This window comes from Centroberyx gerrardi, chromosome 3, assembly GCF_048128805.1.
Source record: "Centroberyx gerrardi isolate f3 chromosome 3, fCenGer3.hap1.cur.20231027, whole genome shotgun sequence".
Classification (NCBI taxonomy): Eukaryota; Metazoa; Chordata; class Actinopteri; order Beryciformes; family Berycidae; genus Centroberyx; species Centroberyx gerrardi.
The window spans coordinates 21,314,449-21,578,806 of NC_135999.1; the positions used below are offsets into that span (position 1 = coordinate 21,314,449).

The following is a 264,358-nucleotide window of genomic DNA, read 5'->3' on the forward strand; positions in this document are numbered from 1 at the left end:
ATATTCCAATAAAATAAACAAGCTTTCAGGTCTTGAGTGGAGAAAAGTCCCTGACCAAATGTGTGAACAATTACATGCTTGACACCCCGACTGTTCTTTCCAGCAAAACGCATCTATATTTCATGTGCTTGCTTTCTGTAGTGCTGTCGCATGACCGGAGCTGATGCATAAATATGTGGAGTCTTTTCCTCTGGATTTGGATTTCAATGCACATGTATCCCAGCTATGGGTATAAGACAGTAGTAATCTGTATGGAACCCATCTACTCCACACAGATGCAGTATTGTTACAATTACAGGGGAACTCCACTTGAATTGCAACATTTTTCTTATGCCATAGGGAAATTCGATTTGTTTTAGTGAACATTCACTGCTATTCCCTACACACAGAAAAATAAAGCTGTGAACTGGAACCGAAAATGTTCTTGTGATGCCATAACCGTTTTGGGTTCCACAAAGAATATGTTTTTTTGGGATATTAAAAGGTTCTTAATTCTTAGTTATTGGATGGTGAGTGATGGCATAAATGTAGAAAATAACCAAACCTCTCCATATGAAGTTATTGTTATTATAACTAAGGTTCAGGAACAAACCGAACCCTAACCCTTTCCCTTTCTCTCTCTCGTATGTTTCAGTTCTCATCCCTCCATTCTCCACCCCTTTTTCTCTCAATAAACTGTCTAAATACATCTCATAGTAACGTGGTCTTTGTTAGTGAAAGTATATATTGTGCATTTGCAAATGAGGCTATACGAAGGCAGATAAACTAAACCACAATGCAGGTGTCTAAGCAAAGAAATTATTCTTTAAAGAACCTTGGTCTGAAAGGTTCTTTGTGGAACCAGAAATGGTTCTTCTATGGCATCACTCCAAAGAACCACTTTCGGTTCCAGTTCGCACCCTTATTTTTTTCTGTGTACAGCCTGTATACACCCTGCCCTGCCTGTGAACCTGTCAGCTACCCCAATGTAGAGTCTTGAAACGTTGCACAGGTAAAGCTGACTGGTGAGCATGATTCAGTGTGTGAGTATTGTTTTGCCAGTGTTTGCTATTGACTTGGGATGTGCATAGTCTGTTTCCTGTCGCATCAATGTACAGCTCCACTGGCAATGAACTAGAAAAGATTGAAAAGGTGATTGCGGGAACACTCAGGGGAATTTCTCGGTATATGGGAAGACTCAATTTTCTGGTTCACATCTGTTATCGCTGCTGTGAAATGAAGCTCATTTGGATGGAAAGGCAGAAAAAAACATTCTCCACAAGGTCAGGCTCCCATTCGTTGTTAATGAAGTTAACTCCAGGTTGTACGTCTGGGTGATCTCACAGAGTGGGTGGTGGTTCTGTGGTTAAGAGCTTTGGGAGACAGTTGATCATGCTTCTAAATACTAATTGATCAGCCTGGGACCAGACCAATGTAATTATCTGAATGCCTACATTGAGGGGGTTTGCCTTTTAAATCATCATATACAGTATGTAGGCAGATGCAAACTCATACTAACTCATACCTTGAGCAATAAGAAAAACCTGTGTGCGTGCGTGTGAGTGAGTGTGTGTTTTCCTCTGATGTAATCTGAGTGTAGTCTTCTAATCTCCCACTCACCATCTCTAAGTATAGTCAATTTGTTAGAGCTGCAATTATTCTCTCTCTCTCTCTCTCTCTCTCTCTCTCTCTCTCACACACACACACACATACACACACACACACACACACACACGCACACACACACACACACACTTTCTCAGTTTGTGTGTTTGAATGGTTGAATGGCCAAGTTCCAATTCCGTAGTATTACTACAGGGGGGGCATCATCTTCGGAAAATAGGGGTTATTCTCAGCTTGAATTGAGATTGTTTATGGTCGTGTGTGTGTGCTCATTCTGTCTGTGTGTGTGTGTGTGTGCATGTGTGTGTGTGTGTGTGTGTGTGTGTGTGTGCACGTTTGCGTGTGCGCGCGTGTGCATGTAAAAATTGTCCCTTCCAGACAACTTGTCTCTGACTGCCTTGCTGCCAGTAGCGCTGTGAAAAGGTCATCGCAGGTCCTGAAAACACACTTTGTTGCTCTCCTGCTCTCCCTCAGTTTCTAAAGGTGTGGTGAACCCCCTTTCCAAAGAAAACCTGGCCTGATTTGAACATGACCTTTCATGTTTGCTTTCAAGAGAGTAGACAGTGTGAGTGAAAAGTGTTGGTCAGACATTTAGACAAAAGAAAAAATGAAGAAATAGATAGAGAAATAAAAGAGGCAAAGGAACAGGTTACTTAAGTGGGATTTGATCATGTGTGCAGCAGCTGGCACATCTGTGTAAATGGTGATGGATTTTAACACAAGGCTACAGTCCAAATATAGGACTGTACTATTAACTGACAGAAAATATTGAATGTAGAATACAAAGATCATTGCACTTATGGTAGATATGGTACGAATCAGAGTGAATCAAATCAGTAATGAGCAATATATTAGCAAAAAAAAAAAAAAAAAGGCTAATAATAACTTTAGCATTTTATCTTTTTACATCAGAAGAGCACCATGGGGTTCTTTTCTTTTTTCTGATAAAACCCAGAATCACTTTTATCTTCCTAGTACATGGGGTAAAAAATCTGACAAAACATTGTAGCTCCTCCAAGTGCTTGAATCAAAAAGAACCAAAGGAACAAAGTCTCTCTTGGCCCAAGAGGAGGTGATATAAATTTCATTAGAAAATGAGGAGAGGCCTTTTAAATTTTAATAGTCTTCACCCACATGGAATTAAATATTTTCTTTAAATGTTTTAACATGCTATGTTCTTGACTGTGAGATGTAATTATATGTCCTTAAGGGGTTGACCCCTATGGTGCCTCCTACACCATGGTGATAGCAATTGTTTTTTAAAAACTACTGACATCTAATTGTTCTGTAGCCATTTTAGATGTCACTGAATATATTTATTATTGACGTAATCCTGTAAACCTGGCCAGGCTATTGCAGCAGAAACACATTGGTTTTTAATATTAAAGTTTTGTCAGTAGCTGAATTCTTTCATTCTTTCCATAGGATAAAATTCGATTTCACATGATGCAATATGCTGAGGCGTATATAGCTAAAGTAATGCAATGACAAGACAAGATAGAACGGTGCAAGCTCCTATGGAATGCATCTGCAAATCTCCATAAATCACATCACGTCCAACCTTAAGCAGAGATGATGTTTATGTGTGTGTATGATATTTATGGCATGGGCTTGAGGCTATTATGATATATGCTGATGTGTGTGTGGGGTGGGGGGTCTCCTCTTGTTAGTTGGGCTGAGGAGGACAGCCAAGCTCATCACTACCTCTCCCCAACGGCACTCAGATACACAACGTCCACTGGAACCACCTCACTTTGACTATCAACTGGAGGGTCAGACCTACACACACACATAGACACGTACACACACACACACACACACATAAACACACACACAAACACACACATGGACACACAAGTGGCCGCACACATTCTGTACACAGATTCGCAGACACAAGCATATGCATTAACACACATGAGCATGAACATGAGCACACACACACACACCTAAACCTACACACACACACACACACACACACACACACACAGCATGCACACACACTCCACCAACCCCTTTCCCTGCAGGCTTAGCCAAAGGGACATTTAGTTAATGTGAGCTGATGGCAGTCTACATGTACAAGTCCAGGTCCAGACTGAAGAGAGAGAGAGAGAGAGAGAGAGAGAGAGAGAGAGAGAGAGAGAGAGAGAGAGAGAGAGAGGGAGAGAGACAGAGAGAGCAAGTGCTGCAGGCACTCTTGCAATGGTCAGAGGACATCACTGCATCTGATGCTCACAGACAGTTCTGCACGAGTACAGAACAGAGAACTGGGAAGAGAAAGGGAACAGAGAGAGAGAGAGAGAAGGGGAGAAAGATGCAGGGTAGAAGAAGGGGAAATACCAAAAGAGGACAGGACAGGAGGGAAGAACACCAGAGAATGAGTGTAGTGTAGTAGGTAGTAGGCAGAAAGGTGGGAGGGGAAAAAAGAGGAGAAATGTACTGTAAGAGGAAGTGAGAGAAAGTGAATAAGTGACTGAGAGAGAGAGAGAGAGAGAGAGAGAGAGAGAGAGAGAGAGAGGGACAATAAGGAGATGTGTTGGAAAAGACAAAGGGATAGCAAGTGTAAGTCAGCTGGAACAGATAAGGGAACGGCGCGTCCCACCAGCCAACAACTTGAAACATCACTTCCAATGCTGTCTCCACCAGAACACACACACACACACACACACACACACACACACACACACACACACACCTGCACACACACACGCACAGAGTAAAATTCCATCCCATCCCATCCCAAGGTGTACTTCTCGTGTGCCCTGCAGACGTTTTTCCCTGAATCCCGCTGACTGCAAGAGCCACACTGAAGAGCAGCACAGGCTGGCTTGTTAGAGGTAATTATATTATGCAATATGCTTTAACAACTGGCCACACAGACCAACATTTACCACACTGGAAGCTTGCCATGCTAATTAAACATGAATTCGGTGGTGCGAGATAACATGAAATTGTGTTCATCTACCTTAGTTCATCTTCCGTGCAGTTGCAGTGAAGAATTGCTCATAACTAAAAATAGCAGTGTGTATGGATGATGTCCTTGGTTTTCAACGTTGGCCCGACCGATTGATGTCTTTTGCTGTTCTGAGATCAAGTTTGAATGTATCAAAATCATGAGTGGGACTCCAAGTTTCCCAGGAAAAACTAGCATTCTCAATCTCATGTAGAGGAGATCAATTCTATCAATTCTGTTGCAATTCCTACTGATCACTGACAGAGGTCAACAGAGTTCATAGTTTACTTAATGCATCTTTAAAGCTACAATATGGAACTTCTCGACATTAAAATAACAGTAGCCTACATAAATAGGATATTATACCCATGTGTGACCAGGTATGTACATGCGTAAATCCCACGCTTTCCCAAAACTGGCCTTTCAGTGATGTTCGGGATGTTTTTGTGTATATAGAGTTTTTAAACAGGCATCATTAACACTGATCACCTGAGGGGCTATAAGCTAAAAGGGGCAGATAACCAGTCTGGTCAGTTATCATTTAATGCCACATAAATGTTTTCATCCTCTCCATAAAATCATGAGACAATTGGCTCATTCTCTTATCCAATGTTCTTCAAATGAAAAAAAAAAAAAAACTATTAGGGCTGGCCTGTAAACAGTTTTAAACCTAAGCCTACATCTATTTCACTTTTTACAACATCAACTGTATGTCACCTTTGGTCTCAATATGGGCCATATTGATAAAATAGCATGCCAAACTGTCAATAAAGTGATTTGCAAAATGTCTGTTCATTTCAGCAACCTAGGATTTCACCTGGAATTCTTACAGGCAAGAAGAGTTTAGTATGTACACTGACTATTATTGATTTAACAGTGAACTTCTGGATGAAGCTGGAAATTTCAATTACTGAATACCAACACCAGCTATATTATATAAACCAAGTGACAATCTAGTGGAAAATGGAAATTGAGACTATCTTTCTAAACATGGAAACTACTCTGGCAATTTCATATTGCATTTCATTTTCCACCTGTAATTTTTAGATTAGATTAAATATTAATCTCGCTGAGAGGTGAGAAATCCAAGTATATTGCATTTTCTCACTTGAAAGGGTTTGTACATGCCACTGTACAAAACTCACCAGTAATGAGCTTTTTAAAGCAGATTTTGAAAGATTTGTCACCGAGGGGAGCATCATGCCTCCTAGCATTTGTGGGGAAATTCATGTTTAAAGATCATGTTATGCATTTATGCTTTATTAGACAGTTTACATTAAAAAGAGAAAAGATGAAAGAGAGGGGATGTAATAAGCAACAGTTCCAGATCGATTTCGAGCCCAAGACATTTCATGTAAAAGGCCAACTGAGCCAGGAGGACGGTCCAGAAGTTAGCCTTTTAGTGAATTTTGCCCCAGTCCCTTTCAGAGTCTGTGCACGCCACTGGGAAAAGGAGTTGAAGAGATGTAGGAAAGGAAAAGGAGGTGCCAGAGGAAGAAATCATACTATCATCACCCTGCACCCATTACCAAAACTACTGTTATCTGCACCATGTAGCATTACTTTTACCAATGTTACCTCCAGTGAGGTGCCAAACACGCCCACAATACTCTGCACTATGGTTGACAAAGTTAGAAATTACTTTTTTAGTTAGAAATGTCTTTATCGTCTCTGCTTCATATTTTACTAATGCTGGAAGTTGGTTCCCAGAATTTCAACAAACCCAGGGGCGTCTGTCCCACCAGAATCCTATCTTTACCATTAATTAAGTGCGCTACTGAGCATGCGCTAAATTAGCAAACCTCAATGGAGTCCGATCATTGATGGAGGGACGTGGATTTATGAAACTGGACGGTGCCCCTGGGCAGGAAGTAAGGGAGCAGAACTAGGACAGAGACAGTTTGGGGATAACAAAATAACAAGTCAAGGAATTATTAATTAACATTTTTATTGTACGCCATGGTAGCCTACTGAATAAACATAATTGAATTTTTTTCTAAAGTTAAGTTTTGAAGAAAAAAAAAAAAAAAATCAATGCAAGTCGATGGTCGCGCCCTCTGTTGGCCAGCCACCTTTGGTGTTTCTGCGTGTGTGTGTGTGTGTTCGGGGTTGGGGACGAGCGGTGGCACTTCCATCTCTCCTTACTCCTCAACGAGGCAGATGACAGAAGCCTGGCATGATGACTGAAGAGACAAACGGCGACAAAGTTTGACGGTCAAGCGGACAGGTGGTTGTCATCATCACACAACCTTACGACAGAAAACACATAGAGGACAAATGACCTCATGATGTTTGAAATAAAAATATCAGCGAACAGCAGACAGAGTCAGAAAGAAACAGAGGGCAAGCCAATGTGACTTGTGGGGTGACAGCGACAATCGACTCTAACACAAGCAGACAGATTTCGGGTGTCTGTGCGCCTCCAGCAACATCCAACAACGAGAGAAAGAAAGAGAGTTAGAGAGAGAGAGGGAGAGAGAGAGAGAGAGACGCGCGCCAACAGTCCTGCCACTGACAAAGCGTATAGTTTTTTACGCAGCGCACAAGTTTGACATCTCGAACGGGCTACGGAGGGATTTCTGTCCGCAGCTGCGATGGAGCCTCGAAAGTACACTGGATCTGTATTCATTGGAATTTACCTGTGGACGACATTCTGCTGTCAAGGTGGGTCATACTGATAAGAGCCTTGAGTCTTGCTGCACTGGGTCACATGAAACCTCTGTCAGATGATGGACGAGGAAAACGAAAAAGTCGCGGTTAGGCATGATTTAAACAATTTTTTTTTTTTTTTTTTTTTTTTTGCGGTGTGTGTATTATGCTATGTTTGTGTAAACATTTTTTAGATTTAAAAAAAAAAAAGATGAGGCAAATCCTTACCTCAGAGTTGCATTTAATCCATACTTAGTCCAGTTTTATAGACCACACATCTGGAAGTGAGAGGAGCATCTGCCTTTGTATCCACCACATCTGTGTCCATATGAAAAAGACACAGGAGCTGTCCGTAGATCTAAATCCTGTCAAACTGGAAGAGAAATCCCTAACAAAACCATTGTTATATTTCTGTAAGGATTTATAGTCGGTCTGTTGTACTTAATAGTGAGTTTATAGCGACCTTATATCTCCTATAGCCTACTGCAGTTTATAGTTTTGTTGTAATATTTTATAGGATTACTGGCTATATCCTTTTTAAAATTGCATAGGATTACTGTAGTTCTTTTTCAAGCATGGTGTGTGTGTGTGTGTGTGTGTGTGTGTGTCTCAGAGAGAGAGAGAGAGAGAGAGAGAGAGAGAGAGAGAGACTGAGAGTGTGTGTCAGTGTGGTCCAGAGGAGAGAGTGAGAAAGCGTGGCGAGAGCGTGTGTGTGTGTGTGTGTGTGCGTGTGCGTGTGCGTGTGTGTGTGTGTGTGAGCCGTGAGCCCCCCAGCTCCCTGACCTCTTTAAAAGACCGACAAACATCTGGCCCAGTATAAGGAGGGCGCCCCGGCGGTGACGCAGCCAGCCCTTTGGGGCCGGCGCTAAAACAGATAGGCCCATACCGATATCTGCTCATCTCTTCTGGGTAATCTGGAGCTAAGGGACTGACAAATGCGTGACTAGTGTGGAACTGGGATATTTGAGAGGGCCTTCAGAAGAGGTTAAAGCGCTGTGATATGTTTGACTTGCTACTTTACAATCCATATCACCAGAAAGGAAAGAGAGAAAAGGAGAGAGAGAGAGAGAGAGAGAGAGAGAGAGACGTGCACATATGCCACTCAACCACAAAGATATGAACCACCAATGCCAGAGGTCCACTTGCTTTAAATGGGAGATTTGAGATAGAGGAAAGAGGATGTGTAAATAGGAAACATTTCATAATGAGTTTTGTTAAATGGCCTAAGACTGATATCCTTTGGCTCCGTATCCTCCCACACTGCAACATGCACCCAGGTTATAGTAAAAGTGAGGAGGCTGATATCCTTATGCATGGAAGTCCTCACAGTCACAAACACTATCAGCCATCTCATAATTATGGATCTCACAACTTTGGATAGTATCGTAGAATAACATACAGAGGGTGGACGTGATAATGAAACACCAGATAAAAGAGGACTTAAAGTTTGAAGTAATTACATCACATTTAAAAAGGCAGCTACACAGGCAAGTCATATTAAGTTGAATTGCTATGTGTCAGCTTTAAAGAGAGTTTCAGAGAGGCCAAGTAGTTGGTGCCTGGTTACAGGAGTGTCAGTCACAAAAAATGCAAAATTATTTAATGTGCTACAGGGAACAGTCTAGAAAATCTTGACAACATGCCAAACAGTATCAGCAAAGAGGAACGGTGGTTGCAAGTCGAAGGTCACGGACAGGGTAAGATGGATACTTGGTAGACAGGATAGTTGCTAAACACCTTTTGGAAACCACTTCTCTCCAAGGCCAACAAAGCCTGGTGTAAAGAGTGCAAAGCCTGGACCCTTGAGCAATGGATAAACATGAAATGATCTGATGAGCTGTCTTTCACCCTGTTTACTACTTCCAGATAGGTTTACATTTGAAGAAAGACAAACTATGCCTTCAATGCACAATGTCTGTTGCCAGCTATTACTGTTTGCAGGGATGTCACTGCGCTCTGACCACCTGGTGCGTTATCCTAGATGCATATAACCATTTTGTGAAGAGAGGGTCACACTCAGAAATATATCATTCACTTGATTTAATTGTTCATCTGTCACAGAACGTTTTCGGCCATCCGGCCTTCATCAGTGTGTACAAATGAAGGAATACATTCCTTATTTGCAGGGGACAAGTAGATTGCCAGGTGAACCTAATTTCTAATTATTGTGGTGTCAGTCAATACTGTGCATTGTAATTTCAAATAACAATATTTAAAATTAGCATTATTCACAAAGCATATTCCAAAACAACTATGGCTATCACTGTGGGCCTCAGGTTTCTCACCGTTCATAAATCAGTTCAAACCAATAGTTGGCAAAAACCTTTAAACATGTCAATATAATCAAGGGATCAGTACAGCCTCCAAAGCTACATCTGTTATCAAAGCCACACTTACTAATTTAGTATAATGCAACTTTGAACAATTTTCTTTATCAGAGCGCGGTGGCATCCCTGCAAACAGAATTAGTGTTTACATTACAACCACTTGCAGCCGACCAAGAGAATGTCTACATTTGAGGAAATCAACAAACTGACCGAGACAAAGGCACAGTCCTTCACCTTCACCTCAGAAGATGTTGAAAGAATCCTAGTTCCTGGGGGTGATTCCATCGCAACAGCTTCCACTGAAAATAATGTGAGGGAGCTGAGAGCCAACTTGATACACTCCTACAAGAAGGAAGCTCATCTGGAGTCCCATGCTAAGACTCTCAGTGAATACTACCGGGCTGGTAAGATACCAAGGGGTCTAAGGGTACACCTCGAACCAACAATTGGGAGAGACAATCAAGACTTTTGTAGGAAATGGTGTGAAACTCTTAACCATTGCTCTAAAGACTTGATGCTGCTGATCATCGCCCACACCAAAGATGAACTACCCGCTGTCAAAAGCTCTATTGAAAAGCTATCTGATGAAGCCAAAAGCTTTTGCAATAAACCTGACTACGGAAACCTAATACAAGAGGTCCAAACCCAGATCAACAAATTCAAGCTTGACCTACAGGACATGAAAGTCAGCAAATTCAGAAGAGACACACTTGACTACAGAAATGACCGAGTATACCCCTGGATGTCGCAGGGACCCCGACCACGACCGACAAGACACACAACATCCAGTGACTGGTCGAGTACTTCAGATAGTGAACGATCCCGCGACCCTACCCTGGACCGGCGTGATTTTTTAGATCGGCGCAAGAGAGTCCCACCGCCAGCCGCCACCAGATCTTCAGAGAGGATACGGGGAAGAGGAGCACCATACGCCACAACCGCAGGGGCAGGAGGGGGGAAAAGGAAAAAGCAGATGCAACAAGTGGTAGCATCCCCTGCTGAAAGTCTAGTATTCAACCTCTCTTCCCAGGAAATCACTGACATTCAAACACAGGTATTGTCCAAGGGACTTTCATATGTTCCGACACCTTTGATGGACTCTTTCACTATAAAAACAGAAATGTTCAGATTTTTCAGACATGTTAAATTGAAAGGTTTTTTTGCCAATTCAGAATCTAATACAATGGCACTTTCCACTGATAAGAACATTTTCAAACCTAAAAGTACTTTTTATCCCACAGTAAGCAATCATTTCATAAATACTTTTTGTAGACTGGTAGAAGAAGAAGTAGAAAATACATTTGGGGAATTAGAACATATACTGAAGTGTAAGAGAAAGAATCTCACACACGTTGAGAGAAAAGCCTTAGATGACTTAACAAAAGATAGGAACATCACAATAAAGCCATGTGACAAAGGAGGGGGTATAACCATATTGGACACAAGTAAATGCAGCGAAAAAATAAAGGAAATGCTGATGGATAAAAAATATTACAGGAATTTACTATTGAATCCCACAGAGAACTATATACATGAGTTGAATACTATTATCCAAAGGGGTCAAAACAATAAATGGATTACCGAAAAAGAGGCAAAGTTTTTGCTCAATAAATTCCCAATCACGTTCAGCCATTGGTTAGGGGTCTTCCTTCATATAGCAAGGATACAACTGATTTCCTTATCAGGATTGATTCAGTCAAAGATATAAATAATAGTGATTGGTTGGTGACTCGATGTAACATCTCTATATACCAATATATCGCATGACTTGGGTTTAGAATCATTAAATTATTTCTTAAACAGACGGAAAGAGCAGACACCCCCTAATGGGTTTATTAGTGAACTAATGCAGTTCATCCTTAATAAGAATGTATTTTTATTTGAGAATGGTTATTATCAACAACAGTATGTATATTCCAGATTCATTGATGACATCTTTATGATTTGGTCAGGTGATGAGGAGGAACTTCTAAGATTCTTTTTTTATTTAAACTCGTGCATTGAATCAATTTCTTTCTCGATGGAAAATAGTTTAGAATCTATACATTTCTTGGATGTTAAACTAATCAAAGATGGAGACAAAATAACCACAATAATCTTTAGGATTATTAAATACTACATAGGTCAAACATCTCAGAAGTTGAAAATTAGGGTCAATGAGCACAGAAGTAGCATCAGACGGGCAGATATGACATCACCCGTGGCACGCCATTTCTGTGAACATGGGCACAAAGTTGAGGATCTAAAATGTATTGGAATTGAAAAAGTGTGGCTCAACCGAAGAGGTGGTAATCATGAAAAATTACTGGATACATCAGCTAAAAACCCTTTATCCTGCTGGAATGAATGAAGAATGTAATTTGATCCCTTTTCTATAAACATAAGCCAAGTGACACTATATCTTCCAGAGTGTCATCTGTCCTTGCCATTCAAAAAAAGATCAAAAAGTTGACGTCACTTTGTAAGAAATAAAGAAAATTGTTCAAAGTTGCATTATACTAAATTAGTAAGTGTGGCTTTGATAACAGATGTAGCTTTGGAGGCTGTACTGATCCCTTGATTATATTGACATGTTTAAAGGTTTTTGCCAACTATTGGTTTGAACAGATTTATGAACGGTGAGAAACTGAGGCCCACAGTGATAGCCATAGTTGTTTTGGAATATGCTTTGTGAATAATGCTAATTTTAAATATTGTTATTTCAGTATGTCTAACTGGATGGTGGATGTACTTCAGATGAAATTGTTTGAAATTAAAATGCACAGTATTGACTGACACCACAATGATTAGAAATTAGGTTCACCTGGCAATCTACCTGTCCCCTGTAAATAAGGAATGTATTCCTTCATTTGTACACACTGATGAAGGCCGGATGGCTGAAAACGTTCTGTGACAGATTTATTAAATCAAGTGAATGATATATTTCTGAGTGCGACCCTCTCTTCACAAAATAGTTGCCAGCTATTAAACATGTCTGTGGATCTGTAATTCTATGGTGGTTGCTCTACATTGTAATATAACAGCTAGGGAATATGAGGCCATTTTAGAGAACCAGGTGCAACCTATGATGCAAACATTGTTCCCTCATGGTGTTCCCATATTCCAAGATTATAATTCCCCATACACTGCTAAACAAATTAAAGAGTGGTTTCATGAATCACCAGCATGCAGTCAAATGTCTTTCACAATCTCCCTAACCACCAGATATAAACATCATTCAACCTTTATGGGACGTTCTGAGTCCCAGTTAGGACGAAGTTCGAGTAAAACTCTTTGCTACTGTGATTGATCAGCAACAGCCTAGGTTGAAAATTTAAATATCACTGGTACAGGCAACAAGGAACTCAAGAAAGCAACTCCAAAGACATTTATTCACTACTGTACCATGCAAGAATCACTGAATTCACATGGTCACATGGTTATTAAGCAAATGTAAATGAAATTCAGTGATTCATGGGTCTGCATCCAGGGTCCCTCCAACCAATGTCATTTTCTGTGGTTAATTTTTAGTTGCCATTCACTGTTCACTGTCAGTTGGGGTGCTATGTGTGTCCACCTCACTCACCCTGAAGACAAGTTGACGGACTGATGGAAGACTCCCTTTTAATATGCTCTGTCTGAGTTTGGCCTTTTAAATCACCCACAACATATCAAGCTCCCACAGTCAGTGTTGCAGGACGTAGACAAACTCCCTGTGGGCGCTCAGTAAGACGGTCACTAGGGGGTTCAGATTGATACCTGTTTTTCATCAAGGTCAAAACTGGTGGAGGAATTTAAAGGTGCATTTTTCCTTAGAAACATTGTCTTTTTATACAACTGAACATTTAAGAAAGTGTTTATGCTGCATGTCACAGCATCTCTAATATGTCTTTTATTGATCCTACTTGCAAATGTGAAGCAAATTTGAAATCCGTTATGCGTTGGTCTGAGGAAGGGCTCCTTGAACTGTATTTCCATCAAGCTGTAGCGGTCTCGCTTGATATTTTGAGGGACAGAAGTTGACCTGACCAGATTCCGTTCCACTGTCCCTCTTTGCCTCTCGGATTCTGGATATGTATTGATCTTCTACTGATATTTGTGATCCGGCTGCTTTAATTTGATTCGATTTTAAACTTGGCCAAGTCTCCTAGATGTTCAGAGTGCCAGAGGCTAATCAATATCTAATCTGTTTTTCTGGTGGGATAGCTGTTATGAATGTTGTCATGCTACTCTTTCCTTGCTCGAATGGTATCTTATTTCCGGAAGTTTCCAGCACTTCCTATCCTAACAGGTGCTTACTGACACTGTTCATATAGTTATGCCTACCTTGAATGGAGAACCATTTGAGTTAAACACTGTTGTAACCAATTACATATGAAAAATATAAAGAACGTCCATTAAGGGAAGAATTCAACAAAATATTAGTAAGTTAACCCAATTCAGAGCAACACATAGATGTGCAATAACTAAGACTATGTGAGTAAAACAGAGAAAAAATACAGTACAAACCAAAAATTTAAAAAAATGTATAAAATGAAAACACAGTGCCTTTCTTTCTAGGACAGCCTGTCTTTGCCCCAGTGTCCTTGAACGTCTCTCTTAGTGTGTTGTTCATGTTGCCGTGAGCAACAAGCTGTCAGGAGTTGCCTTCTGGCCCCTGAAAGCTCCAATATGGTGTCCATTAAGGCGGGAAGAGCCCATCTTAGTATTTGGCTCACAGGCATTAATTGTATATAGTTCTCCACAGCTGCTCTTTACTGTACTGAAAAGTTTTCCAAAACATGAAATACAGAGGCAGCTGTACCACAAGGCTGAGATGCTGCTTATTAAATATGAATGGATCACTGTATGGCATTAGATTATGCTTCGTGATGTATGTGCATGTCAACCAAGTAAAGAGCTCATTTTTATTCAAACCTCATTTTAGTTGCATGTTAGGAATTGACTTGACTTACCTGCATCTTTAAGTGCTGTTTAAGTGCTGGAAGAGTGACTGGTTCCAAACTCATGGCAGCTCATGTTGTTGAATTCATAGTGTTGACATTTACAGGTGGCCAACACACACATTACAAATTACCTTTAGTACTAGGTAACATACTGTATGACACCGTACGTTACCTATAATTACCTAGTAATTTTTGTTGAGACACATACAGTATAGGTCTTTGCATATCTTAAAGGCAGTGTTGTAGTCGAGTCACCAAACCTCGAGTCCAATTCGAGTACCGAGTCCACAATGTTCAAGCCTGAGTCCAAGTCCGAGTCACCAGGGTCATGTCCGAGTCGAATCTCAAGTCCTCAGTACTCAAGTCCGACTGCGAGTCTGTGCGAGTAATTAGTTCTAGTTCACTCATACACATTTACATTTATCACATTAAAAAGCTATAGGTTAATAGTTAGAATGGTTCCTCTTAAGTTGTGGGTTTCATTCATTTTGTTTGTTTTTTGATTTGTGTTTCTAAATTATCCAAAAATGAGCAGCAAACCAGCAAAGCAGCAACCAGCAAATTTTAAAATTGTAGCGTAAACTACTAAAACTACTGATTTTCCCGCATAGAATCATGTGTGGCAGCCCACAACAAATAGATTTCCAAAACTGATACAATAACACCTGAACAATACTTGTATTTTCCACTGCTCATTCCATCTTCATTTATCACTTGACTAGCGACCTTCTCACCTGAAATCTGAAAAGATGTGTATGACTCCCAAGTTAAAGTTCAAGTGCTCAGTGCACAAGGACAAGTCTGAGAGAATCAATATTCAAGTCAGACTCGAGTCATCAAAATTGGGACAAAATATGTTAAGACTAAAACATAAAACATTGTTTGTTAGAGAGACAGAAAAAACAGAAGTAAAGAGCGAGAGAGAGGGAGAGAGAGACACATAAAGGTCCACAGGTGTTTTTGTGAAACTGTTTCAGCCTCAAGTGTTTTTTGTTCCACTGTGAAAATTGAAAACAGCTTTTTAGGTTTAGGACACACATCAAGATATATCTTCTGACATTTGGATGAGCGCTTGGGAACAATGAGTATGATTATTTACAATGCTCTTTCAGTCAACAAACCATAAGGCAAAGGAAATATATAATAATAAATTCAAGGCAAAACATTTCAGAAGTTCCTTTGAGATTTGATTTGATTTGGCTTCATACCTGGGATTGATAGTTTATGTAAAACGTGTAAAAGCTTGTGTCTGTAGCGGCTCTAAATTGTGCTAAATAATTTGTTACACCCTTGAGAGTCTGTAACTGGAAGAATAGGAACATCATGGAAGCCAAGTTTGCCTGATCATTATTCATCATCACATAACATTTGGATTTGAAGGCAGTAGTGTGTTCAAGAGCTCACCATGCATAAACTGTATTGCCTGAATGTATACTACTGCAGCATTACAGCAATGGATTTCCCCATAAAGCAAACCCTTTTTTATTTCAGTATGATACAACTGAGCTCTATTGATTGAAGACGTTGCGTAGATAGGCCTCCAGTGGCTTCTGAATTGGAAATACAAGGGGTCGCTAATGCAATGAGAGAGATATATGGGAGCCATTTGTTGGAACTTGATTCGTGGCCTTTGGCTATACTAGGGCTCTGACTGCATTGGTATGTTCATAAAATGTATCCACTGAGGGTATGGGTCATGTAGCTGTCACTGACCATTGGGTTTATTGCTGAATACGGGAAACAGCGCTTTGGAAAGTATGGAGAAATGGAGAATGAGAGTAGAAATTTGGGAGATGCCTGAGAAAATAGAACGAGGTATGGTCGGGCCGAGGAGAGGCGGGGCAGAGTAAGAGGTCAGAGCGATTCACAGAGGTTAAGGTGAATATTAAGTGGATGAGGTTAAATGTATGTATGGAAAAGGGGAAGGATAAGGCCTCCCGAAGGGCTTGAAAAGTCTTGAGAGTTTGTTAAATTTAGTCAAATTAAACAAGAGAAAGCAGATAGATGTCAATGTCAAGAGTACTGCAATTACTAATTATTGATAATAATAATTAATGACACTCAAAACTGCATCATTACTGTTTAAGATAGGAAAAGTACTTTGGCCCAGACAGAGCCTGTCTCTTCTGCTACAGCATGTCATATCTTCTGTGAATAACCTTAGTGACATGATAACTCTTAAAATCCACTTCACTGAGAAACTGGCTGTGTTGACTGTTAGAATTGATGTTTTTACTTGTTTGTTGAATTGACAAGATCATGTGGCACAGAAAGTTCAATTTGTAACATTTATTTATCCAGTGCAGATTCCGTGAGCAGCATGCTTATGTTCAGCACTGACCTGCTTCATATTCATACAGTTACACACCTGGCAGCTGCCCTGTACAGACAGTCTAATACTGTTGGCCACTAAGCCTCCTCCTTTGGAGCAATTACAGGTTAAGGGCACCTTGATGACAGTTGTTGAGGGAGGGAAGAGAGTTTCCCATTCACTTTCCTCACTCAGATTTCCCCAGCCAGTCAGGAATTCAAACCAGCTTCTCAAATCACGGCTAATGTTGACCAATATAATGTTTATCCCCAAAACTAATTTTGAATCCTTGAAATGACTGAAGAAGACGGTCACAGTCATGGGAAAGTGACGATGACGATGTCTGAGTAAGTGTGAAAATCCTGAATGCAGTGGTAGAGAGCGTAAAAAAAGGTGAGGAGGAGATAGGAGGATTTTGTTTATTTATTCATTTCCCCATTAGCCGCTACTAAGGTGAGGGGAGGAGGTGTGAAAAAGGGGATGAGGAGAAAGAGAGAGAGAGAAAGCAGAGTGAATAAAAGTTTTTTTTTTTTTTACATTTTTACATTTACATTTTCCACACTCTATTCTACAGTAGTTGCCTTCGGGGCTACACAAATTACAAGCCAGTAATCCGGTCTTCCTTAAAACCTCTGTGACCTGCTTTAGCATGACAGGGCACTTCATCAGCCACACATCAAAGATGCCCAAAACAAATCATGTTAGGTGATTTAATGTTGAACAAGAGATAGAATAGATTACCCACACCAATCTACAGCAATCAGCACATGTGAAATCCATACCAATACAAACATAAACAGTTCTTTTATAGCAGGTTTTCATGAGAACAGAGGCTTTGAGGCTATGATGTTAAACTCTGAAGTTATTCTATTCCTTCATTTATTTAGATTAATGATTTAACCATCTATTCATCCATCTACAATCCATCTGTCTGTTCACCTATCCATCCATTATTTTAATAATATGTAAACCACTATAATGCAACAGTCTGGATTCTATAAAATCTATGTCTGGTGGACTGTTACTGCTATTGTTTGTAAAACGTTTATCTTGGTTTGGAAATGTCCCTTCCTTATCAGAGCAGAGAAGGTAGCCCCACGGAAAGGATTGTCAGTCCAGCCTTCATTCCCCAAGATGTTGATGTCACTAAACAAGAGAGTCATCTCAGTCCAGGCCATACACTAGCTTATTTAATGCAAATCCACCCTAAAGCAGAATTCACACATTATTTCTATAGTCTTGTACAGTTAAGTCTAAATTTGCAAGTCTGTCCATTTGGCAGAAGCACAAGACTGTATGATGTTATAAAGAGATAATTTCTGGAGCTGCTCTACTGACAGTGATTGGACCAATTTGCATACACAAATGACAGTACCGTGTACAGGGCATGGTGATTTTATGGTGCATATTCTAGTTAGCACCAATATATAAAACTCATTTGGATGTAAAAAGCTTGAACAAACCTTTCGTGAGTCTGTCAAGTTTCTCCCCCAATAGTGAATGGAGTGTTAACAGGTTTTGCCTGTTCTGCCCTTCAAAACTAAAGGGCAGAAACTGCGTAAGAGCAAGATGGAGTGAAACTGAGAAAAAATACTTTATCTTCATCCTCTCCTGACAAAAGTATTCTTGGTATAGAAGTCGATGATATATATTGTTTAGTAGCACCTATGGGTCTAATGTTTGTTAAAATGTCATCTAAACTTGAGTCATAACGTCTGACCTTTGAAAAACACAAAAATAGTTACTGCTGTTCACCTTTGTAGGGCAGTGTTGATGGCATCGTTGATTTGAGCCATTCAGTTCTCTTTCCAAAATATGTGAGGTTTGTTTGGGTGTATATTCACCTTAGCACTGTATGATGTGCACAACTGTGACCTTGAATGTAAGCTCCATAAGTTATCTTAGTGTGTGTGTGCTCTTTCAGGCAAAGCAAATCAATAAATACAGTTTGACCAGTATGGGTTTTCGAGGGCAGGGCAGATACCGATACGAACATTTTTGTATTGAAGCTGCCATCAGCCAATATTATATGCTGATAGTCAATATCTTCAAATTTCCCTATTTTAATCAAATCACACATTTCCTCAAATGTAATCAAACAAACTCAAGGACTGATGATCAAAGACTGACGGCATTGACTGGCCAGTATCCGATTTTGGTCTAACCTTTATAAATATATATATATAAATACAAGCATAAAGTACATATTCAAGAGAGAGATGCAAAGAAAGAGAGAGGGAAGTGAGGAAGAGATTACATAACTACTTAACAACTCACATAAAGCATCACATATGGGACACAGTAAGAATAAACATACAGTCCTCAGAAAGCTGGCCTTCTCCTGCACTGATGCGAACCAAAGCCCAGTCTAATAACAGAACACACAGACGCACACTGCCTGGGGATGCACTTGAATAAGTCATTACAGCTAACAAACAACAGGCTGTCCACTGTAGTCTACAGCCCTGTACCTGTTAATAGCTCAGTCTGCCAAAGGAGGTTTTAAAAGATTTCTGTCTCTGTCCCAGGAGTAGGAAGTAATCTGTGTGTTTCAACCTCTGCTTGACCCTCACAAACAAGGAAAACTAATTGTTCACAGCTTACTGTACTTGACTATCCATCTCACAGGGAAGAGGCAGAAAGCGCTTGGCTTGGAGCGCTATTTTATCATGCTATTTAGAGCGCAAGGGGAAAAATTCAGTCAGAAACACTTATGTCAAAGGAGTTTGGACCATTTATTGCAAGAAATGGTAAATGCAGTTGTATTTGGTGAAAAAGGCTCTGCTCTTGGGGAGCAGTGAATGAATCCAAGCAGCATACGAGAGAGTCTGCGGGGAGTACAATAAAACCCAGAGGCATGATAGACATATATGATTCAATAATATGAAAACCATCACATAAAACCACACATAATTCAGAGGTAGCTTTGCAAAGCGTACTGTGTACAGATAGTAGCAGGAGGAGGTTGGAGTGGTGGAGGGAGTTTTTTGCAGCGACTTGGGTCAACCGCAGCAGAGGCATGAATGATCCGCAGAGTGAGTGTGAGCTGCCAGATTATAAAGACCGCCTCATTGACTTGTTTGAATGTGATTGGTGATTGTAAGCATCTGATAGATGATCAGCTGATGGCGTGCACGACTTCACTGTGTATACTGAAGACTGTAAAATGGTTGCTGCCGTCAGTTTTTGTTGGAAACAAACAGTTCCGGTCATATAGAGAATAGATGGATGAGTTTAATTAAATTTACTGTCTACTATAGATCTACTATATGAAATATTTGCATTTCTTCACCAAACTATTCTTTCCTTGGTAGGTTGCTTTCCATTCTGTTCACCCACTCTATCCATCCAGGCTCGGCTCTGGCCTTTTTGTTGCCCTAGGAGAGATTGTGGACAGGCGCCCCCCTCCACATATTTCCGACAGCACCTTGAAGGGAGCATAGTGTTCATTTGTTAGGTCGACTCGGTTACAAATTTATGCACAACACAATCAGTCTGTTGTTGTCGACTTGGTGTATGACAGGTAGAATGTACCAATACCAATCTACAACGTGAAGTTGGCGGGGAGAGAAAGATGCACTCAGAGATACTGGAGTCAGAGATACCAAATTGCATGAGATTTTTTTTTTTTTTTTGTAATTGTTTCGGTGTTGCTGGACTCACCACTGCCGTATCACAATGTTAAAATGGATTTTGATCCATTTTTTTTTCTCTTGGCTTATCTGGACGGATGACGCCCTAGGGAACCGCTCTTGTCGCCTATGCATAGAACTGGCTATGCATCCATCCATCCATCATCCATCCATCATCCATCCATCCAGGAGTGGGATCATCTTGTGTCAGGGGTATTTACTGTTAAGCTCACCTTTGCTCAGCTTGTTTTGGCTCAGCTCATTTCAGTCGGTGAACTCTGTCACTCTTAGCCCCATTATGCAGATTTCCTGTCACGCCAAGATTTAGGGGTGCCCCACCTCACACTCAACAACACAATCACACACAAACACACAGCAAGCTGTCTTTGTTTATTTTCGGCTCATTAGCTAATTAGCCATCCACTCAGTCATTCTGGGTGCGCTCACGTCTTGGCTGTCACTTGGTAATTGCTGGAATGTGTTGAGACAACACCTAATTTGGACGAGGGGCGTTGGGGAGATGCAGGCTAAGACCTTTTCAGTTCCGGCTGAGGTGAGATGCTGAAGGATGAGGCGATCTGAAAGTTTTGGGGATGTTGCGCTGGGGGCAACCGGCGAGTGAGAGTAGGAGGTGCTCCTCCTGAGTTTCAGGAGTAACTTAAGTGTGAACAATAGTAAGTAGTTATATAATGTTTTTCAATTCATACAGAGCGTCTCCATGTTTCATTTTGTCTTCTGATTCTAAATGTAGAACTGAAAACAAAATCATTCAAGCTTATGTCCATAATCCTCTTCTGAGCGATTCTGAAGAAGGAAGTGAAGCACCTTAGAGAGATGTCTGTGGCATTATTTTACAGTAACAGCAGTCATTTTCTTGGTATTTCAGCATCATGACAGACAATGCAACTATACTTTACTTTTAGAATTACACAATGGATTGTTTCTGCCAGAGTAAATGTGTATACATATTTCTCAAGCAATGTCATGGTCACTGTATGATTTACACTCCACAAAAGATGCAATAACCTCAATAACTTCTTTGCTGTCACTCTTTGGTTAAGCATATATTTTATATCTGAGAAAATCTGACAGAAGAACTTTTATTAAACTTTTTAGAGTTTTATTCCAAAATGATTGAAAGGAAAGCTCTCTATTGAATACTACTGGATTTATAGAATGTTTAGTAAACTACTGAATACTATTGAAATTATTAGTTAGATAAATATCTTTGCTTAGAACACAATTTTAGACTCAAACTGAATCTTGAGTTTTTAAAATAATGAAAGTGAATATATTATCTAGTTTTTTGGACTACATGGGTTATATACACAGATCAGGGTTTCTAACAATCTATACCAGTGTTTATAGATTGAAAAAAAAATGCATTAGAAAAAATTGACTTCTGATATGTAAAAGTTTTAAAATATAAAATACCTTTATTTGGAGGGAATAGAGATATTAAAACACCAACGTGTTTCAGCATTGAGTGTTTCTTAACAGCTTGATGGATCCGGAGTATATTCTGCTCATATTTCTATATCTTTACCTCACGTGTTAACATGAGAGAGAGAGAGAGAGAGAGAGAGAGAGAGAGAGAGAGCAAAGACAGTGCAGTGTGAGAGAAAAGTGCCACCTTCACAACTGGCTGGGTTTACTTTTGCATGTAATATTCATTCACACTTAAGATTGATGTCTCATTATTCTGTGTAAACCACTTGATGAGGCCTAATGAATACAGGAGAGACAAAACAAATGCATCATCAACATAATTACAGCTCACTGTGTTAATATTATGCTCATAATGGGTTCAGCATATCGTGTCTTAATCGCTTTTCCTTAGGGACTTGGCTCTATATGTGAACACTGTTGGGAATAACCACTGCAGTCATGATGATAGCGTTGATTAAATTATCACAATTTAAATGCCTGGAGAATATCTTGAACACGTTTTATAAAACTGTTGAGTTAACTGCCTCTTTATAAATGACAGCAGAACTGAGTTGTGACTCTTCCATCTCTCCCCCCTACTCTATCTCCTCGATTCCTTCCTCTTATCGCCTCACCCCCTCCCTTCCCTTCTCCTCTCTTCCTCTCCCCCTGTCCTCTCTTTCTCCCTCTCTGTCTCTCAACCCCATTTTTCTTCATCCCATCTGTTGCTCTTTCCTCTGCCTTTTCTCTCCTTGTCTCTCTCCATCCCTCCCTCCCATCCAACTTGTCCTCTGTGCCTCCTTCTATTCCTCCCTCTCTCTCCATCCCTCCCTCCCATCCAACTCGTCCTCTGTACCTCCTTCTATTCCTCCCTCTCTCTCCTTGTTCCTCCCTCCTCCGCTCTCCTCTCCCCCAACCCCTTCCTTCCCTTTCTGCCTCCCTCTCTATCATCCCTCCCTTCTTCCATCCCATCCCTGCTCCCTTCTCTCTCCTTCCTTCCCTCCCTCCTTCCCTCTATCCTTGACTCCCTCTCCCTTTGCCCTCCTCCAGGTTGTCATGGCGGTGTGCACCAGAGGAAGCTGTACAGTGACCTGATGGTCAACTACAATCGGCTGGAGAGACCCGTCCAAAACGACTCCGCACCCATAGTGGTGGAACTGGGCCTCACACTGCTACAAATCATTGACGTGGTGAGTGTGTGCCTGTGTGTGTGTGTGTGTGTGTGTGTGTGTGTGTGTTAGAAAGTTAGGGGTATAGAGTGTGTGTGTGAAGACAGAAGGAGGAAGAGAGGCTGTGTGTGTGTGTGTGTGTGTGTGAGTGGGATTTGTTTTGAAATCAGCGAGCTAGAGATAGAGTTAGTTGAACACTGTCTTTGTGAGAGTTTTTGCACATCGGTATGTGCTGTTTTTTTTTATTATTTTTTTTTAAAGGTATTTCTTTTGAGTTATTTGCACATCGGTATGTGCTGTTTTTTTGTTTTTTCTTTTGTTAAAGGTATTTCTTTTGAGTTATTTGTTGTGAGTATGGTGCACACTCATGCATATAGTTTGTGGTTAATGCAGATCTACTTCCTCTGAGCTGATATTCAAAGCCATCCTTAACCCAACAGTAGCTGCACCCAACCAAGTGATGTTATTCATCTTTGAAAACCACTGGTCTTTGTTTCTCCCCTCGATATTTTTTCATTTCGAGGCACTACACTCCCTGAGTCCCTCCTTTCATTGGACAAGAAAATTGAATCTCAGTGTTGCGATGTGCCCTCTCTCTCTTTTTGCCTCTATTGTTCTTCTTAGCTGCTCCTCGCCCTTGTTCCTTCTCTCACCTTCTTTTCCATTCCAATCACAACTTTAACTTGGTTTCATGCGTTTCCAGGCACTGCCTTTATGCTGTCTTCTTAAAGCCCCCTCCCATGTTTCTCCTTCTTTCATGGTTGTGCGCAACAGAGAGAAGCCTCATGCAAAACATCTGTTCTTATCCCTGTGCCCTACATTTTGCACACACAAACACACACAAACACAAACACACACAGACACACAAACACACACAAACTCACAAACCCTATGCAGCCCTATGCAGCCATAGTGCTCACTGTTTCACTTGTACTTCACTCTTTTTCAGCACTTAAATCAACACTACTGTCGTTTTGGTACATTTTCTGTCAGGTCTCATCTTGTATTTCGTTTCTTACATGTTTGCCCTAAGCTTCACTTTGTGTTTCCTGTGTTCCCCCTCTCATGCACCTATCCACCCACAAACCCACACATAACCCCTTGCCTGTTAGCCTGACCACATAGCCAGAGCATTCATCCAAAAAACCCAAGCCGACATCCCGTCACATCTCTGAGCCAAGGTTGTCAGTCCTGTCACAAGATGTGTACGTCTCTTCATGATAACTACATCGTGTTAAGAGCTTTATGGTGCGCTGTTATATATGGTTCCCATTCTATTATTCATCTGGTCTGCCCTCCGACGGCAAATATGAAACATAATTTTCATGTTTTTTCAGAGCTCTCAGAGGGAAGAAGTAGGTGGTGTGTCTGGCTTGCTGGAGACACATAGTCAAGAGGCGAGTCTTTCTCAAGAGAGAACATATGGCACTCTTCAAAATGATGTGGCATTTCAACAAATCTGTTGAAAGTGAGAGCCAACACATATTTTGCATTTAGCGAGACATGTTGAAAGAACATTTATTATTAATGTTATTAAAATGCGCTGTATTGAAAAGTTACAAAATATGTGCTGTGCTTAGACACACAAAAGTGATATAAATGATAAATAAAGTTAAAGTGTAAAGAAAAAAGTGTGTAGCTGGATTGAGGAGTTTGGTTTGGAAGCCAACCTCACCATACATTAGCCATGGATCTAAAAAAAAAATTACATTTTAATTTCATTTTATTTAATAAAATGCTTTTATCCATTTATGTATTTTTCCATGTGCTTAGATATAAGGCTAGAATGAAGATGGATAGAAGATAAACTCACTGATATAAAAGTCCCATCTTAATCTCAATATTAAAATCCCATCTCAATATGATGATAAGATAATAATAAATGAAATGATCATGACTCATAATCATAAATTGTCATCCCTTATGACACTGCAGAAGATCAGCACTGCCCAAGCAAGCTGTCTTGGTGGCTTACAGATCAGAATCAGAATTGCTTTAATTCGCCCAGTGCTACATCATGGCTGCCTCCGCGGCTCTGAGCGTCTCTGGCCGCGGCTCCAGATGCCCGTGGGCTGGGAGGCTGTAGCTGGGAAGCTGTGAAGCTGTGTACACATGACCTCCCCTCCATCAGGTCACAGGCTGAGCCAGCCAGCTGCTGCAGCCTCTCCGCTCATATGCCAGCCTCTCATGTGTGTGTGTGTGTGTGTGTGTGTGCATGCATGTGTGTGTTAAGAGGAAGAGGGTAGGATCCAGTGAAACCCTCAATCTCTCATAATTAACCAACAAAGGGAAACAGTAATTAAGACTCATAATTGGTGTAAGTGGTACAAATCGACAGATAGTTTGCACACTGTCAGATCTCAGTAGTGTCTTATGTTGCAGTTCCAGTACGATATTCACTTATTGTTTAATATTCCGCTCTATGGAGCCACACATTGTTAGCTGTCTAGATTCATAATGGATAAGCTAGCAAGGCCATATGAGTTATTGCTTACTGGGCAGGTGTGAATAATGTAAAGCTGTGTGTGTGTGTGTGTGTGTGAGTGTGTGTGTGTGTCTGTGTGATGTGGCCTTTGGTTGCTGGTGAATAATATATCTGGGTAGCGCAGTGTGACCTGAGCCTCCATCTGCTCCTGGGTAACTCTCTATCCAGGGAACTGGGGCAGGTTCTGCCCACAGTCTGGGTTCTTCAGTATGAAGGCTGACGGACAGACAGAAAAACACAAGTCTGGCAGTTACCACCCAATGTGGGAGAGGCCACCATATGCCTTACTTTCACACACACGGACTGAGAGCATCTAGCTTACGCATTCAAAGAAACCAAGATTCAAGATTCAATATATTAAATTGACAGGTGCACATACAGTAAGTACGTAAGCAAAGTTCATTAAATCAGTGATTTACAAGAGTAAAATGTTAAACTAAGATCAGAAAAGAAAAAAACAGTAAGACGTAAAAACAATAAGACAACACAAAAACACAGAATTACAGACACAGAGGCTAAACAAAGGCCAGGTCTGAACAGATGAGTCTTTAACTGCTTTTTGAAAGTGTCATTAGAGTCCGCAGATCTTAAGTCCAATGGAAGAGCGTTTCAAAGGCTCGATCACCTTTAGTTTTGAGTCTAGAGCGAGGGACAACCAGCAAACCCTGGTCAGAAGTCCTGAGCGACCTACTTGTAATGTAGGGATGGAGTACATCGCAGATGGACTCTATATGTGATTAAAAGAACAAAAGAGTACAGGTCCAGTTCAGTCATTGAAAGAAAGTAAGTAAGAAAGAAAGAAAGAAAGAAAGAAAGAGTTGCAAAATCTTTCAGTGATCAGTTTATGTGGTGTCAACTGTCGGTGGTGCAGAGCCAGTGATATCTAGTGTGGAATAAACGAGCCTGCGTCTGACCCTCCTCACCCAATGAAGGCCCACTAGGGCAGAATCATTCGTATTAAAAAACAGTGTTTTGGAGCGTACGTTTTTCGGTTGTCCGCTTGCGTTCACATTTGAGTTCTATCAACCCAGCACCTGAGGCTGGAAGTGCATATAGACTAACACCTTTCATTGTGCTCTTGCCAAACAAGACAGTGATGCCTTCTATCTGCGCGCACTCATCTGCACCGCAACAGAAGCTCACCCATATGCGTTGAACCTTTTCAAAACACGAAGGCACAGTGTTCACCCGTGACATCGCAGTGCCCTGTCAAACGATCCTTTTCTAGGAATTTGATGAAAATCAAAGGTGAAGCCTTGCAACAAATGCAGCAGTAGGGCAATTCAGCAAGTCCAGGACACAAATACTATAGATTCTGAGATATGATTCAGGATTTAAAGATTTCATTCTTCTTCATTGTTTGATAATTCAACATCTTTGAAACACTCATCATGGTCTCCTGATCTGGATTCAAAGAAAATAGATAAGATGCTATCCCATTGTTCCTAATGGGGATAATACTGAATTCCACAGATGAAATGCTGTTTTTGGAACACTATACAAGAAGATTTAAAATAACTCATCACTTGAGATATAAAAGAAAAGCAAACAACATGATTTTGGCCTTGACCCTAATGGAGTTACAATAAATTATGTTTAAGGAGCTTTCATTGGGTGCAAGGGTCTATCAATCCCTTGTCAGTCTCTCTAAAACCAATCAGAGCAGATTTATGAGGAGATTAGAGTGTTTGTATTGGGTGCGACAGGGCTGATACCGCCCATTGCAGTTGAGCGAAACCCCACAAAACACCACAAAGGAGAGGTCAAGCACAAAATACAAAACAACCTCAAACCAAAGCCAAATCTCACGGATTGCGTGCTTGCTCACACACACACACACACACACACACAGACACCAAAGGGACAGAGCAGTGTTGTTTTGTGAAGAACACAATGGGAGGCTGTTCTATTTTAGCAGTAGAGAAAGAAGGCTGTTTAAAAGCGGGACAGATCAGAAAGGACAGGTGGAGATAAGATTGGAGCGAGGGGGGAGTTAGGGAGGAGGGAAGGAGGAGAGGCGGGACGGAGGCTGAATGAGAATCGATTTTCATGGCAATCTTCGTCAGGGTGAAGTAAGACCAGGGAGTTTACTTACCTTTTCATTGGTGAATTAGAGTTTAACCACCTTTTTAAGCTGATATACATCTTAATGATAACGACAGTTTGTAGCATACATCATCATAGTGTGAGTGTCAGATTCATGCAAGATAGCTACATGAAAGCGGGGTCTGTTAAATAAAATAAAACATAAATTGATGCTAAATTGCATAACATAAATTGATGATTATGAATATATATATATATATTCTTTTTCATATAGGTGGTTGTTCAACTAGCAGTGATCACAAATTGGAGTTCATATAGCCTACTCACCTTCATATTTTCCACTACATCACTGGAAGAGAGAGAGGTCCAAAAGGAAAACCTCACTGTTTGTGTGTGTGTGTGTGTGTGTGTGTGTGTGTGTGTGTGTGTGTGCATGTGTGTGTGTGTACGGTGTCTGCTTGCTTTCTAAAACCTTACTTTTACAGTAGTTCAATAAATGGATAACATAATGAGATCTACAGTAACAAACATTATGATTATTTGCTCTGGAACAACTGATCTCTTCAAAAACCTTTATTGTCCACACACACCACACACACACACACACACACACACACACAGATGGTTTTGCAGTGCTATCAGTCTTACTGTGTAGAACATACTGTAGGTGTACAGTCTGTGCCCTATATACTGCAATATCGATTGGTTGCTGAACAATTTCAGCAACACCATATGTTTTGTGGCAGACATTTTTATTATTTACTGATATTACTGTATCTTTAAGCTATTTCCTTGTTTTTCTTGGGTGTCAAATGGAATCCAACAGCCTTGTGATCTCAGAGTGAAATAGTCTGTTTAAAGTCGGCCCTGTTGGCCCAATACACAGCGAGTCATTTACCACCCACAGGCATCATGATTGTCACAATCATCATCATAATCATCATCAAACATATTTCTTTCTTTCTTTCTTTCTTTATTTTTATGTATGACGGAAGAGTGAAAGCGGTCTTGATATCCATTTGAAAACACATTTGCTTTTCATAGCGTTCGGCCTCTGTTTCCTGAGTAAAGACCATGTCAGCCTCAGTAATTCAACTAGCTTGTCCACAGTCAAGGCCAAATTTAAGAGCTTTCCTCTATGGCTGTCCTCTTAAAAAAAGTCAACTTTTCCATGTTTTACCTCTGAAATGGTGTCGAGAGAAGCAGAAATACAGAGACAACAAGAGAAAGGGTGAAAGTGAGCGATAGAGTGATGAACAGAAGAGATGAAGAGAGATGAGATGGAGTGGGATGAGAAATATAGAGAAATTAAAGTGAGTGAATTGGTTTCATGATTTGATTTTAGCACAGTAGAATAAAAAAAAAAACAGTTTTGAAAGGGTGGAACTGGGGGTGTTCCAGATTTAGCCACAGGTACAAGATAAAACAACTCACATCAATGATTCCATGAATATGAAAGCGAACTAAGTGAAGAGACACGGAGAGCATGAGATGGTACTGTTTATCATCCGCTATCACTGTTGACAAGCAGGTTGCAGAGTTTCAGAGGTAACACATTGACATGCACAGTCACACTATGTACCGATGTGTAACACGAGGAGTAAAACTTCTCGCTGTCATGTAGGATTCTGCAAAACAAACCCCAAACAAACACTATTCCCACTTGGGTGTTTTTTTTGTGTTCCTTGTGCCTATTTCTGGCCCCTTGTATCATTTTTTTTTTCTCTTGCTATCTCCCTCTCTCTCTGCCTCAACCTCTGTCTGCTCTGCCTCCTTCTCTCTCTCGGCCTCTCTCTCTCTCTCCTCATCCCTCTCTTCATTTCTTTCCCTCTTTATACCTCATCTCTCCCTCTCTCTCTCTCTCTCTCTCTCTCTCTGACCATTTGACCGTAAACTGACCCTGTGCCACCGAAATATTGAATTATACAAGATGCAACTGGAGCCGCTGAGTCTGTGTGTGTTACTGTTTTCATGACGTTGATAGGAGTTGTTATACACTCCTCTCCTCGTAGGTGCGCCACATTTTTCCTTTCCTTGTACATCTTTCTTGAATTGCTGTGTTTTCCCTGTTTCATTTGTCTTCTCTTGATTCCAAGGTTGTTTGAAAATCTTAATTTTTTTTGTCAACACTTTTGGAGGTCATTGCTGTGGTGTTTTAGCTCTGCTCTCTCCACAGTGGACTTTCTGTTGATGAAGTTTGAATTTCCTTAGGTACTGGTCTTTTCTTTGTCTGTTCAGTCATGGTGGCTATCGCTGCTCATGCTGGTCACCCGGTTCTTCTTCTATTATATATTATTATATTATATTCCAAACAAACCACCGTTGCTGCGGCTGGAAACGTAAAACACATTAATTCCTGTGTTCCAAAAGACCTACCCAACACCGGGTGTTGAATTACTATCAAAGATTTATAACATTTATTTGTATCAAAATGTGCTTTAGTGCTTCAATTGAAAAAAGTGAAGGTTTTAGCCTTAGCAATAGCAAATGTGCAGGAAACCTGTTTGTACAGTGGCCTCAAATGCATAAACAAGAACTGTTGAATGTACTGAGGATTTAGGTTGTTGTTGCTTTTATTATGTGATTTATCATCTAATGGGACCGCTCTAAGGGATAATTCATACTCATCACAAGTTTTAAAAGCCACTAGTGTGCATTTAGATGTTTTTGGTCATATGACTGGTCAGTTGGTCGTTACTGAGGGCAAGCAAAGCACTTATGAGTTTGAGTTCTGCAAGACTGGAACACAACCAACAAGGAACTGTCAAAAACTAGACTGTACTAGAAAAGTGCTTTATACCGTAAATAAAGATATTCTATTCCATTGTATTCTATTCTATTCTGTCACATTAAATTGGAAAAAAACATGGACCAGAAAAAAGTTGCAGTGCCATTGTTGTCTTTCAGTGAACTTTCCAGCTCTGTGCTGCCGTTGATTTCATGGCCAATCTGTTTCTTAATCTTACCTCAAGTTTTCCAGACATGCTGTATTTATTTCTCTTTCTCTCTCCCGCAGGGGAATATTTTCATTCACTATCTGTCTGAAACCACCTCCACTTGGTACTGATAATGCTTTCTCTCTCCTCTCCCTCTCTTCTGTTTCCCTCCAGGATGAAAAGAACCAAGTTTTGATCACAAATGCCTGGCTGCAGCTGGTATGTCTCTTCTCTAAGCTCTTTTGTGTGATCATTCCATAATAACAGTCATTTCTGTATGTTTTTGGAAGGTGTGTGTGCATGTGCCATTTGTATTTCCAACTTCAAAAAGTATTCACATCTGAATACTTACAAAGGCACAGAGGCAGTTAGATTTGAAATTGCAATCAATAGCCTTTTGTTATGCGACAGAAACCGTTTCTGTGATAAAAATTTCCAAATACGTTTCAGTGAGTCTCTAGGGCCCCGTGCCGACACAGTGACAAAATACTGTGAAGGCTGAAGTTTAGACTAGAGAGTACTGTGAAAATGGTTTGGATGCTGGCAGTTGCATTATGTTTTACAATATCTCTGCTTTACTATAAAGGGAGGTATTGTTAGTTTGGCTTTAGTGCTCGTTCACAGACCTCCGCACCATCTCTTGCTTGCACCAGCTCGTCTAGTCTTTCACTGCCAGTGGTGTAAAAAGTACTCAAATCCTTTACTTACGTAAAAGTAGCAATACTATAATGGATAAATACTTAATTGAAAGGAAAAGTCCTGCATTCAAATGTTTACTTAAGTAAAAGTATAGAAGTAAATGTAGCAGTAAAATGTACTTAAGTATCAAAAGTAAACGTACTTATTCTGAAGAACGGTCCCTTTCAGAGTGTTAAATTATTGATGCATTAACCTATAAGAAGTATTTTAATGTTGTAGGTCTAAATACTCCATATACTGTGTGGGAGTTTAAACTCTAACAATGCAACATATTTTATGAGCTTATCATATGTTTTGCATGTAAATCCTTATTCTGCAAAGTAACTAGTAAATACAGCCATCAGATACATATAGTGGAGTAAAAGTAGTCTCACAAAATGGAAATACTCAAGTAAAGTGCCAGTACCTCAAAACTGTACTTAAGTACAGTAGTTGAGTAAATGTACTTAGTTACTTCCCACCTCTGTTCATTGGCATCTATGCATGTGGACACATGCATAGTTGAGCTATTAGAAATCTATCCCATAATAAAAACTTGAAAATGATATAATGGTGCAGGAAAGATGCATAGCTAATGTATATGTTACAATGCATCAGACGATCCATGGACTGTAGGTGCTGCTGCCTCATTACCATGGCAACCCTAATCAGGATGTCACAGCCCACACCCCGCAACCCCTGATGCTGTTGGACGTGTCACATCCAGTCAGGTTGACCAGCTCACAGTCAAAAACAGAATCAATTATTCAGGTGGCCACCTCTTTAATACTGGCATCCACTTTGGTGTAATGGCTGTGGGGGCTTTGCCGACACAGCAGGTTTTGAAGGAGAACCTGGGAAGTACATTAACTAACGTATACAGATATGCAGGCAAGGGGCAAGTTCAGCGCTGAGTCTTCAGGGATGTGGAGGATTTTAGGATTACGGAGTTTTAGCAGGCAATGAAAGTCCCGCTCCAGAATGGATGTAGTTTGATGTGGTCTTTAACTGTGAGAACTATAATGAGCTCCAGTTTTCTGTCTAAGAACTGAGTGTTACCTCAGTGCCTTCCTCTACAGCCAGCTCTCATGGTTGATGGGATATTGCTGCAGCCAGCACATTACTGTACATCAGGGAGCCTAGCAGTTATATTGACACACACATATAGAAGGCGTCCTTTAAGTTTTCAGCCTATACCTGTGCCCTAGATGTGGCTAACCCTAGTTTTAATTCTAGTTTACAGATGAAAAGGGTGTTTTTAATGTATATAATACTGCAATACACTGTGTATGTCATGTATTAGATGTATTATGTGTCATGTATTTTGCATTTTTTTCTAGAATTTACATGTAGTTACACAGACAGTTAAACAGACTGTATCTGTAAGTCTTTTTAAGCAATTTATTGTCCACTCAGCAGTCTAATTTGGAGTTTTCTGTCTGGCTCTGGTGGCTGAGGAGACTTTGCAGTGGCAGCAGATTTGTTGGGAAGAGGCTACATGCACATTAGAGAGAAGTGTAGAAGGTTATTACAGTTAACAAACCCAACCTACGCTAGAGAGGTGGTGAGTCGTTTAATTTTGTGGTCAACTATTTTAGCTGATTGGTTTTTTTTTTCTTAGATATGTGATGTTCACATTTGTTCTTTGCATATAAGTAAGAATCCTAAAAGTTCTCAGAGTTCCAGAATCATTCTCAGACTTGTGAATGAATTTCACACTCTTTTAATAAGAATCTAGTTGTCTCAAATTAGTGCCGCTTTCCTAAATTTCTATTATATAACTGCAAACCTATTCTTAGACAGTTGTTACCTTATGTAGCCCAGTGTCCTCCTCATCTATTCCTGACAGACTACAAAGTTATTGAGGTGTGTTTTTGTTCAGTTGGCTGTTAGTTTTGCTTTCCTAGCCAACTAACATGAAAGAGGAGGCTCTCTAGTACCAAACCGCCAAGGCCCAGAGATGACAAGTGAAGTGATTAAGCAATTAGCTGCATGAGCGGAGACATATGTCAGCAGACCCACTTTAGATGGATGGTATTTCTTTGATGAGAGCGAATCAGCAACTTATGTGACGTTGGGTTGATAATAAGGTCACATATACATGGTCAGAGGCACGGATGTACAGACAGATTTTCATGTGCATGAGCACGTGCACACATGCACATACACATACAGGGCCAAGTACACACTAGTGCAAGCACAAAAATAGATACTTGCAATTACACACACACACACAGACACACACACACACAAATGTGCCCAGTGTACTGGCAATAAACAATCAGTGGCCACATCAGTAATGGGACTGCATTTGCTCTATAGGGAATACGCCCTATGGCTACAACATCTGAGTGCCAGAATCTATACATACTTACAGTAGACACTCACACACACACACACACACACACGCAAACATGCACACAGACGCAGACATAGACACACACAAAAACAGACAGACGCAGAAACACACACAAATAAATGTGCTTACATGCCAAGACACAAAAATATCCATGTACTGCATACCGTCCCACAGATCACACATCATCTATTGTATGCCATGAAAAGACACGGATGCACAGCGGCAGCACAGAACACACCCTCACTCTGTGCTTTTATTTAAATGCTTTGCTGCTGTGCTCAGTTAGCCCTTGCAGCTTATGGGCTCAGGCTCAAATGAGAGTGTAGGGGTCAATGCCAACAACTGCTGGCAAGGTTTCATGGCCGGGCTTCATTATCAGAGCTGGAGATCCGGAGTAAGAGCCAACAGCTGTCGGAATATTAGCCCGTGTAATGGGAAAAGATTTGATTTCTGACAGTTAAAGGTTGGTCCGAGCTCTAATGTTCTGATGCGTTTCCGTCGCGCGTGCCATTGTGGGAGGATAATGCTTTGCAGTGTGGGGTAAGTACACTTGTGAACACCTAACACTTCGTCAACACGTTAGGTGAGACACTGTGATGCGCAGATGATGTAGGTGGCATTGTACCAACACTATTTAAGCTGTGAAACGCGTCTCGCTGTCACAGCTTTGAACGTTGCTAACGAGCCGCCGTGCCAAACAAGACATCAACAACCGCATCGACAACAACAAGGACGAGTTGGCTGGGCCACAAAGAGAAACAAACTAGAGAGCCTTAAGTTGATTTGGCACTCATCTCGTTTTTTGCTCACTGCGTTGTTGGAGGGAGTTCAACTGTCTGCCTGAAACTGGTCCGCTCTGTTTATTTCTCAACTTTATCTCTGTCACTTTTTCTATCTTCCCTCCTCCTCCTCCTCCCCAATTCTCATTTTCTTTGCTTTGCTCACTTAACTTTTATCATGTGTCCAAACCTCTCTTTTTTTCCTACTCCCTCCTTCTGTCTGTCCTCACCTCTTTCTCTGCTTTTCATCTTATCTCCTTTTTTTCTTATCTCTCTCTCTGCCTCGATTGTTTCCTCCAGTATTGGACAGACATCTACCTGTCGTGGAACGCAGAGAGTTACCCCGGGGTTCAGAACCTCCGCTTCCCCTCCAGTCAGATATGGGTCCCAGACATCCTCCTCTACAACAGGTAGGCCAGACTTACGCCTCGCAGTGTTGCTGTGTTACTTCACTTCTCTTCTCTTCTCTTCTCTTCTCTTCTCTTCTCTTCTCTTCTCTTCTCTTCTCTTCTCTTCTCTTCTCTTCTCTTCTTCCTCCCTTCAGACATTTCCACTGTAATGCTCTATTGTACAGCATAGATGGTTACAATAACAATATAATATAGAAGACATCAACAGCTGTTCTCGGTAGTAGGCACACTATTAGGAGGTTGGATGGAGGATGAGAAGCCTTCCTACTCAGCATTGAACACGAGGTGATGCTGAGGAAATTTGAAGGGCTTGAAATTAAGTGACTAACACAAACTAGTAAGTTTTTTCCAACCTCAGGTTCTCAGGCTTTAACTGTCATAGCCCAACTGCTTGGTTGTTTTTATCACATTGGGTAAGTTTACTATTCAAATTTAGTTTCTACTCCATGGGTTCACTTATTATTTCACCATAGCTGCATTCAGAAGCACTCGTGTAGATGGATTCAAATGGTTATCTAATAGAGATATATTGGCATTAAGCAAGGCACAAAGAAAGGCAGACAGAATTGGGGAGAACCTTGTTTTTATTGGCAACTATTGGCCACTGGGCACTGGCCTGACAGGCGCAGTGGTTAATCTGTCATTGCTCTTCTCGTCTAATCTCCTCTCCTCTCCTCTCCTCTCCTCTCCTCTCCTCTCCTCTCCTCTCCTCTCCTCTCCTCTGCTTTGGCTATTTAAGCCAACAATAGTAATTATATTGGCTTGTGGCTTGTCTTAGAGTATTTTTTCTGTAATACATGGATAGATAATCTAGATTGCATGGATTCTGTTTACCCAATAACACAGTGGGTAGACAAATAAAAACACTCCCTTGCTGAGATTTCATCCTTGGCTACAGCCTCACCTAATGAGATGATTGAGCTGATTGCCTCTGGGAGGAAATAAACCGCAACTCCCAGGGGGCTTTGCATCTGTTGGCCGTAATGGGCAGAAGTAGCCCGCAGAAAACACTGTGTGCCAAGTGACTGGAAGTTTCTACAGTTATTGTAAAATTAATTGTATTGCATTTGACATGAGAAGAATAGACAGAACTGGATCTCATCAATCACTCACAATATTTTACTCATGCATATAAGGCGTAATCATATAATTTCAGCATGTTTATGCAATTGGTTTGCACTCATATCCAACTCTAAAGATCTCAGCTAGATATTGAGCGGAAACATTCGCTTGGCTGAGCTCATTTCCTCTCACACCTTTGTCAGGGAGTGAGACTTTACATGGGAACAAAGAGAGATAATCTGATTTCTGAAGAGCTCACTGCTCTCTCGGATTCATAGGTCATTCTAGCAGAATCTCTTCCCTATTCACCCAGCTAAGCCATTTTGGCTCTCAGACTATTGGGATGGAGATGAGTCGCCTTTGCCAGTTCCGCTGCTTGGTTCGATTATTGTGTTGCAGATACAAAGAAATGAGTTTGAGGTTTGTTCTGGGTGTTTCTGATTTGATATTCAGTACGTGGCCTGGACCTGATCAGTTTTTCAGTGCAACTGACTTGTAGAACCTCCAAAGTCTGATGATGAGTGATTTGTTGATCCACCAGAGTTCATTTTGTTAACAGCTTTCTGTGTGATCCTTTAAACAAATGAGGGCGGTGTCCATTTTGTGCTGAAACACAAGCCGCATTTAGAAGTTTATTTCAGTCAACTGCTTTCATGGTAATCAAAAAAACATCCAGAACATTTACCCTCTTGCTACACAGCTGTGGCATGTTGAAAAAAACATCAACAATACTCAGTGTGCCTCTATGTGGTACATCCAATGGGATTACATGATTTAACTTGTCTGGCATGCGAGAGTGATGCAGGTCTCATTCCTATATTCCTGTTTTGCTGTGAGTGGAAGGCTATTAAAGGATTGTAGCTATCGAAAGCTGGAGGAGAGTGGGAGGGGAAGAATGGCAGAAAAAGAGGAGTGGAAGGGTAGACGTGACGCAAATGAAGCAAGACAGCCTGCAAAAAACTGTCTATGAGAGTTTGCATCTGCAAGACCACAGAGAAGAGCTTACTTTGCAAGGACATTTGCTGTTCCTTTTCTGAAGTTTTTTTGGCTCTGGAAGATTCTGGTTTTGACAGTAATATCTGGCCTTGCATCACCATTTTTTTTGCCTAGAGGTTGATTTAGAAGTATAATGAATTATCACAAAAAAACCTAGGAGGGCCTACATTTTGCAGTTTGGAAGAACACATTGAGATGCAACACATGCTGTTGTTCATAACTTCTGTTTCATATTGTTAGAGCTACTTATCATCAGTTCCTTGATAGTTTTCAGTGTATCAAGTTATTCCTGAGTATGGCTTCAGCACTTGCTATTGAATGACAGTTTCAGTAACACACTGCAAGTTCAAAAATGAAACACAGTTGTTACTTTAATGAGGACCAATTCCTTACTAAGCATATGAATCTGCAGGGGAATACCACTCTGGGAAACACTGTGGCACTATCATAGATGTCCCTATGTGACTAAAAAGGCTTTTTATAGCGCTGGATAAACAGCTGACTGTAAAAGGCACTGGGGACAGGTTGTGTGATTGTTGACCATTATTAAAGTGTCAATCGCTAAGAGAGGCCATTTAACAAGGGAATAAGATGTGTTCAGTGCATCAATCCTTCTCACACCCACTCAGAATCACACATTGAATCTCTCTCTCTCTCTCTCTCTCTCTCGCTCACTCTCTCTCACTCACAGAATTACACTTGCAGTGGGGGTAAGATAACACGGTACGAAGCAGAGTTGAAGTTGATTGATGGTGCGGGCTTTCCAGTGTTACCTTCAAGGTGATTGAGGATTCTTTTATGAGGGGGGAGATTGAGATAGATTTCCAGCTTGGCCCATGTGCATATGCGTGTGTGAAGTGTGTGCGAGAGAGAGAGAGAGAGAGAGAGACAAAGAGAGACAGAGAGATATTCATAACCAAAGGAGGAGAGGGAAGGGTTTGGCTGTCTAATAGGGATGATACAGAACATTAAGCAGCTTACGGTGGGGATCAGCGATCACTAATGATAACAACAATATAGTCCTGACACAGACCCAGATTGAAACTGACATTCCTTGTGCATGCAATATAAATCATGGGGAAAATAATATTTCTATTTTTATAAGGGTTATGACTATTAGTGCCAAGTGATTTTGAAATTAAATGAAAGCAGGCAAGCAAAAAAAAAAAAGAAAGAATTATGAGATGAGATTAAACTTTTTTGATCCCTGTGGGGAAATTAGGTCATTGCAGCAGCAAATCTAATAGGATTCAGCTGGGAAAAAGATAAATAGAATATCAGCAATATATAAAATAAGCTCTAAACACTGTAAATGACTAATAAAACAGTAAGCAGTTAAATAAAATGTAAACAATTGTGGGCTTCTATAAATGCATGCAGGTGTCAGTTATGTGCTCTATATAAATATAAAGTCCGTATAAACATAATAATAAATAATACAATATAAAAGTAGCAGTATGTCTACCATATGAAATAGTGGATCATTATGAAAACACCATCAGTATATACAGAATATGAGGGAGATATGTGAAAAACTGAAGAAGCGAGTATGTGAATTTACAACAATGTTCATGGTGTGTAAATGTGCATCACACTCACATTAACAAGTCTACAGAAGGCCATGTATGTGTGTGGCTTGCAGACTATAGCATAACATAAAAACTATAAACCTTATCAAATCAATATTAACTAGACAGCATAGAGAATGTGTCTTTTGGATATATGCATTACCAGCTGTCCCATGTTACAAAGCTGAGTTACCACATGTGCGGAAAAATGACAAAACTGTTCACAGTATCACTATATTACCAGTATCGAACAGGAGAAGTTTCATATGTGCCGTCTCTTGTGTCCATATAGTCCAGAGTCTAAGAATGCAGAGAGCCAGGAGAGTCTGTGTCTGTCTTCCAGCCTCAGCTCCCTCCTACTTGGCTGAGACTGAAGCCGTTTGGACATGAAGTCTGATCGGTGTAACTGCATAGCTGTACGTTCTGTATCTTCCCTTCTCTACACAGCAGCAAACCTAAATCCTTTCCAAATGAATAACATAGGAACCATTTGTCGAGTCCCAGGCGTGACTTTGAATATTTCACCATCTGATACACAAAACAGACCCGGGGTAGCAGGGAGCCCAGGGGATTGAGCTTTCTGCTCTCCCTGCTTTCTTATGTAAATAATGTAGAGCTAGAGCTGCTTTCTTGACATGCAGATGCGGCTTGGCTTGATATGAAGCTCTTAGGCTGTACCATAACTTAAGATCGAGTGTAGATGCTTTTCACTAAAACCTCCCCGGCCTTCAGGGCTTTTCTTCGTGATGAAGCGTTGATACATACAAATGTTTTCACAGGAATAAAGTGGAAATGCTGATAAACACTGCCATTCAGTTGAGCCAATGGTTATTGAGGCAATTTACTGTATATGTATTCTGCTGGGGCTTTAAATGAGAGGAATGGTTCTGCAAATTTACCTAAAACTTGTCTTCTTTAAGGCTTTGTGGATTTCTGTGACTTCACACTTAAAGACTCATCTAAAAGGGAAAACATGGAGAATTGCATTTTGAAAAACCCACTTGCTCATGGTCTCAGCAGGCTTTTCTCACTTCCGTCCCTAATTTTCTTAAACATTCTCTCTTCACTTCTATGAGTTATTTTCTTTTTGCCTAATTTTAATGCAGTGCTAGGGAAATGGTATGTCACTTTTTCAAATGTGTTATTTCGTTGCAGCTTTTGCTCAAACTTGGTCATTTTAATGGTTGTGAATTTTAAGAGGAAAACAAAAAAGGTGGGAGAAAGGCAAGGGAACACCATTGGGATTCAACCCCTGCATCATGCCCTTATCCTCTCCCCTTGGCATATGACCTTTAAAAACACGTTCTGCTTACTTTGTGATCTGATTAATTTAAAATTTTATGCATCAAGGATTCTCCCGTGATGATGCCTGTGGAGATCATCCTGTGTGATTATTAATTCATTGTTAAGCCATGCCATAAATCTCCACATCTACATAGTTTAGAAAAATCACTTACTCATCCAGCCAATTACTAGAAAATTAATTAAAAAGATCAACACTTTCATGCACACCCTATATTAGTGTCTAGATTGATGGATTTGACATTGAGAAAATAAACCATGTGACTTTTGCCCTTTTTGATCTCAAATGCAAAGGCATCTTAGTCGTGTGTACATTAGTCATGTGCATTCCAAATGCCATTAGAAGGCTAAATGCTAATTTAGTTAATTTATTCTGGGCAATGGACAATGGCTGTTCCATTTCTTTGTTTTTCCCCTCTACTAAGTGAATAGAGTGATTAGATCTTGATTATTGGCGTAGCGGCTATGAATCTGCATTGTGTAAATTATGATAGGCCTCCTCCTGCTATGTGCCTCTTGGGACCAGTCCCAATGTACTTTGCTAGAATTTATGTTGCACCTGTCCAGCAAAGAGCCTTCTATTCAGGAGGAGTTTAGGCTTGCCCTTCACTCTCTCCTTCTGCTTCCTATATTAGTCTCACAAGTGGGTTTTTACCTCCATAGAAATGTAATGTAGTGGGCAATAATAGATGATGGTATGAGTCAGGCTATTTTGTCTGGTTTTGGATGAGCATTGTTCAAAAAGAGCTGCATTCACAGACCGTTTCTTCGGGGTCACAACACATTGTAACCATCATTGTACGCCTGAGTATTGCTGCATGAACTGAATGCAAATGATGTGAATTGCTGTTATTATTGAAAAATATTAATGCAAGGAATGATGTGGCAGTTGATTGAGAGACATAATCTTGTGTTAGAACATACAATACATTTACCGACATCGCGCTGTTGTTTTTTGGCAGCCTTTACTCTAGGTTGGATTGAATTTGGGATTCATGTCTGCTTGATGGCTTTATCCTTCATGTTCTCCAAGTGGTAAATATGCTATGAGTCAATTAGTGAATTTTTTGTATACTTTGGCATCTCCTTTCAAGTCTCCCCTTCTTTCGAAATAGCCATTAATGAATATTTTTGCATGCAGCAGCTCTTGGGGTCTTTTGAGATCCGTCTCTCTGGAAACTATTGTTAACAGGAATCGGTTTATCAGGAATGATGAATGTGGACTTCTTCTGACCTGCTTTCCTCTCACTGTAATGGCTGTACGTGCTGCAACAAAGCAGAGAGAAAGATGCTTTTCTAACCAGTCAGGAAGAGTTCAAAAGTTCAAAACTCTGAAATAAAAGACAATATTTCAGGGATGATTTGTGCTTCTGTGTGCATTTCTTTCTGATTCTCATGTGTGTGTCTTCTCTCTGTGTGTATGTCGGTTTCTGAGTGATGTGTAGATAATTCCAGTCTGTTTGAAGGGCGGCTCGATGGCAGACGGCCATGTTTGATTAAGTCCTTTTGTATGAGATGATGATAAATAAAATAAAACACTGCCTCCCCCTTGCCTCTTCTTTCTTTTACCTCTGTTTTTCACCGTTATTCTCGCCTGTCATTTATTCACTCGTTTTCTCTTTTCATGTCTCTCTACCTTTGTACTTATCTCTCAATCAATCTCATGTCCCCATTCTTCTCCTTTCTTGCTTCTTTTCCTTGTTTTCTTGTGCATTCCCTTGAAATTCTTTTCTTGTGTTTCTCCTGTTTTTTATATTAAATCCAACCACTCTTCTCTCCCTGCAGTGCGGATGAGCGGTTTGACGCCACGTTCCATACCAATGTGCTGGTCAATGCCTCAGGATCCTGCCAGTACATCCCACCAGGTAAGACATTCAAGATATTCTCCACTGTATTATACATTATTCTCCGCTGACAACGTGGTCCAAATGTGACTCATTCAGATGGCCGTTGCCATGGTTGTTAACGTTGTCACTCCCCAGGCATCCTGAAGAGTACCTGCTACATCGATGTGCGGTGGTTCCCCTTCGATGTGCAGAAGTGCGACCTGAAGTTTGGCTCCTGGACCCACAACGGCTGGCTGCTGGACCTCCAGATGATGGACGTGGACATCTCTACCTACATACCCAACGGGGAGTGGGACCTCGTAGGTGAGAAGAAAGGCAAACAGGCAAACACACACACTAAAGCTGCTTTCACATGTCCACCGGTAAAATCACTTTGTGCCGGCTGAGCCATTGTTTTCCTGTGAAGAGCGCGCTGACACCCAACCTCGCGGCGGCGTCACATTGGGCGTCACGCACTCGGACTTTCCACCTTGCCACTGTGCTCAAAGTTCAATCAATTTCAACATTGACCCAGTTTGTCGGTGACCTTTCAGACCACAACCACTGAGAAAACAGTTGGATGTGACATAGCCAGAACTCAGACAAGAACAATGGCAATGGACGAAAAGTTCATTCTCTTTACTCTTGGCTTTGCCTCAGCACTCTGCTCTGCGCCTCCCCTCTCGGTGAGCAAAGAGCAAATCGCCAATCATGTGTTAAGGCATTAATACATACAGTTATATACCTTGTGAAGAATGGGGCCTATGAGATAGAGCAAACATAAATCAGACATCTGTCCCTCCTGGCATTTCTCTCTGATTATTGTAAATAAAAACACTTAATTGCGGATTTTAATCAGTAATTAAAAACAGAGTCTGAATCATTTTAATTACCAAGTACAATAAATGTACAATAATGTACAAACATGAGGTGTGACACTGAAAATCCTTAGAATATTTGTAGTACATGCTAGAGCATAAAATTGGGAATTGCTGCAGGGACTGAAAGACAGTCGTGTCATATTCCCTGGAGTTAGACAACCAGTCAATGTCATGCAGCTCTGACAGGAGCAGGTGTTTTGGCTCTCTTGACTTCCTTGTAATATGTTGTTCCCGCAGACATTTTTCTATCTATCGATCCTAGTCAACAGGTGCTAGAGACAGCCTGGAGTATGCTGCTGCTGCTGGCGCTCAGTTTCTCTTCTAAGTTGTTGAACTTAGAAGAGCTTCCCAACTCATAGCGTATCACAGCACCTTGGGGCGCCTGCCATTGAGCCTTAAACCTTTGTGGAAAGAAAATGAAAGTTAAACAAATGATATGACATGATGTTTCCCCTACTTATAGTATAAAGAAAGATCCAGGACCGCACTCATATTACGCTTTCTTCTATTGCCGCACGGACGTTTCAGGCAATGTGACAAATATAGCTGTATGACACATGTGAATCTTATATACAGCACAACATAGTGCAACAGGTAGGCTAACACAGCTCCAAATACCCCACTTAGATGACAATAAATGCTTTATGTGACCTTTCCCAAACAATTACTTGATGTGTCATTGGGCCCTGGACTTTTGTGCCTGAGCAAAATGTGCCGTGACTAATACTGGATAAGCGTGAGAACTATTGGATGAGAGGCTGTGTGGGTTCCATTGTGTTGAGGGAATTATTCCATTGATAGGGATCACGTAGCAGCACGAATCAAGCACTTAGTGGATTTATCTCAGGCAGTTGTCAATAGACTTTTAACCTTGCAGTTCTTTGGCTTGCTTAACGACGCCCACGGTTTCCTCTATCTCCAGTCTCTCAATTCATCACTCTGTCTCTCCTTTTAACCTGTTTTCTTTCTCTGACTCTGTCCTCGCTGTCTCTTTATTTCTCTGTTATTTCTCTGAGAAATAAAGGAACAGAGCAAAGGTCAAAGTCAAGATAAGATAACAATGGCAATAAAGTATATGTTGACTTTTTCTCTCTCTCTCCCTCCCTCCCCCTCTCTCTGTTTCTTTCTCTCTTTTCTCCCCCCTTTCTCTCCATGTGGAAATGAGAAGTTCAAATCATCTGTAACCCAAGTTTGGGTGTCAGTCACAGCCAAGATTTCACATACACACACACACACACACACACACACGCGCGCGCGCGCGCGCCCCATACCCATATACAAAGTGAATGTACCCAGCTGGCTGGAGGAATGGAGGGGGTGACAGCTGGCCCAGGAATGGTTCACTTAATTTGGGCACAGCCGGGCGGCAAGCAGGCCAGGAACACACACTGTCCTGGTGCTTCAGAACATGCCCATGCCAGCACACATGCACACACACACACGCACACACACACACAGATGATGTGGAGGATGCAGCCTCTGCAGCGCTGCAATCTATCAAATTAATAGACAGTTAACAACGGCTGTTTCTCTTAAGTTTTGAGTTGACACAATTTAAATTAAATGAAACTGAATCAATTAAATTAAATTGAATCTGCGTCACCTCACATAAACCCCACACTAGAAAGAGATTGCGTATTTTGAATATGGTGCTGATTGCGGACCTAGACTTTGTTCAGAATCACTAAACACTTGAAACAGCTGTACAACGATGCTCAAGCTGATTGCATTGAGAGCAGTTCAGGTTGATTTTTACTCACAACTGATTGTTGACTGTCTCTCTTTCTCTCTTTGTCTTTCACACATACACCTACTCACACACACACACACACACCTACACACACATGCGCACACACACACACACACACACACAGTTTCCAGATTGTTGATTTTTAATCAAGGGAAAAGATAATACTACCTGTGGTCGAGCTTGATGTGATTGTGTGTGTGTGAAATCTATCAAAAGCACGCTTACCAATCATCTGGCCACAGGATAGCTCTCATGCTGAGATTAAAAGATAGGCACACACACACACACACACACACACATATGAGAGTTTTTTGGTCGTGTTTGACTTTGACCAGTCCAAGGTGATATTGATTTGTGTTGTGGGACTGGGGCATTAGACAGATTAGTCCAGTCGACGTGGATGTGTCAACAAGACAGAACAGATGAGGCCAGAGCTATGAGCATTATGCTATTAATCAGTGGGTGTATTTAGGATGGTTTTGGGAGGGATGGCGGGGTGATTTTAAGTTACCGAGAAAACTGAAGGTTTTGAAGTAAAGATTGTCTGTGTTTGTGCAGTTAGGTTTTAAAGGTGAAATATTTTTACTGTCCCATAGCACAAAATGACCATAATATATTTGTGGGGGGTTTGATAGGGTGGTTGATCAATACCAATGATTACTTTGCCAGCTGCTGAGATTTCTGGCTCTCGAAAAATCACTTTCTGGCCTGCACTGTTTTTCAACCTCATCCCTCCACAGGAACGGCCAAGAATGCATAGAAAGGTTTAATTGTCTCTTTGTCCACTTCTCCTGGCTCCTTCCCTGCTTGTCACAATAGGTTATGGTCTTTTTCTATGTATGTGTGTGTGTGTGTGTGTGTGTGTGTGTCTGTGGTATGAGTATGTAACACTATTCAGTCTAAGGATAGGAGGGACACTAGACATAGAGTACTTGTTCAGCCCATTCTTTAACTTCAGCACCAACAATAAACCAAACATAACACAAATTTAGATTGGTTCCAGAGTCACTCCTCCCCTTTTGGGGGTAAGTCCAACAGTCAGTGTAAATAAATATGCTTTTCAGCTCACCACACAGTCAGTGTACTGGTTCCCAGTCAGTAATTACTGAAACTGAGATATACAGTTGAGAGGTTAATGAGGCGCAGATGACCGATCCTGACTCTCGTTCAGTCCGCACCCCACTGGCCTCAGTGTACCTTGTGTGTATGCATATGTGTATGTGTATGTGGTTTTAAGTAATAAACCACAAGAAACTGTGCTTTTATCAGCTAAGAGGCATTCTCAGCCACAGAGGGAAACAGAGTTGAGTGGCTTTGTGCCTTTATTAAAAAAAAGGTCTAACACATCATTGTATTAAGAAAAAACTGAATTTTTCTAACTCATTCAGTCTGTTTCATTCAAGAAAAGTCGACTGAGCATGCTTGCTCTTTTCCAGCAACACCCTGCTTCACATTCACACAGTTCCCCACATGCACACCTGGGAGCCGCCCAGTACAACCACAGTCCTCTACTGTTGGCTACTGAGCTCTACTGGAGCAGTGCCTTGCTCATTGACACCTTGACAGCAGGTGTTGACGGAGGGGAGAGCATTTCTCAATTACTTTACTCACCTACATTTTCCCAGCCTGTCCTGGGATTTAAATCGCTGACCACAAGCCTGTTTCTCTCTTTTATTTTCAATCAATAATAGTTAAATAAGCATAAGAGGCTATTCTTCCACCAAGCAATATAGTTTTTGAACAGTAGCCAAACAAAGTGGCTGCTAAGCTACGCATAAATACCAGTATGAGTGATGATTTTCAGTTAGCACATTAACATTTAAATCAACTGTTATGCGGTCACAGGTGTGCATTAATTGGGTATTTTACAACGGCTTCGAAAGTGACTCATCCAATGAGAACTGAGGACTGGAACTATCCATTTTATAATTCCATGTTTTGACCTAAGACTCCCATCTCCTTCACACCTCTTCATTTCTCCCCCAGGCGTGCCGGCCAAGCGTAATGAGCTGTATTACGACTGCTGTAAAGAGCCGTACCCCGACGTGACGTTCACGGTCACCATGCGCCGCAGGACGCTTTACTACGGACTCAACCTGCTCATCCCCTGCGTGCTCATCTCTGGTCTGGCCCTGCTCGTCTTCCTGCTCCCTGCAGACTCCGGGGAGAAGATCTCGCTGGGTACAGGACACACACATAAACACACACACACACACACACCTGCACACACATACAGCCACACCAAATGCACAGTATACTGCATGGAAGTTCAGTTCAGCTACACACAGAGAAAGACAGACGGGAGACACACACACACACACACACACGCACGCACGCACGCACGCACGCACACACACACACACACACACACACACACACACACACACACACACACACACACACACACAGACTAACACAGAGGAATAATGAAACACGATTACAGTATGTAGACACAAATTTATCTCTCTTCCCTGCATTGGTGATTTCAGCCCAATAAGTCCCAATGCTATTGCTATCCCATTTATTTTTCATTGTTCTATGCTAATGCTGACATTATGGCTGTGAATTAGCATTTGTGCTAGATTCCATTCATTACGAGATGAATAAAAGCCCTGGTATAAACACAGCAAGATAATCACCTTGACTAGAAAATGCCAGCTTGTTTCAAAATGCCATTCAACGAGACACAGTCGGAGTAAATATATAACAGTATTCCCTTGAGGGGAGGTGACTTTAGCAAGAGGAGTGAATATTCAAAAAAAAAAAAAGTCCACAGCTGCTTTCATGATAACAGTTTTGAAACTATCATCCGCATTTACTTTGTGTTCTCTCAAGTCCCCCTTTGAGAGAAAACTTGCCTGTGATGAAAGAATTTCTCCTTTTTCATCTGTCTTTCTGCCCGTCTCTCCATCTATCTCTTTCTGCAGGCATCACGGTGCTGCTGTCTCTAACTGTCTTCATGTTGCTGGTAGCAGAGATCATGCCTGCCACTTCAGACTCCGTTCCTCTCATAGGTAAGACACAGGTCTGCTCTCTAATCAGTTGATTGACAGTCTCCAAATGCCTGCCAATTGTGGGGATCATCTGCCACTTTTGACAGACAGGCAGTATTCATTCATGATAATCTGTAAAGCTCGCACCAGAACTTCTACACTGATTAGGTGCATCGGAACAAGACAATGCATGGGAAATCTTTGTAAGAGCCAGTCAAAAATAGTAGTTCCCAGCAAAAAAAAAATATGACCATGGCACTCTGTCATCTTATCTCTTTGCAAAAATTAACATGCCTTTATTTCACATGGCAAGAACAAATTAAAAACACTGCACCGACGTGTTGTGGTCTAGTCTGGCCTTCACCAGGGAACAATGATTACGTATTGGGTTGGAATGGCTGGGAAATGCAAGAGCATAGAAGGTCCAGGTTGGTGGGTCAGTATGGGGGTTTTGCCTCAATTAACCTTCAGTATTTTGTCAGACAGATAACCTGGGAAGGACGATGGATGTAAAGAATCAATTTCCCGGCAGATGGCTGGCTGGGATGGGTTGGAGGTCTTATAGAATCTGACTGACTAGATAGCCACACCTCAGGCAGATTGCAGTTGAATAATCTTTGGGTAGATTGACCTATACGTCTGTGTGTGTGTGTGTGTGTGTGTGTGTAGGTGTGTGTGTGTCTGTGTCTGTGTGTGTGCCCTCTGACAAAGATTATTCTTGGTGTAAGGTTTTGCCCGTGGGTTGACCTGTTGAAATACTAGGCCATTAAAAATTATTTTCCAGAGAGAGAGAGATAGCGAGACAGAGTGTGTGTGAGTGTGTGAGAGAGAGAGAGAGAGAGAGAGAGAGAGAGAGAGAGAGAGGTTGTGTGAGGCCATTCCGATACAGACCAGAGGAGAAAGAGCAACAGGCAATGAGGAAGGAGAGGGGTTGGGATAGAGATGCTGGTCAGGATCATTTGGCAGCTCACTGATGTAAAACGAAGCCATTAGCAAACTCCCCTTTATTGGAGCCGACACATCAACACAGTGCAGATGGAGCAGAACTGATAGATCAAAGACAAAATTAAACGCTCTTCACAGAGTTCATTCTGTCACTTTTTCATTCAGCTCTAATCACAGCTTGACATGTAAATGTAAACTGAAATTTGACGATGTTGCCTTTCTGTGGGATTGCTCATGTCACAACCTGAACAAGAGGGAATATCTCTTATGTTTGTGTGTGAATGTGCTTGCCTACATACGTGTGTGTGCATTTTCATGTCTCTGTGGCTTTCAATGCCTCCAGGCGTGTGTGTGTGTTTTGGTTGGTTGGTAAATCAGGAAGTAAAATGTTAGTCACCTTGCTACCGACCCCTCTGGTGTTATGACCTTAGGCTTGTTGACAGTGATGAACTCCCTAATGACTAACTAACCAACCGACCGACTGACTGCCTTCTCCTACTTACCACAGCAGAAATGTCAGTGATTCTCAACCTTTTTCATACCAAGGACCCCTAATTTATTAAACATTAGAGCCACGGACCCCCATTTGATAAGATTTTGTCTCTCTGACCCAAATTTGAGAATATTTTTATTTTTTTGTCCAGCATTCCATGACTATCTGTATTGTAGGTAGAGAGATAACAGTGAAACTATGACCAAAATAGTCATCCTTCTACATTGTCTAATTGTGTTAACTAACTGAAATAATGCTGAAATTTAACAATTCATCAATTTGCTGGGGACCCCCTGGAACCCCCTCAAGGATCCCTGGTGGTCTCCGGACCCCACGTTGAGAACTTCACTGATTTACACCACACTAGTCCTGCCAAAATGCTATTCTCATCCCTCATTTCTCTGTTCTATATGGGCTTTTCTATGCAAACTTCACTGGCAAATGATTGATTTCAGTTTGTGTTCTCCAACCCAAATAAAAAATGTTGTTATATACTTTACTGTACGTGTAATTGATGTCTCTTTTCTTTTCCAGCCCAGTACTTTGCTAGTACCATGATGATCGTGGGCCTGTCTGTGGTGGTGACAGTCCTGGTTCTGCAGTTCCACCACCATGACCCACATGGAGGGAAGATGCCGAAATGGGTATGTTAACATAGTTTCTTATACCCAACCATTAGTTCGCACTGCAGTCTTAAAGTAGTATAGTGCAGTACAGTTTGCATCTTAAACAATTTAACCTGTTTAATAATTAAATTTTTAAGCACATCTTTAGTGCTTTAAAAACACTTTCCATTACAAAATTGTATGGCTGCTTTTTCTATTTAAAAAGAAAAAAAGTGGCTTTGTTCAAAAATGTGGCTCTCCTCAAATAACATAGTTAACACTGTAGATGCATATCCCATCTAAACAACATCTTAACAATAAAAGTAAACTACATTAAGTATCACATTAAAACCTTAGTGAAGTGGAGGCAATCAGAGTTCTGACCCAGCACAACCTCACACACAGAGTTAACACTTTCTGCTGTACTACTGGTGGACAAATTATGAAGAATGTGAACGCTATCTTTGTCACCTCTGTGTTGTGTGTCAGCTAAAAAATCCGTATGGGCCCCTCGCCCCAGCCTGAAGTGTGTAAGGATGCATACAAAGGTGCCATGAGGTATAGTGGACAAAAGGGTGCATCGTGTGTTTTGATGTTAGGTTGGCCCTGGGACACCGAAAATAAATGAAAAATCTATGAAGGTGTAGCCTGATATCTTCTACAGTCACTATTTGTGGATTAGTACATCATTCTTTTAATATCTGAATCAGGCTTCTGTATGGATGCTCGTCCTGGATTACGGTAAAAGGATTTGTTATATTACATCCTGTCTTTTGGTAAATGTAATGCACAATAAAGCAGAGACGGCCTCAAAAAGAAGGCACACTCACTTGTTCTCTCTCTCTTATACCCAACCACACACACACACACACACACACACACACCAGACAGGTCTAAACTTACTATGTCTGGCCCCATTAGGACACCCCCATGTCACAGTGACTGTGTTTTTGTCTGGTGATCTGTCAGAACTGTCACTGTGTGTCTGTCTGAAGCGTTGCAGATGTGTGTTTGTGTCTGTGTGTGTGAGTCAACGGGGAATTCTAGTCTGTTTCAAATACGATTGGCGAGTCAAAGTTCTCTGTGAGAGACTCTGTCTTTTTTTGTTTTCCTCTCACCTGTCTTGTTCTTTCTCGCCACGTCCGTCCTGATCTCTTTTTTTCAACTTACCGTCCCTCTCTTCATCTATATTCCACCTATACCTCCTCTCCTTCTTGCCTGTGTCACCCACTCCCCGCCTCATCATCCAGGTGCGGGTCATCCTCCTCAACTGGTGCGCTTGGTTCCTCCGCATGAAGAAGCCCGGCGAGGAAAGCAAGACGGCCACGGGTGCCGGCAGCCCCCCGAACAACGCCTACAAGTACTCCCACCCTCCGGCTCACCACACCAGCACCAACAGCATTCAGATGAGCACTATACCGGGCCAGGCGTCCACCCAGTCGACCACAACCAACGGGAACATGAACCTGTACTTTGGCTACCATTCGATGGGCACGGACAACCCCGCTTTCCCACCGAGCACCGATTCAGGCGTGGTGGTGTGCGGCGGCGGCGGGGGCAGCCACACCAACGGCTCGTCCCCGCACGACGTCCACTCGGAGCAGGCGCGGACTTTGCTGCTGGAGCAGGTTCCGGAGATTTCCCGGATCCTGGAGGAGGTGCAGTACATCGCCAGGCGCTTCCGGGAGCAGGACGAGGGCGAGGCGATCTGCAGCGAGTGGAAGTTCGCGGCGGCGGTGGTGGATCGGTTGTGCCTGGTGGCCTTCTCCCTCTTCTCCATCATCTGCACCTTCACCATCCTCATGTCGGCTCCCAATTTCATCGAGGCCGTGTCCAAAGACTTCACATAAGACCGACCTCTTCCCTCTCGGAGAGAACGAGAGGCCAAACACTAAAAGTCCTAACACGATAAAATAAAACAACTGTGTCACACAAGCCTCCCCACTACTACTCTGTGAAGCCGTACAACGTCCAGTCATTCTGAAATTGTTGTTAGAAGTTATGGCACTTCAAAACCAAACCTTTCCCTTTATTTTGATATAGTTGTCAGTAATGTACAGTATGGTTGTATGGTGATGATGTGGCTTTTCCTTCTCAAGGTGGCTTCCCTAGCTGTAGTTGCTGATAGCACCTTAGGCTCAGTAAGCATGTGCTCTGTAGGCGGTTGAGGTTACATGCAGTAGTTAATGGTGTAGAAACTCACTGATGCACTTTTCATACGTATCCCCGTTGCACCACGTCATTTACCTGCCACCGCTTGTGCTTCACATCTCATCAATATAGACTCCTCACACTCCCAACTCTTTATTTTCTGCTTCTTTTACAAGTATTCCTTCCTCTCACTAGTGCAAGGGGTCTGCATGTCATGAAAATCTCTTACGTTAGCTAAATTCAAGGCCTTCAAACGTCTTCAACAGTTACATGCAGTCAATACAGTTAAATATACAGTAGCTTTCGTGTCTTTAATATAGATTTAGAAATGTTGAAAGTGTTTTTTCTTTATTTTCCCTCAGTGCACTGCTTTATCCAACTCTGTCATGCGGGCCTGTATTCCAGTAATGCTAGTTTTTTATATTTTACTGCATCTTAAGTTATTTTTGTGGTGAACTTGGTCTTACATTTTTTACCGAAAGCCGCTGACACCCTGTACTGTATATCTTATTCCACTTTCAACATTTCCCTCTTCCCCTCTTTTATCACTCTCCATTTTTCACATTCGTAATTACTGTGTTTTGATCTGCTTTACCCTCACTATCCCTTACTCCGCTCTTTCCCCTTTCATGTCATCCTCATCATTCTTTCATCCTTCTCCTTCTGCCTTTACCTCCTCATTTTTACCACTGGATTCCTCATTTCTCTCTTGCGCAGCCCAGACCGTAGTCGTATATCTATAAATGTGAGCAGGGAAAGTTTTACTGTTACCAGTAAAAGTAATACTTGACTGTGACATCAAAGACTTTTCATTTCTGGAGAAGATCAGAATATTCCACTTAGTGCTCCACACTTTCCAAGTCAGCTTATTAAACCGCGCAGCAACAAAAGGTGTCTCAGCAGCTCTCTCTGCCTCCATTCCTTGTTCAAATATAGTATATTTAGTATGCTTGGCATATGATACACTTTGGCTATTTGTAAATCAGTCACATTCATTCAGAATACATCAGTGTTTATCTTTTGAGAGTTATATAATGTTGTGTCTGACGTGTGACTAGCTACAGTAAATAGAAATAGTGCTGTATTTTGAGAACAATTCAAAATGAAGTAACAAGATCAAAACAAGTGACAATTGAAAGCCAATATTTATTCTTGAGAGAGAGTTTTTCATGTATTCTGAAGAGACATCGCCCCAGTGGAGATGCGTTTGGTACTAATCTTTTCTAGTGCTGAGTGGTTTGTGCTGTTGCTCCATATTACACAGTGAAAGGCAAACATTTTCTTCTCTAATCTCCAGCAAACAACATGCAACAAGGATTACTGGGTGACCTTATGCAACTGATGTGTGTTCAACCTTGTCTCTTCTCACCATAAACTCCACCCAAACGTCCACCCTGATCCTCTTACCCAGTGGTAAAAACGTGACTCATGTGAGCTCCCACTCTTACACACGCAACCGACCTCACAGTCTTCTCTGACCTAGCACTTGTCCATTTTGGTGGAAATACTAAGAGGGACCTAGGGGGAGATGAGAGCGACAGATGAAACCGCTACAGCGTGTGTGACTGCACTGCACCATCTGTAGAAATAGTCACTTAAACCACTGAAGTGTAACCCATGCTGTTATGCTTAATCAATGGACCAAGTGCATAAAAATGGCTGCTGCCTGGTGACTACTTTTCATGCCAGTCCCCACACTGTAAAACATTTAAATGTCATCATACACTATGTATGGACAGAGAGGAAGGAAGCTGGCTGTGCGATATGTGGGACCCTGCTGTCTTTATGCACCTTGTTCCTTCATTTATGAGCCAGTTTTGAATATGTAGGCAATGTTCCATGATCTTGACACAACTTTACAAGTCTAATCAGTGGTGTAATATGTACAAATGGTTTAAACATCATGAATAGGGTTTTGGGTAATGTAATATGCTACTGTTATTATGCTAATACCGGTCAATTTGTCATAGCAAATTGTATTTGTGGATAGTACGTTGCAGAGGTCACAGCAGGCAAGAGGAAACTGAACTCTGTTGGTCTGAGCAAACCAGTAAGGGAATATCAAGGAGGCAGAGAAGAAGAAATACAAATGTTTTTGGGCTCATGCTAGGACTGCCATTTTGCCCGCCGAAGTTCATCTGGACACAGAGTGGGGAGACGGGGTTTGGCTGGAGCCAATATGTTGTGTAATAGGTCAAGGGATGATGCAAAACCTTGATCACTGACACAGCTGGGAGGACATGAACACTGGACCTTTAATGACTCACATGAGACATCAGATGAGGAGTGTCTTCTGCGAGTGACTTGGACTGACAACCGATGACAGCCAGTTATGTAGATATTTTGTGAGATAACCCCGCCCATTTCTCTGTGTTACTCGCTTACGTTGATGACTATTTGGCATATTTTAGTTTGTCCTGTGAATAGCATTTATCAAATGAAGAATGATGAAAGTTCTAAAATGATACAGTGTATTGAAAATATGTGAAGAGAAATTAAAAATTCAGGGTAAAAGACATTGTGCAATTAAAAACTAAAAGCTAAGTTTAAGCTGTAACCATAATTTGTTTCTAAACATGGTTTCATTTTTATTCCATGGTATCTGAGTAATATGGTTGGGTTCAAATTGCAGTGTGTTGTAATTGCATAATTTCCTTGACTGTTATTGAACAGTAAAAGAGAAAGAAGAGTTAAGCAAAGTGAAACTTGCTACAGTTGAAATGTGATGGTTTGACCGCTTGCTGTGGCCATGCTAGCACAGTCGTAGGCTACTTTTTTTATCACCAGTGTTGTTATTTTATTGGTCAACTTGAGTGTCTTTTTCTTTGTGGTCTGTGCCTCTCTGCTCAGTAGTTTATTCTCCTTTTAAGTATGTACATAAATGCCTATTGTACATGATTATTTTGATGAAAATAAAGGAGAAATGTACTAATTACAGGTATTAGAGTGTCTGGCATGCTAAGCAATTTCACAAAAAAATGTACTTTATTGAAAAAGAAAACAAAAATGCTTTCATGTCTCATTCACCAATGTTGTCGGACCTTATAGTCTTCTCTGTGAAGGTAAGCTGAGGCTAGGAAATGCAGGGTTGCTGCTGTTGATCTAACTGGACAGACAGTGTAATGACAACATGTCCTCCCTTCTGCCTGGCTAATCATAGTAAGTGATTGCCTTAGTATGCTAAAAAAAGTGGAATGCCACAACATAACAGGGTTTGCATATGTTTTTTATAAATCAATAGCAATAGCAAAATAGGGAATGTGAATCACAGCATCAAATGCGATATCTCGAGCATAAGCTTGTGTTCATGTGTAGCATGTGTTGTGTGTGTGTGTGTGTGTGTGTGTGTGGGCTGTTTAGCTGTCAGATCACAGAGTAGCGGTGATGGAGACGTCATCTTCTGGGCCCGGCTCCAGCTGATTCATGGAACCAGGCTCCTCTCTCTATTGATCAGTGCGTTTTATAGTCTGGTTAACAAAAAGGGACTGACTGGAAGTGTCCTCCCTTCTTGAACATTGCTTCATTGCTCTATTTATCCAAGAGGATGAACAGTCTCATTTTCAGCTCCTTAATGTTAGCTGTTTGATGAGGGAAGGGAACTATTCATTTGATAATAGCAGAATTACATCTGATACAGACTAGATCAAAATCGGTGAAGGATTCCCTGTCCTGAAAATAATTTTTCCCCTCATGCAAGTCCTCTCTTCTCTGGAAGGTGTGTGTGTATGTGTGTGTGTGTTTGTATGTATGTCTGCACAGCATATTTTTGTTCATTCATTTTTCAGGTGTGGGTGGGTGTATGTGTGCATCCAAGCGAGCCATTAGTCATGTGCCCAGATAGCTGAGTAGAAGTTTACAGGCACAGCACTCGCTCTAGTTCCAAACTACCAACTACTGCCATGAACTTCTCAGCACTTCTCTCCATTAGATCCCAGAGCTGATAGGTTGACGTGAGCTGAGGAATGGTATGTAAAACCAAGTCGATGGCCAGCCAGGCACAGCAGCCATCCTAAGCATCCTCATTTCCCAGCAGAGATGAATGGCTGAGATAGACCGAGTCGGGAGGGAGCGGGGAATCTCCTTACTGCTTGTAATATTGGTTGGGACACACACACACCAAATGGTGCTCGACAGAGTGGTGACATGTTCAAATTGGTCAAATCTAATCTCAGGCTTCACTACACCCAGACAGACAGCTGTTGGTGACTGGAATTGCACTGCACTGTATCACGCCATGCGCACACACAAAGACATGACACACACACACACACACACACACACACAAACACAAGCTGACAGAGTCCCCACTCCACCCCTCCCTGCAGACTGTCCCATTGGTGCTTCCTCTTTCTGGTCATGAGGCGGAACAGACCACCTGGGCGATAGGTGGGGGTGTTTTATGTAATCCTGGTGAATAATGTTTGCTCTGTTTGGTGGCACTGTTGGTGCCAGGTCAGCTGGAACAGAGTTTAGTGGACTTTGTGGAGTTAGTGTAATATAAAGACATCACACCTGCCCCCCCAGCGACATCCATATGGCCATCCACTTTGTTGAACGAGAGTTTGCACGCACACATACACCCTTCTGGTCTTCAGGTGGGGACCCTGCACTACAGTAGGTCGTGCCATGTCCAACCTGACCTCTGCATGTTGTTGAGGTGGAAAGCATCTGCATGGCCACTGCCTGCCAGAGACGGTTCATTCTAACCAATTCATCTTGTACTGTATTTGAGTGATTCAGCCTCAGAGACAGCAGTCTATTCATATAGCTCCATAACAGCAACATTGTTCTGCATACAGTAGCTCCTTCACTTATGAATCATCCTGTCTAAGTACCAGGATCGGGATGCTTCTCTCAGGTATCTAAAATTCATCTTTGGGCATTGGTTTATAATTGAGGAAATCATACAGCGTCACTCTTCAGTCTGGTTTCATTCAGCACAGCTCAACAAAATAGAAACCATTAGTAAGCGAATAGTAAGCGAACCTGAGGAAGCAACAAGCGAAACGCGTTGTTCGCTCCTTTTACTTTGCAAATGCGATAAGAAAAATAAAGAGGTGATTATATTGTCAGCAAACCCTCACAGTGTGCGGTTGGATAATTTCTTTATATAAAATAGAAACCATCTTTGACTTTTGAGATAGGTTTGTCAATTAGGATATTATTCTAGTATGCCAAGCCTGAATATCACCGCTAAACTAGACCAATCCATGTTGAGTCTCATCTCATGAAGCCAAAAACTTTACATGTCTATCTTGTAATCACATATTTTCGGTTCATCTCGGGCTGGAACTAATGTCCTTAATCCATGTGACTGTTGTCAACACCATTAACCAAATCAAACAACACTCCAGCTGGAGCACAAAGCCACATTATCTATTTTCCTGGCCTCTGATCTTCCCATTCTGTCTTTCTTTGACCGTTCTCGCCCTAGCCTACACTAGCTCCATGCTTTTAGTTATTCCAAACATGTTCTGGAAACCGCCATCCAACTGCACTAACATCAAATATCCATCTTATCAGCCTTCCCCGTTGTCCCAGAGCTATTTCCATCAACTGTTTGTTTTCTACCCCAATGTCACACACTATTTATCATTTTTCATATCCTCCACTCCTTTTCTTTCCTCTTATATGAAAAAATTAACCTCCATTCCCCTTTGGGCCCATCTGTTTCAAACCTCGACCATGTCCTCTTCCCCCCTGACTTAATCCATGGGGATGAAGGTGTGTGTGTGTGTGTGTGTGGGAGGGATGATAAAACATTATTAATCTGCTTTCAGAGTGATCGGAGCATATAATCCCATTTCCTCCTTCAAGCCCTCCCCCTCTTTCTTCATTACAAGTCATATCCAAATAACAGTACAGCACATTCACAGTTATTCATAGTGTATAATCTTGGTTTATAAAAGGATTGACAGGGAAAAGGAAGTTGAAAAAGGGGGTTAGGGGGTCAGTGAATGCTGGTGTTGCTGATGACACAAAAATTGTAGAAATACTTAAAGTCATGCATGTGATACAAGTCCTCAGCACACCTTGTTTTTGTGCAGGTGCCAGTGGGAGACAATGAGGTCAAAGCTTTGCCCAAATAACACATTTCCAATAAACTGCTTCACACTGCAGTCTTACTAAATCTTCCTAAATGTAGGTTTATTAGATAGGTTTATTATCTAGGATAGGATAGGTTTATTAGAATAGAACAGGCTTATTAGAATTAATGAAGGTAACAGTGGAAATTGTCTCAAAGCAGTGCAGCAACCAACATTCAGCTGTATTTAACGTAGCAGACAGTGCAGCAGGCAAAAACTGTTTATCATTTCAGTTATATAAAATGGTGATTGAATCTGTCTGGAGGTGAGATTAATGAATGGAAGTGTTTTGCACGTATTGATGAAGCCAGACAACTCATCACCATTTAGAGCTTTAGGGGAGCTTTAGCATGACACGCACCGCTCCAAAATCTGTCTCCCCTCTGCAGCTCCCAAACCTGCACAAAACAGACTGACAAATAAGTCGTCTGGTACATAAGAGTGCATGGGAGTCTGTGCACATGTCTGAGAGTGAGTGAGTGAGTGTGTGTGTGTGTGTGTGTTTGGGTGAGTGAGACAGAGAAAGGGAGGGAGACAGAAATAGACAAAAGGAGAGAGAGAGTGAGAGATAGACAGTAGAAAGAGAGAGGGGAGAGTGGGAAGTCAGGTAACAGCTATAAATGGGATGCTTATCTGTCTGCCTTGTGATTACTGTTGTCTGGGATGACGAAGAAAATGTAGAATAACTGGGATTGGAAAAACATGTCCTGACTATAAATTATGTTTTTTTTCCTCTTTCTGCTGGGCTTGAAAATGTCCTTCCCAAAATCAATTTGAATTTAATATGATACACAATTCCATTTTACACTGCTATTAGTATTTCAACAGTAAATAGACAGTCAAGTATATTCTTTGAGTGTTCAGCTCTAAATGCCTATCATGTGTACCAGCACTCTACTCATTACACGAGTTATCTTTCTCTCTACTGCATCCCGAGCTACTGCAGTCCTTTTTGTGTGGCTCTTACCCAGGTTAGTGTGAAAAATAATGTTTATTTATGTCCATTTCTGTTCACCGTTACTGGAGCAGTAAATGTATAGAGGAGGAATTGTATGTGACAGAGGCAGAGAGACAGAGTGCCTACCCTGCCCCCAGTCTTGCAGTGCTTGTATTTAGTGTGTGTTTCAAGAGCCATATTTTATGTGTTTGCGCTGCATGCCCTAAGTGACACAGATAGGCTGCTGATGTGTGTGGGGGTTGTGGCGGAAACATTTCATCATCTGATGATCATCCCTCCTTCCTCTGTCTCAACTCATCCCTCTTAGCTATCCTTCAGTTTTTTTTTTTCTCTGGACCATTAACATCTATGTCTTTCCACCCATCTGTCTGTTCATCCATCTATCCGTGCTTCCATCCATCCTTGCATCCATCCATCTTTCCCCTCCCTGAGGCTAGATGCGTACTGTAGACTTCAGTAAGCACATTCTAATGTGTCATCGCAGTGAGTTACCGCACAGTGTGAATGGAGCTCTCCAGTATGGGAGTCTAAATATATGGTGTTTACAGCGTGGAGATGGAATGCCTTATCTCGATGCTTCACTTCAAAGATCTGGATGTACTGCGCTACTTTCATCGAGCGCCAGCAGGATAAGGCTTTGTTGCTGAATATAACCGATATCAATCTTTCCGGATACAGATGAGAGAATGAAGGAAGCGGATAGATCAGTCAGAGAGCTAGCTGCAAATTGTTTATTGCACTGTATTTGAAGTACACTTTCAGCATAAATCGGAATCATGTCGTCTATGTAATAATGGAAAACAAAATAAAGAAACAAAATTACTTCATGAAAATCCTCATAAATTATTCCACAAGAAGCCCTTAAGCCCTTGGTCAAGCTCCAATTCACTGGTGTGCAGAGTGGTGTGTGTTACAGTCGTGTTCAAAGTGCATTGCTAGTCCTAAATGAGAGGTTACTCATTCAGCTGGCACAGAAGAGCTGAGGCTTTGGAGATCCAGTAGTCACTGGGCCGCTTAGACGGAAGCATCACTGTCACCACAAAGTTAGTCGAGTGACCTGGAGGGAGACAGAAATGACGGGTGAGGGGAAAGTACAAATCTTGAAACCATCTCTGCATTACATTGCCTCGTGGTTAGATTGACTGTCCCGGACCCAAAAAGTCAAGAACCAATGTTTGTCCAGCAACATATATTTCCATGCTCCTATCCTGTTTAACTGAGTAAAACAATGAACCCCAACCTGCTCATTTTGTGTAAGCTGCCCTGGATAGGAGTGTCAGATAAATAAAATGAGTTTAAAATAAACTCAATACAGTTTCAAAAGAAACTGAGGGGCAAATTCACAAAAGGATTGCGCGGCTTTTGCTGATGCTAAACCTGTGCAAATAAGACAAAAAGAAACCGTGTAATTCACAAAGCACTCGCAAAGGGTGAAATGCACCGCTAACTGCGCTGCCACGCAAATAGCGTCTCGGTGCTAATGTGCTATTTGCACGTATTTAAATTAGGTAATATGCATACATTTGGCGCAAAATTGGCCCCTTTCTATGCAAATGAGCCTCATTGCAAAAACAGTCCAATTCACAAAGATCGGCGCTAATTGCCACACGTAGTTAGAGTGAAATTATTAGCGTCTTCAGAGAGTTGGGGGTAATTGAAGCACATTTATAAGGGGTGTCATGCCCAGACTTTCCAGTGATCATGGCAGCAGTGATTGTAGCCAGACGAAGGCATCGTAATGCCAGGCGTGCTCGTGAGCGGATATTTCGAAGGAGAATATCACTTGTTGATTTAACTGAGAATTTAATTGAATTGACCTTGCAAATGTCTCTGCAACAATTCCACCTTTGTGTGACCTAAAAAATAAAATTGTCTGTAAATACAGTCTGTAAATAATATTTTGACATTATTATTATTATTACTATAGAACTTTAACACAGATTGCTTCACAAACAAAAGCAAATAAATCAGTACAACCAAACAATCAATACAACTCAATTTCTCACTCTGCAAATATTTTCACTTATCTCACTAGTCAGCACAGTGGGCCTTATTTTGGCCTAAAGATTCAGCACCATGGACAGCCCCGCTCAAACTCATTTATTACCTCCGCCAAGGAGGTTATGTTTTCGGTGCCGTTTGTTTGTGTGTTTGTTTGTTTGTTTGTTTGTCTGTCAGCAGGATTACGGAAAAACTACTGGCCCGATTTTCATGAAACTTGGTGGAAGGGTGTAGCATGGGCCAAGGAAGAACCCATTAAATTTTGGAGTGGATCTGTATATTGGTTGCACTTGTACATTTACATATCATAGAAGACTGGATTGGCCTTGGTGGAGGTCTGCGCTCGCGAGTGCCCTTCTAGTTTATTTTGGGATGCAGTGAGATGCAATGACAAACAAAGGATGCAATGACAGGATGCAATTGTGTCATGAAAAATAAATGAATAAAGCTCCCCTACATTCTCCTTTGTTCTCCGCTTCAAATCATGCCATCTTCTTTTGCAGTCTGAAGGTGTGCGTTTGGAAACACCAACAGCACTCACAGACTGGGATATTAAATCCCAAATATGGTTTCTCGCAGTCCCGGTTAAATTTCTTGCCTGAAGTTTTGAGGAATGCCTCTGCACCTCGTACGTCAGGACTTGCAGCTCGCGGTCTAAAAATGTCATTTTTCTCTTTCTCTCTGCCATTGTCCTGCCTACTGTGTTCTTGGCGCAAAGGCAACATTTATACTTTGCCACATTGATAATTGCAATCAGACGCAAAACAGGGGCAAATTGCACTCAGTTGCAACAGGTTATGGGCGCGTTTGCGCTGGCATATCATTAGCGCAATATCTTTTGTGAATCGGTCCTTGAGACGGAGCTAATAGCGTTGCAAATGATACGCAATTCATGGTGCTATTAGCGGCCGCAATCCATTCTTTGTGAATTCGCCCCTGAGTTGGCTAGCTGAAAGCAGCTGCATGCAATTAGGTAGGAATTAGGTAGGTAGGTAATGTTGGGGGATAATGGGATATCAGTTGAAGGAATATCTGCACATTCATACCAGCATAAATCAGTGACAACATGTCTCAACACCTGTTTTATCTACATCACTACTCTCACTGATTAGGGTAGGCAATTTCGAACTGGGAATCTTCTAAACATTAGGCCACCACCACATCTAATGACTACACAAACAGTTGCTGAGTTAAAGCGAACTGTGTATCAAATTTGACAAAATTCAATCATCTACTTTAGAAGATACACATTTTTTATGGTTAAAATTTGATCTTTAGCTATAAAGTTTTGCAGAGAAGAATAAAGATAAAGAAATAAAGGAAGGGATAAAGGAAGGAATGAATAAATAAAGAACAGGAACAATGGTGTGTGCATGTTCCTGTGTAGATCCAGTCTGTACCGGTGGTGGAGAGAGTCCCTGCCCTGGCTGAGGTCTTGTACAGCGGAGCGTGGTAGAGCTCAGGTTCAGGCACGTAATTCTGCTGGGGTTCAAAGTGCACCACTGGCAGCATGGCGTTCATCACCCGAGGCAATGCATCCTCTATAACCATGTTGACGTCATCCCAGCGACTGGCGTCCATGAACATGCCGTGCACCAGCACGCCGTTCTCTGGCTCTGGTAACTACAGCAACCACGAATGAAATGGATTAGTGGTCAGTCATAGATGCATACAAGATTAGAACTTTCAAACCACAAACATGCAGATGCAGTTTACCTTGCAAAACTAGATCAAATTCCAAAAAGCTTTACTTGAATTCTTGCACCACATGCTTTCCAAAGACATATTCAAGGAATTATGGCTCAAAATTTCTCCTCTCACACGTTATGGTACACAGTGCAGTTATCAATCCTCTCTCTCTCTCTCTCTCTCTCTCTCTCTCTGTAATTGTATGTAGCAATGGTACTTGATGATATATTGGTATGAATGCTAGTTTGTTTTCACATCCACCACTGTTTTGGTTATTGTTCAAGTCCAGGTTGCAATGTTTTCCATTGCCAACAAAAACATAACCTCTTCTTTTTAGTGCTGCTATTTTAGCAAAATTGAACAGTTTATTTAATTTCACATTCTCTCTAGCAGTGATAAGGGGTGGCTTAGTGATTAGTGAGGTCATTTCCCAACCTGAGGGCCCGGGTTTGATGCCCTGTGCAGCCAAACCTGTGGAAGTGTCCTTGAGTCATGAACTTAACTCCTACCTGCTCCAAGGGCACTAGCTGCCTGACTGTGCCCCAACCAGAGGGCATAAAGAGAATATTCCCTTGGCGGATGAATGAAGTACATCCAATAAAAAAAAAAGAAAAGAAAAATCCTTGCTCTGACGGTGCCCCACTGCTGCATAAATATAGAGTAAATACTGCTCTCTTTACTCCTCCCAGCCCGTTCCAGTACCTCCTCATCCATGTCCAGCTTGGTGTTGGGGGGCAGCGTGCGGAGAGCCTCGCAGACCGCTGCCTGGTCCCTGTATGCCGGCACCATGTTGAAGCGGAAGTTGAGCTCATCTATGGGCAGATTGTAACGTCTGGAATGATTCTGCAGCACCCCTATAGACCAGGAGGACACAATTTTAAACATAATTTCAAACAAAACACATTTCCGTGTCATTTTTCAGGATGTAACACTTTGTAGTAGAGGAACAGATTACTGCCAAGTCTCAAGTTCACCTTAGGAGTTAAGAATAATCCTCAGGAATTGAGAATGAATCACAATATTTTTTACATATATTTGAAAGAATGTTGAGTGTAATTACTATGAGGCAAGGGTTCTTAAAGTTTTTCAGCCAAGGATCCATATAGAGTAAATTTAGTCTTGCCCTGCTATTATGGCTCACTAAACACCAGAAACAGCCCTACGACCCAATTTGTGTCCCAAACCATAATTTTTATAAACAATGCTGTTATGTTATACCAGTAAGAAAGCCTTGAGGGAAGAAGAATCCCGAGATCCAGAAAGATTTGGGCTGACCTTGTGTGATCCAACTCTGAGAGAGAGAGAAAGAGAGAGAGAGAGAGAGAGAGAGAGGAACAGAAAGAGATGTGATTAAAGGTATATTTTTAAGTGTATATTTATATTTTTTAATGTTTTGTTTTTGTGTGCAGTGTTGAACAAGTCATGGTGCATTACAGGCATCCTGGTACTTATGGAACCACTGAGTGTGGACTGAAACTTTCACTGGCATAATGAGGTGGATTCTCTCTTCTGAGGTCCTGAACATGTGCAATATGACACAGTGGTTACCCATGAGCTAATGTGACTCTCCTGTGTGTGTGTGTGTGTGTGTGTGTGTGTGTGTGTGCGTGCGTGTGTGTAAATTTGGGGGATTGTGTAACACAAACGTTCAGACCAGTCTCATGGAAGAACAACTTCAGTCAGGGGAGATGAACCAAATGCAGAGGTGGGGGAGGAGGGAGTGCAGAGAGAGAGCGAGAGAGCAAGATGAAGATGTAAGAAAGTGAGTAGAGTAAATGCTAGGGAAGAGAAGAGAGGAATATAAAGAGAGTGCAGGAAGAGTAGGGAGATTAGGAAGATAGCAGCTGTGTGCAGTCTTGTCCTTCTCTTTATGGTGTGCTTAAACATGAATCTCCCATCCCATCACCCGATCAAACTACCCTACATAATGAGCACTGTGTGTGTGTGTGTGTGGGAGAGAGAGAGAGAGAGAGAGAGCGAGAGAGAGAGAGAGAGAGAGAGAGAGAGAGAGAGAGAGATGCTCTATGCCTCAGGGAAGATCCCACAATGCTCCATGCGTTAATAGTATTTTTCAAACTGTGTTAATGAGATCACACACAAACAAAAACGCACAGACAAACACGTACACACACAGACACACACACACACATACACACACACACACACACACACACACACACACACACACACACGCACACACACAAACCAATACACACAGCAGTCAGTGTGGGTGGAAGTCAAGTGATACTGAGAGTGAGTTGCTCCCTACTCTACACACCATCTCAGCCTGAAAAATATGTTAGAGACCAGTCTGTGTGTGTGTGTGTGTGTGTGTGTGTGTTTGCGTGTGTGCCGTGCATACAAAATACCAAACCTCATTGAACAAGGAAGTGGATCCTATTATCATAATTTCTCCCATATGTGTGCGCTCATCTCTGATGGATTCTGATTATTTTCAATGGGCTCTAATAGGACAAATTAGTTTAAACAGAAAACCTATTTTCACAGCTCAGTGTTAGCAGGCACTTCACAAAGACCAACCATGTGTGTGTGTGCTTGTGTGTGAGTGTCTGTTTTCCTTTGTCTGCTTTCCAACCTGTATGAAGGAAGTCCTGAGGGCCAGGTCTCTGACCCAGGAGGCCAGGGGTTTGAGAGAAGGGTAGGCGGAGTTTGCCCAGTAGGTGGGCACCTGGTTGTTGAGGAAGCTGGTGTAGATTCGCTCCATCTCCTCTGACATCACCACCAGACCTGCTACGGCCTTCTGCAGCGTGCCCAGAGACATCTGGGGAACACAACAAGAACCAGGAAATAATAAGGTGGGGGAAATGAAAATAAAAAATCTCTATTGGGAAGTTGTGTCTGAAAAATCTAAGCCATGCTGAACAAACTTTCTTCTCAAAGGGACAGTGTGCAGTGCATGTAAAAAGTAATTGTGCTGAAACCTTATATTTCTGTGTTAATCTTTTTGATGCATTATTAGTGGAACAAATGCTAATATCCGTATCTGTGCTTATCAGTCAAGCATGTGTGTGCATGTCTTGTCTTTCACCCTGAGCACTCTCAGCAGGTTGTTGAATCGGTCTGCTTCCTGGCCCAGCACAGTTGTCAGGGAGCTGAGGCGGCCGTTGTCGTCTCGGACAAACAGATTCTCCACCGCCTCATCCATGTCCAGACGCTCTGCACAGAGTCAGGCAGACAGACAGGCAGGCAAATAGACAGATAGGTAGGCACGCAGACAAGTAGACAGGCAGACAGACAAACCAACACAGGCAGACAGACAGGAAGACAGGCGGACAAGCAGACAGACAGGAAAGGAAGCAGGCAGTCAAGACACTGAGATATTAGGTTTTTGTGATAGACATTCTGACCAAAATGGATTGTGTGTGTGTGTGTGTGTGTGTGTGCGTGTGTACCAGGTATCTTGGCCAGTATGGAGTCGGCCAGCTCGCACACTATCTCATCGTTGCTTTTAGCTCCATCACGGGCAGAGGAGCGAGGATGAACTTCCAATATGGTGTTGATCAAAGTCATGGTTTCTTGACGCTGCAGAGGCAAACACACACACACACAGACACACACAGACACACACACAAAGCATCCTCTTTTGTTGATATTTTACAGTTGCACTCTCATGCTTTCTGAATATTAATAGAATAACGACTTTTATAACCAACCATAAACTCTAGGAACAGTCACTGATTTAATCATGAATAGGCCCATAAACAATGACTTTTAGTAGTTGGACACTTTTATACAGCCCAGACAAACAAATAAGTAAGTAAATAAATAAATAAAAAACCCCATCTGCTCGTATAATGACTAGGGCATAAAAGTAAATATCATTGTGGTACATCAGCTGTCCAAAGACCTTTGCTTACAACACTTTATGGCTGGGTGCTCTGACAAGAACTAGAGGCAAAAACCATGGAAACCATGGTAATGGTGGCACTTTAAACGAAACAAACAAACAAACAAACAAAAAAAAGAAATTAAGAAATAAAAAAAGGCAAATTTATGAATGTCTGTGATAATCTGTGACACTCCTAGCAGCAGTGAGTTTTTCAGGGCAGGTCAGAAACGTTGTCCTTTTAATCTTTCGGTGAATAAAGGTACCATGTGAGCAATAGTGTGCAGGTTTTAAGCCTTCTATCCTTTTTTTGTAACATACTCATCACTTATAATAATCGTTAATACACATCGTTTCAGTACTATTCCTCACCTGGAAGGCCAAGTTGGCATTCTCATGCATGCCAAAGATCTCGGGATCATCTATGATGGGCAGACCCTCAATGTACTTCTTATATTGCTCAAGACGGTCTGACTCTGGGGCATAGTAGATACCTTACACACAGGGGAGGGAAACAATGGTTATATTATAATTCCAGGAAAACATAATGGTTCATCCAAAGTAATTGTACCAACCCACATTAGAAAATTGTATTAGGTAAGATCTTACTGTGCATTAGCATGTACAAAAATGTGCACAGAAATGCGTGTGCACACACTTACATACAGACATACACAAATACATATATACTGTATATATACTGTATATATGGATGAAGATTGAGCAGAACCTGAGGCAGAGTAGGTGTAGCTGCACTCCAGGGTTTGAGGGGAGAAGAAGCCTTTGAGGATGGTCCTGAGGCAGCGCTGGTCCCAGGCATCTGTCACCCTGCCTCCATATGTGATATCACCTGGGGAGACGGGCACAAACACCAACATAACATTGTCAGTCAGATTTTGTAAGCAGTTTGTTTCTACGACCAACCCTGTTTTAGTCCCAGTTTTGGTTTGACCCTGGACTGCTGCAGTAAACTATTCCTATTTGGAATCATCATGATAAAACAATATTTGTATACACTATACATTTTGACTGACACTTTCTCTAGCATTGGTGGTACTTTTCTTGCTGTGTTGACCCAACACTACTGAAAGAATATCAAGTACACAAAGTCGGGAGACAGCAAACAAAGTATGGTTTCACATACTTGTATTACTTTAATGTATCAAAATGTATCTTTATCAGACACTTAAAGTTACAACATACAACTTTTTGCCTTGAGGCAGTGAAGTGTATTGTTTGTATTGTCAGTCCCGCCCTCCTCCTCCCCAGTTGGTCAAGTTCACACCCAACCCTTGTCACTCATCTTGATGAGCTGTCTACCTTTAAACAGCATCTGGCCTGAGGCTGAGGTAACCAGCATCCGTAAGGCGTTAAACGAGCAGACAGCAAATGCAGGCAATTTGCAATTAAAAACAACAGGCAATATTCCCCTGTGTGTTTTTGAATGGGTCTTGTCTGCCACACGTCCACACCCACAGCGAATGGTATTATACGCCCCAAAATGTCCCAGACATCACTGAAAAGACAATTTCAGGCAAATGGGAGGATTTAGGCATGTGCACACAGAGTCACAGACAGACACAGAATAATAATGTACACTACCCGTCAAAAGTTTGGGGACACCTTGCTTTTTCTAAATTTTAAGAAAGTAAGGAAAAAAATGCTTGCAATGCTTTTGTTAACATAAAATAGCTATTTACTAATACTTTGGATATATTTATTCAACACTTCATGCTTCATGTTCATCAAAGTGTCTTCTGTGGTATGAAGAGAAGGTTTTGCATACCAACCAGCACCACAAACCTCTGGGACGTCCTGCAGAGGCAAGCAGAGCATCTCTGAGGAACGCCTGGAAAAACTGACTTTTCACATGAAGAAAGTGTGAGCAGCAGTTACAGCTGCTAAGGAGGTTTTTTTGATGAACGTATAGTTTAATTGCTTTAGTGTTATCATCACAAATACTTCTGGGTGTTCCCAAACTTTTGATGGGCTGTTCTCATGTGTATTGATTTGTTCTGATGGCAGTCATTTGTAAATCTACTGATGAAGTCATTTTTGATTGGCTCTGACTTGAGTGGAACCTTATGTCAATCACTCCCACGGGGCAGATCAGAGTCTCGCATCAACACACTTCACCTCATGCTGACAGATTACACACACAGTAGCAAGAAGCTATGGACACCTATAACAAGGAAGAGGCTGGATAGCAATGTTGGTCTTGTTTGCTTAATGCCACAAAGCAAGAATTAAGTTAAATGCTAGCTGAATATCGTTTCACCACAGCTTGATAACGTCAATACCAAATAGCCAGCAGTTGACTGCTATCGTGAATCAGGGACACTTTGCAATAACTTCCCAGCTACAACGCTGTAACTCAACAACAGTAGAGTTTGAGAGTCAAAATATGACTGTGCAAAATATTTTTCAGGACTGTGTTGCTCAGCCATGTGTGGTTGGTGTCAAATTACAACATTGCATCAAAATAAGATTTAAGTGATACATTTTAGTCCTCTGTGCTTATTCACTCCCTACTGATGTTACTGTATTATGATTGATAATTTATTATCAGCATATTAAGGAGGATTATCACAAACCTGGGCTGGGCAACCAGGTTTTAACTCTTGGTAGCCCAGTGGACTACCAACTAAATTTATGATTTGTTCACCCCTGGATGACAACACGTAAATTGAGCAGACACTCCCATCTCTGTCATTTTCGAGACTGCGAGAGATCCCTTAGTCCAAAAGCAGGCCTATATATTCAGTAGTAAATGGTGTCCTCCTCTTTGCTGACATGCTCTGTGTAGTGATGCATGGCACAGGGGAGCAGACACCACAGTGGCTGGTAGGCAATAACAGGTTGGAAAGAGGGATCATGGAGAGAGACGAGCGGAGGTAGAATGTCAAAAAAGTTAGGCGCAGAAAGACAAAAAATAGGAAATGTGAAAAGAGAAACATGGTTGGAGGGTACAGACTACCAAAAGAGCAAAAATAAAGGTGAATCTAAAAACATAATTTAATCTAACATTTTTTCTGCAAAGATATAATGTTATGTGAGAGGGAGGGGGTGAAAGATCAGGTAAATCTCTGCTGGAGCCTTTAGTATGCTGCAGGCGTGGGAAAGCCAGTGGAACCTCTCTGCCTAGCGCTCTGAATCATCGCACCAAAAGAGAGCTCCTTCTAAAAGAGGAAAGGCAATATCATGCTCGGTTTGAGCCTAAATGATTTCCCTCAAAGAGCGTGTTGCTCTGGCACAGAAGGACCGTCTGAATTAAGGATTAAACTAATAGCATAGAAGAGTGAATAACAACAATGAGAGACATCAATTTGCCCCCAGAGTTGTGCGCTCCAGTGAGATTGAACGGTGCACATTATCATTTGAAGGTGTAACTGAAAACCAAATAAGGGAAACAAATGTTTTAGAGATATGACACTTTTTTTTTTCTAAATGAAGAGGTTCCCTCTTCTCTACATAAAATTGCTCTCCTTCAAAGATGCTTCACTAACAACTTCGAAGATCTCTGTGATTTCAATCTCGTTTCACTCTCACTCACAAATTCCATGTGTGGGTGTGACCATATACAGACCAACACATGTGTTTGTATTACTAAACATGTACACATTCCTTCAGTCAATATTCTACACAAACTAACATACATACACTCACCTAATGCATACATACTGTTGACAGGGAAGTTTTTCTGTCTGTCTTGTCAATACTTTTCCCAAGTCATTTGACTTGACCTTCCTTAATATATATTCTAAGCCTTGAAATCTCACTCAGTCAGAATAATACATGGTCGTTCAATGGCAAGACACGACAGTAGCCAAGCTTTGCTGGGCAACTTTGTTTTATATTGCCCTCGTGCCCTGCGTTCAGGAGGTAAAACGTCACTTTTTTTTCCGAAGAGTTTTAACATACAAAATTTCCATTGGAATAATACTATTATGGAAATTATAGGCTACATTTGCATTATCTAAGTTTGAATTTTCAAACGGGTAACCAAGTAGCTGGATAATTGTTTACATCCCTAGAACTGGCAAAATGTCCTCACTTTGGAGGTCTTTCTATCCTTGTGAGGATGTTTGGTGCCCATGAGGGTAGAAGTACCACTCCATATTTACTCACAAACTTTTTCAATAGCCCAAGGTTCACTGATACTGCATATGCTGATTTTTCTAATCACCAAGCCATTATATAGTAAAGACCTGTAGGTCTGCCCTGACTGAACATCTCAGTAGCCACAAGTACTGTGATGAATAATGTAGCTCTACTGTCAGACCTCCAGACACACACATACACACACACACACTCATATAAGTATTCCTGCATGCATCTGCATACACACCCCCTGACACACAGGTCCATAAGCATCTGCACACACACAGACACACATATGTGCAAAAATACACACACACACACACACACACACACACACTCATCCCTTTATGTAGGCTGCCCTACCTGTGATGTAGATGAGAGCGTCCCAGGGGATGGAGCCGTCCCGGCAGTAGAGGTTGAGGTTGAGAAGAGCACACTCCCTGTCGCTGTCATTGAACTCATAGCGGATGTTCCAGCCCAGAGGACCAAACTTTTTCCGCTCCTAAGATACACACATACAAATCAAACAAATGTTGACCTAGATGGGCAGGCACACAAAAATACATGCATACAGACAAGGGAGTAAAACACTTCACAACACACAAGTAGCAATGAGAGAGAGAGAGAGAGAAAGAGTGAGAGAGAGAGAGAGAGAGAGTATGTGTGTATGTGTGTGTGTCTGTGCACGTATATGTGTGTGACCTGGATGATGGCATGGAAAAAGCAGACTCCAAAAACGATCTTCCTCCACTGGCGTCCCAGAATGTGGTCTTCAAAGAAGTTGCTGGAGATTTCTGTGAAGGCCCGCCGCATGTTGGCTCGTAGGCCTTTGGGGGGCTCATTAGTCACCTGGCAACCACAACACAGAGACACACAGGGCTAGATGGCTACTGTTGACAAGACCACAGTGACTCAGAATGCCAAGAAACTTGGTGTGACACTAGACAACCAACTGTCATGTCAGGCCCACATTGCAGCCACAACCCGATCCTGCAGATTTGCACTCTACAAGATCAAGACCAAATCAAATCAAACCCTTCCTCACCATGGACTTAGCCTAGCTCCCTGTTTAAGCTTTGGTCATCCCTCATTTGGATTACTGCAGCTCCCTCCTAGTGTCCCAAAATACTCACTCTAGCCCCTCTAACTCATCCAGAATGCTGCAGCATGCCGCTTCTTCAACCCAAATTCTCCCGTATGTCACCTACTTCTCCTACAGTCCCTCCACTGGCCGCCTGTGGTTGCTCATGTTGAACTGAAAACCCTGGTGCTGTTGTACAAGCTAAAATGAATGTATTCAGCATGGCAGATACTCATAATGTCGGAAACTGCATACAGCTATGATAATGTAAGAATTCTACATTTGCCTTGGTATGGTGTTAACTATTTTTGTGATTTTTATCAACTGTAATGTGTTACAGGGCAGTAAACCTCCCAAAAAACAGAATTGGCGTGTTGCGTCCAGAAAAGCCCCCCCCTCAAAAAAAAAAAAGTTCCCTTCCCTTTAAGTTCAAGTTCCTTTTACTGCCACACAGCCAGACATTACTGACCACTGAAATACTGTTTGCATTGAATATTAACACTGCCTTTTAGGAACAGGACCAGGTTTTGCTTTTTGTTGTGAGTTATGATTACAAACCACGCCATCTGTCATATAAGCTCCCAGTAACAGCAATGCAAATCACATCCATTTAGCCTTTCTACTTATTTGCCATTATCAAACAGACTACCTCATCCCAACAGACACAACTATAATGCCATTATGAAATGCCTCAGCATACTACCATGCATCTGCTTTAGACAGTTAAATGAGAACCTATAATGAGGTCCTATTTGTGATTAATAAGCACTCCTGAAACGACCATCTCTAGAATACAGAGCAGTATGGAAATGAAATATTAATAGTCTTCTGGAAAGACGCAATATGTATAATCTGTACGTTTCCCCAACCCCACCCCAGTCTAAGAATAAGTTCTACTCAGCATGAATATTTAGAGCAGTTACTTTCAGGGCGGGTGGGTGTGTTGTGTGCGCATGTTCGCATTCCTCTTCATGAAGAATGATGAGTCCATGCACGCGTAACAGCCATGTGTGACTGCAGAATGCTTACTGGTGAAAATGCAGATTTGCACAAAGTCATGAACTGAGACTGAACTTTTTGACAATGTGAATGCACCAAATCCCTTCATATGGAGAACATTAGTCCTGGAGAGCAATCTTTGAGATTCACTCTAGTGTATTGAATTGATGTGAGGATAGAGTGTTTTTGTGTGTGTGTGTGTGTGTGTGCATGTGTGTGTGTGTGTGTGCATGTGCGTGTGTGTACACGAGTGTGATTACCTTGACAGAGTTCTGGAGCACTGTGACAGGGAAGACTTTGGTAGGCATGGAACTGAGAAACAGACGGAAGTCCTCGTGGATTGACATGTCTACATAGGAACAGAGAGGAAAATTATTATCATACAAAACTACCCATGAGTGTATAACCAGAAACATTCATTCAGGTATTAATTAACAAATAGACACACGCGCACGTATCATCTCACAGACACATGTAGGTGTAGCTGTAGCAGTGTGTGTTTGCGTGTGGAGGTGTGTCTGTATGTGTACATGCATGTGTCTGTGCATGTGTATAATAATAATAATCAAAACAAATGTTACAAAGTGCTTCACACAAACAAATCAAAACAAAAGGTGATAAAAGCAAAGTGACGATAAAACATAAAACCATAGTCACACCAAGTTCATCAGATAAAATGTCATAAAACATGTTTACATTAAAATAAATAAATACGTAAAAATAAATAAAATAAAATAAAACACAGGTACAAGAGAGTAGAGTGATTATAGAAAGGCTTTCCGATAAAAATACGTTTTCAGGAGTGTTTTAAAGGAAGGCACTGAGTCTGCCAGCCTGATCTCCTGATACCAAGCCATTAAATGAGTATTTTCATTTAGCCTGTCCCACCCTGTTCTACACCACAGAACTGCTAATGAATTGACTCACCATGACCCTCCTCAACTCTCACCCAACAAAAACTTTGCAGCCTGGGTTGAACTATGAAAAGTAGCAGCCTTTAGTGAGACACACACACATACATACACACACACACACACCCGGCGACACAGACACACACACACTGCGAGACATTGTCCCTGCTGCTAACTGCTGTACCTCCAGTGCTAATCATGAACAAGACTGACCCCCTTCCCTCTATTTGTGTGTGTTCTACCCAATGTGTAAAGCATTACACATTGTCCAAATTTTGTGGGAAAAACGAAACACACGCCACACAGGCACATGTCGGATAATGGATGTCGCGTTGCTAGCTGTCCGACACATCTACATTATCACAAAATGAATGTTTCTCAAATAAGACTGGGTGTGCCTAGTGATGGCTGGGCAATTCTGATTCTATAGTAAATGGACTATGTTCTGAAGAATTCTTGTCCATGTTTAATGTTATTCTAGCACTGCTAACAGTTAAATTTGGCTTATTCAAATGGTGGACATATTATATATATGGAAAATACTACTGCAACGGCATATTTTTAGCGGTTGCTTCATCACATACCAGTAGGTGTACATAGACATTCTAAAACGGGAACACCCTTTCAATCTAAGTCTCAAGGGTAGTGCAATAGCGCAGCAAGCATGCGATAAAAAGTGGGACAGTGGCTACATCTGTAATTGGTATCATGATATGTCTGCTGGGCCCTTGTGTGATCATGTGTGAGCTAAGTGGTTGTGTGCATGTGTCACGTTACCAGGCTCAGTGAAGGTCTTGATGAGCTCCTCCATGGCTAACATCCAGGAGACGGCTAGGTGACAGTTCTGCAGGAAGACCCAGTTGCCGCTCTTCAGTGCTTTTAGGATAATCTTCTCTGCTATAGGCCCCTGGCCTTGGCCCAATGAGATGGACTTAACCCTGAGAGATAGTGAGGGGTTATTGACTCTCTCCCCTGTGATCGCATGTCTGTCATTCTGATTGTCATACCAAATTCTTTCAGCTAATTTGCACCCTAGAGGCATTTGTACTAGTGCCAAACAATGAAGTTGCTGGATGGGGGCCAGACAGGAGATTTCAACCTCTTGCTGGCCTTGGCATTGAGCTCAATTTTTCTCTTCAATCAATCTAGATTATATATTGGGCGCAATAGAAAAAACAAATGTCATAAAAATGTTGCTTGCTGTAAATGTAGTAGGACAAAATTGTCCTACTACATTTAGTCAAAATTAGGGATACACTGATATGGTTTTTTGAGGCCAATACTGATTTCCAATATTTTCCCACCCACATCGGCAGATAGCAATATGCATTTTGTAAGAATCTTAGTACAAATGCAGGTGCAAAACAGGTTCAACTTTTCAGGTGGTTAAGATAATTCAGTGGCTTTTCAATAAAAGACCAAGGTCACAAACATGACAATTCCACAATTGGCCAAAAACTGGCAGAAAAAATAATATTGGACTGATAACGATATTGCATTTTAAGGCTGAAATCGATACCAATTGCCGATATATTGGTGCATGGCTACTCAAAATGCTTCCTTTGTATGGGGATGAGCATAGGTGTTAAAGGTCGCATTTAGGGCCATAAGGGGACAGGGGGATGTACCTTCCTTACCACTCGCCTGAGCATGAAACAGCTTTGTTGCCAATACAGGGTGTGAAACTGACTTGTCCAGTGATCCCTGACCCAGAAGAATCTCTGCAGAGGTATGCATGAAAGGCCTCAACAGAATGCTTTAGTAAAATTGGCAGAAGCCAAAGCTGAAGGGATTTTGGGTAGACTTAATTGTTTTGGCTCCCAGTACAGTAATGCTGTGGCAAAGACAACGTGCTTTGTGACTCATCTTTGGCTTCTCCATCTTCAAAATCTTTATGTCTGACATAAACCAAAAACAAATAGGTTCAACCATGGTGGAGACATTAGGAGAGGGCAGGGTCAGACTGTACCACATAGAAATGGTAAAACAGACCAGTCTCTGGGGAGGCAGGGGATAGAAAACACTCTTCATATCCTTTCACCCATACCTCTCTCCAACCATATGTCTCAATCCATCCTCCCTGCTCCTCTTCTCCCATCTCCATCTGTCTCCCTCTTTTACCCATCCAGGTAGGCAATCTGCTGAAAGGCGTCCAAGTACTTAAGGACTCCTCCTCCCTCTCTCCATGCAGCTATCCCTTGCTTTTCTCACCACCCCTCACTTTTCCATGTTGCCTGCCACTGCCTGAGATTTCTCCTTCATACATTTCCCTCCATGCTGTCTCCCCAGCCAAACCCCATTCCTCCATCCCATCTGCCCCTCTACTTTCTTTACCTGTCGAGGCAGCCTCTCTCTTTAGCGAAGCGCTGGAAGGCACCCATGGGGTCTGATCCTGTGCTGAGGATGAAGACCAGTGGGGTGGAGGGGGACATGTCATTGTACAGAGTGGCAAGGTCCACTGGGGGGTTTTCCACAAACTGCTTCCCCAGGCTGACGATCACAAACTCTGTAGCGGCAAACACCACCTGGACAGTAGAGAGGGAGCAAGGTAAATAATGGAATAATAGGACAAACAGGACAGATAATAGCAAGTGAGAGAGGTGAGAGTGAGTCAGTGCATGAGAGAAAGAGTGTGAGAGACAGAGAAAAAGAAGGTGGGAAGACAAGGTAAATTGAGAGAGTGAGAAAGTAAGAGAAAAGGCAAGAGGGGCAGAAAAAGAGACAGAGAGAGACAGAGAGAGATCAGAAGCAAGGGAGACTGAGTGAGACAGCAATGGGAAAGATACTGATAATAAGAGGGGGTTATAAATAGAGATAAAATGAAATGGGTGAATGGGCAACCTGAATGTTTTTATCAACTGTGCACATCGCTGCACAGCCTAGGGCTTTATTTTCAAAGATCCAATAGACATAATAATGAGAAAAAAAAAGAACACAGCTGTTCACTGCTTTGAACATGCTAGTGAAAATGACAGTCTTACACTAAGCTAACCTTCAAATGTAAACACACATATACAAGATACATATCCTTCCATAGCCCTCATCTCGTCTTACCTTCTCTTCCATAAAGCTCTTGATAAGGACTAGTTTCTGGAAGGTCCCCAACCTCTCATTCCAGTGGCCCCTGATCCTATTCTCCTCCTCCACCTCTTTGGTCTCCCATACAGGAGGCAACTCTGACACGTAGCCCTCCCAGCTCTCTGGGTTAATGGATGCTTGCAAACGCCCTAGAGGAGAAGACACACATTTGATGCTGCACAAATCTTCATACATCTTTTATAAGGCCTTCCAAATGTATGTAGAGATCATGGTAGAATGGTTAGCATACCTAGGCTGGACAGTGATGTGTATGAGGAAGGATCCTAGCTAGGTCAGTCACTCTGTTAATGCTCTAGTTTGTTTACATAGCAGGAAAGTGATGGCCTGTATAAATGGATCCTGGCTAGATCAGCCAGGAAGATGACACTAGGATTAGGATACCTAGCCTGATGGGGATATGGGTTCTGGTGATCTCCTTGGAGATGCCTTTGAAGCAGGGCAGTGTGTCCTCCAGCTCACAGCATGTCTGCCAGAAGAAGTCACTGAGCCACGGCACATCTGGCCGTTCTGAATACTCCTGGGAGATGGAGGAACGGAGCGGAGAACAATAGAAGAGAGAGAGAAAGAGGCAGGTGAAAGAAGGGGTAAGATCATGGGTAGCGAGGCGGCGAAGACGGTATAAAAAGCGAGTATGTAAAAAAAAGAGAGTGAATGAAGGTGAGAAGAAAGAATGGTGGATTCAATACATATTGTTGGGGGATGGATAGTCACGGATGAAGATGTTGGGAGGTATGGACACACGACAGAAAAAATGAGAGAAGCATATTAAGTATTTGGAGGGGAAGCGGAGGTGATGGATGGATCGAAGATGAGAAGTGAAAGTAGGAGATAGGAGGATGCAAAGGTGAAGGAGAAGAAAAGGAGACAGCATTAGAATGAGGATCACGATTGCTGAGAAGGAACCTGTAGGCCACTGTCAGGAATAGGCCCATCATTTTCCCTTACCTCCGCCAGCCTAATGCCATATAAATGAGAGTCAAATGGTGGGTGGATATAGGAGTACACCCCTGGGTGGCCCTGACTAATCTATATTGTGGTCTCACAACTATCTTAACTCATCAATAAAACCAGTGCTAAAACTCAAAAGTCATTCTTCGATTCATTGCTTCGTCCTACCCTTTCCCTTCTCTTTTGTTCAGACCAATGGTTCCTTAGCTGCACGCCCTTCTGCTCCACTGTGTTTTGAGAGGGGAGAGAAGAATTAGAGAGAGAGAGAGAGAGAGAGAGAGAGAGAGAGAGAGAGAGAGAGAGAGAGAGAGAGACAGACAGACAGAGTGAGAGAGAGAAATAAAGACATAAAGAGAGAGAGTGGGAGGGGGTGTCGAGAGGAAACCATTGAAATTCAAGTCCAGCAACTCCTCTGGGCTGCATTGGCTGTCAGGAATCATAAATAAAACCAAAAAGTATAAGCAAGTTGTCAGTAGATACTGATCTGAGGTCAGGTTTGATGTCCCCCATGTCTAAAGGTTGGTGCTTGATCCCAGATCTGTGCCCACAGGGGCCCTGTGTTTGACTTGAGGGACTAAGGCTTTGGCATTGATTTCACAGACAAGGGGCTATTAGCATGCTACACGCAGGCTGTATGGATTATCAGTCTCTCTCTTTCTCAGTAGTATTTATTTGTCAACCTCTCTACAGAATGCCTTTCTCATTCCTTCTTACGTCTCTCTCTCTCTCTTTCTCTGTGTGTTTCCATCTGTCTCAGTTGTTCCTCAGCAACCAGCCGACCAGGAGAGAGACTGACTGCCACTCCGTAACAAAGGATATATTTTTTCCTATCAACTGAATCCCTAGATGAGAGGGAGAGAGAATGAAGATATTGTCTAGTGGGCGACGGGACAAACAGAAGGGATTTTTTTGGAGGGGAAAATGCAATGGCTCCTGGCTTATCTGCAAGGAGAGGGTCCAGCCAACAAACTGTAACAAATTTCTCTATTTCCTTGTAATTATAAGAACACCTGGGAGTTAATAAAGATGGAAAAACATTGTTTTTCAATTACACCTCATGACATGGTTAAGAATGGACAGTTATCTCTGTATTGCTGCTGGCAGTCGAGCCTCAGCACTTTTGATTTGTTCAGCCTTCAACGACCAACTCTGTAATTTACTGACAGCTGGCCATTCTGGCATATTATAACTTTGAACTGACGACTCAGTCATTCTTTTTCTCAACAACTTTGCCCTTTTCACCCCCTAAACACTATGACTGCACAATTGACATGTGAAAGCCTTCTAAGTCTAATTTTGTGTTTTTCATTTCTTTACTTTATATAAATTGTCAGTTTACATGGTTCTTTATGAACTAAGCAATTCATTTTCAATACCCACGGAATCCATGAAAACCAAAAGCTGAGTATTTAGAGATACAAAGTTTTCATCTGACACAGCAATATTTTTCCCCATAATCAGCATGGACTCTCTGACGTCCCAATCGATTCCCTGCCCCACCTTATCCAAGACAGCAGACCCCCTTAGGAAATGCTGCCACTCAGCATCGGAGACCTCGCCACGCTGCTTCATGATCTCTGCACATAGCATGAAGCTGTAGATGGTCTTGTGCTGCTCGAAGAGGCCACGTGACACGTTGATGTAGGAGGTGAGCAGAGTCTGGTCCAGCAGGATCTGGAGACGCTCCTCCAGCACACTGCTCTTCTCTGATGTCTCAATGGTGGAGTTAAACAGCTGGGAGGGAGAGCGGGAATGAACGAGACAGGGAAAGGAAGGACATTCCAGAAAGAGACAATGAGATACAGAAGAGAAAGACAACGACAATAGAATCTTGTTATTTGCAAAGGCTAACTTGATCTGGCTTGATAGTGGTTTTACACTCATCTCCTGATGCACGGCATCAGGAATGGATTTAAAACTTTTTCAAAATGTGTCCCCTCATAAACCTTATGGTTGTAAAGATTTGGCCAGAAAGCTACCATTTAATCCCTGCCTATGGGTTGTAAAAAAAAGAACTGGTTGATTTCTCTCACCTGTTTGAAGTACTTGAGGGAGAACTGATACATGGGATCGATCTCAGAGAGACTGGCGATAACAAAGTACAAGACAGAGCCACGGGTGGCCACGGGCCGGTAGCGCTCCCTCGCCGAGTTGATCATCAGCTCAGTGGCCTCCGCCTCCTCCAGACGATGCTTTATGGCCTCCGATGTGACCTGAGGAATGATGGAGACAGAGAGAAAAAGGACAGAGGAACAGAGGGAGAGGAATGACAGGCAGAGAAAAGGGAAAAGGAGAGAGGCATCAAGAATAGGACAATAGGAGAAAAAAGAGAAAATTCCAGAGATGGAAATAAATTAGGTTTGGACACACCTGTGATGATAGAGGACACCACATTCATCATCCTATCAGCATAGAACAAGCCCAACATCCTAACCATCCATATGAACCTCTATGTGACCTCAGACCAACCTTTGACTCCTGCAGGGTCTGAACCAGCTCCTCATTGTCCAGTATATTGCCCTCGGAGGTGAAGAGAAGCTTAAGGATGCGGTCTTCGATGGCTTTCAGCTGGTTGCGGTCGGCGTTGATGCACACAATCAGCTCATTCCTCTGTTCCTCAAGGTGTGGACTCTCCAAACGCACCACATCACTGGGGAGAGGGAGAGGTGATGAAGGGAGATGGGGGTAGGGGAGGGGGAGGATTTAGGAGGTATTAAGGAGAAAGGAAAAGGAGTTACAAATTACAAACTACAAATTATCATCAGATAAAAAGTTCAGAGATTAGGGTCAAGGTGCAAGGAAAGCAATCAAAACAGTCATTACTGACGTACATAAGGAGATATGGAGGTTGTAAGACACGTGAACCACATGGTTTAAGAGTAGGATGCAATGTCTGTATTTGCGTATTGTGTGTGTGTGTGTGTACCTGAGAAGCTGGTCCTCCAAGCCCGACTTGGTCACAGTGAAGTTGATGATAGTCACTTTGATACACACCTGAAAGGCAACAGGAACAGAGTTAGAACAGACACACTGCATCAAACTACGCATAAAGTGAAATTAACTGTAGAATATCAACAGAATGCATTTCCCTTGTGAGTGGCAGCCGTCATCATTCATTCGCACAGCCTCATTTTGACATCTGCCCCTAAACGCGTCTTCACTTCAAAACCATCCTAACTCTGCCATGTCACTGTGAATGCTCAATACATTAAATCAGTGACTGTGCTTGACAGCTGATGTCCAATACAGAGGCTGACAGACGAGTTCCTGCTGTCTCAGTTCCTACTTTCTGCCTGAATGCACTGCTGGCTTGGACTGGCACTGGGGCAAAAGCTGGCACTTAGACCAGCATAGCGGGCGTCGCTGCCCCCCTGGGCTTGGGGAATATGAGGGCATCGCACAATGAGCAGGCTGGCAGGTGGGTGCATCTTTTCACAATGGCCACCAATCAACCATAGTCAATGCCATTTGTGGATGCCAAGCATTTACTGTGCTGGCATGGCAAAAGGGTAAAATGGATATTGTGTTGCTGTCATAGCGTATTATTTGTTTAACACTTTTTGTTATTTCACAAAACAGATGTGCTTCTTTTCTTGAGCATAGAACTATTTGGATGGTATATAATTGGGGGCTGTTGGCTCGATTACACAAAAAGTAATTGTTTGAAGCAAAGAGCAGGGGTGTGTTGTGGCATTGGTGTAATCAATGACTCTAGGGTGAATTGACGTGGCATTTCTCTGTTGCACAGCTGCTGTTGCAGATGACAGATGAACTTAATGCCAGGTGTTTTGGAAATAGATCTCACTTTAAGTAGATCTCACCTTAAAGTGAGATCAAGGTTTATGTTTGCCGAATTACTGACATCACACTCACCATGGTTTCTTGCCAAATGCAGAGGTTTGAAGGAACTGAAGTGTGTGTGTGTGTTGTGTCCTTACCTCAGGCAGGTAGTGCGGGTTGGCCATCTTGGTGGTCATGTAGAATCTAAAGTTCTTGTCATAGTCAATATCAGAGTCTCCCAGTCGGATCAATGTGCGCCCACCCGCCACAAATGTTTGTTTCAGCAGGATGGGCTCCAGAGCCGGATCGAGGGTCTCCTTCAACTACACACACACACACACACACACGCATGCAAGCAAGCACACACACACACACACACACACACACACAAAGGAAACACAATGGAGGACAGAGGTGAAAGCTCGCTGATTTGTGTACAGGTTTGCATAGTGGTGAGGTGGCCTAATGGTTAAAGAGACTGTCGTATAAAGGTCTCAGGTTCAATCCATGCTGTGTCAATGTTGTGTCCATTAGCAGCCATGTGTCCTGTTCAAGTGTCCTTAAGCTGAGGATGGGAGCATTGGCTAAATGCCCAAACTGTAAATCGTACACACCAAACATTGTACCTACCCCCAGATAATTAAACTAATGGAATTATAGTTTCCTCCAAATCAGCTCCTCCATGTTCCTGCGTGTTTGCTATGCCATGGTTAGTGTGTGCCTACCTCCTCCAGCAGTACAGGCATGCCCATGCGGATGGCGTTCTCCAGGGTACGGAGGAAGCCTGGGTCTGTCAGCTTGATCACCTTCAAACCATGCTTGGTTTCCTTGGAGCGGATCCAGCGGTTGGCCTGAGGGAGAGACAGATAGCTCTATTGACAGCCTTTTTATTACATATAAGATAATTGGGGGAATGTATGAGCAACACTTGATACAATTCACATCCAAAGGCAGAGAGAGACCAAAGCAATGGTAACGCAGTATGACAACAAACGAGAATATGTGGTCAAATTGTCTGCTGTCCCCTGCACTAGAGAAAGATTAAGAACTATTTCTGGGTGTGGGAGTTTGTATCTCTGTAGGTGAGTGTGTGCGCTATATCAGTCATCTAAATCATGTGACTGTTAGACACAATCAGTCATGGAAGCCTTCCCATTTGAGTTGTCAGCATTCCTGTCTGTCTGTTTCGGAAAATGCCTCTCCATATCTACATCACTGTGTGTGTGTGTACAGCAAGAAGGACCTCTTGCTGGAGCAGCTGTACTCAGAAAAAGAACAACGGACGGAACAACGGGGAAGAAGGAAAGAGAAATCACCTCAAAAATGACAGGAGAGAAAATGAGAGTTGTCAGTGGTTGTGACACAGAGTGCTAAGCTACAGGGAGGCCTAGAAAACTGAAGCTGTGACAAGACACCTGTATGTGTTTGTGTGCCTGTGCAAGCATGTGTGTGGGCGTGCTTCAGATATGGATGAGAGTATGCGTGTACTGTACGGATGGGTGCATATCTCTTTGTATTTGTGTGTATATTTGTGTGTGTGCCTGTGTATGTGTGACTCTGTATGTCTGTGTCTGTCTCCACTCAATAGTACATTTGGGGCAGCTGGGAATTCTGTGCATGTCTGGGCCTTTGTCTCCAAGCAGATAGCGAGGGCCAGTGCTCCCCGCTCTATGTCTCAGACTGCGTCCTGAGAACGACACTCAAATTGAAAGTCAGAGGCTTTAGCTACTATAGATCAGCCCACACATTAAAAATCACTACAAACTCTAACCCTACTTAGTGAGTATCTGGGCTCTCTGATATGCCAGACATATAGTATGGCACTGGACTGTGGCCATCAAAGCCACCTCACAACAACAGACCACAAATAGGAAAATGTTATCCATGCAGCGCAATATCAGCATGCAGAGAAGACGCGCAAAAATGTTTGTTTTGGAGCATGAATGAAAAAAAAATTGTTAGTATGAAGAGAAGGCTTTTGGGCGGCTTGAATGCCAGAAACGATAATTAAATGGATGTTAAATCAAAGTATCCCAGGCAGCAGTCTGGTGGTCCCTGAGAAGAGGTTTTATATAAGAATGTAGTTTTATTTCACTGTTATTTCATTGACTGCAAGTTAGTAAAAAGACAGACTGTATATTATATGAATAGTTTTCATTCTTTCCACTGTGATCTCTTCATCTACAGTCATGTAATTCTCTACTAAAATACTACTACTAACTACTAAACTACTAAATCACATCAACAACAACAACAATCTCTTTTTTTCATGCATGGATGACAAAAATAATGGATTAACTGACTGACTAACTGATTGATTAATGGAACAACAGATCAATCCACCCTGATTCCCACTGAATGAATGCCACCTGGATGCTAATGTGCTGGCTCACCTGATCCTGTGGGTCGATCATGAGGGGCCAGCGGCGGCCCTGGGTCACTAGGATGCCGTTCTCTGTGGAGACGGTGTCACGAGGGAGGCCCTCGGCGTTCCACTGGCGGATGATGTAGGGGTCACCCAGGATGTTTATCAGGTTGAAGCTGGCACTGATGGGGATGTTCAGCTCCTGGCACTGTGCCATCCACTGGTCAATTAGCTGGGAAAAGGGGACACACATACAGGCATGCATGAGTGACACGCACACATATGTATATAGAACACATGGGTACAACGCAAGTGCAAATACAGCATATGGATGCGAAACGCATAAACGCACGCATAAACACACACACACACACACACACACACACACATATAAACAGGCTCCTGAAAAAAAAAACATGCACATCACACTGGCAAAACACACACACACACACACACACATAGGTAGTTCCACACAGAAATGTATATTTTATACACAAACACACATGCAAATATCCAAACAACTTTTAGTTTCAGCTGGGACAGGAAACCAGTGAAAACTAATTGTAAGGTATTGATTTATGAAGATTTATGAAGCCTCAAAAGCCATTTAAGTGTCTATCCATCTACATCTATTGTGTGTGTGCGTACTGGTAGCCACACATCATCATCATGACTCATGGAATAGCCTGAGTGGTAAGGAGTCAGGTGGAATGGTTCAAGTGTGCTAACTTTTTGTCCAGGATTCGGAGGGGTGGTGGATGGTGCAGCACATGTTTGAGCACTGGCATAGAGCTCTGTGGTGGGCTTCTTTTGCATTGTTTTCTTTTTCTTTTCTTTTTTTACTGTATATATAAAGCTTTCATTTTCCTCATAATCAAACAGCGAAGCAACAGGCAGCAGTTAGTGGATCATTTTACATCATAAAGTAATAAACACTTCTAAATCAAATCTCTTTTAAATGGCAAAAGCAACCTTATACATTAGCTACTGGTAGATACATATTTAATTTAATTTAATTTAATTTAATTTAAGCCCAGCTCAGTTTCATTTAATTTCATTGTTATAATATTTTCTACTGTCATTCTTCTATTGCGATTTAGAATCTGTTGTCCAATTCAGTTGCAATTTTGCTCACCTTTTTTTATTTTTTTGGTTTTCTTGTTTTTGTTTTGTTTGATAGATCTTTTGTCTGTTTTGAGGTGTAACTTTTTATAAGCCTCTTTTTTTTATTTCACCTGTAGAAATTTGTAAAAAAAAAATGTTCTTTTTCTCATTGTTTCATAATACTGGTTTTATCACTTTGCTTCTGTTTTATCAATGTGAAAATAAACTAAGCCTAAGTTTAGTTCAGTGCCATTCAACTTTATTGTCCTGTACTGGGTAATGTGTCATATAGCAGAAGCATAATTACAAGAGATTGAATTAGGCCCATACATTGATACTGCAAAGTAATAGGGGTAGGATGCACTGCATTGCACAGTGAGGGATGAGGACTCTGCAGTAAATTCATACTGGACCTACCAGTTGTCTATAAACCACAGTAGCCCTATACCTACCAGCTTCATTAAATGCACCATATCCCACTCTACTTACCAGCTGTCTATAGTGGGAGGTGAACGCTCCATAGTAGGCCACACAGGCAGCTGCGATGAAGACATTCCCTACGACATTGATGATTTCCTGCTCAAACAGGGTGATACTCTCCTCCCAGCGTATCTGCTCATCACCTAGAGCTGAGGTTAGCTTCCCTGCCCGGGCCAGCCGAGCCTCTGTCAGAGCCATGGTGTTAGCTTTGAGAGAAAGGGGTGGGGGGTCACAGAGAGAGCGAGGGAGAGAGAGAAGAGGAATATTAGAAAAGTAAATAGTGGATTTTCTTTTTTCATTTCAATGTCTAATAAAACCTCCTTGTGCATTCAGTGAGAAGCTAGACTAGACGAGAGAGAGGAATTCCTAGAGGAATTTGCCTCATCTCTAGAGACCCTTTCCATACAACAAGAATTATTCACGTATCACTTAGCTGGACAGGGTAAGACCCAGTCCCAGTCCATAACCACTACATATCAAGTGCGCAGCCCTCACCCAGTCCCTCCTTCTCATTCACGCTGTTGTCAAACTGGTCCTGGAGGATCTTGATTTGATTCTCCACATCCTGAAGCTGTTGCTGCTTCTCCCTCAGGGTTGTCATGGTCACATCCAGCTCCGTCTGCACGGGTTGGGATAGAGGGAGAAAGGAGGGAGGGGAATACCACTTATGAAACATGTTTGGAAAATATTTGGTCCATTTTCCATTCTCACCATGAAGTTCATTATGATTTGACTTTGATAGACTTCACACAGCAATAGGCAGATTAGCAATGGACCAGAATTCACAGGGATTTGTGGGGTATGGTATACAGCAGACTGGAGGAATGGTAAAAAAGGCAATATCTTTTAGAATTGTAATTTTCGTGTGTACATGCATGGATTCATATTGCATTCTGCATCACTGACCTGTGCCATGGCCAGCTTCGCTCTCTTGGGGCCGACCTCTTTCAGGACTCTGGAGTAGAGATCCATGGCTCTGACCCACATACACATGGATCTGCAGGCCTTGGATACCTTCTCCACCTGACACCCCCAAAAGCAGCAGAACAGGACTTAAGTAAGGGAGTTAGATAGGTACTCAGGGATAGCATGTCATATTCCACTATTTAAAGCCACATGATGTCATATCACAAAGGAGACGTGACTCATTTCAATGGCATACGTGTTATGGAAATTATGTCACAACCCAAACTTCAAAACCAGTTTACTTGCTGTTCCTATCCCAACTCTAGAGGACAACTGCCCAAGTGTTTGAACTCTAATTTAAACAGAATCTGTTTACTCTAAGCCCTACTGCTAATAGATATCTGAGTGTTTGAAATGAAATCCAAACAAACCTTCTCAGGTATGAAATCAGGGTTGTTGACATATTTCTGCAGCTTCTGCAGGATCTGAGGCTTGATATTGTCCTTGTCGTAGTCCGTCAGACGCTTCAGGAAATTGGAATCTCCCAGCAATTGCTTGGCACCGGGCCAGTCTGGTCTGGAAGGAGAACGTGATGGAGGGGAGGAGGTTGTGGGAAGAGAAAGATTGAGAAAATGGATTAATGTGTGTTAATTTGTATAAGATAACGTGTCAAAAAATGTTGAGTACTGTTAGCTGAATTTCAATGCCAGTCAGCCAGGTTGTTACACATTTACATGGATCTTAGGTGCCCTTTCTTAGGGGTACTTCGTAAAAGCGCTGCCAGTACTGGGGGTTGAGTACCCGGGTTTAAGCTCCCTTGTCCAAATCATCCATCCTGCTGAAATGTCCTTGAGCAACAGAAATGTGAATTTCCCTGTGGGGATCAATAAAGTATCACAACTTGGCGGCCTCCCTGATCAACCTACCAGCCCGGAAACCTGTGTGCACGCACTTGTGTGTATACAGTGCATGTGTTATTTGCTTTTATACAGAGGTAAGGCAAGAGTGCCACTCAGTGACTCTTTTTCACCACCTGGTGCCTTTAAAGTTGTAGATGATCTAATAAGTTTGCTCATAAATAGTTTGAGGTCAGGCTGATTTGGCAGTGATATAACTGCACTGCAATACAGCCTGCTTAGGGACATGTCCCATCTGACAGACGGTGCCAAACGCCTGGAGCCAAGTACTGTATGTGTTTGTCTAAGGGAGAGGACGGAGGAACGACAAGAGAAATACATGCATCAGAGTCAATAGTGTGCTGACTAAAGCTAGTATATATAGCCAGTCATCAAGGAGACCCCCAAGGCTCTCTCTGTCTGTCACAGCTTGTACTGTCACAATGCTGTGATTGCTAACACATGGGATTATGAACTAACGAAGCAGATATCAGGCATAAGGGATTAACGTCTTCTGCTGTGACTAACTGACTGAATGAATGATACAACACACATTAGGATTGCTTTCCCAAAACACATTTTAACACTATTTTTTGTTCCCCTGTAAGTTGTCCTGGTTTTTTTTAGATGATTTTGGCAACCTCAACCTGGAACTGTTAATTGGTTACAATGATAGACAGAATGAGAGACTGTTTACAGGTAATCATTTGTCATAGGTAAATAAAAACAAGGACTGTCAGGACACATGGGAATGTGAACTACAGATGATGATGATGATATTATGAATACCATAGTCTCATCTGATGTTTCAGGTGACATGGGATTCCAATTTGACACACATGGAATGGCTACAAACGCAACACAACACAACTCAACACAAAGAAACACATAACACAAACAATGCAACGCAACACATTACAATACAACACAACAGGAAAAACATGGGATAACAATATCTAATCTGACACAGCTGGAAAGCATGCCGTGAGATGGCACCTAGCTAGTCTAACTCATCGTGGGAATATAATAGCAAAGAAATGACATAAAAAAATAATATATTGTCTGGATTTCTGAATTTAACTGACTCGAGTGTTGCTACTCCGTAATCCCTGAGGTTTTGGGGTTAGGTTGGGTATTGGGCAGGATTGGAAGGTTAGGATTTTGTGGTCAGAGTGCAGCACTGAAGTAGATTGATGGATGATACAATTTAAAGGTTGGCAGAGGGATGAGTGCCAATTCATGAGATGGTACAGTAATCCATCTGGATGCTGACTACCAGATAACATGTGGGATTAAAAAGTAGGCCCTGATCTCAAACATTTGGCAGAGGGACTGCACAGCAAAAGGGATGAAAGTGATGATGATGATGATGATGATGGAAATTATGTTGGTAATGATGATGCTGCAGATCATATCAAAGATGATGAAGACAGTGATGATGGTGATAATAATGATGATGGATAATCATAATAGAGAGAACAAGACAATATTTATAGGTAATAATTTGCCATATGTGTTGTTGTGTTTGCTGGTTTGTTATTCAATTATTTGCTTCAATATTTTTCAATATCATGCTACTCAAATCTAATTGACTGATACGGACTGAACTAATATGATGTAAACACACATATGGGCAGTAGCTATTTCATTACATTGGTCAGCACTGGCCTTTACCTCCATGTACTGCTTACTTCATTATTTACATTTCCCAGTGAAACACAATGCAAAGTCAGCCAACAAGACAAGAAACTGAAGCTACAGTAGGAGGGGGGCAAAGCCATAATTTTTGCTCAATGTCTACCAGGAATTTAAAGTGTTCAACATTTATATAGCATACAAACATGAGGTTATATGGGCACATCAAATCTGTAGACAAGAAAAATGAAAATGTTGTTCTTTACACCCTCATTTATGAAACATAGGGAATGTTTTTTATCATATTCTTCGTAATGATGAAGAACCTAGGATTTAACAACAGGATCTAAGTCTTACAACATTTTGACATTTTGACACATAGAATCACACTGACTTGGAGTTGAGCAGGATGCCGACAGCCTCCATGACAGTCATGACCAGGTCTGGGGGTTTGGTGAACACCCTGATCTCAGAGATGTCAGCCTTGTCCAGGGCGCTGAGGGCTTCGTTGGCACTGTCCAGGGCTGGCAGAGCCTCGTCCAGGTCCCTTTGGGCATCATCAGCCATGGCCTGGGTGTCCTCTGCCTTCACCTTGGCCAAAGCCTCATCTTCTTTCACCACTTTACGCACCTAGGGTAAAGATATACGTACTCTACCTGTATCATAAAGATACGCATATGTATACACTATGGCACTGAGCAAAAAGCCCCGTGCTTTTTCATCACCTTATATAGTAAGGGCAAATCCTACTACACATATAATCCTACTACGTAATTACACACAAACACACACACACACACACCTTGTCGGCGCCCTCCTGGTCTACGGCCAGTTTCTCCATGAGGGCACTGACATCGATGGACTTCTGTTTGAGGACTGGCTCCAGAGCAGACAGGTCCACTTTCATCTTGTCCACCAACACATTGGTCTCCAACAGCTTGGTCAGACCATTCTTCACACGGTCCCTGGCCTACACATAAACACACACACACACACAGAAACGCGTATTATGTATATACACACATGCAAGCAGACATGTCTCGCACACACAATTTTATACAATCCACAAAATGACACATAATGGAACAGCAGTCTTAAAGCCACTAGCTGCTGTATCTTTTCCCTCATCACAGCCAAGAAGAGTTTGATCACTAGTATTTATAAAAGGTCATTAGCTGTATTGATAATTAATGACGAGTACTGATGGTTAGTCCTAAATCAGCTTTCTGTTCTGCTGCCTGTTCTAACCCAGCAAGGTAGAGCTTCATCACTACTATTGGTAACTGATTACCAGCATTGCCTTGCAGTCAGTAACTGCTGTCAACTATTTCAATTTCAGTAATAATAAAACCTTCACTAATCAGAAATTTAGATAATTTAATTCTTGCCCCTGAATGCTCCTGTTTTCCTGCTTGCTGCACTGCGCTATTTGGTTACCCTGATCATTTACACAGAAGCATGCAGGAGAGGAGGCCGAGTTATCCCCGATTTATGAAGGGAGGAGAAAATGCAATCAGCAATGTTAGAGGTATAATGGAAAAGTAATATAACAATTTATGATTAACTTAACAAGCCCAAGACTTATCACTACTATAGATAACTGTGTCATTGAGCCACTAGCTGGAGCAGCTATAGTTGCTGCCTCTTCTCCCCCAGCAATGTCAGGCATAGGGTGATCAGTATTTGTGATTTGTTTGCGATTACTACTATTGATTATTTATCACTAGTTAATAACTGATCATGAGTTTTGATGGTTAGCCTTACAACCACTAGCTGCTGTCTCTTCTCCCCTAGCATGGCCAGGTAGAGGTTGATGAGCTCCAGGTAAGAGGTGGGTGTGGTGTAGTAGCGGCGTCTCAGCTCCGAGTAGAAGCGCTCAGCCATGTCGGTGACGCTGACGTGTATCTCCACGCACATGGCCGAGAAGCTCTGCTTGAGCTCCTCACTGCCAAAGTCCACGTCCTGGAAGAAGGTCTGAGAGACTGAGAGGAGGGCCTCGCGGGGCCACTGGGCACCGGAAGGGAAAGGGAAAGAGAAAGAGAGAGAGAGAGAGACAGAGAGAGAGAGAGTGAGTTTGGGGTGGGGGTAAGGAAGTTTAGTTTTTGTGTTCCGTTTGGTCTGTTTGCAGTAATAAATCATAGAAACAACAGAAATTGAGAGATTTAAAACTGATAAAATACAATCATAAAGAACTACAGGAAGAAAAGTTGAAAATTACAAATTTCTGCACGTAAACAGAAGACAAGACAAAACAAACACCAACTGGCTCATATCTATATTTCACTTCTAAACAAACAAAAGAACAAAACAAACTAAATGAATACTAACTGAATAGGAGCAGATGTAAAGTGAATGGTGGAAGATAGCATTAAGACAAGAGAAAAGGCAATAGTCCGATTAAACTCTTTTTCCCACTGCGCAGCCGAGGGCATCGCAAGGCAAGTTCAGGTCAGGCAGTCAGTCAGTCATTCATTCAGTCAGTCAGGTAACGCTTAGTGAGATGATGCGCTTAGTCAGATGGCCTCTAGAGGGCATTTTTGACTGTGAGATGCAGTGTTTCCCATACAGAGGCATAAAATCAGTGTATAGAAATGGATCTAAATCGATCTCTAATGCGCCTGGTGTCGCATCACATCATGTCTGTAATTTGGAGATGTACAGACAGCAGACCAGCAGCATTGAACTCAATCCACAGAGTCTCCCGGGGTGAAAACAAAAGTGAAACTTAACATTCCACAGTCAGTAACTCGTCATCGCTGCCCTACAAAATTCAATGGTAGGTGACGTCATCTTGTGGTATTTAAGTAACGTAAGTGGAATTAGGTAATTTAACCAAGTCGCAGTGCTTCAGTGCATAGAATTGAACACACGCGGGTCTGTACAGGATCTGTACTTGTTTTTTCTTCATTTCTGAGGACTTTTCACACTGCATATTTAACAAGTGTTTCACACTTGCCAATTCCAAAGAGTGATAACTCTTTTTCGAGGTAATCCCCAGAAAATCGAGTAAAACCCAGGGTTAACTCTTACCAGTGTGAAACGGGGCAGTTTAGAATGAAATAACCTTGGGTTAGAGATGACCCTAGGTTAAGAATGCACAGTGGGAAAAGCCCTTTGGATGAGGATACAGAGCAAGGGTTGGTGGGAAGCGGTGATCCTGAGGGAGTTCAGTGATGTAGGGTGGAGAGAGAACTATAGAATGGAGCTGTGTGAACTACTGCACCCAATGTGTCCCCAGTGACACCGCCTGTGCCCCTGTACTCCTGATGATGACAGTGGCAACTACACTATATAAACTTGGAAACTGAGCAGAATACTGAGTTATAGCCAACCTGTTTGGTGTGCACAAAAGCACAGACATTTGTGTACCTGTTTTGCAACAGCCTGGTGATAGTTGCATACGATGTAATCAAGGTACCCACATTGGATGAGGCATGCATAATTGTGCAGCAATTACAGACTCAATTACAGACTGCAGATGGAATAAACATACCAGTCCTGCCCTCTTCGGATGTCTATAGGGATTTTGTCAACCGAAAGGGAAAGCCCTCATACATCCTACAAGCAGTTGTGGATAACAGATAATGGTAACAATCACCCCTTAATCTAGCCCAGTACAGACTACAGTTCCCTTCTACCTCTACATAACACGATGAGCTGGGCACATGCGCAACTTAATCACAGTTGAAGAAATGCAACTAAGGTGTTTGCATCTGTCTATTAATGCGATTAAATTCTTCCATGCTACTGTAATTATAGTACTGTAGATTAAGAGCATGATGGTATTAATATGTGTTCACAGTATGGTGTTCACATGGGCTCTGCCTTACTTGCATTATTGCTTTAATCACATTATACAACGTGGTTAATAAGGAGAAAGAATGGGGGTAGAAAATTATGTCAGTGTGGAGAAGAAATAATGTGTTGGGTATAGCCGACAGTACGTGCTCCATGATGTTAATGTCAGATAGATGGATAGAAGGATGGCAGGAAAGAAGGGTTGTGAGGCATGAGGAAAATACCATAAGCCTTAAATTTGTCAAAACCTCACCCATCTGAATTGACTGGTTTACATCATTCTGTTCTACGATTGATTGTTGATCAGTTAGATCTAGTTAGGCTCATTCTCTGTAAAGTCCTTTGAGACATGCTTGTGATAAAGGGCTATGTCAATACGCAAACTTGAACTGAACAAGGAGACTGATAAGTGCTTACGGACAGCTGGGTGATCCCTAGCACCACAATCTATCACAGCTGACAAGGCCAGGATGCAGAAATGCCCAAATGCCGGAAATGCCCAGAACCACAAAGATACAAAGACTGTATTCAAAAAGACTTTTAGCTTATATGCAATTACCTTTAAGAATTCTTAACCTGATTCCTCACTAATGCTCTGTCAGGAATTGCACAATTTGCAGTTTTTACCACTGTGGTAAGTGTGACAAGAGCCAAAATCAGGTCCATTATTCAAGGATGAGACATTTCTCTCCTGCATTACCAAACTTCATCACAGGGTGGTAAAAATAATTTTCTACAAATAATGTCCTTCATTGAGCGGTATCTAATAAGTGATGCAATTTTTTATTATTATTGATTTTGGAATGCAAAAGACATTAAAAAAACAAAATCCACCTCAATGGAGTAAAAGATAGATTCCTGACCCTTCTCACCCAATCCAACCATTCCATATATCCCACCCATCCCACAAGACTCATAAATCCTACAAAACCCATGCATGCTATGCATATTTTCCCCACATCTGTCCCACAAAACCCATGCATCCCACCTATACATCCTACAAAACCCATACATCCCATCCATCTCCCACCCACATTCCCACCCCATTCAGTGCAGCAATAAAAAGACACTGAAGTTCATATTCACAGAGCCTCCCATAGCAGGAGTGCCTGTCCAGGATCTATTATGTGCATTAATTTCAAATATGCAAAACTAATTGAAGGTTATCCCAGACCTGCACCCCCACCCAGAGATGCCCCACAGTCACAGGTCCAGACAACAAAGAAAACAACAATATAGTATATATCAGTAAGTGCAGTTTAGGCAACAAATTACCCTTGTTTACGAGAGAAGAAAGAGGGAGAATTGTGAAGCAAATAGCCTCCATGGCGTACTCTGTATCCTACGATGGCTAACTTTAAAGGTTGTACACCCTGCAGCCAGACCGCAGAACTCCCAGCCAAAGCCTGCTGAAAAACTAACAAGCAAACAAACAAACCCTATGTGGCTCTCTGTCTCAAGGTCTCACAAGTAAAATAATAACACAAGACACTTGACATTTTTAGCTTACATCTACATTTTGGATATGAACTCAATAACAGGCCCCAGACATTATCAAAGTGTGCCATCTTTCATTTCACACTGTACATTATTTTTTCAGAGGTGGAATAGGACAGCAGTTCATTCCACCACTCTTTAAATCTTCACATCTTAGCTGAAATTTTTCACACAACTCCCATAATTCTCTTCTTGTGTGCAAATGAATTTACTGTCACACAACAGGAAAACATACTTCTAACACTTATGCTTTCTTCATGGAAGAGATTACAGTAAGTCAGCTGATGAAATAGGGGGACAGAGAACTGGAATCACATTCTAAACTGCTAATCAACTGTTAATTAATTAGATCTATAAGCCATGGCTTCAAATATGCAGTGCAGAATCTGTACTCGTTTGTAAATATTTACTTGTGTCTTTTGGTGTTTGAATAAGCATTTCTTGTGTCTTGTCTGTTTTTCCTCATGTGTAGAGAATAAAGTTTCTATTCTACTCTATGCTATTCTATTCTATACACAGCAGCTAGGTGCTGTGTTAATATTTTATGACTATCTATGGATCATACTTATACAATAATTAATAATTTCACAGCCCCAAGGTAAATTAAGTAATAATACATAAATACATGTTTTACAAGAGCCAGAAAATAGAAAGAGAGTCAGAGAAAGGGCACACACACACACAGACACACACACACATGTGTATACAGAGCTATGTCAGCTGACCTGTACAAACCAGTCGATGGTGCAGCAGTTGACCAGCGAGGGGAACATGCGACAGCGGGACCTGAAGGCATCGCCCACAGGACTCATACACAGCACAATGTGAAGCTTCTCCCGCACACGAGAGATGAAGAACTGAAACACCTGCAGGCACAGGTGCGCGCACACACACACACACACACACACACAATTCCATAATTTGATATACAGCGCTGAACTATTTGATTCTCTTGTATTGGAGCTACTGGAGGTTTGGTCTCAGCAGGCAGATAACATTAGAGGCTGATGCTTTCTTACAGCTCACTTGGGGCACTGTCTTTAATTGACTGCTTTTGCCCTAGTCTATGGCTGTTTTGGCCTTTTGTGGATAGTGCAGTGAGAGTGTGTGTGTGTGTGTGTGTGTTTTGTGTATGTGTTTTGTTTCTGAAGTGTTATGTAACACATTTAGACACAGCCACTGTGCCAGTTGGGTATCTGGAAATGGCCATAATGTGTATGTGTGTTCCCATGTGTGAAATTCTGTTTACATAACAAATTTTGTTTACAAAGTGAGGGTGTGAATAGGCTTTTTGTTTGTGTGCCAGGGTTAAGGTTAATTCTGCAAAAAATAAAACAAAAAATAAAGATTAAAAAGAAAACTAGAAATAACCGCCTCACGGTTGTATGCCTCCGCCAATAAACTTTGTTTTATCATTGCAAGGACAGTCTTTATTTATTGAACATATATAATTAATGTGATTATTAGGTCAACTTAAAGGATTTTGGTGTCTGCAAAAGTAAGTGACAGCTCTTCCACCGTTCTTCTAGAATGACCCAAGATCGTTTTCTCAGCTACAGTGGTAAGCAAAACATTATGATGTCACAGTGAAGATGACCTTTGAACTTTTGGATATAAAATGTCATCACTTCATCATTTTAGGCTGAGTGTACATATAGCGTTTTTTTCTGAGCGCCAGCGTCTTTTTTCAATTGTTCCCAATGAGGAGAGAGCGTATGTGGCCGCATGCGGCCGCCTAGAGAAAAAGCACTGCACCCAGCGTCTTTTTTCAGAGCGCTCCAACTTTTTTGTGCGGCCGCTCCGAGCGCTTCTAGTTTTTTTCAGAAAGGTCACCAGCGCTCCTTTTCAGGCAACCAATCATATATTAGATGGGGCGGGACTCGTCACCCTGGTAACCAAGAAAATGGAGGAGAAGCTTGTTCTGGCCGTGTCTGTGTATCCCGAGCTGTATGATATGTCTCACAGAAACTATCACAACAGAGACAGAAAAGCCCATTTGTGGGAGCAGATCGGCCGGACACTGAATGTTGCTGGTGAGTGTTGTGCTTTTATCACCGTACGCGTTGTAAGCTTGTTGTTAGCTGTGTAGTCAACCCTCTGTTAACGTAGCGTTAAGTTAGCTACCTAGCTAACGTTAATGTCAATCTGCTTCCTTTTACATATTGTCACTTATCTGATTATAGGTGAATAGATAATAAAAAGCAAAGGGGCGATGCTAGTCTATCATACAACGGCGGTTAGAGTGGTGATATGTTGTCAAGATATTGTTGTCATAGAAACAAAACCCATGCAGCGCTCATCAAAAAAGCATTCCCAGTGCTTTTTTGATGAGGTGCTGGGATGAAGCGCTCCTCAGCGCCCTGCCAGCGCTTTTCTGCCAGAGAAAAACGCTATATGGACACACTCCCTTATCCTATTAGACATTTGTGTGACATTTTGTCATAATTAGCGTATGAATTCTTGAGTTATGGCCAAAAAGGTCTTTTATGAGGTCACAGTGACCTTGACCTTTGACCTTTGACCACCAAATTCTAATCAGTTCATCCTTGAGTCCAAGTGGACGTTTGTGCCAGATGTAATGAAATTCCCTCCAGGCGTTCCAGAGATATCGCGTTCATGAGAATGGGACGGACGTGAGGTCACAGTGACCTTGACCTTTGACCTTTGACCACCAAAATCTAATCAGTTCATCCTTGAGTCCAAGTGGACGTTTGTGCCAAATTTGAAGAAATTCCCTCAAGGCGTTCCTGAGATATCGCGTTCATGAGAATGGGACGGACGTGAGGTCACAGTGACCTTGACCTTTGACCTTTGACCACCAAAATCTAATCAGTTCATCCTTGAGTCCAAGTGGACGTTTGTGCCAAATTTGAAGAAATTCCCTCAAGGCGTTCCTGAGATATCGCGTTCACGAGAATGGGACGGACGGACGGACAACCTGAAAACATAATGCCTCCAGCCACGGCTGTCGCCAGCGCGGAGGCATAAAAAAGAGAGAACTTGCTAATACCAGTATACACTCAATAATTTGCGCTGATCATCTACACAGACAATTTCAGTGTATTTGTTTGTTTGCCTGCACATGTAGTCGATCAGATGTGTATACTGTATGTGCATGTGTCACACATACTCCCTGAATGACATATGTCGTGTATGTGTGCGTGTCTGTGTTTACCTCATCTCTGTTACCCTCGTTGATGCCAGCCTCTTTGGCTTTGGGGCGGGTGGCGGCCAGTACCTGCTCCAGCTCATCCTTCTCAAACAGGTTGGGCACCTCACCAGAGTTCAGCATGTTGTTGATATCCTCCAAAAACTCTTCCACCACAATCTACAACACGCAGGTGACAGTGGGCCACTCATCTAAATATACTCTACCTACTATTGTCAACATCTAATAACAAATAAAAACCCTCCCAAGCACTTGAGATGCTTGTTTGCTGTTACCTGAGTAAAGCTAAATTTCATTAAATTTCACTTCATAAATTTCATCGATCTAACCACTACCGAACACACACACACACAAACACATACACAGAAAAAAATCTCCCACAGCCAAGCCCTTTCTCTGCTCTATACCTGGGTATCAGTGAAGAGGAACACCATATCTTTGCCCTCCACCCCAGCCATCTTGTACAGCTTCCTCAAGTCTTCATGGAAGCTGTCGTAGTTGTAGCCCCGGCTCAGTTCGATCTGGAAGCAGCGGTAGCCACATATGTGGGCTGCCAGCCGTGTGAGTGACTGCTTGCCTGTACCTCCCACCCCCACCAGCAGGGCATTGCCTCTCTCCTGGCGGATCATACGGACAATCCTAGAGGATGAGATAGTGACAAGTGCAAAAACTTTAAAAACCTTTCTTTCTAGGCTCACAGGTTGGCCTAGTGGTTACAAGGACGTTCATAGGTCACAGATTTGATCCCTGCCACAGCCATGTGTCCCATGTGTCCCTGAGCAAGACACTGAAGCCCTACCTACTCACTTACAATAAGTCGCTTCGAATAAGAGCATCAGCTAAATGCTTAATATCAATAATGTAATCGCTAAAGAAAAGCATGTTCATTATTTCACCACTGCTTCTAGCTCTATTGTTTTGCTCATTATGCATTTTTTCCTTCCTGTAATGTTTTACTAGCTTTAAACGGTCTTGCTTTTAATGAAGCGTGTCATAAATAAAACACATTCTTCTTATTTTTCCCCTTCTTGTTATTCCTTTATATTATTATTATAATTAAGGAACCCGTTTCTGTGGAGTAAGACAGCTTGATACACGAGTACAGCTAAACAGATGGGCAGGACAAACAGATCCGGTAGACACATCCAAATTAAATATATCACACTCATATTTCTAAACAAGTGACAGTTAAAAAGTGGCTGGGAGGCATGCGCTATTATCGTTCATTGATATAATTACAATCCTAGAGCAAGAATGACAGTGTCCTTTTCCAGATGTTCCATTTGGAAAAGCAATATTTCATATTTGAAATGGGTACGAGTGTAACTTCTTGACCAATGTCACTTTTACTAACATTCAAAATTGCTTCATCCTGCAGTTTGTACCACCTAGGGCTGACAGTCATTTACCACCAACTATGAACTCACCCTACCGGAAATCTGGCTATTGGATGGTGCAAGTGTATGTTTGTGTGTGTGAGCACCTGGAGACGTGCTCTATGGCATCCTGGAAGAAGACCAGCTTGGTCTCCTTGGAGAAGGTCATGTTGTAATCATCCAGGTAGTCCTGGAGAACCGCCTGGATCTTCTCCATGTCTGTCAGATCCTCATACACACGATCTGCTTTCTCTACCCCCACCTATAGGAATTATGGGACGGAGGGAGGGAGGAATGAAGAAGTTCAGTATTGCTGTGTAAATGGAGAGATCAGATCTTTTCCATTGTTCTCTAGCCTTTGTGATAGGGAGATGGGACCTAACCTTGATGAAGTCTCCAAATATAATTGGCTTAGTCACAAAGTAGGCGGGTTCCAAGTTGAAGTCAAAATATTTGCCTGGAGGAGAGAGCCAGAGGGTCAAAGAACGGGACATTTCACAACAGATAAAGATACACGATACAGGAAAGTGGGTAAAGACTGACTCAACAACAAGGAAAATACCAGAATTCAAACACATGCTGCTGCAAGTACACAATTTGTGCATATAGCAGAATGAGCCACCAGGGCACCCTGTATTTGTGGCAGTTCTTACTGGCCATCTCAGAGACGATGGTGTTGAAATAGGTCTTATCTTGGTTGTTGATGAGTCGGTCATGAAACACCCGCTGACACTCATGGCAGAAGAGACGGAAGATCTGGGTCTGGTCCCTCACTGTACTTGGCTCACACTGCAGCATGCCTGGACACCGAGAAAGGGGAGGGCAGATGGAGAGGGGGATGATGGAATGTATGGATCGATGGACAGTTTAGTTTAGTTTTACTTCATTTGAACAGTGAAAACATACGTAAAACATTGGATGGAGGTCATGAAAAAAACAAGGAGCTCATAAAAAACATCTAATCTCAAAGAAAACATAAGAAAGAACGAAACAGAACAACAACAAAAGCAATTGACAAGCTAAGACACATCTTGACTGGATAACAGAATCTCAGTGACAACAGAAACATTGTGGGAAATGGTAGAATAACAATAAGAGAAATAAAATGACAAAAAAAAAAAAAAAATAGCCCTAATGCCAGAAATTACATCTTTTTTTTTACATCAAAAAAAAAAACGTGTGTGTGTGTGTGGGTGGAGGGGCACGGTGGAGAGTATGGATGTATTTTTATATCAATGTTTTCGAAAATGCTACATGTTTATGCTGTTCACCTTGAGTAGACCGCTTTACTACTTCATGTTTTGTAGTGTTTTGTAGTCTTTTGTGATGCATTATGCAACACTAACTCCTAACATGGTCCCCGACGCAACCTGCCTAAATTAGACCCATGTAAAGATGATGGTTATGAATACATGAGAAGGGAAGCAGAATGGAAGGAGAGGTTGCTTGGGGAGGGGCCATGTGAGGTCAACAATACCAGAAGATGGGAAGAGAGGGTGTCGGCTTATTCCCCTTCACCAACACTATGTATTGCTACGGGGCACTGTGTGTTAGAGTAATGCACTCGGCGATGGTGAACAAGTAGCGTGTGGGAAGTAGTCGTAGTAGTCACTTCAGCTCAGCCCCCCTGCTGTGACGACGCCTGCTGGGTAAAAGGATGGAAGGAGAGAGGGAAAGGGGGAAGAAGTGGTGATGGTAGATATAATTTGGGAGCTAGCGGCTGAGATAGAGCTCACAAATGTGGCTTAGAGAGATAAACTTTGGCAAATAAAAAATAGCTCTGCGCCACACTACGGAGGTACAAGGATTCCGGCGCTCTCTGCCTCTGCGGGTCTCTCTCAGCAAAGCCAAAATTTAGTTTGTGCTGTTGGGGGAGAAAGACAGAGACGGTATGCCTGTGTTAGTTTGTAAGTGTGTGCTTGTGTGTGTGTGTGTGCTGACGTCTCACCCTGGACACACTTGGAGAGGTCGCGGAGATTGAAGACGTAGTGGGACTTGGCTGGAGTGGGCAGCAGATCGACGCTCATGCGGTGGTAGATCTCCACAGCCGCGTCCACGATCTGCCCCGCACAGTCCTTCACCGCCTGGGAAAACTCACTGAGGAAACCACACAGGATGGCCTGGAGCAAAGGGCGGGAAGGAAAAGAGATATGGATGGACATCGGGGATAGATTACAGAGTGATTAAAGAACAGGGAGGGAGGAGATGGAGAAAGGAGAAAGAGTGAGAGAGAGAGAGACAGAGACACAGGCAGAGAGGAGTGTGTTTGCTTATGTGTGAAAGTGTCTGTGAAGGCATGCATGTGGTGTTATGCAGGTGTTGGCAGTGGCAGTCTGAACAGTTTGAGGAGCATTAGGGGGTAGCGAACACCAGAAGCAAGTATCTTTCTAACGAAAATCATTTTCAGTTGTTAGTCAGCATGAATACCAAGGCTCAGGGTGTATGACGCTTTTTGAGGCTGTGACACGGAGGTGTGTGTGGATGTATGAGGGTGTGAGGTATCCTGAATTTGAATATATGAAGCTGTGATAGTGGAGGTGAGGGTCAAAACTGAAGATATGATAGCAGAGATTATGTATGGCAGGTGCCCCTAATAGCATTACCTTCTTCTGGCAAACTGGCATCTAAAGACTCAATGGAAAAAAATGGAAAGGCAACACTCCAATCACATCAAACAATATGCGCTCTGATGAAGGCTTGCATGCCATAACAGATTAGCCTCATGGTGGCTAAATAAAATAATGGTATAGCTGAGGTTAAGTCTTGTCATATTTTTGACAGTACGTTTTTGGAGTGCCGCTATTCCCATGTTTTTCATGGATTTGCTGGGGGGCAAAGATTGTGTGTATGTGTGTGTATGTGTGTGTGTGTGTGTGTGTGTGTGTGTGTGTGTGTGTGTGTCTGTGTGTGTATACATATCCTGGTGTGTGGCATACCCAGGCTTTGAGTATAGGTTTGAGGCAGTAATCGTGGACGTGAAGATTAAAAAAAGATGTTAATACGAGTTTGTGGCATATCCTCACTTAGTATCCATTTTAAGCTGTAATAGCAAATGTGAGGTCTCAATAGGGGGAATAACTGTGTGTGTGTGTGCATGTGTGTGTCTCCTGACATTGAAGATCTGTTTGAGGCTGTGTTCGGAGGGCGTGGGCAGACACAGCATGCTGAAGTGGCGGATGAATCGAGGGGTCACTGGGTTACGCCCCCCTCCTGGAGGAGCACAGGCAGCTACTATGGTCATGTCCTGCAGGAGGGGGTGGGGGGGGGGTGGGGGAGTAGAAATAAGGAAGGAATTATGAAGATAAAAAGGAGAGAAAGTGAGAAGAGTAGAGATGAGCAACAGGGAGTCCCTTTCAAACGGAGTCCATTTCAAACATCTCCTGCCGCCTTCTGCTACACTGATTTGGTCAATAAGAACTCAATAATTTAAACTTTCAGACTGCAGATCAATTTCTGACGTAGATACATGGCATATCTAAGGAAGAAGAAATGAAAAACATATTATACAATATAAACAAGGGATGAAGTAGGGGATAAATTAATGAGACAGTACAGTGTACAGAGAATGTACAGTAGATGAATAGGTGAGCAGACAAAAGAAAACAGACTAAATAAAATACAATATTGGGTGTTTTAAATTCCTTTTTTTCCAACCACAGTGTATTTGTATGCTGTCTGCATATGTGTGGTGACCTTGTCTGTTTGTGTTCAGGTAGTAGTACATCACAGTATGTACTGAGCCATGGTTAATCACTCAGACATGGTTGTCTCTCTATCGGTCTGACGCCTATGTCTAACTCCAGCACTACACACACACACACACACACACACACACACACACACACTCAATTAAAGCAAACAATTCAGTGATATCACATGCATACCACATACACATACCGCAGTCGTTATTGTGTGTGTGTGTGTGTGTGTGTGTGTGTGTGATTGTGTAGCACAAGTTAAATATGACAAACATATCAGTGTAGAATACAAATATGGTACCTCAGTGCCTGCAAATTGTCCACGAGTATATAATATTAACACGCATACACACACACACACGCAAACACACACACACAGGCACACAAGATAAATGGGTTTCTTAAATGAATGGACAAGCTTCGTTAAAAGTCCAACTGGAAAACCAATTAAAAGTTGATGCTGACTGTGCTGCTGTTACAAAGGAACTACAGAGCTAAACCTACACTTACACTTAACAGAAAACAATCTAGCCTTAAATGCTCCGTCTCAGACAGCTGCCCTGACTGAATACTGAGTGTGTTTACTAGGCTGTTTGCAGATGCACAAGAGTGACAAACACATGCTACATAGCACTGTAGTATACAAAGCAACCAGCTGTCCGCTGAACTAAAATAAAACAGCCAAGTCAGCTCTCTGCCTCATATCATATACAGTGTATAGTGTAATGTAAGCATTTGTGCGCATGTCTGACAATATATTTGCACATTTCGCTTGTGCGCTTCCAGTGGCATGGCCCTGCTGACGACATGCAGCATGAACTGGCTCTTGATTGTTTTTCTTTATTAACAAATACATTTAACGTTTTTATGCCAAGTGAATGTGTGAAAAAAGCACTGCTTGAATGCCTGAGACAAATTTCATGTCGCATTGTATCTCATCACATCATGTCAACTTATCTCATGTTATTTGTGTATGTGTGTACCTGGATCTCCTTCCAGAAGAACTTCTCTCTGTCATAGAAGCCAGAAAAGTCCTGGAACTGCCGCAGAAGCTCTATAGGGGGCTGAGAGCCGTAGCTGTCCAGCTTGGGCATGTTCAGATCATCCACAAAGATCACTATCTTCTTATTACCAGGGGCACCTACAGGAGGGGAGAAGGAGACGGATGAAGAGAGAGGAACAGATGGACAGGGAGGAAAAGATTAGCAAGTGTAAGGATGGATGGATGAATGGACAGATGGATGGATGGATGGATGGATGGAGGGAAGGAAGATGGGGAGAGCGGGCACGATGGTGAAGGGGGGGTGACATGTAAATGGATTGAAGAAGGGAAGAGGTGAAGAGATGGATGGGGATAAAGGACAAAGACAGCTACACAGAAGGATGGGTGGATGGAAGGATGGATGGATGGATGGATTAATGGATGGAGGAAGGGAAGGAAGTGGGGAAGTGAAGGACAAATGCATGGACAGGTTGATGAATGGATGGCCAGATAAGATGAAAAGCTGTCTGGTTAAATTACTGGGTTTGCAGTCATACTGTGCCTTTTGCTCCTACCCAGAATGTTTTTCCTCTTTTTCTCAAGTTTAGACTCGATCATCTCCTGTGTGCGTGCTGAGGAGGTCTGGGCAGAGAAGTTGATGTAGACTGGGAGGTAGCCCGCCTCCTCCTGGATACTGTTTAGCAGGCCTCGAGCCACTACTGACTGCATGGGACAGACAGACACATGGCACTCTGGTACTGACTTTGACACCCATCAAAAGCACAATACCAAAAGTTTCATTTGTTACAAATGTTTTTCAATAATTGCCTAAGCTCTCCCTGCCGCCATCTTAAATACACCAGTGTGTGTTTGTCTGACTGTATATGTGAATGCCTACCTTCCCCACTCCAGTGATGCCAGTGAAGAGCACAGAGCGTCGCACAGATAGCAGTTTCTCCATTAGGTAGCCGTAGCGTACAGTGTCAGTGGTGGGAACCAGCATCTCAAAGAAAGGAAGCTCCTTGTTGTATTTAAACGAAGGGATTATCTTCTCCCATGGCTCCAGACGCTTGTTGTTGAAGTTCATGTACACACTCCACAGGGTGCCACAACTCGGCAGCTACATAACACATATGCATGCACACATAAATTGACATTCATGCAAACACACACACGTGCGCGCACACATATATACACACACAGACATTTAAAGCAAAACGAATGTGATGTGATCTACACAAATGCATGCACACATGCCTTCCTTTCACTGTATGTCATTAGCGATAATGCAGTCCATCCCTGGGAACTTATTGCTGGTATTAAAGAACCAAAGTCTTTATGTTGCTGATAGTAGTTCCTATCATGGTGGTGCTTTGAAAGTCTGTGTTTTGTTTTCCCTATGGCATGTATGTGTATGCCATATTTGCTCCCCAGACTCCTGCTATTATCTTACTATCTGTGTGTGTGTGTGTATGTGTGTGTGTGTGTGTGTGAGTGATGAGATTTCTGTGTGAGTTTGTATTCCTTCAAGCTTCACAGCTGGGAACTGGCACTGGCTTCATCTCACAGTAAACATACACATGCACACAGAGCCAGATAAACAGATGCAGAAGCACAAACAAATGCAAATGTACATACATGTGTACACATACACTCTACCCTCCACACGTCCACACACACAGCAAGACAATATGTGCACACCTCATAGAGTAAAGCCTTGGTGGGTTGGTTGTTGTATAATATATCCAGCGGGTGGAAAGCTCACAGGTGGGAATGTTCTAGACGACACTCTGAAGCTTTTATAATATTCGCAGAATCAGAATCAAGTGTGTGCTTGTTTGCATGAGGGACGCTTGCATGTGCTTACTATAAATTACTTTAATATCTATGCATGTACCCGCTTTGCTTTTTTCATTATGTCTCATTCTTTCCTTCCATCCTTTCACTTACTCCCTTACTCCACCTCCAGGTAAGTGAGTCATGTCCCTAACCTACTCTCTTCTGCCTCTCTCTGTCATTAACGTATTATCTCTATCATCCGCCACTACTACCGACCAAGACAAACGTCTCAAATAATTAACTTTAATATTTCCCGTTAGGCTTAAGGATTACCATTAGCCTCCACCTTCTGCCGTCTCTTTCTCTGTGCCTCATTCTTTACAAAAATAAATCTTCCATTCTACAACCTTTCATTCATATTTCTCTAAAGGTGGCAACGTAGGATAATAATATGCAATGGGCTTTTATAACCTTGGTTCAAGGCTCATTTTTTAATGTGATTTACTTTTCCAATATGTTCCTTGTATCCCACTGAGCGTATTAAGAAAATGGACAATATGGATGCTCTTTCTTAATGTCGTAATTTCACACGAGTGACTGATATAATTTCATGTGTTAGAAGAATTCCTCTTTAGATTAACTGCGCTCCAATTTCTAGATATATCCAATGCCAAGGGCACTTTGATGCAATATATAAGCTAACCTTCAGGCTTCCTCACATACCTCATGCTAATACTAGCGAACGTCTTGGTAAATGGATTTGACCCTCAGTATGGATGATGTATGAAATATGCCTTGGGTGGCAGAGAAGGCTTTGAACATAGCGATTCTGGACATGCTTAGAGTTGTAAGAGTGTAAGCACCATAGAAGTATGTTGAGGCTACAGTATAGGGTGTGTTCTGAAAGTGTGTTGTGGGTGCAACAGTTACAGCTTCGTGGAACAGTTTCCTCTTTATATATGTCTGCAGTACAGTGCAAAAACTTTTCTTCTTTCATGTGTGTATTTGTATGTGTGTCTGTGTGTTATCGGAGAAGTACTGTGTGTGGGTGTGTGTGTATATATACCTCAGTGTCATTGTTGGCTTCAAACTGCTCTCTGATGAAGCTGTCAAAGGCATCCCAGTGAGAATTGGTCAGGTTGCCCCCTACCGCCCACAGGTAGCAAAATATAAAGGTCTGACACACCACACTATTAAGGTTCTTGGAATCCTGACACAAACACACACACACACACACACACACACACAGAGACAGACAGAAAAACAGGAAACAGCTCAATCACTGAGACAGCATACATTTTGTAATAATATTGTCAAACCCAAGGAATGTATGCACATTTAAACTATGCCCTTGTGAGTTTGGTGAACATCCATCATCTGGTCAGATATAAGGTACAGTATGTGACTGAGGTGTAATGTGTGGTGGTTGCCTTCAGCAGAGGTTCCTGCCATTGCCATTTGTCATCAGACCTTGTCCCCAACACCAATTCAAAATCTTTTTGATTACAATGTTGAGCTATAGACCTCGTAAGTCCGACGCCCACATGCGCAAATATGGACTTCCGGTTCCATAGCGATTTCTCTATGGGGGGAAATTAATGGGGTTTCACATAATCGTCTCTGTCATAGTCTACGTATAATGCAGGATTTTCAAACTTGGTCCATTTTTACCTATGTATATTTATGTCTCTAATGGTTGATTTTTGTAACCCTTTTCTAGTCTTCACTGCGATCTACATTTCCTCTAGTGTGTCAGAATGTGAGTTTTCTTGGCCATTTTAAAGATGTTCAGAAATTATTAAGAGGGGGAAAAACACTACAATTCTGCTCGTCGACCATCAGCTTAAAAATGTGCAATGATGTTGAATGAAGAGCATCTCTGTATGAAAATAGTGCGCCCATAAGAAATAGACTTGATAGCGCTTGACTTAAGCAGACGGTACAAACTGAAGGCATCTCCGCTCACACAGCGGAGTCAAACTGCAGCCAAAAACAAAGCTGCATAGATTTAGTGAAGAGTGCCACTCTTGCACACAATATAAATGTATTTACTTGGTCTACACGATTAAAATCATTCCACTGACGCTTCGGTCCACAAACTCTAAAATTCTCTCTCAAATTCTAAAGAATATATGGCTTACATTCTGACAGGCCTTCCTGGGCAAAAACGTAAATGGAATGAACAAGCAGGCTAAATACATTTACATAGTGAGCAGAGTGACGCCTCTTCACTTGATCTGATGGAGCAGAGCAGTCAGCAGTGCAGGGCCCGTTAAACTGTCAATCATCATGAAGCAATTCACGGCAATCACATCACAACATGACCAAACGACACTGGTCAGTTGCCAATAAGAGAGAGAAAAAAGAAAAGAGGATGTGTAAGCGCAAACGAAAGGTATGTTATTGTGCCAAGGAGGAATACAAAGTTATATAGTTGTCATCGTCGTTATATCATGACTGTCACAGAACAAACTTCTCAGTCTGCTGCTTAGATGTTGAGAGCGAGAGAGAGAGGGAGTCCAGCCACCAGGTGACGCAAATGATATGTGCCAAAATGTTTCGCTTTTTGCTAGCAAAAATACGGCTTGGACTAGAAAACGACTGCAGAAATCAACGGATCCAGTGCCGTTAGAGACATAAATATACGTCGGTAAAAACAGACCAAGTTTGAAAATCCTGCATTAAACGTAGACTGTGACAGGGACGATTCATGTTCCCCATAGAGAAATCGCTATGGAACTGTAAGTCCATATTTGGGCATGTGGCCGTCAGACTCACGAGGTCTATACACGTGTCCTACTGTGGTCTGAATGGTGTCATTATGCCACATAGATCAGTTAGTACTAGCAATGCACAAATGGACTAAGGTCATGGTTTTATTCACTGTTTAATGTACCATTTTGAGGTTGGGCCCTCCCTTGCCCAGCAGCAGTGCTTCCAGCAGGCAGCAGAGGGTAGTGACTTTACTGATGTCCACCTGGCCAATGGCCTGGGAACAGCGCTTCAACACAAACTGGAGACCCTTCTCCACATACTGCTCAAACAGCTGCAGCAGGTATATACGCACTGGGTCTGGCAGCTAGGGAGAGAGGGATGGGTTGAGGGAGAAAGGGATGGGGAGGCACAGAAGGATGGAGGCGGAGGGGGGAATTAGGTATTGACTGGAGACCTTTATCTACATAATTGCTGAAGCAACCTGAACAGGTACACAAGCAATGGCAATGGGCTTGAGAGAGAGAGAGAGAGAGAGAGAGAGAGAGAGAGAGAGAGAGAGAGAGACTCCCTCAGCTAAAATAGCGGGGAAGAAATTAGTGTGAAGTTTCATTGAAACCTCTATACAAAGTTATTGAAACTGTTGAAACCAAACAAACCAGACAAAGCAGAATACACCACAGAAACTAGGAGAAGAAATCCCTTCCAAAAATAAACTTTGTCTTGAAAGAGACCTGCTCAAAGTAGCACAATAGAATGAAATACTCAGAGGTGGGAGGAGAAAGGTGGGGAGAAAACCGGAGGAGGCAAAAACAGGGGAGACAACAGAGCCCACAAGAGCACAGATCAAAGATCGAAAGAACTATGCAGGCCTTGTCAACAAACAGCAGAGCCTCAGCCATTTACAGTAGATATGCAGAGGCAGAGAGAGAGCGAGCTAGTTGAAAGAGATGGCCCACACTCTCATTGTGATGTAAGGTCACCCTAAAAAGCTCAGGGCTAATGTTCCAAGCAATCAACTTTGATGTGATATGTTGTTATCAGTGTTTATGCTGACACTGATGTTCTGCTGCTTAGAATGCCCTAACAGGCACACCACACCATTCATGTGCCAATGCGCACACACACACACACAGACACAGATGCACACACACACACAGAATATGAGAGCAATGGAAAGGACAGATGAAACACTAGTAGTCAGCGATCTAAAGGATGGGGAAGTGTGTTTGATGCTTGACTCATGCCCACAGCTTGGAATGTGATCATGAAGACATGGCTATGGACATGGCTATTACGACCTGATATATAAAAAAAAAGAGATATAATCAACACAATAAACACACACAAACACTGATATGTGGAACCACATGTTAAAACTGCAAGTTAATCTGAAAGTATAAAATTTGTAATTATATAAACATATAATGCTGTGAGAGCTGTTATCTGCCGAGCCTAAAGGACAAACCTCTATTACAATGAATATGCCTTCAGCCACTTTCAAAAGCATATTTTGATCTTTCCAGCCTGTATATTGTATGTTGAAAAAAAATGATATGATTATAATAATTATAGCAATGTGTATTACCTTGTCTCCCAGGCCACTGATCCATGTTTGGACATAGGGCATCCACTTGAGCTCATCTGGGTCGATGTAGACCATCCCACAGCGACTGACTGTGGCTGGGGATGCCACCGCCAAGTCCTGGACCTGTGAGACACAAGGTTACAGACGATGCATAATTTCATCCATGCAATCTAATTGGTCAAACATGCATTCCAACTGTGCTGATATTGCTTTATTGGTTAATCTGCCAACTGTAGTGGGTACCGGGGAGCCAGTTAGCAATCTTTTTTGTGTTGTCCATTTTTTAAATTCTTCTGTATGTTAACTACATTGAAGAAAACTTTTCAGTCAGTAGACATCTGTTGGTAACCGTATATAAAACCTGTAACACCCTTGAGGACTTTCTTTACTGTGGTCATTGGTACTTGGTACTGCATGACCATTGTACCCACAATCACAGAATAGAATGGTCTCTAGGGTATTATTGCAATAATATAGAATAGCTTAAGTGATCCAGCTGTAGAAAATGGAACTATGTGAATATGTAGACCGATCTATCCAGCATGCCTTTGTGTGTCATCCCTAGCTCAAGTTGCACATGTGACCCTATTTCAATTTTCTAGGTAGCATGAATTTATGCAGTTCATTTTTAAGTGCATGTGCGATTATGCAGTTAGACAGACAGCATCAATCCTGTATTGAAAGCATTAGCCCTTTAACCTTGGACCCGTATTTAACAAACACTGCGTGTATTAATAGCATGAGTTTGAAATGCTACCCATTAACCAGACAAAACATAAAATGTCTCTTCTTCCTCACTCTCTAACCTCAAACACCATGTGTATGGACGGGGTGAGTTTGATTCGCTCGCTGTTAGCCAAACAGAGCATCTTGTTGTCGTCCAACACGGTGTTCATGTTCTCAATCCACAGGGCGTCTACCGGCCCATCGCTGATGATCCACTTATGGTCGTCACTGGTGTCATTGACTGCCGCACGTACGCTCAGTGCCATCAGGCCGTCCCGCCACTCCAGGGTCAGTGTGTTGACCTGACGGGTAGAGGTTAGGGAGGTATCAGTGAGTGGAGAGAGAGACACAGAGAGAGAGAATGGTAGGTGTGGCAGCCACATGCAGAAGAAGCAGCCATCCATCCTTCCATCACCCATCCACCCATCCACCTACCTCTCCATAAAGCTCCCCCATTGTGACAGACTTTGGGTTGAGGACGTAGGATTTGACGGGCTGATAGAAGGGGTTGTTGGCCCCATGTCCTGTGCAGTGGAGGGTCTCCAGGGTGTCTGCCAGGATGGTGTAGACAGTGGTCTTTCCTCCACCTGTAGGCCCCACCAACATCACACCATGACGCACTATCATGGTCTCATACAGTTGGATCACCTGGTGGGAGAGAAGGGAGAGTGAAGGAGAGAAAGGAAGTGATATAAATAAGAGAAGTAGGCAGAGTGAGAGAACATTTTCTGCACTGCAGCTTTGCTGAAAGATATCTCAACTAATATAATAGTTATAATATAACTAATAAGAAAAATAGACCTCCAAATAACAAAATGGGTTCAGAAATACAAGGTATATCGCCGATAGCTGTTAAAGTGCATCCTATGTGTTTGAGTGCTTGCAATACTTTTATATAGGTTAATGCACAGGTTAATACACAAAAGTAAAGCATCTCTCTCCACTTGTACCTTGTTGGTCATGCTAGCCAGAGGCTGCAGGTTGCGCTTGACAAGAGACTCCAGGATGGTGGAGTGTAACACGCCATAGTCGTGCTCCGGGATACACACACCGGGGAACAGGTCTGAGAGGATACCACTGGAAGGAAAAAGATGTCACACACACCCACAACCACCACAAAACAGTTGTTCTCACATGTGACACTTTTTTGACTCCATTAGACCTTATCACTGCCTTTCCTATTAGTAATCAAGTATAAAAATGCAATGTGATATTCCTTTCCATTATGTATGCATTTGGAGCACTAGACATAAGTTCCAGTCTGAGAGTAATTTTAGTTCCTCACCAAAAACCTGGCAATGCAATGGTGCAAGAAGCACAAATGTGTGTGTATACTGTATGTGAGTGTGTGTGTGTGTGTGTGTGTGTGTGTGTTTGTGTGTGGGTGGGTGCGTCTGACAGGCTTACCCAAACAGCACAGCGTCATCGGTGAGGAACTTCGGCAGGTTGGAGTCCCTCAGGGCTCTGATAAGAACCACATCCTCACTGAGGTTGGGGTTCTCTCTCTTTAGGGATCTGAGGACAGACACATCACTACTTAACACAGTATGGCCATTCATCAAGTAGCCTACTTTCAAACAAACAATCTGATTAGTCACAGAGGCGTTCCAACCACACTAATAATTTGCATAAAGCATGGCTAGCTGTGCTTTATTGGTAACCAAGGAGTTAGCTAAGGATCTCTCCTGCTTTATCCTTGTTTTATTTTTTCTTGCATGGTCATACTATTTTGCACAAATGTTGTCAGTCAGTATACATGTTGTTCATCGTTATTACCAACTCAGCTGCACCTAATAACTATTGCTTCAACGTCATACACATAATCTTGGAAAAGAACGTCCTCTCAGGTATACTATATTAGAAAACATAGGACAGACATCTGATGCAGATGTCATTAAATAACATAAGATGGATATGATATAGACATACAAAGCAAATGCCAATGTCAGAAAAATGCAAAAGAAAAATTATAATCTAATGAAAAACTTGTTTAGTGTATGCGATCAAACCCAGTGGCAGGTTCATTCCATTGAAAAAAGTCATTAGAATGTGGGCTAATGAATGTGCCACTGGTGCAAAATAGACTCATTACAAATACAGATGTAGTCAAGATAATAAGCAGCTGGTGAGAGTTGAGGATTCAATACTGCGAAACCTGCTTTTCACAACAAGCTGGCTCGATTCTATTAAGAGTAAAAAACATTAGAGTCATTAGAGTGGGAGATAATGAATGTGTGCTTGGTGTGGAACAAGCAGACTCAGAGGTGCAATATCTAGGAAAGACAGACAATGAATCACAGGCCACTTACAACAGTCCCCAGAGCTTTAGCTAATAACCATTCTACAACAGTCAAAAGCATGACTTCCTCTACATATCATGTGGTCATATGGTCAAGAACATCCAATCAAATCCATATATGCACCTACGCAAACCAGGAAGAGTTGTGTTTTGCTGTATCCAAAGTTGTTCATTCCAAACCTTTTATTTTTTGTCTACCTTCTCTCTCCCTTCATCTCTTCCTACATCACCACACTTAGTCATCCATCTCTGTCTCCTTTTAAAAACCCAGCTAATTAGGTTTGATGATGACGTCCCAGTGACTGTTCTCGGATTTATTCATGAATAATAGAAGGAAGCACTGTCACTGTCACTGTCACTGTCATTGACAACACCATATACATGGATGCACACATGCATGCATAGTCCACACAAACACATACAAGGCAGGTGAAATATGTGGGCCATTAGATGGATTTACTAGATGGCAAAAAATATGTGCTGTGAGACAGAGAACCTTAGAGGAGATCACGCACACATATGCACACACACACACACACACACACACACACAGGCCTTTAATACAATACACAGTTACTACAGCTCTGCTCCAAAATGGCAATCTGTCCAATTCACTCCTAAGGAGAAACTGTCATGTCCGCTTATATTCAGCCTCAGGTGAATTCAACTGTTACTGTGACAGTTAACAGTTGAGCAGCAGCTACTGCAGCAGCTCTATGGGCACAGAGTAATGCCTATAATTCAGCTATAAGAGGACATGGGCATAGTTTAGGCTCACTATGCAAAACCCATAGAAAGTCATATAACAGAGGGTGGATCAATATATTAATTAACTTCACCATCTATGGCTATAAACCCCAACACATACATTATAAAATAAGAACGTCAGCTCTGTCAGTACACTAGGAGATGATCAATAAATAAGTCTATATGTGGGGGGGGGAAAGAAGATGAGTGAGGAAATAAGAAAATCTAAAGACCCATACATTCTCTATTAATCTAAAAGCGATCTGAACGATGAAGGGCCATGTGCAGAACAGTGTGCATTTGGCTCAGTGAAGGAATTTCACGCAGATGGCACTCTTTGGAAAAGTGCTCATTTCCTTTTATCTGCCATAGTCACAGCGAGAAAGAATGGGGTCATTTCAGCAGTCAGAAGCACTTACCCTCTAATCTTAGCCTGAGTCATCACTGGTACAGAGTCTACAGCTTCCTGTACGCTTCCTACAGCCCCATCATCAAAATCTTTGTTGGATATATGAGAGTTCTGCACCCAGCCAGATCATTTTACCCACTGAAGATGACTTGTTGCTCTGATGGACTCAAATATGACTGTGTGTGTGTGTGTGTGTGTGTGTGTGTGTGCTGGTATATGTGTTGGTGTGTGCCTTTGTGTGTGCGTGTTGGTGTGTGTTTATGAGCGTGTGTGTCTCTGACCCAGCCATGACCAGGACAGACTTGACGGCCCTCATTCCAAAGTCGTAGTGGTCCTGCTGGGAGAGCTGCTCAGAGCACAGCTTGTACATCTGAGTCATCTTCCTAGCCAGGGTCTTACTGGACTCGAAACCCTCCGAGTACAGAATCACCTGGACGGAGGGAGGGAGGGGGAAGAGGAGAGGAGAGGAGAGGAGAGGAGAAAAACAAGAGAATGAAAAATCATTAGCAGAGAAAATAAGCAGGCGTACACATAAGGTTACACACACAGATAGCTTGTTACCTCGGCGATGAGCGCATAGTTTGGCACCATCATGGCTATGGGTCTGAAGAGAGCCTTGAGGTTGTCAGGTAGCTCGGTCCTGCCAGCATATCCAGGGTTCATGGTGATGAAAGCGGCACATGACATCACCAGCTTGATCTCCCGGCCTTCAAACCTAAACCTGGACAGCTGTGTATGGGGTTACATAGGGTTAACTGAGAAATGATGAAAAATTGTGGTTTGTGTGTGTGTGTGTGTGAGTGAGAGAGAGAGAGAGAGAGCATGTGTGAGTAATTGCGTACCTTAGCAGCTTTAGCATTTCGTATGGTAATGAGCTGCTGAGCGATGACAGACAAAACCTCTATGTCAATACGGTTAAACTCATCAAAACAACACCAAGCTCCTGATTGGGCAAGTCCACTGAAGAAGCGCCCCATCATCTGGAAGAGAGAAATGTGATTGGTTAAAAATATGAGAATGACATACCAATAATGAGGGGAAGAGTAGAGTTGTTACCAACGGGTTATACTGTAGTTGAACTTTATTTCACACATATCTCTATAATTCTGAATTATGCATGTACTTATACTGAATGTACAAAATATTAGAGACACTTACTCTTTTTATGAAATAAACTGATAAGGCGAATCCAGGTAAAAGCCATTATTTGTTCAATTTCCCTTATTAAATCAATACCAATTCCTTTTTTCCCTTATGAGAGTTTCGTGCAAGTTTTCCCTTGTTCTCATTGAGGGTTTATGGTAGGGAGGTGTCGTTTTCATTCATCGTTTTGATTTATTGTTTCATAATGTGGGCATGGTGAAGCCCTTTGATACTATAACTCTGATTAAGGGCTATACAAATAAACTTGACCTGATTTAACTTGACTATAGCAAACTCCTCAGCCTGCCTACATATTAAGAGATTTGACCATTTGCACTAGTTATTAAAAATCATATGAGGGGAGAGAGGCAGAGACAGAGACACAGAGAGAGAGAGAGCAAGAGAGAGCAAATAATAGAGAAGTAGACAGAGAAGAGAGGGGAAAGAGAGAGAGACAGAGACAGAGAAAGACAGAGAGAGAGAGAGAGACGGGGGGGGGGGGTAATCCATAAAATTAAACATGCTATAGAAAAGATTAATCACCAACAGTGACCTAGTCCCAGGGGGGTCAGGAAGTGGGTGAGTCAAAGTCTCAATGGAGCAGGGGGATGTTGCAGTAGTGGACAAACCCAAGACATGTTGATGCAAATGTAATGCTGGTAAAAATGCAAGTTGTAATTTTTTTTAAATTCAGATATAATATATAGATTTATGATTTTATACTTTGTTGTGTTGATTTAATCATTTAAAATCAGGCAGTAGACTATGATTCACTGGCATGCCACCATCTTGGATCAAGCCAGCTGAGCCGGGACTCTCACGTTAATACATTGTGTGGAACTGACTACAAGCTTGACACTACTGTTAGATTACTTCTGACTGGCTTCTGACTAGCTGAGTACAGGATATTGACTTACATTGGCTAAATTGCCACTGATGTGGCAGGAACAAGTTACAGAAGAATGGCTGAACGAACATGGAACAAGTGATGAAATCTGGCTTCAGGCCAGGTTTTTAGGAAGATTCAACTATGGCTCTGCACACGTGCATCAGTGCCTAAACTGGCACAGGGCCGTATGGTTTGACTGCTTTTGCTACAGTGCCATCTAGTGGCATTTCCTAGTGGGTACAGTCAGGGTGAGGCACAGGGCAAAGCCTACAAGCTTTCCACAGTTAATACAGTGAGAGCAAAACACAGTTACAAGGAAATTGTATGCAGTGGGAGAAAAAGTGCTAGGGTTAGTATGGGAAGGATGGAATAAATGAAGGAACAGATAAATGAAAAGACAAATGAATGAAAGAATGAATGGACAAACAAACAATGGTCAGATGGGGGGCAAAAAGGAATACAGTTCCCCCAGGCTGACCTTATAGTCGAGTCCGTCAGAGCAGTTGAAAACCACACACTGGATGGCCAGGGCTTTGGCCAGGTCCTTGGTGGTCTCTGTCTTGCCTGTCCCTGCTGGCCCGGCCGGGGCTCCACCCAGGTCCAACTGGAGAGCCCCCATCAGACACAAGTAGCAACGGTCCTGTACATACAGGCAGGGAGCGACATACAGGACAGGGGGGAGGGATGTACATACGGTTGGGTGAGCAAAACTGAGAGAATAAACAAGATCGGAGATAGAAATATGCAATACTGTATGTGTTTCTGTGTCTGTGTGAGTCCAGTGTTCATCTCTGTTCATCTCTCCGGCTAATACTGCACATACACACTCTAAGCTACCATCGAGGAGAACATCCAGGCTTGTGACCTTTCAAATCTGCCATGATGTCATCCATGTTACATTGGGGTCCTACAGCCATTTGCTAATGTCAATATACCGTGGCTGTTTATAGGAAGTGTGTGTGCATGTGTGTGTGTGTTTGCATCTATGTTGTGTTACCGTAAGTGGTGTGATAACCAGCCTGGGGCAGGCTCCCAGGTATTCATAGCCATAGACATATGTAGACAGAGCCATGGTGGCTACACAGTTGTCCAGGTCAAGGTCCCAGTAGTATCGCAGCTGTCTCTGCCACTCAAAGTTAGAGCTGGAGTCCACCTGGAGAGGACACCAAGAAGGTAGTGAGTGGTTAAATGTAGTGAGTAGTCCTTTCTGATCAACTGACCATGCACCACTGCTATGAGATCATCGAGTTTTACAAACATACGCTACTCAAAGGCAAATGGTCCACTAGTATACAGAACTTTGTTTGAAACCTATGTTACTAGCAACCAACATTAATTTGAAAAATCAGCATAAAATTGTTCTTTTGCAAGCCATAACAGGACATGAAACTGAATGACTGCTGGGTTTGCACTACCCGGGTTTCATTTACTTTAGCCTTGAACGTGAACTCCCACTGACAAAAATTAAATGTTTTCGCTCGATTAAAAAGATATCAAACAACAGAGTTATTGTGATGCATTCAGCAAAATATAGCGCACTGTGCTTTATGTGTTAAATTGACTCAATTGGGGATAATTTGACAGCAGACACGTTGAAGACCGCAGTGCTGTTCATAGCCTTCATACGTTTATCCCTTACACTTCAAATGCAGTGGGATTGTGACAATCTCTGTTTTTCAAATTAATATCTCAAAGATATAGCAAACATGGTTTGGTGGATACAGATTGGATATACTGAATAAATGTTTCAGGGGCCGTTGTCAGAATCTCTTCCTATATTGTTTGCTACTCCCGTCTGATTCTTTTCTCAGCAGCACACAACATTGGCTGAGGTATCATTACAACTTAGCTCGCCCAAAACAGCCTGCTGAAAAAGGAGGGTTTTTTTCTGAGGGACTCATTTGTTCTTTATATTCTATTTCATTGGTTTCATTAACAAGTGATGTCCTAATTTATTTATTTTTTTATTTATTTTTGTGTGTGTGTGTGTGTGTGTGTGTGCGCGCATAGAATCCAGTCACAGATAAACCTGAGAACCTCTGCAAAACACATGCGCACCGCTGCTGGAAAAAATCCTAAGGGAAACATGTTGTTTTGGATTGAGTGTGAGTCCTACCACAGTACCTTCTGACGGACAAGATCGGTGACAATGTCTCTGGCGTGGACGTCGATGGTGATGAGGGCAGTGATGATGTTACGGTGCAAAGTGGGTAGGTGGCCTCGCACCAATGCTGCCAAGGCGTTCAACCTCTGGAATACACATCCCCACGTGCACGGACACGAACACACACACACACACACACACACACACAAACACAAATGAAAGTTCTTGGGCGAAATACAGAGTTTAGGTTTGTTTTCTCAAGCCTGAATTTCAACCTAACAACTATAAGAACAAAGCATGACATCACAATAATTACTGTGTCTTACATCAAAGTTGGTGAGCTCAAATTCCTGCAGGGCAGCAAAGTGGTCATGGTCTCCCTCCAGGCAGCCATCCAGGTCCCTGCACCACATCATTTGGGAGATGGTCAGCACCACCTGGTGGAAACACACACAAACTGATGGTTATATTGCTATATGAGAGTGGAGAGGACTGAACACTGAGCATCAACTGAAATGATAGAGATCCATTGCAAAATGTATTAGGTCTGTTAGCACCGCTTAAAGTCTTGGTCAGATCACAAAGGTGTGCAGCTGGAAGATTACAATAGGTCTCCTTCTTATTCTGGGGAAATTACTGGCACTAGACTAAAAATAAGGAAAAAGCCTATTAGCCAACACACAATACCACATACGTCATTTTTGGGTTATGTGGGTTACCAGAGAAAAAGTTTGAAAAGCACTGGTCTCCAACTTCAGTTTATACTGTATGCATCTGTGTGTGTGTGTGTGTGTGTGTGTGTGTGTGTACCTGGGAAGGGTGTCCGGCTACTACCCACTCCTCCCTGGACTTCACCTGGTAGTCTGCAATGGCAGCCTTGCTGAGGCGTCGCAGTGAGGAGAACATGGCCTCCTCGACCTTGCCAAGCCAATCCTCCACATTACCTTGCGCCTTCAGACCTTTAGTCAAACCCACCTGCACTTACACACACAAGGCAAAAGATCAGTTATGCAATCTTATTATTAGAGGTATATATAATGGATATCAAATGTCTACACACCCTTTCCAATTCTCTTGAGACTTAAAATGAACACCCATTAAATAAGACTTTTTTGACATTAGTTAGGATATAGCAACTAGAAAAATCAAGGTAAAAACAGGTTTTTCATTTCTCACCACTAAAATGGTGCATAAACTGTGTGTAAACTTTGGATGTCCACTAGAAATACACACATATATACAGAGAGAGAGAGAGAGAGAGAGAGGTAGTGGGAGACAGAGAAAGAGAAGGGGAGCAGGAAAGACTGAGAGTATATTTAAAAGACTTTTTCCATCTCTCTCTCTCGCTCTTCCTCTCTCTCTCTGTCTCTCTATCTCACTCTCAGCTAAGACTGTGACAAGAGAAAGATAGGCAGAGGGAACCACAGAGGGAGAGAGAATGATGACCAAAGGTGTGTAGTATAAATCAAAGCAGACCTTCTCTCCCTCAGGGGAGACCATTGTCAGGATGTCGTTGCTGTAGACCGTCTCTTGCTCTCCGGCATCCAGCGTAGCTCCTACAGCCTTGGAAGATGGTGGGGGCAGCAGAGCAAACTCTAAGCGTGCAATGGCATCAAAACACTTCCTGAGGTGGGGCTGCACCGCCTGGGGGTTTCTCGTCTGGGCCAAGATCTCTAGCAGCTCATCGTTGGATAAGAAGTAGAACCTGGGAGGGAGAGGAGAGGGATATATGTCAGACAAAGTGCTCCACACTACACTTCATCCATAGTGTGTTTATCATCCAGGAGTCAGGACCCACTGTGAAGAGATGTGCATATTAAAGTTTGGGAGTATGTGTGTACCTGGGGAAGATGACTCTCTTCGACTCCAGGTAAGCTTCCAGACACTTCTGGATCTGGTCCAATAGAGCGTTGTTGTTCTGAAAGATCTCCAACAGCCCTGTGTAGAAAAAAAGGAGGAGGGGCTTGTGTGTGTGCATGCGTTTACCTATGTGAGTGTGTGTGTGTGTGTTTGTGGCCATCTGCCTGTATTTGTCTGTTGCCATGTATTTGTCTGTTTGCCTTTCTTTGTGTGTGTGCATATGAATGTGCACATGTGTGTCTATGCACACCTGCTAGTGCTGTGTGTATGAATCTGTATGAGTCTTTACATGTGTGTTGTATGGTCTCCCACCTGGCTGTGTGGCTGCTCTAAGGGCATTGGGCAGCTTATTGACCTTCCACATGATCTCCTTCCAGGACTTGTCCACTTTCAGGAACATCTTGGCCTCAGCAGGCAGCTGCCTCTTGATGTCTGGGGCCAAGAAGATACTCTCCAGGTACAGCCAGTTCCTTTGGCACGTCAGCCACTCCTCCTGGAGAGGGAGGGAGAGGGAGGTGAACAGGAGGTGCAAGGGAAAGGGAGAAGGAAAGGAATAGAAGAGAAAGGGAAGAGAAGATTGGGAGAAGACAGAATGAAGGGAATGAGGGAGGGAAGTACGAAGCACATGATGGAGGGAGAGAGTCAGCGAAGAGGAGGGAGGGAAGAAGACATAGAGGAGATAAAAAAAATTAAGAAATGACAGTGTGGCATGTCATAGATGCTACAAAAAGTTACATCTCACCTTTTCCCTATTGTTACTCTTTCCTCGCACGAATTGAAACATGGAACTTGGTAGACATTAATAATACAGTATGATTTCTATTGACAGGTTGTGAAGCTACAGTAGGCTGTTCTCCTTTGAGTTATTATATACAGCCACTAGGGAGAGCCAGTGCTCAACATTTGAGACCAAATCCAAAGTGAAACTCTGTATTTATGACACATCTCAGCAGAGTGATATTGATGTATACATTAACAAGGTCATATTCTGTACCAGAATACATTATGATCCACCTCATAATGACCTAAAAGGTTGGATAATGTAAGTTCCATATCAAAGAGCAGTTTCTCATTTTCTTTTTTCTTTCAATTAATTCAACTCTGTTGAAGTTTTTGATGTTGAAAAAGACCTCATGTAGGACAAGCCTTATTCAGTGTCTGAGAAGAATTGCCTGCAGCCAAGTGAAACAATATTCTATTCTATTCTATTCTATTTCAAGCCCTTACCAGTGTCTGGCTGAAGAGGGCCAGCTGTCTCTGCCACTTGACCACCCTGGCCTTGATGGGACCTACGTAGCGAGAGGATGCCACTGTGGCCACATTGATAGCGCTGTCATCCAGGAGCACCTGCACACACACACACACACACACACACACACATAAAAAGAGTGTGGAATATTTAAAGGCTTTAACTTGTGGCCTGTGCCAATACTCACACACTGCTGGTGTGTTAAAATATAGTAGCCTGTGTATGTTGTGTGTGTGTGTGTTACTACCTGGATGTCATCAGTGCCTCCCAAGATGAAGACATCTTTGTCACGGTGAGACAGCACAGTGAACTCTGTGGCCTTCCACGAGTCCTCCACCTGCACGGCTCAGGAGAAGGTCACAGGTTAGACAACAAACACCACGTGTCAAAGTCAAGATTAGGGAGGACCAAGAGACACAATTAAATATTTTCTGATTGTTCATTTAGGCAAGATATACATATATCCATCAACATTTTTAAAATGTGGCATGCAAGGCTTGTATATAAAATAATGTATGACTTTTATGTACTGTATGTATGTCATGGGGGTGATGGGGAGGGGTTGGAGGGGGTGATCTCAGCACCGAGGTAAGTATTTGTTGACTCGTTAGTATTGATCAACAACCCAGTCAAACCCCCGCAGATGTATGATGGTCATTTTGTACTATGGGACAGTCAAATTTTACTTCAATCAAATTTAATTCATATATGGGCAAAAAAGCAACCCATAAACAACACCAAAAAGGCAGGTAGAGTTCACATCTACCTCTACTACCTCAACAGATATAGACAGGCATATACACATATACATACATATCCCCCCCTTCCTCTCACCTTTTTGATGATGGTCTCCAGTGAAGCCTCTCCTGAAGCCTGTCCTGACACCTAGAGGACAAAGGTCATGTCAGTCTTGTTTATCCAGGTCAGATTTAAAGATGTTCAGCGTGTCCAATGTGTGTGTGTGTGTGTGTGTTTGAGTGTTTGTGAGAACTTTCTTGTGAGAAGCAGTTTGAGTTTTAGACCTTCAGACCTTAAGAATGAGGACATTTTTTTGTGAAGTGAAGTCATTTTGTTCGGTCAATACTTGCTCAAGGGGCTAGGTTGAGATTAGGATTTTGGTTTAGCGTTAAAGTTAGAATTAGGATTAGGATTAGGTTAGGGCAAGGGTTAAGGTCAGGCATGTAGTGGAGAGGGTTAAGATTAGGGTAAAGTGTTCGGGAATGAATGTAGTCAATGGAAGTTTAGTAAGACAAATGTGTATGTGTGTTTATGTGTTACCTCCTGTATCTCCGTGCCATAGGAGAAGATGTTGAGCTCCTCCAACACAGCCAGACTGAGATGCTCTGTGGCCAGACTAGCCCCCACAGCAGCCTCCAGGATCTCCCAATGTCGGGACTTCAGACACGGGTTACGCAGGTCAGTGATCACAGGCAGCTGGAGGAAACACACACCAATATGATTCCATACAGTCATAAACCATCTGCCCACTGTCAGAACCCACCGGCGAAATCACTGGTCCCTGTAGTCCACATTTTGATGTGGACTACAGTGAACGATAGCCTTAAATTGGTCATTTGTCACATGCTCTACACACATTACCAGTGATCCCTGCACAGTGCTTTGTCCTACCCACCTTCTGCCTCATGTCGTCCACCTTATTTTTGAGGCAGGGCACCACGCTGTTGAGTGGCAGGCCCTTCTCCAGCTGGTTGATGTGCTTGCCATACTTGGTGACCTGTGAGCTAAGGTGTTCCAGGTCCAGCTGCTCAAATGTGCTCTGGGGATGGATGAACAAGCATAGACACATAGGCAAGCTGAGAAAGGATGGGGGCTGTGCATATGTGTGTGCATATGCGTGTTAAGTGTGTATGCATGTGTGAGTGGATTTGTATATCTCACCTGCATCCATCCATCATGTAGAGAGTCCCACTCCTCTAAAGAGTCCCACAGCAGTTGTTTCAGCCTCACGTCCACACTCAGATCCTCCAAGGCCTCAAACTTGGTCACCTCCACCTATATTCATCAGAGGGTGGAGGGGAAAAATTAATTTGCAGCTGGTAGGTTAAAAAAAACCTGCTATGACAATGACTGTTTACACCAGTGGTTCCAGTGTTTTTGGTTACAGTGTTGGTTGGGGTAAATGTATGTTTTTAATTACATGTCCATTCCTGTTTTGGACCCAGTTTTGTTCCTTCTGTTTTGACTTGACTGGGACACTCTTTTACGGTAAAAAGGCTTATTTTCGCAGTGTTTTGTTTTTATTGTTTTGTTTTTCATTTATTTCTCTAGCAGGGTGGCCATGTTCATTGCTATGATGGGCCTCTACTACTGAATGAATAGGAAAACCACTGGTGTACACTCTAGTATTACAGTACCTTGAAGTTCTTCTGGTAGGAGGTGTAGGTTAAGGCCTGGGCCTGTAACTCGTCTAGGGAAATCTGGATCTCCTCCAGTAGCAGACGCACTTTAGAGGAGTCTGCATTGATGTCCAGGATTTGATGATCCTACACATGGAAATCCACAATGAGACAAGCAAGTCAAAATGGAGTAGAAACATCTATATGTCACTGAGTGACACGGCTCAGCATGAAAAACACGCTCGCATTGTAGAGTCCCATCCAAACCAAGTATTGTTAGATCATAGATTATCAGTGAACCAAATCTAGAACTCTATTTTCTATTTTCATGCAATGATAGCCATGTCAACTTTTACATCATTGGCTGTCTCCGCTGTCAACAAACTGTGAAATGGTAAGGATAAGTAATGTTGGAATGGGAACAGGCATAAGAGAGACTCATAGTAATGCTAGTGAGTTAGTGCTACCCTTCAAGTACCTGGATGACCCATGTGAGTCTATGGCCACAGTAGGATCAAACTGAGAAAGATTTTGTCTTTATGGATCCCATATATTATTATATGTTTCATGATAAAATTCAAGTCACATCTATCCAGACATGACATGCAATAATACTATCTAATGAATTATCAGTCTCCATAACAGAAAATACCTGCTTTCTGCATTACCACAATCTCTGTATGTACCTGTGCCTTTAGCTTGACTCTTGTGACCTCACTGTTCAACTCCTTGATGTCGTTCTGCAGCAAGGTGCAGAACTTGTCCATGTTGGAGTCCCTCTCAGTCATTGCCTTCTCGATGGTGTTGTGCATTGAGTTGATGGAAGGGTGCAGGGTGGTGAAAACCGCAAAGTCCTCAGGTGGTGTGGGCACTGAGTACATGTTTATCAGCTTGTACATTTGACATACTGTCTCCTGCTGCTCTTGCAGCACCTCAGTCTGGTTAGAGGGAGGAGCGGAAAAAGTACAGTAGAGTCAAGAGAAGAGAAGAGAAGAGAAGAGAAGAGAAGAGAAGAGAAGAGAAGAGAAGAGAAGAGAAGAGAAGAGAAGAGAAGAGAGAACAGAAGAGAAGAGAAGAGAAGAGAAGAGAAGAGAAGACAAGACAAGACAAGAGAAGAGAAGAGAAGAGAACCGCTTATACAAGTTTTTACATATTTACATATTTAGATAGAAATCTCTGCATTTATTAGTAAATATGTGGTGTCTGACATTAATATGAAATGTATGTCTTACCCTCTCCTGTATCTCATCAAGGAAAGTGAGGGAGTCGACAAACCCGGTGGTGGCAGAGGGGATGAACTCCAGTTTCAACTGGGCGTCCTGAGCCTCAGCGATGATGGCATCCAGCTTCCTCTTGGCCAGCAGGGGTAGCATCTCGTTGATGACCTGGAGTGGAGAACATGCCAGGGAGGTTAAGGTTTACACCACACATATGCTGACTTGTTGTGTCGAGCAAGTTATTCAAATAATATTGGAAAGGCATATCACCACTTATTCATAAACCTATTTTGTCAAGGGTGTAATTGATTCCCACACCCCCTAAAATTCCTGCTATGGTCTTTAGTTTATTAAATATTTGGTTGTACTGGAAATTATATTTTCCAACAATATTCCTCACTGAGGCTTTGGATCTTGCTTATATTTTCATTTCAGTGAACTTTAATTAACACAGAAAGGCTTCAGTGTCCTCTAGGTAAGATCATTTGGTGGGCAATTTTACAGTCAAAAACTCTCCATAATTCTTAAACCAAAACAAGGTTGTGTAATTATAAGGTTTTGGGATATGTGTGTGAAATACATAAAATATTTCTGCTTTGGTTTTTGGTGAATTGCCCCTTTAATATGCATACTGATTTAAAACTAATGATGTGTTACTGCAAACTTCTATTGAATAGGTGTGTATGTATTTGTGTGTGTGTGTGGATGTGTTGTCCTGACCTCCAGACAGCGGAGAGGGGAAGATATGAGCTTGTCTTTGAGCTGTGTGGTGTCCACCAGCAGTAAGCCAAGGTGTCTCTTCTGTTGGATGGCCAGTGCCTCTTTACGCTCCCTGTGGTATTTCTCTAGTCTTTCGCCAAAGAAGGAAACACCTGCAGCAGGAAGCAGTCAACATGTGTTGTCTTCACTTGAAAACCAAAATATCATCCTTATTAGAGCAAATATTCAACAAAGGCATGGGCCTGTTCCAAGCATGTAATAATTAAATTGATGGTTTTGTTGTTGACAAATCTTTTTAAGTTTTAAGTTTTTTTTTTCCCTCCGATAAAAGACTTCTAATCAGGTTCATGAAAACTCTTCCTTATTGTGAAAAATTTCTATAAACACTATTTTCAATTAGATTGCTCTTTGAGCATAGATCAGTTCAGTGGGAGGTGTATTATGATGGTGATGATGATGATGTTGACTGTCACCATGATCATGCTGTCGCAGTGCATCCAGATCCAGACTCTCATTCTCCTTGTAGAACAGTCGGAAGGGTTCAAAAGTGCATGAGTACATGTTAGCCGAGTCAAAGGCAAACTGAAGTGATTCCTGAAGGGAAATGTTGACAGACAACAGATTAGGCTTCTACATATACAGTATAACCAGGCACCAACTACCTTCTCAAGATAGCGTTTAAATGACGGGCAGTTGCAAAATGAAAAGTTCTATGTGAGCAAACTCTGAATGGTATACATCTAGTGACCTTGATATTTTGGATGATGCTTTGAAGGTGTTTGTCATCTTCTAGCATGGATTCCAGACAGGGGCCATCTCCACATGTCTTTTCCAAATCCTGGAATTTAACACACACGCACACATTTTATATTTATATTATATATATATTATATATATATTATATTGATTTTCATTAAATTTTTGGCATATCAACAAAACACACATTGAGAAATATTCTATCAGTTTGAATGTAAACATCAGGCCTGTAATGTGGAGGTGGTGATGGTTTTTAGTACCATGTTGTTGATCATGGGCTGTGTGAATGAATCAAAACAGGGATCTGGTACGAGTTTATCAACTGATAACACCGTCTTCTGGAACCGCCCCATGATCTCTGCTACAGTCTCCTGTAAGATTGAACAAAATGTACACACGCAAACACACACAAACTCTGGGTAGGAATATGGATGGACATTAAACAACTGCTAGAGTGCTAGAGTGTAACAGCTCATGACATCATGGCATGGAGGTGAAAGGTCACAAACCTGGAAGTTGTCCTCAGAGGGTTGGTAGGTTAGCGTGTTTGTGTCCAGCATGAGCTCAGAGATGAACATGGGCAGGACGGGGGCGCTTTCTGAACTGCCGTCTGACACCACAAACTGATGAAGACACGCACAAACACACACACACACACACACACACACGCACACATTCTCAATTCAAAATTGAAATCTGGCATGTACTGGTTGGAGAACTTGATTTATGGTGGAGATAATAGCTTCAGTGTCTTTATTGTTACCATACTATTGGATGGATGCCCTACCTTTTTATCCAACTCTTCCTCAGTAGGAGTAGTGGTGGCCTCAGGTTGGCCCCAGCTCTGGATGATGGCATGACTAGGCGTGCTGTCTACCTGCTCCTGGAGTACAGCCAGCAGCCCGGCCGACGAGTTCACCATCAGGATGTGCATGGTGTTGACGACCAGGTAGTCAACCAGACGGACAAAGCTGGGCAGATGGGAGATGGAGAAGGGTTGGAAGGGGCAAGTGTGATGTGTGTGTTTTTGTTGATGTGTTCAATTGAAAAAAATGGATGTATGGTAGACATAAAATGAAAGAGAGAAGAGAGATTGAAAGGGAAAGAGATCAAATTACCCACCAGGTGAGGCGTTTACAATGGTTTTTCTTGCTGATCTTTTCAATATAGCTCATATTCTGTTGATTCTCTATAACACACACACACACAAACACCCTCACTGACTGCTGTCAACTGTTAATACAGTATTATTTACATGGTCTATGTGTGTGGGCATACAGTAAGAGTGTACGCACTTGGGTCAGACAGGTTGTGGTCATCAGGTGGGTATCCGGCCTCCTGCATGGCGGTGTGACAAGCACGCATCGCCGCCTCCTTTACCAGGTTTTGAAACTCCTCCAGGTTAGCCGACATCTGACAATAATAAACACGTGTGTTCTTGTTTGTTAGCTCGAAAGTCTCCACCCATCCATGTATAAATGTGTGTGATCGCACCTTCTCTAATTGTTTGTATTGGGCCTCCTGGAACTCCTGCAACGTGTAGGTGTGGTTTTTCTCCATGCGACACAGGCCCAAGTCACTGATCCCATAACACACTGCCCTGATGTCTATCAGTGCAGGACGTAGAGACTGCATGAGACACACACACAAAAAAACAAGTTTATGACAAAATAACACCCACGCTACTCTTGCATCTTTCCCATAATCAAAGTTTTAAACCTCAAAGATTGTCTCTCTCAATGAGGATAAATTAAGTTTATAGTACACCATCTTCAAGACCATTAAGACTGATTAGGTGGTAAAGGCCGGATCTCAATACACAGATGCTTGCACACAAACACAGACCTCATTGACAATAAACAAATGCTGCTGCAGGGAATTCCTGTTCTTGTGAATCCTCTTGGAGCGAACATTGGCGCGCCAGACACGGAAGGCTTTCCACTTCTTGAAGAGGGCGAAGGTGCGGATGCGGAGCAACCTGCAGTGGTAGTGGTACTCCTGCTCCCAGCGCTCCAGTGGCACAAAGTCATGCACATCCTCACACACTGACATCACGCCATTGGGGCTGATCATGAAGTAGTCCTTCTTGTTGATGTGCTCGTACATTACGATCCTGATGGGAAAAATAGTATTCACACACACGCACATACTAAGAAAGAGTAGAGATAAGTCTTACTAGTGTATAATATGGTATCTTGCCTCTCAATTTGTAAAGCTTACTTGAGGTTAAAGGGGTTGTATTCGATTGAAGACTTCGGCACTGCCGAGGTCATGTAGAGGGAGCCTAGGTGGGGGTTGTTGCGGATGATTATGACAATATCTGGGGGGCTGCTGATGTTGGCGGTGCACACTTCCTCAGCACAGCTGAAGTGCAGCAGCTTATCAGGCAGAGGAGAAGAGGGGGAGCGGGGGTGGATGATGAAGGAGGACGGCCGAGTGCTCTTCTTAGAGGACAGTGGCTGTTTTGGGGGAAAGGGGGCTGACACCGTGTTCTGGGCCAACTGGTTCTGGAGGAGGGATGGGAAGATACAGGAATTATCTTCTGCAGGCTGTTAATTAAACATTAGCTATGAAACCATTCTGCCTCAAGTGGTACTAAAGTCTTGACCTGGGTTTCCCAGCACCATCTTAACATTAGCACTACCTTTTGTCACCATTGACTTACATTGGCAGGTGAATGAGTAGAGCAGTTTGACAGTTCAGCCGCAGTTATATTAGTGCTGCAGTCTTGGGCTTCTTAACATTGCCTTTGTTATTGTACATTTACAACAGAAGACACAATTTCATAGTGCATAGATACTTATAGGGAAACTCGGCCTGCTCTTTGTTCATTCAATTATTTTATTTTTTTATTATTTTTTAAATAATAACTTATCCTCTTCCCAGACCAGTCTGTCACTGACCTCAGCCTTGACATGGGCTTGCAACGGTGGTAGGTGGACGGGCAACGATCGGTCCGGGAGCCTCTGTGGCTGCTGTGTTCGCTGAGAGGAGGGTGAGGGAGAGTACCAGCCTGGAACAAACATCCTCTCACGGGCTTTCAAATGGAGCAGGCTGGGTTGCTTCTGGAATAGGGGCTTCTTTAGCACAGCCTAAATTAAGTAAAGGGATGTGAAAGGAACTGGCATCTGCAATAGATCCACCTCCTTATAATTGAATGACATGGATAAAATCTGGTCCATGTCTAACATGCATGAAAAGGAAATTAAATTGTCTATGACTAAATTTTTCTGTCTTCTGACCTGTTTGTCCTTAATATGGACTGGCAGCTCTGGTGAGAATGAGGAGCGTTGCAGTTCAGGGAGCTTGTCTGGGACAGTATGACAAAATAGCATATTGAGTTTAGTTTACCATTTGGATTTAATTTAAGCAGTTTGTCAGGTGAAATGGTGTTGTTGTGTTTACTATTAGAAGGTTATGTGATAATACACGTTCATGTTGCCTATAACACTCAGTAGTATGTGAAACGTGCCTACCTCTGGTCTCATCTTTAATGCTTTGGCCAGGCCGGCAAAGCAGGAAGCCCCTCTGAGATGCAGAGGCCATGGTCAACCGCCGGTTCCTCACAGGTTCTCCGGGGTTAGGGCTTTGGTTGGATAGAGTAGGGAGAACAAGTAAGGAGGGGAGGAAAGAAGCTAAGTTAAGTTGTAATACAAATTGTGGCAGCAGAACCGGGGCCGCAAGGAGGAGAAAACACCCATTTGTTTCACACAAAAAGTATCATTAGAGATTATTGCGCAAACAGCTATTTTGGACGATTTTCACATTAAGCTAGCTAACGTTAATGCTAACTTGGTTCAACGTCACATAAATGACAGTTGGTAGCTAAAGTTAGTTACGTTAACCTTTTAACCGCAAACATCTGCTGAAGTTGATCTGTTACTTATAAACAGGTAAGTACTGACTTCGGAAGGTATTTACCGTATCAAATATTTAGTCCCAAAATGTCGGTATAGTGATGAAACATGTTTTGTCGTTTAACAGTTACCCTACACTCGGGTTTACGGTTTCTTAGCAACAGAATCGTCTCCCAGCATACAACGCAGCCAAACAAAAGCACGTTGCTGGTTTAAAGTTTCACCCAGTGAGAGAGAGAGAGAGAGAGAGAGAGAGAGAGAGAGAGAGAGAGAGAGAGAGAGAGAGCGAGAGAGAGAGAGCGAGAGAGCGAGCGAGCGAGAGAGAGAGAACACTACCAACCATAAAGTAAAGGACAATACATTGATATATCCATATAGACGTCTTACCAAGCTCTCTCTCCTGCATTCACATTCCAGGATATTCCAAACTATTCCTCATGGGGATGGAGCAGCAAAGCAGCAGTCGTGCAGCACGCATATAAGTGCAACAACAGCTATTGACTCTCCTGTTGGTCTTATCAGCAGATATTTGATGGTATATGCTGCAATTTCTTACGTGTTTTAATTGTTTTGATTGCATTTATTCTGTTTTTATTGCGTTTTTACGGTGCGTTTCTGTTGCAAACCACATTTCCTTTACAGGACAATCGAGATTGAGATGCATTGCTTTCATTCAAGAGCTCAAATAGCGCTGAGGCTTTGGTTTCATCGGTCTTATCCGTTTGTCAAATAGCCACGAAACACATTGAAGTTACAAGGCATTGTATCCCAATAAAAAGCTTTTATATCTAATTTCCAAAGGTCCCATACAAGTAAGGCTTTCTTAGAAATTATTCACAAAATATCAATGGTGTATAGTTCAGCAAATCTCTCAAGGACATTGAAGACCACAGTATTTAAAAAGGTTTAATTATTTGTCAATATAAGTTTGTATTACATACAATACATCAGACCATCATCATTTCATCCTAACAGGTGTGATCCTAACACATAATCGCTACAACAGCACTGAGACAATACCTTAGGCAATGAATGTTTTCTTAAAGCTTTGCTCAAAGTGTTGCCCAGGGTATCACAGCTGGAACTCATGTAAACAAAGAGGGCAGAGACCTCTGAACAGCTGGCTCTAAATAATCTTTTTACCACTATAGTCAGCACAGCGACAGTCACTATCATACAGTCTCTGGATCCACCATGGCTGTTTTCCTTCGCTGTGACGCCAACATACTCAGCTGTAAAGACAGACACAGCACAACAGATTAATAAAACCACTAATCATTCTGATATAAAAATATAAAAACATCCCTCAGTATTTGGTAGACAGGCTATATCAAGGCCCAGAATAATGGTAATGTTGAGTGGATAGTGCTCGTTTTGGACTACAACAATCAGACAGTGGCCCAATTTATTCTGTTATGCATGTATGTCCATCTTTGCCCCATGTCATTTAGGAGATTTTGGATCCTGTGGGGAAATACAGTATAATAGGTTGTAACTCGGTCCCTACACATGATCATCCAAACATCCTGTTACCTGTTGTGTAGCAGTGGTTGCCCTCTGTTCTGCGTGTGTCAGTCGTCTCTGGAGACGGCTGGTCTTCTCTTGGTACTCTGCTAGCTGCCTCTCATACTGCATGCATACACACACACACACACACACACACACACACACACACAATTTAATCACATGGCATAAAACACATGAAAATCACTACTTACAGCTCTTGTTTTCAAGTAGTACATGGTACCAAGCAACAGATGATGCAATTAACACCCTCCTGCGTCCAGGCCACTGATGGCCCCGACACAGATGCCAGGCTGCTGTTTGTAGATTGAGAGCTGAGGTTTTAACACCACCCAGCCCCACATACTACTCAGACAGCTGCAGAAATTGGAAGTGATACTCACATTAACAGGTAGTGTGACTCCTTTCTCACTAAACAAACCCAACTATTTTAAGTTAATAGTACTTTCTCTGAGCCCAATTAGCACAGGCGACGCTCAAGGTTATGTAAGCTCCCCCAATTCTCTTTACCCTCAACACAAATTCTTGTTTTGTGACCAAATTGGTATTACTTTTCATATTCATCTAAGATAAATTGTTTACAAACTGACATTCTGTTGAGGCATTTACTTAATTTCCATGACAAATTAACAATAATAATACGTAAAACAAATAAGGAAAATCTAAAAGAGAATGTTTCAAACAAAACGATAACTCTCTCATCACCTCCATCCCCTTCATCAACACCGTATCTTGCTTTCCTCCCCATTTATTTATCTATACCGACTATAATTAACTTCAATGCAATGTGTGTATGTGTTATCCATGGGACTGACTGTAAGACGTTGTTTGCTGCCATTTTCATGTACTGTTTTTATGTCCTTAGTGCTGGGGCTTCTATTTCCCTGCAGGGACAATAAAGTTTATCATATCTTATATTCCTCTTACAAGACCAGTATTTCTTTAGGGTCAGCCACTGTCTCATCTCACATATATTAAACTCTCTGGTACTATAACTTAAGCAGCAGGGTTGCATGTGTGTGCATATGTGTGTGTGCTACAGACCTCAGCAACTGTATCATGGTCAGTTTCCAGCTGAATCTCTAGCTCTTGTGAACGTTGCTTCTGTCGATTCAGCTCTGCCCTGAAACAAATATAAAAAAGATGTGAGCTAAGCTATTTCTCACAGAGAAAGACAAGACAAAGTGTTTAAAGAGAAGTATTTTCAAGGGTTTCAATCTGTCCAATATTTCCAATACTTCTCAGTGTAGTACAACTGTCGCTAAGGGCAAAACAACTCCAAGTGGAAAGTCAATTTCTGTTTCAACCACTATTGAAATCTTTATGTTACACCACCTTTGCCATCACTCAGTCTTTGATCCAGCGTTTGTGGGAAAACTCTGATATTTGATAAATAAAAAATCCTTAGGCTACGGAATATGAGTGGGTGGGGTTTCCTTCATATTTGAGACTGGTATGTTTTGGGAGCCAGGGGTTTGTCTTATTTGAGTTCTCTCATTCTCTCACTTTCATGTAGGTTATATGGTTGACTAACTTGAGGCTGTGAAGTTTGGTTTTGAAATCCTTCACAATTTCATGCTATCCTTTATTACTCTTCATTTCACCCCTGTCTCATGTTTGACATCTGAACCAGTGTTCCAGTGATTCTTTCAATAGCTGATCATCTGTCAATTTCTCCATTTGTCTTTCTCTATTCTTTTTTTGGAGTATTTATTTAACCGGGGAAGGTTTGCTGAGCATGCTTGCTCTTTTCACACACTACACAGTACAGCCCCAAGCCTTTTCTGAGATTTGAACCAGCAACTTTCCAGTCCCAAGGAAATTTCTCTGTCTTATGCTCGTCTCCCTCCACCATACACTCTCTCTTTTTAGCCTTCTTTCCTTATTCTAACCTCAAGATACCTCCACAGGGCTCTTACTTGAGGCTGGTGAGTTTAGTCTCGAAGGCCTTGGTCAGGTTCTTGGCCTCCTCCTTCCAGCGCTGAGTGCTCCTCTGCTGTGCTGTGAGGAGGCGTGTCAGATCAGCGCTGGAGCTTCGACTGCTCTCCTCCAGCTCCCGCACCCGCGCATCGAGCCCCAGCTCCTTCACGCTGTACTCCTGCTCTATCTGCGACACCTAGGGGGGGGTTGTTGAGGATGGAGGAGTATGTGTATATCAGGGCTGGGGTCAATTCACTTTCAATTCAAACAATTCAGGAAGTCTTTAAATTACAAACAACAAAAAAGCTTAAAAAGATTCACATATCCTACCCTTGAAATAATTACAGTGAATGCCATATCATTACCTGTTGATAGTGTCACTTCCCACATTGAATTGGTTGTACTGAAAGTGAATTGACCTCTACCCTGATGGCATGTGAACCCTGTATTTTATTGTTTGTCTCTCTTCTCTGTTTCTGTCCCATCCCATAACTTTTCTTCTGAGCAAGTCTCTCAATATTTAAGCAGTCTCATGGCTTTCCAACCTGGCATCCAAATGGTTGTTTAGCCCCCAGTTTAGGCCAGCAGGCAGGTGTGACCAAATCCATTCATCTGAACATTCTTCTTTCCCTCCTTCTTCCATCCCTTCCCTTTTCGCCCAGGCTGTCCATCCCCCACTCCCCTCCTACTGCTTTTCTCCTTTCCTTCTTCCATCCTGCCCATTCATTGTTTAGCTTCTAATGGGCCAGCACTCTAGCCTTGTATAGTTTAGCCCATTCCCCTGCGGTGCTGCATCATTCCCTCTCTTCATTTCCTCCCTCCCTTCAACGTCCCTCTTGCTTCGACTTAGTCTTTGCTAGCTGGCAGTTCTTGTAGAGTGCACCCATTCCCCCTCTCTTCATTTCCGCTCTTTCCTATCTCCCATTATGTTACCTGTTGTTTGGCTTTCTTCTGGGCCAGCAGGCTGGCCTTGCGCAGCTCATCCATCTCCCTGCGGAACTGCAGGTTCTCCTGTTGCAGCTGGAGCCGCTCATCACTGACGCTGACACAGTCGTCCCGGGCCACTGCCAGAGAGTCCTGCAGCCGCCGTACCTCCTCCTGGCACCGCGACAGCTCCTCGCTGTAGCTAGAGGTGGACGGACGGTTGAAGAGAGGGAGGGGACGAAGGGATGAAAAGATGAAAAAAAAGCGATGTTCAAGCCTCTGAGAGAACATGAGCATCATGGGTTGTTCAAGAAAGACAATCAGGTGGGAAAATTAACACTAGCCACAAGCTAAGTGGTGGAAATTTTAGCTGTGGCAGGTAAGAGCTGCAGGTAAGATTGTCTATGCTACTAGTCACTTTGTCATGTAACCAACCATAATTTCAACATCCTGTTTTATACTGAAAATCTAGTTGTTTGGTAAAAAGGTAAAGTGGCTGGTGAATTTTGGGATACACTTGCCACTGTAGCTGGTGGGAAAAAAAGTTAATTTCTTGCAGAGGAGACGTTGAAACCAGACTGGTAAAGCCTACGCCTAAACCTATAGTTGTGAGTAGTAACTACTCCACTGGATCGCTCCAATTCCCCACTCACTCCATCTCCATCTTTTTGAGTTTGGTCTGGGTGCTCTGCAGAGTGATGCCCATGTCGTCTTTCATCCTCTCTGCATCTAGACACCTCTGGTGGAGAGCATCTATCTTCCTGAACTCCGGCTCTGCCCTGCCCTCCTTGTATACCTGAAATGATCACCACAAGAAGCATTACAACAATCAATATACACTGCCACAGTTCATTCACAAAACCACATTATCAAATACTATCAGCGCAAGTATTTTAGAGTAAGCTTTAGTAGCTTCTTTTCATTTTGTGGTTTTATGAATCCTTTTACCTTCTCCAGTTCCTCCTCCACGGCTTTCCTCTCTCGCAGGGACCTCTCAATCTGAGACTCTTTATCTGCACACTCCTAGAGAGAACAGGGAGGGTTAGAGAGGGATCTAGGCAAGATGAGAAAAGAGATGAGTAGATAGGTAGAGTATGAAAAAGAAGTTAATGTGATGCTGGAGGGGTTTTGTCCTCAGTGGGACAGGTTCTTACCAGTTGCAAGGCGGACAGCTCCTCGGCCATGCGGAGGATTTGAACGTTGCACTGTTTACGCACATTCTCCACCTGACAAACACACAGACAAGCACAAAAGTTACAAGGACTACTGTGATCTGAAGAGCGGAATTACGTTGTACTTTTCTTTACGTTAGATAGACAGTAACTTATATCAGACAAAAATGGGTACTTTGGAATTATTAAAAATGATAAAGGCTCATATCCCAGGGTATTACTTTGACTTTGTCCTGTGTTTTCAGATCAGTGAAGATGAGAGAGATTAAGGTGAGGAAATTACCTCATGGGGCTGCATTCACTTTACCTCCATCCCAATCTATGAGATACACCAAAGGCAAGGGAAGGTCTGCATTTTGTAGATAGTCAAATACAGCCACAGTTACTCCCTGGAACAGGCTGCTGTGGTGAAGGCCAGCCAGAGACAGACTAAGCCTGACAAGCAGCACCGCAGTCGAATACTAGCGTTCATTAACAGGATTAAACGGTTGAAGGGCTTGATGAAGAAGACCCATTAATAGACCATTAGTCACTGTGTCTCCGCCTGAGGTTAGGCAGAGGGGAAGTGCACTGCATTGCTTACAGCTTAATACAGTATGTGTTAAATGAGAAAAAAAAGAGCAACTGGAACACAGTTGTGGTTTGAGTTTCCATGTACAGCTAATTATTATTGTCATTTTTTCTGTGGTTATTTTCAGTATTTATTTCTTTGAGAATTTAAGTATGTAGAGTTGGCACCAAATATCTTGACATTATTCAGTACCCATAAGTAGTGCCTAGAGGGCCGTTCAGCACTCCCCACCTCTTTCCTGGTGCGGACAACAGCATCCCGGATCAGCTGCTTGATGGCCTCCTTCGTCTTCTCCAACTCCTCCATCTTTTGCTTCTCTCTTAACAGGGCCTGTAGGGAGAGAATACACACACACGCACACACACACACACACACACAGACTTCAGTGGGTAAAGATTTATTGTGATGATGGGATGTGAAGACTTGTCAGAAAGAGATAGCTCCCGCGAGACATTTATAGAGGGGAAGGCCTAGTCGGTGAAAAAGGCTGAAGGAGGGGAGAGGGAGACAAAGAAGGCAGAGGAAGAGTGGCTGCCCTTACCTGGTCTTTCTGCAACGTAGCCTCCTCGGCCAGCTGAACGCTCTCACGGATTTTGGCCAGGGCTTCATACCTCTCCTCCTCGAGGGAGGCGCAGCGCCCCTGGAGCTCGCCCACCTGTCTCTCCCACACCGCCTGCTCCCTGCGCACCGCCTCCGCCTCCTGAGATGCAGCTTTTAGCCTGGCGATGAAGGGATGGAGCGGGAGAGAGGGACAGGGGGAAACACAGAGAGTTGTTGCTCAGCATTGGGGGGGAAATACGTGAGTGACAAACAGGGTTCCCACCATAGCCCTGATGTAACATTCCATTACTTTCCATAGTTGGAGAGCGTCCATAACTTAAAGTGTTCTTCCTTCCTGGTAATGCAATAAATGTGCGAAACAAGTTGGAAAATACAATCTGGTACAGTCCTGTAAAGTGACTCATTTGTAATTCCCTGATATTCCATGACTTCCCAAGAGAATTTATTAAATTCCCTGACAATCCCTGTCTGGAATACACCTCTCAAAATTCCATGATCAGCGGGAACCCTGGACAAGGCCAGAAGATGGAAAAGAGGCTGTAGGATGCGTGTTCACCTGGCCTCTAGCTGACTCAAGGCTGACTGAAGCTGCTGGAGCCTCCTGTCTGCGGCTTCCTCTCGGCCCTGAGCCTCTGCCGCGTCTTCCTCCTGGATACACACACATGGTTTTCAGAGAGAGTCCTGGTCGAGTTCTCCGCATTGGATTCAGCACACACACACACACAATGGACTTATTTTTTTCTTCAATAGATGGTGAATTCTAATTTACACTAATTTAATTTCTCCGCCCACCCGTCTCTGTATCTGGTCCTGGACATTCTGTAGCAGTTTGGTCATCTCTTCTACTTTGGCTGTGGCCGTCCTCAGCTCAGTCTTGGCCTGCCTACACCAGGAGAGAGAAGATGACTGTTGAAGCAAAAAACATATTAAAAAAAAACATATTAAAATTGGCTGCCATCTTGGATCTCTAGTGGCCTTATTTGGTTATTACAAGCAACTTAAGAACTCAAAAGTTTATATTTTAAAACATAATTACAGTATCTAGATTGGTGGCTATTTCAACAAAACAGTTGTCTGTTGTCGCACTATACTGTAGTAGTGGTCATTTTGGATCTTCTGTCTATCAGTTACCCGAGCGTGCAGCATAGCTGGTATTCCATTTTGGCTCTAATGTGTAATAGTTTAACAGAGCAAGACTTTGGCGAAAGCCATTTTGGATCTACAGGCTATCTAGTTACCTGAGCTGGCTGCGTACCCCGTCCATCTCTGTGCTCTGCTCCGTCACTGTCTTCAGGAACTGTTGGTTAGTCTGCGTGTGGCAAGAGATACAAGAGTGCCATTGGTGAGGCATAACTCCAAATTTTATCTCAAAACAAACTTTTCCCTCAAAACTTCTGTCTCCAAACTTTTTTCTGTCCTTCTGTATAAACCCTAAAGGAGCTTCTGTGTCTCACACACTGATACAAAGTCTATCGTTCTCACATACAGGGACTGAAAAAGGCTGCTTGTATGAAAAGTCAGACAGAGGAAAGCCCAAGGCTTGCCCTCTCATTAAAAATGCATCAGAAGGATATAGTATTACTCTCTTCTCACACGGTGGTGGAAGTAGGCAGTAGGTGTGTGTGTGTGTATGTCTATGTGTGTGTTTGCGTGTACATGAATATATGCTCAACACACTGCAAGCCTTAAGCCTCTGTCTTTCAGGTAACTGTCTCTCTAAACAGACTCCAACAGTGTCCAAACAGTGAGAAAGTGTGTGTGTGTGTGTGTGTGTGTGAGCGAGTGAGTGTGTTTGAGAAAAAATAGTGTATAATAGTGTGTGCCCTATAGAGGAGAGGCTAAGGTAGTTAAAGGATTACCCAGCGTGCCAACAGACCATTATACAACAAGGACAGTTTTGGCTGGCTAGCGGAGTGATTTAGAAACTGTGTTTCACTTAGATTCAAAATTAATTATTAGATCAGGGTTAATTTCTGAGAAGTGCACAGCATTACGATCCCATAGCCAATTAGACGGCAATAATTTGACAAGCTTTTAATTGACCATCACTTACTGATTCCATTTTCTGATTGGCCACTTGGAGTTTGTGGGTGTGCTGCTGGAACTGAAGAAGCTGATCCTGGGGAGGAAAAAAATGGGCATTCAATAAAAAAAAAAAAAACTGCTTGTAATTATTGCATGCTTATATCAAGCATTCTCTGAGGCTAAACTGCATTCATTAACGTCATTTCCATGATAATGGCTCCATCTAGTGGTCAATAAGAGGCAGCTGTGTGCCAGCGTGTGTGATGTGCTGCAACAGGCTCTGCATGTTGTTGTGGGCAGCACCTTGAGCTGCTGTCGCTGAGCATCATGGATCTGTCCATCAGACATGGTCCTCTGGTAGAGCTGCTGGAGGCGGTCCAGCTCCTGGGCTGTTGTCTGCCACAGCTCCATGGCCCGCTCCCGCTCCTACACAAGCACATAAGGTATCTATGAATGTTAAAGCCCTTAAACGTAAAATATTTACCTCAATATATCATTCTGAAACTATTATTTTATTTTTTTTAAGATTATTTTTTGGCATTTCTGCTTATTGAACAGTCACAATATAGAGAGACAGGAAAGACAGGCCAGACAGAGGGGATGACATGCAGCAAAGGGCACAGGTCGGATTCTGGTCAGACGTGCTCTACCGGCTCTACCGGCTACTGGTAGAGGGGCCTAAACCAAAACAGGAAGAGGACTACCTCACTCTAGTTGTTTGTAGCATGTAAGTATTATATTATATTATAGGCGATCAAATAAACAGACAAGTACAGATGCTGTGTAGTCCCACGGCGCCTAGCTGGGTGTGCAGCATCAACTGTTGCTGTAGTTCAGCAACAGTTCCTGTTCAGACCTGTTCAGACAGCTGGATCTGTTCTTGAAGGTTTCTGATGACTCCTTCCTCCTCCAGTGTGCTGCCCTCCGCTCCTGCTGCCACCGGCAGGGCCTGAAGCTGCCTCTCCACTGACTCCCTCAGCTCTGCATGCAGCCTGGGGAAGGTGGGCGTTAAGAGTGGCAAAAAAGTAGAAAAAGGGCAAGTTCCGTTACATGTTAAAATTGTTTTTGTTGTTATTATTTTTTTTTTTTACTGAAAACTTACAACCCTGAATACAGTCCATGAGCACTTGTGTACCAGCACACTGTTATTTATTTGGCTGTGATGGTAGGTAGCTTTGATCATTGACAAAAACAACATATATGTGACAAACTGATTTGTGCTGTATGTATCCAGCTATGATCAGTGTGATATCTACAATGCATGACTAGGTAGTTAGTGAAGCTTACTGACTCATCCCTCAGTGTAACCCTTACTTTTACTGAGACACACCAGCACACCCACGCAGTCACTCATTATTCTATTCCATTATTCATGATTATAATAATGCAAGTTAAAAAAAAAAAGGAATATCTCATATAAACTCAAAAAAGAAAAGCTCAGTTGATGGTGACTAATGTGACAGATAGGCAGTTAGGTCTCCTTCAGTTCTGTAACTGCTCTCCACGTGATTATACCAGGAGAATCTTCCTACCTTTCATTCTCCTTGACAACCCTCTCCAACTTCACTTTGACATCTGTCATCTGCGCCTGTTGATTCATGCGAAAAAATAAAGATTCAAGATTATCAAGTGTGCCTGCTGGCTGTGGTAAGTCAATTAACACGTTGCCACTTGTAATCTAATTTAAGACCAGATTCACAACAAAGACACACACAAATCAATTAAAAAGGAACAGTATTCCTTAGCAAAAGCCAGCAAAAATGTGTTACTTAACCAAACAATCTTATGTCAACAGAAGTAATTCTATTAATCACTCAGCTCTACCTTTGAAAGATCTTTGAAACAACCTACTACCTTCTACTCTCACTCACAATGTGCATCTCACTCACAATGTGCATCTAAAAGCAGTCAAAAAGAGGATTTGATGTATGATTTGTTGTGTTCTTTTATCCTTATATTTTACTTGATTTGATTCTTTTAATGCAATGCATTTTTGCTTGTTCTTTTATATGAATTGTATCTTTTTATCTGTCTTTTATCTGCCTTCTATTGATGTAAAGCACTTTCAGCTGCATGTTGTATATGAAAGGTGCTATACAAATAAAGGTTATTATTATTATTATTATTATTATTATTATTATTACTGCATGTAACATTTTTCAAGGCCTTAAATTTATATAATCACATTGCTTCAGAGACCAGTGGATACTATATTATAATTCAGTAGAAAGGATAAGACATTTGATCCATTTGTGACAATGTGTACAATACTGCTCATCACTGTCAGAGTGGAGTTTGTGTGTTTTGTGTGTGTCTGTTTATTTGTGTGTGTCTTAGATAGACTCATCCCATGTTTTCACCTGGTGTCTGCGCAGCTGTTCAGTCATTCCGTCCATATGTCGATCATACTCTGCTATCAAAGGAGCCATAATACTGTAACACAGATGCAGAGCAGGGAGAATAATGCTGTCACTTGTGGAAAAATAATTTGCTCTCCAATGTATTCACGACCACAGAAAGATATGTACTCCTTAACTCCGACTTACAACAACAACAATGTGATGGTTGTCATAAAAGAATGCTGTGCAAGTCTCCAGTGATGGTGGGGTGTCTTCAAAATGTGCTTAGAAAAAGGTGGGTGACATACTGACTTTTGTTGTGACCTCAACATCAGTGCAGCTATAACTGACCTTCTGTCTGAGATCCAGGGGGCAGGAGACTCTGCATGTCTTGTCTCCTCAACCTGACAAACAGATAAGAGACGCAGGGGAGAGGGTCAACATTATGTAGCGTGGAGTAGTAGCCTTATCCAGACTAATTACCCTTGCACTTTTTTTTATCACGGTAATAATGCACCCAATATACGCTCAGTAATCAAATTTACATGTCTGTTTGTCCTGAGATGACTGCATCACTAAAGAGCTTTAGTTGAGTAGTAAAACCAAGTTAGTGGGCATACAAACGAGATTGGTAGCTGTGATCTACTAAGCCTATAGAATTTTATGATGATGGTGTTGTACCTGAGCTGGTGTGACTTGAGAGCGTCGCCCATCCTGATACTGGCTGAGAGCAGAGTTTAACCTTTGAACTGAAACACACACAATACATGTACAGTACAGTACAGTATACAGTTTCCCCACTGTGTAGTTACTTAACGTTAGTAGAATTAGGTTAGTCTCCTCGTCTGTCCTTACCTTGATCACGCAAAAACTCAACTTCTGCTTGCATGCTGGAGTCGCAGTCTGTATCGAAGCACAAACAGTTTTCGTTAGCAAGCTAAAGTGACCATTAATAGCTAGTTAAACATCAAAAGTTAAAACAGAGGCAGGCATAATTTATCGACCAGTTATGTCAACTTGTGTTTGCATGGTACAGCTCCGGTCAGAGACTTTTAAAAAATGCCTGTCAGACATGTATGCAGTCAGCTAGCGATGCTCTACAAACTAGTAACATAGAGTCAAAACATTAGCAGGCTAGCTAGCGTTGGCTGGCAGTGGGAGTGAGGTTACGAGGTGTAGCTAGCTGACAACGCTTAGCAATCTCTGCTAACATTAAACCCTTTGATTAAACAAACAGATAACTTGCAACACAGTCAGATTTGCAGCGAAAAGTGACGAATGCAAGTTATGCAAATGGTTTAGAAACGGTGTGTTTTTATCCGCATTTGTTTAAAAGACAAAACATAAGACCAATACTTAAACCTTAAGCTATGAGGTCCGCCGTCCGTTTTGAAGCAAACAAATGACAACCAATGGCAATCAAGCTGTGCACCTCTAAAGTTGTCCCCCTGCAGCGAGACAAGCACAAAGTATCCGCTCGGAAGCTCCAGTCATCTGTTTTGAAGTTGAATGTTTTAGTTTGAGTTGTGCATGTTTTTATTACCCTTTTTAGAAAGTTATGTTTTTCATCACCGTCTGTCTGTCTGCCTGTTAGCAATATATCTCAAAAAGTAACGAGCGGATTTGGATTGAATTTCGTAGCTCTTGGCCCAAGGATCAGTTCATTAGATTTTGATGATAGTCCGGATCTGGGATTTCAGTCACTAGACGACTGTCGTTTTTAGCAATAACTATGCTGTTGCGTTCATATGCTGGTGTGGAAGTCCACTATCGGGAACTTCCAGGTCAGCTGCTAAACAGATCTGCATTCACATGCTATTTTCTTGGAAAATCAAACCCGGAAGACAAACGATAAACAAACAGTTTGCCAATTGGATAATTGCTCAGCGTTGGTGGAGTTTTACGCTTTACTGAGTGCCATGTCGGTCGTGCACTGTTTTTTTTAAACAGTGATTTCATTTTGAAATTCGGGTCTGATCTGAAGCCACAATTAAACCTCTGTCTAAGTAAGTTCACTTCAGTTTTTTGCCAACTTATTTTAGGCTACCAGGAAGTCCATCTTGATAAGAAAGTAACTGAATAACCGAATTGTATTTGACATTGACCTAATTTGATAACAAAGTTCTTAAATAGCAGAACGGTAAGTACATTAACACATAGGCTCAGCTGGAGCAGAGTTGAGACTGTTCAATACAAGTGACTTCCTGGAGCTTTTGACAATATGGGGGCAGTCTGTGGACTAAAGTGCATGACGTTCATCTACATTCTGCTGTACTGTGAATCTCTGTAAGTTGTCAATATGTTTCTGCATTTATTGTAGCCTACTTGGCAGTTCAAGTGATTCTGATTCTGATTGCATTTCTCATTCAGTCCCTTTACCAAGATGGAATATATGATTAGTCAGACGTGGGACAGCATCCCTGTGACCCATGACCCTGTCCGGGTCAGGTTCTCTCCTGGGGATGGAGGGCTAAAGATGGAGGTGTTCGCTCCCTTCTTCAATGACCCTGCCGCCCCTGCAGGGCCCCCCGGCCAGCCCTTCCCCGGACTCTGGGATTATGAAGGTGGGTAGGGAGATACGAGGCAGGCCTGGAGATGTTGTACAGTACTGTATACATGCCACAAACAGTTTTCTAGACATGCAACAATAGATATGTTAAGAATTGTTATGTATTTATTCACAGGATACTCATATGTACACACTAATAAACATGATGCAGCCCACGCATGTGCATACTCACTCACAAAATAAGTTAAATATAGGACGCAAATACAGCTTCCAAACAGCAGTGTAATGTCACAGGGATTTAGTACACTGTTGCATGAAAATGTAGTTTTAATTACGACAATAATTCCAGTCATGATTTAGTGAAGTCTGGATGATACAGTTTTAGGGCACTACATACTGATATAAGATTATGAATATAGTACAATGAGGATGGGGAGACGAGGGACTCGCTCTGTTTATGAGGCTATAATAGTAATTTCATTATCATTATCATGGTGACACAGCAATTAAACCCGTTAATGAAGTTGAGTAATAACAATCCTATCTAATTGACCTCAAGTTCGATTTCTGGTTAATGAGCCCCACCTATTTGTCCTCATTAATGTTACTTATCATTAGATTGGAAACCAACCCTACCATAATCTAGGTAGATAATGAGCATAGTCCTATGTTATTGAGTGGGCTGGTCTTCATACCAAATATTAAAGTCTATGTATACTTTATTTTTACAGAATATTCTGAGACTCTAATGTATAAGTAGATTATTTAAAATAACTGGGTTATTATGTGTGCTTTCATTTGAATGGCTGCTGCTGATGTTAATAGCACAATTTTAAACAGTTTGTTGATTTAACCATATAGAGGTCTCATGTTTGTTGTGTTATTTGATCTCCTTCTTGCTCAGTGGTGGAGTCCTTCTTCCTGGATAGCACTACTGAAAATTACCTGGAGGTGGAGGTTTGTCCGTACGTACAGAGTATTATGCATAGAATTACTACAGATTATGTTTAAGGCGAAATTTCCCAGACAAGAACTAAGCCCATGTCTCGTCCATGTGACCATATGATTATAGACAATTAAAGTGTAATACGATATAATCATATTCCTCTTTTTAATGTTAATACAAACGAGAAAATGCACAGAGTACAACGATGAGACATCTTCTCCATGTTTTCATTTCAGACACGGACAACACTTGGTATTATTGCTCTCCGGAAGAGGCCAAGCATTCCAGGTAGGTAAACACACAATGCAGATAACTAGCTGATGTAGAGGAAGAGCAAACAGAATAGTAAAACCTGGCAGATATTAGGCAAATTTTACAATGTCAAATGCGATCAAGTGTTTGCAAAGACCAAACTACATGAGACCCGCAGTGACAACAATCTAGGCTAGGCAACATTGTAAATAAAACATTATAAATAAAACATTTCTCTTTGTTTGCCGGGATAAAAACTGCTACTACTACTACTACTATACCACTGCTATTTTGTTTCTTACCCTTCTCTTGTTCTCGGTCTCCAGCAACAACTGCCCATGTCGTTCAATGCCAAGATCGTAGGGGACAAGTGGATAGGTGAGGCTCTCCTCCCCTGGAGGTTTTTCCCCCCCAATGTCAACAAGATGAACTCCTATGCCATCCATGGCTCAGGAGAGGGCCGTACATATGAGGCGCTCTACCCCGTCCCCAGAGAGGACCTCGCAGAAGGCCAAAAACCCAACTTGTGAGTATGAGTGTTTAAAACAGAACAGTTGTTTGAGGTCACATTGTTTTTTTTGTCATAGTCAAAGCCCTTGAAAGCTAGATTGCATTGCTCCACAAGATACACATTATTCATAGCAAAACTTTATTTATTTATTTTTTGTTTAGCAGCCAGATTTGTAAGTGTAAATGTTAGGTTTGGAAAACCGGTTTGGATGACAAAGATAAAGAATTGACAGGCCAACCTCCAAGTGACTATGCGCTGCTAAGACATGCCAGCTGTCAGCAAACACCTAGCCAGTGAGAACAGTATTTTATTACACAGAGAAAATTAAATGCTAATATACAGAGAGATGCTGTGTGTGTGTGTGTGTGTGTGTGGTAAATCATAGATTACATTTTCTCTCTCTCTCTCTCTCTCTCTCTCTCTCTCTCTCTCTCTCTCTCAGCCACCTCCTGGAGTATTTCCAAAACTTCCGCCTGCAAAGCATCATGGGAGAAGGCTGGGTCCAGCCAGAGTCTGATCTCTGGAAGGGAAAGTGCTGAGCTTGGCAAAAACACTCTCTCACACACACTCACACACACACACACACACACACCACAACACAGTGGCAGGGCGACAGCACGACCAAAGTCATTGACGGGGAACACAGTGCAATCGATCTTTATTAGTTAATGATGTCAAACGGCATGACATGAAATATGTTATCAGCTTGTCAGAGCGTATTAGACGTCACGCACATTCACACACGCACGCACACACACATGGCACGTCACAAGGTATTGGACGTCACATTAACTCGCCTCGGCGGAGTGTGACCTACAGCGTTACTGTGGATGGTTGGAGGGAGTGCTGACTTTGACATTCAGCTCCTGTATAGCCTGCGCACTTCACTTCAGTGAGATGAACCACACCATTTTCTGTGATTCCTTCCTCTGACTGTTAAGAGTGACACACACACCTACACACCCACACACACACACTTCTGAAGTGACAATTTGCTCTGCAGAAATATGTGCCACAGCGTTTGATTTACTGCTATATTCTAATTAGAAACTTTAGCAACTCTTTCAATGCTTTTATTTCTGAGTGACTCATTTTACCAGTCATGCTGTTATTGATATGGTTTCAATTAATGGTGTTTACATATTAATTACACATTTACACCTTAGACCAGACATTGTGAGGTTCATTCTGTTTTGTCTCTGTAACTGCTTGACAAATAGCACTTTTCTTGAGTTACACCAGCACAAGACGTGTTTGCTTGCCTTGTAATCCCTGTTGTGTGATCACGCTTCAGTGCCATTTCTATCTGTTAACTTGATTGATCTGGGGCCACTACAGAATATATGTCAAGTCAACTGATTGTATATTATGGATTTCAGTCCATTCCTCATGAAAATAAGATGAAATAAACTAGGTTAAAAGCAGCATGGAATATGTCTGATGCATTGACTCACCCAGACAGTCTGTAATTCATCCCCGCTCATATATATATATCAAAGTCCCTCACTAACTTTTCCACCTACTTTCGGAAGTTGAGAAGATCACAGGCCCTCTGATCCCCAACATACACGGGCACACGCACACACTAACACTCTTCCCTCACACACACATGATCACTGGAGGCTCGCAAATCTCAGTCTTCTTTTCTACGGCCCTTTGAGTCTCTCCCCCTTGCCCTTGCTATAGCCCCTTGGAGACCCTATGTATTTATCAGAGGCTCTTCTTGGATCGCTGGCTGGCAAACCCCTGCTCCTGACCGGGAGACAGGGGGCCGATTGATTTTCATGTTGGGCGCGTTGCTCTTCGCTGTGGCAGCCGCTAAGCCCGTATTGAGCCCTATCAGTTTTAATTGGCGCTCTCGCCTTTGAAATGCGTGCAGTGATTAGGCCGAGAGAGCCCACTGCTTAAGCCCCCTCCTTATCATCGCCTGCGGTGCCTAGCCACCGCACTGCGCACCATTCACATGCACACACGCACACACACGCACACACACTCTCAGACACACACGGAAAAAATGGCACATTGTATTCCAAGAGCGTGTCTCTTACTAATACAAAGATCTACCCAAAAATGTGTTTCTGGGCACATATTCACACAAACATGGGAGCCTCATAAAACGTCTCCATGAATACCCATGAACGCACACGCGCTCCTGTAACACCAGTTAGCTTGTGCGAGCCGAGGATGTGTGTCCCCACTAAGAGTTAGATTCAGTTTTCTCTAATTAGTGTGAAGACGAGAGGAGAGAGCAGAACAGGTAGCTCCCTCTCCCCTACCTCCAAAGCCCTGGCAGACAAGTAGACACAAGAGCAGCCTTATCGCGCCCGGAAAAGAGACCAGCCTGCTCTAAAACATTCAGCACCATGCTTAAGGGGTGATTCTGCATGTCAGAAACTTTCTGGTGATCATCCAGGCCTATTTCTTTTTCAAGAGAAGTGGGTCTCATTTCTTAAAGTTTAAAGAGTGTTTGAGGGTGTGAATGGGGATAAAGTTGTGATGAAAAATAGAACGGAAGGGATAAAGGAGTGATCTCGTAACATGAAAAGAGCAAGAGATTGGCCAAGTGAAAACAGTAATGACTTCCTAGTTTGAGGGGTTCTGTGATAGAGACCCAAATAAAAGATTCATACTGAAGCTAATAAGATACTGTGACACTTCATAGACTTTGTAGTGCCAAAAACAGTATCAGATTGTACAAAGTGATAGGATGACTTATCAACGCTGTGCAGTCCACCACACTAGCCTGACTGGCTGCCACAGTACTACATCACAAAAACAAAAGTAAACTTTGATCAATGTTCTTGTGGGAGTATGACCTACCTAATCGCCAGAGTGCAATTTAGGCCTAAACTGTAAGCAGCCTTTTCCCTGTTCCACCTTTCCACAGCGGCCAAGGCCAAACCAGTCATAAAATACTATAATACATCACCAGCGCTGTGTCGGTCTCCCATTGAGGTTGAAGTGGATAGGCCTATAATAAAGACCTAATGGAAGGGAACATGGCATCCCAGTCTTTCCCTGGCCCGACTGAATGCTTATTAACTCTGTCTAATTATTGTCCAACAAGTCCATCATTACTGAGAGGGCTGCAGGGGTGAGGGGAGGATGGAAGAGTGGTGCTGGGCACAAAATAGATCTGGAGCTAATGGTGTGCGTGTCTGTCTGTGTGTGCGTGCGTGCATGTGTGCGCTTGTGAGTTTGTGTGATGACACAGGTGCTAATTGCAGTTGAAGCCGCTAGTGTTGTGTGTGTATGAGGATGCCATGGGTAGAATGCGGGATGAAGCTGTAAGAGGCTGGGGAAAGAAAAAGAGAGAGATGCAGAGCCAAGTGAATGCCAGGGACATTAATGAGGGCCATACGAGTTCCACTTCTCAACAACACTGCAGTGAGCAAGAGAGCGAATGAGAGGAATAGAAAAATGAAGAGAGAGGAACAGAGGGGTTTCATTAGAGAAGAATGGCACACAACCATTTGCAAACTTATGCAAGCAAGGGTCCATTCTCACACATCCACACAGGCATGCATGTGCTGACATGCAAACACAAAGACATTTGAGTCATTTACTTGTGTCTACATGAATATAAAATATACAGAGACACACACATAGGGCCTGCACATAGATGCAGAAAGTCTTCTAATCTACGCAAAGTCAATCAAATGAAATTGCCCTCATGTTTATGAATCATTGCTAATATATGCACTGGCATTTTCTATCCCTAGTCAATAATAAATGGTTACTTCCTCGCTTATATGCACACACAGACACGCACCTACACACACAGAAATATATAAACATGCACGGCTGCACAATTTATGTGTCACAAGAGGGAATGGGATTCATATGTTATCATTGAATAAACATTAGAAACAAATGATATCGGGTAAGTGGGAAAAAGAAGTAAATTGTGTTTTCTCTGCTATCAACACAGAATATAAATCATGAGTGTTAGCCTAATTGATTCCATTATATCCCCACCTGCCTGCCTGCTAGTCTCTCATCCATCCGCACGTTGTTTTTCTTCATTTTAAGCTAGATAGATGAAAAGGTTGTTATTGGATGTGAAGCTTGGTGAATTTCATCCATTTTAGCAAGCACATTAATTGCTAACTAGATGTAGCACATAGTTATCAGATAATATCTGTTTTTGTACAATAAACTCACAAAGAACCATACCCTCGATGCAGGAATTTGCTTGTTTGGGATATATGCTGGTACAAGATGATGATATTTCTTTGTTTTTAATAGCAAATAGACCACATTATGCTTGAAGGTAATTTATGTGCAGCTTGGTTCTACTGTTGTAAATGAGCAAGTTCACAAACTCTTAATTGGGAAATAAATCACAATGTTACCGTAGCAACAAACTCATTTAGAAGTGGTAATGGCAAAGTGAGAGCATGTTGTTAGTGTCTTGAGACGTTGAGGCGTGTGCGCCTGTGTGTCTGCTCATGCATGTGTGTGTTTTTAGCACCTCACTAACTCATTACTTCAGAGCCTAGTTAGTATAGCTGCTGCTGTACATGGCATGACTTTTCATTCAATGGGTTAGAAACTTGTTTTATCCATATTGCTCTTACAGAAAAAGCTGCAAGCTTGCTAATTTAAAACCATGACAAATGTTAAAATTACAGCATCGTTAAACTCATAAAATGAACTCAAACATAATTACATCGTCAGGTGTCATACGCTGCCCATTTCCTCTGCATTTTTTCCATTCACTCCGTCTTTCTGATTCATCTCCACCCATTCTTATCCTTTCGTGCATATCTCCATTCCCATCATTACCTTTTCCCTCCCCTCTCTCCTGTTCCATTCATTCCATTCAGTCATTTCCTTTCTCTCTTCTTCTACTTCATTCTTCTAAAGCTCTGTCTCCCCTCCACCCTACCTCCTCCTCCTCTCCTTTCCTTCTCCTTCTCTCCTCACTTCTCCTCCACTCTATTCTTCTCCCGGGTCCTGGCCTCCTCTCTCCACTCCCCTTCAGCTCATGAAATGGATCGGCCCAGAAAGGGCATTAGCCTAGATGAATGGATAGACTGGCCTAACCCAATCTGGCCCACTTCAGCAGACAACTCAATATGGACTCGCCCACAGAGCAGTCACCCAGACAGGGCGCTCCACTAAATCTCACTTTGACTGGATCACGCAGGCTATGATGGATACTGATATGACAGGTCAGAAGTGTGTGTGTGTGTGTGTGTGTGTGTGTGCATGCATGTGTTTGTGTAGGCATGATGGATACGACAGAGGAGCGGCAAACGGGTGAGCTGTGAAAGGCAGAACTGATAATTACAGTATTTATCTGGGTTAGGTGTCATGGCTGCCTATGCTGCATTATGAACGGATAGGAGTCTGAAATGCCTTTAAACAAGTTCCATCAATACGACACCTGCACCTCACTTTTTAAAAGAAATATCAGACTATACAGATGAGCAATATTCTTTCATAGTATGTCTTTATATACAGAGTGCAGGGTGAGCAGTTTGTTGAGGCTGTACGGCGGCTACAGTGTCCTGGTATAAATACCACACTGTATTTTCAGTTTCAGAATTATTTGATTTCACTATGAATATATGGTCTATGGTATAATATTTGCAAGAAATCAACACTGATGAAAACAGAATCTAATTAGTTTTGATGAAGACCAGATATTGTTACCCACTTAACACTGGGTCCTCAGTAGAGAAGAGAGAGTTTACATTAAAAAATATATATATTATTATTACTACTACTAACAATAATAGTCAGAATCATAATAATCAGAATTTAGTGTTTGATAATTAACATTTGTTTAATCAGCTGTGGCCAGAGGGACAGGTAGCACTCTGTAGCTTAGCTCTGAATAACCATTGCCACCCCATCCTCTACTAACAGCATCTTATTAGCCAAGATAAGAGAGAGATCAATAGTTTAAAACTCAGTGGATGATCAGTGCACAGCCATCTATCTCTACTGACTCAATTAATTCTACCATTATCATTTAGCCAGATCAATCAACACAACGGAGTGACTCCTGATCTAGGCTGCCCTAATCGCTCAATTAGAGGGGAATACCATTCCATTTAAGAATTAACATACGTTATTTTCATGGCCATGAGCAGGCCACTTAGTAATTGTGACCATAAACAACTCTCTTCCAAAGCCAGAAGTCGGGGAAGCAAGACGCTAATCTATGATATATTTTGCTGAACTTTTACATCTCATCGAGCTTTGCAGCGCCGTGGCCTCAAGCCAGAAAGTGCAGGCTTTCGAGCAAAGTTTTGACAGATAATGTTGACAGAGAGGAGGGCAATGGAGGCCGGTGACTCAAAAGTTGAGGTGGACGGAGTTCAGTAAAATGTAAGGTAAAAGTGATATGGCCCAAAAATGTATGGCTATTACAGGAAAAATCCAATCTTGGATGCTCTTACACTGTTAGATATGATCAATTTGTGATGTTCAAAGCGTTGCAGGAGTTATTTTGTGATGAAGTGTTGTAATCTACTTTTTTGGTGTACCCACTTTCCCTAAACCTGCCTCATCTACCTCTACATTTCCCAGAATGACTTTCAACAACGACCAGAGAAGGAGGTTCTCTGTGTTCTATATGTGTAGGTGGAGAGAGCGATAGCACACTACGGTTTTTTCTGTCAAGAAAAAAGTGAGAGTGGTGAGAGATCAATGCTGTGATGTGACGTACTGAGGCTACAGTCAGTGGAGAAATTGAGAAATTTGTATTTGTTCCTCCTCTGTGATGGATTTTCTCCCTGTATGACTGTTCAATGTCAGTGCAAAATGGGAAAATTAGTCTAGAAAGAAGCCATTGCTTTTTGATTCTGAGGGGCTGACACCAAAACCTGAGCGCTGTTTTAGAGCACTGAAAAGAACATTCTGCTTTCAAACGCCATTATTGTAGCTGCGCTGGAAATATCCCGACATAACATCATGTCATCTACGTTTGGCCAGTTATCTGCAGGAATAAGAAAAATATACCACCAAACAAAATGAGGTCAGAAATGCAGGGTACATAGGAATAGCTGTTTTTTTTAACAGTGTTTAAGTGTTTTTGGTTGGATTTTTTCCTTTAAGTCTACCGTATTCAAGACTAACCATAACCACAACATTTTTTTCAAATTTTTTCATGAACAATTCAGCAAGGGTCTTCCTGCCCTAATTTGGCTATAGTAAATATGATTTTACATTTACGTTTTCCCTTTCATTGTCTCAATTAAATAGTGTAATTATTCAAAATCGGGCAGTACCCCATAATTCATTACTGTACTGCCATCTACTGTACTTGCCATGCCAGGTGAGGCAGGATTGACTCAAATGTAGCCTACTGCTGATTGGTGGAACAGACCACAGTAAAAGAACACGGAATTAATGCAAAAAATTGGCTTCAGGCTGCATAACAGGAACAAACCACAGGGGCTGCATCTATTTCTTATATATTGTGTGTTAAAGTAGTAGTCCTAGTGATCTGATTCATTCTTTCTTTCAATCCATTTAGGAAGTCCTGCAGCCCAAATCCAGAGGGCCTGTAAGTTATGCATCAGTAGCTGTAGGGAAATAATGAAATAAGCTGAATGAAAACAGCTCACAAAGGCTTGGCCACACATATAACAACACGTAGAAACTGGTCACAATTCATTTGACAGTGATAGATTCAGAGAAAATTCTACCTTGGTTACTTCTAAGGGTCTACTGCTGTGGGGCAGGTCTGACATAATAACTTTATTGATCTCTGAGAGGAAACAGGGTCATTAAGGCAGCAAAGAATAGGAAAAAAAAACAATAAATAAAACATTGAAGATGGAAGATGCAGCATCTTCATCATGCTAATATGCAATTTTCGCTAGAAAGACTTCCCCCTATGTTGACAACTGATTTACAGAAATACTGGGGCAACAGGCGGCAGTGGCACACACAATCTCTGATCATGAGGAGGAAGTAGGCTAGTAGTACTGTGTAGCGACCTTACATTAGGGTAATAACTCAACATTGAGTGGAAGGACTCAACCCAGTTCACATATCTAGATCCAACTCTACCCACGCAGTCCTTACAAAGCACGCACGAGGCATGGATTATAAGAAATTAGAACAAAGCTTTTATTACAAAATGTAGAATTTTGATCAGGAGCACATTTGAAGTATTTTTGGCCAGCCACCAGGGACTATCTCTGCCTTGAGACCCTTGCTGCCACGCCCCACTGCTGTTAGTGAGAGGGAAAGAGGACAGACAACACAGCACCCGCAGCAAACCAGCATGTAAAGCCAAACAACTACAGATAGAAAGAATGCAATTTCCTGAATCACTGCAAACTAAACAATGTGCACGATTACATCTTATCACTACAACACCTGGTGTGGAAGAATCTCCCCATCTCCACCGGCACCCAAAACCAAAGCTGCGCCGGCGGTGGAAACACCAACACCAACAACCAAGGGCCAGGACGCGCCAGCCCAGCTGTGAGTCTGTAGCCAGCTAGAGAGGGAAGCGCTAACAAGAAACTCTTACAGCACAGGCCAGATATGATGGTCAGTGTTAAAATAAAATGACCAGGGAATTACCAGGTACAAGAATGGAGCAATGGTCAGCCTGGGTCCAGTAGTCGCAACCAAGTCCTATAAATAAAGTGAGATGAGTGCATGTTATCACATTAAATGATTTATACCGTTGCATCAGCATCTACCTGTATGGAGGGAATGCACACCACAAAGCACCAGCACAGCAAGGGGGTACAGTATACCCTTTCCAGACTAGATGGCTAATAAAACCTGCCCAATTTCTCCCTCCATGCCTGAAGGTGATGATTGCACAACCTTGTGAGAATTTCAAGAATGCACACTGCTGGGAGCCAATTAGACATACTGGCCGGGCCGGGGGAACCACAACTGGTGTGCGATCTAAGCTTGCAGTAGCAACATAGAGAACAATAAGTTTAGAGTACTGACAAAGAATAGGTGTGGAAGTAGAAGGTCAATAATGTGTATTGTTAATATTCAGCCGGAGCGTTACAGCTTTCAAAGGATTATAAGCAAGTTTCATCACATGAAAGTAGTACCTTCTGGAATGCCGGCATCTTTGATACTGTAGAAAGATGTGATCAGAATGTGATCGGAGTAGTGCAAGGAAAATGAAGCAAGAAGGGAAGAGAGCAGACAAAGAGGTAGTAAAGAGGTATTAAAAAGTAAGAGTTGAAATGGGAAAGAGGAAGGAGGATAGCCAGGATGGAAAGGAACAAATGGGAACTAGGCAACACAAAACTGGTCCAACACAAAGGGTGTGAAATAGCGAAAGAGAGAAATAGAGGGAAAGTAAAGGGAGAGAGTGGAAGGAAGGAAAAAGAGAGATGCTAAAAATCAAAATTGGGGCTGCTTTGCAGTCGTTCCAGGGGAATGTGCAGAGGAAGGGAGGGGTGCAAAGGGGGACTAAAGGGATGGAGGAGAGGGAGATGGAGAGTGTTTTTTGATCATTGTCGATGTGTCAGTGTTTGCTGGCTGCCAGCCAATCAAAATGCTCTGGTGATCAGAAGCAGCATGATGATGAGTGAGGGAGATAACGCTCTCTTCTCCACTGCCACGGATGAGAGAAAATTAGAATATCTTTTCTTTTCCCCCTCTTCGCGGTCCTTCTCTCCACACTCCATCTGTCTCTCTTTCTCCGTCTTTCTCTCTATTTTTCTTCTCTTTCTCTCTCCATCTCTTTCTCTTCTCTTTCATCATTTCGGTTCTCTCTCTCTCTCTCCTTCTTTGTATTTCTGCCTCCCCTTCTCACTTTTTATCTTGCTGATAGGGTTCTATCTAGCTGCCAGTCAACTCTGATGGCAAGCAGAGAGAGAGAGAGACACTGATAACGCACTGACATCTCCCGCAACCGCAATTAACTCGGGCTCTGTGACTCCCCTCGGAAGAAGAAAAAAAAATCATCTGTCTGCATTTTCTTTTGTTTTCCCCCCCCCTGTCCCTTTCTTCTCTCCCTGAGCTACCTTGTGAATGTGTGATCAGGGTGTTGGCACATTCACGTCTCCAACTTTTTAACCTAATAGCACAGACACAGGAAGAGCCAGCTTCGCTCTTGTCTGTACTGTCTAAGTGTCTCTCTGCGTTCCTGTGTGTGTGTGTGTGTGTGTGTGTGTGCCGGGCTGGGCTTGGGTGGCTTGGCTGCACGGCTATTGCTTGGCTAATCTCATTTCCAAAAGTAGGTGCAGTTAATTTTGTGAGAAAGTGTGCGCGCATGTGGCTGTGTGTGTGTGTGTGTGTGTGAGAGAGAGAGTGAGTGAGTGAATGAGGATAAACTGTCACAGCTGCTGTGCTCATTTTCGGCATTACACGGGTAACGTGGCAGCGACAGCTAATAGCTCATTCGCTGCTTCAAATTAAAACACAATCGCCTAATAGGAGTACAGGGAGGGAGGCGGGATCTAACAAGATTTATGAGGAAATGAAAAGTGATTGGATGTGAAGTTTGAATTAGAGGAAAGCAGTCTGGTGTCAGACTCTATGAAAGTGACTGACTGGTCCGGTGAACGGCGGACTCTCAGTGGACCAAATCCCATCCAAAACCTGTCTATCAAATTAGTGTGATAGGTAGGCCCCTCCCCGCAGTTAGGCTGAGCTAGTGACTTGCCAACGATTAATTCTGCTATACTTTCAATGGCCTTACATGCCCTTTTCTGCTGTTCATGTTAATAAAAGTGTGTTCGTCTGTCTATCCATTTATCTTTTAAAGGAAAAATCCACCCTAAAAACACTATTGGTGATGTAACTTGCATTTCTGGGCCCATTTTGTTGTTTGGTGGTGTATTTTTCTTTTATTCCCGTGGATAACTGGCCAAACATAGACAACGCCTCAGCACGTCAAGATATTTCCAGCACAGCTACAATGGAGTTTGATGGCAGAACATTTTTCAACCATCTAAAACATCAATGGCAAAACGTCAGGTTTTGGTGTCAGTCCCTCAGAATCAAAGAATCAAAGAAAAAAGGCTTCTTTCTAGACAATCATGCAAGGAGAAGTCCATTGTAGAAGAGCCAGAGAGACCAATTTCTCTTCTTTTTCTTTTCACCCATCCATCCATCTCTCCTTAAAGCCGTCATCTACCTATCCACCCATCTGTCCATCTATCAATCCTTTAGTGGATGCCTAACATGCTTTAAAAACATGCCGTCCACTTCCCACCGCCAGTCTCATCACTCACAATGCCCTTGTTGAGAGACCCTACTCCATATTGTCTCTCCGCGCTCTGTTCTCTTCAAAAAACAAATTATCTCAGGTAATAATGTCGCTGAACAATTCAGTGCCACATCCAAAGTGTATCATGGGGACGGTAAATACATTTCACTTCTCTCGCATGCCTCTTTCCATTTTACTCTTTCTCTACCCACCTTTCCCTTTTCTCTTTCGCTCTATTATTATGTCCCTCTCACATCTCTCTCGCCAACCCTTCACCTCTCTGCCCCCTCCCCTCCCCTCCATCCCTCACTTCCATCTCTCTCTCTCTATCTTTCCGAGTTGGAGGCAGCTATTATTAAAGCCCTCCATGTATCTCGGAGACCAAGGCGACACAGCCATCGCTGGCAGCCAGACAGGATTGCCTACTTGGCAAGGATTGCTCCATGGCAAACTAAAGAGCTTCCTCACCCCCCTCCAACTCCAACCCCAACCCGCTCCTTTCTTCTCTCTCTTCCTCTCTACTCCCCCTTTTCCCTCTGTCACTCTCAATCCCCCTCTGTGCTCTTCCTATTCTCTGTTTCTCTTCGTTGTCTCCTCTCATTCTCTAGTGTCTCTCTAAGAGCTCTTTTCTTTCTCTCTCTCTCTTTCTCTCTCTCTCTTCCCCCCTCTCTTTCTCTCTCCCTTCTGTTCCTTCCTTTCTCCCTTGCTGTCCCCTGTCCCCTCTTTGGGTGTAATTACCGTGGTGGATACAGCCAGGGAGAAAGAAGGAGGAGGGACATGCATAGAAGAGGAGCAGGGGGGGAGAAGAGAAGGAGGAGGTAACAGAGGGAGAGGAGAAGGAGAGGTAGCAGAACAGAGGAGAGATAAAGAGGAGGAGAGGGAAAGAGGAATAAGGGGAGAAAGGGGTGAAAGTAGAGAGAGGTAGAGAGGGAGCAGAGAAGGGCCCTGATAACAGTTTAATGTAATCTTACTGTGAGAAGTGTGGTAATATATCACCTGCCACAGTTAATAAAATGTCACGTCGCCACGGCTTTGGACAGGAAAGAAAGGTTAACTGGTGCTTCATATAAATGTACTTCGCCAAGCACAGGTGGAGGGGATTAAGGCTCTGCTCACAGACACACACACGCAATATTCACAAACACATGCATACTGTACACGCATGCAAGTAGGCAGTCAAATGGGCTCACAGAAACACAGAAACAATTATGCACAACTTAAGCACACATGCACGTATACAGGCAAACCTGCAAATGCATATGAATAATACATGCATGCACATACTGTATAGGCAGGTAGATATGCAACAAAGTCTGCACATGCACATATGCACACACACACGCACATAGAAATAACATACATTCAAGACTTGAAAATGCCATATGATCTTGATGGCATCTAAAACGCACTGCTGGGTTTCACATCTGCACACACGCACATGTATATGCACATTCTTGAACAAACACACATGCATGCATGAATGCACATACAGTATATACACACTCAAACACTTGCACCCTTTGAGTTGTAATCACATGTGGTGGAAAATCTAATTTTCATATTGTGAGGAGGCTGTTTTTTTTTTTTCAGGGCATATGTCTTATCGTGCATTCTCTCCATCACACTTTTCTCTCTTCCTCCTCGCTACTCTTTCTGCTCCTCCTTTTTTTCCCTTCCGCTCCTCCCTGTAGACTCTCGCTCCCCTGCTCCTCTCTGTCTCTCTTTTACTTCTCTCTCCTGTCTTTCCATATCGCCGTTCTCCACTCTCCACCTCCCTCTTGCCCTCACCCTCCACCTCCTCTCCTCCCTGCGGTCGGCTCATCCCTCTCTCCTACTCCTTCCTTTGCCCCAAGGATATCTCCCCTCCTACACGGCCTCGCCTCATCCCTCTCTCTCTCCATTTATTTATATCAATGAGCAAAAGTCATCCTTTCATCTTCCTCCAGATGAACAGACTCTGGCTGTGGAAGAGAAGAGGAGAGAAGAGAAGAGGAGAGGAACACAGAGGAACTTGGTTTCTCTCTCTCAGGCCATAAACTCTACTGTACTAAGCAGAGGGAATATTATATAAACTCTCTCCCTTGTAAGAAGAGATAATTCAATGTGTTTTGGCTGGCTGTTAGAAGATCACTTCACCCCAAACACTCAATATTATCACTGAATTGGAGAAATCAAGTCTTTATTACAATATTTACACACTGGACACATATAAACAAAACTGTTTTTCAAATACACCTCAGTCTCATACTTTGCTTTTACAAAATCAATGCTTTCATCTGGAGTTTTGAAGTTAAAGCATGGTGTCACCCTGTTAGAGGGTAAAAGCAAATGGGAAACTATCTTTTTATCTATCTGTTGTGGCAACCCGGCACTGGAGAAGCAATGTACTGCTTGGTAAAGCATTTCTAAATAAAACAACATTCAACACACACAAACATTCTTTTATTTATAATGTGGGAGCAAGGGGGTGTAGGATAAAGGCAACGTAGGTTCTTCCTGGATCGGGGCTTCGGTGGAGGAGCTTCACAGACCTACTGTGACCTGAGGAAGACACACAAGGAGAGGGCCAGGAGACAGTGAGATAGGAGAGGGGGAGACGTCAGATTTGCTGTTCATCCGATTTCCAGTCACCGGTCCTTTTCCAATCTACAGTCCGTCCAGCCGGTGGTTCACTCACTAATCTCACGAGTGATAAATAAAACAGAGCTCCAAGCACAGAGACGGCAACACAGCATTTCCAGTTCAATAGATTACCTGACTTGCTTGTAGTAATCGCTTACCGGGTTGTGGGGCCATTCAGCACAGGCCACCACCTTGTGGCCTAAGGTGATTACTGATTAGGTGCAGTGTGTTACCTCCAGGGCTGGTATTATTGCCCTTCCCAGACCTGGCTCAGTCATCTCCTGCAGTGACACTGTCTGTGGTCCTTCTGGAGTCAGCAGTGTACCTCCACATTATCTATCTATCTATCTATCTATCTATCTATCTATCTATGCACATTCACACATGCATTTACTTCCATATGTACATATGCATGCCTGCATATACACGCCCAAATGCATAAAAGTACAAAAACCTGATGTTTTCACATAATCTTTGGAGTTGTAGTATGAACAGCAGTCCATTTGGCAGTTTAAGTTAAATGTTACGCTCTCCATAGTATAAACTCTTCACAGTCTCTTTACCTGTTGGTGGTTTTGTTTATCTCCAGAAGATTATAATCATCTTCTTCTTTGCAATCAACAAGTAAATATTTCTGATTTGTTGTCTAATCCAGTGGTTCTCAAACTATTTTTACCAATGTACCCTCTTTCAGATATTTTTTCAGCCAAGTACCCCTTTCACCAGCACAAAACATTTTGGGGAGGAAAGGAAAATGAATATAAATAATGTATGTGCATGTTATTTGGCAGAGTAAACACGAACATTAAATGGGTGGTGCAATTACTTTTGTAATTCTTTTACAATTTAGTGAGAAACATGGGCTTGTGCTTCACTTATGATTTTTGTCATTCTGGGTGGCAGGGAGGCAACTGCAGTGATCAGGCTCTTTTCCAGACATAGTTTCTTTGGTTTGTTTTGATCTGGGTCATTGCAGAAAAGGATGTTTCGCACAAATAAGTGTATCCAAAGGGTAGTAGCTGCTCCAAAGCTTTCTCTCCTAGCTCAGGGTGTTCCCTCTTCACACACCCAAAACTGTGTGAGAGTGGATCTCTCAAACTTCATCCGTAGGCCACGGTCAGAAAGAAGAAAAAATCAACTGACATAAATGATGTGAACAGACAAATTTGCTGTGAGGAGTTGGCTGAAAGTTTCGCCTGTTTCTCCTAACTATCCACACATCTCTCCTGCGCTGGCAGATCCTCAGTCTCTTTCCCTTCACGTCTGCGGACGGTAAGGATGGCATAAAAACTAACCCCGGGGTTTTATTGCTGTTATTACTACAGCCGTGTATAACACATGACACTATCGCTATTTTGTAATAGAAACGGTAATAGGCAATAGGTAATACATAACGCTAAAAATGGCTAGCTTCCTATTAGTGCTGCACCTAGGCTGTCACTTATTGACAGCTGCAGCACTATGTCAACAATATGGCTGCAACGATCGTGATGACGGTAATCGAATTCTGTCTATTTTAAAGGGAGTTTTAAAAAATCTCATTCTCTCCTCCCAATCAAACTCCATGTTTGACCAAGTTTGTTAATTTGTGTCGCCTCCCTGCAGGTCCTCTCCCATGTTTCATCTGTGATGATGATACTCATCTCTAGTTACAGTTCTCTATATATATGTGATATGTGGTTCTTCTTTTATCACCTCCTACACTGCCAGCATGAAACATTGCTCCAAATTTGGTAAGGTTTCAAGTTTTTTTCAGTGTATTTAAGGGGTTCCCTGAGGGTCTGTGTATGAGAGACTGACTCTGAGGTCAGGAGAACTGCTGTCTGACACGCGTCTCTCCAATCAGTTCTCCTGCAGTGACTAACTCATCCTTTGTGACTCAGACAGTGGAAACCTCACACTGTGACACCTGATGGCTCTGTTCTCAGACATAAAGCTCTTCTGGGGCTTCTTAGGGAAACACACACACGCACGCACGCACACACCAGTGATAATGGAATAACAGGCTCCGTTTGGAGAGTCATCGCGTCAGACTCGGATGGACGTGGAATGAGCCGGAACACCTTTAGTTTTCCATTAATGGGGAGCTGTGTAGGGAGGAGATGCTGCTTGCAGTCAACGGTCTGTGTCCGGGGATAACTGCAGAGCTGGATGGAGGGAACAAGACGGAGAGCGAGAAAAAAGTGATGATGTTATTGGTTAACTGCTGGGACTGTGATGTCTCTCATAATTAAGAGTCAAGCCAGAAATCTTGGCGTTATCCTGGACTCAGATTTAAATTCCAATAGCCATCAAAATCGGTAACTTCGTCAGCTTACTACCATCTAAAAAATATTGCAAGAGTCAGAGGAATAATGTCCAAACAAGACCTAATAAGGCTTACCCACGCCTTTATTTCCAGTAGATTGGATTACTGCAATGGTCTGTTCACAGGGCTTTCAAAAAAAGCTCTTCGGCAACTTATTCAGAACGCCGCTGCCAGGATCCTGACGAAAACTTGGAAATACGACCACATTACACCAGTTCTAAAATCCTTACACTGGCTACCAGTCACTCAGAGAATTGATTTCAAAATCTTGCTGCTTGTCTACAAATCACTCTGTGGCTCTGGGCCCAAATACATCTCTGACATGCTTGTGCCATATGAACCTTCTAGGACCCTTAGGACATCTGGGGCTGGCCTACTGGCTGTCCCAAGAGTTAGAACAAAACACGGTGAAGCAGCGTTTTGTTATCATGCAACACAGACCTGGAATAACCTCCCAGATTATATTAGACAAGCCCCGACTCTGACCACTTTTAAGTCAAAGCTAAAAACTTTCCTATTTTACACTGCCTACTCTACCCTGTAATGGCTAAAATCTCATCTTTTCAGCTTAGCTTTTAAATAGCCTTCATTTTAACTGTTTCTGTTCAGGATCCCAACAGAGCTGACACGGGCAAGTATGAATTTTCATTCGTCTTGTCCTGGTAATGCTTACTTGCGCATGAGTGAACACTATATGTGGGGGGGGACAGAGCTTTACCCTGTATGATTCTCATCCATCTGTGGATGGTGAGGTTTTTGACCAAGAGTCTGCCTGAGGCAGTGAGATCTGACGTAAATATCGGATCAAGAGTAGAATCAGGAAGGACAGGGGAAAAGAAAATTCAAGAAAAACATATGGTTCACTCACAATGTGCATCTAAAAGTTGGAGTATTTGTTGTGTTCTTTTATCTTTCTATATCACTTGATTTGAACTGCACTAGTTTACTTTTTAACTCTTTTATCTTTTGTATCTCTTGTCTGTACTTTTGCACTTTTTAATTGTAAATCTTTTACCTTTACTGTATTTTTATTACTCTGTAAAGCACTTTGAATTGCCCCAGTGTATGAAATGTGCTATACAAATAAAGCTGCCTTGCCTTGCCTAAATCCTCCTCCCTGAGATAAGTCTCTCTCTGTCAGTTTCTCTTCCTCTCTCATTTTTGACACATATACAGTTCATCTCTCTCATTCTCTCTCAACACATGCAGTTAGCATTTCTGTCTCTCTGGGTCAGTCTCTCTCTAAACACACAGTGAACATCTCTCTCTCTCTCTCTCAGCCTCTCTATCTCAAGACCTGCAAGTTCACATCTGTCTCTCTCAGCACACAGTTAACCTCTCTCCCCACTCTCTCTGTCACTCTCTCTCTCTCTCTCTCTCTCTCTCTCTCTCTCTCTCTCTCTCTCTCTCTCTGTCTTTGTTGTCAGTGGCTTAACGGATGAATCTCAGTCATATTATCTCCCGAGGATCACATCAAAGCTTTAACGCAGCACCCCATCAAATCCTCCCCAAACCCTGTGCCACTGCTAACTCCGTTAACTGGCTACTCAGTGTGTGTGTGTGTGTGTGTGGGTGTGTGTGTGTGTGGGTGTGTGTCAAAAGAAATGGATCTTAAGCTGACAGTGCAGATTAGACAGTTATGTCTTTATTGAAGAAAGGGAGAGGCACAGGCTGCATTGGACCCATCTCAGGAATGTCGGCGTGATTTTCAAAAACAGACATTTGAAACGGAGAAAATCAATATTAGTAATGATCACTGTTCAAGAGCCCAAAGTCTCTGCAACGTCACGTACTGTGTTTAGATTCAGTATTCTGTCAGAGCATCTAGAAAGTGAAAATTATTCATAATGCCATGCCGAATGAATGATTTAAAAATCTCTCTCAAATGTGTGTGGGTTTTTAAATAATTGGAGAAGCTAGGAAGCGGAGACGCATCTTTCAGAAACTTCACAGAAGTATCTTGTACGGGAGTATTTCACTCAGCAGGGTTCTGACTCTGACGACTCTCTCTGCTGCCTTTCCCTTCAGTATCCTCCCTCCCACTCCCCCATCTTTCAACTTCGCAGCATGTCATTTGCTCCCTAATGCCACCTTGCTCTCTAGTGGGGGGGATGCATAATTACGTCAATTTCCATTGCTTTAGCTGCTACACCCTTTTAGTTTTCACAGGCGAAGAAAAAGCCATTAGCCATTAATTGATGCTAACTTGTGTAATACTTTGTGTGACTTTCTGACAGACATATATGCAGGATGCACACAGGCATACACACTATCCACAAGCATGCAGACACACCCCCACACACCCCCACACACACACACACACACACACATGCACACACACAACACACTGTGCGGTGTGTTGAGTGGTGACAGTTCATGCTCTGCTGGTGGCTAAAAATAAGATGCTAATTGGAGTTATCCATAGGTTTATGCTAACATGCTAACGTCGCTCAGCTCATGGATTAATTATGTGTTACATGAGTGTCTGGAAAAAAGAGAGAGGACCTGGAGGAAGAGGGAGGTTAGAGTTGGAGGTACAAATACACACAAACAAGAGTACTTTCCACTCAGTGAAATTGTAATTCTGTATCATTTTTGTCACTTGATGTCATGTCACTATCGGCCATGTTGGAAATAGGTTTTGTAGAATTCTGTGACATGATCTCTTCATATTTGACCGGCAACTCGTGATAAAAATCAGTCAGTATAATGAATATGATAACACACAACCACACACACAAACACACGTGGATGTACACACATGCACACACAGATACAAATGATAAGCGCACATTCACATTCATGTCACATTGTTTTTGGGGATTTAGATCTTTTATTTGTGCACACACCCACACACACACACACACACACACACACACACACACACACCTTGAGCGCATATCGTATAAATCACCAAGGAGAGTACACTCCACATAGACGCTTAATCTCGTCTGTGAGAAAATGCCAAGTAAGGCACCCTTACATTGAGGCAAGGTGATAACAAGATTTGTTTTCAAACTGACAACAACATCAGAGAATGCCGCAGCTTTCCACCGCTGCCGCTTCCGCCTGCAAACGAGGGAATGAGAGAATAAAAAGAGATTAAGGAATGACAAGCGCTCTCAAAAAAAGGGAGCGAGTCGCTCATGGTCCTTTGCAGAGTGACTCTGAGCTGTGCCTTCAAACCATTCTGTCACCTTCTGATAAGGACCGAGGGAACCAGAGGGACAGAGGCAGAGAGAGAGAGAGAGAGCAAGAGAGGGAGAGGAAGAAAGGGAGAGAGAGAATGTAGAGTAGCTGAAAAGAAGAAGAGGAGAGGGAGAGGAGAAGCACAGAGGGGGAGAGAGGGATGACCGGAGCAGAATGGAGAGGTGTCTTTTTGTGTTTTCAAGCGTGTTAAAATACTCCGAAGAGGAGCTGTCCGCTGAAACTATCACCGCTAAAATGGACTTCTAACTAATGTTTGATCAACCTTCCTCTCCTTGATCCACACAGCACTCTACAATCTCTGGTGCCCCCTGCCTTGACTCCAAACACACATGTGCATATATACACACACACACACACACACACACACACACACACACACACACACACTCCATAACTAAAGCCTCCAAGCTCTTTTGGCAATACACACACAATTTTCCCCCAGTATGAAAAAAAGTTGTGTAACCTTTCAACACATTTCCCCAGCTTATTAATATGCTTCATCGCTAAAAGGCAAGAAGGGAAAATGTCTCATTTAAATTTGGAGTGGGGATGAGACGGGTGTGGGGTTCTATTATGCCTCTCTCTCTTCCCTGACAGACACACACACACACACACATGCACACACACGCACACACGCACACGCACACACACCTGGGCAGTGTTCCATGCAGCATTGCATGACTCAGTGATTAAAAGGATGGGGCTGAATCTCAATCTGAGCACGTTCTCCCCTAAACCTGACATTTCAACTCCTTGCTCCTCTCTAGTCTTGTGTCTATAGCACAGTGCTAAGTAGCAGGTAGAATACCTTATGTTTCTATTCTCTCATTTTTCTCTTAATTTTTTGAGCCAACTACCTTTTGTGCTTTTCTTCATTTATTTGAGATTCCTTTTAACTTTCTTTTGCTTTTATCTCTTTTTACCTCATCTCATCTGTGTGATCTTTACTCTAAAAAAAAACTGCTCCCTCCTGCTCTCCTTCGCTCTCTCAGTCCCTCTCACAATCTCTTGCTACTTCCACCTCTCTCTGTGCCAGTCCATTTATTCCTCGCCCTCTGTCAAAGTCATAAGGACTTCTTGTCATTCTCGTGTTCCTCCAATGCAGGATAATTGCCTGTAACAACACGTTTGAATGAGCACAGCTTGTGTCAGGACATCTCAGCCCTTGCTGTTAATGTTCTGAGAGGATCCCTGGGATAAGTGGCTTCTTTTTCAGTGCCTTGCCCCGGATCTCAATGGCCGCCGAGGAGCATCGATAGGTCAGAGCTTTTATAACCAGGCCAAACGGAATTGAACTGAACCAACTTGATTACGCAGCCACTTAACGTACATGAAAGGATATTGGAAGGATTGTGTAAGAAGAAATCAAGCAGGGCGCAGGGAGGTCAGAGTCACACTCATGATGTGAAAGAGGTATTGATGCAAAGGTTGCAGTGCAAATGACTGGAGGGACTGGATGCTAAATTACTGGGGTAAAGTGGTGGTGTCCATTGGTGCTTTTAAGCATAATTGAACACAATGAAGGTTAAACAGATTTTCAGCGTGCCCAGTTATCAAACAGTTATCATGTGACTTATTTCCCAACTTCCATTCACTTTCATTCAACGATATTAAAACCAAACTGTTGAGATGATAATTTAAGTGTAGTAGTGTAAACCATGGAGGAGATGTGTGCATCTACAAAACTTTTGCTAGGCCTCAGCTAATACAGCATTTAAAAAAATATGATTTTATGAATGAAAAACAGTTCATATCCAAAACACTTGAAAATGTTTTAATCAATGCGTGCATTCAGAGAACCCCTATTGGATGAACAGGGCAGGAGTAGGCGGGTCTATAACAGGAACACCTTAGCAGCTTAGCTCTCTCATCAGAACAATGTCAGATTCTGACAACGAAAAAAAAAAAAAGAAAATGCTAACGTGAGTAGCTTTTTCCAGTTTCACCCAAAACTCTCACCACAATCTTTTTTTATTTTATTTCAGAAGTCCTTAGACAGCACTTCTCACCAATCGCTAACATCTTCTGTGCTTAGATCCCAACTAATTTCAAACCTCTGTGTTCTGACTGAAAGTAGTTTCTATGAAATGGATTAGTGATAATATGAGGTAATAATAACAAAGTGCTAACTAAGCAAGTTTTATTTTTTGACATGAAGATGCACAAATCAGTCAGACCTAATGATAATAAAATGCTAGTCTTATGCACATCGAGATCCATTTCAAAATTTAGAAAATATACGTAAAATGTAAGACATCAACAAAATCCCTGTAGCTACAGGTTACCACAAAAATAAAAAAATAAAAACTTTAAAAACTTTAAAAATTAAAAAGAATTTCATAAGGGAGAGAGGGCACCCTGGAAAATGAGCTTAACATTCACCATGGCCCGAATTATCCTTTAAACTGGCCTATGGGAGAAACTATGGCCTTGGAGGTGTGAGGACTCAGACATACACATGGGAGCACCCACCCACACACACACACACAAATATGTGCATACATACCCACACACACACACACACGCACACATGCTGTCAGGTTTGAGACACCAGCCTCAATGCCAGCTGTCATCACTTTCCTTCTCTCTCTCTGTCCCCGTCTCTTTCACCCCCCCACACCCTGTCACTCTTCCTATTATTCTCATTTACACCCCCCACACCGTGTTTCTGTTGTTACCTCGCACCTCTCAAAGTGTGAAGCAGGATCCAACATTCTCTGTGTTGTTTGTTGACATCACCACCTCGTTGTGGAAATGTCGTACCCACACAGCACCGTCAACAAGGTCTGCCTGTCACCAACTAAAAAACTTTGTACGTTCCAATTTTCACCTGCCACAGCTTCATTGGAGGAGTTGATCAACGGTGGTACCTTCCTGTTGCATTTATTATTTTGAATCAGAATCACTTCATTCACCAGGTTTACCGGAAATCGCCTCATTGATGACATTGACATTGATGCAGGAACATATCAACAAGTGACATAAGTAACTAATGTCACATATACAGGGAACACAGGACCCCACATTTAGTGCAAGGAGACAGTGCAGACATACATAAATACAAAAAAGCATTCTTCACTATATGCCTTCAGGTACTGTAGGTTGCAGTAGGTTGTAGCCATATGTGAGAATCCAGCAGTGAAATAGAACAATATGCCATGAGATAGTGATACTGAGTAGGATGGAAATGCATGGAAATAGTTCTGAACCTTGAGTTACAGGAGAAGTCGTTGTAATTCCTCCAGCAGATATAATTCATCCATTTTCTTGCTCAGAGAGCAAACGTTGGAGGAGCAACTACCCGGGAAACCTGTGTGTCCCACAGCAATGAAGTGTGATGATGGTATATTTCCATGTCACTTTGTGAGCTGGGTCTAATGAACACCTTTATTACTGTAACTACATTGACATCAATTTGTGGATGGGCCACAACTTGTTACAGCTCAATAGAGAGTTTCTAGTCCTTGGACCAAAATCACATAGGCAAGAAATCCATGATCATCTGGACTCCCTGTCTTCTAAGTTTAACCAGCAGGTAACAAACCTAGGGGGTGATTCTGGATGACATCTTCAATTTCGTAGCTCATGTCAACAGTGTCACAGATCTTTCTTTTTTATATCACCTAAAAATATTGCTAAAATGTGGGGGTTTTATCTCTCAGGTGGATGCAGAGAAACAAGTGCATGCTTTTATTGCCAGTAGATTAGATTACTGTAGGCTAATGCTCTGTTCTCTGGTCTTGCTAAAAAATGTATTGGTCGCCTGCAACTTATTAAAAATGCAGCAGCACGTTTTTTTTTTTTTTTTGGTTTGTTTTTTACAAGGTCGAGGAAAACGGATTACATTACACCAATTTTAAAATCACTATGCTGTCTCCAAATCTGCTCCAGAATCAATTTGATTTTTTTTTTATTGGTTTTACGGCTTAACAGCATAGCACCTGCGTTTCTATCTGACATGCTTGTTCCATATGAGCCAAATAGATGTATTAGATCACGCAGCACTGGCCTTACACCATCCCGACAGTCAGAACCGAAACATCTGGAGAGTTTTCAGCTTTTATGCTCCCGGCCTCCGGAACAGCCTCCCAGCTGATTTCAGAAACACTGAAGCTCTAGATGGTTTTTAAGAGAAAATTAAAAACACACACACTTACTGCTGCATTTGATTACGTTCTTTCGACCATACATTAAACTTGTACGATACTGTTTTATACTGTATATACTTTTGTATTCATTCATTTTGATATTTGTAAAGCACTTTGAGATGCATCATCGTGTGAAATGTGCTCCATGAATAAATTTGACTCGACAATGCGTACAACATATTTAGTACTACTCATTTGCTCACTCATTCCCTCATTAACTCATATAGATACACGTGATCACCAGCTCACACAACACGCTCATTTGTTCATTTGCTCAGTGAGTGAGTCAGTCAGTCAGTCGGTCAGTCAGTTCCTCTCTCAATCACATGCTTACTCACTGCCCAAAACAGATTCACTTATTGATCATTCATTCAGCCAGTCTGTCAGTCAGTGACTCACTCATTAACTCTCTTCCTCCATCTCCCTCTCTCAGTCCATCTGTAGCTTCTCTCCTCCCTTCCTCCTCCCTTCGCTCTCTCTCTAAGGGTTCAGTGAGGACAGAAGTGAGATCGTAGTCGTTGGACAACAAGCTGAACTTAGCTGGGTTGAGGCTACAGAGTGATGGACAAGCAGACCCCCTGAGCAGTGCGGTAGCAGAGGAGATGGTGGTAATATAACCGCTTGGTGATTAATTACACACTGAGGGAGATGGATGCTCCAAGGGTGAAGGTGTGTGTGTGTGTGTGTTTATGTGTGTGTGTGTGTGTGTGTGTAGTTCTCCGTGCCTCAGTTATTTTTGTTTTTGTGAGCGAGAGGCGGTATGATGGTTTAGATGTTAGGTGTGTGTGCATGTAGTGAGTGACAGTGTATTAGTGGGAGGTTTTGAAAGCGAATTTTAATTTGGGTCAGGACCCTCCTAGGCAATTAAGGGTTGTGTACACAGGAGGGAAGAGCAAATGAAATAACAAACACACACACACACACACACACACACAGACACACACACACACCCTGAGGAGAGCACCAGGGATGCGAAACCTTTCACATCTCAGCGTGTGTGTGTCTGTCTATGTATTGATGAACACACCAGGCCACATACACCGTGTTGCTTGTTTCAGGTCACACAGAGAAGCACATGGAAACACACACAGAAACACACGCACACGTACACACACACACACACACAGGAGCAAACCATGACTCTGACCGTGACCAGACTATTGTAACTGCAGTAAATCAGTGTTTGTTTATGATTTTGTGTGTGTGTGTGTGTGTGTGTGTGTGTGTGTGTGTGTGGGGGGGGGTCATGGGGTATGGGGTTCTTTGGCAAAGTAAACTTATACTGGACATTGCTTGGCCTGTACAAATAAGGCTATCCTGATTTAACGTTGCATTGAATGAATGAGTGAGTAAGTGAGTGAGTGAGTGAGTGAGTGAGTGAGTGAGTGGGTGAGTGAGTGAGTGAATGAATGAATGAACGTATGAGTAAATGGGTGAGTGTGAGTGAGAGAGTGAGGGAGAGAGTGAATGGGTGAGTGAGTGAGTAAGTGAGTGAGTGACAGAGTGAGGGAGCGCGTGAGCGAGGGAGTGAGTGAGAGAGAGAGAGTGAATGAGTAGGTGAGTGAGTGTGTGACTGACTGACTGATTGAGTAACTGATTGACCAAGCACTTACTTAAGCCTAGTAAGCACTTAGGGCAGTTTATATGTTAATGTGTGAGAGAGAAATGTTAGGGAGGAATGTGTTACGAAAGAAAATGAGAGGGCAAGCAACGGTGACAAAAGGAAGGAGCCGGGGAGAGGTGGACGGAGGGAAGGAGGAGGAGGAAGGGAGGTGCGGGGAGGAGGAAGAGGGGTGTGTGTGTGTGTGTGTGGGGGGGGGGGGGGGGCAGTAAAAAGAGAGACTCACTGGAGTGTGTAGGAGGGATGGAGAGAAGGAGTGAGGGAGGCTGTGAAAGCCGGTGGTAATCAGAGGTCAGTGATGGGTGGTCAAGCTGTGCTTCAGTGTGTGTGTGTGTGTGTGTGTGTGTGTGTGTGGACCCCACTGTGGGCAGCGCTCTGTGACAGACCGACACAAAGTTCCACTGCCCTCAGAGTGTGTCTGTAGTGTGCACAGCTGTATGTATGTGTGTGTGTATGTGAGTGTGTGTTGTGTGTTGGGTGCATGGCTAAATGCATTTTCACACTCCTTGTTCCTCCCTCCTCCTGGTTTGCTCGCTGCCTTGACCAATAGGGTTCCTTTACTGATCAATGAACAGAGAGGTAGAACAGTTTGACCCCTTTGATCACCCACCTACCCACCTGCCCACCCCCCACCTCTCACCCCTTGTAAAAACTTGAAAAACACGAGTTTTAGATATGAGTACAGTAAATGAGCCCAGTATAACACAATAAAACAGATATATTAATTGTTTTTATTGGATAGTCCAAAGTAGAGAGAGACAGGAAAGACCAGGAGAGAGAGAGAGAGAGGGAAGATAAGCGACAAAGGCTCTGGGTCAGATTCAAACCCAGGACGCTGCTTACATGGTACACGCCTTAGACTTCTTCTTCAAAAGACCGTTTGATGCAACATGTTTCTAAACTTATCTGTTTTTTCTTTTTTATTCTTGTAATATTGTTGCTGTTAGGTTACTGTTAATTTATGTCTGGACTTTATTGTTTATCTTTGCTTTTGCTGAATATTGTTTAATTCTCCCTAAAGCACTCTGTAACTGAAAAAACGTATACTTGTACTTTGTATACTAGTTATTATTATGATTATAATTGTTGTTGTTGTTGTTGTTGTTAGTGTTGTTGTTGTATTTGTTGTATTTGTTGTTGTAGTTATGAGTTATGGCCAGATAAGTGATGTAGCTCCAGTATAGAGTTGGTAAGTGAACCTTTGTCCTCTCTTTTGTCTCTTGTAGCTAAATGGCAGATCTGAGCATCCTAAAGGTATCACATGAAAACACCCTCTTTGAACTTAGTGTGTGTGTGTGTGTGTGTGTGTGTGTGTGTGTGTGTGTCTGTGCGTGTGTGCACTGTATGCGTGCATGTAACACTGTGCTGTCAATTAAGCGTTTGCTCACATCCCATGGCGGGGGCTTTGTAGTGATTAGGCATGCATTTCAAAGGTTCCTCATCCTCTGTATTCTGACAGTTTTGCACTGCAGATAATATTCACACGCACACACACACACACACACACACACAGCAGAACATCAAGGGTAGCGGCACCGTGTGTGTGTGTGTGTGTGTGTGCATGTAGGTATTTCAGCATTGACTATTTGGTAGTCACTAAAAGACTCCTGGCCAAAGGAATGTGGAGAGGAGCGCTTTGTGTTTATGAGTGCATGTGTGCCTATGTGTCAGTGTGACAGAGATTGTGTGTGTGTCGGTGTGTGTTGTATTTATTTCCATGGTCTTCTTAAAAACTGCACATTTCTATGAACATAGAGAAACTTTTAGAATTGATGACAAAGCTTGCACTCTCTCTCCCCTGCATCTCTTGCTCTCTCTCTCTCTCTCTCTCTCTCTCTCTCTCATTTCTGGTGGTTATTCTTTGTCGGCACAATGTCTTCTGACTGGCTAAGCTTTGAGATCAGCTTACTGTGATCACCTTACTTACTGCTGTGTGTGGGAGAGAGACAGAAGGAGACAAAGAGAGAGATAGTGTTTTCTTGTCTGTGTCTTTCCCTTCTTTCTCCCTGTCACTGCTTTCCTTTCTCCTATTCTTTCCTTGTTCCTTTCTTCTTTCTTTCCTTCTTTCTTTCTAACCCTCCACAGATACAAAAATACACACACACACACACACACACACGAACACACACACAGACTGTGGCCCCAGTAGGATGGGAAACTGAGACACAGACACACACCAGTGCGGCCCACTATGAGCCCAGTCATGGATCACCGCTAATCCCCACAGTAGCTCAGTTCTCCCATATGTGTGTGTGTGTGTGTGTGTGTGTGTGTGTGCGCGCGTGCGTGCATATGTGCATGTTCATGTGAGGCTTCCTGAACTTTTCCATGCTTCACTCATGACTGTGAACACACACACACACACACACACACACACACACACACGTCTCTACTTCTCCCACTCTTAAACACACAAAGATATTCTCAGTATCATCCTCAGTGCCTCCCCTGTTGACATTTGCTATTTGCTTAAATGCCAATGTGAACATCTCTATTCATTTTCACAGACACATTCTCACATGCAGACGTACACACATGCATACACATGCGCCCACACACACACACACACACACACACACAGACACGCCACCACTCTGCTACTTTACATTCAAATCTTACCTTGGCTGTGGCTGTGATTAAATTCCTTGTCTCCGAGGAGAGCAGATGCTATTGTTTCCTCCCTTTTGGCTGCCATGAAGGGAATGAGTCTTGAGATCCCCATTCTGGCCAGAACGCCTTGCAGTCGCACTGCGTCTATGAGCACCGACACGTAGTGGGATGAAACTACAGGGTAATATATGGTTGCCATTACCCCGAGCCCTGCCAGCTTAACCTCTCTCATAGATCTCCCTGCAGAATCTCCTCTACGTGGTATTCAGACTTAACACTCGTTCTCTGTAAGTTGACTTTATGGACACAGATATACGACCGGCTCTCCGCTCACATATTCCAACCTTGTTCACATATGTATGAGCAATGTGAAAGTTATCTGTCGTTTGTGCGTTGAGTAAAACCCAATCGTTTTTCCCAGTGTGTGTACCATTATATGCTTGCGGTGTAGTGCTAATGTTGGCCAACAGGTGGCACTGTAGCTCTGTGTTTTCCCTATATGAAGAGCTGTCCGTGGTGCTGAATGTAAATCCGTTGCGCTGTTGCGAAGGGAGAAGAGGAGAAGAGAGAGGAGAGGATGGATGGGATGGAGGGAATGTAAACAAGAGGAGAGAAGGGGATGTGAGGAAAAGCAGAGGAGCAGAAAAGGAGGGAAGAATTTAAAGAGAGAATAAAAGGGAAGGGGGGGAGAAAAAATGGGGAGAGGGAGAAGTTAATGGCAGAGACAAAAGAAATAAATGAAGGAAGAGAGAGGCAGCAAGATGGGGGGGAGGACAGATTTGAAAGAAAGAAAAGGGGGCATTTGGATTACATATAAAGTGAGTGAGAAAAGGCTAAAGCATAAATGAGGGCAGGGAATGGAGAGAGAGAGAGAGAGAGAGAGCAGAGATAGGACAAGATATGAATAGAAAAGAGGAATAGGGCAGGGAGAACAGAACAGAGGGAGAAGAAAAGAGGATGGAGAGATAGAAAGAGAGAGAGGGAGGGATATGCCACGCTTGCCAATTCAATAAACAGGAGGTAGGTTAAACAGCAAACAAGTTTCCCCTGTAGACTTTATGCATGATTTTCATTAGTCGAATGAGAAGAGATGAGAGGCAGAGTCATGGATACTAAGGGGGGATGAGAGGAAGACGGAGGGAGAGAATCTGATAGATTGATGGAAGGAAAGAAGATGAGGGGGAGAATTATAAACGTGTGAATTATAAAAATAGAGAGAGGCGCGAGAAGAATTGATGGATGAGATGTTAGAAAGGGATAGAGGAGAAAGAAAAACAAAGAACGAAAAAGAATGAATGAATGTACTCAGGCAGTGTGTGTGTGTGTGTGTGTGTGTGTGTGCACGCTCATTTGTGTGTGTGTGTGTTTGTGTCTGTCACAGTGACAAGAGTGTTTATGTGCGCATGAGCGAGAAGAGCAGAGGAACAGACGTAGACAGATGGGGCTAAGAGGGGTGGAAGACATTAAGTGTGTCGTGTCCGTCTGTGTGTGTGTGTGCGTGTGCGTGTGTGTGTGTGTGTGTGTGTGTGAGCGCTGATGATCTCCGATGCAGTGGCAGCAGCAGTACAGTATGCATGACACAGATAGCAGGATTTATGCTCTCCACAAGAGTACAGATGGTGGCAGGGGAAGCCTCTGCCTCCCTCCGTCCCTCTGTATGACTCTCTCTTTCACTGTCTCCTCCCACCCTCTTCCTCCCAGTCACACACACACACACACACACACACACACACACTTGTATATTTGCTTTTCTCTGTCCTACTATGACAATGATCGACATGATCTCATAAAAAGTCATGAAATGAGCACAAACTTTGAAATGCAGATTTACATGTTGTGGACATGAATTATGTGAAAATGTACGTTCCTCCACAAAATGGATTCTGTGACGATAACATGAATTGGATTCTATGGCAACAGCAGAAATTGGACAAGGCATTTTCAGCTGAAATTTGGCTAACGGTTAGTTTAGGCAACTAAAACAACATTGGCTAAGGCTAGGGTTAAGGTTGTGGTTAATTTTAGGCAACTAAAACCATGTTGGTTAAGGTTAGGGAGAGGAATTGGTCATGGTTAAATAAGAAAAACTTTCACAAAAAATGTAAATGTGGCTCACAGTAGAAATCTCCTTCATACAAGCTGGGAATCAAACCCCGGTCTCTGGTACTGAAGGCAAAACACATACACTCATCCACCAACCCAAACACCACACCTGCGCTACTTCAGTGTGAGACTACTCCCTGTTTATTATCGTGCCTCCTTTACATAATTGTTCTGTGCTGAGAACACTGAATTTTAACACTTTTCGTGCCACCAACACATCATTTTGGTGTTAACAAGTTGTATTTGTGTGAGATCAGGTTGCAATGATCCAGTACAGGGATTGTCAAAGTCAGAAGTGTCTGTCTTCTATGGAACCTTCTTTTTCTTCCTCCAGTGAACCGGGGTTAGACACTGGAGTTGATCTCACCCTGAGAAAAAAGAGCGTCCTGTATAGCAGTGGTGGTTCTCAACCTGTGGGTCAGGTTCCCCCAGGGGGTCACTGGGATTTTTCAAATATAAATTTATTGCTGTGTTTTTAATCTTTGTGGTAAATGCCTTTTTCTTGAGAAATAATGAATATTAGTAAATGTGTAGCCTTCTCCCAACATTAAATCAGGTAAAGTAGCCTGAAAAGGAAAACTAAAAATGCTCATTTGGTGTCGCAGGATGAGGTCTTACGCCTACAACAAGGGATCACAAGAGCGTTGCAAACCAAAAACATTGAGAAACTCGACTGTATAATTAGCTGATGTTCATTTGTTCATAGATACATACAATCTTTTATACGCCTATTAGCATTGCAAAGTTATTAACTCTTACCATTTACAGTCTGTTGACAGCGGAGACAGCCAAATATGTAAAAGCTGGCATAGCAGACATCATGACAGGATAACATAAACACATGTTTAGCCAGTGATCTAAATGTATGGCTTGGATGGGAGTCTATGATATGTTTACTGAATATACCGTAGTGCGTTTATTTTTCTTTACTGCTTATCGGTCTGTATCTTTCCCTTCCTCACCTCGCTGTATTGCATTTATCCATTCATTGTTTTTTCATTCTTCTCTGCTTGTTTTACATTCTCCACTTTTCTACTCTGCACGGAGCCTTCCCTGTGTTTCTTCCTCACCTCTCGTTTCCATCTCTCTCTCTCTCTCTTTCTCCCTCTCCCTCCCTCTCTCTCTCTCTCTCTCTCACACACACACACACACACACACATAACACACACTGTCTCTCTCAACCTCTTCTTGTGAGATCAATGCCTCTCCCAGTAGCCTAGTAGGCTGAGTCTGAGTTATTCCACCACACAGTGTGGTAGAGTTAAAAGGCAGGCCAATGGTGTACTGAGCCAAATTTTATGTGCATACATCTCAATGCTCCATGCATGTATTCTGTATTTGAAAATCACTGAATGGGAGTCAGACTAGACATTTTCTTTTACCCTATAAACGTCTAAGGGGAGGGTTCAGTGCTGTGCTTTGTAAATGAAAACAGAACAAAGATTTTAACAAGACGGGCTGTAAAAAGAAGATAAAAAAAAAGGTTTAGTTGGTATTGGAGCTTTTAAAACTATAGCAATTTTAAGCCATCAAAATGTCTTTGAATGAATCAATATTGAGTACTAAAAAGCTTCAAAATGCTGGATTATTAGAGTGGGTTCTCAGGATTTCCACTGATTTATATATATTTGCACTGACAAAAGTCAACTGAGCACAGCTGGCATAATGAAACCCTTGGTGGGACAATTCAAGTCTCGCTTGGCCACATGTTGAGTTAACTGTATGTTAGTGATCTATTCTCTCCATTGGCACAGCTATGTTATTAGAGATGTACAACATAACATTAGCAACTGGCTTACAACAAAACACCCACTGTCAACAAACACCCATAATGTGTGTGTGTGTGTGTGTGTGTGTGTGTGTGTGTGTGTGTGTGTGTGTGTGTGTGTGTGTGTGTGTGTGTGTACATGCAGTGGTGGAAGAAGTACTGAGATCTTTTACTTAAGTAAAAGTAGCAATACAACAATGTAAAGATACTCCATTACAAGTAAAAGTCCTGCATTCAAAATATTACTTAAGTAAAAGTACATAAGTATTGGCAGCAAAATGTACTTAGAGTATCAAAGTATGCAAACTGTCCCCATTTAGAGTTATATTTTTCATAAATTATTGAAATATTAATACTGATTTATTGACATACATGTACATGTAAGCAGCATTTTAAAGTTGTCAACGTGAAGCTAATCTTAACAATTTAGCTATACTTTTGGGTAGTCTAATCTATAACAATGCTATTTTATAGCTATTTTATAAAGATGATCAAATGTTTTAAATATAAAATATTGATCTGAAAAGTAACTAGTAACTATAGCTGTGAAATAAATGTAATGGAGTAAAAAGTACAATATTTCCCTCTAAAATGTAGTGGAGTATAAGTACAAAGTAGCATAAAATGGAAATACTCAAGTAAAGTACCTCAAAACTGTACTTAAGTACAGTACTTGAGTAAATGTACTTAGTTACTTTCCACCACTGTGTACATGTGTAAGTGTCTGCCTCAGCACATAGAGAGAGAAAAATGGAAGGTGAGGAGACAGAGAAAGAGATAGAGAAGGAGGTTTTATTTTGGTGGATTAAGTTGTTCCCATTGTCCACTATGTAAAGTTAAAAGAGCTTCATCACTTCAATGGGGTTTACACACACACACACACACACACACACACACACACATACCCACACACCAACTTACATGAATAAAAGACAAGCATGCACACATGCACACACACACACACACACACACACACACACACACACACACACACACACACACACACACAGGACACACACACTTACTCACACATTCACACACATAAACAGGTTGGCTCTGATGGTGAGGCTGGAACCGAGGTATTACCTCACTGTTCCTTCAGCAGAGCATGAAGCATTTATCAATCTCAGTTTCACTTCACACCCACACACTTTCACACTGGCTCTGCTGATTGCCTTTTCTCTGGGAACACTGTGTGTAGGTGTGTGTGTGTGTGTGTGTGTGTGTGTGTGTGTGTGTGTGCATGTGTACGTGCCCCTACGTACGTGGTGACAATATTGTCTTATTCCCAGGAGGGTGAGGCTCCTGGTTTCTCCTGCACCGGGTCATATCCTGTCTAGGAGGAAACGGAAAGAAAGGCCACGCTTGGCAGGGAGCGACTGGGATCCCAATGCTGCAAAACACCGGTGTCACGCCTTCTAAGTGTGCCCTAATAGAGTCGGTCGCCTGCCTCCGTGTAGCGCTCACGAGCATACACATGCTTGAATGCATAATGCCAGCCAAGTCGAGATCTAACTCACAGCCATGCTGCTTTGCCTTGCTGTGACAGATAAATCCAAGCTGTGGTTTTGTGCGTCTGTGTGTGCATGCATCGCCCACGGCACCTGTCAATCATCGCTGTCGTTTTTGAATGAGCTTCACTGGGAGATGAGGGCCTATTTGATTTGATCGCTGAGGGGAAGCATACGGCCTGTATCACTGTATCACACGCACAGAGGGAAGAGAAAGATGCTATTCCTGCAATATGTCAGATACTCTTGAATGCACACACACCAGCAGCACGCGTACAGACCGACAAAGACCCAGGCAGACACAAAGACACAGACACACGCACACACATGTGCCGGAGCTCGGCACAGCTCCTGGATCTATTCTATTACAGCAATGCTCCAGTGGGTTTAAATGAACACTCTCTTCCCTCATCATTTAGATAGGCAGAGAGAGAGAGAGAGAGAGAGAGAGAGAGAGAGAGAGAGAGTTTCTCATTTCACTTTTATTGTTAGTACTGTTATCATTTTACTATTTTATCATTTTAATTTGTATTTGTATATGTTGCTTTGGCAATAAGTACCTTTGTATTTCATGCCAATATAAAGCCCATTTGAGAGAGAGAGACAGAGAGAGAGAGAGAGAGAGAGAGAGAGAGAGAGAGAGAGAGAGAGAATTCAAACTAAAAGAAAGGAACAAAAGGAAGTGATAGCATGAACAACAAGGAAATGAGAGGAGTTCAGGATGCGAGGAGGGTAGGAGAGGGGGGAGAGGAGGGGGTGAGGGAGACAGAGAGAGAGAGAGAGAGAGAGAGACGGAGAGAGAGAGAGAAAGAGTGTGTGTGTGTGTGTGTGTGTGAGGGCTGGAAGGCTGTCTCTGGCTGCAGAGAAAGTGCTTGGAGTGCAGACAGAGTGTGGGCTAGCTTGGCCCGCTAACCTTGGAGTGCTAGTAATTGGCACTTAGCATTAAACGGCCCATCTCCCTCTGGGATAATAAGACTCATGGAGAAACAGAGAGATGTATGCATAGAGAGAAAGAGATAGAGAGAAAGACAGTTCTTCGCACACACAAATATCACTTCCAGAGATTGTCAAAATATTATAAATACATATGATCAAAACAAATTAAACATAATTGAGGAAGACAATTTTAATAAAAGCTCTGTTAATATACAGAAAATCCATCTTTGAGACTTTGATATTTGAGCTTTCACAAGCAAGTAAAATCCCACCTACTGTCTTTAACATTCAGTAGGAAAACTGAGACAAAGGTTAGTATACTGTCAAATGTCTTCTGCCCAGGCTTTGCCTCTATTTGTATGGGATATGGTTGGAAAATCTCATTTTCTGGCTTTTGAGTCTCCCAAAGCCTGGTAACACCTATGATTTCAGAGTGCCTTGCTGAGGTAAAAGCCATGGGGTTGGCTGTTTGGAGAGTAGATATTACCTTCAAAAGGGCCGCTTGTCTTTCCAGAGGTGGAAAGTAACAAAACACATGTATTTAGGTACTGTACTTAAGTACAATTTTGAAGTACTTGCACTTTACTTGACTTTTATATTTTTAAAGGCTGATTTCTGACAACGAACTTCTGCATTTGGCACACATAGGCACTCATACTTGCACACAAGCAAGCACAAACACACACAAACACACACATGCCATGCACTCACAAACTCACACATATACACACACGAATGGAGAGAGGGATGGGTTTGGAGAAGGAGCACAAAGCCCACTATAAACACAACCAGGGTATGAAAGCACATCCCTCATAATGTGTTTGTGTTTGTGTGTGTGCGTGTGTGTGTGTGTGTGTGTCTGTGTGTGTACATGTGTAAGTGTCTGCCTTAGCACATTGAAAAATGGAAATTGAGGAGAGAAAGAGATAGTGAAGGATGTTGTCTGTGTCTTTTGTGTGCTTGTGTGCGCGCTTTTATTTTGGTGGATTAAGTTGTTCCCATTGTCCACTGTGTAAAGTTAAAAGACCTCCACCACTTCAGTGGGGTTTACACACACACACACACACACACACATAGACACTCATACTTGCACACAAGCATGCACACACTCACTTACACTTATAGAAGAAGTTTTATTTCAATAGCAGGATAAGCCCCTTGAGATGAAGCATCTCATTTTCGAGGGCGTCCCGCACACTTATGCTTATGCACACACACACACACACACACACACACACACAGACACACACGCCACGCACTCACAAATGCACACACGTACACACACAAGTGGAGGTAGAGATGGGTTTGAAGAAGGAACACAAAGACCACTATAAAAACAATTAGAGTATGAAAGCAAATCCCTCAGCAGGTGAATCTCTTACCACACCAGTGATATTTGATTTTTTTTTTTTAAACAGGTGTTAAACAAAATCTATCCTACTCTATTCTATTCTATTCTATTCTATTTGCTTGGTCAAGGCTGTCATAGCCGGCTGTGTTCGCCATTGTGTGTGTGCGTGGGTGTCTGCCAGTGACAGTAACAGGAGGAGGACGGGAGATAAGTTGTTTCAAGTATACATTGTAAACTTAGCTGTAGTTTCACGGTGACAATACATATTTTGCCTGCATCCGCCATGTCGCATTATTTTTGGCTTATTATTTTGTGAAGTAGGACTTGAGGCCTGTCTCACAAAGCAGGATTAGTGGGTTAGTGAGCCAGCCTGGCTTTTTGGTCTGATGGCAGTGGCTCACTTAGGCTGCACACCTAACCTGCTCCGGAGCAGGTTATATTCAGGCTATTGGTTCCAAAAGGTATAGAGGGCCCGCCTCCTCGCCAATCAGCTCTCTGGAAAAATGGCATCATCACTCCTAGAGGATCCAGTGGACTTGGGTGCATAGATAGTAAGGACAGAACATATATTTACATAACCCCACACTTGTTCATAGTCTAGTTGATTGCTTTTACGGTATTATTATGATTTTTTTTATATTATTTTCATACCTTATTTTTATATTAATAACATTTATTAATTCAATTATATAAATTATTACTATTCATTTTATATATTTACATGAATTCATCTTTAAAAAAAAATCCCTATCCTTACGTAACTTAGATCACTTTAACACTGCTTGCTATGATGTATGGGTTTATGTCAAAGATTTATGCCAGCCTGGGTAGACTGTGGGAGAGCAGCTGGGAGCTTCGAGAGTTTTTAGAAACTCTGGTTGGCTTTGGCAGAGTGCATATCTTAGTAATTTTGCAACACGAATATGTATTTCACTTAAACACCCAGGAAATAACAACAAGTTGATTCAAGGCAGCTTGAAGTATAGTTTTTTTCATTTTCTTGACGTTAGCGCGCACCTCGTCTGAAGTGGGTGCACGAGCTCAAAGGTGCGTACATGCGCCGCTAGACGAGATCAACGAGAACTCGCAATCTCTCCATACCTCCGTATTTACACTGCTACCCAGAAGCTAGCGTCACACACATGGTCACACACAACAGAGAGAGCTCTGCTGAAGTTGCAGCAACAAGTGCCTCTGTCGGATCTAACGTTACATTTTCGGTCTTTGATCTGTTACCGAACCGTTGTAGCTTCTTTCATTCTCTGCATACATACGTCTAGCGGCGCATGTACGCACCTTTGAGCTCGTGCATCCACTTCAGACGAGGTGCGCGCTAACGTGAACGCGGCTTTGAGCTCAGCGGCTACAGTGAAGATTTCGGCTAAAAAAAGGGTGTAAATGATGTCTTTTCAAGTCAGCTTGGGATCTTGGGGCTTCCGGAGACTTGGATTACGCCGGACGAGCTGTATGGAGCCATTTTATGGGTTATTTTCGGTTGTTTTTTTACGTTTTAAGACAAGTCCCCAGCAACTTCGGTTGTTTAGGAGAGTGCTGCAACGCTGTTTTGCTGTGAAGCTTTCCATCGGCATGGGGGTGAGTAGATAATGACTGAATTTTCATTTTTGGGTGAACTATTCCTTTAACACTGGCTGCCAGGTTTTTAACGCCCCCTCTGTCCACCGCAGACCGCTGTGTAAAATGTATCGTTATTTCGCAATAATAAGGACGGTCTTAACAATAAATTGATTTTTATATTAGTTAAATTAAAAAGGATCCTTAATAGCACACAGATATGACTAATTAATCATGTAAACCATGAAGGCCAGGTTATGTTTATGACAAGTGCCTTTAATAGCCATATCGGCTGACTTGGGCTTCATAGGCAGTAACTGATTTGTATGATTATAAATGGAATTATAATCAAAATTATTATATAGCCTACTTTATCTTTCTCTGTTGAAAAGATGCGGTATCAAGTCATTGAACCTATTCCTGTTGGTTTCAACTTCAGCATGTTGTGCGGCCAAGCGCATACCCACAACTTTATTTTAAATTCTAGTCAAGATCCCAAGGGTTACCAAATATATCGTGCTGAATTAGGCCTACATGGAATTATACAATGAAAATGGAAATAGATTTTAATTTCCCACTTATGTAATAGTGCAGCCATAAAAATGGGTCTTGGGTTTGAATATTTCGATCAATATAAACGTTACAAACCTAAACAATGGATCAAGGATTTAGTCTAAAAAGCTAAAGATATGTATTATCCTCTTCAGACAAAGTAGGCCTATCTGTTCAACATCTACGTTTTTAGCTTTTTTGAATTAAGACATGACAGAAATAAAGAATTATCACACGCAGACAATATCTGAACTAACCAAATGTTTATTATGCGAGTACATGACAATATTGTTTATTTTCGTTATGCAGTAATGCAAAATTATCAAATTAAATTCATAAAATACATAACAAATACCAAGAAAAACAAAAAAAAAAACTGTTGATCAATATAAACTTGTACACATCCTATAGCCTATAATCAAACATAGGCTACGCTAAAACTAATCCTAAACCAACAGGCTAATTTACACAGCTGATGGGGCAAAAGCTGAAAACCTTTGCAGTGCATTTTCCACAAACCGGCTTTTTGCACTTTTCGCAAGTGATCCAGGTCTTGTTCTGTTTGCAGTCAGTGTTGACCTGGCACTGCCTCCTCTTCTGCGGTTGCGGCTGCTCTCTGACGTGCACACACAGGGTCGCCTGCTTGGCTGTTAGGGGGTCTGCGCGCAGCTCCTTGGCCAGCTCCAAGATGAAGCTCCTCCTGGCCTCTCCCGTGCAGCCTTTGTAGAGGATGTGAGTGTTGATAGCAGCCAGATCCAGCAGGTTGTCAGAAGACCGCCACAGGCCATCTTCTGGTTGCTCCCTTGACGGAGTACTGCCGTGCCATCTGGTCTAGCACATCGACGCCGACCTTGGTGGAATTGTAGAGGCAGACAGTCTCTGTTTTTTTTTCATGTCACCTCCGATGTCAACATCCTGGTGAGCGGTGCTGAGGATGGCAACATTTTTCAGTCGCTTGCCCTGATAGATGGTGAGGGTGGCGCGCTCGGTGCCCGGGACCCTGGTCGAGAACAGCTCCCGCCTCTCCTGTACGGATGGTGGCAGCTCCCTCCTGGCTTTGTTCATAGTTCCCACAAGGCTGGTGTTTTTTGCCAGCAGGCTCTGGGCGAGAGAGAGAGACAGGTGAAGAAACTGTCTGTTGTGACATTCCTTCCCTTTCCCACGAATGGCTCCACCAGCTTCAATACAACACTCTCTCCCAGACGCTGAGCAACGGGCCTGCTCTTGTCTTTGCCGAGGTACGGGTAGCTGTTCAGCATGTATTTGGTCTCCACATCTGCTGCAATCCAAAACTTTATGCCAAATTTGTTGGGCTTGCTTGCCATGTATTGCGTAAATCAGCAGCGCGCTTTAGTGGGGAACAACTGCTCGTCCACAGTGATGTAGGCTAGTTTGTAACAGGCGATGCTGTTGTTCACAAATCTCCCCCATACCTCCGACATGCAGGCAAACTTATCCTTGTGGAGACGAGCTGCCCTGTTGGCCTTGTTGTCAAATCGGAGGAAGCGCATGATTTCCCTGTACCTGTTTCTGGCCATTGTTGTGGTGAAGAATGGTAACCCCCATTCCTCCGACCAAAGGCTCTCCATTTCAATATTCTTGCTGAAGGCCCCTCGCACATACAGCAATGCTATGAACGCCTTCAGTTCCTCCACAGTCACATCCCATGACTTGTCCCCCACCCTATGTGCCTCGGCCACTGTGCAGTCCCGAATGTGCTGCGGCATGGACCTATCCAGCAAGCACAGAAACGCACCAAGCGGAGAGTCTATGTTGCGCTTGGCATGTGGTGTTGGTCCTGCAGACTCTGTCAACACACTTTGGGCTTGTCTTCTCCCCGGCTGCCTTTCCCCTGGCTGAAGGACAGTCCAAAGAGTCCCATCTTTCCCTGTCTCGCCTCTCCCCTCTTGGGCTGGTGGATGGTTTGGCACTGCAACAAAAATAAATTGTAGGTTATATTATTTTTTCGCGCATTATGGTATTTTTGTTATCATTAGGCATAATAGACTACTATTAGCCTGTTCTGGGCTACAGGCGCAGTGTAAAAATAGCCTAAATAAATAAATAAATAGGATAAATAAACAAATAAAATAAAAGTATCCATAAAAAGGCATAGGTATCCGAGATATTCACTTCTACAGCTAGCTGGGCTACATTAATTTCTCCGATAGCCCTAAACAATGCAGGATGGGCCACATTCAGCATAATTTTTGTCTGGCCATCAGCAGATCGCTTCGTTTCACTATGTGGGAGACAAATAAACAAATAAATAGGCTAGACATAATAAACCTACCTGGCACAGATGAAGAGCTTGCACCTTGAAGTTGTGGCACGGATGGCACAGCGGGTGCGGGATTTGGGGCTCTCCTTTTCAGAGGCAGAGGAGGCTCGTAGTCAGAGTCGGAACTGTCTGGCTCCGGCAGATCATCCTCTTCATCACTGAAGTTTTCCACCGGCACCAACACCTCCTCACCATCGGACTCCGCTTCACCGAGGTCGTGGAACAATGCCAATGCCTCCTCCGTGGTCATATTTCTCCTCTTCTTTGGATCCATTTTGTTCTTTCGATTATTCTATTCTATTCTATGTTATTATGTTCTGCTATTCTATTCTATTCTGTTCTGTTCTATGCTATTCTAGCTATTCTGTGCTATTTAATTTTATTCTATTCTAATCCTTTTCTATATGCAGTCAATAGGTCTCGTCCATTCAATAAATGTTATTGTAATGCCCGCTGGTTATATTAGAATATCATAAAATAACAGTATAGTTGCTAGGCAACCCAGGCAGTAAACAGCGAAGCGCGCGAAAATCGAAAAAAAACCCATTCCTTCGCCTATAGACATAGCGGTCCCTGGGATCGCGCTTGGCGGTCCAAGGAAGAAATGATTATTACTCTCTTACCTTTTATTGCATAACTTTAAAACTTTGATAGACAATAAAAAAACACATATTTAGGAAAAGTCATGGACTGGTGGGGTCATATTTTTTATTGAAATAGAGTTACATGCATTAGAAATATCAAAACGGTCGCACAGACCGCAGCGGCGGCTGCAGTGTTAAGTGGCCCACAGTGTCTTTCTCATTCAGCAGGCAGGCAAGGCCACAGTTTGTTCAACAGCACCTTGGAGAGGAAACAGATGCTAAAATATCAATATTATTAATTAGTAACCACGATGAGTTACATGTAGGGAAATCAAGAGGTAAAATCCCCTCTTTCATTGTTTCAAACTCTCAAAATTGACCAAATAATAGACTTAAATTGCGCATTCTGTCAAAGACTCCATGGGGAATTACATCCCGTGTTACATTATTGTTACATAAACAGATATGTGTTTGATTACTTGTCAAAGTGTGGAACGTGCCTTCTTACAATCATGTAATTATTCTCATTCTTAATTTACATAACATCGCCATGTTTGGTGTCAAACGAATCAATAATTAATTTTGAGTCACCAGGAATGTGTTACAACTGTGTACCATAGGCACAGTTTCTGATACATTCAGAATTGTGTTGTAATACTGGATTCACATCCTCGCCTAAGATTATTTAAATGACCAAATGGTCGCAACACGCCCCCTCGACACATCCATTTGAGTTGAGTTCAAAGAAGATTTGTGAAGGATGGAGGGCCTCGTCCGAGAATCTGCTAAAGAACAACCAACCATTCAACAAGAGGAACTGCTGATGGACCTTCTCGTGTTGAGAGACTTGTCATTCTGTTTCACCACAACTGGACACTCATAAGAGCCGTATCCATTCGCAGACCAATGGGACGGATATTAGCTTGTTGATTACATCTTGAAAGCTGGTCTTGGGCATGCCTGTCCATTCATTTCTCATTTTCTTTCATCCTTTATTTATGCATCATAGCTGTAGATGTGCAGAGTAGATAAAACTTGTGCACAAGGAATCTGGCTGATAAGTGTTGCATTTATTGAATGCCTGATAGCTAAAAGAATTAATTCCCTCAGATTAATTAATTGAATGTACTGTGTTGAAATAGGCCTGGATCACAATCAACCCTTTTAGCAGAGCCTAGGTGGTCTCCCACTGCGGTTCTGTATCACCAAGCCCCAAGATACAGTGGTGCCCCAGATTAATGATATATGATTTATCACAAATACTCCAAGCACATTACCAAACCACCTTTCCCTTTTGCTACAATTTTAACAATGATTTTGAATCACACCCTTGCCTTGAACACTTTTTTTTCTTCACTTATATCCTCTTAACACTTTTTTGTCCCTGACACACATCCACTTTCACAGCAGCATGTTATCGTGGTACCTACGTGCTGTGGTCATCATGCTATATGTAACGAACAATGCTGTTGTTTCCATGGTGCGGAGCAGTGCATGCAAAGGGGTTCAGTCCTTGGGGGGAAAGTGGTTAAAGTCTTTTGTCTTTGCACAGAGGACAAAAGCGGACAACAAAACATATGCACATAAGCACACAGAAAACCCAAGAGTCTGTTTCTCTGTCTGTCTCTTTCTCTCTCCTTGATCAGATGTAATTATACTCTTGGAGAAATATTCCCTCAACGGTTGCTATGCTTTTTTTGCTTTTTTTTTTGTTGCTTTTTTTAAATGCCAACTACCACCCTCGTACACACATAACACCTTTAATAATCAGCAGTGCCTGTTTGTGCATTCTAAAACAAATGAAAGTCAAACAAACACAAGAGCGGGTCTTTTTGACCCCTATTAAACATCAAAGGGATACGATGATCTTATTCTGTCAACAAGTGTAGATAAGGTTTATTGCGTTTTATAATTATTGGCCTATTATAGAAGGCTATTTTAAATTCATGGACTCTACTGGGAAGAACCCGAAACTGTAATATGTACTGTACCACTTTTTTTTGTAATATGTACTGTACCGAAACTGTAATATGTACTGTACCACTTTCTTTTGTAATATGTACTGTACCACTTTCTTTTGTAATATGTACTGTACCGAAACTGTAATATGTACTGTACCACTTTCTTTTGTAATATGTACTGTACCGAAACTGTAATATGTACTGTACCACTTTCTTTTGTAATATGTACTGTACCGAAACTGTAATATGTACTGTACCGCAATTTACAGCATCCACTGTGGTGCGCTTTGATTGCTCCCTCACATCACAAAGACACATTACTTATAAATGATGTTCTCTCTGTGACTAGACCCCTTCTGCATAATCAAGCCCACAGATCATTAATATACTGTGTTTGCCATATTAAATTTCTGCCAAAACCCAATTTAGGTAGGATTACCTATGCATGAGCAGTTTTATCCTCATTTCGGGGGTGTAGCGCATGTTCATAAGCAACCCACAGTGATTCTGAGCCGGGTCGAGCATGTACCTATGTTTCTGTTCTTATTGGAGTGAACGCTAGCGCAAACTGTAGCCTTGCTGTTAATAATCTTATGCTCCATTTATGACTGGTGGAAAATGTCTCTAACAAGATAGCAATTAGCTTAAAAGTTTCATCCTGTTGCAGTGAGACTCTGAGTGCAGGCGCATAATTGATTCCCATTAATTTGCAGGTACTGCTGCAACTGAGATTTGAGTTCTGTATAAAATTAGCACTGCATACATTGTCGCCATCTGGAAATATATCTCTCCATGATGGACAGTGAAGGTTGAATTAGGATTTTAAGAAGATGAAGAGCTCAGTGCAAAACTCATTAAAAATAGTTAACAAACTGACATTGCTTTATTGAGCATGTACATATACGTGCGCATGTGATGTGCACACACACACACGCACACGCACACACACACACACACGTTCCTCCGCCACCACTCCAGGGACTTAATTATTGCCACATATGAGTAGAAGGAAGCTCCCTTATATTATTAACACAGCTTCATTTGCCTTTTAATATTCAAGAATATTTTTTATTAAAGAAAAAAATCTCTCTCGCTTGAAACGGAGAAAAGAGATCTTGCAAAAAAAAAAAGCACATCTCTTTGTTCCTTTCCTGTCAGAAAGTGAGAGAGGGAGAGAGAGAGGTGTTGGAATGAACAGGTCGGCAGGTTTTGCCTTTGAAGAAAAGATATTAGAGAGATATTATTTAAAATGAACAAGACTCGCCTCCCCTCCCCTCCCTCTATTCTTCTTTCAATGCCACTATTTGCTCTCAACGTCTTTCAACCATTTCAGCCAGCAGGTTTTTTCATTTCTACTTTTTTCGTTTGTTGTCTTTCTCAGGCCTATAGTTCCTATTCCTTGTTTGCCTGTGGCATACAAGAGAAGCTCCTTTCATTAATTACAGAGCTAGTGTTTCTCTCTTTCCCTCTTTGCTATTTCCCCCAGCACTCATGACCCTGAAAGTCAGAAGAATAGAAGACTTATCTTATGCAGCAGTATCGCCAAGTCATTTCCAATGCTTTTTGAAAGGGGGGAGAAGCAGCTGGTGTGGGTCTGGACCCAGCATTCAACTGATACAGCTTTGTTTTGTGGCTCTGTTTTCACAACTGCTTACGCCCGTTTCTCCCCCACACCTGTGGTCCATCTACTTAGGTTTTACTAGACACTCGCCCATTGGACATCGACATGAAGCATGGGCTTATGCTTTTGCACTCTCTCAGTGAATACAGTACACAGTTCCTTGAGAATTTTCCTTCCGCATGACTGAACCAAGTCAGCTGGCTTCGATACTGTCTCTATAGACAACTGAATATGTAATGAAATCATATACATCTTGATACATATCTAGATCTTGTGTTTTTTATATTCTACACACCATAGAGTCATGCTATTTCATTCAACATTTCACTTGTAAGCAACATGAAACAGCTACACTACCTCAAGTATAAAACCTGCAGGGAATTATATGCATTATTTATACTGTGGGTTGTTCATGAATTGACATCTCTTTTCATGTTAGCCATGTCATTTGAATCATATAGCATACTAAATGATACTTTGTCTTTTTACTGCCTTCCATACTGTTGGTGCAGCATACAGAATACGATTATCTATGTGGTGTATTGTGTACACATTGACATTCCCTGAGGGGATTCCTCTGACAAAGTCTTTAGTGAGGAGGCATGTAGAGTTATGTGAGGTCGGAACATGCAGCAGATCCATGTAAAGATACAGACAACACATCAGACAACACATGGCATGACATGACTCACACAGCGCTAAGAATACTAGTGCAGTTTATTAAACATTAAATCTCCCCATCAACTCACCAAAAACATATAAAAAACACCAAGCCACCTGATAAATTAGAAGAGATGGAATCAGTATTCTCTCTGAGGGTGATATTGGCTTGGTTGTGAGACAACAGAAGCAGTTTGTGTCATTCACAGAGGTATACACAACAAAAAATGGCAAGTTTTCAAGAGTTGAAAAGGTATTGCAGAGAGAGGTAATGCGAATGAGTGTTTGTGCAGTAAGTATGCTGCTAAATTCATGTAGGCAAGTAGGGCAATCCAGTTGCCTTGATGTTGTTTTTGAGTGACATATTTTGTTGTATATTTTGTCATTGTTTTCATGTAATATCTGTAATGTATTTATGTATTGCATTGTAGTGTTGTATTGTCATTCGATTGTTATAACCTGCCATGGGACTACAGATGAAAATTAGCTCCTTAGCTAACTCCGGCACATTTACATTGATGTGGAAACTGAAATGGTGATTAATGTGCATTGTCCCTGTTAAGTAAATAAATAAATAAAAATAAACAAAAAAAAAAAACATGTCCAAGAGTGTAAAGGGTTAGGGTTATGGTGGTCTTTTGGATGTTATGTCCACAACGTCACAAGCAGCCCAACGCTTAACACACGCTGAACATCCATGTCTCTGAGACAGAAGAACACACTCAAAGTGCAGTTTCATTTTGGTAGCATAAACTTTACTACTTCCAATTTTCAGCATACACACCTCCTACATGAGCTGCCTTGGGATCCTCTGCCTTTGCCAGCATGTCAGATGTTTCACCCAGCGTTTGCGTTACACCCTAAAACGATTGTGATAGGCTTACTTGTGCTCATGGGGCCAATAAATATTGCAGACCTAAACCCACATTACCAGCAGTATAGTCTAAATAATGACAGATACAAAATCTTTCTTTTAAGGTTTTTAATAAAGACACAGCCTACAGCATTAAATTTCAACTTTATGAGTTGTATTTACCACTTTGTTGGCTCCTTCATGTGCGCTCTGCTGGTAATTCCGATATTTCCGACATGACTTGAAGGCAGGGTAAGACAAGGGGAATCTATTGATAGATACTGCACCAATAAAGAGGTTAAAGAAGCTAAAGAATGTAACACAAGTAACAATCTATCTGTTAGATCAGTGAACATTACTTCGTAATGTGTTGCCCCCAACACTGATGTACACTAAAAAATGTCAACGTTCTACCAAAGTGAAATATAACTTTAAGTAGACTTTAAAAAGTCCTTGAAGTCATCCAAGTTTGGAGTACCTCTGTATAATTGGCAGCCTCTAAAAATGATTTGTAGAGATTCACTGGGGAGTTATATATCTTGGAAAGTGTAGTGAGTTTCTTTCCTCTTTGAAGATCTGTCCACTTGAGTGAAGGGAATCCAGAGTGGAGGTGTAGAGGAGGGAAAAGGTAGAGAGAGAGAGAGATATGACATAATCCAAACTGAGATTGGTTGCTGTGTGATATCTTGTTTCTCAGCTCCACAGACTCAATCAATAGCTGCCAGTGAGGGAGACGGAATAAAGGTATATATACACACACACACACACACACACACACACACACATACACACACACACACCTGTCAGTGAGGAGGAGATGTTGAAGCTAACGAGAGAAGCTTTGAGACATCGTTCTGGCTGTCCTCTTTTGGGACACATGGACACACTGATCTTTATATTGCTCAACCCAACAGAGTGACAGAATGTGGAGGATCTCTCTCTCTCTCTCTCTCCCTCCCCCTCTCTCTCTCTCTCTCTCTCTCTCTCTCTCTCAACTCAATTCATTTTTTTTACATTTCAATTCATTGTGCTTTATTGGCATGATTGCTGAAAAAGAAACATTACCACCAAGTACAGATACTCAAACATTTTAGACAATAAATCCCACCTCCTTTCTTGTATTTGTGTGTGTGTGTGGTGTGTGTGTTTTACAGATTTGTCTACTTGTGTTGAAGTAAAGAGGTAGAAGTATTGATGAACATGATGAATCACAATTTGTTTCAAAAGAAAACACATTTATTGCTGTAACCAATAATAATCCAGAGGATTTATGATATATGTTGTTTTGTAATATGTGTGAAAACAATATCATTTTTAGAGTATTAGTTAAGTTAGGTACTGAGTTTAGACAGCTGTGTTAATTATTCTGAGAGCATGAACCTTTAGTTTGGAGAGTTTTGTGTGTAGCGTTTGGAGAACTGATATACGGTATCTAGTTTTGTATTTTGCGTAAAATCAGTTTTCGTTGCGGAAAACTATTAACGGTTTAGATGGCTGTGTTAACTGTTTTGAAAGCATGGACATTAGTTTGGAGAGATGTATCGAATAAAGTGAGAAAAACTATAACTTAAATAGAAACATGAGAAACATCTTGATGAAAAAGCACCAACTGCAGGCTGAAAATAAGACTAAGGAGAGAGTGTGGAGATTCAGATATTTTTAGCACTTTGCCATTCACAGTTTTTTATCTTATGACAAGTAAAGATGTATCTGCCGGCACTTGGGACTTTTATGCCTTCACCATGAGGACTTACATTTTTTCTTCTTTGCTCAAAAGTGGGGAAGGTCAGGCGATTTCCCTTTGAATGCATATGTCAACTAGAAGGGCACTCGGAGAGCGCAGACCTCCGCCAAGGTTCGTGCTATTATTGCTTGTTCGTGAGTCGGATCCGGATCCGCTCCAAAATGTAATGGGTTCTTCCTTGGCCCATGCTACACCCTTCCACGAAGTTTCATGAAAATCGGGCCAGTAGTTTTTCCGTAATCCTGCTAACAGACAAACAAACAGACAAACAAACGGCACCGAAAACATAACCTCCTTGGCGGAGGTAATAAACGTAATTTTAGTGGAGTAGGAAGTGCATCTGTTTCTCAACCTTGACCACATGTGCACTTCTATACGAGCAGCACTGCTTTTTGTGTCTTGATAGTGAAATCATTTCTTATGACTAGCTGGTATTTTGTCCATATCGATCAGCCCTATTTGAAATGTTATCTTTTGTGTCATCATTTGGTTTATCCCAATAACATTGTGTTTTGAAGCATGTTCGGTGTGGTTTTAGTTGGTAAATTTAGACACTAACTGACTGAGAGGACCTTCCTCTGAGTTCAGCTTTTGGGGCCACAAATTATTTATACTGAAATGCATCTGTGGGACTTAGATTGAGATGTTTCCTGAATGAAAATGCTCTCTTTTCAATTGCCAGGTTTAAAAAGAACCTGCCCAGTTCTGCCCTACATGGAATGTTTCTTTTTTTTTTATTTTGCACCTGCAAAATTCTATGTGCAAGGTGTCTATATAGGCTTTATTCAGTAGATTATGATCAAAGTTGGGTTGAGGGTCCCAAGTTCATTTCTGGAGTATAGCAGTAGGTTGAATTAAACTGGAAAATATTTTCAAAGAAATCTTAACATGAATTTTTTTTATATTGAATGATTTCCTTTTTATGACACATAGAGCTCACCAATAATGTTGAAGCTTCCACTTACTGATGTGGTCAAACCAAGGTGTGTGTGTTTCTGGGTGTGTTTTCAGGGATGTTTATCAGTTTTAAAATATGCATCTTTTCATCAAGTCTAGGTCTAATCTTTTTTGAAATATTCACTAATTCATTATATTCACTATGTTATTTTTATATTTTTGGCTAATCACTGGTGCCAAACTTTGGTAAGGTTCTTTTGAAGATCTTTAGATAGGATGACAAGATCATCTGCATATTCGACCTCAGTGTAAAGTAGCGCAAAGTGCCTTTTCTTTGTATGTACACACATTTGATGAAGTCAGTCTTTATTGCCATTGCCACTTTGGATAACTTTTGTGTACTTTGGATAACTGTGCATTTTGTCTATGTGTCAAAGACCTGCAGTTTTTCCAGTAGTGTGTGAACTCCAGTCAGCCACATGTTTTATGGCTTCAGCAAATATTCTAGCTGTTGGGGAAGCGCACCTTGTACCAATGGATGTGCTGTACCGTGTGTAGGAGTACAGAGAGGGAGTGGGTGTGGAGCTGACAGTGTGTGTCATCATCTTACACGAGGCTGCAAGGGGCCTGCTGGATGTTGTTCAGGGTAGAGCAAGGCTTTGGAGGCCCAGCTTATATGGTTGTGTCTTGCAAACTCTTTCTCCCTTTTTCTCTCTCCCTCTCTCCCTGTCTCACACATACACACACACCCACACACACACCCACACCTACACACACTACAGAGAACAGATAGATACAGGCATACAGACAGACACACACACCTACTCACATGAATCTAAACATAGTACAGTGAGACTACACAAGTTTTGGTGTCAATAAAAATTCCAAAAAGCCAGAGCAACGGGGGAGCTGTGAACATCATCTTTCACTATTTCACAACTCTTTCTCTCACCTCTTCTCTTTCTCTCGGTCTCTCTCACTCACATACACACACACACACACACACACACACACACACACATACACAATTGTCACTTCGCTTTTCTTCACCTTGATATTCAATTATGACGTTTAGATTGGCTCCTTCTCTGTGTTCTCCTCAGCCAATAAGCTTCTCCTGGAGCTGGAGTTAAATCTCTCTCTCTCTCTCTCTCTCTCTCTCTCTCTCTCTCTCTCTCTCTTTCACACAAATGGTTTGCTCTGATTCTGAACTATGTATTTGTGTGTGTGTATGCTTTTGTGTGTGTCAGAGAGAAGGAGAGAGTGTCTAAGCAAGCATCGACAGACTACAGGAGCTAAATGAATGGGACCAGATTGCATCTATTCTTCCTCACGAAGAATCCTCAGTCCATCGATAATTATCATCCATCTCACATTTTTAAAGACAGGTTGTGGGAGTGTAACTACAATGACTCCTTTGTTGTGTACCTGCCCACCTTCTATCCTGTCCTTTTACTGTAAAACTCTTCATTTTAGCCTTTATTTCTCTCTCTATCCTTCACTGTAACAAATTTCCCTGTTAAATTACAGTAAACTACTGGCAGCTACAGTTGCCAGCATGAAACTGTTATTCTACAGTGTACCTACTGTAATTTACAACAACAGTGTATTACTGTAAAAAATATTACAGTACTGTGCTGTATAGAATATAAGCTTTACAGTATAATACTGTCAGCTGTTTGGTTGCCATTATACTGTTATTTTAGTGTTCCTACTGTAATCTCCATAAACAGTTTATTACTGTAAAATCTATTAAAGTACTATAGAATGTGATCTTTACAGTATAGAAGCTAATGATTTAAAAATTTTACATTTCAAAATGAAAACCCCTGAAAATTGCTAGCATAGAAATGACTTGGACAAGAGATGGCCTTACAACATTAGGCTTTTATTAAAGCCAGTGCAGTATCAAACACATTCAGTAACTGACAAATTTAAAGTAATTCAATTTTTGTGAAATACAATCCATAAAAACACCATTCCTCATGTTGAACAGGTTCTCAATCTGCATGTCCTAGTCCATGTACCCTGAATTCAGTTTCCTTTTTTCTTGAACTATGACAAGAGATGGCCATGTAACATTACATTTATTAAAGCCACTGCATCAAACACATTCAGTAGCTAACACATTTCAAGTAATGAAATTCTTGTAAAATACATTCCATAAGAAGAATTAATCATGTCAAACAGGTTCTCAACAATCTGTATACAACTTGCATACCATACTTAATGTACCCTGCCTTCAGTATCCATCTTTCATGAGTTATGATCATGTGCAATAGAAAGCGAGTGAAAGAACAAACCTGGAACTGCACAATTGAGACAACTGGACTGAACTATACTGAACTGAACAGAACACAATGCTGAGACTTGTTACCTTAAAATGACAACATGAACATCTGGTTGCAGTGTGGGCTATTCCTTTGTGAAAGTGAGGTCCTGTGTGGAGATGTGTTGTGGGCTACATAAAGCCCCACTCAAAGTCCATGAGGTTTTTTATAAGGGTGGCCACATGGGGATTCACAGTTGCTGCCTTTTCTGGACCAGCTTCCCCGTCTTCTTGGACACCACCTTCCCCTGGCTGGCCTTTGTTCCCCTCTCGGGGTTGATACCAATGAAGCGCCTAAAAATGTAATAACAGAGAAAGCATATAAGATATTAGGTGTGGTAAGTAAAGATTATTTGCACTTAATACGGAACCCCATCGCATTCACCAAATAAAGATTCTAAGATGTTTTCTCATAATGACCTCTGTGTCTCATAATTATGAGAGAATGATCTCATTTTGAGAAACTATTTTATCATTATGAGAAACGAAACATGATTACAACAGACCAGTTGTTGCCATTATGACAGTATCTGAGTCGTCTTTATTTCAACTTCGGTTTGAGGCATTAGGAGACATTGGTATCTTTGAGAAATGTAGACAGCATTAGATTACTTTGTCAGCAGTGTTAAGCAGACTGATTTTTAGGACTTCGGTCTGCAAACTTCAAGATAAAAATACCCATTACAATGCTATCCTTAAATGATTTCAGAAGAGTATTTTGAATGTAAAATAAATATCACTAAAATGAATCTGATGACACCTAATGATAATGCCATATACATTACTCAAGGATACCAATACATCCCAATTACTCACACCAAGGAGGAAATAAAAGCAAATCAAACTAGTGTCATAATGGCCTTATCTTATGGCAAAATATCCTGTTAATAACATGATTAAAGGCCAATTTTGGTATTTTTGAAGTTAAGACTGTATTTCTGACTTAAAATAGTAGAAATGCAGCCTAAGTGCAGTCTATTGCAGTTCCAAATCGCTGCTGTGGTTAATGTAGCCTAAATAAGGTTGGCCAACAAAACTGTCCTCATAGATTTCAAAATCTGGAAAGTGAAACAGAAAACAGAAACAGCGGGGATGCTATTTCTAACAAATACAGCTGACGGGACATTGTGAAATTTGATCAAAATATGAAAGAAAATCAAGAGAAATTAAACTTCAGGAGAGCAGTGGGAAAGGGGCGCATGGCTCAGGCGGGGTGGGGTGGGAGGTAAAGAGAAAGAATTACTCTCTCTCTATTCAAAAACATGTAGTGTGATAATACATTCGGTCTGAACCCAGAGTTACACTTGAATGCACATGCCAGCTTCAACTTCAACTCGCTATCAAAAGGAACAACTGTAATCGGAAAGTCGATATAGGAACAAGAGAGAGAGCCACTGATTTAAGGCACAGCTTATAGTAAATGACAACTCAACATTCCTGAACAGAGCTGGGAAGAGGGGCAAAATATCCAAACAATATTTAAGACTAGCAGAGGATTTACCTTTGAACAAACTCCAGTGTCCTTGCAGCTTCCTCTTGGTATTGCAAGTTGAACACATCGTAGGTGGCGAAAACTGCAGCAAGCCCTGTGATGAAGCTTGGTTGGATGCCTTCACAGATGACATGGCTTTCAATGCTGATCATCCAACGTCCAATTGTGACTCACTCACCAGCAACTGATGCAGACAACAATTATAGTTAATGTCCCGAAACAGTATCAAATATGGGTATCAGGGCCCTATCCAGGCATTTTTAAGGTATTGGGATTGGCTACAACACACCCGATGAAATTTTGAGCAATATATTTTCCCTTTTTTACTCTATTTATATCGAGTATCATAAGTTATACTGCTGCAAATCATTACTTTCCATGACTTGGGATGGCAAAAACAACATCGATGAGAGAACTACATCCATGGGAGAGCACAACAAAACATAAGTTTATGAGACAGATACAGAAAGAGAGAAATTAGATAGACAGACAGACAGACAGAATGACTTATGTTCTATACATGCCTTGCTTATGTGACACTTACCCAGCAGTATCAGTCGTGGACTGGCTGGGAGGGTCAGAGTGCGCTCAACATCAGCTGCAATGGCAGACATAACATGGACAATGGTATCCAAATTAAGAATGAAATTGTGTGTACAGTCATAGTAGACATAAAAAAAAAAATAATGCTAAACAAAACTTACATCAGCAAGGAGTATCAGTCCCTCTGTTCTCTCATTGAAGTAACAGTAGGCCATCAACAGCTGGATGACGCGAAGAACATTTCAATCAACTTTTTGGCTCGTTGACTTGCATCAACTTGCATAACAAGCAAGTTTCCCCTCCCTAGGTGGGGAGAAAAGCAACATGACACATCCTACAAACCTTTTCACTTGAAATAGCCCCACAACAAATGGTAAAATAGAGCCTAGTCCCTTACGTAGATTTTACAACAAATCAATGGAGGATCACATCTTACCTCGGACATTTAATTAGATTGCAAATTAGCTAACATAAGTTAAATGCGAATGACCAAGCTAGCTAACTTAGTTTGTTGATTTGATTGCTTAGAAATTCAGTCCCGTGGCTATGAAAATCAAATAAATCGACACGTTACTGGTAACGTGGTTCAACAGAAAGATATACAATTTTGTCCACTCAGAGTATGCTAGCTAACGTTAAATGAAAACATTAGCATGCATGCTTGCAACATGCAGTTAACACCAAGTAACGTCAAGCAGTAATTTTGACTTTGTTAGGCTTATGTCATTTCGGCAAAAAACAACAACAACAGTCAATACAATGTAAATTCAACACAAAATGACATAACAGGGTAACGCTGACTTTGATAAGATCGCAATTACCTTGTAGGCGAGGAGGAAAGCAGCTCCGTCCACTTCTGTGCTGGCAGGGTCAGAGTCGGGGTGAAAATCGTCTGCTTCAATTCTTCCTCTTCTTCTTATTCTTTCTTCTATCTTGAATAAAATCACTGATCTATAATATTTTACGCCTATTTTTTTTTTTATTTCTTTACGTTGACTGTGTGCTAAATGAGGTGGGTGGCTCATGGGCGGACAACAGACTCAAGTCTGACTTAACTGAAAAAGAAAAAATACTGTATTATACCGTAAGATTTTACAGTAGCTTGCTGTTAATATTTTGTTCCTCAAAGGCATCAACATTTACAGTATTCAACTGTATTTACGAAAAACAGTACATTACTGTACAAAATTTCCTGTATTTTTACAGCAATTTGTTACAGCGATTTGTTCCCTCTGTCTTTAGTATCAACCCCTGCATAGAGTAAATATGACTGTGTGTGTTGTATAAAATAAAGTGTGCATTTTGTAGTTTTTCGCGCTCAAAAACACTTTCTGGTTGTCACGGCTGGCAATTTGACATAATACTCCGGGCTGCCCCTCTCTCTCTACAATAAGACATGCTTCAGCCTCCTATTGTTTTATATAGCCAAATCATATTGAATTTGCCCCATTGCTTTAGAGGTTTCATGTATCAGACATGGAAGGACTGGTTATCTGTTTGTGGACCCACACACGCATGCATGTAGAAACACAAATGCATGCTTTTTCTTATTCTTTTCCTCAGACTTGGGCAGGAACCTTGAATCTCACTCAAGGAACGGAGAGCAAGGGGCAGGGCCAGAAAGAGGGAACGAATGAGAGGTGCGCTGTTGCCAGAGCAGAAAATTTAGATTCTAGCTGCCTTTAATACTTTTGAAGGCAAACTATATCCTCCTCTTGGTTTCTTTATCCTTGAGGAGGACAGGTTTTCTTTCATTTTTATCTTCCGCCTCCCTTCCTCCTCCGTGGCCATGGGCTCTTTCTCGAAACTCTTGTTACTTTTCTCTGATTCTCTAGCCTCCACTCTGTGTTTTGCCTAGATACTGTCTCTTCTCTTGTAGAGAAAGCCCCTGACCTTCATTGGGATTTAGATACGGAAATGTATTCTATGAAATAGCAATAAAAAGTGTTTTCTATGTCTCTTGCATTGAGTGTTTATTGCTGGCTGGGAGCTTAACTAGAAATCCTGTAGAGCCGATGAGCATATATGTTTGTGTGCGTGCGTGCATGAGTGCATGTGTTTATGTGTGTGTGTGTGTGTGTGTGTGTGTGTGTGTTTAGTATGCACATTTGTCTGTCAGGAGGAAACATGAGGGTACGAAGGAGGAAAGAGAAATAAAGGATAACATCTGGTCTATCACATCTGCCCCAGGCCTGCTCACCATGGGGATTTGTTAGAGAAATCACACACACACACACACACACACACAAGGCCTTATCTACAACACATGTCATTGACAGAGTCCTTTATAGGAGACAAAATGGTAAAATGGATGGATGGATGGAGGGATAGATGGGTGAGAGATGGATGTAAGCCTTTCAGTAAGGATACACACGCTCACACACACACACACACACACACACACACACACCCCGATATCATGAAGTCCTGCTGAGAGTGATCCATCATGCCACAGAATTCCATGCAGCCACGATCGCTATCAAACAAGCTGGCTTTGATGTACAAGCTCTCATTCTCTCTCCCTCTCTTTCCCCTTTGTCTTACACTAATCTAGGTGACTACCATTAAAGGAGTGATGGAGGATGATAGAGCATGATTGTGTGTGTATGTGTGTTGATCGTCTGTATCGATGGACGGCATTCACATGTGTATGTTTCTCTCTGTGTACATGTGTATGTACTTTACGGACCGGTGATGGTGGATCATTTGCGGCGTCGATGCCTGATTGCGTGGCGAGGCAGGATGGAGTTTGACAACATCAAAGGCTCGAGACAAAACCTAGCGACTGGAAGGCTCTTTTGATCAGCGCTAATCATTGTTTAACTTAATCGCCTCATTCCTCACATTCCCGCATTCACAACTGGCATCTGTGGAGCGCCTCACGGATCAGAGATGGATCCATCTGTGTGTGTGTGTGTGTGTGTGTGCGTGTGTCTATGCCCATGTGCGTATTTACAAGTGTTTATGTGTGAGTATGCATGTGCGTGCATGTATGTGTGTTTCTGTCTTTATACGTTTTTGTGTGTGTTGCAAGATGTGATCTCAGTGTGTGTGTGTGTGGTGTGTGTGTGTGTGTGTGTCTGTGCATCCAGGTATGTTTGTGTGTGCACATCATTTCATATTCTGCCTCTGATCCAACCTGTCTGGGAAATGGATGAAATTATTCCAACTGAAGTGCAGCTTGCTTCAGGAAATGAAATGCTCTATTCCAAAATGCCATGTATCCATTTTGGAAATTACCTGAAATTCATGATTTAATATCTTTAACATTCTGAGGATCCAGTCTCTTCTTTGTTATCATTTTGTTAAGAGATCCACTATCCTTTGAAAAGTACCATAATTTGGTTCAGTTTGGCTTCTATCAGCCATTTAGTAAGAGTACGTGCCACTTTTTTCAGATGGTGGATATCACATTTTGGAATGAAACTCAAATGTTCTAAATCTTGATGCCGTGTGTGAAAGCCTCTTCCTCCCTGTGGGGAGACTGTGAGGTTGTTCAAAAATCTGCCTTCAAAATACACAATTAGAATATTATTTCAATCCATGAAGCAATGTGTGCGTAAGCCAAAAGATCCAGAAAGTGTAACCAAAGTTTGAACCAAACCTGTTGAATTGAAATGCACCAAATGCACCTTATTTAGCAAATGATGCACCTGTAGGCTATAAACCCCGTTCATTGTTCTTATTCTGTATCATGTCCAATTTAGATCCACTAATACGCGTTTGAAAAAGATAAGAGGTTTTTGTGCATTGCGAAAGATGAGAGCACAGCATATTGCATTTGATGTTTATTTCATACAAAAATATAATAACATTCTATTTGAGTATTCTCCAATGTAAACTAAAACCCTGCAGAAAGATAAACAGGGATAGCACTTCAAAAAGGCAGCAGTGGCAGGAATTGTCTGCGTATTCTCGTATTCCTTTAGAAACAATAAACACCGCCTTTTAACTCTGAAACTCTCCATGGTGGCATGGCACAGACTCAGTCAGCTTGGGTGAGGCAAGGAGCTTTGAAGGAGAGAAAGAGGAAGCGAAAGAGACAGCTTCTGAAAATAAACATTTCTCCTGAGATGCAGTGTTTTTTTGTGTGTATGTATCATTTTGATGACAACAATCCCTTTGACTCTGCGTGTGTGTGTGTGTGTGTGTATGTGTTTGGATAAGTACATACGTAGGTGGCTATTTCATCAAATTTTATACAGCCACCACATACCAAGCTGCTTGAAATGCATTCCTATATTTCTGTTTTTACCTTTCATTTCCAACAATGCGCCTCTAGTCCCACTGTTGTTCCTTATTTGCTTTCCTGCTCAATCTACCCTCATCCTGTCTTCCATTTTGCCATCCATCTTTGTGATTATCATTCCTCATATTGTTCAATATAACTATAAATAAATATATAGCATCTGTTGGATGTATTTTTTTTTCTTTTCCACAGTACCTAATTGAATTGAACCTCAAACCCCAGCAGTGTTAGTACATTGCTCTTGAGCTACTCCTAACAAGTCTTTTGGTCTCAAATTCAGCCTTCAAATGTTATTTTTTTTCACTTGTTTTAAGAGAAGTACGATTTTAGGACTCAATAATAGACTCAGTGGAGATTTTTTGCAGTGTACACGTTACTGAAGGATGTTTACTCCAGTTTATGGGGTTCAATTTGATTGGTAACAATAACCAATAACAATAAGACTGACCAATAACAATAAGACTGACATTCCCTTTTTCCAGGAACCAATCATTGTGTTCAGTACTCCGTACAGATCATCCGTCTCCTTTGTGTGATTTCATTTGGTGGCTTTAATCACTCCTGGACCAAAAATGATATCCTGTGTTTTCTTCCTGTGTTAATGTTGCATGTCCCTTTTACATCCTCTTTTCCTTCTGCTCCACTACCGTATCTCAGCTGATGGCTTGACTTGTGTTCAACCAGTACAAAGGAGATCTCTTAATTCGCAGTGTGAATTTTACCAGCGCCCTGTGTTTCAATGCTAAACAAACATCTGTCCTCCCTCTCCTCCCTATCTTCTTCTCTTTATACTTCTTTCTTCTATTTGATACTTTTACTGTTTAGGCAGTTAGCTGACACTTCTATCCAGAACGACTTATCATGATTGCAATAGTAGAATAAGCTTAAATTCCTAGATTGCAATCAATAGTAAGGAGAGCAAGAGCAAAGTCACAGTGCCCCATCAATAAGATCAAACAAATAGTCCTAAACTCTCTACATTCATCTCCTCCCTGCATCCCTAGAGGACCTCCCTCACTCTCTGTATTTTTTCTTCTTCCATATTTTCATCCTTTTAGCCTCCCCTCATGATTCATCTATTCTTGGCGACTGAGACTTACTCGACTGTATTATAGACTTGCCAATAATGCCGGGCAAAACGATAGACTTTGTTCCCTGGCGGACCGTAAACCTCGGTAAACAAACTATTTTTCACAGCGTTACTGGGCACCTGAGTTGGACCATCTGAAGCATCTCTGCCGTCTCTAATGACATTCTGTCGCCACTCCATAAACTCGGATGGCTTTGATGTGCATAGCCGGCTGAACAGTTTGAAGTCTGCATGACACGCCATCAAAGAGTGTTTTGTGCAGTAGCATTTGATGCCGATGCCAATGTCGTTTTGCTTGTCCTTGACAGCATACAGGTGTCAACAGAGGGAGAGACACAATGAAAGGTAAGCATGAACATTACACTGCATGGAGAGGGAAGATGCCGGCCCAGTTGGAACAGAGAGAGCAAGAGAGAGTCAAGATGAAGAGGAGAGGATGTAGGTGATGTCTATAATCTCAGCTATGGGCGGCACCAAGACATCAGAAGCATCGCCTCTGCCACCATTTGAAGGATAGAAAGAGTGAGGGAGACTGAGGGAGAGGAAAGGAAGATTTAAAGTAAATGGACATGATGGAACAACAAAGCAAGGTACAAAGAGAGAACATAGCATATGTCTTTCAGCATGAGTGCCTCTTTAATGTAGTAAGAGAGCCGTGTTGCACATGTACAGGTGGCCTAACCTGCCTTTCAGCGGCACCCGGCACCACTCTGCCTCACAACCTCCTACACCTTGGGTCTGCTTTTCATCATCTCCTCAAGCAGAGATCTGTCCCAGGCATAGAAAAAGAATAGAAAATTATTTCTCAGTATACTACCTATCTGATAGTCAGACTCTGTAACCATAGCAACAGGTGGCTGGCTACGAACACTGCTCTTGTAACAGGTTGCAGTGCCTTGGCGAAGGATATGGCAGGATGCTTAATTTGCCATGGATGTAGTATAATGTTATTGGCTTTATACTGCAATGACTGTAATAATTAATTCAGAGTTTGAGACTGTAATCAAGTCGTAAAAGGTAATAGCGATGCTCTGTGCTACAAAGGCATTCTTAATATCCGCTAGTATTGCAGAGGTGTAATTTGCATGCTGTAACCTTGGGTGTGAAGAAGTCTTGTGCATGGGTAGAAAAAACCCTGCTTTTTAAGCTTTTGATTTTAAATTTAAGTTTCATTTGTAATGATTCACCTTGAAAATTTGTCTCAGCTAAAAGGATGATGGATCCATCCATCAATCCTTTCTATTCATCCCTCTGTCCATCCGTACTTCCCTCCATCCAACCAGCCAGGCAGCCAGCTGGTTAGATTTCCACAATAAAGAAACCTTAAATGTCCAATCTGTGATTGCAGCACAGCGTCCCCTGTTGAAACACTTTTGCCCCATTACTGGCTTTCTTAACATTTTCTTAACAACATGATTTATTGGATGGAAGACATTTTGGAAGAATGAAACGAAGAATGTATGCATTTTGAGAGTCTATACTGCTTGTTTATGTTTGTAAAGACTAGAGTAAAATGTATAAAAGACCTCTGCTTAGAGTTGGGAAGGGTTATAAATGCACTAAATTGCTTATTTTCCATCATCAAGACAAACTCATGATGAATATTGCATCACACAAGGACCGCACCTATACTGTTTACCATTTACCAATTTACTGAAAACGTCAACATGTTAGTATTGAGTTGCTGTGGCTATTGGTGTGTTGTGACTCATTTGAGATTAGCTTTTGCTTGCATATTGCTTATGTGGAAATAACAAAACTGTTATCAGTTTTGTCAGGGACATTTTTGCCTATGTCAAAAATGATTTCCAAGCAAATGTTCTTCTCAAAATTGACAGCATTATTGTCACAGTGATAGATAATTTGGACAAAAAACATATGTCTCTGAAGAATGCTTAAATGCTCTCTGGAGGCACTAGAAGTTACGAAGCGAGTCAATTTCACTTTAAAGTTTCTGATGAGGAAATGGATGGAAGTAAAATTGTTGTGGGTGCAGAGGTAAAGTAAACTAGCCACTGGAAATGAGGAAATTACTCAATAATGGCAGTATGCCTTTAAGAATAACAAGACAACAAAGCAGATGTTTGGCAGCATATCCAGGTGTCCTTCCTCAGTGGAAACTTTGTGAGAGATTGGGTCTCGTATGACTTTTTTCATTTGTTACTGAAAGCCCAAAAGACCCTTGACCAGGTATGTGCACACAAAGAAAGAGGCAGACTTTACTCAAACACACACAGGGACACATCACTCTGTACTGAGGAGAATGAGCATTAACTCCTGCTGAGTTATCAAACTGTAGACCTTGTGACAAAACAAAATGACCAAAAAAGACACACACACACACACACACACACACACACACACGCATACAGATACATACATGCACAGAAGCGAAACTGACCTTGTGATTACAGAAAAGAGGAGGTAGTGAAAGACTAAAAGGGAGAGATTACAAAGAGAGAAATGAGTGATGGAGTTAGGAACGGGAAAAAAAAGGAAAAAACAGAAAAAAAGGAAAGACATAAATGGGGACAGTGGGTGGGGTTGAAGGCCAAAACAGTGTTGAGGAGACAAAGAGAAAGTTTAACAAAGAAGTGTCTTTTGTGATCGCTACAAAGTGGACCACGCTGGGGAAAACAACAGGATCTATAAACACTACATGGCAAATACTCAGCAGGCAGATATTCACACACACACACACACACACACACACACACACAGAACAACCCCCACCCCAACACCACCACCACACGCACACACACACACACACATACACATGTGCACACACACAAACACACACACAAGGAGACAAATATGGGTCCTTTCTACTGAGTAACAGGGGAGGTGGTGGCCACCCTGCTGCCTGATCGATTTACCCAACAGCCTGGTCCCGTTTAAAGCCCAGCTGTCTCTTTCAACACACACACACACACACACACGCTCATGTATGTACACATGCACAATCACACATGCACACACACCAACACACACGCACGTATGTTCACTCATACATGCACTGTTATTTGGCGCTATCCAGCCAACTCTCAGTCTCACTCAACCCCATCGCAGTTGAGTTTGGCCTTGTGCCAGAGCAGCAGTGTGTGTGTGCTTGTGTGTGTGTGTGTGTGTGTGTGTGTGCTTGTGTGTATGTGTGTGTGGGGGTGAGAGAGAGAGAGACAGAGGCAGAGAGATGAAGCTGGAGCCTGTCTGCAGTTACTGTCTGCCGGATGTCATCTCCACCTCACGCTGACTCTGTTTACTCTGAACACACACACACACACACACACCCCCACACACACACACACACACATATGCTTTACTGACCCATTATATCCATTGCTGATGCCTGTGTTGATGGCAGCTGACTCTCCTGACCTAAAATTCACACACTGAACTGGTGAGATTTTTTTTTTAATTAGTCAAAAAAAAAAAAGAAAAGAACAATCATTAAGGGTCATTCCTCTTGCTTATTTTAGCCTTAGATAAAGCTCTTTTCAGATGTTGAGTGTCTTTTAATTTCACACGTGTGGTTTAATTCTCTTACTGGGAGTGATATATTTATGAGGGCCTTAGCGGCTACAGTAACACCCTCCTTGCATCCACCTACAGGGAATAAGCAATCATCAAATGTTATGAAATATTATCATGTTAAATATGGAGGCCTATGGCAACAGTAACTTACAGGAACATATTCCCCTTCCATATTTAGATGCGAGGTTAGTCCTAATCGTGTTATGAGGATGTGAGATCGCCAAGGTTGCTCAATTATACATTCTCCCCTGCCTTTCATTCGTTCTGCCACCTCTCCTTCTTTTTCTTCACCTCCGCCCCGTCACACAGATTATGCTCCCTCCCTCTATCCTCAGCGGAGAGGCAGGAATCACGCACTAAGCTTTGAACATGAAAGGCAAGGGAGAAAAACAACAACAAGGACAAGGGATCAGTGTATGTGTCTGCGTAAGTGTGTGTGTGTTTGTGTGTTGCTGCGTGTGCATGTAAAGGAACTTGTAAAGGAATCTTTCCCTTAAAATGTGCATGTATGCAAATTTAGGATGTCATTTGTGTGTATGTAGAGTGTACGTGTGGGTGTCTTCGCTTTCATGTATGTTTTTGCATTTGTTTCTATGTGTACACGTGTTTTCGCATGTCTGTGTGCATGTGGATACGAAACCTTTCATGTGTGTTTTTGCAAGACACCTATCAGCTTGTTTACAGAGAGGCATCCTTCAGTATATTTACAGTCTTAAAAGTGCTGGCAGTAAGTGTTATCAAGTCATTAAAACTTTAGTTCTGCTAAGTGCGAGTCTCAGTCCAAATCACAACAGAACTGTTCAAGCTGTGCCCCAGTCGTGTCCCTTAAAAGTTTGCATCCACAAGTTCAAAGTTAGTCCAACGAGTTTGAGTTCTCAGAATATACTGAAAACATGCAGTTCAGTACTTGACACATTCTGCTCTGGGCCGTCGCCTACTCAAGCAGATAGTGTGAATATGATTTTGGGTTAGGCTGGAGGTACAATGCTTACAATATAATTTTGACAGTTTTAGCGAACAAAAGAGCAACCCAGCAAGAACTTAAAATAAAGCTCGCCATCAAATGACACTCGGTAGGCTGTCAGTTAAAATGAGCCGCTGGATGAAAGAGAGAGTCAGATCAAGGATGCTGCACACATAGCGAGTGCAGGTAAAACTTTGCCAGCATTCCTTTTGCATACTGACACCACGCTTAAGTCAGATTTGAGACACAAGTGCAGCCATGAGTCATCAGCATGAGACCAAAGTTACACACCTTAGGAAGGACGACCATTAGCTGCTGCCACAGCAGTCAGCTTATCTACCTAGGGTCCAAGTCAGCATGCAAAAGTTAGGAAAATCCACTCGCAACGTTTAGTTCTAGAAACTTAAAGGTCCCATATTCTACACTTTCCAGTGTTTTATTTTATGTCTTGAGGTCCATTCAAAGCTGTTTGTGTGGTGTCATGTACCAAAAACACTCAATCCATTTTTACATGTTCATTTTCCAGCATCTCTCTGAGCCTTACCAAGAACAGGCTGTTCTGTTGCTGTGTCTTTAAGGCTCATTAATATTAACGACCCCTCTGTTCTGATTGGTTAACCGTTTCAAGAGTGAAATGTGAGACACCACAGACACGGCAGCTACAGACAGCGAGAGGTAGGGAAAACTCTCCGGTAAACAATGACAACCGCTCAACCGCTTTAAAAAAAACACTAACAAAACACTCGGTTTTCTAATATGGATTGTGTGGATTTAGTTGGCTACTGTGCGTTTTGATACTTTCACGATGTTTAGATAGCACATCCAACTCCTGTATAATTAAATAGGCGAGGAAAATCCTGTTTTACACGATATGGGACCTTTAAAAAATTCTATTTCATCTTAATGTGACACCCCTCAGTGAAAAATGATTAAAAACTGCATGGCCTACAGTGACATACAATAAGTATGGCTTGAATGCGGACAGTCGGGTCTGCAGTGTCTACTTTTATCCATTCTACATGACTACAACCCAACTCTACAATAGCTAGTCAATTGAGAGTAAACTGGAACAGTGTTATCTGCTGGGTAGCTGTGTTTGTATTGAGGTTGCCACTAGAGTGTGACATCAGTACTGTATTTGTGTTTGTGTTGTATGGCTGCCCCTCCATTGACCCCTATTCTAACAGAGCAATACTATGTCTGAGAAGCTGCTCTCCACTGTATCCTGTTCAGTGAGAACAGATTTGGTGTAAATAATAGTGACAGTGGAAGTGAAAAATCGAACAACCATCGGTTTCAATGGGCCCTGGATGGTGATATACCGTCAGCTCTTTCTCTCTCTCCTCCTCTTTCTTTCTTTCTCTCTCTCTCTCTCCAATTTCCTATATAGAAACAGTGTCTCTCTCACTCTCTTTTCTCTCTCTCTCATAAATCCCTCCCTCTTCTTGCAAAGCAGCATAAAACCTCTTGTGTGACTTGACTACGATGCCTTGGAAGAAAACAAGGGAAGTAAATGAGGAGAGTTAGAGAAGTATACAAGGAAAATATGGATTTATCGGTATTGGGGCGCGTCCTGCTGTCATCTCAGGACATGTTGCTGGCGTCGACTGTAATTTACTACGGTGTTCAGGCGGGGCCACTTTTAGTTTTACATGTGGCATCAATCATGGGGACTGTCACTGAGCTTTTAGAGGTATCTGGAAACACACACACACACACACACACACACACACACATACTGCATTTAGAGTGAAAGCCAAGGCTAAAAAATGAATGCAGCAAACAACCATCCATCAGGCCTACCAAACAACAACACAAGCGACATTGAGCTGATATGTATAAAAACCTGCAGTATCTGCAATCCCCCTGAGTACACAGACAATCGGCAATCACTGGCTCGACTGTGTCCTCTCCGTCTGCAGTTGAGCTCCAAAGTAAGTAAAGTCTGTCTGACTGTGTAAGGTTGTACGGGGCTTTAAGGGTCCACACACTGGGATTTTATCAGTAGGTCCATGCTGGATTGTTCTATTGTATTTTACTTTGGCATGCTCATCTTTGGCCACTACACCCTCCCTGTTCGACGAACAGAACCACCTGATTGGACGTGTACTATAATATAGACATAAAAAACGTACACACACACGCATGCACGCACACACACACACACACACACATACACACGCACACACATATATATATAAAAACTATGTAAATGGATCCCACCAGAAAGCATAGACAGTTCAAAAATGGTGGCAGACAGACCTAATTGAATGTACTGTTTTTCTTTTTTTTTTAAACCATTTTGATCTAAAGGCTTATGCTTACATACTTGAAATTTGTTTCTTAGACAAATATAAATAGTGAAATTGATGCCCTATGTATGAATTTCTTTCCAAAGCCTTTGCCTTTCCATCAAGGCAAAGGGCGGCTACTTTAAAAAATCTAAAATATAAGATACTTTTTTGGTCACTGCATAATTCCCTTTGCGTTATTTCATAGTTTTGATGTCTTCAGTATTATTCTAAAATGTGGAAAATAATCAAAATAAAGAAAAATGTGGTGTATCCAGACTTTTGACTGGTAGTGTACTTGCCAAAAACGGATTGTCAGGATGCTCATGGATGGGGGAACAAGTGAGAAAATGTGTTTAATGTTCATTTTAAAAGACATACTTATTAGGAGAGGAAGTGGCAATCTGTGTCTTGACGACAGAAAGAGAAATCCGGTTTACATGGTTTCAGTGCGGTTTTACTCTGGAGACACATTTTAATGTCAGGTGAAAATCATATCTTGACATAATCTGGATACGAAACACATGTCAGTGCCAGGTGTGAAGGGGGCTGACAAGTGTAACTGTAGCCAAAGAGTTTATTCTCCTGTGCTGCGCCTTGTGCACAGCTTGTCGTCACCCTGGGGAGTTCAGAAGACGAGACAGGCAAAGATTGATGTCCATCTCCTTGTACAGTGGTTCACAACTATGTGCCATCGAAGGCCAAACGTATGCAGGTTTTCACTCCAACCCAACACTGATTAGTTCCCCTCGCTGGTTGAAGATGTCTAATCAGTGAAATCAGGTGTAGTGTTTGTTAAGAATGAAAACCTGCAGATTCTTGAGCCTCAATGGGACACAATTAGAGACCACTGTTCAAACAAATTTCTAAAACTTGCAAACACAGTAATTAAGAATAGTGATCAAACAGTTGCATCAAAGGTGTCCAATTATACTGTATCAATAAAAATCAAGTATTCTCCTAGTATTCTCCCATGCCATACTGAGAAGACTTCTATTCCCAAATGCTATATGCTTTTTGGTTTAAAAAATATTACCTGTTCATCATTCAGTATCTCATGATCTGGAAAGGTGTTTTTATCAACAAAGAATGTAAGCTACCTACAATTCTTTAAAAGTACTACACTTTGTTTTAATATCTGCTATCGTTGGTTTTGAAAAAGCATGTGTGTTTTTTCAAATGGTAGATGTCTCACTTTGGAATAAATCTCACAATAAAATAGAATGCAATTCATATGGTGAAGTGAAAGTAATAACTATAAGCCCTTACTACTTATCAAGTATAAGCAACAATCATTTTTCATATTTTCATAAAAATGTCCTTTTTTAGCCACCTATATCCGAGAACAACTGTGTCTCCCATTCCCAGAATGGCTGTGGTACAATATCATAGTAAAATTGTCCTTTCCTCCCACTTCTCTCGAAAGACATGAGTTTAGTAATACAAGTTGAAAAGGCTTTGTTGGAATTACAACACATCTGTGGGGTATTTTCAAGCAACCTAGCTGGGTATTCAAGGCAATACAGCCGTTAGGAAAGCTCAAAATAACCCTAATACTGAATACAGTGTGTGGAAATTGGTAACATCTTCTGGTAACACTTTCCACTAAGGAGACATGAAGTAAGGGAGAGTGCACAGTCATTATTGCAAAATGAGCTGTGAAGCGGAGCATAACAACTTGGTTACTACAATCCTGCTGGACAATTTATTTGCCGTAAGATTGTAAATTACTTTACTTTGTAATACAGTCATTTAAAATCCATATGTCATGTCAAATCATTAATATACTGTAGTTAGTAAGTAGACATCTAATAAGTGTGATAATGTCCAGCAAGCTGGTCATTATGGCAAAATAAGCCCCTTCAGTGTGATCTCAGCTTCGCGTCAGGGCCTCAAATCACCTTGTTGGGACTTATTCTCCAATAATGGCCGGCTCACTGCATCCCTTACTTATGTAATATTAACTCTGCCTTTATTATTGGTATTAATTCAGGAAGTAAATTAATATATTAATTACCTGCCTTCAAATAGTTTATAAATCCACTCTACACAGAAGGAAAAAGGCCAATCAACCAGTTCAGCCTATAGTGTGAGTTCATGCTTAACACTTGCTTAGTTACACTTATATTCATAATCACTTAAGGAATTAATACCATTAATTAATACATAGTCATTATTACATAATAGTTATTACCAACCACTTACAGTATTAATGTCTATCAAAGTAGGACTCATATTAAGGTTGTAGCATTATCAATTCCTGATGGTTCATACATTAAATTCTGCATTGATTCACACATTAAACAATGATAATTCATGTCCCTTTATTGGAAAGTAGGAAGAAAAGAATGGCTTGGCCAGCGTTGGAGGCTTGTTTGCCCCAAGATTTTCAGATGCACACTCACCTTATGGCATGCTCTGCCATTTGACGGTGAATTGTTCTTTCACCAACCCCAAACAGATTTGCACTGGCGCAGACAGACAAACATACTAAAAAATAACTCTCCACAGCTTCCACAGGCACTATTTGAGACGGGCGTCCAATTGCTCCAGCGTGACCTGAGCTTTGTGAAAGTGAAAGATTCAGGCGATATGCCACTTCCTCCAAATTGCTACAGGGTCAACCTCTGTGTCAGTAGTTACGACTAACTGGACCAAATTGTCAGCCAGTGTGCCAGTTGCCCCCTCCACACGAAAGAGTGCATAATCTAGACTAGCATTTTCAGCTGTGGTAGCCAAAAGTCACAGATCTCTGGCTATTGATGGAGGACGGTGCTACAAGCAAGCAACTGGCATCGCAAGACTTTTCGTTCTCAAGCCAAAAAAGCAAATGACAAAGCAGAATTATTATTACAGTTCATTATTTGTGTTAATTACAGGCAATCATAAGCTGTGCCAAAAACCTGGCGATGTTGTTGCAATCCCTTGGTCACTGCTAGAAATTGGTAAAAGTCATAGATTACTTAATGTCCCTTTGAATGAAGATTAATATTTAATAGTAATATCAGTTCATATTAATGTGCTTATATTCATACTGTATATCCATCAATAAAGGGAGGAATCAAAGTGATTTTACAGCAAGTGAATTCTAGAGTATTTGGAGCAGCAGGGTGGCCTTGTGGTTACAGAGTCCATCCTTCAATCCAGGTTCATGCCCTTTGTTGGTGTGCATTCACCCAGCTGAAGAGTCCCTGGGCAGCCTGCAACCCACCTCTGGTCCAAGGCCGTGGCAAGCACTCCAAAAAATCAGCTCTTGCTCGTCAGCTGCAAGCAAAATGCAGGAACGATATAGTGGCCCAAATCCTCCATTTCCAGCTAAAACATCCACATCAGTGGCCACTGCTGATTCCCCAGACACATTAATTTCAGTCACACACCAGCTGATCTACACTGTGGGCAGCATAGATGCTCATGCGTTTTAGAAATTACGCGTGGACCATTAGCCCCCTGTCAGCCCTCTTCCAGCCTTGGCCTGCCTCAGATGAATCAGGGTGATAGCCATGCCTTGCCCATGCATAGCGCTTGTCAGTGCGATATCTGCACATTCTCAAGGTAGGTCTTACAGATACAGCAAATACATCCCCTAGATTGAGGTTCAAGATTCTTCAAGGCAAGAACATTAACCTTGTTAGTCTTCTCGTACCTTCCTAAGAGTATGATTGACAAATAGCATCATGCAATGAGTTTACTGGAGTCTTTAAATCCACTGACCCATCAGAAACGTTTCCATTGGTGAATTCTTAGTGGCTTTCCACATCAAGAGATGTCACTTGTTCAGTCTATCCCTAGTGTAGCTTTGAATTTACATAATTTACATCACACAATCTAATATTAGGCTGGACTGACACAGAATTGTTGGTCATGGTGACTGGCGGATGCCAAGCTCTTGGCTGTTCAGACTGTCATCACCAAGGCCATTTGGCTGTGGCTGCTGCTGCAATACCAGCTGTAGACCGTTAGGATGTGTCGGCTTTAAAAGAGGTCTGGCACTTTTATATGCAAGTTCTCAAACAGCCAGGGAACAACTGCATCAGCACAAAGGAACAATGGTCACAAGTTGAAGCTTACTGTCAGGGTTAGGTGGGCACTGAATGGGATAGTTGCTATACAGCACAAAAAATATAACAGGATTGAATCAATGCTTCTATGACACTCAACAAAAAATGTGCATTGTGAGTTTCACAAAGCCGGTATAGTATTTATGGCAGGACTGTCATTCAGAAATGAAGACTAACACACAAAGACGCATAACCTGGTGTAAGGAGCACAAAACCTGGATCCTTGAGCATTGGAATAAAGTGATATGGTCTGATAAGTCGTCTTTCACCTTTTTTCCTATATCAAAATGGGTCAAAATTGGAATCAAGCCAAATAATTACTTCAACTCAAGATGTCTGTTGCCAACTGTTAAATGACAAAAATGCATTCATGAAAATAAAAAGTTAAAAAAACAACATACGTACAGCAAATAGCTGTAACATGAGAATAAAACAACTGGTTGTATTCCAGGGTATTCATAGAACTGAGATGGACGTTGCAGCCTATTCATCCTCAGATGGCGTATGGAACTAAAGATAAAACAAAACTTGTGTCTCTGTATAAAACTATTTGTCAGACATTTCCCTGTGCCTTCTGACAGCTGAACAAAGAAAGGATTTTAAAAGAAGTCTGAAAATCACCACTGACATTTCAAACAGGGACAAACTGAATCAGCACAGAGGAAGAGGTCCCAAGTTGAAGCTCACTGACGGGGACATGTAGGACGCTGTCCCTCTCCAGGGTGGAGCAATAGTGCAGAAGAAATTTCCCCAATGATTACAGTAGCACATTTCTCTGGTTGTCAGTTGCATGTTGTAAAAATGGTGACTTCTGTACTTTTAATGTTCCAATTATTTGTTGACAGACTGTGAACATTTTCACATTTGGCTTCACCGCTTACCTCACCTGAAGAAGGTGCTAAGGTGCTGTGGAGGTGAGGTGTTTATTGGCAGTTTCCTTTTCTGGCATTAGTCCTGGAACTAATTGGACTAAATAAATACACTGCAGTCTAATTTGATTCAATTGTGTTCAGTGTCTGTCAATATGTCCTGCCCTTCAATTGCTTCCCTGGCTAAATTCATCTTGTTAGCTTGATGTCTGTCTTTCCCCTTAGGTCTGCTGGCTGATGGAGAGAGACAGGAAAGGTGTGTTTTTAAAATGCAGTGAAATGAGTTGGAATCAGACATTCTTCACACGGAGAAGCCAAGATGGAGACACACTCGGTCTCTCTTACATTGACAAAATCAGACAAGAACACACAGGCTTTCTTTCTCTTATACACACAAATGAACTGCAAATGAACATGCACATGCACACAGACACACAGACACACAGACACACACACACACACAGTCATGCAGAAATTGATTCCAATTAGTGGGCCCCTGGTCTTTCTCCTCCCCTCATCAGTGCAGGAGTGAGAGCCTCATCATTAAGAGAGCATGCTTAATGACGGCAGGCCTAACCCTCTCTGACGCAGGCAGTCTTTGATATTCCAGAGGTAATCCTACACACTCAACCTCCTCTCTGCCCCCAAACAACACACACACTTTGGCCTTCTCTCCTCATCGTTTCATTCCTTCTACACCTTTTGCCGTTTCTTTGTTTCTTTCAGCGTTGTCCTTGTGTTTTCTCTTATTTTTTCTCGAACAATCCTATGTTTGTGCATTTTTATAATTAAAACATTACAAGTTACTGTGTTTTTCAGTTGATCCAACAATAAGTGTCTGGCTTTCCTCTGCATAATGCGTTGTTCCTTTTGTTTTCTTTTCAGTTTTTATTTATATTTCCGATGTTTTATGTGCCAGTTTATACAACATATTCTTATAGCCTTCATTGCCGCCATTGTTTTTCTTTCCAACTCCTTCATCCTCATCTGGCTTTGCCATTTTAGCATGCAGGCAGCTTACTCACCTGAGCTTTGTTTCTCTCATCTTGACTTTCTTACTTTGCTCCGTTGGAGAATATGATTATTTCTTTCTCTCTCTCTTTCTATTTACTTCTCGTGTTCTCCTCTTGTTATTCTCAGCATCTCCTGATCACCTCAAACTGCCTTCCCCTTTTCCTCCTTCACTTCCCCCAAGAAATGTAAATGGTGGTGAAATATATTACTCAAGTATTGCTACTTAAGTTGAATGAAAGCAAATAAAATTAAGTCCTTAAAGGTCACATATTCTCTCTAACTCTCCAGTAAAAAACAATGACAACCACTCAACTGCTTTGAAAAAAACACTTTGTTAGCCTATTATTTCTTACAAAAATGATAATGAGCGAACCTTTGTGACGCCACAAAGTTCCGGAAGTCCAAACGGCTCGTTTGCTAATATGGATTGTGTGGATTTAGTTGGCGAACGTCCGTTTTGATACTTTCACGATGTTTAGATAGAAACGTCCAACTCCTTTATAATCAGAGAGGCAAGGGAAATCCTGTTTTACATGATATGGGACCTTTTTTTGGATTATACTTGTTGCAAAATCTATAATTAAAAAATTTGATAGGTTATTATCACCCTAAGGTTTTGAATTAATGTCAATGAAGGTATGGTCACTTGTTTCAAAATCTATAGTTAAACAATTTGATAGGTTATTATCACCCTAAAGGGCAGTTTATAGTACGATTTATGATCGCCCGATGCACATCGCTACAAAGTCACCAACATTCCATCATCGCTCAACTTTGATTTTGGACGCTGTCGCTCATAAAAAGTATAAACACTAGAGCGATTATAAAACGCATCGCAAAGGTTCAGTCATTTGCTCTCATCTAGTTACTTTACTTTGTTACTATAGTTCTAAATAGCAACTAGTTACTAGTTACTAAGTTAGTCTTTATTAAAAGTAACTCAGTCGAGCGCTTTCAAGTTACCCGCTTAAAAACTTCACAACCTTTATGTCTTCTGGTGATGTTCTCACTAGTAGGCTATAGAAATCATCACCGAGTACATTGCTGTTATCTACTTATCTGTTATCTACTTAACAAGCAGCTTTCATTTATTCAGGGTCTGATCGTCTTTATGGTAAACTAGCATGATCACAGAGGCAGCCTTGATTAATCATGTCTGCTCTAAATAATAAACGGCGGATAGCGCTCACAACACATTGGCAAGTGCTTTCAGTTCTCAGATGTACAGGTAACAGTAATGTTCTTACCCTTTTCTTCCATCAGTTCAAAGTAATGCAAATATTCCCAGGTTGTGAAGATTATTGTTGTGTCCGTTCTGAAAGCGAGTCGGAGCCTACAGACTCCACCGCGCGTCAACCAGCTGCTGCAGTCTGCTTTTAATAACGCCATGTAACCAAATATATTTTCTTAATTGCACTAATTGAAAATTTAACTTAAAATAATAATAATACAGTTTGTAAACCAGTCTGCAGAATAGCCTAATGTACCTACATGTTATGTTATTTTTCACTCTTTCTTTTTAAATAAGAAGTTTCATTCAAGTAAATCTATAGCCTTTATCCAGATCTAGATAAATAGCATAAATTGTCTCCTCAGTGTACGTTTTATTGTACAGTCTATTAAAAAAGTACGGTCTTCCAGAGCTGTTGATTACGTTTAATTTGAGCTCAGAGAATTAATCGATGTTAGGATAAGAGAGTTCCATAATGTTGTCATGACAACTGAGCCAGCGATGGGGTCAAAGTTCAATCCAATTTAAGTCTCAGCGATGGGCGCAATGACCATCGCAACGATGACAGATCGCCTGTCGCTGGAAGTATAAACAACATGTCATTGCGACCGACAATAGAATATGATCGTCGCCGGTGGTGACGATCATAAATCGCTGTACTATAAACTGCCCTTAAGGTTTTGAATTCATATCAGCAAAGGTATGGTCACGGTTAGGGAAGTAAAGTCCAGACCTTGTGTTTGGCTGTATTGTAATGCCAGATTCCATTATACGCACTGCTCTTTTATCAAAAAAAAAAAATTACTCATATATATTAAAGTACAGACCTTTAAAAATAATCCACCAAACGTAGCATTACTTTTCAGCAGTACAGTAACTAGTGTAGTCGTAATGAGGTACTTTCCACCTAGCTTTCTTCCACCATCCGAGTCGTGTCATTTTTTCTTACAGTCTGCGTAGTGTGTCTGTGTGAGACTAAAGGAAGGCAGGCTAGCCTTAGATCATCAGCGCCAATCTCTCTCTCTCTCTTGCTGTTTGGATAAAACAACAGCGGGGGGGATTTGATTATTTGAGAGATTATGTGTGGAAGAGAGAGAGACGGAGAGAGTTAGTTTTAGTTGGGGGAAGAGACCACAGTACCTTAATTGGCAGCCTTAAACTTCACCTCCACAGGTGTACATCTAAGCTCAGTTTGCTGGGTCTCTGAGTCCAACATCACCAATATAGAACAAAGAGACATTTCTTTTATTCTCTCACATATGAAATACCTGCTGTTGTTCTCTCCTTTCTTCTATAAGTTTTATTTGTTTCCTTGGAGGGCCTTTTCAAACCTTTGTAGCACACATAGCCTTTACAGCACACATTTGCAACCCCAACAAAACACACACACACACAAACATATGCACATGCACACACAGATAGAGACCTCGCCCAACATGCTTTCTTGTTGATCAGCAGCTCAGAAGCAGCTCTACAAATTGAGCCAATGCACATTGTACACATCAAAATTAAATGAATCTGAAGAAATTATTGTTTTTCCTGCTCATAATGTGCTTCCTGTGTGGTTTAGAAACTGATGGGGTCTGGAGCCTTTCAGGTCTGTCCTGGTCCCTCCAACAACCTCTGATCTGGGCTTACTCAGCACGGTGGCATGAACTCCCTCAGTTTTAATGAGAGGTGAGTTCAAAGCAGCTGGTTAGAGAGGTGTTGGAAAGGATGAAGGAGGGATACAGAAGCAGAGAAAGAGATGACATGCTGGTGACTCACAGTATGGGAGATTTTTGAAAGAGAGAGAGAAATATGGTGTGAGAGCAAGTCGGAAAAATGTGACCTATTATGACAAAATGATTGCCTGCATGAAAGAAAAAGTTACATATGAATACTATGAAGTTAAACACTATCTTAGAAATAGTAACATTTTCCAAGGATTTTATTAACTGTTTTTTTTTGTTGTTGTTTGTTTTTCATATGGACAAATACACATCTATCATGTATTCTACAGATGCAGCCTATTTGTGACACCCATTGGCCTTTGTACAAGAAGAAGAAATTTGATATTAAAATGTGCATAAGAGCAAATTTATGTAAATTAAGGCATTTGTCAAAATGTCTTTATTTCAGATTTGTCCCTGTGTGCTTGAGATCTCTTGTGGCCATTTTAACATGCACTTATTGCTGCTGCTTCTCTGACAGCACCAGCATTTTCTGTTGTATAATAGTACTGTTTTGAATGAATGCTCAGGCACATAGGACAGATTCATAATGGAGTAGGCTGGCTAGGCTAAGCATGTGACTCTGAATCTTTTCAGGGCTGTAGAGACACATAATCTGTAGCACACAAGTTTTCGATTGTTTGGAAATAACACACAGCTTGTATGATCTGACACGTACTAGTATACAGTACATACAGTACATTCTCAGCATAACCTTATTCATATCGACCCTTCTGGCAGCAGCATTGACTCTACAAAAAACTGTATTACGTACTCGCAAACCAGCACCGTATCCCTTCCCCGTCTCTCCTTCCGTCGTCCTCGGCCGCCGCCCGGAACAAAAAGTAGTAACGTAATTGAGATTAAACCTATTTGCGATGCTGAGCGTCCCAAAACTACTAGCAACACAAAGCGCATATACGACTTGGATTCATAAATATCAGATCACTCGCTAACAAAGCCCTGCTGGTCAATGACTTAATTAAAGAACATAGTATTGACATAATGGGATTATGTGAAACCTGGCTAAAGCCAAATGACGTTCTTCCATTAAATGAAGCTTCCCCCTCTAATTTCACCAACTCGCATGTCGCTCGGACATCTAAGAAAGGTGGGGGCGTTGGACTAATCTTAAATTCGAGTCTGAACCTTTCACCAGATCTAAGTAATAAACTCTCATCTTGTGAGATGCTCACTATGCGCCCGTCCATTCCAATTAGCATGGGCCTTAACCACTCTGGTATCCTGCCTTTCTACCTATTCATCTTTTTTAGAAGAATTTTCCAATTTCCGCTCTTACCTTGTAATTCGTACGGATAACATCCTAATTATCGGTGATTTCAATATTAATCTAAATTGTAAAACTAATCCACTTAGCAAAGCTTTTTCGTCCCTAATTGACACTTTTGGCTTTACTCAGTTGGTTCACGAACAGACCCATTCTAACGGCAATACTCTTGATCTGGTCCTCGCTCGTGGTATTAACGTTTCAGACTTAGTAGTTTTGCCGTATCCACCAGCATTATCAGATCATTATCTCATTAAATTTCAAATTGTTCTGCCCTGTCGGCATTCTAATCTAGTTGATACCTACAGCATCCACCGTATTGATACTTCCACAACTACAAAACTCGCTGATCTCCTACCTAAAACTCTTGCCTCTCTCCCTGAACGAATTGGTTCCCTCGACGAGTTCACGGATAACTTTAACTCTATTCTAATTGACTCGCTTGACTCTGTTGCGCCCCTACTCATAAAGACCCGCCGTCTAAAGAAACCGTCGCCTTGGTTTACTGACAAAACTCGTGCACAAAAACAGGCGTGTAGAAAGCTGGAACGCAAATGGCGCTCATCCAAACTTGAGGTCTTTCGGCTAGCTTGGAGCGATAGCCTAATGATTTACAAGCGTACGCTCTCCGCCGCTAGGGCCTCCTACTACTCAGATCTTATTAACACTAATAAAGATAACCCGAAGTTTCTATTTGACACGGTAGCAAAACTTACTCGCAAACCCTCCCCTGTAGCGAGCTCTCCATTTACTGCAAATTACTTTCTTAATTTCTTCAATCACAAAATTGACTGTATTAGAGATGAGATTAGCAATTCTTTACCCACCAAGGGCGTTGATCCCTCTCCTAATCATGCATTAGGCGCAATAGAGACCACTGCCGTACTCTCGCAATTTGAGACCGTCTCCTTAGACACCTTCTCTAACTTAGTACTTTCCTCTAAATCCACAACCAGCTTATCTGACCCTCTTCCTGCTAAATTGGTTAAGGAACTTCTCCCAATATTAGGCCCCTCCCTACTCAATATCATTAACACCTCTCTCTCCTCTGGCGTTGTGCCCTCGTCCTTCAAATCAGCCGTAATTAAACCTCTGCTCAAAAAATCTAACCTTGATCCTGATATTCTTAATAACTTTAGACCAATCTCCAATCTCCCCTTCCTCTCTAAAGTCTTGGAAAGAATAGTTTCTACCCAACTAACCGACTACCTCTCGTGTAATAGTCTTTTCGAACCCTTTCAATCTGGCTTTAGGTCTCTCCATAGCACTGAGACCCCTCTCACAAAAGTGGTAAACGACCTACTCCTCGCCTCAGATTCCGACTCTTCTTCTGTTCTTATCCTACTTGATTTGAGTGCGGCATTCGATACAGTCGATCATAATATTCTCTTAAACCGCCTAGCGAGCTACATTGGCATCCGCGACTCTGCGCTTTCCTAGCTAAATTCCTACCTATCTGATAGAACACATTGTGTCTCACATAAAAATACTATATCTGACTACTCTAAAGTTAACTTTGGCGTACCGCAGGGCTCTGTGCTGGGGCCTCTGCTTTTCTCCATTTACATGCTACCTCTTGGTGAAATGTTCCGCAGCTACGGTATTGTAGCTACGGTAATTGTTACGCGGACGATACTCAAATTTACATACCAATACATGCCTAATCGCTGTCACAAATTGGATGTCACAAAACTTATTGCGACTAAATGCCAACAAAACTGAGATGCTAGTTGTTGGCCCAAAAACCCATCTGCCTCTTGTTGCAGACCTTACTCTAAACTTTGGGGACTGCTTAATTACCCAGAGTCCCACAGTTAAAAACCTTGGCGTTACTTTCGACTCAGCTCTCTCATTCGATGCTCACATTAAGGAAATCACAAAGACAGCATTTTTCCACCTTCGCAATATCTCGAAAATTCGCTCCCTGCTAAATACGACGGATGTTGCAACCTTAATACACGCTTTTGTTTCATCAAGACTCGATTATTGTAATATCTTACTCTCTGGCCTACCTAACTGCAGTATTAAAAAACTACAACTCGTGCAAAATGCTGCCGCCAGAATACTAACCAGAACTAGAAAATTTGACCACATTACTCCAATCCTAACCTCCCTTCACTGGCTCCCAATTCAAGCCAGATCTGACTTTAAGGTGCTTCTGTTAGCTTATAAATCGTTACATGGGCTTGCACCATCATATCTATCCGACCTCATCATCCCTTATATTGCCCCTCGTGCCCTCCGATCGCAGTATGCTGGCTACCTTATTGTCCCTAGAATCAAGAAAAAATCAGCAGGCAGTAGAGCGTTCTCCTACCGAGCTCCCTATCTCTGGAACCAGCTACCTCTTACAGTCAGGGAAGCTAATTCTGTCGAAATCTTCAAATCTAGACTCAAAACCTACTTATTCTCGCAATCATACGACCTACCTTAGCACCGTTGGCTTGGGCTTGACAGTCTTTTCTCTTACCCTAGCCTAGACAGTATTTATATAGCAATTTGCCGTTGGGAACATAGCATAGGGCTGCCTCCTGGTTACACTGTGTCTAATCACTTTCTATCTGCTGTCTGTATGAGCATGTCTGTGCCCAAATACGTCTGGGTTTTGTGCTGCCTCTGCACAGCTCTGTGTGTGTGTGTGTGTGTGTGTGTGTGGCTGGTTTTCTCCACCCTTTCTCAGATTCCTGTGCAGTCTTCTAGCTGTCAGCAGATGGGTACTGCCCCCGCTCTGATGGTCTTCGGTGCTGGCCTTAGTCCCATCCCTAACGCTGCTCCCACCTGGATCTCTCTCTCTCCGTGTGTTCGTTGTCTTTGTGTGTACCTGTCTCTCCCCCCTTTCTCAGACTCCGGTGCAGTGCAGCGATCGCGAGTGCATGCCTTAGTCCCATCCCTGCTGCCGCTCCCACCCGACGTGCTCTGACTCCGTGTGTTCTGTGTGCAGCTGTCTTCTCTCCCCTTCCCCAGACTCCGGTCCAGTGCTCCACCTGCCAGTGGACAGGTGTTGCTCCGGCCTGGCGGTCGTCGGCGCCGGCCTTGGTCCTGCTCCCACCCAACGCGTCTCCTGTGTGTTCTGTTGCTGCTGTTTTCTCCCCTTCCTCTCTCCCCTTTTCAGACTTCGGTGCAGTGCAGTGGTCGTCGGTGCCGGCCTCGGTCCCATCCCTGATGCTGCTCCCACCTATCGTGTCTCTGACCCTGTGTGTTCTGTGTGCAGCTGTTTTCTCCCCTTCCTCTGTACGTGTGTGTGTGTCTGGTTGTGTTGTGTGTGTGTACGCGGCTTCCTCTCTCTCCTCTTCTCTGACTCCAGTGCAGTGTTCTACCTAGCAGTGACGGGTGCTGCCCTGGCTCTTCGTCGTCAGTGCTGGCCTTGCTCTTCCCTGCCGCTGTTCCCACCTGGACGCTGAATTACGACTGCTGCCCTCGCTTCACTGAATTTTTTAGCACTGGTCTCAGCCCCCTCTCATCGCCGCATGCCGCTTCTCCTTCTTTTTGTCTCTCTCTGTTTTCTCCTGTCATTATTGTTGCCCATGACTCTGTCAATGTTTTGCCCGGCACCTATTGCACGCTAAGCCGTCCCGGGGGGGGGATCCCTATTTGCCTCAGCCTGCCCAAGCTTTCTTCCAAGTTTTCCTACTAAGGTTTTTCCTGAGAGTTTTTCCTTGTGTGCATTTAGGGTCTAAGGCTGGGGTGCCAGGTAGGTTAGGCTTGTTTGTCTTGCTAAATCTGCTCTTGCCTACCTTGTGTTTTTCGCTATGTTTGTCCTACATAATTTTTTTCACCATTGATTGTGTTTAGCTAGACCTAGCTAGACACATTCTCTGTAAAGTCCTCTGAGACATGCTTGTGATAAAGGGCTATATAAATAAACTTGACTTGACTACATACTGTATGTAAGAAATGTGGAAAACACCTGTACTGCATTCACCTTGACAAAATGTACTACAATATGCACAAATCTTTTCAACACAACACCCACAACACAACACCCAAACTGCAATGGGACCTGCCTATTTTCCAATTAGCTATTGCCTGAAACTTATATTACGATATTAAATATATTTTTTTAACTAGCCTGAGTTAGACTGCTCAAGTAGTCTGATTCTGCATTAATGTCATATCGGAGGTTTTGTGAATACAAACCTGTTTACATCAACCTGATAGTGGTAATTACAAGTAGGATATGTGGGATTTTTTTTTGTTCTCCGTTATCTCCCACCTGGCATCACAAGTTGCACAAGTGTGTCATTACAACATAGCAATGCATCCACTGATGTCAGCAGTCCAAGGTATTAAAAATCTAAATGATATTATAGAATCAACCATACTCATGAAAAACTAGAAATATCTGCTGTGGCCGTTCCAAGTAAAACATGTAAAGAACTATTTCAAGCTGAAGCAACCACAGCTCATTCTTCCGCTGCCAGCGATATGACCAGAACTATGCTAAAAAGTATCAAATTGACTGAATTGATTGTTCTTTAAAGACGTGTTACTGCAGTGTGAGTGTTAATGTGCTGAAAGGACGTGTTTTAATTGCTTGCTGTGTTCAACTGTTGGAGCTTGCTTTGGCCCTTGAGTGTGTATTATAGAGAGCAGCGCTAAGTGGAGGCATGAAAAGCTCTACAGTGAAGTGACAAAATTTTGAACACAATCAATCATAATGATGCTAAAAACTAGGGAAATAAGGGCCAGGTTGGAAATCACTGGAATTATCCTTCAACGGTAAAATAATAATAAACTAATGTTAAATAATGATAAATTCAGCATTTATTATAAAGTGTTACCATATTTACAGATTCTGCATAAAACTTCAAGGTGTAAACATGGACAGGGATTTTTAAGCTTTGAAACAATTGAGACATGGATTGCGCAAAAAAGGGGCACAACTCAATGTTATGAAAGTGTTGTTTTTTGTAGTCTTTTGAGTCTGATATTGTAATTCATGACAATAACGCTTTTTTAATTGATTTGAATTGGGGGTGGATCTGTCTGTTTTTCACAAAGGCGTGCCCTCTACCACATTATAGTCAAATTGGTTCTGCAATTGGGCCCTGCACAACACACTTGTTAAGGTGATTCAGACCCATTCTCAGTATTCACCCGTGTGATTTCCTTTAATTTCTAATATTATAACCAAGGGTGGATATTTCATTTCACTGTTGGGGGGGGACAATAAACAGAAATATTTCTCAAGAGCAATTCCTGAAGGGGACACCAAAGGTGCCGCCAAAAGCACTGTTGTATTAAATGTATATAGAGGAAACCCTTATTAATTATGTAAGGTAAATTCATCTTAAATATTATATTATAGAAATATTACTGTTACCATCTACAAAAGATAAAGTATTTTGGTATGAAAACCCGCATTTTAATTTAACCAAGTATCCTGCATCATAAATACACGTCTGGCATTTGTAACAAACGACACCGCTTGAAAATCGGTCAAAAATTCAGTGAGTTATGATGATTTTAATTGTGGATAGACCTCCTGCCTCCATAGACATACATGTATTAGGAGACGTGGCTGCCCCATACCAATATGGCGGCCGCGTTGACGCACAAGATTCAACCGCGAGGTAATGAGCGAACAAAATGTAGTCTGGTTACAATTGTAAATGTGTTTTATTCTATTGAGTGGTAGAAGTAAAGAAAAACGTCTGACACATCCTTTGTTTTAAGTTAACCTTTGCAAAATAGCTACTTGCTGGAGGTCAGCCACCACTGACACACTTCCAGAGATTGCTCCACAGACACTCGTACCGAGGGCTAATGTGTGTGGGGGGGTTCGGGGAGGCAGGTAGGCAGTGGACCAAACCACTGTGAGGCATATGAGAGAGGGGGGGACACAATCTTTCGAAACTTAAAAACGCATTGTTCTGCGTCAATAATTAGCACAAGTGCTTTCAATGCATATTATTACATTATTTAAAATTATATAGTTATGTTTACAATGATATATTGAGGGGGACAACTCTGTTTTTCCCAGGAAGGGGGGTCCGGACCCCCCTGTCCCCCCCGTAATTTCCGCCCGTGATTAGAACAGACATGTTTGTGTCGTGCTGTGCTTTTAAAATGACAGAAAATGACTGTCTGTTACATTTCAAATGCTTGGAGGTACGGACATGCACACCACAGGCACACATGCAAACAGACACATGCACAGATACACACACACACACTTAGACACACACACAGTCACACACACACACACACACAACCACACACACACACACACACACACACAATTATGCAGAGTACCGGTTCCACTTGACCTGTCATTGTGCTCTTTTCCATTCTTTCTAACCATTGTTCAATCGAATGCTCCTCTATAATTTCCTCCTCTTTTTATACATCATATAATTAGGCCCAATTATCGTTAATAAGTTTGGCAAAAAAGCCTTTGTTACCAAGGTCAGTATGGTCTGACAAAGCTTTAAAACTGCCCTGCCCTCATCTTACTCTCTGCACCATCCAGTTAATCATGTCCAACACACGCACATACACACTCTCTCTCTCTCTCTCTCTCTCTCTCTCTCTCTCTCTCTCTCTCTCTCTCTCTCTCTCTCTCTCTCTCTCTCTCTCTCTCTCTCTCTCTCTCTCTCTCTCTCTCTCTCTCTCTCTCTCTCTCTCTCACACACACACACACACACACCAAAAACAGTTGACATTTTGAGGGCCTTTGATCTCGCTATATAACCATGGCGATGAATTATCAACAAAAAAGCACTGTCTCAGTGTGTACTTTGAGGAGGTCAAATTAAGCGCAAGAAGCAGCTACACAAGTGAGGACTTGTCTTTACGTCACAGGGATTCATTTGGGATTCACTGCTAATAAACTGATTTTTCTGATGTTCGACGATGAATGTGGTGTGAAATTGACTTTCTTTCATGTTTCGCTCAATCAAGTCGCGCTTGAAAAATAAATGGTAAAAATGTGTTTACCCCATTGAAGTTGGAGATTTAAAGAGTCAATCAATGAAACAGACATCCACAGTGGTGGCTTTTTATGGCTTTGTAAGACCTGAATAATAAACTATGAATGATAAGGATTCAAGGCTCTGCCATTCCTTTGGAAAAAAAATGACCTAAAAGACTGTGACTGTGATAAATAGTCTAATTGAGACCAACAATCTGTCAAGCAAAGAACTACATCAAAACTTGGCGATGTGGCCTGCAGTGTGATTAATGACAGTATGTAAGAGTGGCAAAAAGAAAGTTTGTCAAAGTTTGTATTAGTTGGAGGACTAGTTGTGGTTTGTAACTACAAAAAAAGGTAAAAAAGGTAAAGCTTCTTCATTGCAGCTCTGCCGTCCCACATTCTTCAGGATTTTTTTTTTTTTTTTTGGGGGGGGCAGGATTTGATTTGGGGGTCCTTACCTCCTCTATGTATATTATGCATATGCATGTACATTATGGTGCACATTCCTCCCACTTCATACAGCATCAACATGTCTAATAAAAAAAAGAAAGAACACACATACAGTATAGGTCTTCATACAAGGATGTAAAGAATGACCAACATTTACATTAACTACAATGGTCCTAACAAAAACCTGACCACTTTAAATTAAAATTAATGAACCCTTTGATGACGTATTGATTGATTGGATTAAAAGGCTCAGTCATCTTGATACTGTATCTGTATACTGTCTAAATATATTTCAGATGTAATTTGACACTAGAATGATAAGCTCAGGGTGTAATATTACCATCATCCACCAGCCGGTTTATCCTTGCCCCTGGCTGTTAAGTTTGGCTTCTCTACCCTCTGGTAGGTAACAAACCTAATTTTGACTTATTTATTTTTTTGGCATGATTTTGCAGGGAGGGGGTATGGTGTTGGGAGCAAGGCTTTATCCATCAATGAGTTTCCAATCCGCCATTGCTGTTTTCTTTGTTTTTGTTTTGTTGTTGTTATGTATTTATTTAGCTGTTTATTTATTTTTCCGAAGGGGTTTAATCAAACAGTGAAATTCAAACTTTTTTTTTAAGGGAGCAGGGAAGAGGGTGTATGGGTGCAAGGCTTCACACAAACTACCCCACAGCCTGTATCGTGCATGACATTATAAAAGCTACAAACACAAATTATTCATTTGGCTAGCTAGACCATTTACACCCATAATAACCTAAGCCTGTATGTACATGAGTAATGCAAGTTCAGGCAGGAAAATCCATCTGGCTTCAGCTGATTGGACTAACTCAGCAGCGCGCCTTTACAAGGGAACCAATCAACATACACACACCCTAATGTAAAGCCTTTTAAATGACACATACACACTGCTGCTGTTGTCTGCTGTCATGAATCCTGCTGCTATTATTCACCCACCTCCTCCCAGCTCCTCCTGCTTTTATGTACTATATAGGGGTTTATGTACTCCCTGACTAAAGTCTAATACATGTGCAGAAGTGAGCTATAAAAGCGGATATATTCTGCTAAAAACAAACTCATTGCTTTGTCATAACCATTTATAAACTATTAATATCAATACATTAGTTGTCCTGGCTGAAATCACATATGTAATGCTTTTGTCATCAAACGCCACTGCCATACAAACCATTTAATTAGAGTAAACATCAAACATAACAAATGTGACATACTGAAAGATATAGAAACATTTCAAACAGAGCACGGAACAACAAAACAGAGACTATTGTATCCATAACAGTTATAATTATTTTGCCATGCACGAAAGCACTCATCTGTTTCAACTTTCAATACCAACTAATTTTGCAGAAACATAACAAAACCTTGCAAAATGAGAGAAGCTTGGCTATTCATTTCACCACCAGTTCTGACTTCAAGCAACGCATGCTAACAGGCAAATTAATTCACAGCAGTTGCTCAACATAAATATAAGCAAGCAGCAGTTTGAAACAGAAACAGATAGATCTCTTACTTTATTGTTGTTGTCCAGGCAGCCCTCTGCTCTGTATGAATCTTAATCTTTTTACGATTATTACGGGGCCGTATATCAGCGGCCCCTTATGATGCTTATTAGGACGGCCGGCTCTGTATGTATAACTAACAGACCAAATCACCATCAAAACTTTCTCTTTGCTCCAATTGCTCCCCACCTCTGTCTTATCTGCAGCCCCTACTCAAGATGTGATATTTTTTCTCTAAGAATTTCCTCTCTTATTCCTTATGTTGATTCCAAGTCGTTATAACCCGGTGAGCATGTGCTACTTAACAATAATGCCTCTGAATAATGACCTACCCCTTTGAAATTGCAGTGCAATGTCTCAGACTGCTACCGCTGCTTCATTGAGCTGCTTAATGTGGCTGGAATGTCATTTTCTGTTTCTATTTGAATTGCGGATTGCAGCTTTCAACAGGGGGCCACTAAGACCTTGAGAGTGAGTGGCGGCGAGGATGATTAACACAGCTAAGGGGATGGTGAAGGAGACTTACACACGGCTACACACAGGCTCCCTGCTACGGATCGAGACTGGATCAGCCGGAATGTTCTTAAGGGATTTACATCCCATAATTGTAACTGCTACAGCAACGATACGACAGAGTTACGGAGTTAGTAGTGTACATGACGGCAGAGTCGGCAAGTAGGAGGCGATGCCAGATTGTGTCTATGTGTATTAGTGTGTTAGTTTGTAATTTGAAGAAATGCCACATCTCCAAGTCAAGCTTGCCCTTTACCTCCTTATACATAAACAAAGGCTTGTTGCAAATCTAATTGCAAAGATTCGACACAAATTCTAATGTCACAAGTCTAACTAGTTCAGTACATAAAGACTGCGTGAACCTTTTACATTTGATAAACCTCCCAGTTTCAAGTGCAACCAAAGGTCTCATATTTATCATCTTACTGCATCAGAGTATCATCCTCATTACATCAGATTATTACAGATTATTATTCAATAAGCATCAATGATCAGTAAATGAGCTGGATTAGATAAAGTAGATGATGGAACAAACTGGTTTCTAGATACATCTTCTGATGCATATGGACACATAATGAATGAGGTAACCTGGGTTCATTGGGTGTTTTAAGTATTTCAACATCAGACACCCTTACTCAGCCAAGGCTCCCGACTTGTGTCCAAATAGCATGTGTGATCCAGGGATGGCTGCTTTAGATCCGTAACCTTCCCTGCAGCCTCTCTGGTGGTTCTGATAACCCCGCTCTTGTGCGTGCATGCGATGCCTAGGAGAGTGTCGGCCTCAATGGGCCATGTACACAAACACTGCCTGCAGCATTAATTCACCAAGTCTTCATACTTGGCCCTCTTCCTCTGGTTGGCCTTCTGCATCCAAGCCTCCCAGAGGAGAGCAACCATAACAATAATGAAGGAACTGAAGGACAATGAACAACAAGTGATTGTTATAGCACAGCACTTACTAATGAATATGAGTGGGAATATGAGTTTGAAAAAAAGCTTACCCACAAAGAGACACTATGACGGTGCGCTTAGGTGCTGCCATCAGATTCCTTATATGCTTTATGATTTGTATTCACAACCGAATGCCAGCACTTCCAAGTGTATGTTTATCTATCTGAAGTTGAGGCTTTCCCAAAATGTTGATGTTAATAGTTGTTTTCAGAGGCTGAATGTCCCCCTTGGTGAATGTTATCTGTTTCTCTGGCTCGTTCTCTCTCCACTGGCGCAGTGCAGATTAGTTAGCTTCTACCAGTTGGTACAGTCTGGGGCTCCAAACGTTCACTTAATGAATTGGCAGTCATCTCTGTGTGTGTGTATGTGTGTGCACGTGCGCGTGTGCGCGAGAGAGAGGGATAGAGAGAGAGAGAGAGAGAGAGAGAGAGAGAGAGGGAGAGAGAGAGAGAGAGAGAGAGAGAGAGAGAGAGAGAGAGAGACCAGTGAGATGCTAAATTAATAGCAGTCATCTTTACATGCTTCCCTCTGCTAGCTAAGCCTGCTAATGAACAGACTTGGACGCCTGCGGTTAGCGTCACACGCACATGCGTGCACACACACACACATACACGCACACACAGTCACACATATGCAAGCGCGCATGCACCCACACACACAAACACACAACACACTAATGCACACAGAAAGGTTTCAAGACTGCCTGTGGATTTGATTATGACACCAAACACACACACTTACTTACACACATACACACACACACACACACACTAAAAGCTGGCTACACAACTCTTTGACATACGCTTAAACCAGTTCCAGCTTGCAGGGCAGTCTTTAGGTCTGTGTGGTTTGTTTCACCTGCACAGCACCACCCTGGCCCTGTTTATCTCTCTTCCCCATTTCCTTCTGGAAGGTTGGAAGGAGCCAACACACACACACACACACCACACACACACACACACACACACAGAGAGACGCTGGGGGCATGAGGCAAGTACGACAGGTACCGCAGTGGTGATCTGGGGACAACTTCACACACTCCCACTCATATATTCACACACACAAAAATTCACAAGCGTTGAGACACACAGACTCACACACACACACCTACACAAACACACATGGAAGCGCTCATGCACACACACACATACACTGGGGTAGAGTTAAGATGGGGCGGGGGGATGCCTCTGGGGTGCTACAGTTTCTGTAGAGGAGCGAAGGGACCCCCCAGCTGCTGCTTGCCATTTCCTCGCTGTTATCCCAATGGGCCAAGTGTGTGTGTTTGTGTGTGTGTGTGTGTGTGTGTGTGTGTGTGTGTGTGTGTGTGTGTGTAGAAGCAAGATTGCAAAGCTTTCGTAGTGGTGTGAATCGAGCCAAGTTTGTGTGTATGTGTGCGTGTGCGTATGTTTGTGTGCATGTGTCGTCCCATTGGGTGAGACTGAGCCAACTCCAGGAAATGGATTGGCATGGAAGACCTCGCCAGGGATTCTGGGGTGAAGATGAAAGAGTTCCTTCACACACAGAGGAGCTCTCTCTCTTTCTCCTTCTCTCCTCCCTCGCTCCCTCCCTCTCTCTCTCTGCTTCTGGAGGCACTCTTTTTCTCTGTCGCTTGGGTCTCGCTAACACACATGTGCACATGCGAACACGAGCCTGCAACAAACGCACGCACGCTTGCACACACTCACAGACCCAAATAAGCAGACAGATAGACAGACACACACACGCACGCACACAGTGGTTTTCCCAAAGCGGCCTTCCCAGAGCTGGATGTACAACCGTCACACAAATACACACCTAAAATAATAACCGCTTACAAATTGAAATATTAACCATCAAATATTCACAACCTGTATCTACAAATCATTACTAAAATGAGCTTTGGGATTTCCACAACATTACATTTAATTATGAAATCGAAGTATCCAATCCACTGAGTGCTCAACGAGACACATGTAACTTATTTTCAGTAAAGAAAACAGAGGGAAACACAGTAGCACCATGACAACACTTTGTACTTATATTGTGTTGTTACACCTCAGTAAGTACATGCTGTATTAGGGAAATTTCCATTAAGTTCTAAAGCAGTATTATTGTTCACCTACTATATTTTTACACAGGTTAACACACAGGTTAATAAACTGGAATAAGGAAGGGGGACGGAATTTTTTTTTTTTTCACATATCCTTGCTGTTATAGCGCATTGCTCCCATTTAACCCGATGTCTAATGATTATGTGACATGCAGATATACATGCATGCACAACGGCACAGACTGCACCTCAATTTGTATGCAATATTTTGACCTAACATAGGTCCAGGAAACCTTTGGCATTGTGACATCGCTCTATTGTTTGCAGCTGCACCTGTTCCCTTCCTGCACCAGTTTAGGAGCTGCAGTGATGAGAATCTAATTACATACAATTTAAGCTGCTACAGACCATGCAATTACAATAGTCCACATCCCACTATACTGAGCTGGTGCCAGCTAAAGACAGACGTTGAAATTCTGAGGGGAAAGAAATATTTGTGCCTGTTTTCCTGCCACAAAAAGCAGGTGTGAAGTACTGTGGGGGTGGAGGGTGGGGTGATGGAGTCTTTTGCTTTACTTTTTTTGCTCCTCAAAATGACATGTTTTGATAGAGCCAGATAGAGCTGTTTGCATATCAGACACCGGGACACATGCTGGGAGCAACGTTCAGTCATGAAATTGGTGCGTGGGTGCGTGCATGTGTGCGTGTGTGTGTGTGTATTTGTCTGTGTTTGTATATAAGTCCGTATGTGTTTGTATGTGTTGTTGTGTTCACTCCATGATTGACACGTAAAAAGCCGTTGGTTATCTTTTCGATAATTACTGTTGTTGAGCGGGGAATGTTCTGTTCTTTGATTGTGCGACAGCATTAGAGAAGCATGCACTCTGGTTTACCTTCCTTTCTCTCCATCCTCCTCACTCTTTCTCTCCATCCTCCTCACTCTTTCTCATCTCTTCTTCTCAGCTCTCTCTCTTCTGGTTCCACCCCGTCTTACACTTGTTCTTACACGTCTGAATCAATGCCTTGGCTAGTAATAATGCAAAATTGGTAAAATTACTAACGATAATACTCTCCATGCCTCATAACTGTAGTCAGACCTGGGTCAAATAATGTCTGTAAATAATTACTTCCATGTTTTAAGTGTAGTCAATTGATTTTGAAATACTTATGTGAAATCGGTGATTGTCAAAACCTTCTGGCACTCCTTGTATGTGGCAAACTCCACCGACTTGTTACTGCAAGAAGGTTAAAACAAATGCTTGGACAAACTTAAATATTATTTACAGTGTGTGATTACAGTAAGGCCATGATATTTATTTAAAGGACGTTTTGTACATTTCCTGTAACATCATTTGATTTCATTCTATGTTCTTCACTTTTTTTTATCTTGTGCTCTTCTCTTTCTCCTCTGTTTTCCTCATTTTTTATCTCCCTTGTCATCTTTTTACCCCCTCCTTCCCTTTTCCAATTTCTCACACACTCCTCTCTTTTCATTCCGTCTCCCATGCCACCTATACTCTCTAATCCCTCTCCCCTCAGACTCCCTTCTATCACTTCTCCACCTGCCACTGTCTTCACCCCCCTCCCCCTTTTCCCCTCCCACCTCCAACTCCCATAAACCTCCACTTCCTCCTCCCCCCACCCTGTGTCTCTCTCAGGGCCTGGCTGGCAGAGGCAGAGCCTAGTGCAGATGGCTTGTTGGGAGCCTGTGGCATGGAAGTGGTGAGAGATGCCACTGTTAGCGTACAAGGGTGGGAGGGGGTGGGGAGTGGCAGACAGCAGAGAGTGTGTATGATAGTACGGCAGGCTCATGCTTACAGATAAAAATACACATGTTATTAGGTGCTTGCGAGGAGAACCTCCATAAAAGCCAGGCTCGGTGTGTGCGTTCATGCATTTGTTTGTTCATTCGTGTGTAACCTTTTTTGCAATGCACAGTGCTCAGGGAAATTATGGTATGCACTGCAGGTTTAAGCTGCGCAGAACCCTAAGAGGCCCACATAAGGGAAATACAGTGTGCGCTCCTACACCAGGCAGTACGGTAGAAATCAAATATGCATCAGACTAATCGAGGCTGGTGTGCTGCACATCCATATACCAGGAAGCAGCTCGGTGATTTGCTAACTGTAGCCAACACATGAATTCAATAATTTGTTTAGCGATTCTCACAGTTACAACACTGTGCTACCACTTCGGTGTTAACAGATGGAGTTTTTAAAGTCAACGTAATTCAACTTAGTCCAATCATCCACCCCCCCCAATAGCACCTAAAAACCATAACCACGCTTGTTAATTCATAATATATGTGCATGTAAAGGATAGCAGACAGTCGAGTTTCAATACCTTCTTGTAAAGCAAATAAGCAAACTCTTCCATGGTAATTGTCCCAGAAAAACACTGAATACTCACTTATTTACTTCACTTGCATAACAAGGATACAGTTCTGGTTAATTAACAGCAATGTAAAGCAATATATCACATACTGTACATACCTCCCTTATTAAAACATTTTTCGAGACACTAAGCATCTGCTACTTTCATGCACAATATACTGACTAGCTTAAATACACCACAACATCTACTAACTAGCTTTACCTGGATAGGTAGCTGGTAGCAACAAAGCGTCATCTACTGGATGAAGAAGGGATGTTGTGTGTATTTGAGGAGGATGGGTTTGGGGATGTTCTAGCACTTTCCGACACCAGTGACCTCATAAGTTGAAACAAAGGCCATTCAAATGCAGTGGATAAAGATAGCTTCATGTTTCTTTGAGTAAGAGTAGAAGAGATGCCAGATCATTCAGAACTATCCACCACTCTGACCACAATGCTGCACTGCTGACCAGCCATTGTGATTCCTGGTCGCATTGTAGCCGGTCAGTGTATCTGCCATGAAGCTGCTGTCTGCAGCTGACACCCATGAAGCTGCTCTCTGCAGCTGACACCCATGAAGCACTTGTCTGTAGCTGACACCCATGACGCTCTTCTCTGCAGCTGACACCCATAGTCTTTGCCTGATTGACCTTGTCCAACCACACATCAACAATGAGGTTTATGATAATAGTTGTCTGAGTTTTGTTCAAGAGCTTGTGAATGACTCTTTGTGACCCACTACAGTAAGAGGCTCTAGCAAAAAGTGTAAAGTGTTTCTACTATCTCAGTCCCCCACAGGAAATTGCAGCACTACTGTTTGATGGCAATTGTACTTTGTAATACAATTGTAATTGTAATTTGGTGGGAAATGTATTCCACAGCCAAACATGTCAGAACCTGTTGCAGTTATCCATTTGAGGCCTTGGGTCTTACATGCATTACCACCGACAAAACCTCCTGTAAATACCTCAGACAATGATGGCATATAAAACAATAGGCAGCTTAAAAAAGTTATTTGTGTGTCCAAATGCCTACACTATGCTGTATGGTAATTGTACTAATATTAATGAATATTAATGAACAAGAAGATTTTAGAGGAAGTTCATGAAAAGCATGGTGCTGGCTTCAAATCTGTTCCCGCTTCCTGTGCCTCTGCATGGTCATAATGCAGAACAGATGGCCACAAGACAAAATCTGCAGACAGATGTGGGTGGTGGTCCAGACATACTGGAGAGTGACAGCCCTATCATCTGTTGTGCTGTGAAACCCCATTAAGTGAGTTATACACAATGATGTGAGAACAATATTACACCTCTACAAACATCTTCCTTCTCTTGTAGCAAGCATGTACTGCATATCACATACAAACACTGTATTACAGCCCAGTGTGGGCACATTCTCACTTTGGGAGTGTCTTTACAACAAAACTAAAGTACTCTTTTGTGAAGTGAAGATTGACATATTGTGTATTTGATCTGAAATATCTTGAGATCATCTATGTGGGGGTAGGTTTCATAGCAGTCATCATGTACGTTACAAAACACATCACAACACAAAGTTTTTCATTTCACATGAAAACTTAATACCTCCAGGCCATCCAATGCATTGTAATGAGAAAATCCTGCCTCAAGTTGTTTGTTGTACGTACTTTAAAGTCAAGCAAAACTCTGTGATACCCAAAGACATCATTCCTATCACTGAAAATTTTAAGTTAAATTGATTTCTTGTCCCTGCAAACATATCAAAGGATTTAGAATCAAGTCTCTATCTGTGTTAGTTTCATAGATCTGGATCACCACCAAAATCTAATCAATTGTTCCTTGGCCCAAGGCCAAGCTGTCCACTAAATTTCATGTAAATCTGTTCATAATTTTTTTTGAGATATCCTGCTGACAGACAAACAAAGTAACGGGGGCAAGCAAAAACATGACCTCCTTGGCAGATGTAAATATATATTGTCCCCTATGGCTTATGGCTTGTCCATTGTGTGTTTAGTACACACAATGTTAGTGTTGCTAGTGTTTATATTGGTGCTCAGGGTGTTCATTCAGTAGGACACCTATTGGCTACAGAGAGTGAAGTTGACATTTTTCTTTTTTACTGCCATTGTTTAGCTATAGAACACTTATTGAGACTTAATGAGCATTTTTTGTTCTGATAGTAAATGTTACACATACTCAACTACATTAGATTCATTCACATGAACGAACACACACACAAACACACAGACACACACACACACACACACTTGTCATCAAAGGAATATGTTATTGAAGACTAAACTAGATGGTCTGTGGACCATTGTGGAATTGTGCATGTGTGTGTGTGTGCGTGTGAAAATACAATATCCACAAAAGGAATGGCATACAAAGCTGCAGACGTATATTTGACATATTTTGCATGAACACACCAGCACACATTCGCATTACACACAAACCTAGCACAAACACACACAATACAAACAGTCCCACACAGAGGAATTTGATGTGGTGTACAAACATACAAACTCAGAAAAGTGCACACACACGCGCACATACACACACACACACAGACACACACACACACAGTGCCAGCTCGTGACATTTCTGAGCATGCCATAGGGACGAGTGGTTGAGGGTTGGCGGAGGGCTAAGTGTCTGTCTGTAGGCCTGAGATAACGGCTGTCACCTCCCCGAGTCCTCTCATTCACACACGCACACACACAGAAACACAAACACAGGCGCACAGACACACACACACACACACACACACACACACACACGCACACACACAAACACACTCTCCCTCTCCCTCTTCCTCACACACATCCACAATTAAACCATCCATCCGCTGTGACAGTGAATGCCAGTCAGCCGACCATTCAGCAGCGCTCGATATCAATAGAGTCCCTCAGTCTCTCTCTGTTGCGCTCTATTGTTGCTGCGCCGAGATGGGAATGGCTTTAACAGTTGGTAGAACTACATGGCCTCTGAATAGAGCTGGCTTATGGCTGTGTTTATGTATTGTGCCGCTCTCCTTTTTTTTCAGTCCGAGATCTTTAATAGCGCTGTGATTATGGAGAGAGTGGTGATGAAGCATTGTTCCCAGACCATCAAGTTTGGCACGCGTGGTGTGTAGATTGTGTTTTCCTGCGAGCGGTTGCGGTGTACCTCATTGTGTCGTTGGCTCATTGTGCCGTGAGGTGTGTTTTTTTTTGTGTGTGAGAGTGGAAGAGAAACAAGAGGCGGAGAGATAAGGCGGCCGCAAAGAAGGGAGATGTGCAGAGGGGCAATAGCTGTGCAGGTCTTTTCACAGAGACAGAACAACAGACGAAACTGCCACCTTTCACTAACGTATTCACCTCTTTCTTCTCCCAGGTAATCACTTTTTTCATTCAAGCATGAGCAAAGTCAGGCAGAGAGAGAGAGAGAGAGAGAGAGAGAGAGAGAGAGAGAGAGAGAGAGAGAGAGAGAGAGAGAGAGAGAGAGAGAGAGAGAGAGAGAGAGAGAGAGAGAGAGAGAAAATGAACCATTGAAAGAATAATACCAATTTCTGGGCTCCATTGATTTCAACAAATGGCTACACATCATGGTGAGGATGGTACAATAGGGACTATTTCCAAGAGAGTAAATGCAGAGCAGTTTTGCTTTGGATCTGTTGGGGAGAATAAAGTATGTGTGTGTGAGCGCGCATGTGTGTGTGTGTGTGTGTGTGTGTGTGTGTAAATATAAGGTCCGAGTCCAAAAAGAACTGTGACAGACTTAATCAGCAAAAATTGTGCATCTCCTCTCTCTCTCATTCTCTCTCTCTCTCTCTCTCTCTCTCTCTCTCTCTCTCTCTCTCTCTCTCTCTCTTTCTTTCCCTCCCTCTCTCTCTCTCTTTCTCTCCTCCTCTCTCTTTCCCTCCCTCTCACTGCCTCTGCATTACCAAACAGGCCCATTTGTCAGTGCCGTTAAGCTGACTTGCAGATTGTAATTAAGGGGGATAGCACAGGAGCAAGGCAACCCAGAAACAATCAAACTCTCATTTGGGGGTGTGTGAGTGTGTGTTTATGCGCATGTGTGTGTGCACGTGCATGTGTGTGTATGTGCGCGTGCATGTGATTGTGTGCCTGCTTTACACATGTGTTGACATCCAATACAATTGGTTGGCTGAATCCATTTAGGTGCCAAGGCCACACTCTCTCTCTCTCTCTCTCTCTCTCTCTCTCTCTCTCTCACACACGCACACACAAACACACACACACTCCCCCACAATCACTGATCCCTCCATAAGCATACATTCTTTTTCCCACCATTCCTCCGTCTCTCTCTTATTCATCCACCTCCCCTTCGTCCTTATCATCCATCCCTCCAGTCCTCCCTTTTTCTTTCTGTCTTCCTTAGCTCCATGAATACAGAGCTGTCTAGGAACTCTCAGGTGGTTCAAGTCCATTACTTTGGGAGATAGAAAAACAGTGCTGAGGTGTTCTGATTGAGGCCTATTAAAATTCATAAGCTGTGGAATAAGGCCAGAGATAAAAAAAAAAAAAAAATGCAGCCGCACGGATGAAGGGCGGAGTGGTGTATATGAATGTACGTGTGTGTGTGTGTGTGTGTGTGTGTGTGTGTGTGTGTGTATGTGAATTTGTGTGAGTGTTTAGGAAAGAGGGGAAGCGAGTAAAGAGAGTGAGAGTGATAAATGCTTGGTGATCCTATGAGCCTTTTACCTCCTTCCCTTCCACACCACCCTTCTTGTCTTCCTGGTATCTTTCTAGTTTGAGTTCTTGGTCTGCATCTTTATACCCTGCAGAAGCCCTTTGATTGTCCAGATTTTCCTTTCCTTTCCTTTCCTTTCCTTTCCTTTCCTTTCCTTTCCGTGTTCAGTGATTTCTTTCAGTAGCCAGCGACCTTCTTTTTTTAGTTAGTTGCACCAGATAAAAAGAATATTCCCCACTGGTTTCTGTGCATATGAAGGCACTTACTGAAGATCAGACACACATATGCACACACACACACACACATTTCCACACAGTACACAATATCTGCCTCTCTCTGTCTCTCCTTCTCTCTGCCTCTCCCTAAAACACACACATGCAGTACATTAAGAGCGGGAGAATCGATACGGGGCAGAGGTCAATAGAGAACGCGCTCTGACTGGTAAAACTCAGATTTCACAGGGAGATGGAGACTAGCTTAGAGCTAGCCATCTCACTCGCCCTTCCTCCTCCTCCTTCCTCTTCCTTGTTCTCCTCCTCCCCTACACCAGACTCACCCTTCGGCCGAGCCGCCTGGGATAGATTATCACAAAGATTGGAAAGAAAGAAGGAATGAAAGGAGAGGCTGACAGAAAACGCTGTAGCTTAGCTGGCTAAAGAAAAGTCGAACAACAAAACACAAACAAGTGCAGTGGCAGCAGTGTAGATCCTGGTGACTTTGACAGCATGGAGTTATCCTCTCGGCTCGGCTGGCCCCTTTTTAAGATAACAGCAGCCTGGCTACTGTAGGCACACCTGTTCTTTCACAGTAAGCTTTGGCTTCTGGCTGGCCTCAGATGGCAATATGACCGTAGAACTGCAGTTTTTTACTCTTATAGGAAAAGGGTAATCTGAAGCTTTCTGAGACAAATAAAGAGGAAGAGAGGGAGTGAGGGAAGAGAGCAGGCAGATAGATGTGGCAGCACAGCAGCATCTGAGCTGTTATTTGGACTGATGATGTCACCATCACATGCAATGCACAGCAGTAGACTGAACAACCATGATGCTAAGACCTTTTAAAACAACATGTCTCAACACATGAAAAGCATGACATGCACATGTGTATATATGTGTACATGTTGAAAATGGCAATAATTTGACAACAAATAGTCAAATGATTTAATTGTTGAAACAATCCAATCAGTCAATCAATCAATCAATCAATCAATCAATCAAATTTAATGACCTTGATCTCATCTTTGTTGTAGGCATTCGTCATCTTATCTTCAAGAGCAAGAGGTAAACACACTCTTACAAAGGATGTGTCATTTTTAACACATTAGTTAAACATGTTAATGACAATACATTTTAACACATGTGCTGTTATTGATACAGCTTGTGTTGAAAAGTAACACAAGTGTGTATTGTCCCATAGAAGACACACAGATGTGTTAAAAATGACACATCCTTTGTAAGAGTGTAGGCCTACATATTTAACTGCTAGTAGCACATATGTTGCATAGAATGAAATTATACAGTATTGACAATATATAGGAGAATATATATAGTATATATATATATATATCGTAAGGAAAGTTTTGTTTCAAGGAAGATTTTCATTCTCAAAATGATTCTCAACACTATGACATGAGGAATTGAAAAAGTTCTCCAGCACCTGGTTCATAATTTCTGAAGTTGTGACAGTGCAGCTCTCTCTCTCTCTACATTTCTTTGAAGAGGAGAGCACAGCCTGCCCTCCCTGGGCAGCCACATCTGCCTGCGGCAGCCTGTTTCTATGGCCAGGCTCTGCCCACTGACACTGTGCTTTGTTAAAGGTTTTCTCACTTTTCACATTTTGTAACCCTCACCTGCTGATGGTCAGGTATTCAGCCTTTTTACAGTCAAATTAGAGTCTAATGTATTTTGGGATTTTATGGGAAAGTCTGACATCTGGGACATGCAAGTCGGCTGCTACACAGCTTTGCATTCATATGCTATTTTGTCAAATAATCAGACCCAGAAGACAAATGATAAACAAACAAACCGTTATGGAGGCTGCAGCTTTGCAAGTTGGAAAATTGTTCAGCATTGGCAGAGGTTTGCGTTCTACTGAGCGCTTTCTAGTTTTATTACAATTTGATTGGGTCAGATTAAATGAGGGCTGAGCTGAGTTTTTGTGGACTTCATTGAAATGAATTCATTGCTCAATTGTAATTCTCTTTGTAATTCTCATTGTGCATTATATGGACTTTTTTTTAGGAGACTGGGGGCAATTGTAACAAGGGGCAATTGTAACATCTCAAATTCCACCAATCAGAAACGAGACAGAACCATGAAAGTCATTATGCACATGGTCTGTCATGATCCCTCTCTGCCTGCCAAAGGACAAACTGATGTCTCATACTTGTCAAAGTTTTTCTGCCAAGACTCATTTTTGAGGTATGAAAGTAATTTTTTTCATCTACAGTATTTTCCTCATACTGTCTTAACCTTTAATGTCTATGAATTTAAATCTGTCTAGTTTTGATGACCATTCTGTTGTCTAACATTTGATATCTTTGTCAAACGTTAGCTTCGTTGTTTCTAGCCAGCAGGGTAGCTTGTGTCATGGGTGGTACGGTTGAGGGCAATTGTAACGCTGTGTTACAATTGACCCCGACACCATCAAAATGGTGTCTGGCTTAATAACGACAATAATTTAAGAAAAGTGTTTTGTTTTCAGTTTAAATGTCTATGTATACTCTATTTATTATAGATTTTGTGGCATAGTCCAGTGGTTAAGTCTTTTGCCTCAATCTGGGGACCAGGGTTCAATTCCCGCCAAGAGCCAATTTCTCATGCTTTCAAAATCTTCAATGTCTATGAATCAGAAGTTGTCTTAACTTTAAATACTGTCATATTGCCATATATCATATTAAACTGGAATTAATTGTTGAATGGAGATAAATTTGTTTTAACTATATCTAAATGTTGATGAGGGGAAACCCTGTTTTTTTGTGTGATGCTGTTTCTGTTGCTTATTCATTAGAAATTGTTTTTATATTTGTATAATTATATGATTAATTATACTGTTTTAATTAAACTGGAATTAATGGTTCTATGGATATTAAATTGTTTTAACTATATCTATATTCTTGGGAGTTTATTGTGGTCCTTGGTATTTATATGAAGGTATTACGTGTGTTGTTACAATTGCCCCCATATGCTGTTACAATCGCCCCTGCACGTGGGGGCAGATGTAACATTTGACTTCTAGTGTTCAATCAATATTGTGACTCTAACATTGCTTGTAAAAACATTTGATGACTGTTAACAAGTAGAACACAGATACAAGTTACCTACATAAAAATTGTATCCAAATAGTTCAAGAGGTTTTTGAGTAATGACATCAAAACCAAAAATTGTTACAATTGCCCCCGGTCTCCCCTGTAGTCTTCTTTTTAATGTCTTTTACAGCCTTGTAATATCTATTCCAAGATTTTTTTCCATCAGATCCAAGACATTTTCAGAGGATCATTACTTTTGTTTTATTAACTTGCAGAGCCCATGTCTGATAGAAGTTGTTCAAAATGTTCAATCTCGTTTTCAAACTCTCTTTTCTGGGTGTCAAGAGGACTAAATCTTCTGCAAACCAAAGAAACTGGGAGACTGGAACCATGAACTGTAGAGTGTCATACAGTAATTGCTTGGTAAGTTCTTTGATGTAAATATTGAAATAAGTCAGGCTGAGGCTGCAGCTCTGCCTAATTCCTCACCCCTGAGGAACATATTCATTTTTTTTTTTTTTTTTGGTGTCCAATTATAATTTCACATTCATTGTTTGTGTACACAGATCTTATAGGCTACAATCACGTGTTTTTTTCTGCTTTTCCACCAACACTGCTATGTATTCATTTGTGAAGGACAAATGTCAAATATTAAGTGCTTTTTATAAGTCAAGCTTATTTGTATAGTCCTTTATCACAGTTACAGTCTCAAGGGAGTCTAAGCAGAAGTTAATTTTGTTTTTATTTTTGGATTTATATATTAAATTTGCCAGAAGTCCATTTGTATCCAATTGTTGAATTTATTATGCTACAGTAAACCTTTCCCATATCACTTCCCATATATTATATTAAAAAGATGCCTCTATATTTTTGAAGGTCATTATTGGCTTCATGCTTAAATATGGAAGTAACGACTCCTTTACTCTAGCTGTCAGGAATTTGCCCTGCAGACTAAGGATTAGGTTGATGATTTCTGTGACTTCAAAATAACCAAATGACATTTCACTGTGTAATACTTAGCATTTCACCTAAAAACACAACAAATTGTGGAGTTTTAATTGCTCCTATTATGTTGTGTGATGTAAAAATCAAATATGTTTAAATTATCTTTTTGATTATATACCTTCCAATTTTACATTGATTTCTGTATTCTCTGGTAGTGCGCTCATTGGTTTTTTAAAAAGTGTTAAAATCTGGTGAACTCGATTTTCATCATCTCAAACAACTGACACCTTCTCCAAAGAAATGATTGCTGGGAAAATAAATACAACGCAACCAAAAGACGAAAAGACAAAAGAGGACCCGCTGTCGTTTTAATAAGCAGACCGATGTGGCTGTGGTCAGGTGGGTAGTTTGACTGTGAATGCTCTGAAAGAGAATGAGTCCACATGTAGCCTAATCATCTGGCTGTGTGCTGTTGCCAAGAGATGAGCAGTAGGTGTATCTTTTTTGAAAAAATCCCCTGCAGCCTAATGCTGATAACAGACAGACCCAGACTTTGACAGAGCAACAGCTGGTCCCTTCTATTTTTATTGACCACCGCATCATAGTCGGCCTCGCTCTCTCTTTCTCTATCCCTTCCTCCTTGCCTCAGTCTCTGTCATCCCTCCCTCCGTCCCTCTACAGCATTGGGATCACGCCATCTGGGTGTGACACATACATTTGTTTAGTCCCCCATCGTGCTAAGTGGATTCATGTGGAATGAGGATGGCCTATAATACATCGAGTGGGAGAGGGATGAGTAGGGGGAGGTAAGGCGGGAGAGAGGGAGGGGAAGAGGAATTGAAAGAGAGGATAGAGATTGATGATTGATCCAAATAAACCACACTAAAACAGAGACAATAAGAGAGAGAGAGAGAGAGAGAGAGAGAGAGAGAGAGAGAGAGAGAGAGAGAGAGAGAGAGAGAGAGATGACAAAACATATGCCGCTCTGTCTACACCATCAATCTAAAGTTGTGAGCTCACCTGGAAATTGTCAAGCATTAGTGTGTGTGTGTGTGTGTGTGTGTGTGAGACTGGCTGTGACTATGATGGGTTTCCTCACAACCACTATACATATTCAGAGAAAGTGTGCTGCTCCATCATTCCTTTGAGCTGTTGTGTGTGTGTGTGTGTGCGCGCTGTGTGTTTCTCTGTGTGCATATAGGTCTGTTTATACTTCATAATGGCCCATTTTTATTTAAACTCACATGCAATTGAACACACTCAGAACCACTAAAGAACCACTTGGTGCAACAGGATATTGTACCACTACCGGTTCTTCAAATATAAAACCACTGAGGAGAATTGAATTGAAGTGAGTTTTGTAATTGCACTTGTTGTATAAAGCACCTTTAGCCCATAAAGCACCACTGAAGAACAGTCTTAGAATGTATGAATCATTTCAATAAGGGACATAAGAAAAGGGGATGAATAGAAAATCTCTACAGTATATACTGTACTGTGTAGGTAAAAGAGCTATTAGTCATGCTGTGGCCTGTGAGTCCTTACAATACTTCAAATGTCAATTATATATATTTTTTTCCTTTCCATAAATGAAAATACAATTTTTCAAACTAAAAATGCTTGTGTTTATGTAGAAAACAATCCATTGGCATGGCAATGAAAGCCCTGCACTGTACTTTACAGTTAATGCATTATTTCCACAGTGCAGTAAATAATCCAAACATCATTCTTCGATGCAGAACACATTTAATTCCTAGATAACATACCCCACTGACTCTGTGCGGCAATGTCGGACAAAAAAACTCCCCCATTTTACACCATTTGTCTCTCCTTGTCTCCATGTAGAAGCCAATGAGCCCTAATAAGTTAAACCGATAATGACGAAGAACAAAAATAAAACAGTCTTAAATCAAGCTGCCGTAGTTGGCTAAAACCCTACTTTTGATCAAAATCCATAATAACATGGCCGATTAAAAATGACTCAGCTAGTTATGTTTTCATTATAGAAGAGAGAAGAAGGGGAGAAAAAAGTGAGGGGTAAACGAAGGAGAATGAGAAGAAAATCTATCATAATTAAGCGACAGCATAAAGAATGGAAGTGTGTGTCTTTTTATAGACGACCACTAATTGAGGAGAGAGCACAGAGCCGATTCTGCTGCATATTAGCTTTTAATTACCCTAAACGAAAGCAAAACCCACATGCACGCACGCACACACACACACGCACACACACACAAAGGCTCTCATTCCCCCTCTTACACATATTCAAGCATGAGCCCACACACACTTGCACACACTTGTTCACACATACTTTCTTCAAGGTTTTCGTCTCTAGACGGCCTTATACAGTAGTTTTTAGTGTGCGCTCGTCCCTGGCGAGTTCATTACTTTACTTTGGAGGCTTGCATGCTCAGAATGTTAACCAAATCATTATTCAATATACCAATGTTTAATAGCATAATTATTACATATTTCATGCCACTCGCTGATGGAAAACCTAGCTGCAATGTGCTGCAATTTTCTGCTTGAGGGTCCACTCCTGACGCAAGCTGAAGTTTGTCAGCTTCTATTATTTATTTTGGACTAACAAGTCTAACTGCATCTGCTGAGAAGAACATCATCAACACCAGATAGGCATTCATTAATTCATGTGACAAGATGGTACAGCAGCATCTGCTGAGGGAGACAGTGATGGGCGGCAAAGGGATTTCATGATTTGAATGTAACTGGATTGACTGCGATGATTTCATTTTTGCACTACATTAGAATGGCTGTGAAAATTCACTATAACCCAGTTAGAACAAAGAGGTGGTGGTCCACACTCCAAAAAGTGGATTTTCATTGAATCGTTGAGGGAGGATAAAGTTAAGATGGGTACAGCCCAGGTTAAAGTTGACCAATGTCTTTGTATATACCGGCTCTACCAAGGGCACAAATCATTTACATCATCTGCATACAAACGACTGTATTTTCTTATCTAGAGGACGGCAGCCAGTGAACCGTGTCCCTGCCTTGAGGTATGTGATGTACACACAGGCACAGGCCGCCTCTCTCTCTTTCTCTTGCTCTCTCTCTTTCTCTCTCTCTCTCTCTCTAGAGTTATTGTCAACCATCAAACGTCCCTTTGCATGGATTAGGAGTCTGTTATGAGAGCCCAGACGGCTATAATGGCTGATGATACGATATGCAGCATTGCTGTCGCAAACGCTAGGAAGCTAATTAACCCCTTTGTCCTCAGCCATTCATTCACAAGGGGCTTGATGGAAAGGCTAGCACAGCTAGCATCCTCACATAGCTGGATGTAGATCAACTTGAAAGGACAAGGCCGTCGACTAGCATGCTAATGTTAGCTGCTGTATTGATTCTGTGTTTGATTGATGTAATTGAAATTGGCGAGTACCCTGCGTGTTGCATTGTCTGTTTAGTGGGACTATGTGTGTGTATGTGTGTATATGTGTGTATATGAGAAAAAAAATGGCAGTTTAATAACTACAATGAATTCACAATTTCAGTTTAATGCATTATATGAGCTCTGAAATGACACAAAACCCACCAAGGTGCCACCACTTTGCCACTTCCAATGCCACGTCTATGAGGCGCGTTAATAAAGAGCTGAAGAAAATTGTTCAACTTTGAGTGCGAGAAGCCTTGGCAAGCAGCAGATCTCTCCTACTGTGGCAATTATACTTACAATTCTGAATAACACTACGGTTTTCTCTCTGTCTCTCCACTCTACTTTTCCAAGGCCGCATTCAATGTTCCAAATGCTTCTGTAGCCCTGCACTAAATCATCAGTGCGGGTGTGTCATGTTTTCAATTTAAAAATGCATGCGCTCCACCCACACGACCATCATTCCACACACACGCAAACAAACACACACACACACACACACATACACACGCACCTACACACACACGCACACACACACATACAGATAAACAAACAAAAGGCTCTCTTACACAAATCTCTCTCTCTCTCTCTCTCTCTCTCTCTCTCTCTCTCTCTCTCTCTCTCTCTCTCTCTCTCTCTCTCTCTCTCTCTCTCTCTCTCTCTCTCTCTCTCTCTCTCTCTCTCTCTCACACACACACACGCCATAGCCATTACTGATGCTTAGAGTGGAAGCATCCTTTTCGATAATACACTTACATTTTGTGGAGGGACCATAATTTACAGCCTATACATAAAAATTGTCAGGTACCCAAATGAATCCTCAGCGCTCTGTGCTTCCATTCTGCCCAGTCCATTAATCATGCCACTGATAAACACTGGCATAATCTGATTGTGTAATAAGGTGCTAGTTTGCATGAAATTGCACATGCGCACAAACGCACCCACACAAAGCCACATACACACACACCCACACACACACAACACACTTGACCCCCTCGTGCACACGCGGCGAACAAAAATGCACAAAACCGCTAGTGGAACTCAGAGCTACTTAAGCAAGCTGTGCTTTGAGTACAAGAGTCTGAACCGGACACAAAAGGTAAAATCAAGGACATTCAGGTAGAAGCACTCAAAAGATAATCTCAATATTAATACGGTTAGACAGTTACACAGTCAGAACAATGAATGAAGGGTTTACTGATTTCACAGCTTGTGTCTTTGTGTGTGTACGCATACGGAACGGGAGTGTGTGTGTGTGTGTGTGTGTGTGTGTGTCTAATTGGGTTGAGAGCCACTCTGGGACACAGCTGTTCCATTATAGGATCAAGCATACCTACTCTCCATGCTTCTTTATGGTACAAGTTTTGACCATGGAAATCCTTGTAAATCAGGTTTTCTGCCTTTAAGAGTGAGGCTTCTATTGTCACGGGTTGTCTAATGAAATAGATTTATTTGCCATAAAAGTGTTCCTATTCATGAATATAAAAAGCATCACATCCTTGCCTTAAAGCTTGGTATTAATAGTTAAAAAAAGAAACAAAGAGAATGAGACAAAAGCATTCAGCCGGATTCAAACCTGAAATTGATATTAGGAAACTTCTGATACTTGCAGATGTGCTAAAACACAAACATCAAAGGCTAACCCAAATTAGTTGTCTGATTAAAATGCCAACCAGTCTTTTAATCAGTAAGTTGTGACTGACTTTCTAATCTGTTTAATTATTATTTTAAAGATTGCGATGTAAGTGTGTGTGTGTTTGGGATGGGGTGGTGTGGGGAGTGGGGGGCTGATGAAGATATCCCCGCTACAGAGTGATGATAAGGCACAGAGCATGTGTGGAGTGATAATAAACTCACATGGTGAGTCACATTCTCACATGGTACCAGGTAGAAATGACAGAGGGGAATTCATTTTCAACATCATGGGTGGGTAGGGAAAGAGATAAGTTAAGGTTGGATAGGAATGGAAAACTCCAGAGAACATGGACATATATGTGGGTTAGGGTTAATTGATGTTAATTTTACAATTGAAAAAAGAACTACAGTAAAACAAAGCATGTTTATGAAAGTGATCTAGGTCAAAATGTAATATGCAAGCTTTAGTTAGGACTATCATCTTTTCTCTGAGGAAAATGACTCACTGAGCAATTTTTCATTGATTAGCGATTAAAAAACATCTAAGTGTTTATAGATGTCTTGGCTAAAATTAGGCTACCCAGGATTTAAAAGTGAAAGCTTAGTAGATGTCTCCATCTTAGACTATGTCTTCTGGAGTACATGACAAAAATAAAGCATTACCTTGTATATGTGGACTTTTCTGGTGCTTATTTTTGATATTTACAGATGTTTATGCATTGTTTAAATATGTAATAATGTATTTACTTGATGGTCGAAAACTGGGCCATACATAGCCAAAAAGATCCTGGGCTATAAGAGAGCTAAAGCATAGACGCCACGTTGACATCACGTCTACTGCGCAGTAGGCTCATGTCAGGGCCTTGATGTCTTCATGTGAGAAGAAACAGAAGAAGGAAGCAGGACAGAGACGCAGAGGGGGGAGGAGAGATGATGAAATGATTGAAAATAATGACAAAAGGAAGTAAGAAAGGGCATAAAGGAACGGGAGGAACTAGTGGGAGGAAAGAGGGCACGGTGGAATTAGGTAAGAAGGGATGGCACAAAGAGAGAGAGACATACAAAGAGAAAGGGAGTTCAAAAGGGATTAGTTAAGAATTGTGACATGAATATCAAGGGAGAGGAAGACAGGAATGGTTGGAGGTGGTGTGGAGTGGAAAGGTAAGGTGCAGCCACCTGGAAAGGTTCTGACAAGTGGCTGAGAGAATGAGGGGGAGAATAATGAGAAGGTGTGAGTGGAAACGAAAGAAAAAGGGAGCAGGTAAGGAAAGAGGCGTTTTGGTTATTTCTGTGTCACCCTGTAATGGGATTTTTCACCTAAACCACTGAGACCAGGGCAGAGGAGCACCTATTTCACATGATGAGATTTCACATAGCTGCGATCCCCACAGGGGCAGGTTCCTTCTTCACTCGTTTGATTTTGGCTTTGATAGAAAAATGGGTGATTTTTCCCCTCAGTGGGGGAGTTAAGTGGATGATTAGAGTTGAGTTCTGTGGAGAATAGGAAGGCATTGAGACACAAAGGCCAAGGTAATATAGTGCTCTATTCATTTGATGATTCATATATCAAAATTACTTTACGCTATATGGTGCTGTGTGCTTGAGTGTGCCCCTGTGTCTTTGTGTGTATGTGTGAAAAAGAGAGAAAGAGAGAGAGAGAGGGAGAGTGTTACAGTATATCAACAAAGTCTGCATGAAATTGTGACTGTCAAGAGAGCACATTTCCATGCAAACTAAGCAATTTATCAATCCAACCATCTAAACAGGAAGCGACTTTGAGAGTGCCTGTCGCAGGTTATAAATACACATTTCCTAAACAAATATGACATTGCTGTTCTATCTTCAATACTAACGGAAACACCTTCCCTTTCTGTCTCTCCCTCTCCGCCGCACACAAACACAGACACATACACACACAGACTTTGTCTCTCAATTTCACCGATAAACCATTCCCTGTCTATCTGCAATAAAAATCACCGCATGTTTTTTCAGTGCCTTGGCCAAACGTTAAGAGTATGAGTTGTCATTATGCTAGATTACATCAGTATTTTATGTCTAATTGAATTGCTTTGGTGAAACGAGTAAAGCACCGTTGTAGAGTCCCGGCTCCTGCACCTACAGTACTTCAATGTATATTACAGTACTTCAATGTATATTGCTGAACACTTCCTCTTCCACAGGGAGATGATATATGGATCTATACACATATGAAAAGGGAAAAATTGTTGTAAAAGAGAAACCTTCTAGCTTGGCCCTTCCTTACTTGTCTTCATTGCATCAAACAGCAGAGCAATTAATACGCAACAGGATACCAGTTTCTGAAATGACATCCACTTTACAACAATTCAAATGAATAATACTAAATTCCACAACTAGTGGAATAGACCTGCATGTTTGTTAATGATTGAACAAATCATGGTAGAAATAGAAAGCAACGATAAGAGGGGGAGACGTTATAAAGAGAGCTTTTATTGTAACAATGGCAAGGATTGCGTGAGGCATCTCGTAATGCAAAGGGAGAGAAAGAAACAGTAGACCGTCGTAAATCTTTAGTGTGTAGCGATGCTTGACTGCAATGGCAAAGTCAGCCCTGCATAGCATCTCCTCCACCTTTATCTGAGAGCGATGCCAAGCCATATACACCACTGGGGGATCAATTAAACCTCTCTTTTCTCCTCTTTACACCTCCTCAAATCAGGAGGGGAGGATTTCAAACGATAGACTGCATGCTCGCTACACCGTACCCCCCTTCCCACTTCCCCCTCCCCTCACCCAATTAAGACCATCTTCAAAAGAGTGCGTTAACACCTTTAGCGAGGGTAAAGACGCAGCTTGTCTTTTGAACCGTGGCTGGTCTTCCATCCTGCTAAGTCCTGCCACTGGAGGGGGGGTGGGCTGTAGGGAAATAAGACAGAAGGGAATGCTAACAAAGCAACAGTTCTGAGTATGGCTGCCAAGATTGGTAAGCCGAGGGAAAGGGCTTGAACCCCACTGTACATTTTGGTCCATGTTTCAGTAACGTCATAAAAAAATCATAGAATGTACATGTACAATGTACTGTTATGTAGTGTTTACTGCATACTTGCTGCACTTCAACCTCACCGATGCTCCATTTTGAGAGTATTTTTTGTTGTACTACTAATGGAGGAAGATTGCAGGATGGTGGATGGGAGACGTTTTTGATGGCTACCACTGTTAGCCGGTCTATATCCTTACTTTTTCTTCAAGAATCAGTTGATTTCATTAATTTAGTGATGCAGTGAGGAACATTGAAGATTCACAGGATCTACAATGTTCCCAACCCATGTAACACATTTTTTCACAAGTGTTAAGTGTCAAGTTATTGTGTTACTGTATATTAAGTGCCAATTTCTGGTGGGACTGGGTTTCAAAATACACTCCAGTAAAATAAAATAAGTGCCACGTCTACTCCTATTACAATAAGTTAAAATAGGACAAAGTAACAGATTTTGATGAACACCTTATATGTGACTGAGATATCATGTAACTGGGCACCCAAAACAACAACAAAAATATACAGTATGTTGGTAAACATATCAATTTGATCAGCTTTCACATTTGTTCTGTGAAATTCAATTTTGAAACCATAAAGTGTAGTTCCTATTTGCCTTTATGTTTTTTTTCTTTAACTCAGCTCACTCTCTCTCACCACAACCTTGGTGAGTGTCAGAGAAAATTCTCAGGCGTATTCTCAAAGGGCCATGTAAATTACTTGTGCGGTCGATGTGTGCAATGGGCCATTCACATACAAGATTTATACCTTTGGTAGTCTTAATTATGTCTGCCTTTTATTTGCTCTGTAAAGCAAGAAGCACAGAAGCCTGTAACAAGCCTGCTTCTCCTATAATAAATCTGCAGGATTGGATTGGTGGGTTTAGACCTTGTTGCCAATGGTCTTCTCCAAACCCCTCCTTTCCTTTCACTCGCTCTGCACATTTTCTTTCTCTTTTGTTCTTGCTCATCTACATTCTTTGGTCCTGTCTTTTCTTACAAACCTCTTCAACTTTTCCTGTTGCTGTATCCCCCCACATAGTGAACATTTCCCCCCCCCATCATCCTCTCTTATCAGTCTGTTTCTTAACCCATCTTTTCTTGCTGGCTCTTCCCTCTCAATACTTTTGTATTGTTGCTCTTTACTCTCCCTTTATCTTTCCATCTCTCCTTTAGACCCAGTCCCTACTGGGGCTGGGTACCGAAGGTCGCTACTTTTTTGGCACCAACCAAATCAGGTTGGTACTACAGAGGACTGAAACATGGTGAGGTAAACGGTGCCAACTTTCAATACTTTTCTAGAGTTGTAGTGCAGCCAACCTCTAACCATGACGAGCTTATACAGAGATGCACGTTCACGCACAACACAAACTTGCACAGCACCAAAATGACCGTTTCTGTTTTTAGCAATCTAGCTAACGCTAGCTAAAACAGAGCTTGCACCGATTTAAGGAGACATGGTTAATTTTTCTAGCTTCATTATCTAGCCTAGCCCGACGAGCCAGACCCATGGACTGCTATACGCAAGCTATGCCTCCCATAGGGTCTGACAAGATGCACTGGTTAATTTCTCTAATCTCCCAGCGGAAACGACGGCTTATGGTTACTTGGACTTACTGAGGAGAAAAAAGTCTCTGCATGTCTCTGTTGCCTACTAGCTAAGATCTTTCCCCAGTGTAAACATATTTCATCTATGGTAGCTGAACTTCAAAATAAAAGCCCCCCACTCCCCCTGTATCCTGCACTTATTTGCACTTTGCAAACCAGTCCCTACAGTGGTTGAGTTGATTGCCTCATGAAAAGTTGCCTCATGAAAAGTACAGAAAAAAGTATTCATTTGGCACCGGTATAGAAATCAGGGTTAGGGTTAGTACCAGTACCGAAAATTTCAAACAATACCCAGCACTCGTCCCTACACTCACTGGCCAGCCTCCATCCTCCCTCTTTTCTTCTCTCCATGTATCCATCCCTCCCTCTGTGCATCTCTTCTGCTTTCCTCTCCATCTCTCTGTAACCCGTCCAGCAGTGAAGGACCTGCAAGTGGACAGTCCTTGTCTAAAGATCGCTATGGGGTAAATTATGGGACTGGACCTTTAGCGCTGCATCTTTATTGAGTGGTCGTGACATCATTAGATCAGGCTGGTAAAAGTAACGCTGTGCTATTTAATTACCTTTCATGACACTATAAATATTGCTTCTCTCTCTCTCTCTCTCTCTCTCTCTCTCTCTCTCTCTCTCTCTCTCTCTCTCTCTCTCTCTCTCTCTCTCTCTCTCTCTCTCTCTCTCTCTCTCTCTCTCTCTCTCTCTCTCTCTCTCTCTCTCTCTCTCTCTCTCTCTCTCTCTCTCTCTCTCTCTCTCTCTGGAAGGAGGCTCAAGGGCAGCCTTGTCATTCTCAAATAGGGAAGGTCACTGAAAGTTCACCCAGGTTAGCAGAGAGTGATAACACGAATTCACCCGATAACCTTTCTCTGTCTGTGATATGTGGTTTTAACATTTGGTTACTCAGCAGTGCATGAAGAAAATTAACATGGATTGAGAAAATTGTGACAAAGGCTAGTCTTTGTCAAAAATCGCAAATTCACTTTCAGTGGCACCAAAATGAGGTAACACATTTAATCTATAAATTTGTGTCAGGCATGTACCAGAATCATCTATAGTTTCCCTGCATCCATCTGTTCATGATGGTGAAATGGTTGCCGGCATTGGTCGCTCACCTCCATGCATACATTGTAGCTTTTAAATATGAATACCTCATTTCACTTTTGGACCTAATGTGCAGGAATAACTGCCACAGTCTGTCCATGGGCATGAATGATGAGAATTAACCTCTACCCCCAGCCATTAAAGCCTATTCAAGCAATTTAGCCGTTAATAGTGCAAAGTCACTGCTGATGTGTTAATATATAACCATATTGCATACTGTATAGCTACTACGCATTCAATCTTCTCTTCTTTGTCAAAGATCCCATTTCTCTCTTTATAGTGTTGGGGAAAAAATGACACATTACTCCAACTTGGTAGTTTTTATTGGACTTATAACTGTATCCCACAAAATGTCCAACAATGGATGCAAGGGTCTGGAAATATTTTCGTCTTTGTTTTTGTGTGTAATTATAACAAGAGAAAGACTACAATTTCTAGAAAGTGGATTCAAAGTGCTCTTTACATGAGTGACTCAGGTACTCAGGTATAAAAATGGAGTTGTTTTCATGAGTGACCCCTGCCAGGAAGCAAGGGAGAGAGTGCATGCAGAAGGTAGAGGTAGGGCAAGAGGGGAGTGAGTGAGAGAGAAATGAAACAAGATGGAATAAAAGCTGAGGTTGACGCATAGTTCGGAAAGGGTCAGGACGTAATTACTTTCAGAAATGGCTGCTCAATGGGTGGGCACAGAAATGCATTTAACAGCGCTTAAAATTTTAATTTAGCTATGAAAGGGCACTTTTCCTTTTTTTCTTTATTCTCCTCTTCTACTCTCTCTTGCTTGCTCTCTCATTTGCTACACATTAACAACCTTCATTTTGATCAAAATACAAAAGCGCTCAAATTCCCATTAGGCTTTTTTTATTTTAACGGGGTGTTTTTTTCAAGGAGAAGAGCACATCAAAAGAGAAAGCGCTACTTTGGTTTTATCTTTATGTTAATCAAATCAGCACCCTGTGTATTTTATTCGCTGGTTATTCTTTGATTAAACATTGTCCCCTATCAAATTCACTAAGCTGTTTACAGCAGCTTGTGATTTCTTCTCCTTAACAACTCGAATACAAAGAGGCAAGATGCTGTTATGGCTGCGGGCTTGTAAAACATGTTGAATAACTCTAAACCATTAGTAAAAAAAAAAGGCGAAGGAAAGAGAACAATCAAAGAAAAAAAGAATAGGAGAGAGGTGGTGAAATGCACGATATGAGAGAAGGGAAAAGCTAACAACATTGAGAGAGAGAGTGAGAGAGTGAGTCATTGAAACTGACTGTTGGAGACCAAGAGGATAAGGTAGGGCCAAGGAAAAAGAGCGACCTGTCCAAAATACACTACCTAGAGAATACACCTGCACACTGACACACACACACACACACACACGCATACAGTACACTCTTACACATGCACATGTGCATGTACTCACACACACAGATGCACACAGACACACACAAACATAAACGTGTACATTTACGTGTACACGCATACATACATTCACATACAAACACTTATATTTACACCGCATGCATGGACACACACAAAAGCACACATGCGCAGATGGGCATACACACAGACATAAACACACACACACACACAATCTTGAAAATACAGCTGTCACCCACACCTGTTTTAGTAACCCTCGCTGCATGAGTCTGCGTCATCGGATTTGTAACAGCAGAGACTCCCCTTTGAGCTTTCCATCAGCCCATATGCACACACACACACACACACACACACACACACAATGCACATGCACATTGAGATGCACAGTTGCGTAAATACACACACACACACACACACACACACACAGACACACAGGGTTCTCCAGGGCTGCAGTGTCTGGCGGGTGTCCAGTGCCGTGGAGTGGTTCTGCTCTAGAGAACGGCAGGCCCTGTCTACAGCCCATCAATCAAACCCGCCCGGCTTCTCTTCTCTCCTCTCCTCTCCCTCCCTTCGCTCCCTTCCTCCACTATCCCTCCTTCCCGCTGCTCCATGTCTCTTTCTTCCTGCTCTCATCCCCTCCATTTCTCTGATAAGTCCACCGCTCTTTATACCAATTTCTCATGCGCCGCCTCACCTTTGTTAATCCCTCCTTCCATCTTTCTGCTCTGTTCTTTGCATCGTAAACTCCCATCTCTCCTTTCCACCACCCTATTCTTCCCCTCTGCATGTTTAAACGCTTCTGTACTCATAGACACGCAACCCTCTCTACCCAGCACACCTTTATTTCCTTTCCCTGTCTCATCCCTTGAGCTTACACATCCCTATCCTTTTCTCCATCAGTCTCTCTCTCTCCACCTCCCTCCCTCCTTCCCTCCCTCAGTCTCTTCCTCCCCTTCTCTCTTGATTGATGCAAGCAGACGGCCTCTATCAGTGTTTTATACATAATCCAAATAAGATATGCTTGCGCCTGCATTTCTAAAAGTCCTAGCCAGCCCCTGACACGATGTGCTGACAGAGGAATCACAATACGCAAAGGCACGCTGCACACGCGCGGAAGTGCGTGTGTGTATACACACGCAAACATTCACACGCAAACACACACACACACACATTCAGAGACACACACAAATACACCTATCGTCAAAGGATTATTTCTTTAAATTATGGGAGACTAGACAAAACAGTGTATGTGCTTATGGGTGAATGAATGTGGTAATGTGCGAGTGCAGATGTGTGTCTGTGTGTAGGTACTTGTGTGAGTGTGTGTTTGTGTGCTTATGAGGGACAGAGACAGAATGTGCATGTAAATGGCTCTGTTAAGTAATGCTGACCCGTCTCTTTTTTGATGCCCCATCCATACCAAAGCAGGATGCATGTAAAGCTTTATAGAGACACATAACAAATGGAATGTTCCAATCTGTTCCTTCCCACTAGGTGAGTGCATGAGCAGCAAAATTTTTCATAGACTACTGATTAGTCATATATGTTCCTGTGTACGCTGAATAATGAGAGGAATCTTAAGAGAACTTATTCAAGGCTCTCATACCATCTGAGTGTATATTGTCAATAAGCGAAAGCCATCCTGCAACTAGTAATATATAGGTAGGGATGTATACAGACTGAATCACATCAGTGCTACAGATTACCAAAAAATGTTAAAACGCTTAGTGCCAAAATTCAGTACTTTAATGGTTAATCTTACATTGTCCTTCATCCAGTCACCATACCTATTCTTTGACTAAAGTGGGTAGGTAACTACTTACCACAGGTACCAAAAACCACAGGTAAGAAAAACAAGGGTAACACTACAATACTGGTACACAAATATAGTTTTTAGCATATCAAGAATTAATGAAGCATATCAAGAATTTATGAAGCAACCAAGTGAGGCATATATGAATAACTATTAATAATGTTTGTTATTACATACTGATTTCCTATTAATGTATGCTGTTAAGCAATACCATAATTTAATGTATTAATTACCATGGGCCAAGGGCGTGGATTGAGTTGCTAACCCTAGGAAACGAGAGGAGGCCCATAGCAAATTTCCCAAATATATAGGTTATTAATTAATACATTTACTCATAGTATTAATTAACACCATATGTTAATAGGGAATCAGTACGTAATAACAAATATTATAAATTATTCATATATGACTCACTTGGTTGCTCAGGTAGGCACTTCATTAATTCTTCATGTGTTAAACATTAGTCAGTTGATTATGATTCATGCATTAGTCAATGTATTAGTATATGCTTATTTGTGTACCAGTATTGTAAAGTGTTACCAAAACAAATAAGTACACAATGTCGCAGAAACAGTCCAAGGTTGAATCGAATTGAATCTTATGAAGCACTTAATAGCGCACAATGTTAACTTGAGGCATAAGAGCTATACCTTGTTTGACTGCAAGACAACAAATGGTGACACAAATTACTTTTGTTAAAACAATATTAAACTGCATTTTACAAAAAAAAATGTACTAAATGTACTAGAAAATGTACTAGCACTCTCCAGACACCATTGGTATTACCAGGGGAGTTCTGGTGATTGGTAATTTTTACCTCAGGAAAGAGGAGACACATACTCACATCCCAATACGGTTTTTAACAGCTCAAAATGGATCAATTTTTGCCTCAGAGATTTTTTTCGACTACCTCAGTAAAAATTCCAGCTGAAATGACCTGCCCTGTGTTCCAAACCAGGTACTAGTCATACTTAACACACTAGGGGCTAATTCATAAAACTCCGTGGTAACAGAATAGCAGCACGCAAAATCTGCACCATGGCAATTTCCCCTGATTCATAAATTTACCACACCTGTGAATACCTGTGAAGCCACATTACCACCATGTTATCGTCAGCTGTAGCCCAGGTGACAGCCAATCAAAACCAACATGTTAATTAAGCTTTACATATGTAACACCTGTCCGCCTGTGTATCAATGGGCAGCAGAGACGTGTCAGAACGGCAGATGAACCTCTTCCTCCTCATGCACTTAATTGCAATGTTGGCCATGATGAACCGAAAGTTTATGATGTCACTTACTGAAATAATAAATTGGCCAGTGGTGATCGTGACCTGATGAAGTCCTATCAAAACGTTCTAAGATAAATACATGGGAGCATTGGCAGCAGTGTGCAGCGTTCTCTTTCTTAAATACTCTAGCTCTACTACACTCCAGCAGCTGCTAAGAAGTTTATGGGACGTGCGTATGGTCATCTTCTCTTTTTCCCACGGCGCAGCTGAGGGTATCACGAGGCAAATTCAGGGCAGGCAGTCAGGCAGTCAGTCAGTCAGGTAACGCTTAGTGAGATGATGCGCTTCGTCAGATGGCCTCCAGAGGGCGTTTTTGACTGTGAGATGCAGTGTTTCCCATACACAGGCACAAAATCAAAAGTTGGTCAGTGTGTATAAATGGATCTAATGCTACTTAAAAAATAATTATAGGGTACAATAACATAATTAGGGGGGACAAAACAAATGTTATCAGTGCTTGTTCCCTGTAGTTATGGAGTAAATGTCTAGACCCTAAATTGTTTTATAAAAGGATTATGAAGGTTTTTATTTTACATTTTATATTATGAAATTTACATATTTGATATTTAATCTCAACATACTGTATATTACATTCAATAAAGCTATTGTATGCACAATTAAGTCTGTTACTGTGTGTTGAAGTTCCATATTTTTTGTGTATGCTATATTGTTACAGAAATGTCACCAAACAGCTGGTCTAGGGCCTCCTCTCCAAGGATCGATTACCAGATGGACGTATGTGACTTTCTGTTAAACTGTATTTACTGTAGGGCAACCTTGTACTTAAATAAAGCGTGGTATATTAAAAGCAAAATGGACTCTCAGTGAAAAAACAGCCACATTTAGAATAAATATTGATTATATTGTTAGTAATAGAGGTATAGAAAACATACATTTTCTAATTCCATTACACTTTCACTGCTTTAGGCTACAGGTTACCCATAACTGCAGGAATAAAGGTGTGTTTTGAAGAAATGCGCAAAGACACTATAAAAGTAGTGTGCAAATAAATGTATTCAAATAAAATGATTCAGTTGTTCAATTCTGTAAAGTGGATAGGAAGATGACAGGAGTTCAGAAGTGGACTGCAGATGAGAGGGCAGTCAAGCAGGGCTTTTGCTCATCTCCTTCTGTTTGGCAGGTCTGTTGGATTGGCGTCTCTGCTGTTGCAGCCATGTTGTCAGCAGATTTCTTGTTCTTCCGCCGGAATATGCGGGATAGCCAAGAAAAGAAGCCACGCTTCTTCTTTGGTTTTGTCGTGTCTTTGGCACTGGAACTTTGAGGTCCTGTAGGTTTGACCAGTTGGACGGGTGAAAGTGTCTTTCCCAGGGTCAGGCAGGACAGATCCTTGGTGTCCTTTACAGTTTCAACCACAAGGCTTGGTGGAGCTTTGACCTCAACCTGGATGGCTGGAGCCTGGGACTCCTGAAGCAGGTTGGTTGATGCTTCCTTACGCAGGTGAATCAGGGTGTATTCAGCAAGAGAGACAATGATAACCTCCTCTGAGGTGGAGTTATTGTCAGGTCCAGCAGAGAGGACAGGGACTTTTGTTCCTTCAAAACATTCAGGTTGATGCAGGACGGTGACAGAGCTTTCAGCAGCGGCCTCAATCTGTGCACAAGAGTCGGCCATTTCCCTCTTGACGATAAAAGGACATTGTTCATCCTCCTTCTCCAAGTCCTGGAGGAACAGCATCAGTTTAGAATCAGCTTTGACGATTGGCTCCCATTCATCAAGTTTATCTTGAGTAGGGCCATGGTGTGCAGCGCAGGCAGCCATAAATGTCGAACTCGCTGATGAGGAAGCATTCATGTGCTTTTGATCAAGTTCCTCCTTCTCCAGGAGGAATGAGAGGAACTGCATCAGGTGAGAATCACTGCTGACTAGTGGTTCCCATTTGTCAAGCTGGTCCAGAGTCAACTACAAATCTAGAGAGATGTGATGAAGCGTAGAAGAGCTCCTCACCAAATCCCTCCTTCTCCAATTCAAAGTGGGATTTGACCAGTGGCTCCCACTCATCCAGGCAGCCCAGAGCAAGGGCGGATATTTCATTTCACTGTTGGGGGGGACAATAAACAGAAAAATTTCTCAAGAGCAATTCCTGAAGGGGACACCAAAGGTGCCGCCAAAAGTACTGTTGTATTAAATGTATATAGAGGTCCATTATGAAACATTTCCATAAGCACTTCATTCCTTTCTTATGAAGATTTTATCAAATTGCCTTTGATATTACTGGGGTCTTTCTACTTGGCGTTTCGGTGCACTGAAAAATGATCGGATGTCTGTTTTTCTTTTCTCTGCCATTTTAACTGACCTGGCTGGCTGACAAATAGACACACACACACACACACACACACACACACACACACACACACACACACACACACACAGCATGCAGGTTATTTACAGTAGTAGGTGAGATGCAACACCCATTAACTGAACTAAAGCTAATATATGCCTAATTAGATTTAGTTTTCCCGAAAAAGCAGATCTCTAATGTTTTGCTGTCAATGTGTAAAAGTCCAGAACGCTATGAAGCCTGCCAGAAACTTACTTATATTTTAACATAATGTTTGTTGTAATTATGTCTTTTTTATTAATTAAGTCTTCATTTATTTCCAAAATTATGAACAAAATAACATAGTGGCAGCCATTTTACATGCAGTAAGAAAAAAATAATATACTTAGAACCTAATTACATAGGGTAAGTTAATCTTAAATATTATATTATAGAAATATTACTGTTACCATCTACAAAAGATAAAGTATTTTGGTATGAAATCCCGCATTTTAATTTAACCAAGTATCCTGTATCATAAATACATGTCTGGCATTTGTAACAAACCAAACCGCTTGAAAATCGGTCGAAAATTCAGTGAGTTATGATGATTTTAATTGTGGATAGACCTCCTGCCTCCATACACACACATGCATTAGGAGACGCGGCTCCGTACCAACACGCTGACGCACAAGATTCAACCGCGAGGTAACGGAACAAAATGTAGTCTGATTACAATTGTAAATGTGTTTTATTCTATTGAGTGGTAGAAGTAAAGAAAAATGTCTGACACATCCTTTGTTTTAAGTTAACCTCAGCTACTTACTGGAGGTCTGCCACCACTGACACACTTCCAGAGATCCTCCACACACACTCGTACCGAGGGCTAATGTGTGTGTGGGGGGGTTCGGGGAGGCAGGTAGGCAGTGGACCAAACCACTGTGAGGCATATGAGGGGGGGACTCAATCTTTCGAAACTTAAAAACGCATTGTTTTGCGTCTATAATTATCACAAGTGCTTTCAATGCATATTATTATATTATTTAAAATTATATAATTATGTTTACAATGATATATTGAGGGGGACAACTCTCTGTTAGTCCCAGGAAGGGGGGGTCCGGACCCCCCTGTCCCCCCCGTGATTTCCGCCCCTGGCCCAGAGTAGATCCACAGGGTGAGCAGCAGTCAGCCACAAATCCAGAAATGTTGCATGAGGGAGCATAGAGGTATCTCTTTCCAACTGCCTCCAGGTGATAGTCATCATCAAAACCAATGGGGGAGTGCTGAAGCAGCCTCAATCTCTCAATGATTTTGAAGTCATCGGTCATTGGAGCCTCATGGGATGGAGCCTCAACAAGGCGGAGCAGGTTGGATTGAGCCTCAACATGCTGAGCTGGATGGATGGATGCTCCAGCATTATCTAATGCTGTGTCTTCGGTCATGAGAGGAGACTCTTTCTCTGTGGGAGGAAGGTCTCATTTGTCCATCTCCAAGAGAAGTTTGTATGCTGATGAAGCTGTGCTGGCTATTGGTTCCCATATATTGAGGCTCTCAAATCCACAAGCAGGTTTGGAGCCGAGACCAACAGCAGACTGAGGTGAAAGATTACAGTCGAGCTCAGCAGTCACTCCAGCATAAAGGTATTGCTCCTTATGCAGGACTTTCACAAACATGTAGTTGATGTTTTCATGGTGATCGTCATTAAGGGCATTGAGTTGAGCGACCATTTGCATGGATGCTGAAAGAAATGCAATCGCAACATCTTAATAATCAAATAAACATAAGGCCACTTGATGTAGCTTCATTCAAGGTCAACATACTTCATCACAGCTTCATCTTATGCCTTTCATCAGAGTTTTGTATCAACAACAAATCTATTACAATATAAATCACACAAAGGAAGTACTGGACGCAAATGCAAATCATTCAACACAAACAACTAGTCTATCCTGACTGTCTTTGTCTTGTTTGTCTATTCAGCAAAATCCTCTGTACTAATCTTTTCCTGTTAAATAATAAAATTATAAATACATGTGGCTTACCAAGATGGAAATCACTCTCCATGTTTTAGTTTCTAAAGGTAGATATTGTTGATGTTTCTCCAAATGAATGCAACGTGAGTTTTCTTTCTCAATTTGCAGGTGAACACAGATCAGAGATGAAACTGTGAGTCTGAGTCTGTGTTTAGGACAATCGCTCCTTTATGACACTGACATTCTAAATTCTATGAACTCTGCTGCATTCTGTCCAGCTGCATTATGATTCATCATATAATGCTCAGGCCCCAGTAAACTTTGATGACAGAGATGTCCCACTTCGTATATGGTTTATAAACTACACATGATTAAAAAACACACAACTGAATATTTGGTATTTGTATTAAGATACTGTATTTTAAACATCTATTTAATTGCTAATTCCTATTGCACTTTCACTGTTTTAAGACACAAGTTAGCTCACTCTACTCTTACTACTACCTACTACTATTACTACTATATATTACTATTACCTACTATCATATCTGAGCGGATACTTTAGGAAAATAAATTCCAGAACAATCTGTGCATCAACCCACAGAAACATGGGTAGCACTTCACAATGGACTTTCCAGTGCATGAACCTTTAAGCACCAATAAAATGAGTTTGGTCCCCCCCTAATTACGTTATTGTATCCTTTAATTATTATTATTAGTATGCAGTAATTACGAAAACAGTTACACCATAACTACCTTATAAATCTCTCATAATTACAAAATTCCATGTTACCATGTAACTCCAGCATTGTTATTTTATTAGTACCCCATAATTACAAACTAGTTACACCATAATTAGCGGGCTGTAAAATAAAGTGTTACCAAACATTTTCACGTTTCCAATGATAATTAATTCCCTACGACACAATGTGGCTTTATCTATTGATTTTTAAATAATTAACATTCATTTTCCTTAGTTAACATTCATTTCTACAATATAGGCCTACCGTTTGACTAGAACAGGTGGCATTTTTTGCAGCACGGTGTGCTTTTATGAATCACTTTCCCAATATGTAAATGATCAAAAGGGGTGGAAGAACAGGGGCAACGGTAACACTAATAACATCCCGATATTTCACGTTTATGAATGAAACACCCTACCATGACAGTATCTGCCCCTAACGTCACGCTAAACCTGCCGGTAAGTTTTATGAATGAGCCCCTAAGTGTGACATTAAATGAGTATCTTTTGCCCATCATTAAGTTGCAACTCATGGGGGAAATTGTAGCAATCGGGCTATTGTGCGCATTGTTTGGTCATTACATTTGTGTAGTCGCAATTCTAATTAATTATCTGTGCTTCTGCGTATTTGCATGCCCTATACTTTAGTAAATACCGTGTACAGGTGGGGCTAATTGCACTCGCAATTAATTTTGCGCTGCGCCTGGAACTGCGACGATGTTAGTAGATATGGGCCACTACAATTAGGTCTTGAATCTGATAGCTTTGATTGTTTTATACTGTTAAAATGAAGAAGAAAAATGAATACATATTAAATTCCACACTGAAGAGTTTAAATGTTATTTCTATTTCTGTTATTTCTTAGTTGGGAAAACTAATGACAAAAATGATATAATAGTCAAAACAATTATTGCTATTGCTACTGCATTACATAATAAGCTTTTATTCAATGTAAAAATAAAAATAAATTAAATAAAAAATATAAATACATTAAAAATGATACCCAGCCCTATATATAGGCTTAGCCATCGAGATAATTTTCAAGGCAATCATAATATGAATATGAGCAGTTATATTAATCAAATCCTGTAAGTGAAATAAAGTGCTGTAGCCATAACTGAGGACAGGAGACTTACCAGAGACTTCAGCCTAAATTCAGCCTATAGCTCATTGTTGATATGAGGAGAAATGATACATCAGATTTCATGGCTGAGAGACATTCCATTTGGTAACACTGATTACCTGAACATTAGTGTCAGGCAAACTGATACCGAGCTGGTGATAGAAGACAACATAAGAGACGTGGGAATATATCCAGGCTTTCTGCTTAGACTAATAAACAATGAATGGGTATTAATGTATAAACTCAGACATGAGGGACTCACATTGGGTTATTGAGTGGTCTAGTATGCTTGCCACCAAACCTGTGTGGGCTCAATCCAACTCTTACAAGACTACTGCTGGAGAAGATCC

The 264,358-nt window shown here is 41.9% G+C and overlaps 4 protein-coding genes across 7 annotated transcripts; 2 read left to right on the forward strand and 2 right to left on the reverse strand.

Moving 5' to 3' along the window:
* The first annotated feature begins 9,706 nt into the window (after positions 1-9,706).
* On the forward strand, positions 9,707-50,957 carry LOC139926402 (neuronal acetylcholine receptor subunit alpha-7-like). The gene is made up of 12 exons (XM_071918139.2): positions 9,707-9,932; positions 10,038-10,272; positions 10,386-10,513; positions 22,875-23,014; positions 30,635-30,679; positions 34,577-34,686; positions 41,400-41,479; positions 41,597-41,764; positions 46,058-46,252; positions 46,999-47,085; positions 49,037-49,146; positions 50,358-50,957. The coding sequence occupies exons 1-12, from the start codon at positions 9,707-9,709 to the stop codon at positions 50,955-50,957; spliced, it is 2,124 nt and encodes a 707-aa protein (XP_071774240.2).
* Positions 50,958-59,146: 8,189 nt separating this feature from the next.
* On the reverse strand, positions 59,147-128,245 carry dnah6 (dynein, axonemal, heavy chain 6). The gene is made up of 80 exons (XM_078289957.1): positions 128,123-128,245; positions 127,440-127,726; positions 127,065-127,332; positions 126,714-126,848; positions 126,515-126,632; positions 126,342-126,408; positions 125,988-126,190; positions 125,729-125,817; positions 125,480-125,590; positions 125,212-125,301; positions 124,937-125,057; positions 124,464-124,615; positions 123,759-123,911; positions 123,213-123,464; positions 122,545-122,673; positions 122,069-122,182; positions 121,803-121,946; positions 121,448-121,603; positions 121,004-121,054; positions 120,417-120,506; positions 120,148-120,267; positions 119,233-119,413; positions 118,902-118,998; positions 118,537-118,765; positions 117,871-118,035; positions 117,387-117,497; positions 117,081-117,206; positions 115,954-116,109; positions 115,435-115,596; positions 113,767-113,904; positions 113,486-113,653; positions 113,206-113,354; positions 110,877-110,984; positions 110,420-110,546; positions 109,905-110,117; positions 109,550-109,771; positions 108,744-108,866; positions 107,340-107,522; positions 105,510-105,653; positions 103,563-103,784; positions 103,240-103,387; positions 102,666-102,823; positions 101,097-101,228; positions 99,933-100,104; positions 98,638-98,784; positions 98,368-98,441; positions 98,092-98,246; positions 97,016-97,247; positions 96,615-96,767; positions 94,165-94,305; positions 89,909-90,151; positions 88,947-89,114; positions 88,539-88,774; positions 86,045-86,189; positions 85,614-85,730; positions 85,203-85,326; positions 84,717-84,913; positions 83,152-83,355; positions 81,484-81,609; positions 80,917-81,081; positions 79,905-79,972; positions 79,448-79,628; positions 79,012-79,191; positions 78,479-78,712; positions 76,412-76,547; positions 75,986-76,158; positions 75,266-75,456; positions 73,709-73,869; positions 72,281-72,369; positions 70,643-70,789; positions 70,304-70,442; positions 66,570-66,689; positions 66,212-66,333; positions 65,406-65,535; positions 65,042-65,169; positions 64,589-64,774; positions 63,211-63,283; positions 62,695-62,846; positions 61,704-61,926; positions 59,147-59,359 (listed from the first exon to the last, which is right to left on the reverse strand). The coding sequence occupies exons 1-80, from the start codon at positions 128,243-128,245 to the stop codon at positions 59,256-59,258; spliced, it is 12,171 nt and encodes a 4,056-aa protein (XP_078146083.1). The 3' UTR covers positions 59,147-59,255.
* A 1,729-nt stretch (positions 128,246-129,974) lies between these two features.
* sclt1 (sodium channel and clathrin linker 1) lies at positions 129,975-141,502 on the reverse strand. 2 transcript variants are annotated; one of them, XM_071918146.2, is made up of 22 exons: positions 141,475-141,502; positions 140,968-141,015; positions 140,794-140,861; positions 140,464-140,516; positions 140,134-140,206; positions 139,306-139,361; positions 138,630-138,765; positions 138,077-138,199; positions 137,802-137,867; positions 136,987-137,057; positions 136,541-136,631; positions 136,305-136,396; positions 135,729-135,906; positions 135,419-135,517; positions 134,599-134,670; positions 134,393-134,467; positions 134,098-134,240; positions 133,454-133,646; positions 132,520-132,716; positions 131,645-131,723; positions 130,610-130,705; positions 129,975-130,308 (listed from the first exon to the last, which is right to left on the reverse strand). In XM_071918146.2, exons 2-22 carry the CDS (start codon positions 140,999-141,001, stop codon positions 130,249-130,251), a joined length of 2,055 nt encoding a protein of 684 aa, XP_071774247.1. In that variant the 5' UTR covers positions 141,002-141,015; positions 141,475-141,502; the 3' UTR covers positions 129,975-130,248. The 2 variants fall into 2 exon arrangements, with proteins under 2 accessions (XP_071774247.1, XP_071774246.1); XM_071918145.2 differs by having other exon boundaries at positions 135,380-135,517.
* A 100-nt stretch (positions 141,503-141,602) lies between these two features.
* On the forward strand, positions 141,603-145,747 carry c3h4orf33 (chromosome 3 C4orf33 homolog). 3 transcript variants are annotated; one of them, XM_071918151.2, is made up of 6 exons: positions 141,603-142,118; positions 142,483-142,676; positions 143,526-143,586; positions 143,804-143,855; positions 144,146-144,345; positions 144,773-145,747. In XM_071918151.2, exons 2-6 carry the CDS (start codon positions 142,496-142,498, stop codon positions 144,867-144,869), a joined length of 591 nt encoding a protein of 196 aa, XP_071774252.1. In that variant the 5' UTR covers positions 141,603-142,118; positions 142,483-142,495; the 3' UTR covers positions 144,870-145,747. The 3 variants fall into 3 exon arrangements, with proteins under 3 accessions (XP_071774252.1, XP_071774253.1, XP_071774251.2); XM_071918152.2 differs by having other exon boundaries at positions 141,603-141,896; XM_071918150.2 differs by lacking the exon at positions 141,603-142,118 and adding an exon at positions 142,127-142,398.
* The last annotated feature ends 118,611 nt before the right edge of the window (positions 145,748-264,358 follow it).

Coding starts and splice junctions, on each gene's coding strand:
- c3h4orf33 (XM_071918150.2), top strand. CDS start 142,334: ATGGGGGCAGTCTGTGGACTAAAGTGCATGACGTTCATCTACATTCTG. Junction 143,587..143,803: donor CTGGAGGTGGAGGTTTGTCC/GTACGTACAGAG, acceptor TTTTCATTTCAG/ACACGGACAACACTTGGTAT. Junction 143,856..144,145: donor GAAGAGGCCAAGCATTCCAG/GTAGGTAAACAC, acceptor CTCGGTCTCCAG/CAACAACTGCCCATGTCGTT.
- sclt1 (XM_071918145.2), bottom strand. CDS start 141,001: ATGCAAGCAGAAGTTGAGTTTTTGCGTGATCAAG. Junction 137,058..137,801: donor CCAATCAGAAAATGGAATCA/GTAAGTGATGGT, acceptor TGCCACACGCAG/ACTAACCAACAGTTCCTGAA. Junction 136,397..136,540: donor AGGACCAGATACAGAGACGG/GTGGGCGGAGAA, acceptor GTGTGTATCCAG/GAGGAAGACGCGGCAGAGGC.
- dnah6 (XM_078289957.1), bottom strand. CDS start 128,245: ATGTTTGTTCCAGGCTGGTACTCTCCCTCACCCTCCTCTCAGCGAACA. Junction 96,768..97,015: donor TCCTCTTCACTGATACCCAG/GTATAGAGCAGA, acceptor TGCGTGTTGTAG/ATTGTGGTGGAAGAGTTTTT. Junction 70,443..70,642: donor TTTTCCATGCCATCATCCAG/GTCACACACATA, acceptor TGTGTATCTTAG/GAGCGGAAAAAGTTTGGTCC.
- LOC139926402 (XM_071918139.2), top strand. CDS start 9,707: ATGTCTACATTTGAGGAAATCAACAAACTGACCGAGACAAAGGCACAG. Junction 41,480..41,596: donor CTGCCAGTACATCCCACCAG/GTAAGACATTCA, acceptor GTCACTCCCCAG/GCATCCTGAAGAGTACCTGC. Junction 46,253..46,998: donor CGGGGAGAAGATCTCGCTGG/GTACAGGACACA, acceptor CTCTTTCTGCAG/GCATCACGGTGCTGCTGTCT.